Genomic DNA, 288,358 nt, shown 5'->3' with positions numbered 1-288,358 from the left:
TCACAGAACTAAGAGAAGGGAACAAGTACCGCGTGTGCAAGAGAACAGCTGGTCTCCACGTAGGAATGTGAGGCTCTAAGGGGGAAAAAGGAAAGGGCATATGCCCAGCCCTGGGCTGTGCCTGCCACTGCCTGGCCAGGAGAAGGGGGTCACAGTGCCTGTAATTATTAAACAGGAATTTGCTGGGCATGGACATGCACGCCTTTAATCCCAGCACTCAGGAGGCAGAGGCAGGTGGATCGCTGTGAGTTCGAGGCCAGCCTGGTCTACAAAGCGAGTCCAGGAAAACCAAGGCTACACAGAGAGACCCTATCTCAAAAACACCAAATAAATAAATAAATAAATAAATAAATAAATAAATATTAAACAGGAATTCTATTTTTTTCAAAATGTAGGTTGGTTAGGTGTGGAGGCACATGCCTATAATTCAGTAAGAGTTCAAGGCTGTGCCTATAGCAAGACCATGTCTCATAAATCAAATAAGTTAAGTCCAATTGATGGTCTCTTCCTCCTCTTCTCCCTTTTCTTCTTCCACTTTAAACAGGGTCTCAGAACAGAGGTTTCCTGGTCCTCCTGCCTCTACCTCCTACGAGTGACAGGCATGTGTCACATGCCAGGTTAAAATAAAATTCCTGGTGCATTCTCTGGAAATGGGACTGAATTTTAGAAAAAGACATTTGTTCTACAATCTGGTTAGGCGGCCTTGGTGCTCTCTGCATGTCTAGGAATAACTTTCTGAGTAAGTACCAGCAGCTGTTTCCTTTCCCTGGCTATCTGTAAGTGGGCCAGACTTAGGCTAACTTGCTTCACTGCCGTTGCTCTGTTTTGTTTTTCTTCAGGCATTAGTAAAAAAGACAAGGAAGGCTGCCAAATTACCTTACTACCTTATCCACTATTTTGATACAAGTGGCCCACAGGACATGAAACCTGTAGTAATTTTCAATTGCCTGCTGTAATTACTTTTAACTGTTACAATTTCTTCCCAGGTTGAGCCACTGTGTAGAAAATCCTTCCCAGGCAAGGCTGGCAGTGCTGCTCAGGCCTATGGGGCACATCTTCACATAACTTAAAACTGCTGGCTACCATGTTTCCACACTGGTCACCTGCTCTCCCAAAGGCTGCAGTGCAGCTCTGTGTCCCTTTCCATCACTCCGTCCCCTCCCACTTTGCCTCCCTTTTCTCTTTCTTTCCACTCTATCCATAGCTTATTTTCTCCTCTCTCCCTCCTTCTCTGCTCTTCACTCTTTCTTTTTTTTTTCTTTTTTCTTTCTTTTTTTTGTTAATTAATTTTAGTTTTTCAAGACAGGGTTTCTCTGTGTAGCCCTGGCTGTCCTGGACTCACTCTGTAGACCAGGCTGGCTTCGAACTCACAGTGATCCACCTGCCTCTGCCTCCCTGAGTGCTGGGATTAAAGGTGAGGGCGACCACTGTCCAGCTACTTCTAAATTTTTTAAAAACAGTTTTAGAGTTTTTGTTTGTTTGTTTGTTTTGTTTTGTTTGAGACAGGGTTTCTCTATCTTTTTTTCCCCCTGAGACAGGGTCTCTCTGTGTAGCCTTGGCTGTCCTGGACTCACTTTGTAGTCCAGGCTGGCGTCGAACTCACAGAGATCAGCCTGCCTCTGCCTCCCAAGTGCTGGGATTAAAGGTGTGCGCCACCACCGCCTGGCTCCATTTTAGAGTTTTTAAAAATGTAAACACGGAAGGGGGAAATGTAATAATCTATAAGTGGTAAAAATCAGAAACGTTCTCATGAAGTTTATAGACATTTTTATAGTAATTTCATTACGTCACAATAAATGGAAAAGGTTTAGTACAATGACAGGCTCCTCCAGAGCTCTTTCTAAGTGGTACTGAGGTTCCGGTTTGCTCTGGTTTGTTCCGGTTGGTTGAGTCATACCCAGACCCAGAAGGTCTCACTTTTGAATGAATGAAATCAGGTCCCAAATCACATGATCCTGACCTAGTTTCCAAAGCCAAACATGGCAGGGTCTACAGAGGCTGGAGGGCTCTTGTCCCAGTCAGTTTCTGTTGTCTCCACTTCCTCTTCCCCCCACACTTTGCAGAAATAGGCATCATTGGTAGTAGGCAACGTGTTGGGGGTGACTCATGAATCACATTTTCCCCCATTTTCTAGAATTCCAACTAGACGGATTTCTACTCCTCTGTCCTCCAATGCCACAAGGACCCACCAGAAACCAATAACGGAGCACAATTTTTCCAGCCAACCCCCATCCTGCGGTTATGCTCAAGGGTTCTGGCACTCACAGATACAAGCACACACCCCATGCCTTGCTGGCTCCCCTCTGCCGGGATTTGGTGCTCAGCTGATAGACAAGACTTCCAGAAAGAACATCCCAACTCCTGAAGCCCATGTTGTAATGTGCTTTCAACAATTCTCAACACCCCCAACTCTATTCTGGGATAACTGTAAGAATTAGCCATGAAGTAGGCTGGGTGGTGGTGGCACACACCTTTAGTCCCAGCACTCGGGAGGCAGGGGCAGGCAGATCTCTGTGAGTTCGAGGCCAGCCTGGTCTACAAAGCAGGTCCAGGGCAGCCAGGGCTACCCAGAGAAACCCTGTCTCAATAAAACCAAAAACCAAAAAACAACAACAAAAAAAACCAGATGTGGTAAATATCAGTGTACCAGCAGATATGTCCAACACTTTGACATGGTGACAGGACACTGTCATTATAAAGTCCATGACAGGAACAGCTAATCTAGTTGGGGAAGAATGATGTCATTCAAAATGGTTTAATTAAGTCTATGATTTTTTTTTTCCTGAGACAGGTTCTTACTATGTAGCTCTGCTGTCCTGATCTCACTATGCAGACCAGGCTGGCCTTGAACTCACTGAGCTCTGCCTGCCTCTGCCTCCCCAGTGCTGGGATTAAAGGCGTGCACCACCACACCTGGCCCTGCAGCTATGGGTATTAATCACCATCCATTGCAAACACAAGTGTCTCTGATGAGCGCCGAGAGGTGCACTAACCTATGGGCATAACAATAACTCAAAGTTTTTAGGTGTCAGTTGGGTGTGGTGGTGCACACCTTTAATCCCAGCACTCTGGGGAAAATAAACATAAAAAAAAGGGGGGGGGGCTGATGAGATGGCTCAGCGGTTAAGAGCACTGTCTGTTTTTCCAAAGGTCCCGAGTTTAATTTCCAGCAACCACATGGTGGCTCAGAACCCTCTATAATGAGATCTGGTGCCCTCTCCTGGTCATAGTTGTACATGCAGGTAAATACTATATACATAGAAAAGACAGACAGAGAGTAGAAATGAAATGTCAATTCTGTGACCATGGCTCAAGAAGAGAAATATATTAGAGATTGCAATTTAAACAAGGAGCAGAAACTGACTAGGCCAAGCATCCATCTACACATTTGCATCTTACAAGTGATGCCCAGTCAGTCCCGTGGCAGTGAAACTCTGCAGGGGGCATATTTGGTTACAAGACATACGGGCACTGTGGAAGCCCTCCCATTAGAACTAGAAATTGAAGGAAGTGAATTTACTTAAGCATTTGATCAAAGAAAGTTGTGATTACAGTCAATTGGATGGGAAAAGACATTTCGTACCTCAGAATCCACCTGCTAATCTTCTTGTCAATTTGACTAATTTTGTTTGGTTTGTTTTCCAGACATCTGGGTAGCCTCGGCTATCCTGGAACTCTTTGTAGACCAGGCTGGCCTCAAACTCAAGAGATCTGCCTGCCTCTGCTGGGATTAGAGGCATGCCACCACACCCCGGCTATTTTTGACTAATCTTTAATTAACTAAAACCCAAACAGCTAGGACACTTGTGAGGGGGTTTTCTTGGTTGGATCGTTTGAAGTGGAAGACCCTCCCTAAATCCAGACCATCTGGGGTCAGAAGAGCCTTCTAGTCGCAGGCCACATAAAAGGACACTTTTAGAGCCCACTTCTTGGAGATTCCAGTGTGGCCTGACAACTGGCAGCTCCCCAGGACCTCCCTGGGACCCCGGCACCAGATGGGGACTGCTGTGACGTCATTCTCAAGGCCGAGCAACTGTCAGATCCTTGGTCTTTCCTCCAGGACACAGGCATTGTTGGATTACTCAGACCACAGCCTGTAAGGCACTCTAATAAATCCCGGCAGCTCTGGGCCTTCAGAGAACACTGCCCCAACCAGCACAGCTGTAATGACCAGAAACCACGAGGCTTTTGTGACATACCGAAGAAGAAAAAGACTCCTGCAGTAATTTAATTTCTACAGAATCTTTTGCTAATTGAAAATTTATAAGAAACAAGATGTACAGAACAGAAAAACTGAACTTAAAGTGTGACTTTCAGGAACAGAAAATTAGAACATAGCCTTGGTCTGTGATCTCCCCTCAGATAATGAGTTTTTCTATTCTTGGGGGATAATTTTGGTCCTCGCCTTAATTGAGTCCCTGGTGTGGCGGGAGGTGTCCCACACCCTTCCGGTGTGGTCCTGGAAGGGATTGCTCAGGTGTATGCACCAGTTGAAGCTGAATCCAATTTAAAAGGATAATCTGAGCAGGGTGTGGTAACGCATACCTAAAATCCCAGCATTCCAGACCCTGAGTTTAGCAAGATCCTATCTCAGAGACAGAGGAAGGTGGAATATATATATACATATACCTTATTTTTTCTATTTTTATGTGTGTATTAATTACTTTCCTTTTGCTGTGATAAAACACCATGATCAAGGCAACTTACAGAAAAAGGTATTAATTTGGGCACCATAAGGATCAGTTGTCCTCTGACACCCACATACTTCCTGGGGCATGCATGTATCCACACACACATTTGCACACAAAGCGAACAAGGTGTGATAAAGAAAAGAGCCAACACAACATTTCCTTTCAGGGGTAAAAATACCACACACTCATTCATTGGTAGTAGCATTTATAATTTTCTGCTCTACACACATTTAGTGGCTTAAGCTACCCAGCCATCTAGTAAGGAATGTGCTAGTATGTCCCTTCCTTCCTTCCCTCCTTATTTTAGGGACAATTCTCAGGTCTGTGGCATGTCACACAAGCGGAGGTCCTGAGAGTGTCTACGATACATATTACCCTCAAGAATGTATAAAGCAGAACAGCCTTGGAGAGTCCTGCTCCTGTCTGTTTCTAAGAGAAGGGAACATGTTTTTTTTTTAATATTTATTTGAGTATTCTATTTGCATGTATGACAGAAGAGGGCATCAAACCCCATTATAGATGGTTGTGAGCCACCACGTGGTTGCTGGGAATTGAACTCAGGACCTCTGGAAGTGCAGCCAGTGCTCTTAACCACTGAGCCATCTCTCCAGCCCCAGGGAACATGTTTATAGCAGTGTAAATGAAGGCAGCATCTCCCCTAGGGCACTGAGCAGCTGTACTGCCAATTATAAAAGAGAGGGCGTCCCTGAGCTCTGAATTCCCTCCTGGAACACAGCTCCCGGAGGCTGTGGGCAAACCCTTGTGCAAATTGGCCCTTGGAAAACAAGAGCAGGGAAACAAGATTCTGCCGCTCCAGCAACTACAGTCGTGAGTGACAGAATCCTTCCTCTGTCACCCAGCAGCCTCCAGGCGGGTTAACGTGTTAGTTTGTAAGTAGGATGACACCACATCTTCACATTCCTCTGCCAGAAGCCAATCGCTTTGCCTGGAGTCTGACAGGTAGTGGGGGGGGGGCACATTAAAGGCTCAGGAGCCTGCACATCCATCTGAAAACCACGGTGTTAACGCCTCTGCTGCATGCAGTGGGTCAAGCCGGTTCCAGAAACAGAAGAAGCAACATCTGAGGGTTACAAATGCAAACTCTGCACCAGCATCGCAGACACGCCAGACTGTGTGCCACTAGGGACTGAGGCACTAGCGGGGACATATGTGGTCCTGATGTACATAACACCTGAAAATCGCTGCATCGACACGTTACACACCTAACATAGCTACGACTATTACACAGGTGTGTGTTCTTGCAAGCCATAAAGAGAGCTTTCACAGGCTGGAGAGATGGTTTAGTGGTTAAGAGCACTGCCTGTTCTTCCAGAGGTCCTGAGTTCAATTCCCAGTAACCACATGGTGGTTCACAACCATCTATAACAAGATCTGGTGCCCTCTTCTGGCCTGTATGTGTACATGCAGACAGAGCACTGTGTATATAATAAATTATTTTTTAAAAAGAGAGCTTTCACAAACTCAGTGATGGTTTTTCTGAACTAAATGAGGCAGTTTGTAAGGTGCAGAGGCCAGAGGACAGCCTAGATGGTCATTCCTCAGGAGCCATGTCCCTTGCTTTTTGATGGACAAGGAGGCTAGTCTGGCTAGGCAGAAAGCCTGCACACATTCCCTAACCCCTGGAAAATGATCTAACCCGCTACTATATGCCCAGGCCTTTCTGTTTGGTTTATCATTTGTACGTGTTTTCTAAGACAGGATCTCACTATGTAGGCCAGGCTAGCTTTGAACTAATGGAGATCTGCCTTCCTTGGCCTCCCCAGCTCTCAGATTGCAGATTTGCACCGCCTAGCAGTATTTTAGCAGCAGCGGTGGTGCATGCATATAATCTCAGAACGCTTTGAATCTACAAGCATAAGGAAATCCTGTCTAAAAATCTCAACACCAATGCCAGTTGTGGTGGCACATATCTGTAATTCCAGCACTTAGGGAGGCAGAGGCAGGTGGATCTCTGTAAGTTCTAGGACAGCCTGGTCTACACAGAGTCCAGGACATCCAGAGCTACACAGAGACACCCTGTCCTGAAAAACCAAGGGTGGAAGGTGGGGGAAGAAAAAGGGGACTCTTAAGTCAATTGTTAAGGCTACCCTTGAACTTGTCTCTCTCTCTCTCTCTCTCTCTCTCTCTCTCTCTCGTGATTCTATATATTTTTAGTTGGCTTTGCATGGACATGTCTGTGCACCATTTGCTTGCGTTGTCCTTGGAGACCAGAAGAGGGTTTTGGATCCCCTGGGACTGGATAGAATAATAGATCATTTTGAGCAACCATGTGAGTGCTGGGACTTGATCCTGGGTCCTCTGGAAGAGCAGCAGAGCTCGTAACTGCCGACCCATCTCTCTAGCGCCTACCCTTGCCCTTAGGAGTCTCCTGTCTCGCCTTCTCTACAACTGGGGTTACAAACCTGTGCTACAGGCCCAGCTAAGATCCTCACTACAGATGAATACTTGTCTGTTAAAGAAGCCTGCGAACATTCCTCTGTGGAGGCACAAACATATACCTGAATACTAGATGAAAATGCTATTTTCAGGCTGGAGAGATGACTCAGCGGTTAAGAGCACTGGCTGATATTCCAGAGGTCCTGAGTTCAATTCCCAGCCACCACATGGTGGCTCAGAACCATCTATGAGATCTGGTGCCCTCTTCTGGCGTGCAGGTGTACATGCAGGCAGAACACTGTATGTACAATAAATAAATAAATCTTAAAGAAAAAGAAAATGCTTCTTTTTTGGTGGGGGGGGTTTCGAGAAAGGGTTTCTCTGTGTAGCCTTGGCTGTCCTGGACTCACTTTGTACACCAGGCTGGCCTCGAACTCACAGGGATCTGCCTGCCTCTGCCTCCCGAATGCTGGGATTAAAGGCGTGCGCCACCATGCCCGGCTGAAAATGCTTATTTTCCAACTAATGTCCATAGTGATGAAAAAGAGTCACTTAAGAGAAACACATTATATTATAGTCAAGCTGTAATTCTTTTTTTTTTTTCTGAGACAGGGTTTCTTTGTGTAGCCTTGGCTGTCCTGGACTCAATTTGTAGACCAGGTTGGCCTTGAATTTACAGAGATCTGCCTGCCTCTGCCTCCTGAGTGCTGGGATTAAAGGCAAGCGCCACCACCGCCCAGCTTCAAGCTGTAATTCTTGAAAAACAGGAGACCACATAGCACACAGCCAACACAGTGGACCACATTAGGAGGCGCACCAGGCTTTGAGTCACAGAAGCAAGCTCAATTTAAAATCCCCCTGATTTTAAAAGGGGGAAATGAGAGGCAGGTGTGGTGGCGCACACCTGTCATCCCAGCTCTCAGTCATGCAGAGGGAGGCGGGTCTCTGTGAGTTCGAGGCCAGCCTGGTCTGCAAAGCGAGTCCAGGACAGCCAAGGCTACACAGAGAAACCCTGTCTCAGAAAAAAATAAAACAAATGGGGGGAAACCCCACATAAAACAAAAGGAAAATAAACTCCAGCTTTAGAGTTGCAGTAGGTGTGCATGGTAGGTCATGAGAGATGAGCACAGATGTAGCCTCTGGGGGAGCGTGTCTGGTTACTGTTCGTGTCTGGTTACTGTTCTGGAGATCGGGGTTTTGTCATGATGCTGTGCTTAGATCCCTGTGCAGCAAACAGAAGATGCTCAGTACTCAAGCATCATCAAGAATGAACAAGGGATTTCCAGAACGCTGTTTCCTTTCAGGCTCCCCTTTGTCATAAAACTCTCTCAGTAGGAAAAAGTCACTCTATCAAGAAACACTTAGTCACATTTAAAATGGGCCAGCTAATTTCAGAACGTCAGCTGACTTTCCTCCCCTTGAGAATACGACTAAAGGAAGGCTGTCCCGAAAGAGGAACTCCTAATTAGCAGCCCTGGTGGCTGCAGTCACTCACTGTCAACTCCCGGCACTCACTGTAAGCCTGACCAGGAGTTAAGGTGTGGCGGGCGCAGCTCAGTTACTTGACAGAGCTCTTGTGTGGCCCACATCAGGCCCATGGTTCAATTCCCAGGAATACACAAGTCACAGTCACAGTGGCCTAGGGCTGGCATCCCTGCCCTTGTTAGGCTGAGGATCCGAGGGTCAGGGACTCCTTGACTATGTACAGTGTTTGTGTCTAATGGAGAGATGGCTCAGAGGTTAAGAGCACCATCTGCTCTTCCAAAGGTCCAGAGTTCAATTCCCAGTAACCACATGGTGGCTCACAACCATCTACAATGAGATCTGGTGCCTTCCTGTGGTGGGCAGGCACACATGTGGGCAGAATACTGTATAAATACTAAATAAATCTTAAAAAAAAAAAGAAAGAAAAAAACAAAGGCCAGGTGTTAGTGGCACACAGAGTCCTGTAATCCAAGAATTCGGGGAAGCAGAGGCAGGTGAATCTCTGTGAGTTCGAGGCCAGCCTGGTCTACAAAGTGAGCACAGGACAGCCAAGGCTACATAGAGAGACCCTGTCTTGAGAAAAACAAAACAAACAAACAAACAAAAAAAGAGGGTTGGAGATTCATCTTAGTGGGTAAAGCAAGCAAGAGGACCTGATTTCAAATCCCTAGCACTCACAAGAAAAGCCACGTATAAGCCGGACATGGTGGCGCACACCTTTTGTCCCAGCATTCGGGGAGCCTGAGGCAGATGGATCTCTGTGAATTTGAGGCCAGCCTGGTGGTCTACAAAGCAAGTCTAGGATATCCAAGATTACACACAAAGAAACCCTGTCTAGTGATGTCTCCAGGGCATACTGTCCCACACAAATGTAAATTAATTTTGTCTTTTATTTTATTTATTTGCTTTTGGGGAAGGGGGATTTTGAGACAGGGTTTCTCAGTGTAGCCCTGGCTCTTCTGGAACTGGTTCCATAGACTGGCCGGTTCCAAACTCAGAGATCTGCCTGCTTCTGCCTCCACAGTGCTGGCATTAAGGGCATGGACCACCACCACACAAGGCATTTAACTTTGCTTTTTGAATATATATTTATTTGGAGCCTGGGATGGTGTTGCACACCTTTAATTCCAGCAGAGGCAGGCAAAGACAGGCAAATCTCTGTAAGTTCCAGGCCAGCCTGGTCTACAAAGAGAGTTTTAGGACAGCCAGGGCTAAACAGAAAAACCCTATTTCAAAGAACAACAATAAAAACAAATTATTTATGTGTTTGGGGGAGGGGTGCCTGATCTTGGAGCTCGGTACCTGGTTACTGGGAACTGAACACAGTTCTCCGGAAGAGCAGCCAATGCTCTTAACCACTGAACCCGCTCTCCAGCTCCAGCTTTGGTGTTTGTTTGTTTGTTTGTTTCCCCCGCCCACAACACACACACAGGGTTTCTCCATGTTAGCCTTGGCTGGCCTGGACTCGCTTTTGTAGACCAGGCTGGCCTCGAACTCACAGCGATCCGCCTGCCTCTGCCTCCCGAGTGCTGGGATTAAAGGCGTGCGCCACCATGCCCGGCTTCAGCTTTGGTTTTTAAAAGTGAAAATATTTCAAGACTCGTGTTTTAACATTCAATTAACGCCATGAGAGATTGTACAAATTTGATGAAAGAGCTGAGCACAGAACTCTTTCCACTTGATTTTCAAAATATATAGAAACAAGCCTGGGGTAGTGGCACACATCCGTAATCCCAGCACTCAGGGAGACAGAGGCAGGCATATCACTGTGAGTTCGAGGCTAGCCTGGTCTACAAAGTGAGTCAAGGACAGCCAAGGCTACACAGAGAAACCCTGTCTAGGAAAATCAAACCAAAAAACCAAACCAATAATGATAATAATAACATTTCTTTTTTCTCTCGAGACAGGGTTTCTCTATGTAGCCTTGAGTCTCTTTGTAGACCAGGCTGGCCTTGAACTCACAGAGATCTGCCTACCTCTGCCTCCAAGTGTTGGGAGCAAAGGTGTATGACACCATTGCCTGGCTCAAAAAAGTTTCTTTTCAAAGGTTTGATTTTAAACTATACAGCACATGGCAGTAAGCCCAGCACTGCATAAACTGAGGCAAAAGGTTCTGGAGTTCCAATTTAGTTTCAGATACCTAGTAAGAATCTGTCTGGAGCCAGGCACATACCTGTAATCCCAGCACTTGGGAGGCAGAAGCAGGGGGATTGCTGTGAATTCGAGGCCAGCCTCATCTACAAAGTGAGTCCAGGACAGCCAAGACTACACAAAGAGACCCTGTCTCGAAAAACCAAATAAACAGATAAATAAACAAAACAAAACAAAAAACCAACAAAACACAAGGAAAGAAAGAACAGTCTCCTATTCATTTTTTTTTCAACTCTGAAGGCAGTAATTAACTGAACAAATGTATAAATAAGTGTGTACTAGTGTATGGCAGGTGTGCTAGCACAAGCCTTTATTAAAGTATTTTATTTAATTTTTAATTTATGTGTGTTGGTGTGAGGGTGTCAGAATCTTGGAGTTAAAGACAGTTGTGAGCTGCCATGTGGGTGCTGGGAATTGAACCGGGGTCCTTTGGAAGAGCAGGCAGTGCTCTTAACCACTGAGCCATCTTTCCAGGCCCCCACAAGCCTTTAATCCCAACATCCAAGACAAAAAGGCTAGAATGGTTAGAGCTACACAGAAAAACCCTGCCTAGAAAAACAATGCAAAACAAAACCAAATTGGAGCCAGGTGTGGTGGGGCACGCCTTTAATCCCAGCACTCGGGATGCAGAGGCAGGCAGACCGCTGTAAATTCGAGGCCAGCCTGGTCTACATAAGCAAGACCAAGACAGCCAGGGCTGTTACACAGAGAAACCTTGTCTCAAAAAACCTAAAAAAACAAACAAAAACAAAAAAAATTGGTGCCTAACAAAAATGCAACTCATAATTATGTTTTTACCCCACCCTCTTTTGAGATAGGGTTTCAATGTGTTGCCCTGAAACCCATTTCATAGACTAGGCTGGCCTCGAACTCACAGAGATCCACCTTCCTCTGCCTCCCAAGTGCTGGGATTACAGCTGTGTGCCACCACGCCAAGAGTTTTTAACTTTTTTATCCTCCTCCCGCCCGCCTGCCCCCCCGCCCGCCCCAGAGGGTTTCTCTGTGTAGCTCTGGCTGTCCTGGAAATCGCCCTGTAGACCAAGGTGGCCTCAAACACACAGAAATCCACCTGTTTCTGCCTCCTGGGTGATTTATTTTTTATTTTATGTGTGTTGGTGTTTTGCCTGTATGTCTCTATGTGTAGGGATACACATACAAATCTTCTGGAACTGGAGTTATAGACAGTTACAGGCTGCCATGTGGGTGCTGGGTGCTGGGAATTGAACCCAGGTCCTCTGGGAGATCAGTCAATGCTCTCAACCACCCAGCCATATCTCTCTCTCTCTCTCTCTCTCTCTCTCTCTCTCTCTCTCTCCCCCCCCCCACCTCCCCTGTGTGTGTGTGTGTGTGTGTGTGTGTGTGTGTGTTAAGTGAAGGCCTTGGAAACTGGGGTTGCTAACTGGGTGTAATGGGGAAAGCTTGTAATCCCAGCAGAAGCTGAGGCAGGAGGATCACAAAGACTGCCTGAGCTACACAGTGAGGTTCTTTGACAAATCAGAAACAAATGAAACAGAAACCAGGGGACGAAGAACAGGAGGAACACAGCCTCTACCACCTGTTAGCTCAGCCCGCAGCTCCTTACTAAATCCAGTTAAAGCAACAGGAAACAAGAAACAGAGGTTCCGATACTGACTACCCCATAAGAACACTGACTTAGGGCTGGAGAGATGGCTCAGTGGTTAAGAGCACAGCCTGCTCTTCCAAAGGACCCAGGTTCAACTCGCAGCACCCACATGGCAGCTCACTACTGTCTGTAACTCCAAGTGACATCCTCACACCAACACACATAAATTAAAATTAAATAAAATATTTTTTAAAAAAAGAACACTGACTTGGAGAGGGGGGTTGGGGGCGGACTTACTCGCACACTGTGAGTGGTATTTAAAATAGACTGAATTTTATTTTGCTATATTGTCTAACTTTTGGGTGATTTTTGTAACGTAACTGAAGACAACATGATTCATCAAAACTGTCTTTTTGCAAGGTTGAAGAGTTACTAAAATGACTGAAGCCAAAGGCCCAATACAAATGTACTCTCTACACTGAATGAATATGACGTACTAAAATGGACTTTAATCCCAGCACTCAGGGAGACAGAAGCAGGCGAATCTCCGTGAGTTCAAGACCAGCCTGGTCTGCAGTGTGAGTTCCAGGATAGCCAAGGCTACACAGAGAAACTGTGTATCAGAGAGAAGGAAGAAAGAAGAAGAAGAAGAAGAAGAAGAAGAAGAAGAAGAAGAAGAAGAAGAAGAAGAAGAAGAAGAAGAAGAAGAAGAAGAAGAAGAAGAAGAAGAAGAAGAAGAAGAAAGACAAGCTAACGTCACAGCTTCTTTCTGCAAATAGATGGCAAAGATATTCCTAGGCTCGAACCAGCAGCTACCACATGCGCAGTACCACCAAACTCGCGATATTTCAAATAGACCAATCACTCCTGTCTAAAAGCCGGTCTCCCTCTCAAAGCCTTTCCTAAGTTCCTGCTTTCCTAAAACACGCCGCCTTCAAATGAGTTTCCCTGGTTTTAATTAGGACTTACCTTCTCTCCTCTCCCGAACTGTTAGCTTTCCTTTTATGCGCGTTTATCTCCCGCCCCCCCCCCCACAGTCAAGAAACCACCTTTTAAATGAAGCAGGCGAGCCATCAAGAATTTTTAATCTTTTGAGAACCTATTTCTAGAAAGCCCACTCAAGGAATCCTTTCTAATAAAGATGAAAGGCAAGCTAAGGAAATACATTAGACAGAGAAAGCAAACACTCAAGCAGGGCCATATCTATGCATTTGTAAGCCGCAGGGAAGAACTTGCTAGCCTCCAACAAAGACCACGAGCCTGGCACCGCCTAGGAGAGGGATGGACCCCCGCCCCCCCACCTAACGTGCATTCAGCATGACCTTGTCCTGCCTGAATCCTGCGCACAGCCCCACCCCTCTCCTATCCCTAGGACTCCTCCAGCGTCTCCATTGCAGAGCTCAGAATCCTCACTTTGCAACTGTCCCAGGCTTCACTGCGACCTGCGTCTTGGTTCGTGGTTCCGCACTGAAGGTTTTCAATGTGCCAAGTTCCTCCGCGGCCGGTCATACCCCCCGTGGCGCACCAACAGGATTAAAATTATCCCACCCTACCCTTCAAAAGAGTACAAAGCAAGGCAAATGGAACCGCTGGCAGTCAGGGCTTTCCGCCAGCTCTGTCTGGTTCTCGGAAGATTCGGACACAGCCCCAGCCTCCAAAGCCAAGGGTCTTAGGACGATTTGCATAACAGTATTGGTGGAGAAACTCTAACCGCAAGACGCTAGAAGGGCCCCCCAGGGCTTCATGCTTGGAAGTAGGGTTCCAACACCGGAAGCGTGATTCGTACTACCCTTCAAACTCCCCGACCGAGGACTACCTAGGCGCAGTCACAGAGGACCTGACACAGGAGGAAACAGTGGGGGTGGGGGTGGGGGTGCCGAGCTTGGGGAGAGCGTCCAGAGTAACTGACCAATCCTTATTCTTAAGATGCCCCCTTCCTCCGTCCCCGACAGCAGTTCTCAGAAGTGTCTCCAACTTTTCCCTGCCTGGAGAACGCAGACCACCGCCCCACGCCTCCTCTCCATCACAATTAGAGGGGATGGGTAGGTACCACTAATCTCCTGCCAGATGCTGGGGGAAGGAAGGTCGGAAGCGGAGGAGGAAAGAACCTGGCTGTACTCCTCAAGAAACTTCTGGGACTCTTGTGTTACGCAACTCAGGAACCAGGCTCCCAACAACGGGACATTTTTCCCGCAGGACGCGAGGCTCAAGGGAGTGAGGAGGACGGGCGACCTCTCAGGTCCCTGTCCCCTGAATTTCTGGAAGCTACCTTCAGAGGAACCGCAGAGAGGGGCGGCGCGAGCCGGTCTTCTGCGCCCATTATACCCAAAGGTTCCCACCCGGAAAGTGCCAAAGCCCGCCCTTGAGTTAGCGTGCGGGGCAGCTTGGCTGCCGAGAAGTTCGCGACTGCGGTGCGGGGGACCGGGAAGACCCCCCCCCCAATACCCGAGTCCGCGGCACACTTGCCTCGGCTTACCTTCCAGCTCCTTTGGTCCTCCAGTCCCGGCTATGGTGTGCTCGTCACCTCTCTTTGACCTGTTGAGATGCAGGGACGCGGGTTGCGCTCTAGAGCCGCGGGGACCTGAAGGTGCAGTCCGCACCACGGTGCGCGCAGGCCACCGGCCGTGTGCACCGGGCTCTGCCAGCTCCAGGCTCGCCGGCGTTGGGCATCTGCTGCCCGGAACGCCCGGAGGCCCAGGCCACGCCCTCCGAGGCGAGCCACGCCCCTCGCCTCGCCCCACCCCCACCCGGCCCACACCCTCCGGCCCGAGCCACCCCGAAGGCGAGGAACACCGCGACCCTCCAGCGGAGACGCGGTGGGAGGATCCTGGGGGAGCTGCGGCTCCGGAGGGAACGCGGCGCGCGGGGGGTGACCCTGCCCCAGGCCGCTGCGGGGCGCCAGAACCCTTTGGCTTGACAACCAGATTAAGCTCCGGGTCAAGTTGCGACGGAAAGTGTCAAGGAGGCTTTTTGCAAGCTCCTGTACAATTGAAACGGATTCCATGTCCTTTAATGGCGATAATAACTTACATCTGAGGGAGCGATTTACAGCTGGGGCGGCGGGGACGGGGGGAGCTCTTCGCACACAGGCCTGGTTCATTTTCGCAGCAACCTTATAAAACACATATATTATTCCTATCCCCCAAATAATGAAACTGAAACTCTGGGAAATAAAGTGACTTAGGTCAGCCAGGCTCCGGAACTGAGCCCCGGGCTCGGCTCGCTCAACCGCAGCGAATTCTCGTGGATGCCGGGACCCTGCAGCGCAGACCCACCGGAAGAAGAGTTAAGCGCCTTAGAATCCGACTCTGAGCATACCAATAGGCTGTCCCTAATTCGGTTCCCACTTTCTTCCCTAAAAGAGCCAGAAAGACTTTAAGAACCGGCCTAGGCAACGCCCGCAAAGTCTCACTAGCTAGCTCTGGTGGTCCTGAAATTCACTACGCACCACTGGTCCAGTTACTTTTTTTGGGGGGGGGGGGAGTGAGTTGGTTTGGGTTTTTCTTTCTTTCTTTCTTTCTTTCTTTCTTTCTTTCTTTCTTTCTTTCTTTCGTTTTTCAAGACAGGGTCTCTCTGTGTAGCCTTGGCTGTCCTGGACTCACTTTGTAGACCAGGCTGGCCTCGAACTCACAGCGACCCACCAGCCTCTGCCTCCCAAGTGCTGGGATTAAAGGCGTGCACCACCATGCCCGGCCCTGGTGTTGGTTTTTCGAGACAGGGTTTCTCTAGGTAGTCTTTACTGTCCTGGACTCGCTTTTGTAGACCAGGCTGGCCTCGAACTCACAGCGACCCGCCTTCCTCTGCCTCCCAAGTGCTGGGATTAAAGGCGTGCGCCGCCGCCGCCGCCGCTGCCGCCGCCACCACCACCCGGCCCCAGGTACTTGTTTTAAATTATGAAAGTGTCGGTGGAAATGAGTATAATGGATGAAAACTGAGCCCTCCAAAGCTGGCTGATTCCCCTCCCCTTTCCCCCATTAAGTACTGCTTTGCCCCTCATGAGACCTTCACTGTCCACAAAATTGAAAATCGGATCGATAAATATTTGCATTTCCAAATTAAACACTTTATTGACCACTATGCTTTATTTCCCATTTATTGTTTTCCAAAATATAGGGGCTACAGTTTAGTGGTACAGTGTTTGCCTCTCCACTGTGGCCCCTCGGTGAGACTGTGTTAATTTTCTTGACTGCAAAAGTAAATTTAGCCGGGTGTGGTGCCTTTAAGCCCACCACTCAGGATCAGTGTGAGTTCGAGGCCAGCCTGGTCTACAAAGAGAGGTCCAGGACAGCGAGGGCTATACAGAGAAGCCTGTCTCTAAAAACCATAAATAAATAAATAAGAGGATAAAAAATTGATATTTGATGTGCTTTGGAAAATGGGGCAGTGACTTTTGTTATTCCCAAATGTTTGCTTATTTGTTTGAAACATGCTGTCACGTAGCTCAGGCTGGCCTCTGACTCAGTAGCCGAGGATGGCCTTGCGCAGGGTTCTGGTCCTGCCGCCTCCACTTCCAGAAAGCTAGAATTACAGCCGTGTGGTGCTGTGCCGACTGTACAGTGCTGAGGGCAGACGCCAGGAGTCTAGGACAGCCAGGACTGTTACACAGAGAAAACCTGTCTCAACCCTGCCCCCAACCCCCCCCCCAAAAACAAAAACAACAACAACAACAACAAAAGAAAATGTTAGAGTGATCTGAACAGGGTGGGAAAGGAGTTACCTCTGGTGTTTGGATTTCTTACAGTTTTCTGAGAGAAACTGTTATCTGTTCTCAGTAATGGTAAGTTTGTTGCTGTTGTTTTTTGGTTTTTGGAGACAGGGTTTCTCTGTGTAGCCTTGGCTGTCCTGGACTTGCTTTGTAGACCAGGCTGGCCTCAAACTCACAGCAATCCGCCTGCCTCTGCCTCTCCAGTACTGGGATTACAGACCTGCGCCACCACGCCCAGAGCTGATAAGTGGTTTTAAAAATCTTTTTTGAGCTGGGTGTGGTGGTGCACACCTTTAATCCAAGCACTTAGGGGGCAGAGGCAGCGTATCTGTGAGTTCAAGGCTAACCCTGTCCGGCGGTGGGGGCTGCGGAGTGCATTTGCAGCAGCTTAAGAGTCACTCAGGATTAAGAGCAGTGGCTGCCCTCCCGAGGGCCCTGAGTTGGGTTCAGTCACAACCATCTGCCACTCAGGTTCCAGAGGGTCTGATGCCTCTGATGCCTCTGATGCCCTCCGTGGACACTGCACACAGGTAGCCCAGAGACCTATAGGTAGGCAAAACACCCATGCACAAAAAATGAAAATAAATAAAATATTTTTTTAAAAAGCCAGATGCAGTGGTTGGTGTGCACCTGCAATGCCAGCATCCCCACATCCAGGCAGTATGTGGGAAACAGAATCGCCTGCGTGGTCCAGGGCAGCAGCAGGAACAGGCATCATCCTGCTTCCACAAGCCGAGAGGCAAGAGCCTGAAGATTGTTCAGTAACCTTCACATTACATGCTCACAGCTAAACTACAAACACACAGGCACACACGCATACACACATAAAAACAAATAAGTAAATGTTATTGTTCACCCCTTTTTTGCCAGACCATGTTCTACACTGCCAGGATGCAGGCTATTTTATTTGCTTATTTTAAAATATTTTTTTCTTTTTTTCCAGAGAGGCTTTCTCTGTGGTTTTTTTGTTTGTTTGTTTGTTTGGTTGGTTGGTTTTTTTGTTTGTTTGTTTTTGTTTTTCCGAGACAGGGTTTCTCTGTGTAGCCTTGGCTATCCTGGACTCAATTTGGAAACCAGGCTGGCCTCAAATTTACAGAGATCTGCCTGCCTCTGCCTCCCAATGAGTACTGGGATTAAAGGCGCGTGCCACAACATCCAGCTTTAAAAAAAAAAATAAATAAATAAATTGAGATGCTGCAGATCAAATCCAGGGCAGAGTGCGTGTTAGACAACAGCTCTACCACTGAGCCATATTCAGTGTTCAGTCTCCCTTTCAATTTATGTCATAATCTAAATGAATTAAACAAAGGCAGACACAGTGTTGAATCCCTGTAATCCTAGCACTTGACGGTCTGAGGAAGGAGAACTGAGAATTCCCGGGCAGGGAAGATGGTTCACTGAGTTAAGCCACTTGTCACCAAGTGCGGCGATGTGAGTTCAGTCCCTGGGCCCCATGGGGTGGAAGGGGCAAACCAAGATAGCTACAGGTTGTGCTCTGACTTTCACATGGACACCCACACCCTCTCTCCTTCCAATAAATAATAAATATGTGTAAAAGAAGGATTAGCGCTGGGCGTGGTGGTGCACGCACAAGCCTTTAATCCCAGCACTTGGGAGGCAGAGGCAGGCGGATTGATACGAGTTCGAGGCCAGCCTGGTCTACAAAGTGACTCCAGGACAGCCAAGGTTGCACAGAGAAACCCTGTCTTGAAAAACAGAAATGATAATATAATAATAATAAGCTGCAGGTGTTTAAGATCACTAACATATCCTCCACGTCCTTGCTTTTGTTTTGTTTTTGAGATAAAGTCTTACTCTCACTCTTACTGTGTAGCCCTTGCTACCTGGGAACTCAGGAAGTGACCCAGGCTGGCCTCAAATTTGCCTCCCAGGTGCTGGGATGACAGACCCGCACCGTTCCCCCAGCACGTCCATCTTCTTTGTCACAGAGATTCTTCAATTACACTTTTTAGTGCACTCAGTGAAAATTCCAGCAGTTGTTTGTTTTGAGACAGGAGCTCACTGTATGCCCAGGCTGGCTTGGAAGGTCTGAGCTCACGTCTCCCAGAAGCATGCACCTCCATGCCAGGACTGATAATTTTGGTTTTTTGTTGTGTTTTGTTTTGTTTTTTTTTTTTCAAGATATAGTTCTCTGTGTAGCCCTGGCTGTCCTGACACTTGCCCTGTAAACCAGGCTGGCCTCGAACTCACAGAGATCCGCCTGCCTCTGCCTCCCTGAGTGCTAGGATTAAAGGCTTGTGAGTGCACCACCACGCCCAGCACTAATCCAGCACACCTGGCTCAGGCCTAACCTTAATGACAACGGAATCACACCCATTTCTGATTATATTTCTTCTAGATTAAAGCAAGTCTCTAGCATCAGTGATTTAAGAATCAAACAAGGAGCTGGGTGATGGTGGCGTACGCCTTTAATCCCAGCACTTGGGAGGCAGAGGCAGGCGGATCCCTGTGAGTTCGAGGCCAGCCTGGTCTACAAAGCGAGTCCAGGACAGTCAAGGCTACGCAGTGAAACCCTGTCTCGAAAAACCAAGACCAAAACCAACCAACCAAACAAACAAAAGAATCAAACAAGAGGACTGGAGAAATGGCTCAGAAGTTAAGAGCACTGGGGCTGGAGAGATGGCTCAGCAGTTAAGAGCACTGACTGCTCTTCCAGAGGTCTTGAGTTCAATTCCCAGGAACCACATGGGGGCTTACAACCATCTAGAATGTGATATGATGCCCTCTCCTGGCCTGCAGGTGTACATGCAGGCAGAGTACTGTATACATAAAAATAAATAAATAAATCTTAAAAAAAAATAAGTTAAGAGCACTGTCTGCTCTGCTCTTCCAGAGGTCCTGAATTCAAGTCCCAGCAACCACATGGTGGCTCACAACCATCTAGAGTGAGACCTGGTGCCTTCTTCAGGCAAACAGGCAGAACACTATATATATATAATAAAAAACAAACAGGGGCGGGCGTGGTGGTGCACGCCTTTAGTCCCAGCACTTGAGAGGCAGAGGCAGGTGGATCACTGTGAGTTCAAGGCTAGCCTGGTCTACACAGTGAGTCTAGGAAAGCAAAGGCTATACAGAGAAACCCTCTCAAAAAAGCACCCAAACAAACAAACAAACAAAAAACAAGCAAAATCCACCGCAAACTAATTGGGAAAAAAAAAATCATCTCTTTTGATACAATGATGGTTTCCATCAGCTCATGCCTCATATGACTCTCCTGAGGTGTTTTCTGATAATTTTCTCCTGTGATTTTTACTTAAAAACAAACAAGAGAACCCCCTGGGACTTATATAGAGGCTTACAGGCTGTTTCCCCCAAACACCGGAGTAGTCTAAGGGGACCAGAAAATGACACGCGCGACATCACAACATAGACAGTCATTTGTTTTGTCGGCTGAAGTCTTGTAAGCTCTGTGGTGACCAGTTTCCGACTGCCTTAAACAGCACTCTGGACTGTTTTACACCAGATCTCTGTGTAGATGACTCAGATGGCGTGGACTTGCAGAAGGCTGAGCAGAGGCTCGCCATGAGACAACTAACCTTGGGCTGGAGAGGTGGCTCAGAGGTTAAGAGCACTGACTGCTCTTCCAAAGGTCCTGAGTTCAATTCCCAGCAACCCCACGGTGGCTCACAGCCATCTATAATGAGATCTGGTGCACACAGACCTTCTGGCCTGCAGGTGTACATGCAGACAGAAAGAACACTGTATACATAATTAATAAATAATTTTTTTTTTAAAGGAAGCTAACCTTGAGAGGCTGAGCCTGGCAGATCTCATGTGCCTGGTGGTGCTGGTGCTTACAGTCTCAGCTCATCAGAGCCTGAGGAAGGAAAGTCTCCAAGCCTGCTTTACAGTATGGACTTCAGTCCAGACAAGGCTGCAAGGGGGACCCTGTCTTCAAATAAAAACAAGGGGCTGGCCGGGCGTGGTGGCGCACGCCTTTAATCCCAGCACTCGGGAGGCAGAGGCAGGTGGATCGCTGTGAGTTCGAGGCCAGCCTGGACTACAAAGTGAGTCCAGGACAGCCAAGTCTACACAGAGAAACCCTGTCTTGAAAAAAAAAAAAGGGGGGGGGGGCTGGAGAGAGAGGGCTCAGTGGTTAAGAGTAGCTGCCCCTCTGGCGGACGACCCAAATGAGAAGGAAAGAAACCAACCCACCATCCTTCGGGGAGGTTGCAGCTAAGATGAGGAGGAGACTGAACCGAAGGAGGGAAGGAAGGGTTGGTCTAAGCCTTGTGTGGGGAGCTATAGGAAGGACCAGCTCTCTCACCCTCCCACCCCCCCACTTTAAGTTCTCGATATTTTATTTTATTTTATCTTATTTTATTTTTTTGGTTTTTCAAGATAGGGTTTCTGTGCGTAGCCTTGGCTGTCCTGGACTGGCTTTGTAGGCCAGGCCGGCTTCGAACTCATAATGATCTGCCTGCCTCTGCCTCCTGAATGCTGGGATTAAAGGTGTGCGCCACCACGCCCGGCTCTCAATATAATATAAAAAAAGCCCCAAACTAAAAGAAAGAACAAGACTTCAAGGCAGAGATCATCAGAGAAAGTGGTAAGAACTAGGACAGGGGCCAAGGATGCATGGTGCTCAGTGGGAGGGTCCTGCTTAGCAGTGCAAGGTTTTGGGTACCATCCTTAGCCACCACTAGTTAAGAGCCAAAGGGTAGGGTCAGGCCACCCAGACTGATGGTGAAGGGCGGCCGAAGGCATCGTCCTTTCATCCTCAATGAGCTGGGGAGGAGATGGCTGTTGTAAAAAGGTTTATTTGATTTCTTGTGTGTGAGTGCTTTGCTTGCATGTGTGTTATATGTGCCCTGTGTGTGTGCCTGGTGCCAACGGAGGTCCCAGCGGTGGTGGGAACTGAGTATAGCTCTCCAGAAAGGGCAGTGTGAACTATTAACCACCACGGGCCATCTCTCTAGCCCCTGGTTTTGTTTTGACTATGCTGCGTTGTGGAAAGATTGCTCTGACTGCTGTATGAAAAAGGCTCGGAACTACCAGCGAGGCGGCAGTCGGAATCTCCAAGGCCAGGAGTTAAGGACACAGGAAAGCCAGGTATAGATTTCGGTGGACAGAGGAAATCTGGAGTACCTGGAAGGCGGACATGCAAACATGAGGCCTGCATACCTGGTTACCATGACAGAACCATCATCTTGACTTTGGTCAGGAATACATTGCAGGAAACTTGGTTCCTGGCGAGCTGGCATCACTTTTTCTAATGAGTGTGAGCTCTGCCCGGAGTGCCAGCTCCTGCTGATGCCACACTTGCCCACTCGCTCCCTGCCCGGCCACCTCTTATCTCCCCTCTCTGATTTGTGTTCCACAGTGCTGTCTGAAGACTCCTCTTAAGGAGGTCGTTTGAGACCCCAGGCTTCCAGACTTTTTTCTTTTCTTAGTTTTTCGAGACAAGGTTTCTCTGTGTAGCCTTGGCTGTCCTGGACGCACTCTGTAGACCAGGCTGGCCTCGAACTCACAGCGATCCACCTGCCTCTGTCCTCCCAGAGTGCTGAGATTACAGGCGTGTGCCACAGTGCCTGGCTAAACTGCCAAATTCTAATTGTGTGTGTTCTTTGACTTATAGCACTGATGATACCCATATGTTCCGAATAACATATTTACAAGGTTTCAGATCAGATCAGTTTGCTAACAGCTAGATACTACAAACAACTGAAACCTCTATCTGACTAATAAAATTATGATACATACTGAGAAATATTATGCAAATATGACAAAGGACAAGGGAGCTTTATGTACTGATGAGGGAATAAATATAACATATATATCACGACTGAGGGCATACTGCCCTAACTATACAAAACAGAAGAAAAATAAATAAGGGACCATGTCGGCATTTGTATAAATGAAAAGTGTCACAAGTTCTGTCTCAGAAAACAAAACAAAAAACCAAAACAAAACAAAAAAACCCCAGCACTCAGGAGACAGAGTCAGGTGGATCTCTCTGAGTTTGAGGCCAGCCTGGTCTACAAAGCGAGTCCAGGATAGGCAGGGCTATTATTACACAGAGAAATCCTGTCTCAAACAAACAAACAATCCCAAAACAATAAATAAATAAGCTGGGTATGGTAGCACACACGTTAATCCTATCACTCAGGAAGCAGAGGCAAGTTTATTTTATTTGAGATAAAAATCTTATTAGGTAGCCTTTACAGGCCTGAAACCTGAAACTCACTAAATAGGTCAGGTAGGCTTTGAACTCAGAGATAACACCTGTTTCCGCCTGGCCTTTTGATACTGGGATTATATGTGCCACTAAAGCCTGCGTGTTTGTTTGCTTTGTTTTTTTTTTTTTTAATAGGTCCTCATGTAGCTCAGGCTGGCTTTGAACCCCCTATGTAGCAGGAAAATGTCCTTGGATTCTTGCTGAACTCCCTGCCTCCACCTGCTGTGCTCTCTATGGCTAGCTTCATGAGGTGCTGGGGATCGAACCCTGGCCTTTGAGCATGTTAGGTCAGCCCTCTACCAGCTGAGTGACACCACCAGGCTCTTTGAGCTTTCTGTGAACACCCAGTTAATAAAAATGTAAGCTTCATCGGCCACCTAGGCTCTCTCACAAGCACTGTACTTAGTTATTAATAACACCAGAGCACAGCAGTGTTCACACTGTGGAGCTGAGCACTGGCAGCCATGTACACCTTGGGGCTGAACACAACAGCCGTGCACACTGTGGGGCTGAGCACAGCAGTGTGCAAACTGTGGGGCTGAACTCAGCAGCATGCACACTGTGGGTCTGAGCATTGACAGCGTGCACACTGTGGGTCTGAGCACAGCAGTGTGCACACTGTGGGACTGAGCACTGACAGCGTGCACACTGTGAGACTGAGCACTCCTCTATGGTGCTGTTTGTGAAAACAGGTGTGGTAGGTTGTAGTTTGCTAATTCCTGCTCTAAAATCTAACAGCTAAATGGTTACTAATGCAGCAAATGCTAATGAATAAACTACAGCAAGAAGATATGGAGCCCAGAGACACAAAGGTGAGCACTTACAGAAGATGAGCCGGGGGCTGGAGAGATGGCTCGGAGGTTAAGAACACTGACTACTCCTCTAGAGGTCCTGAGTTCAATTCCCAGCAATGGCTCACAACCATCTGTAATGTGATCTGATGCCATCTTTGGGCCTGTAGGTGTACAGGAAGCAAAAGTGCTGTATATATAATAAGAAAATAAATAAATATTAAAAAGAAGAAGAGGAGGAGGAGTCGTCCGGAAAAGAAGTGAAAAGGAAGCAAGGCTGTGCCCGCTGCTCAGGAATCTGTGTTCTAAGACAGAGAAGGAAAAAGGGCATAAGAATAAATAATGGAGTCCAGTTTCAGGTTGAAAGGATTCATCAAGTGCCAAAGGGAAGAGATAAGGAAAGTCCACACTAGAGACAGTATGGAGGAATGTAAGAGTATCAAAGATAAAGAAGACATTCTGAGACCTTCTAGAAACAAACGCGGTGTCAGACTTCTCAAAGGCACACTGGCTGCAAGACGGTAGTATTTACCAAATGCTACAAGACAGAGCAGGAAAGCTCTGAGCCTAGAATTTTACACTTAAAATTCTAAAATCAGTCTACCAGGGCCCAGAGGGGCTTGCAGAGACTGAAGCACCAACCAGGGACCGTGCTTGGACTGGACCCAGGTCCCCTACACAGATGTAGCCGATGGGCAGCTCAGGGTCATGTGGGTCCCCTAGGAAGGGGGAGGGGGCTGTCTCTGACCTGGACTCTGTTGCCTGTTTTTTTTATCACTTCCCCCTAGTGGGGCTGCCTCGACAGGCCACAGGGGAAGAAGACACACTCAGTCCTGATGTGATTTGATGTGCTGGGGTGGGTGGGTGGGAGGGGGCTCCTCTTTTCTGAGGAACAGGGGAGGGGGGATAGGGGAACAGGGAGGGAGGGTAGGACCGGGTGAAGAGAAGGGAAGGGTCTACGAATGGGATGTAAAGTGAATAAATAAATAAATAATTCAAAATTCTAAATAAACAGCCATCTAAAGTCCAATTGTCAGACCCCGCCATGAACACAACAGCTAGAGACTGCGGCTTGTTTGTGAGAGAGAGGCCAACCTGAGCCACAAGGTAGAATCATCAAAGGCAGAAACGGAAGAGTCAGATGTGTTGCCACAAACCTTTACTCCCTGAACTTGGAAGGTGAGGAGTTCAAAGTCATTCTCAGTTACATAAGGAGCTGTTCAAGGTCATCCTCCCTTATGTAATGAATTGGAGGCCAGCTCTAATGAAACTGCCTCAAGAAAACAACAGCACACATGTACACACACACACACATACACACAGGTGTGGGGCATAATGAAACTGTCATATCTATCTGGCTTAAAAATATAAGAAGATTTATCACACAACTACACACTTTTTTTTTCTCCCAAGACAGGGTTTCTCTGTGTAGCCTTGGCTGTCCTGGACTAGCTTTGTAGACCAGGCTGGCCTCAAACTCACAGAGATCCACCTGTTTCTGCCTCCGAGTGCTGGGATTAAACGCACGCGCCATCACTCCTAGTCACAAATATACACTTTAAAAATATTTTTTGAGCCAGATGTGGCCGGGCACGCCTTTGATCCCAGCACTCAGAGGCTGTGAGTTTGAGGCCAGCCTGGTCTACAGAGTGAGTTCCAGGACAGCCAGGACTACACAGAGCAATCATGTTTTGAAACCTAACCCAACCCAACCCAACCCCCCAACCAACCAAACAAAAAACAACAAAGAAAAGAGAAATGGAAAAACAGATCAATTACAACTCAGAATTGAAATCTAGGAAATTGTGAAATATTAATACAATGGACACTTTGAGCGGAAGGAATTGAAGTGGACACAGAACATGTAAATTTATTTGTTTACTATTTAATTATGTGTTTTGTGGTGCTGGGGGTTGTCCTTGCTTATGTTAGGCAACCAGTCTGCAGCTAAATTATACATGAAATTTAAGAAATAGTAGTAATTAATAGTAGGCTCCAGGTTAGCCTGAGGTACATGGTGGGACCCTGTGCTCAGCACCATAGCAAACCCCTTGGGAACCAGCTGCCGGGAAGGGTAACCGCAGTGTCTCTTGAGTGCCCTCTGTTGATCATGCCTAGCGTTGCATAAACTGGCAAAGAAAAGTTCAGCAGCAAGAGAAGGGAAAAATGGAGGTGAAAGGTGTACAAACTTACAGGCACACTACATATACACACCCTAAAATAAAGTGTGTACAAACTTACAGGCACACTATATATACACACCCTAAAATAAAGTGTGTACAAACTTACACGCACAATACATATACACATCATAAAATCAAGTATGTACAAACTTACACGCAAAGTACATATATACATAATACAAAATAAAATAAATCTTTTCATCTGTTCGTTTTTGAGACAAGGTCTATTTGTGCAGCCCTGGAAGTTCTAGAACCTCACTCTGTAGACCAGGCTAGACTTAAACTCAGAGACTCACCTGCCTCTGACTCCTGAGTCCTGGGATTAAAGCTTGCACCACCATGCAGGGTAAAATAAAGTTTCCCTAGCTCTTGGGAGGCAGAGGCAGGTGGATCGCCGTGAGTTCGCGGCAGCCTGGTCTACAAAGCAAGTCTAGGACAGCCAAGGCTACAGAGAATCCCTGTCTGGAAAAACCAATAAATAAATAAATAAATAAATAAATAAATAAATAAGCCGGGCGTGGTGGCGCACGCCTTTAATTCCAGCACTTGGGAGACAGAGGCAGGTGGTCACTGTGAGTTCGAGGCCAGCCTGGTCTACAAAATGAGTCCAGGACAGCCAAGGCTACACAGAGAATCCCTGTCTGGAAAAACCAAAAATAAATAAATAAATATATATATTTTTTAAGTCCAATTATGGGGCTGGAGAGATGGCTCAGTGGTTAAGAGCACTGCCTGCTTTTCCAAAGGACCTGGGTTCAATTCCCAGCACCCACATGGCAGATCACAACTGTCTGTAACTCCAAGATCTAACACCCCTACACCAATGCACATAAATTGAAAAAAAAAAAAAGTCCATTTACATAGAATCTCAGAATGTGGCTCGGTGGTAGATCCCTTGGCCTAGCATGTGCAGAGCCCTGGCTTCAGTCCCCAATCGTCCTAACTCCCCCCAAAATCCATTCACAAGAAGGCAAGGGTTATCTGATTGCACTTACATAAAGTAGCCACAACAGTCAAATTCATAGATGCAGAAAGTGGGATGACAGCTGCCACAGGCCAGGGAGAGAGGAGCAACGGACTCTGGTTGCTTAACTCATACAGAATTTCAGTTGGGGAGGCAGAGAAACTGGTGGAGTTGGGTGTTGCACAGTGCTTGTTGCACAAACTATGGATGTATTTCATGACAAGCAAGAGTGGTTAAAATTGTGGTGGGGCGCTCTTCCACAGTAGAGCATGTGCACAGCTCTGCGGTTCAATAGTTAGTACCATACACCCCCACAGAGGCTAACGTGATAAACTAAGTTCTATATATTTCACTAGAAGTCCAGAGAGTAAAATAAAAGTGACTTGAACACTGACACACTTCCCCCAGCAAGGCCCACCTCCTAACTGTCCCCAAACAGCTACACCTACAGGGGACCAAATATCAAATGCCTGAGACCCTGAGATGGTGGGGTGGTGACAGAGGGAATTCTTTCTTTCCACCTGGGGGGTCCTAGGGATCAAACAAACTGAGGCTTCACAAGGAGGGGCCTAACCTACTGAGCCACGTCCTCGGCTCCTTGGCCCTGTTGTTTGTTTTTGTTTTGTTTTGGTGGAGGAGAGAGTTTCCTATAGCGCTTCGAGCCTTGAACTCCTGGCCTTCCTGCTTACACCTCAGCTGTGCTGAGAGTGGGGGACGCACCCCACCATATCCACCTACTGCTTACTTTTAATTTCAGGTATAGTTCTACTAGATACTCTATTTCCCAAAGTCTAAGACATAAAACTAAATTCCAACAGCCTGAATATAAATGTTTGTATTTATTTTTGAGACAGGGTTTCTCTGTGTAGCCCAGGCTGTCCTGGACTCACTTTGTAGACCCGCCTGGCCATGAACTCACAGAGATCCACCTGCCTCTGCCTCTGCCTCCTCAGTGCTGGGGTTAAAGGCGTGCGCCACCATGCCCAGTTCTGAATATGAAATTTTAATGGACATAAAAGAAAATGATTAACACTTATCAATCAATGCACATATAATGAAAACACATGCAAAACTACCATAACCCTTGTTTTTGTTGCTGATCTGGAGGCCAGAGTTGCAGAGCTGTTACTGTCTCTTCAAATTTTTTTTCTCTTTAAATTAAAACAAAAAAAATTGCTTATTTATTTTATGTATACCGTGCTTTATCTGCATGTACACCTGCAGGCCAGAAGAGGGCATCAGATCTCACTCTGGATGGTCAGGAGCCATGTGTTGACAGGAATTGAACTCAGGACCTCTTGAAGAGCAGACGGTGCTCTTACCTGCTGAGCCATCTCTCCAGCTTCTCCCAACCCCCACACTTCCTCTTTCCACTACTTATTTCTTAGTTCCTTTGTCCTTAGGAGTTTAGCTGGCTTGCTAGCCTATAAAGTGACCTAAACTTTAAGACATTGCCTTTTTAATTTCTTTATGATTTTTTGTTGTTGTTGTTGTTACAGTTTTCTATTAGTAAGGCCTATTGGGCACTGAAGTAGGAGGCGATGTCCCTGGAAATGCCTGTGTAGACACACCCCTGCGCTGGTGGTACAGAGGTGCCCCCAGGCGGTTAGGATTCTTGCTGGTTGAGATCAGTCACTCCAGCAGTATAAAAACCTTCTTTCCTGGCCAAGTGGGGCCAGGCGTGGTAACACACACCTGTAATCCCTGCCACTTGGGAGGCAGAGGCTTAGGGATCTTTGTGAGTTCAAGGCCAGCCCGGTCTACATAGAGAAACCCTGTTTTGAAAAACCAAAAAAAAAACCAAAAACCTAAAACCCCAAAAAAAGGCAAGTGGTAGCATCTCATGGCTACATGGCTGCACCCTGGTGGAATTCATGGGGGAATAAATTAAACAGAAAACCTCAGAGTTGCTAGGGCAACTCAGAAGAAGGAACCTTCTGAGAGGACGGCTCATGCATGACCGTCTCTCCTGGTCTCACCAGTTTCTAGACCTGGGTACTCTCACTGTTGAGGAAGTGGCTGTGAACGCAAACACTGAGGCTTGTAGACAGAGTCCTGTCTTTAAAGGTTCTGTTTCATCACCAGCCCCATCTCCTCAAATCCCTAGCTTGAAAATCCCACCCCAAACTAAATAGCACTTGGAGAAGAAGCCTTAGTTGGTTAGGTTGGGTAATGAGAGCCCCCACAAATTGAGTGAATGTCTGTTACATAAAAGACGGTAGAGAGACTTGCGTCCCGCACCAATCAGGTGCAGAGTGGAGAAGATGGTTGTCTCTGGGCTGCTGTCTGCCAACAGATCAGGCTCCCCAGCAACAGTGTTAGCTTGCTCACCCTCGGTAAGAAGTCTCCGTTTTGAGCTGGGCATGGTGGTGCATGCCTTTAATCCCAGGCCAGCCTGGTCTACACAGTGAGTCCAGGACAGCCGAGGCTACACAGAGAGACCCTGTCTGGAGGAGGGGGGGGAAAAGGAAGTCTACATTTTGAGTACATGCCCAACCTCCATCCCTGCATCACGGCACTTTAAGTCCACAGAGTAAGAACAGAAAGACTGTTTGATACGGATACGGTATTATATTGTTGGCTGCCGAGAGCATCCTTGTAGCAAGTCTCCCTTGGTGCGCACCCACGAAGACATAAATACCTTTTCTTTCTTTTTTGCTTTTTTGAGACAGGGTTTCTCTGTGCAGTGCTGGCTGTTCTAGACTTGCTCTGTAGACCAGGCTGGCCTTGAACTCACAAAGATCCATCACCTCTGCCTCCCAAGTGTTGGGCTTTAAAGGCGTGGGATTTAAAGACCACTCCCCCGAGCACAAATATCTTACAGGCGGTGTCCTTGCTGAGAACGACCCATCAACACACCTTCTTCCCGTAGTTCCTTTACACCACACCTTCTGTTTTCCTCTCTTCTGACCCTCTGGCCAGTTGTCTGCATCTTTACACCAGCCAATGGAAGGACACACTTCTGCCTTCTCCTTGCAAACAGAATGATGCACTGTGCTCCTAGGGGCTGCGACAAGTCGCCGTGTGTCATAAGCACACAGAGAGCACCAGGAGCGCATCAACTCGCAGTTCTCCAGGAGAGACAGCTGAAGTCAGGTCAGCAGGACCATGTTCCTTCTGGAGGATCGTGGAGAGGAGTCCCCTCTGCTTATGTTCAGCGTCTGGTGGGTTTTTGCAATCCTTGGAGTATGCTGGCCTGACGTATTACTCTAGTCTCGGCTTCCATCAGCACGTGGAATTTCCCTCTATTATAAGGACATCTGTCATTGGATTAGAAACCATCCTGTCCAAGTATGACCTCATCTTAACTCAATAGCATCTGTCCCAGCATCATTCTCAAACAAGGCCGCAGTCACAGACAGACACGAGGGGCTTGGAGTAACAGGACTTATCCGTGGGCAGTAGGCGATCACACGGGCAGGTTTTCCTTCAGCAAGGTCAAGGTCATTCCTAGGTGGGGCTTTGTTTAAGCACATCACAGAGCTGTTAAAGCTCAACTAGAAAAAGGTGTAGTTTCACATTGTAAAATTTGCTATTATTTTATTACATTTGCTTATTTATCCCACATTTGTGTATATATGTGCGGGTGTGTCACACAGTTGTGTATATGTGTGCAGGTGTGTCACACAGTTGTATACATATGTGCGGGTGTGTCGCACAGTTGTGTATATATGTTGGGGGTGTCACACAGTTGTGTATATATGTCTGTGGGGTGTGTCACACAGTTGTGTATATATGTGCAGGTGTGTCACACAGTTGTGTATATATGTGTGGGGGTGTCACACAGTTGTGTATATATGTTGGGGGTATCACACAGTTGTGTATATATGTTGGGGGTATCACACAGTTGTGTATATATGTCTGTGGGGTGTGTCACACAGTTGTGTATGTATGTGTGTGGGGGTGTCACACAGAGTAAGCAGGTGGAGGTCAGAAGACAACATGCAGGACTCAGTCTGTCCTGTATGTGACCTGGAAGTTGACCTGTTGGGCTAACTTGCTGGCCCCTTGGGATTTTGTTTGTTTGGTGTTTTGTTTTGTTTTGTGAGACACAGTCTCCCTAGGTAGTGCTGCCTGACCTGGAACTCACTATGTAGCTCAGGCTATCCTAGATGACCTGGAACTCACTATGTAGCTCAGGCTATCCTACAACTCCCAGAGATCTGCTTGCCTTTGCCTCCTGAGTGCTGAAACTAAGGCTTGTGCCATCTGTCCTCAAAATTCTACATTTTCTTACCTCAGCCTCTTAAGTGTCGGTTACCCTTAAAAACAACAACAACAACAGGCCTGATGGCGCATGCCTGTGATCCGAGCACTTGGGAAGCAGAGGCAGGCAGATTTATGGGAGTTGAAGGCCAGCCTGGCCTACAAAGTTAGTCCAGAGCACCCAAGGATACACAGAAAAATCCTGTCTCGAAAAACCACCACCACCAACAAACCCACATGGGGCTGGAGAGATGACTCAGAGGTTAAGAGCACTGTCTGCTCTTCCAGAGGTCCTGAGTTCAATTCCCAGCAACCACATGGTGGCTCATGGCCATCTATAATGAAATCTGGTGCCCTCTTCTGGCCTGCAGGTGTACATGCAGATAGAGCACTCATATACATAAAATAAATATATTTTTTTAAAAACCGCAGGTGTGTGTGTGTGTGTCTGTGTGTGTACAAGTGAGATTCATCCAGGAACACAGGCTAGCATCTATCAGTCCTTGCTAGCTCCCCCACCCCCACCTCTTTTGAGGCAATCCTTTACCTGGGGTTCCTGTTTTCTTGGCTAGGCTGGAAGCCAGCAGCCCCCTGCTTCCACTCTCCTTGGAGCTGGAGCTACAGGCATGAGCAGGATGCCTTGCTTCTTAAAAGGTGCTGGGTTTGAACTTGCATGCTCAGGATTGCTGAGCAAGCATGTTTGCTTACTTGTTTGTTTAATATGTATAAGTTGTTTTGCTCCATCCCTCCATCCCCTCCATTGCATCCATCCCAATAGTGATATTTTCATGGAGGAAAAAGTGAAAACTATAGTAAAGACCTCTGTGAATTCAAATCAACCTGGTCTACACAGTGAGCTCCAAGACAATCAGGCTGATGTAGAAAGAGCCTGTCTCTAAATAAATAAAATTTCAAGGAAGTTGATAAATTTTCACAGAATAGGGGAAAAGTCCCTAAATAGCCAAGTCAGTGTGGAAAATATGGAATAAAAAGTGTCTTAAACTGCAAAGAAATCCGCACCAAATGCTGTTGGCACCACAAGAACAGGTAAGTGAGGAGCCAGCAGCCACATGGAAATAGTAAAACAGCATCTTTCCCTAACACCATGTATAAAGTTGGACAGGCTTTATATGACTTATGTATATAAATGTGACCAACAAAAGACAAAATAGTCCTACCTCACTATCCCGAGGATTGGTTCCAGGAATGCCACCCCAGAAGAGAATCCACGGGTGCTCAGATCATATATGAAATGGTCAGGTATTTGTATCTGGCCGACACACCCCTCCTCCTGTAAGCCTAGATTACCTGTAGATTACTATAATACTAGTGTACTGTAGGGGCATGGAAATGATATGCATGCTGTTTTGGTTCGGCAACAACCACAAGAAAGCATCTGAACATGTTGTGTGTGAACATGACGCTCACCGCCCGCCCACAGTGAGCCTTGACTTAGTTTTGCTGTCTTGGGGCTAGGCATCCTGTTAACTGAGGATCCATCAGCCTACAACTGAAACTTGTACCTCAGACATTTCTCAAGAGATTTAGTCCTCATTCATTATTTCCTCCAGACATTCATTTTTATTTATTTACTTGCTTTTTAATATTTATTTATTTATTATTTATTCTGAGACAGGGTTTCTCTGTATAATAATAGCCCTGCCTGATCTGGACTCACTTTATAAACCAGGTTGGCCTCGAAGTCAGAGACCCGCCTGCCTCTGCCTCAGGAGTACTGGGATTAAAGGGGTGAGCCACTGCACCCAGCAGGTTTTGTTTTGTTTTGTTTTTGGAGAACGCGATGCTACTGGGGTACTACATCCATCCTTCTTCTCCATTTCAGCCCTTGTACAATAATAAAGTTTTTCCTCTCAAAAAACAACAACAACAACAACAACAAACAAAAACCCAGGAAAACCCAAAGCCTAGGTCCTCTCAAAGAGCACTCCTCTCTCCAGCCCCTATTCACTTTTTAATTTATTTTTTATTTTGTATTTTTTGGTTTTTTTGAGACAGGGTCTCTATTCACTTATTTTGATGCTGGGGTCTCTCTAGCTCTTTCTGGCCTGGACCTCAATATATTGACCATGCTGTGGAGTTGAACTCCTGGTCTTAATGTTCCCATGTGTTGAGATGTTGGCTTGGACCACCATGACTCACTCCAGTTAACTTCTTTTCTTTTCTTTCTTTTTTAATTATTTATTCCCTTTACATCCCAGTCATAGTCGCCTTCCTCTTCTCCCCCCAGCCCCACCCTCCTTCCCCATCCCCCACCCCCCATCCCTCAGGCTTAAATAGCTTAATCGATAGGTGAACATCTTACAATTAGAAGAGCCCAGCCGGGCACAGTTGCACACGCCTTTAATCTCAGCACTCAGGGAGGCAGAGGCAGGTGGATCTCTGTGAGTTCAAGGCTAGCCTGGCCTATAAATCAAGTCCAAGACAGCCAAGGCCACACAGAGAAACCCTGTCTGGGGGGGAAAAAAGCCCAATTGTAAGGCTAAATACCAAATTAAAGATTTCTTGCAGTCTCAGATAGTATTGGCCACATTGAGTAAAGGAGAACAGAGACAGAAGGAAGCATCCAAATGAAGGTGGAGAGGTCCTTCCTCCCTCATCCGGTGTGGACTCTGTTTGGCCACTGGGCTGGAAGGAGCCTGAGTTGGCATTGTGGGTCACACTGGCCGCCTCCTGCCTCACTCCCTGCTATATTTTCATGTCTGTGGCCTTGCCCTGCACTGCAGCAACAGGTGTCTTCCACAGCAGACACAGATGAAATTCCAACCAGCTACCAATAGCAAAGCTCAAGGCCAGCCTGGTGCACATGAGTCCCTGCCTCAAAAACAGAAGCCCGGAGTGGTCATTGTCAATGTGGTGATAGGTTAGACTTTGAGACAGCGGTGTAAGATCATGGGGGCTGTGTGTGTGTATTGTGTGTGTTGTGTGTGTGTATTGTGTGTACGAATTTCTGGTCCTTTCTGCCTCCACCTGGGGAATGCAAGTGTGTGCCATTGTATCTGGCTCTAGATTTTCCACCCCCCAAGACAGAGTTTCTCTGTGTAGCCTTGGCTGTCCTGGACTCGCTTTGTAGACCAGGCTGGCCTCGAACTCACAGCGACCCGCCTGCTTCTGCCTCCTGAGGGCTGGGATTAAAGGCGGGCACCACCACGCCCCCAGCACTAGCTCTAGCTCTTAACTTGTAAATTCTTGTTGAGAGTAAGTGACAGGCGGACCTACCGGAACTGGCCGCTGAGACCCGCTGTGGAGGCAGGAGTGGTGACTCTCTCGCCCACTGCCGCCTCCTCCGCCACCACAGCAGGTCACTCAAAGAAACAAAGCCAAAATCCCGAGAAAACTCCAAAAATCTTTGTGTGAGCTCAGAGAGACAAGGCCTCGGTGCAGCTCCAGGGGCTTTCCATCCCTCACAGCCCCTGTGAGATAAACAGGCAGCATTTTTATACTAATTGTCTGTTGATAAGGCTTAGCCCCGGCTGGCTGAGTGACCTGTGTGTGGCGTACTCCCAAGCACCGGCTGAAGGAAGGACGCGGTGGGGGTGGGAAGAGAGCAATTATGCTGACAAGATGGGAAATTCCCAAGAAAAGGCGGTGCTCCTGTTCAGAGCAGGAGCCTCTCAAGACTCCCCCTCGCCCATCTGAGCTTCCGCTCCGTTAGGCACCACTTCTTCACCTCGGTTTCCCCAAGCAACGCACCTCTGCCACTGCTCCCTTTAATTCTGACTCGGCTGTTTTTGTTTGGTTTGGCTTTTGTTTTTCGAGATAGCGTTATCTCTGTGTAGCCTTGGCTGTCCTGCACTCTGTAGACCAGGCTGGCCTCGAACTCACAGCGATCCTCCTGCCTCTGCCTCCCGAGTGCTGGGATTAAAGGTGTGCGCCACCACGCACGCACGGCCTTTTTTGATTTTTGTTTTTCCGAGACAAGGTTTCTTACTCTGTGCTGGGATTAAAGGCATGCCCCCCACTGCCCTGCCTGACTTGGTTGTTTGATGCAAAGCTTTATTGTTTTGTTTTGTTTTGGGTTGTGGTGGTGGGTTTCCAAGACAGGGTTTCTTTGTGTAGCCTTGGCTGTCCTAGACTCACTTTGTAGAGCAGTCTGTCCACGAGTTTACAGAGATCCACCTGCCTCTGCCTCCTGCCTCCCTAGGGCTGGGAATAAAGGTGTGTACCACCATGCCCTGCATAGTCATAGGCTTTAAAGATCTATAGTTGTGCGAATTCTCACCTGTTTACATTAGTCTGGACTATTTCCCAGCCATGAGCCTTTTACCTGGTCTCTAGTCCTCGCCACCTCTGCTCCATCTTTATACTCATGGTGGACTTCCTCACAGTCCAGTGACTCTCCCTCTCTCTCCCCCCCTCCCCTCCCCCTCTTCTTCTCTTCCTCCCCCCCCCCCCCACGTTCTCCTGGCACCGCCTTAACTCTCCTGCTAGCTATAGGCTGTTCAGTTCTTTACTGACCAATCAGAGATGACTGAGAACAATTTTTACACAACATTGAGACAGCAGATTCCTCGATAGCAATGACAATACCAGACTCCGTTAGCATTCCAGCTCACTCCCAGTTCAGTCATTAGCAACTGAATATACACAGACACACCTTAGTACAGTGTGGATGAAGGTCACCTGTACAGCGCACACCTTTAGTGCCACCACTCTGAAGGCAGAGGCAAATGGACCTAAGAGAGTTCCAGGCCAGCCTGGACTTCATAGCCAATTCCAGGCCAGCCAGGACTACATAGAGAAACCCAGTCTCAAAAGAAACAAAAGTGCAAACAGCCAGAGACGATCATCTGATTCCCCCTGGGGCTGAATTACAGGCAGTGCTGAGGTGTCCGATGGGGGAATTGAACCCAGGTCCCCTGGAAGAACAATCTGCGCTCCTCATCACAGAGCCGTCTGTGCAGCCTCACATTTTTGTCCTTGTTTGATGGTTATTTCTGTGGTTCTCCCCAGATCTCTAAATATAATGCATATGCTGCTGATTAGTTAACTAACAGTGCAAGGGATGAGACTCAACTTCCTCCTTCTTAATTTGCTCTACTACTGAGCTACATCTCCAGGGCCCGGACACACACACACACACACACACACACACACACACACACACACACACACACACCCTTGTATGTAGACATCCTGGCAATAAAATCACAATTTTACACTAATCAATACTCATCTAAATGGCACTTCAGGTTGAGTCATGCAGTGTAGTATTAGGCTGCTTCTGTGCACAATTCTCTCAGTCCCTCACGTGTCTGTTCTGTTCGGAAAGCTTTTGTCATCTTCAAATACATCAGACCCCTCCCCTCCCATTTCATCTTAAAGAACCGTCACCTCAGGCCTCCTGTGTGCTCTCCTGACATAAGCACCCTCACAGTCTTGTTACCAAGCATCAGTCGGAACCTCCTGGATGCTCACAAGAGAAGTCTTGCTTACTAGCCCCCCCCCTTTCTTCTCTCCTTGTTTTTTTGGTTTTTTGGTTTTTCAAGACAGAGTCTCTCTGTGTAGCCTTGGCTGTCCTGGACTCACTATGTAGACCAGCCTGGCCTCGAACTCACAGCGATCCACCTGTCTCTGCCTCCTCAGTCCCAACGGCTGGGATTAAAGGCGTGTGCCACCACGTCTTCCTTCATTTTGGAAAAGCACGTAGTGCACCAACTTTTCTCACTGCTGTGACCAGATACACCACACGGAGCGACTTAGAGGAGGAAGGGTTTCTCTGGGCTCAGAGCTCGAGTGGGTAAAGTCCACCATGGCGGGAAGGCGCTGCGGGTGGGAACAGGAGGTGGCTGGCTACATGGCACCTGCAGTCAGGAAGCAGAAAGCAAACAGGAAGTAGGAACAGGGTACGAAACTTCAAGGCCTGTCCCTAGGAGCCCACTTTCTCCAGCCGGGGCTCCACTCCCTATAGGGTCACAGCCTTTCCAGAGGCTTGGGGACATTTCTCTTTAAAACCACAAGCAGGCCAGGCAGTGGTGGCGCATGGCTTTAATCCCAGCACTCACTCGGGAGGCAGGGGCAGGTGGATCGCTGTGAGTTCAAGGTCAGCCTGGTCTACAAAGTGAGTCCAGGACAGCCAAGGCTACACAGAGAAGCCCTGTCTCAAAAACAACAACAACCACAAGCAGATTCCTAGGATTCCATGTGAATAAGTATATTTTGAAGCTTTGAATTTATCAAAGATAGTCTTCATTTTTTTCTTTACTACTTGAGTGATGACTTGGGCAGTAGCCCTGAGTGAGCTTGTTGGCTGGCTTCTAGATTGCTGCTAAGTCACTGCGTGGCCTTTGGCTTGTTTGCCTTGGTTTCTGTCCTTCCACACCACCTGTCCTAGTCAGGAGACTTTCAGCATCAAGTGACTGAGAAACCACTCAAAGCAGCCTAAATGTAAGAATCAGTCTGAGGGCTGGAGAGATGGCTCAGTGGTTAAGAGCACCATCTGCTTTTCCAAAGGTCCTGATTCTGGCCTGCAGGCATACATGCAGGCAGAGCACTGTATACATAATAATAAATAAGTCTTTTAAAAAATATATTTTAGCCAGGCGCGAAGGTGCCTGCCTTTAATCCCAGCACTCTGGAGGCAGAGGCAGGTGGATCTCTGTAAATTCAAGGCCAACCTGGTCTACAAATTGAGTCCAGGACAGCCAAGGCTACACATAGAAACCCTGTCTCAAAAAAACAAAACAACAAAAAAAGAATCTGTTAGCCAAGCATGGTGGCACACGCCTTTACTCCCAGCACTCGGGAGGCAGAGGCAGGCAGACCTCTGTCAGCTCCAGGACAGCCAGTGAGAAACCCTGTCTGGAAAAAAAACAAAAACCAACCAACCAAAAACAAAACAAAAAACCAAAACCAAATCAGCAAAAAAAGAGAGATTACAGGTGGCTGCCACACCTGTTGGGCTTTTAATGTGAGGTCCTCAAGCCCTGGAGGTTGGTCTTGAACTCATGACCCCCCCCCCTTCTGAGTGCTAGGAGTGTGAGCCTCCTCAAAGGGCTCTTGCTGTCTTTTTTTCTTGGTGTAGTTCTCACCACTGCGAGATGGCTACAGCAGCGCCAGGGCGGAGAGGCAGGAGAGACGCGGTCCACATCTATATACTCTTTAGGCCTTAGAGAAGTCTTCCTCAGGACGTTACAGATGTCTTTACAGCGTGTCTCACTGCACATAACATGGCATCTAGTGATGCCTAACGCAACCAGGGACAGAGGGAACGTTGGACTAGTCTCAGTACCTTCACAAGGGTTTGGGAAGCGTCTATACAAGCACAGCGGAGAGGAGCAGATACCCGAATATAGATGCGGCAGTGAGGAAGAGCGGAAAGGACGCGGGAAGGCAATCGATGAAGCTCACTGCATTCTGGGAAATGCTTTGCTTAATCATTGATCCTGACTTAATTACAGCTCCCCCAGTGCCCATACCTGGAGGCCCCTGACTTTTCATCGACTGCCTCTCATCCTGGGAGTCTCCTTAGGAACCTGTAGAGAAGGCTTGATTTTTTATTTGGAATCCCCCTGGGAAATCGCGTACCTCTAGGCTGGCTTTAGGTGAGTTCTACAGCCGCTGTCAGTAAAGAAAGTGTGCTGGTACCTCAGGACGAGCACACGGTCAGCAATCCGTCATCACTGGTGGGGCTCCTGGCTTTGGTTCAGATGCTTCCTCGCTGAGCGTCCATCATGGCACCAAAGCCCAAGGTTTCAGGGAAGAACTGCTGACCCCACGTGTAGGCGTAAGGTTACTGTGTAACTCAGATGCTGACTTCTGTAACCCCGCCCCCCGCCCCCCAATGTCTGATTGTGATCCTTGTTCTGACAATCTCCTGTCTCAATGTTGTTTAAACACTGCTACCCAGTTGTTCCCTGGTATGCCAATAAAACAGCTTACAGCCAATTGCTGAGCAGGAGAGAAAGTAGGGCTGGATTTCCTGCCAGCCAGGGGAGGAGGAGTTAGAGGAGGAAGTAGGGGATTGAGCCAAGCTTCTCTGCTAAGACTAAAATTTCAGAGTTTGTGACTTTATCAAATGCTTCAATCCTCTCTCTTCTCTCTCTCTCTCTCTCTCTCTCTCTCTCTCTCTCTCTCTCTCTCTCTCTCTCCCTCTCTCCCTCTCTCCCTCTTTCCCTCTCTTCCCTCTTCCTCCCTCCCCCCCTCATTAAGAGTTTTTTTTTTTTTGTTTTTTTTTTGGTTTCTCGAGACAGGGTTTCTCTGTGTAGTCTTGGCTTTCCTAGACTCACTTTGTAGACCAGGCTGGCCTCGAACTCACAGCAATCCGCCTGCCTCTGCCTCCCAAGTGCTGGGATTAAAGGCGTGTGCCACCACGTCCGGCTCATTATGAGGTTTTATTTAAATGTTATGAAAAATCTGAAGAATACTTTGGGAAGTGGATTTCAGGTGATAAAATAAAGCATAGTAGAAAACACGACTTATTTCACAAGGTGAACATTTTCATGTGGACAGACAAGCAGTCTTGTACCTCATAATTCTGCATCTGATAAAAAGAATCAGATTAAGCCAGGTGTGGTGGCACACACCTTTGTTCCCAGCACTGGAGAGGCAGAAGCAGGTGGATCGCTGTGAATTCGAGGCCAGCCTGGTCTACAAAGTGAGTCCAGGGCAGCCAAGGCTACACAAAAAAACCCTGTCTCGAAAAATGAAAACGAAAATAAAAACAAAAACAAAAATTTTTAAGGGGCCGGGGTTTGCTGAAAATAGAGAAACGAAAGTAGTGTGCTTGCTTAATTTCCTTGCGCGCGAGAGGAAAGAAAATAAAACAAAAATTAGGATTTGAGTTGTGTTCTCCCTGACTAGAGATTCCGACTCAGCAACTCCTCCATCTCCGCTCACCAAACCGTCTTCTCATTCCTGACACCCGCTAGGCCTCCACAGTTGCGTCTGTGTCCAGACATCACCACCACCAAACCACCAACACGTGTGCCCATGCGAATGCGTGTGCACCCGTGTGTGTACACGTGTGTGTGTGTGTGTGTGTGTGTGTGTGTGTGTGTGTGTATGCGCGCGCTCAAGTGTGTGTGCGTGTGTGTGGGTAAACAGATTGAAAAGCTTGCAGCTTCCTTGAGCTGCTTAGTAAACTCCAGGCCAGCCAGGGCTGCTTCATGAGGCCCTGTGTCATCCACCCACAACCACCAAAACCTGGAAAATCATCAAGCCCAGCGTCTGCATGTCCACAACCTTCCAGGTGGGCGTCCAGTGCCTGCCCGTTCTCTCTGAGTTACTCTTGGTCAAATGACCATCCAGCATTATCTAAAACAGGCTGGCGGCACTCATTTATAAAAATCCTGCCGGGCGCCCAGCAATCGGGAGGCAGAGGCAGGAGGATTGCTTTGAGTTCTAGGCCAGCCTGGTCTACAAAGCGAGTCCAGGACAGCCAAGGCTACACAGAGAAACCCTGTCTCAAACAAAACAACAAAATAAAAAACCCTACTCTTGAACAGCCCCGGACTGGCTGAACCCATAGGCAGGGCCTGGGATGTGTGTATTTCAAATTCATTCCCTGCTTTACTCAGGACATCCAGGAATAGTCCGTTGAGAATCACTGCTGAGCTCCTACATTACGGCCGCAAAGGCCCCCTGGAGAGGCAAGGAGAGGAAGGTGCAGGCCATCCCCAGTAATAAATATTGATCTGAAAGTTGTCCCTTCCTGGCCCTCAGGATCCACACACAGCTGCCTGCTGAGCTGAGCATTTCCGACCCGCTGTGTTCTCAAGGTCAGCCAGCCTGCGCAGCCTCGAGTTGTTTGGGGCTGATGAGGGTAGGGTCCCTGTGAGCTAGGCCTGTTTGCCCACTGAACGTTACCATGGAGCCCATCCAATGGCAGTGTGTGGGGCTGGAGAGATGGGTCGGGCTTACAATCACTTGCTGTGCATCCAGGTTCCATTCCCAGAACCCACATCAAGTGGCTCTCAACAGCCTGTAAGCCGAGTTCTGGGATATCCAATGCCTATTTCTGGGTCTGTATCACCTTCATACAAAAAGGGTACACATATTTAACCAGGCAAACGCACATACACATAAAATAATAAACAAATAAAATATTTTAAAATTGGCTCTACAAAGAGTCTAAAAACGAAAACAAAAAGCAATCCAAACTTCAAACGCCTGAGTAGTGCAGGGAACTGTCTTCCTGCATAGCGAGGACTCTGGTTTCTCTGGGACCAATCTCAAATCACTAGGCGACTTCTCCTCCAACCCCAAAGCCTTGCTTTACCTGCCACACCAGTTGCCAGTTTTGTGACTAACCGTCATTCAGATGCCTTGATGGGAGTGCTGTAGCTGTGTGGGCGTAGGGAGGAGTCTGAGGCATTGCCTGCCTCCTAAATGAGGCTCGGCTTTGGACACACACCTGTACTCTGAGGTTAAGTCCAGTGTGGCGACACTGCAGCAGGGGGCAGCGTAGGAGGCCAGGGGCACACTGAAGAGGGTTGCTTAACCCGAGTGCTGCCTTTTCAACTCCACACTTGCTTTTAATCTCACATTTTAGGCTGTAGCACCCGGCGTGGTGGGGCGCGCCTTTAATCCCAGCACTTGGGACGCAGAGGCTGGCGGATCGCTGTGAGTTTGAGGTCAGCCTGGTCTACAAAGTGACTCCAGGACAGCCAAGGCTACACAGAGAAACCTTGTCTGCAAAAGGAAAACAACAACAACAACAACAAAACCCAAAAACAAACAAACCCAAAAAAACATTTTGGGCTACAAAGAAAGCTTTTACAAATAAAAATAAACCACTCTTTGTATTATCTTATTAGACCAAGTTTTTTTTGTTGTTTTTAAAGATTTTATTTACTTATTATTTATACAGTACTGTGCCTCCATGTGTGCCTGCAGGCCAGAAGAGAGCACCAGATCTCATTATAGATGGTTGTGAGCCACCATGTGGTTGCTAGGAATTGAACTCAGGACCTTTGGAAGAACAGAAAGTGCTCTTAACCTCTGAGACATCCTTCCAGCCCCCAAAGGATAAAAATATATTCTAGTAAAAAAAAAAATCAGTAACTGCTTCATTAATGAACTTACTAAGAAGCCAATTAGAAAATATATCCCACTGGTGATGGGAAAAAACTAAACTAATCAAAGAAACTAAAGATGTCACAGTGAAAATTTTGTTTTGTTTTGTTTTGTTTTTTGAGGCAGAGTTTCTCTGTGCAGCCTCGGCTTTCCTGGACCGGCTCTGTAGACCAGGCTGCCTCTGCCCCCTGGGTGCCAGGATCAAAGGTGTGGGCCACCATCAGCACCACCAGCCCGCCCCTCCCCCACACAACGAAAAGGAAATTTAAGAACTGTGGCGAGATTTCCAGTTCTCTTGAATTGGCAGATCTAATACTGTGACGATGACTCAGCCACAGGTTCTAGGGACGCCCATCAAAACTGCAACGCTATACTTCCTACAACTAGAAAAAAAAATCGTCAAAGTCACATGGAAACATAAAAGATGCCAAAAGATGCCAAAGCAGTCCTGAGTGGAGAGAAACCACCAGAGACATCGCAGTACCTAACCTCACACTACAGCCATCCACAGTGACAAAGACACCATGGTGGGGACACAGAAGCAGACGGGAAGGTCATAGGAACATAACAGTGAACCTGGAAATAAGCACACAGTTACAGCCTTCTAGTTTTTTGTTTGTTTGTTTGTTTGTTTGTTTTCTCAGACAGGGCTTCTCTGTGTAGCCTTAGCAGTCCTGGACTCACTTTGTGGACCAGGCTGGCCTTGAACTCACAGTGATCCTCCTGCCTCTGCCTCTGCCCGGAGTGTGCCACCACCACCCGACTCTTTATCCATTTTTCAACTGAGGGATATTTAGGTTGTTTCCAGGTTCTGGCTGGCTACTACGAATAAGGCTGCTATGAACATGGTTGAGCGTGTGTCCTTGTTGTGTGCTGGAGCATCTTCTGCCTATATTCCAAGGAGTGGAACAGCTGGGTCTTGAGGTAGCCCTATTCCCAGTTTTCTGAGAAAGCGCTAGATTGATTTCCAATCCCACCAGCAATGAAGGAGTGTTTCTCTTTCTCTACATCCTTGCCAGCATGTCCTGTCACTTGAATTTTTGATCTTTGCTATTCTGATGGATATGAGGTGGAATCTCAGAGTCGTTTTGATTTGCATTTCTCTGATGACTAAAGATGTTGAGCATTTCTTTAAGTGTTTCTCAGACATTTGATATTCCTCTTTTGAGAATTTTCTATTTAATTCTGAGCCCTGTTTATTAGTTAGGTTATTTGGTTTGGTGGTGTTTAATTTCTTGAGCTCTTTATATATTTTGGATATTAGACCTTTGTCAGATGTAGGGTTGGTGAAGATCTTTTCCCAGTCTGTGGGCTGTCACTTTGTTCTGTTGACAGTGTCTCCTGCCTTACAGAAGCTTCTCAGCCTCCTCACGAGGTCCCATTTATTAATTGTTGACCTTAAGGCCTGGGCTGTTGGGGTTCTGGTTCTGGAAGTTGTCTGCTGTGCCAATGTGTTCCAGGCTCTTCCCTACTTTTTTGAAGACCTTAACTTAAAGATAAAGCAGTGAACATGCTACAGGAAGACATAAGACAGTCAAAGAATCAGGCATAGACAGGGGTTTCCAAAGAGGATCGACGAAGCAAAGAACCCAAGAATCACATTGAGATTACAGAAGAGCAAATGGCACAGCTGGTCCTGGGGCAGGAGAAAGCCCTTGCCAGCTCTGTCACCGTGAGCGACTCTAGTTTGAAGTTTAGTTTAGAAGACCCTCCTAGATAGGAACGTAGGGCAGGAAGTCTTTCAGTGATCTTTTTCCCCCCTCTGTAGCACAAGGCTTTGAACTCACGGTGTACCCAGTGACGTTAACTTCTGACACACTTCCTTCTCCTCCTGAGATCTAGGGTTAAAGGCATTTGGTGTTATGCTTGGTCAGTGGTTGCTAGGCATTGAGTGTATGTTAGGCAAGCACACTACCAACTGAGCTATATCTCCAGTCTCCAAGTAAATGGCTTTCATTGACTACACCCTCCCCCACCCCCACTTCCCACAACTCCCCAAGACAGGATTTCTCTGTGTAGCCTTGGCTGTCCTAGAACTCACTCGACACCAGGATGGCCTTGAACTCACAGAGATCCACCTGCTTTTGCCTTCAGAGTGCTGGGATTTAAGCTATATGCCACCACCACCACTTGGCTGGCGCATGCTATTAATCCCAGGAGAGGCAGAGGCAGGCAGATCTCTGTGAGTTCCAGGCTGGTGTGGTCGACAGAGTGGTTCCAGGACCACCAGGGCTACACAGAGAGCCCCTGTCTCAAAACAAACAAACACACACACACACACACACACACACACACACACACACACACACACACACACACACACACACCAAGTCAACCAAACCAACCAAACAAACAAACCACAAGAACAAAAAACAGGTAAATGCTATCACAGTTGACTCAGTTTAGTTGACTGGGGCAGTCTCGTCGCTTCTGCATTCCTCTTTGTAACACTAGGTTCTAACACTAGGTGGCAGTGGTGCTCACTTAAACAATGAAAAGAACGCTAACTTTCTGGACCAAACGCAATCTTCTTTAACTGGAAAATAAGGGTGGGGTACTAGCAGAACAGGGAGACTGATACAGAGATGGGGGTGGAGGTGATGAGCATAGACAGACACACAGAGCGGGGAGGAAGACGGGGTGAAAAGAGAGAGGGAGAAGTTGGTATTTTTACGTTAGCATACATTTTGTGTATCTTTTCTTATTGCCCTTACTTACGCCCCGTCCTCTCTAGAATTTGGTATTTTATTTCCTGCCTTAAAAAATATACTTAAGGGGCCGGGCATGGTGGCACACTCCTTTAATCCCAGCACTAGGGAGGTCGAGGTAGGTGGATTGCTGTGAGTTCGAGGCCAGCCTGGTCTACAGAAGTGAGTCCAGGACAGCCAAGGCTACACAGAGAAACCCTATCTCAAAAAACCAAAAAAAAAAAAATATATATATATATATATATATATATACATATATATATATATATATATGTGTGTGTGTGTTTATTTATTTAAAAATGTCATGTGCATGGGTATTCTCCTTGCATGTATGTATGTATGTTTGTGCCCCATGTGCATAGAGTGTCTGCAGAGGCCGGATGAGCGTGTCCCTTATCTTGGGGCTTGGGGCTGCAGTTACAGAGGTCCATGAGTGGCCGTGCGTGTGGGTGCTGGATTCAAACCTGAGTCCTTTGATTGAGCAGCCAGGGCTCTTAACTGAGGATCCATCTCTCCAGGCCTCAAGATGTACTTTTACTTTTATGTTTGCATACTTTTACTGTTTGAACGTCTGAGCCATGTATATGCAATGCCCTCAGAGGCCAGGAGGGGGCATCAGATCAAACTCACAGGGATCCACCTGCCTCTACTTCCCACGTGCCGGGATTAAAGGCAGGTGCTACCACGGCCTGGCTAAAAAAGTATTTACAGCCGGGCGTGGTGGCACACATGCCTTTAATCCCAGCACACGGGAGGCAGAGGTAGGCGGATTGCTGTGAGTTCGAGGCCAGCGCCTGGTCTACAAATCAAGTCCAGGACAGCCAAGGCTAACACAGAGAGACCCTGTCTCAAAAAAAAAAAAAAACAACCAATAAATAAATAATAGTATTAATCTTAATTATAGAATGAGGTTAGGCTGGTGAGATGGCTCAGGGATAGATGCTTGTGGTCGACAGAACTGGTTCTTATAAGCTGTCCTCTGGCAGGGTGTGGTGGTGGCACACCTGTAACCCCAGCACTCAGGGAGGCAGAGGCAGGTGGATCTCTGTGAATTCGAGGCCAGCCTGGTCTACAATGTGAGTACAGGACAGCCAAGGCTACACAGAGAAACTCTGTCTCGAAAAACCAAACCCCCCCCCAAAAAAAGAAAACCCAAAACCCAAAACAAAAGCTGTCCTGTCTTGTACACTCATGTCATAGTACGTGCATATGCAAACACACACACACACACACACACACACACACACACAGAGAGAGAGAGAGAGAGAGAGAGAGAGAGAACTAATGTAAGTTTAAAAATAAGATATTTTCTTCTATAAAGGATAATTTCCTCATAAGACAATGTTTTCTGCTGTATAATCATCACCCTAACTAAAACAATGAATATCATCTTTGTTGTGATTGAGACAGGGTCTCATGTAGCTTAGTCTACCTTTTTTTTTTTTTTTTTAGCAGGGTTTCTCTGTGTATCCTTGACTGTCCTGGACTCTCTTTGTAGACCAGGCTGCCCTCAAAGTCACAATGATATGCCTGCCTCTGCAAACTTGAGTGCTGGGGTTACAGACATGAGCCACCACACCTGGCTGGAGCCTGGCAGGCATTTAGTCTACTCTTGGCCATGCAGCTAAGAATAATCTCAGATTTCTGATCCTCCTGCCTCTACCTCCTGAATGCTGTTAGCACAGGCATGTGCCACCACCAGTGCGACTTTGATGTTGGGCTTTGAACCCAGGGGCTCTTGTTTGTTAGACAAGCATTCTAACACCGGAGCCACAGCCTAGGTCTGTCTTATTTTCTGACAGCCAGAAATCCCGGAGCTGTTTAGCTGATGGTTCTAGCTTTGGGTCTCTATGGAGTTTCAGTCAAGCCTATGTGTATGCATGTACACTATAGGCATGCATGATGCCTTTGGAGTTGAGAGGAGAGTGCCACGTCCCCAAGAGTTGGAGTTACAGATGGCTGTGAGCAACCATGTGGGTCCCATTTGCTTGGGACCCTAAGAGGTGGCTAGACGGACACCCCACCCCCAACCTTCCGGTCCCTCCTCCCCCCACCGTCATCACTGCAGTGCGGACTGTCCACACAAGTCTATCTGCTCTTCCCAGGAACAAGGAGCTGTCCCAGGAGCCTCGAGCGAGCGTGGGCGTGGACGGCAACTGTCACCCACTCGTGGGGTGTAACTCCTATAGCAGAGAGCTGGGCCCCTGCGTCCAGCGCGTACACAAAGCCCTTTATTGAGGTGACTGGTGACGCAGGGCGCGGGCCGGGCGAGCAAAGCTGACACTGGAGCAAACAGGCGCGTGTCCGCGGCGGGACCAATGAGAGTGCATAGCCATGTGCGCCTAGAGCGAGCAGCCCTGGGTCGCGGGGTCGCGGCCAGGCTCGGCTGACATCCCGCCGGGTATAGAGGCGCGGGGAGCAGCACGGGCGTGGGAGGGCGAGGCGGGCACTCGCTGCTGCGCCCTGAGGCAGCCAGTGCATGCCTGGGGTTCCCAGCCCGTGCTACCGGGTGTCTGGTGTCGTTATCCTTATCACAGCCACAAGGGCGCGCAGCTGCGAGAACCTGCTAGATCCAACAATGGCTGCCAACTACAACCTCGCACGGGACGACCCTCGCTTGGCTTTCTCTCTCCTTAGATGGTGTCTGAATTGATTGGGCGACTTCAGGAAATGAACATAACTAGCTTTTATGTTCAGGGTTCAGGTCCAGTGAATGTTTACGATGCGCTTCCTGACCACGCCCCTCCCGCCCTAATGCTTTCTCGGGGACCTTTTGGTTATTTGGCCTTAAAATATTGAAATGAGAGCCGTTAATTAGGGCGGTTGGTGTTCTTTCAGGCAAAGTGAATAGAGAGCGACATTACATCAGGCTCCTACGTGAGGAAGGCTGTGATCATTCTCATCATGGCGTATGGCTTGCCAAGAAGGAACACAGTACAAACCATTTTGAAGGGCAGCTGTTACAAAGTGTAAGTATGCATAAACACACACACACACACACACACACACACGCGCGCGCGCGCGCGCGCGCCCGCGTTGTTTATTTGTTTTGTTTTGTTTTAATTACAGCCTCACGGCTGCTGGAGGTTGGGACAGAGCTGAGCTCTTCTGTTCCCATCAAGTTATTCGAGTACAGGAAAGCACTTCAAAGGGTCTGAATTTTTGTCTTTAAAAGAATACTTGAAAAAAAATTTTTTTATTTTAAAATTCCGGGCATGGTGGCACATGCCTGGAGGCAGAGGCAGGCCGATCTCTGTGCCAGCCTGGTCTACAGAGTGAGTTCCAGGACAGCCAGGGTGACAGAGAAACCCTGTGCCAAAACAACATTTTATTTTATGTTTCTACATACCTCTTTGTGTGTGCACTACGTTGAGATGACCATGAAGGCCAGAAGATGGTGTTGGATTCCCTGGACTTGGAGTTCCAGGTGGTCGTGAGCTGCCTTCTTTAGGTGCTGGGAACCAAACCTCCGTCCTTTGCCAAAGCAGTTAGGGCGCAGAGGGATGGTCCAGCTTCCCAGATGGCACTTTTAAAAGAATATACAAATGGGGTCTAGAGACTCAGCGTGTGGATTAAGTGCATCACCTGCTACTTTTGCAAAGGACCAGGGCTCGGTTCCCAGCACCCGCACAGTGGCTCACAACAGTCTCCTAACTCCAGTAACAGGAGCTCTCCCCCACTCTTCTGGATGCAATGGGTGTAAAGCATGCATGACATACACAGACACACGCAAGCAAAACACTTATATAAAACAATAAAAGGATCTGAAAAGTTAAAATAATGCACACAGGGGAAGAAAGGATTTATTTGGCTTCATTTCCAGGGCACTTCCAGACCACAATTCCCGACTGAGGGAAATCAGGGCAGTGGAGAGCTGAGGTAATTGTCTCCTCTGGCTGCTAACCTTGGTCTGGCTGCTTGGCCCCAGAGGCTTACTGTTATTGTCTTAAAAGACAACTTTAGAGTGAACAAATATACTAAGGACCACGGTATAAGAACACTCCCTTAGCTGGTACAAAGGGTCAGCTGAGCCTCCTGTCCTCTTTGGCAGGCAGTGTACATCAGCATGGACTTGTCAAGCCCTGAGCTCCAAGCCTGGCGCCCCCTGCACAGCATGTCTTCCCTTAACGCCCATATCTGGCTTTGGTTGTTTTTGTTTTGTTTTGAGACAGGGTTTCTCTGTGTAGCCCTGGCTGTCCTGGAATTCAGAGGCAGTTTTACCAGGACATTTTTAAAGAGGGAGGTTGCAGAGAGAACAAGCCAGACACTGGTGAAGACAGAACGAGCCAGAGAATGAGAATGAGCCGGAAGATCAGAACAGACTGCTGGAGTTGGTTTAAGGCCAAGCAGAGCTATCCAGTGAGAGGCTGAGAGAGAAGCCAGATCGCATCAGTCGGCTAGGAGAGGAGCTTGAGTCAGAACAGTTGAGCTGAACCAGCCAGCCAGAGCTCAGAAAGAGCTAGAAAGGATGAGCTTATTAAGCAGCAAGTGTCAGAGGCTGAAAACATTCTGGCTTTGTAGACCAGGCTGGCCTTGAACTCACAGAGACCCGCCTGCCTCTGCCTCCTGAGTGCTGGGATTACAGGCGTGCGCCACCACCTGCCCGGCAAAGCATGCCTATCTATTGTGGTGGGGCTTGCAAGTAATATGAGGCACGTCTAAGACCTGCTGGGTGCCTGGAATACAGAGAACATACAATTAATGCATTGCTAGCACCACACAGTAGTTGCACTCTGTGGTATTGCCATAGAAATTGCTATTATTATTATTATTATTATTATTATTATTATTATTATTATTATTTCTTACTACATAACCTTAGCTGGCCTTGAAGAATTGGCCATGCAGACCGTTTTCCCCACTCAGACTCGAGCATATATGGCTGAAGTATTATAGGTTGTGTATTAGAAATACGTAGCTGATATTTGCCCTTCAGAATTAAGTAACATTAAGGTTTATAGGCACCGTTTTAATGAGTGTAACTTATTTCTCGAGATTATGTACTAGAGCCTCCACATGTGCCCACGCTCTGTATATCACCTGCTCAGTGTGGCGAAGCGCAGGTTCCCTTTTTTTGGCTTTATTTTCCGTGTGTGTGTGTGTGTGTGTGTGTGTGTGTGTGTGTGTGTGTGTGTGAGTATTTTGCCTGCGTGTGCCCTACAGAGGCCAGAAGGCGGCGCCAGGTCCCTGGAACTGAAGTTACAGATGGTTGTGAGCCGCCATGTGGGTTCTGGAATTGAACCCTGGTCCTCAGTAAGGTCAACAACTGCCCTTTTATCATTGAACATCTCTCCAGCCCCTTTCTTACTTTTGTGATATACTCTACCTATCAATCATCTATCCATCATCTTCTGGCTATCATCCATCCATCCATCTATATCTATCTATCTTCCTACCATTGATCAACCCATCCTATGCCATCTTCTACCTATCATCTATCCATCTACCTAGTTATCTCCATCTTTTCCATCAGTCTCTATTTATCTATATCATCTGCGTACCTATCATTATCTCTATATCATCTATCATCTGTCGATTTATTATCTACCTACCTACCTATCATCTAGCTCTATCTTCATCTATCTTTTTTTTTTTTTTAGTTTTTTGAGACAGGGTCTCTCTGTGTAGTCTTGGCTGTCCTGGACTCACTTTGTAGACCAGGCTGGCCTCGAACTCACAGCGATCTGCCTGCCTCTGCCTCTCGAGTGCTGCGATTAAAGGCGTGCGCCACCACGCCCGGCTTCTTCATCTATCTTTATTTGTCTATATCATCTATCATCTGTCGATTTATTATCCATCCTTCCATCTATCATCTATCTTTCTCTTACATCCTTGCATAAATCTATTTTTTGTTTTGAATTTTTAAATAGTTATTTACCTATGAATACTTGTATATGCCTATGCCTGTGTGTGTGAGTGGGGATCAGAGGACAGTTCTCAGGATGTTATTGCCCTTTCTACCATGTAGGTCCTGGGAAGTGAACTGCACGGAGTCAGGTTTAGCGCCAACGACTTTACCCACTGAGCCCTCTTCCCGGTCCCTTTGTTGTTCTTATTTTGTTTTACATTTTACTTATTTTACACTATGTGTATGTATGCTTTGCTTGTGTGGCTACTGGATCCCCTACAACTGGGGTTTCAGATGGTTCTGAGCTGCCATGTGGGTGTTGGGGATTGAACCTGGGTCACCTTCAAGAGCAGCAAGTGCACTTAATCACTGAGCCATCTCTCTGGGGATGAGCCCCATCCCTTTGCTGTTCTCTCAGACAGACTTCTGTCATGCGCACCAAGGCTGCTCTGGAACTTACTATACAGTCCAGGCTGTCTTCAAACTCACTGTCCCCCTGCCTCTGCCTCCTAAGCACTAGGATTATAGTCGTGTCCCTCCACTCTCAGGACTGCACGCATGCACTACTCTACGCAGCTTGTGATACTATTTGTTCAGACACAAAAACACATGGCAGTTAGGTGTGGTGGCACATACCTTTAAGGCCAGCATTTGGGAGGCAGAAGGAGGCAGCTCTCTGTGAATTTGAGGTCAGACTGGTCTACACAGAGATTCAATGCTAGCCAGGGTGTCACAGTGAGATCCTGTGTCAAAAATAAGTGACCAAGTAAGTAAGTAAGTAAGTAGATAAATAAATAAATTGTAGCTTGTAGTTCCTGATTACAATCTCATTAGCGCATTGGCTGGAACTGTAGGCTGCTACACTGTGAACAAACCCTGGCGTGTTTTCTGGTCTTTTACCAATGTGTCTCTGTGTTAATTGGTGGGTTTTTCTTCCAAGTTAGGGCGGTAACTCTGGAAAAGCTTCTATAAGCAAAAGTGGAGGGGAAGGTAGCAAGACGCTGTCTGTATGTCACACAGCGTGCCCAGAAGAACCGACTGAATAAGTGCATGACGCTTTGCCTTAGACAGGAACCCTGGGACCTTGCCCAGCTCACAAAGACCTGGTACACAAACCTAACGAACCTCAGGCTGCCCTTCCTGGGGGAGATCGCATTTGGCAGTCCCACGACACTCACAGCGTGCCAAACCAAAGAAGTCCGGCTCCCATCAGCACAAGGTGAGTTCTCTAAGGCTGGCTTCAACAAACGCACGACCGTAGCATTTACTAGTTACCACAAGAACTTTTTTCCCTCCCCCTGAGACAGGGTACCCTCTCTGTGTAGCCTTGGCTGTTCTGAAGTCACTTGGTAGACCAGGTTGACCTTGAACTCACAGAGACCCTCTTGCTTCTGCCTCCCGAGTGCTGAGATCAGAGGCTCGTGCCAACATGCTCGCCTACCATAAGAACTTTTGTGTTCACGATGCACACCCTTGTCCCCTGTCTGTCCTCAGTAAAGTTGTCAGTTCTTCAACAGTGTCCACCTGCTGTGCAAAACTCAGTTTTGAGATGGTGCCAAGTGAAAAAAACGCCACAAAAAGATGGCTTCATTTGCTTGATTTTTTATTATTTTATTTTATTTTAGCCATCAAACTGGAAAAGGACTACGAAATAAAGCGCCTAACAAAACTCAAGGATCAGGAGAAAGCGCGTGCAGAAATCCAGGTTTCCCTGAGGCAAAAGAAAGTTGGTTTAAGAAGACCACTTCAACCCAAGTGACCCATGGCGTTGCTGAGTCTGAACCCGTCTCCAGCGTCTATGGGGGAAACGGTCTCCAACTCCTTCACTGTGTGAAGTGGACGCAGCGGAGCCTCTGCGTGATTGGGCCAATGTCTTAGACATGGCTTGGTGGACACTGTGACAGTGCCCCTGAGTTCCTGCCACACTCCTGTCCTTTGTGTCACACACGACAGCCCTCCCTCTAAGTAGACGAAAACCCGCCTGGACTTGAGTCATTTTGTGTCACTCGTTTCAATGCTTATAAGATTGTGTGGTGGAAGAGGACAGTCCTCGCGCAAGGCAGCATTCTGGAGAGACGTTGGAAGGTGCAACTTTGAGAGCCCCAAGGAGAGTTCTCAAAACAAGGTCAGAATGAAGCTTGCTAAAAAACAAAACAAAACAAAACTCAGAGAAATGAAAATTTCTATCCAGTTAAGAAAATGATAGATTTCATTTCAGTTAACTCGACAGTTATCAATTTTCGGCAAAGTCTCGCTCATTCTCATGTGGTACCTTTCTTTTTCTCTTTCTTTCTTTTTTTCTTTCTCTCTCTCTCTTTTTTCTTTCTTTCTCTCTTTCTCTCTCATCTTTCTTTCTTTCTCATCATGTGGTACTTTAAAGTAAGGCTTACTTTGCTTTTCTTCTCTTGGAAAAAGTGCCACCCCACTTCCCTTCTGGCTATAGTTTTTTTTTTCTACAATGGACCCGGATCAGGTGCAGCACGTGTGTTGAAGGGACATGAAGGGACAGAGGCGGCCTCACTGTGAGGAGAGCCCATTTGCTGAGTGGCTGGGGAACGAGCAGTTAACTGCAAAGAACCGAGCTTGTGTGGATACATTTTCTAGACTTTGAATACAATAAAGCGCATTTGGATACTAATGCCTGGGTTTTTTGTGTTTGGTTTTTCAGATAGGGTTTTTCTGTGTAGTCTTGGCTGTCCTGGATTTACTTTGTAGACCAGGCTGGCCTGGAATTCACAGTGATCTGCCTGCCTTTGCCTCCCAAGTGCTGGGATTAAAGGAGTGCACCACCGCGCCCGGCTAATGTCATATTGTTTTTTTTTTCCCCCTGTCTTTTTGTTTTTTGTTTTATCAAGACAGGGTTTCTTTGTGTGACCTTGGCTGTCCTGGACTAACTCTGTAAACCAGGCTGGCCTCGAACTCAGAGATCCAACTGCCTCTGCCTCCTGAGTGCTGGGATTACAGGCATGTGCCACCACACCTGGCAAAGCACACACACACACACATATATGCATTTTAAAATTAATTTATTCATATTACATCTAAATTGTTATCCCATCCCTTGTATCCTCCCATTCCTCCCTCCCTCCCACTTTCCTCCCACTCCCCTCCCCTATCTATGACTGTGACTGAGGGGGACCTCCTCCCCCTGTATATGCTCATAGGGTATCAAGTCTCTTCTTGGTAGCCTGCTATCCTTCCTCTGAGTGCCACCGGGTCTCCCCATCCAGGGGACATGGTCAAATATGAGGCACCAGAGTTCGTGTGAAAGTCAGTCCCCACTCTCCACTCAACTGTGGAGAATGTCCTGTCCATTGGGTAGATCTGGGTAGGGCTTTAAAGTTTACTGCATGTATTGTCCTTGGCTGGTGCCATAGTTTGAACAGAACCCCAGGACCCAGATCTGCCCATCATAATGTTCTTCTTGTAGGTTTCTAGGACCCTCTTGATCCTTCTATTTCCCCATTCTCCCATGCTTCTCTCATCTAGAGTCCCAGTAGGATGTCCTCCCCTCTGTCCCACTTTCCTGGTAAGTGAAGACTTTCATGGGACATGCCCCTTGGGCTAGTGTCCACATATAAATGAATATATACCATTTGACTCTTTCTGCTTCTGGGTTAACTCACTCATTATGATCATTTCTAGCTCAATGCATTTGTCCACAAATTTCAAAGACCTCAATTTTAAACCAGAGCCACTAAATTGGTTAGAAGAAAAAGTGGGCGAGAGCCTGGAACACATTGGCACAGGAGACAACTTCCTGAACAGAACACCAACAGCCCAGGCCTTAAGGTCAACAATTAATAAATGGGACCTCATGAGGCTGAGAAGCTTCTGTAAGGCAGGAAACACTGTCAAGAGAACAAAGCGACAGCCTACAGACTGGGAAAAGATCTTCATCAACCCTACATCTGACAAAGAGCTAATATCCAAAATGTAAAAGAACTCAAGAAATTAAACACCACCAAACCAAATAACCCAATTGAGAAATGGGGCTCAGAACTAAACAAAGAATTCTCAACAGAGGAATATCGAATGGCTGAGAAACACTTAAAGAAATACTCAACGTCCTTAGTCATCAGAGAAAGGCAAATCAAAACAACTCTGAGATTCCATCTTACACCCATCACAATGGCTAAGATCAAAAATTCAAGTGACACCACATGCTGGTGAGGATGTGGAGAAAGATGAACACTCCTTCATTGCTGGTGGGAATGCAAACTAGTACAGCCACTTTGGAAATCTATCTTGTGCTTTCTCAGAAAACTGGGAATAAGGCTTCCTTAAGACCCAGCTATTCCACTCCTTGGAATATACCCAGAAGATGCTCCACCACACAACAAGGACATATGCTCAACCATGTTCATAGCACCCTTATTCGTAATAGCCGGAACATGGAAACAGCCTAAGTGTCCCTCAGTAGAAGAATGGATAAAGAAACTGTGGTACATTTATACTATGGAATACTACTCAGCTATTGAAGCACTGTTTTTTTAAAAGAGATTTGGCAGGCACTTTAGGGTCTTCTCTTCTCCCAGCTTGATAAAAGGTACCATGATGCAGTGGTGCTTAGCTGTCCAGCCTTGGGCTTGTGTGTAACATGGGGGTAGACTGACTATACGTGAGGATTGGGTCTCCAGCACTGAGAAACAGAAAGGAACACAGACCCTAGGCTCTCTTTTCTTCAATCACCTCTAACACTGTGACTTGGGCTAGGTGAGTTTGTCTCCTAGTCTGTGTGCGAAGTGGTGATAATAACAGCACCTAGTTCACAGGAGTGTCACTGGACTGGGTGAGCTGCCTACAGCCAAGTGAGGCTGGCTTTGGTGATAGGCACTGCTGTGAGCACAGGACCCTCTAGCACAGCAATCTAGGTGTAAAAGACGGTTGGCTGACTCTGTTAACCTTGCTAGAAACCTGAACTATTGAACATTTCATGAATGTCTGTTTTGAAGCTAGATGTGGTGTGAACACCTGCCATTCTAGTGGGCCGGAGGCTGGGGGAGGGGGATTGTGGTGTGAACACCTGCTATTCCAATGGGACAGAGGCTGGGGGAGGAGGATTGTCGTGTGAACACCTGCCATTCTAATGGGACAGAGGCTGGGGGAGGGGGATTGTGGTGTGAACACCTGCCATTCTAATGGGACAGAAGCTGGGGGAGGAGGATTGTGGTGTGAACACCTGCCATTCTAACAGGCCGGAGGCTGGGGGAGGGGGATTGTGAGTTTGAGGCTGGTCTGGGGGACAGAGCAAAGTCTTGAGAGTTTTGTTTGTGTGTGTGTGTGTGTGTGTGTGTGTGTGTGTGTGTGTGTGTGATATGACCTAGTATTATAATTCAAAACATGACACTAGACTGGTGAGGTGGTTCAGCTGGTAAAGATTTTGGCTGCCTGGGGGCTGGAGAGATGGCTCAGAGGTTAAGAGCACTGGTCTGGTCTCGGGGTCTTCTTTGCAGCTTGGCTTGTGTACTGCGGCAGGGAAGAGCCTAATGAATCTAGTTACGTTTCCGGAACTTCCTGAAGCCTTTTCCCCCTTCTTTTAGTTGTTTACCTTCATTCTTAAGAAATTTTCCTGAAGGACGGAATGTTTCAATCTCTACACTTACTCCCTCCTTTGTGTGTGTGTGTGTGTGTGTAGACTGGGGGGGGGCGCGGCAGGACAGAGGACAGAGGAGAGAGAGGTGGGGGTGGAAACACATGACCTCTGTTGTAGAGAGCAAGAAGTGGCCCTGACTGAGTGAAGTCCTGAGTGGCTGGGCACTATTGCCATGGGCACAGCCATGACAACGACCAAGGCTACACACCCAAGGGATCCAGAGCCCCAAGAGAAAATTGCCAAAGCCTTCTTCCCAAGTACAAACGTTTGTGGACTTGTACACAGCGCGCACAAAAATGACATTGAAACCGCACCTTCCTCCTCCCACTTGTTTACAGCCCAAGGCCGCCGCCTTGGGAGAGCTGCCACCAGCCACCAGCCACCAGCCACCAGCCACCAGCCACCAGCCACCAGCCACTAGCCACCAGCTAAGCCCTCCGCCTCTCTTTATACATAGCAACTGCACGGAAGTTCCTGGTGGCTGGTGTGCTGCTCCTTGAGGCCCCAGCTCTTCTGCTTGTGTCCTTGCAGCCCGTAGGCAGGGTTCCAGCACCAAGTCACACTCTCTTTATGTCAGTTCTAGGGTGTCTTTCTTTAAAACATGGTGTGGTCCCCATAATCGCTTGTCACATCTCTTTCTCTTAAAAGACTCCTGGAGACTTTCTGTGCAGAAAGGCCACATGTGAATGTCTCCCTGTAGTCCGTGGTTGGCTCAGGACCTTCTAGGGGCTCTTACGTGTGTCACACCTTTCCTCAGACACAGGTTATGCCAGGCCTCTTTTTTTAATTTTAATTTTTTTGAGACAGGGTTTCACTGTGTCGCCCTGGCTGTCCTGGAACTTACTCCATATACCAGGCTGGCCTCAAAGTCGGAGATTCTCCTGAGTACTTGGGTTAAAAGGCATGTGCCACTACTGCTTGGCTCATGTTAGATTTCTATTCTTCGGTGCTTCTGTGAAAGTTAACAAAACATGTTTTTTGTTGTTTGTTTTTGTTTTGTAAAAAGCTTTGCGGTATAAAGCATATAATACCTTTTTAAAAAGAGATAGGATGTGAAGAAATTGAAGTTCTTCGTTAATGAGAGAAAAATGCCTTCTGAAGCCGACAGAGTCTTCTAGTTACAAAGTATTTTCATCACATGTTTTGAATCTCTTAAAACTGCTTGTAGAAAAATTAAGAGCTTTGCAAAATAATGAGTGAAGGTTTTAGTTTATAAAATATTTATCTATTGTGTTTTACCTGCATGTATGTTTGGGTAGCATACGTACACCTGGTACCTCACAAAGCCAGAAGAGAGGGCATCAGACCTCCTGGCAGAGACGTTACAGACAGCTGTGAGTGTCTATGCGGGTGGAGGACTGAGTGTGATAGTTGTGAGCGTCTAGGCGGGTGCTGGGGACTGAGTGTGGCAGCTGTGAGCATCTATGCGGGTGGGGGACTGAGTGTGGCAGCTGTGAGCGTCTATGTGGGTGCTGGGGACTGAGTGTGGCAGCTGTGAGCGTCTATGTGGGTGGGGGACTGAGTGTGGCAGCTGTGAGCATCTATGCGGGTGCTGGGGACTGAGTGTGGCAGCTGTGAGCGTCTATGCGGGTGCTGGGGACTGAGTGTGGCAGCTGTGAGCATCTATTCGGGTGGGGGACTGAGTGTGGCAGCTGTGAGCGTCTATGCGGGTACTGGGGACTGAGTGTGACAGCTGTGAGCGTCTATGTGGGTGCTGGGGACTGAGTGTGGCAGCTGTGAGCATCTATGCGGGTGGAGGACTGAGTGTGATAGTTGTGAGCGTCTATGTGGGTGCTGGGGACTGAGTGTGGCAGCTGTGAGCGTCTATGTGGGTGCTGGGGACTGAGTGTGGCAGCTGTGAGTGTCTATGCGGGTACTGGGGACTGAGTGTGGCAGCTGTGAGGGTCTATGTGGGTGGGGGACTGAGTGTGGCAGCTGTGAGCGTCTATGCGGGTGCTGGGGACTGAGTGTGGCAGCTGTGAGCGTCTATGTGGGTACTGGGGACTGAGTGTGGCAGCTGTGAGTGTCTATGCGGGTGGGGGACTGAGTGTGGCAGCTGTGAGCGTCTATGTGGGTGCTGGGGACTGAGTGTGGCAGCTGTGAGCGTCTATGCGGGTGGGGGACTGAGTGTGGCAGCTGTGAGCGTCTATGTGGGTACTGGGGACTGAGTGTGGCAGCTGTGAGTGTCTATGCGGGTGGGGGACTGAGTGTGGCAGCTGTGAGCGTCTATGCGGGTGGAGGACTGAGTGTGGCAGCTGTGAGTGTCTATGTGGGTGCTGGGGACTGAGTGTGGCAGCTGTGAGCGTCTATGTGGGTGCTGGGGACTGAGTGTGGCAGCTGTGAGTGTCTATGCGGGTGGGGGACTGAGTGTGGCAGCTGTGAGCGTCTATGTGGGTGGGGGACTGAGTGTGGCAGCTGTGAGCGTCTATGCGGGTGGAGGACTGAGTGTGGCAGCTGTGAGCGTCTATGTGGGTGCTGGGATCTGAGTGTGGCAGCTGTGAGCGTCTATGCGGGTGGGGGACTGAGTGTGGCAGCTGTGAGTGTCTATGTGGGTGGGGGACTGAGTGTGGCAGCTGTGAGCGTCTATGCGGGTGGAGGACTGAGTGTGATAGTTGTGAGCGTCTATGTGGGTGCTGGGGACTGAGTGTGATAGTTGTGAGCGTCTATGTGGGTGCTGGGGACTGAGTGTGGCAGCTGTGAGCGTCTATGCGGGTGCTGGGGACTGAGTGTGGCAGCTGTGAGTGTCTATGTGGGTGCTGGGTACTGAGTGTGGCAGCTGTGAGCGTCTATGTGGGTGCTGGGGACTGAGTGTGGCAGCTGTGAGCGTCTATGCGGGTACTGGGGACTGAGTGTGGCAGCTGTGAGCGTCTATGCGGGTACTGGGGACTGAGTGTGGCAGCTGTGAGCGTCTATGCGGGTGCTGGGGACTGAGTGTGGCAGCTGTGAGCGTCTATGCGGGTGCTGGGGACTGAGTGGCAGCTGTGAGTGTCTATGTGGGTGCTGGGGACTGAGTGTGGCAGCTGTGAGCGTCTATGTGGGTGCTGGGGACTGAGTGTGGCAGCTGTGAGCGTCTATGCGGGTGGAGGACTGAGTGTGATAGTTGTGAGCGTCTATGTGGGTGCTGGGGACTGAGTGTGGCAGCTGTGAGTGTCTATGTGGGTGCTGGGGACTGAGTGTGGCAGCTGTGAGCGTCTATGTGGGTGCTGGGGACTGAGTGTGGCAGCTGTGAGCGTCTATGCGGGTGGAGGACTGAGTGTGGCAGCTGTGAGCGTCTATGTGGGTACTGGTTACTGAGTGTGGCAGCTGTGAGCGTCTATGCGGGTACTGGGGACTGAGTGTGGCAGCTGTGAGCGTCTATGTGGGTGGGGGACTGAGTGTGGCAGCTGTGAGTGTCTATGTGGGTGCTCAGGACTGAGTGTGGCAGCTGTGAGTGTCTATGTGGGTGCTGGGGACTGAGTGTGGCAGCTGTGAGCGTCTATGTGGGTGCTGGGGACTGAGTGTGGCAGCTGTGAGCATCTATGCGGGTGGAGGACTGGGTGTGGCAGCTGTGAGCGTCTATGCGGGTGGGGGACTGAGTGTGGCAGCTGTGAGCGTCTATGTGGGTGGTGGGAACGGAATGTGGGTCTTCTGCGAGAGCAGCCAGGGTTCTTAGCTGTGGCATCGGCTCTCCAGCTCTTGAGCAAAGGGTTTCATATTCTTGCTGGGGAGGATGAATAAAGGGGAAGGGGCTGATGGGGGCCCAGTCAGGGGAGGGGTGGGGGAGTCAGGCGGAGAGCAGAGGAAGGGCCAACAATAGGATGCTGGAAAAAGCAATGTGGGAACTTCCTCTTCATGAGCTCTCTATATTTAGAGAGTTTGCCCTGTGTGTGTGTGTGTGTGTGTGTGTGTGTGTGTGTGTGTGTGTGTGTGTGTGTGTGTGTGTGTGTAAGCTCCTCCCACAGTTTATAAAACAGAAAGTTCAGTGCCCAGTTGTGTGGCCACCATTGCCAACTTGTTTGGAGGGTCTAGACTCTACCCTCACCCCCACTGCTTTTGGCTACTCACAAGAACTTGACAAAATAACCCTATTGCTGAAGACAGCACATTCTCCCTCCCTTCCTTCCTTTTTTGTTTGTTTGTTTTTTCCTGAGACAAGGTTTCACTGTGTCGCCTTGGCTGTCCTGGACTAGACCAGGCTGGCCTTGAATTCAGAGCAATCTGCCTGCCTTCTGCCTCCCAAGTGCTGGGATTAAAGGCATGCGCCACCATGCCCAGCTTCTTTTTGTTTTTTTGAGACAGGGTTTCTCTGTATAATAGCCTTGGCTGTCCTAGACTCACTTTGTAGACTAGGCTGGCCATGAACCCACAGAGACCTACCTGCCTCTGCTGGGATTAAAGGCATGTGCCGCCATACGTGGCCCTCCCTCCTTTCTTCCTTCCTTCCTTCCTTTCTTTCTTCTTATTTATTTATAGACAGGGTTTCTCTGTACAGCCCTGGATGTTCTAGAACTCATTTTGCAGACCAGGCTGGCCTAGAACTCCACCTCTGCAGTGCTGGGTTAAAGGTGAGTGCTACCATGCACACCCTTTTATCTGTCCATCCATCTATCCATCTATCCATCTGTCTATCCATCCATCCACCTACCCAACCACCCATCCATCAACCTACCAACCCATCTTATCCATGGAGATAGGGTCTATAGCATTCCAGGCTAGCCTGGTCTTCACTGTAGCTCAAGAGGAAGACCTTGAGCTCCCGATCTTTTGATTCCCGAGTGGTGGGGTTGTACAGATGCACACTGCCATGCCTGACCTGTGTGCCCCTGGGGATGGAGCTCAGAACTCCATGCATGGTAGGCAAGCACTCTGCCAACCGAGTTGCACCCCAGATCGTATTTCCCTGACTTTATCCTGATCATCCAATGCTCTTTGTTAACGCACAGCACCATGGCGGAGACTGTTCTGGGTTTTTTGTTAGGTAGCTGATAGGTCCACCTTGCTTTACAGTTTATTTCTGAAGATTATTTTTTTTTTCCTGAGACAGGGTTTCTCTGTGTAGCCCTGGATGTCCTGGAACTGTCTGTAGACCAGGCTGGCCTCAAACTCAGAGATCCACCTGCCTCTGCCTCCCATGTGCTGGGATTAAAGGTGACTGTCACCACCCAGCAACTATTTTTTCAAAGATTTATTAATTTTGTATAGTGTTTTGCTTGCATCTCTCTCTCTCTCTCTCTCTCTCTCTCTCTCAGTTTTTCTTTTTTCTTTCTTTTTGTGTTTTTTTTGAGACAGGGTTTCTCTGTGTAGCCTTGACTGTCCTGGACTCGCTCTGTAGACCAGGCTGGCTTCAAACTCACAGCGATCCACCTGCCTCCCGAGTGCTGGGATTAAAGGCGTGCGCCACCACCACACAGCTTCTCTCTCCGTTTTTCGAGACAGGGTTTCTCTGTGTATATCCCTGGCTGTCCTGGACTCACTTTGTAGATCAGGCTGGCCTTTGAACTCACAGGGATCCACCCGCCTCTGCCTCAGGAGTGCTGGGATTAAAGACAACCAGATCTCTTTATACATAGTTGTGAGCCACTATGTGGGTTGCTGGGACTGGAACTCAGGACCTTTGGAAGAGAAGCCAGTGCTCTTTTCCTCTGAGCTGTCTCTCCAGCTCTATTTTTATTTTGACATATTTTCTTATTCTTCACATGCCTTATAACCTTCCCTTGACGCATAGGCATTTAAAAGAAGAGTTAGTCCCAGCTGCAGGGCTGAACTGTCCTGCTTACTTCTTTTCTTGTAACCTCACACCCTGCCACTTTTTTGAGGACCAATCTCAAGGACTGGAGAGGCAGCTTAGAAGTTAAGAGCCCCTGTTGCCCTTACACATGACGCTGGTTTGAGTTCCAGCACACACACACGGTGGCTCTGGCTGTTCTGGAATCCAGTGTGTAGACTTGCCACGGGCGGCTTTGTACTTCTGCTCAGCTCAAACTGCTTTGGCTCTACAAACTTAGGTCCTCTCAGGCCTTCTCCCTTCGCTTCTTCCTTCTTCACAAAGACTTCTCCACAGTCACCCTGGAGCCTTATTGTTCTCGGCTTCTCATGAACCAGATATAGATCTATGGTCACGGTCTCCTAGATACCCACCTGGCCTGGCTCTCTCAGTCAGCCAGGTTCCTGATGTGGTTTCTCAGAATGTGGCTAGCCATGAGCTCCATTCCCCCCCTCCCCCTGGCCCTAATTGATATAATTGATACCCTGCACAGCTGCAGCCAAGACCAATCGCTTCTCACCTCCTCACCCCCTCCCTGCCTTTAAAGTATATAAGCAGCCTGAGAAAATAAAATTTTGTCAGCTTGATCAGACTCCTTGACTTGCTGTCCGTTCTTTGCGGCTCTTGTCCCCCATTCTCTCCCTAGGGGTCCGAGGGTCCCAGTTGATTGTCCGGCGGGCCCAGACATAGACTACCCTGGAATTCACAAAGGTCCACCTGCTTCTGCCTCCCCAGTGCTGGTGGCAAAGGCAAGCACACAGAGCCGGCAGGTCCGGCATTTTGTTTTTGTTTTGAACAATTCTTGATGTATTGGCATCCATGCTAGGATCTTTTTTTTGTTTGTTTTTGTTTTGTTTTGTTTTTTGTTTTATCGAGACAGGGTTTCTCTGGGTAGGTTTGGCCGTCCTGGACTCACTTTGTAGACCAGGCTGGCCTTGAACTCTCAGCGATCCGCCTGTCTCTGCCTCTGGTGAGCATTACCACGCCCGGCTCATGCTAGGATTTTAAGATTATGCATTAGTCAGGCATTATGAAACCACGCACCCGAGTTATCAAATAAGATAGATGGCCTTTATGAATGCACTCACCCTGGTGTTAGATAAGGCGGGCCGTATGAGCACAAGCCCAGGCATCCTCGTGTGATGCAAGTCAGTGACGATAGACAGGTGACTGCGAAGACTTGAGGGTTACAAACATGACTCTTGCTGAAGGGCGGGCAGCTTCTCAGCTCGGCCTGCTGAGGCCGTGCCACAGTGATGACAGGGAAGAACTTCCAATCTTGTTTCGTCCAAGGGGAAAATCTTCCCAGTTTTCCAGAGAAGCTGCAAATAAACGTTTTTTCAGTACTGTAGTAACTGCTGGTCAGGTGGCCATACGTCTCTGAAAAAGCTGTTATTAATATTCCTGTGAGCAACTAATGAAACTTATCAGGACACACACACATTCTCTCTCTTACTCACAGAGGAATAAAAAACAGTATTTTTTTATTTTGTGTTTTGTGCTGTGATAAGATGAATGTAGCTCAGCCTGGTTGCCGAGTGTGTGCATTCCTTTTAGGATAGTACCTCTGGGCCATCAAGTCGCACAGATAATGTATCCTATCGTTTCCTTGGAAACTGCAAATGTTTCCAAAAGTCTAAAAGTCTATAGAATAAAATAACTGATCGGACTGTTAAAGATCAGATTCAATAAAGACAGTAATAAGTTGGGGGGGGGGTGTGTGTGGCGGTGGCGGTGCACACCTTTAATCCCAGCACTTGGGAGGCAGAGGCAGGCAAAACTCTGTGAATCAGCCTGGTCTACAAAGCAAGTTCCAGGACAGCCAAGGCTACAAAGATAAACCGTCTTAAAAAACCAAAAATCAAGGGGGCTGGAGAGATGGCTCAGTGGACAAGAGCATTGTCTATTCTTCCAGAGGTCCTGAGTTCAATTCCCAGCAACCACATGGTGGCTCACAACCATCTATATTGGGATCTGAAGCCCTCTTCTGGCCTGCAAGTGCACATGCAGATAGAGCGCTCATACATAAAATAAATAAAATCTTAAAAGAAACAAACAAACCAAAAACCAAAATACAAAAATGACACAAAAAAAGCTAAAAAAAGAATATGAATTTAAAGAGTCAGATAGAGATTATTTTTAAAAACAGGAGTTCTCTCTAAGAGTAACTTTTATTCCCCAGATTTAATTGCTGTCTTAGAAGTTTACTGTCTCCATCTGCTCACCTAGGCCTATTCCTGGAAGCTTCTAGACTCCATACAATCTATTCTAGGCCTAGAATGTTTTCAGCCTCTGAGATTTACTGATGAATAAGCTTACTCTTTCTTTTCTTTCTTTCTTTCTTTTTTTTTTTCTGAACTCTGGTCAGCTGGTTCAACTCAGCTATTCTGGTTCAAACTCCTTTCCAAGCTGACTGATTCAATCTGTCTTTTCTCTCATTCTCTGAATTGCTTTGCTTGGTCTCAAACTAACCCCAGTAGTCTGCTCTAATCTTCTGGCTCCTCTTCCTCTGGCTCGGTCTGTCTTCACCTGTGTATGGCTTGCTCTCTCTTCAACCTGCCTCTGTAAAACTCTCCTGGTAAAACCGCCTCTGAATTCCACGGACTGAACTGCCACAAACTCAACTCCACTGCACAGCCTCTCAGCTCACTGACTCAAGCGAACTGCTTGAACAGAACTGACTAGAACTCAGTGATCTGCAGGCCTCTTTCTCCTGAGTGCTGGGACTAACGCATGTACCACCACACTAAGCTTTTCTTTACCTGAAACTTGCTCTATACCAGGCTGGCCTTGAACTCAGAGATCTGCTTGCCTCTGCCTCCTGAGATTAAAGGCGTGTCTGTATTCCAGCCAGAGTAGCCATGTTGCTTGATTAAAATTCCTCTACACCTCTCCTCCTAGTTTCCACTCTGGAGACAGACCGCTTTGCCTGATCACTCTTTTTCTGTGTCTTGTCCTGTATCCAAACACCACCATGATATTGGAATGTTGTGTAGAAGAATTCTAATTCAGAACATGGCTGCTCTGGCAAGAGATAACAATCCCCCAAAGAGCTTCTAGGTTTGTTTGATCTGGTTGGACTACTTTAACAATGTTGAGTTTTTCTTTTGGGGGGACAATATATCGATTTATTAGTAGAAAAAAAAAAAGATTATGACATTTCTCTTTGCCCTAGCCTCAACACAAAAGTAACATTTATACCTCCCTCTAAATATAGTTAGACTGGATTGTAGCTTTTTAAACAAAATATCAGTTGTTCAGTTTTACCAATAAAGGCTCTGGAGCCAGATGCAGGGGTGAAAACCTGCTAGCTCAGAGAGGCAGAGAAAGCACCCAGATGACCTTCCTCCAATGCTCCTTTCCTTAAATGGAATGTCCCTCCCTTCTGCTTCCTGTGTGCCTCTCTATCCATTCTCCTGACGTCCTCTTACTCTGGTTTTTTTTTTTCATGTTCAGTCCCCGTCAACTGGTTTCTTGCTCTTGACCTAGAGTTAACGTTAACGCTGTTTACAACACTTAGACAGGAACCTCTAGGATTAAAGGTGTGTGCTAGGGCTGAGCCACACCGCAACTAGAAACAGTTTTTTTTTTTCCCCAACACAACCTCAGGATTCACAGTGTGACCAAATACCCTGCCACACTGTGTTATGATTTTTTTCAGCCAATACTGTTGGTTTATTTGTACGGCTATGATAAAAACCTCAAGAACTAGCTTAAAATATTTTTGTTTTCTCAAGATAAAGAATCCCCAACATCTGGTAAGGGCCACTTTCTGGTTCCTAGACATCACCTCCTACTATGTTGCCGTGTGTGAAAGGCACTGGCCAGCTCTGCAGCCCTTCTTCCTAAAATAACAAAAATGATCCACTCATTATTACTGTTTGCATGCTCTTATGTTATGATGTACACCTGTGTTTAAGCATGTGCCACAGTACACATGTTGAGATGAAAAAGGAGACGTCACAGCAGTTTCCAATGAAATCCAGAAAATTATGGAGCCATACCATAATACTTTACGTTGCACTAAACTGGAAAATCTGAAAGCATTTGACTTACTACAGTTAACAAAGGTAAAATAAGTAATTTCTAAGATCTATTAAAGTGAGATTGAAGCGATAACTTAAAATCTCCCAGTTGAAAAATGCCCAGATCTGGATGAATTTAGCACAGGATTCTATCAGTCATGCAAAAAAGAAATAGCCCTAGAACTTCTCAAAGCGTTCCATAAGGTGGGAAAGGAAGAATGTCCCTCCAAATTCCTTATGAAACCAGTATTCTAATTCTAATGTCAGACAAAACCAAAACAAAAATATTACACACCAGTCTCCCTAATGAACACACAGTTCCCAAGATGATACTTGCAAATGAAATTCAACCCATCAAAAAGTTCTTTCAGCTTGATCAAGCTGACTTTATTCCAGGCATGCAGTGATGACTCAAGTCAGTAAATGTAATTTGTCATATAAATAAATGGTTAATGTCCAGTCACATGAACATCCAAGTAAATACAGAAACTCTAACATCCCTTCGTGACAAAACATCCCCAGGGAGACTTGACGTGAAGGGGACACTTCCCAGTTTAATAAAGGCTACACATGACAAGTCTGTAGTAAGGATTTAATGTGTAGAGAGAAACTCAAAGCATCTCTGTGGACATTAGGACAAGGGTACTCACAGGCAGCAAATTAGGACAAGGTGCACATGGGCCTCACATTAGGACAAGGATGTGTGTGGGTCTCACACTAGGACAAGGTGCACACTGTCATCACACTAGGACAAGGCATGCACTGGTATCACATTAGGACAAGGTGCACACTGGCATCACACTAGGACAAGGCATGCACTGGTATCACATTAGGACAAGGCGCACATGAACATCACACTAGGACAAGGCATGCACTGGTATCACATTAGGACAAGGCGCACATGAACATCACACTAGGACAAGGCATGCACTGGTATCACATTAGGACAAGGCATGCACTGGCATTACACTAGGACAAGGTGCACACTGGCATCACACTAGGACAAGGTGCACACTGGCATCACACTAGGACAAGGCACACACTGGCATCACACTCGGACAACGTGCAAACTGGCATCACTCCTACTCAATATAGTGCGAGAAGCCATATGAAAAGCAGGAAGATGAAAGAGATAAGAGAAATAAAAATATGGAAGAAAGAAGGCAAAGCAGTTTTATTTGTAGACGATTGCACCTGAGGCACCCTGAAGCAGCCACAGAGAAACTCCTAGATGTGAAAGACATGCTTGGCAAAGCGGCGGGTTACAAAACAAACAGATAAAAACCAGTAGTGTTTACCAATGGTGAACACAATGAAGAAGTACTAAAGGAAACAGTGCCGTTCACAGCAGCCTAAGACATGTGCTTTGAGGTCAATCTAAGGAAAAGACCCACAAGGAACCCTGAAAACATGGAAGAAACTGAAGAAACCATTTGACAAGACTCCCCCGCCTGCCCCCGCCCCACCATTACAGATATTTGAAAAAATTCATATGGAAAACAATTTTATAAGCCCATGCAAATGCAATGAAAACTATTTTAAGTGAAGGTATCTTTCGTGGATAGGTAATGCTTCTCCTAGAAGCCATGAGTTCTCAAAGCTCCATTTCAGGTCTATAGAAATTGTCAGCCAGGGAGGTCCCCAAGTTCCTACGAACAATACCGGATGTTACCATTGCTCTTGGCTGCCCACTGAAATTCAATAAGCTCCCATCCCTATAAAGAATATATTATAGTCATAGGGCATAAAGAAATCAAACTGAGCCCGGTGTGGTGGTGCACGCCTTTAATCCCAGTACTCCAGAGGCAGAGGCAGGCTGATCACTGCAAGTTGGAGGCCAGCCTGGTCTGCAAATTGAGTCTAGGACAACCAAGGCTGCACAGAGAAATCCTGTTTCAAAAAACCAAAAAAAGAAAAAAAAAAAAAAAAAGAAAGAAAGAAAGAAAGAAAAGAAAAGAGAAAAAGCAATCAAACTGAGCTGAATTGGACACTTCACCCCTCTCTGCTAGCCTTTTGTTGTTGTTGTTGTTTTGTTTTTTGTTTTTTGAGAAAAGGTTTCTCTGTGTAGCCTTGGCTGTCCTAGACTCCCTTTGGAGACCAGGATGGCCTTGAACTCACAGCGATCTACCTGCCTCTGCCTCCCAAATGCTGGGATTAAAGTGTGCGCCACCATGCCCGGCTGTAGAGCATTTTCTTAATTAGTGATTGACGTGTGACACTACCCCTGGGCTGGTGGGCCTGGGTGCTATAAGAAAGCAGCAAGGGGACTGGAGAGATGGTTCAGAAGTTAAGAACACTGGCGGCTTCTTCTAAAGATCCTGAGTTCAATTCCCAGCAATCTCATGGTGGCTCATGACTGTCTATAATGATATCTGGCGCCCTCTTCTGGCATGCAGGCATATATGCAGGCAAAGTACTGTGTATACTTAACAAATAAATCTTGAGGAGGAGGAGAAAGAGGAGGAGGAGGAGGAGGAGGAAGAAGAAGGCTGAAGAGGGTGGTGGCAGCACACACCTTTAATTTCAGGACTTTGGGAGGCAGAGAAGGCCTGGTCTATAGAGTGAATTCCAGGACAACCATGGCTACATAGAGAAACTGCCTCAGAAAAGGCTCAGAAAAGAGAGAGATAGGCTGAACAAACCATGAGGCCAAAGCCAGTAGGCAGCACCCTCCATGGCCTCTGCATCAGCTCCTGCCTCCAGGTTCCTGCCCTGACTTCCTCCCGTGATGAGCAGTGATGTAGAGGTGCAAGCCGAATAAACCCTTTCCTCCCAGTTGCTTTGGTCACGGTGTTTCATTGGAGCGACAGTGACCCTCACTAAGACAGCTATCCCCTGGGTAGTCACACACTATTGCACCAGGGAGCACATCTTGCCCGGTAGGTGGTTAGTGTGGCTTGAACACGCCCACAGTTGGGTGATGCTGGAAACAGCTTTTCTCACCCTATGCAGCACTTTCAGGCACTGTCGGAAACTGGGGGTGGTGGCACACGCTTTTAATCCCCGCACTCAGGAGGCGGAGGCAGGTGGATCTCTGTGAGTTTGAGGCCAGTCTGGCCTACAAAGAGAGTCTAGAACAGAGAATTTGACACAGAGAAACCCTGTCTTGAAAAACAAAAATAAAAACAAGGTGCTGGAGACATGGCTCAGAGGGTAAGAGCACTGGCAGTTCTCCCAAAGGTCCTGAGTACAATTCCCAGAAACCAGATGGTGGCTCATAACTGTCTATAAAAAGATCTGGTGCTTTCTTCTGGCCTGCTCACTCACTTGAAGAGGGAATATTGTATACATAAAACAAACAAACAAACAAACAACTCAACGTTCAACATCCAGTATTCACTCACGATCTTCTGGGCTTTTCCAGAGGGCTTGGTTGAGTCACCTCAGCTCCACCCTCCGCAGCACACAGCCTGTCTTCTAAGTTCAGGCCAGCTCCGCTCCACTGTGTCTGGCCCCATGGGACTGGAGTCTTGAAAATGCTGGGGTCTTCTTCTGTAACTGGGCTGCACTTTCACCAATAGCCTCTCCTGGGCTCTCTCCACAGTGCCTTCATGTTCCCTCAACTTCTCTGCCCGACCCTTCAATCCTGGGGCTTTAACGGCCACTGAGGCGGCACCTTCACCAACGGCCTCTCCTGGCCTCTCACAGTGCCGAGCCTCAGCTGCTCTCCATGACCCTTTCATGCCTTCAAAACCGGTGCCACCTGGGTGACTCTGACACAACCAAGTTCAGCCACCAACAGGAGATACAACTTGGCTGCTTCTGGACCACAGCTTCTTTGTGCTGACCCTGAGGAAATTCTTCCCAGAACACTTCACTTCGACCACACTGGTCTCTCCTCTTTCTTTTTCTTTCTTTCTTTCTTTTTTTTTTTTTTTTTTGAGACAGGGTTTCTCTGTGTAGCCTTGACTGTCCTGGACTCGCTTTGTAGACCAGGCTGGCCTCGAACTCACAGCGATCCGCCTGCCTCTGCCTCCCAAGTGCTGGGATTGAAGGCGTGCGCCACCACACCCGGCTTGACACTGGTCTCTTCTTAATCACAGCTGGTTCTTTGGTCCCAGCTGACCAGAACCACAGTCTCTGCTTCCTTCTGACCCCTGGCAAGCCAGGCCTCTGTCACCCGCACTGCTCTCGGGACTCTTACCTTCCAAGCTCCCACAGAACAGCTCTGGGAGCCCTTACTTCTCAATGGATTTTCTAGCCTAAAGTTCCAAACTCATCCATGATCATCCCCCACAAACAGCAGGTCGGGTCTGCCGTCAGCGGGGAGAGGGTGGCAGCTGATGGTTTTGAAATTTTTTGAAATTTTGTCCTTGTGTGGTTTCCCCCTCAGACATGGTTAGCACAGAGGGCCACTGGGCACTGACTGTGTCAGAAGTGGCCCTCAGACATGCATCTATCTGCATGACTCCCGGGCGTCGTCACTAGGTGGCCCAAGGGCGTGTGTCTCAAAGCAGACTTAAGTCTCCAAAAGAAAGTGACAGCTCTCTTGAATTATGTTGGGAGAGAGACGGGTTTCCACACGTTTTATGAGACATAACCAAGTGCTCAATTCCATCTTGTCCTTGCAGGTGTTTAATTATCAGCTTTAGACACAAAGTCCCCAGAGAAATAACAGAAGAAGAAAAAGGAAAAAAAAAAAAAGGCCATTTTAAAGTCTCTGGAAAGTATCCTCCGCCTCTTTGACATTTTCCAGACCGGCCTTGCTTCACTTTAACATCTGAAACGCTTCCCGAGCGCTGAGAGGCGGGGCTCCGTCACAGCTGTCTTTGCTTTCCCCGACTTAGTCACTCAGTCCACACAACAGGGCATTCCAGTTGTTTGAAATCCCTGCTGAATTTGGAGAAATTATGTCCTGGCATCTGGCCTACTTCCCTAGAACATGATGTGATAATACTGTCAACGTGGGCCAGCCATTCCCCTCGACACGTTGGTCTCATTCCCAGAAGAGACTGGAGAGCCCGTTTGCCGTACTTTTGCTCGGTTTCCTGCCCGAGCGCATTTCTTTTGTGGCGGCGTCCCCAGTGAATAACCTGATCAGATTAGCGTGAACCATGTGGTTGGCCAATAAGCGACGGGAAGGGCTCTTCACGTGCTGCTCTTTCGAGTTATTAGGAAACGTGTCCGGATAGACCTGCCCAGCGCTTGCTGCCGACGTCCCTCTGTCTTCCTGGTGTCTAATCCAGGAGACGATGAGATGAACGGCACAGAGGAAGGACAGCTCCCAGGGATGGAGGGACGCGGGAACCTGAGGCTTGTTTCCACAGTGGGGTCGGCTGTGATGGTGGCTCTGGTCATGTTCTCCTTCGGATGTTCTGTGGAGATGCAAAAGCTCTGGCTGCACCTGAGAAGACCCTGGGGCATTGCGGTGGGACTCCTTTGCCAGTTTGGGATCATGCCTCTGACGGCCTATCTGCTAGCCGTTGGCTTCTCTCTGAGGCCGTTCCAAGCTATTGCCGTCCTCATCATGGGGAGCTGCCCTGGGGGCACCGTCTCCAATGTCCTCACCTTTTGGGTTGACGGAGATATGGATCTCAGGTAAGTCACGGTAGGGAAGCTTTGCATGGTTTCCCTGCCTGTGTCTGGGACTTAGGGGCACGTCTGTGCTTTTTTTTTTTTTTTTAAAAAGCCTCACAATCTCTGGCTACCTCTGAGTGGAAAGCACTACTAACATCATCGGGACTTGGGCCATCTTTTTGAGCACCAAACTCCCTCTGCTGTGATCAGCTTTTGCTTTCAGTAGCCTTTTCTCCTCTGTCTTTTTCTTTTCTTTTCTCCCCTGAGACAGGGTTTCTCTGTGTTAGCCTTGGCGGTCCTGTACTCACTTGGCAGACCAGGCTGGCCTCGAACCCGCAGAGATCCACTAGTCTCTGCCTTTGCGCCACTGTGCCCGGCTCTCCTCAGGTTTTTCTATCCTGAGTCATGGGACTTGGTTCACACGCAGCACTGGTCTTTCCTACGCATGGACCCATTTCACGAGCGTTGGCATCTCTAACAGTAACTTCCCAGGACACAGGCACAGCTAATGACAGTGATGGCGGTGGTCGTGAGAGACGGCTCTTCTCTTTTTGTCCCACGTTGCTCACAGAAGGTGTTTGCAGAATATCCTTCTGTGAAGCAATGTTTTAGGTGCCTGCATGGACGACTTTGGGGCGTCTGACACACAGGACTGACTTGATTTAGGGAGCACGTGGAGCTCCCCGGGTGATAAACGCCTTCTTGCCTTTGCCTCCTTTAGGCTCGAGCCAGAGCTTTCATTTCTACTTGCAGGGTAGATAAGTACTTGAGGAAAAAGGAAACCTTCTCCTCTATTCACACTCTAACAAGGGTGAACGAATCACATAATTTTGGGGTCAAATGTTTTGACGCGAAACAGAGGAGCATTTGAGGAAAGAATAGATGAGTCAGTATTGGGGGAGACGGCGAGTTGGTGGTCTGTATAGATCCTTTGCTGATAAATGCACTTGTAGATCCTGCCTAGAGGAAACACTCCATGGAGACTTACATTTTTGCGTGTGCATGCCATGTGAGATTTCCCATATGACAAATGAATCAATGAATCAACGAGTCAGACCCGCTGACTAAAAAGTGGGAGTTGACCTCAGCGAGCCAGCCTCCAGCTTGGTTTCCAGCTCTCCTGCTCACACTGAATGTTTACGTGTAGCGAACAGATTTCACCCGTACATTTTAATGGGTGCATGCCACACAGGCAGGTAATCCATTTTTGTATGGTAATGCCTTATAGTTACTCGCTTAATGAGAGACTCTAAAAATTCTTGATAATTTTTTTTTAATCTCCACTCGGATGTCACTACTTGGAGTTCAATGAGGTTGTCTATTAATACTCACGTTGTCGGTGATGGCACCGGGCCCGGAGGACTTCTGTAAAGAAAGGAAACTACTGTTCATGGGTACTGGAGAGGTCTCGGCTTCACCACCTCTCCTGACCTCTTATTACTCTGAGCAAATGATTCTGTTAAGTAGCTCAATAGTTAGAAAGAGGAGAGCAGGGCTCACAGGAATTTCACATCTGGCTCACATCAGTTTGTAACTTCAGAAGTTTTTTTCCATGACATTTGGCAACACAGCTGCGTCATTGTTTGGAGTATGAGCAGAAACCTTTAACAGTGTTTTGAAACACTTCTGTTCTGGGAAAGAGACTATTTATTGCCAGCAGCCCTGATTCCTCGGCATCGCCATGGAAACACCAATGGACAGAAGGCATGTGGAAGATAAAGTCCATTTTGTTTTTTGTTGGCTTTTTTTTTTTCTTTTGAGACAGATTTTCAGGCCGGGCGTGGTGGCGCACGCCTTTAATCCCAGCACTTGGGAGGCAAAGGCAGGTGGATTGCTGTGAGTTCGAAGCCAGCCTGGTCTACAAAGCCAGTCTAGGACAGCCAAGGCTAACATAGAGAGACCCTGTCTTGAAAAACCAAAAAACAAAAAGAGACAAGGTTTCTCTGTGTAGCCTTGGCTGTCCTGGACTCGCTTCGTAGAGCAGGCTGGCCTCGAACTCACCACCGCCTGGCTCCTGAAGTGAAAAAAAAAATTATTTATTTAGTATACAGTGCCCTCTCTGTATGTACACCTGAAGGCCAGGCTAGAAGAGGGCATCAGATCACATGACAGATGGTTGTGAGCCACCATGTGCTTGCTGGGAATTGAACTCAGGACCTCTGGATGAGCAGTCAGTGCTCTTAACCTCTGAGCCATCTCTCCATCGAAAGAGGTGAAATTTTAAAGTGGGTACTAAAAGTTAGATTTTAAAAGCTCGTGGATATATAACATAGCTAATGCTTTAAATCTCAAGGAAATTTTTTTTTATAATTTTGTAAAAATATTTTTATTTAGTTTTAATTTATGTGCATTGGTGTGAGGGTGTCAGACTTTGGAATTACAGACAGTTGTGAGCGGCCATGTGGATGCTGGGAACTGAACTCAGGAGTTTTGGAAGAGCAGGCAGTGCTCTTAGCCACTGAGCCATCTCTCCAGCCCCTCAAGGAAAATTTTCAAATAGAATATATTGTCTTAAGAAGTGAAGTGACGTTCATACTCAGTACATTGCCAACAAAACTCACAGTGCGGAAAGCCCAGTGGCCAGTTACTGACAGGCATGCTGCCCGCGGCGCAGATCTAAGTGAGTTTATTTTCACATCTCTCCTTTACAAGTGGGGAAACTGAGGCAAAGCTCTTAGAGATGATCCCAAGGGTGGTCTTGTTGCTTTAACTCTTCATCCACTCTTCATGTGGTTTCTCGTGTGTCCATCTTAAGCAGGGGTTTCAGGCGTGATAAGTCTCTACACACCGAGCAGGACAATGGCAGCTCCCCTCCTTCCGCCCTGCTCCCGCCCTCCTCCCCACCTCAGCCCCCCTCCCGTTCCCTCAGCGCACTGCCATGCTCACCCTCCTGCTGAACTGTTTGATATTCTGGCTTCCTGTCCTCCTCTGTTGCTTCCTTGGGTCAGGCTCTAGGGAATCCCTTCATGGCCAACAGCTGTAAAGTCACTAGTGTTCGCTCCACACACAGTGTCGCTGTTATCATTTTGTTGTAAATAAATAAAGCAGACTCTAAGTGAGGGTCCTTTTCTGTTATTGTTGTTGGTTTGTTTTTTGTTTTTTTTCCAAGATAGGGTTGCTCTGTGTAGCCTTGGCTGTTCTGGACTTGCTTTGTAGACCAGGCTGGCCTCGAACTCTGCCTCCAGAGTGCTGGGATTAAATGAATGTGCCATCATGCCTAGGCCCCCACCTTTTTTTTTTTAAAACAGTGAACTTAATTGATGCTGTTCGGTATTTGAGAAAGTAGGGCTTCCCAAGCCCCTCCCCTTCCTCTGAGGGTCTGGGATGGAAACCGGAAGGGGAGATGCTCGGTGTATGGGGGCTGACTTAGAACCTTCTCTTCTGTTCATGTTCTCACTGGGGTTGGGTGGCCCGGGGCATCTTACTGCTTGGAGGTCATGAAGACCATGAGGTGTGTCACCCAGCTGTTGTTGCCAGATCCCTTGTCATACCAGGAAGTGAGTTTGACAAAGTGGTCATTGAGGGCAATGACAATGACTCTGACCAGGGGGCACTGCTGACAACCTTGAGTGTCATCACATACACGGCACATCAGCCGAAGGGGCAGAGATGAGGACCCTTTTGGCTCTACCCTTCAAGGGGACCCCAGCCTTCTCCGTGATGGTGAAGACACCAGTGGATTTCAAAATGCACTTGGCACCAGCATCACTCGATTTGGTGTTGCAGGGTCTCATCCTGGAAGATGGAGATGGTTTTTCCGTTGATCACAGAGTTCCTGTTCTCAGCCCTGACTGTGCGGGGCTCTTCCTGTGTATGGAATCATACTGACACATGCAGACTCTGTAGTTGAGGTCACTAATGGGAACAATATCCATTTTTCCAGGGATGAAGACAGCCCTGGTGACCAGGAGCCCAGTAAGACCTAATCAGTTCCTCCTCACCTTTCCCCACGGTGTCTCTCTCTGTAGAGACTGGCGCTACGTGAGATGTGGCTCTTCCTGCAAAGAGGAGGAGCAGAGTCTGGCCTCCATTCTTGTAATTAGAAATTATAACACTCCTGTCACAGGGCTGTGTCATATGTGCACAGATTCGTAGCACTTACTGAATTAGTCAGGTCTCCAGATTTGTTTCCCATCAACTCCTCAGATGCAAGTGGCCTCCTGTCCAGATGAATTACTCAGGGTTCACTAAACACATCCTGGTTTTCTCACTCCTATCATCAAATTCCAGTGTTAGCAGCCTGATCTGTTTCCTCCAGCCATGGTATGGTTCTCCTTAATTGTTCTAGAAACAAATTGGCTGGCTGACTGGTACAAAAAGCTTAGACACCCTGTACCAGGGCGCGGCTGAGCAGCCAAGCTGCTCTTTGCTGGATCCTTTTGGGTGGTCAGGGGGTGGGGGCGGGGTTAGTTAGATGTGGACTGATCTCGGATGGCTTCAGCTGGGAGACAACTCCATTACTGTCCACATGTGCTCTCTGTGTCTGTCTGTCTGTCTGTCTGTGTCTCTATCTCTGTGTTTCTGTCTCTGTCTGTGTCTCTCTATCTCTCTCTGTGTGTGTGTGTAGCTTGGACTAATCACTTGGCACAGTCCACCAGCCTACCTGTTATCTACAAAGCAGGCAATAGGGCATGGTGTCTGCTCCAGGAACTGAGCACCTTGGAGCCATTGATCTCACTGCACCTGAGTTTCAATATTTGTTCTGTCGTGTTGTGAGACAGGATCTCATGTAGCCCAGGCTGGACCTCAAGCTCAAATTCATAGCTAAAGACATCTTTAACATGCTAACCCTCCTGCTTCTGCCTCCTAAGTACTAGAACCACAGCCACGGGCAGCGCCATGGCTCCCAGTCCCCACGTGGTAGAGAACAGTCCCCATGCTGGGAGAGGACAGTCCCCATGCTGGTAGAGGACAGTCCCCATGCTGGTAGAGGACAGTCCCCATGCTGGTAGAGGACTCTCTGAGGTTCTTTTATCTTTAAGTCATTACAAAATACACACAATAAAATGTGCCACTTGATCAAAATTAAGTAGTATTAAGAACATTCACATCGTTGCATAGCCAGTCTGCCTTATGCCTCATATTTGGCCTGTCAGTTGGCCTTCCCCCCCCCCCCCTGCTTTCTTGTTTTTGTTTTTGTTTTGAGACATGGTTTCTCTATGTAGCCTTGGCTGTCCCGGACTCGCTTTGTAGACCAGGCTGGCCTCGAATTCACGGAGATCTACCTGCCTCTGCCTCCCGAGTGCTGGGGTTACAGGCGTGCGCCACCATGCCAGGCTCTTGGTTGTCTTATATACGTGACCCACATGGTATTTGTCTTTTGGGAGTCTGGCTACGTAAGCAATTGTAACACCTGTGGGCTCATCCTCCTCAGAGCATCCTGTTAGCATTCCTTTTGTGTCTGATGCTGAGTGGCCCTGCTTTGCCTGTCCACTCCCCACTGGCCATGGAGTTGTTTCGTCCTTTTGCTTCTTGCTTTGTGACAAGGTCTTGCTATGTACTCCTGGCTGGCCTGGAACTCAGTATGGCAAGTCAGGCCACACTGGATTCTCCTGTGTCTGTCTTCCTGAATCCTGACATTGCTGGCTTGTGCCACCTTCTGACTACTGTAAATCATGTGACGTGGGATGGGTATTCAGCTGTTTGTGCCCTTGCTTTCAGCTTTCCAGTTGGGATGTAAGCTTGAGTAGATCCGTGCAGATGTTTTATAACCACCACAGGAAAGGGATGAGAAAGGAAGTACAAAACCCAAGCTCTCCTTCCCCTACCATACGGTTTCTTTTGAAATGGTCTGAGTGTGCAGCACTGGCTGCCCTAAGCTTACTGTGTAGACCAGGCTGGCCTCAAACTCATAAGGAGACCGCCTTTGTCTCCTGAGTGTCCTACCCTCGTTTTAATATTTCATCTGAAACTATCTGATGGGGCTGCCCATCCTCTGTCCCCTAATGCCAAATTTGTAACATCTTAGTTACCCGTTGGAAGGCCTTGCGACAATGCCACTTGCCAGGCTCACTTACCAGGTGCCCCAGTTACTTTTGAGGCTTTGTTCATGCATGCTCAGTGCCAGGCTGGTGGTGGCAGGGCCTTGATAAATGTGAGTGACACAGTGACAGCATTGCCAGAGTTACTACAAAAACTGTCCCCCAAAATGAAAGCTGTTTGTTAATATAACCCAGGATGGCTCACATGGCCTGTGGATATCTGTAGGGAGGGTATCCACTGAGGATGTTTGTGTATCGTCAGTTACAGAAAAAGGGTTCTGGACAGCAGTGGTGGTGTCCGTGTAGCTCAGTGGGCAGCTGTGAGCCATGACGTTCTCTTGAGCTTCCGTTCCGTTTTTATGTGTGTTTATTTTGAAACAGGTCTCATGTAGCCCAGGCTGGCATCAACCCTGAAGCAGCAAAGGATAACCTTGAACTTGCGATCCTTCTCCTTCCCCTCTGCATTCTGACAGGAGTGTACCGTCATGCCTGGTTTCCTCCTCTGAACTGAAGTTCTTGATCCTTGGCAGAGATTGGAGAAATAGCTCGTGGTTCTTCAGGACCGAGCTGGCCTTGGGCACTCCAGGTTTTTGGAGAGACAGCTGAGAAGCAAAAGCAAAAACAAAACAACAACAATAAAAGAAAACAAAAAGCACAAAATCGTGAGAGTTTGAGGCACAAATGTGGCACACAGCACCCAGTGCTCAGTAAATGCTCCCTGTCCTAGCTGGAGGCGGTCCAGGGGAACGTCTCTGTGTGGGTAGAGAAGTCAGGCTGTGAACTCTGCTAGGCTGGTTCCTATGGATTTGATTTTATGGCACACTGGGGGTGCATTTGGCTAACCAGATCGTTTCTTCTTTTTAGCTGGAAACAGTTTTGGGCATCGGAGTTCTTGATTTTTAGGGGCTTAAAATTAAAATACCATTTGAGTAACTTAAGCCCCAGTGGCAGAATGTTGTTGAGTGCCTTCTAGAGGAATGTGAGGCTCTGCCGCTTCCTGGCTGTGAGAGAGTTCAGGATCTTCCTGTTTGCCCAGTCTTGTTGAACCTGTCTCATTCTCTGCAACAGCTGTGGGTGGTGCCACTCTTTCTTTGTGCGAGTGGAATCTTGTTCTGTTGAAGTCAGATAAAGCCAGGGATTTCCACTATGTGAACAGTGGAGGGAACCGGCTAGCCACATCCTCTGTTGATGCCACAGAGGATGTTGGCATCTCTTGGCAGGCACTTGGAGGGCGTGGCTTCCCACTGTACCTATCTCACGTAGTTTCTGCTTCTCCAGCTTGGTTGGTGTTTACAGCAGTTGGCAGCAGTTTACAGCAGTTCTCTTGCCTTCTGCAACCACCATTATATGTATCATGGGAACAGATGATTCGATGGAGCTTGGGGACAGCAGCCCTGGGAAGCAAGGTTTTGCCACCAGCGAGACACTGACCCTTGGCTTTTATGGTGAGAAATCTCACCCTCTTGTTGCTAGAGACAAAACCACATGGGAGTGGTGTGAGGCATTCCACATTCTGCAGCTTGAGATTAAAGATGCAGTGTGGAATTCTTTCCAGGGCTTGGTAAACAGAGAGCCAAGGCCTACGGCATGGGTCAAGCATTCAGAAAACTTTCCTAGGTACCGTCTCCATGGGAACAGGCTTGAGAGTGTTGGCAAATGCTGGTCTTCTAACTTAGCAGGAAGACTTCTTTGGTGTTGGGGATTGACCCCATAGCCTACTCAGAAGATGATAAAATGCTTCTAGGCTTTATTTTTTATTTTTATTTTTAAAAAGATGTGTTTGTTTATTATGTATACAATGGTCTGCCTGTACGTACACTTGCAGGACAAAAAGAAGGCATCAGATTGGATTGTAGATGGTTGTGAGCCACCATGTGGTTGCTGGGAATTGAACTCAGGATCTCTGGAAGAGCAGCCAGTGATCTTAACCTCTGAGCTGTCTCTCCAGCCCTGCTTTTAGGTTTCATATGTGATAAAGATATGCGATTTTTTTTAGAAGAAAAAGTTTGAAAAGGAAAATTTGTGGAAACACTGATCCTAATTTTTTTTTTTTGAGCCAAGGTTTCACTGTGTACCCTTGGCTGTCCTGTACTCTCTCTATAGACCAGGCTGGCCATGAACTCCTAGAGTTCCACTTGCCTCTGCCTCTCAAGTTCTGGGATTAAAGGTGTGCACCACTACCACCACTCATAGGCTTGACCCTAATTTTTTTGTTGTTGTTGTTTTGTTTTGTTTTGTTTGGTTTGGTTTGTTTCTTTTTTTTCTTTTCTTTTTCTTTTTTCTTTTTTTTTTTTTTTTATGGAGGCAATTTAATTAAAACAGTTTGGTGTTTGTTTAGGAAAAAAACCCAAAATTATGTACCACAGGTTAGATTAGAGTTTTCCAAAAATATTTGAATAAGCTTGGGCATTTAATTAATACATGGCAAAGGAGGCATTTCAGTTTAATTAGAAAAGTGTATTTATGCACTTGCCTCTCAAAACAAAATAGTTTCACATCTTATATCATATAAAATAAAAACTTAAAATGAGTTAAAATATAAACCTGAATATAATATCAAGCCCTAAAGAAGTTAAACGTAGGGGTGATGGCTGAAGGAGGACATCTTCACAAGGACAAGAAGCTTAGAGGCCATCAAAGAACAACAGCCTCCCTTTATTGTTTTGTTTTGTTTTGAGTTAGGGTCTCACTATGTCGTACTGACTGGCTTGGAACTCAGTGTGTAGACCAGGGTAGCCCCACACTCACAGCGATCCGCCTGCCTCTGCCTCCTGAGTGCTGAGATGAAAGGCGTGCGCCACCACCACGCACCTTCCTAAGCAAGCCCTTCCGGTTTACTTTCAGCGTCACCATGACGACCTGCTCTACGGTGGCCGCCCTGGGAATGATGCCGCTCTGCCTCTACCTCTACACTTGGTCCTGGACTCCTACACAGAACCTTGCCATTCCGTATCAGAACATAGGTCTGTATGGGGCTTGTGCAGCTGAGTGGAGACCGGGATAGATACAGATAACAGGTCACTGCAAATCTCTCCGTGTGGCTTTTAGCATGACCTCAACCAACCCTATCAGCTTCTACTTCCAGTTGCATTTCTTGTACTTCCAGGCTTGGTGGGGGGTCGGGGGTGGGTGGGTGGGGGTTGGGGGTTAAGCAACCAGGTGAAGATCATGCGGTACAGAGTTGAGATTCTAACTCAGGAGTCTGGCTCTAAACGCCCGGACTCTTAACCCCTACGCGCTAGTTTTGGTTGATGTGTTGAAATATCCAAGGAGGGTGTTTATGAAGGCGGTTTACTGAGCTCACAACGCGTCTCGCGCGATGTGTCTCACAATGGCTAGGTGTCCACACAGCATGGTGCATGCTTTTATGAGCTCCCCCAACCCTCCCCTTCCCGCTAGAAATTTCACAGACTTACAGGGACCATTTTTATTTCTAACTACTATATTTCTATTGTCTCTAAACTTCCTGTGATTGATTGCTGGAGGCTTCTGAGAGAAATGGTGATCCAGGTGTGGTGGCATTTATTAATAGCCTATACTCTACAATAATTGTCTTTCAGCCTGGTGTGGTGGCGCACGCCTTTAATCCCAGCATTTGGGAGGCAGAGGCAGGTGGATCTCTGTGAGTTCGAGGCCAGCCTGGTCTACAAAGCAAGTCTAGGACAGCCAAGGCTACACAGAGAAACCCTGTCTTAAAAAACAAAACAACAAAACAAAACAAAAAAATTGTCTTTCAAAGCTGTTAACTAATCAAAATAGAACTTGCCTGGAAGGAAGGAGGCATTAACGGGAGAGGGGACAATGTCTGATCGATTTTCTCTCTCTTTAGGAATTACCCTTGTGTCCCTGATTGTTCCTGTGGCCGCCGGTGTCTTTGTGAATCACAGGTGGCCAAAGCAAGCAAAAGTCATTCTTAAGGTCAGCAACAACCCTCCCCCGCCAGCACATCACCAGACACAGACACTAAAAGGCAGAACCAATAAGCTGTCTCAGTACAGCCTCTTTCCTGTCCTTTGGCTGCGAGCCTAGCTCTGTGGTTACCATTGGCCCACACAGGTTTGTGGCACCGTGGAAAACATGATGCTCCTAGTGACAGAAACACTAGGGCCTGGCATGGGCTGATATGGCCAGGACCTTTCTGTCCCCTAGTCTAAGTGCTGGCAAGACGAAGCTCCTCCCTGCAGTGAGCACAATGGAGCCCCAGTGTGTGGGAACAGGGGTGGCTTCTTTGCACAGATGAAGGGCTGTCTTGCCAAAGCACTCCCAGGCACACACCACTAGAGTTATAATTGCTATATGCAAGCAAGGGCTGCTGACCTCATGAGTGACACAGGGTGAACGAAATCATCCCCAAAGTGCTGAGGAGGCGGCCGTGGAGTGGTGGGAACCCAAGCGTCCTACCTTCCCTGCCTTTGCAAGGCTGTCTTTTGTCTGCTTGACAAACAAGTAAGTGTCCTTGCCCAATGGCTTTTAAAATTGCTCCAGAAGACAGAAGTGTTTTGCTCCTTTCTTCAAAGCGGAAAAAGAATCTCAGCTGTATTTTTACATATATAAAAAGAAATGAGTGTTTGGGGCTTACGTGACGGTTCAGCAAAAGATGTCTGCTCATTTCAGCTTGGGGTTTATGGTTTGGCCCAGTCTAACCTCACTCTCTTGACTGGCTGCTCTCACAGTTGAACAATGCCCGTTGTTCCTCCAGTGAGAGCAAGAGAGGAGGTGAGGGAGGGTGTGTGTGTGTGTGTGTGTGTGTGTTGTGTGATGGGTGGCTTGCGCACTCCTAGACTCTCTTACTCTCTCTGAGCTGTACTCATGGGACAAAGCCCTTTCCTTCCCACACTTGTCACTGTCACTTTAAAAGGAGAACATTCCTAGTGGGAAATGTTTACAGAACATGAGGACAGTGCGATTATGGAAACTTTCAAGTGCTTGGTCATTAGTTTTCTTAAAAAGGCAATAAATTATGACAACAATTAAAATTACCCCCCAAACAGCCTTTCTGTGTCCTTGAGATTTTTGTCAGGGTCAGTGGAGAAACCAGATACATTTTCTCTGTATGTCAGTTTTGTTATCTGTAGTGAATAGGTTTAAAAACTCCATTTTTGGGTCAGGCAGGGAGGCAGATGCTTGCAGTCCCAGCACTTGGGGCGTGGAGGCAGGAGGAGGTCCCCACCTGGGCCACACGTGACTCTGTTGTCCTCCCACCACCAAATAAAGTCTTTCAGCAATTCTCTGGGATTTATGTTAAGATGGATTAAATAATATGCATATGCTAGAGTCCACAGTTTAATGATTATTTTAGTGTTCTTATTTATTTGGAGGCAGAGTCTCACTGGGTAGCAGGAGGCTCAAACCTGTGGTCCAGCTGTTTCAGCTTTACAAGATGCTAAAATCAGGGCCTTGTGCCAACAGGCCTGATACAGTGTATTCTGCCCTGTCCTCAGGTTCGGGTCTCACACACTTTCCTGGTATCATCTTCTGAAGGATTTCAAACTTTGCCTTTGCTTTTGATAGAGGGAGGGACTTTGACAGCGAGAGCTTTGTGTGGCTCAGCATTCTCACTGGGCTGGGGCCCATGTGGCCCTGTGTTTAAGTCCATCCTCCGATGTATGATACATTTTTTATTTTACTTGTACATTAGTTATCTTTGTATAATTGTGGCAGCTTGCTTGACCTGAGCAACTTTAAAAAAGGGCAAAGCTGGCTCGGTCATCATTCTGCCTGTGTTTGTGTTCACTGAGCTCTGTGTTCTGGGTCTGTTTAAGGTGGCGCATCATTGATACAGGAATGTGTGACGCAAGCGAGCTGGTCACCTCCCAGCAGACAGCTGCAGAGAGGCAGAGAAGCAAGCGCCAGGAACACAGCCCTCCCGGGTCCTGCACCCCAGTGACCTACTTAGCTAGTCCTTGCTTCCTTAAGTTTTTAGGACCTTTTAAAACAGTGCTACCAACTGGCTCTGGAGGCTTTAACATGAACATGTAGGGGCGTCTCCTCTTCAAACCTAATACTTTGTTTCCATTTTCTTTAGCGTTCCTTCCTGTCTGAATCATTTCAAGTCAAGAGTGATACTGTAACCAGGTCATCTTCCACAGATAGAGTCTGTTGTCCCCAGGAGACTGATGGGCGCTTGCTAAGATCCAAATTGCTCTAAGCATTCTGAGATCTCAATTCAGAAGTTAGAATCTTTTGGATTGATTGATTGATTGATTGATTGAGACAGAGGGTGAGGTTTTATATGTAGCTTTGGTTGTCTTGGACTCAGGCTGGCCTGGCACTTGTGGTGCGTCCTCCTGCCTTTACCTCCTGACTACTGGGGTTGTAGGTATGTGCTACAGCTCCCAGCCGGATATTTTTTCATTAAATCACAAAAATAAGATACAGTATTCATGTGAGAGAGGACTGAGCATTTCTGTTCTTAATGCCAGCTCAGCCTGTCTAGTGGAAATGGGTATGCTTTTGCTTTGGTCAGGAGAGGCAGGGGACTAAGTCATAGGATGTGACTGGTGGCTCAGAGGGTGACAGTGAGGTAGATTGTCAGGACGGTCCATGAACAGTAGTTACCAGAAAGAGGCCTTTGGTGTTTGGGGCGGGGGTGACATCTGGCACTGTCATTTGCTCTTCTGAGATGACAGGTTGGTCCAGTGTGTGAGCTGAAGATCCTGGGACCTGCTCCAAGGTAATCGTGTCATAAAGATATCCTGTAAAGGAATGTTAGTCAACACATGCTGCTCTGGCAAGAGATCACATCTGAAGGCCTGTGTCATCCCGCTGGAATACAGACACGCCTTTCATGCAGGAGACAGAGGCAAACGGATCTGAGTTCAAGGCCAGCCTAGTGAGGAACAAGTATCAGGGGCTGGAGAGATACCTCAGCGGTTAAGAGCACCGTCTGCTTTTCCATTGATCCTGAGTTCAATTCCCAGCAACCACATGGTGGCTCATGATCATCTATAATGAGATCTGGTGCCCTCTTGTGGTATACAGGCATACATGCGGCAGAATGCAGTATATGCTATAAAGAAATAAATCTTAAAAAAAAAAAAAAAGAACAAGTATCAGGTAAAGAAAAGCTTAGGTCTAGGCGTGATGATACAAGCCTTTAATCCCAAATGAAGGTAAAGTTAATTTATAGAAGGAAGCGCCCACATTTAAAAGTGATGTGTAATTGAGTGGCAGAAAAGGTGACACATCAGAGAAGATTTGACAGAATAGGATATGTCCAACTTCCCAGAAAAGAGAGAGGAAAGGGAAGCTACTTAAGAGGCAGTTTTACCAGGACAGTAACAGAGAGATGGGTTGCAGAGAGAGAACTCAGGTGAAGGCAGAATGAGCCAGAGAATGAGAAAGAGCCCGGAGATTAGAGCAGATGCTGAGTGAGCCTGAGGCCAAGCAGAGCAATTCTGGGCCAAGAGAAGCCAGATTAAATAAATCTGCTGGGAGAGGAGTTTGAGCCAGAACAGCTGGCTTGAACCAGGCAGCCCAGAGTTCAGAAAGAACAAGTAAGGGTGAGCTTATTCAGCAGTGAGTCTCAGAGGCTGAACCATTCTAGGCCTAGGCTAGATTGCACAGAGGCCAGGAGCTTCCAGGCCTAGGCCTAGGTTAGCAGACAGAGGCAGTCAGCCCCCCAGACAACAGTTGAGCCAGGAGAATAAAAGTTAAAATTTACACTATCCCTCTTGGGAGGTGTGAGTAGAGGCCTGAGAGGCTGAGTTAACTCCTATGAGGATGCACTGCCATGTGGAGCCTGGCACCCCAAGGTCTTCCACACACACGGTTCACCACTCTCTTCTCTGCTCACAAGGCTGTGACGCCAAATGTCATGAGACCTCAGCCCAGTTGAGCAATGCCACCGCCCCTGTCTCCTTCAGGGTGAGCTCGATAGACTCTGCCTTCTAATGCACCGAGTTGAGTGTTTTGTCATAGCACCAGGGATGAATAAAGACAGGGATGCATTGCTAGGGTCTGGCTGTTGTACAAGCTCATCTTGTTTATGAGGCCCACGTCTGCTGGCTGGCTTCTCTGCATGAAGGGGGGCTAGGATGGTGCTAAGATAAGAAGGCTTACCATTCGGGCCAAGCCGCTACCTTCTTACAGACTCTTGTGGAGCTGGGTTTTTTCTAGATACAGCAGTCCCCCTATTCAGCCTTTCTCTCTGGGTTCAGGCATCTCAGGTAGACTATAGAATAAAGATATTAAAGCTGGGCATGGTGGCGCACGCCTTTAATCCCAGCACTCGGGAGGCAGAGGCAGGCGGATCCCTATAAATTCAAGGCCAGCCTAGTCTACAAAGTGAGTCCAGGACAGCCAGGGATAATATAGAGAAACCTTGTCTTCAAAAACCAAAACCAAACCAAACAACAACAACAACAACAACAACAAAGTATTAGGTGGGAAAATTCCGGAAGCAAATGACTCGTTTATTTTAAATTGCACAGCATTGTACTTAGTTTGATGAAATCTTGCACTCTCCTGATGATGACATGAGTTGTCCCTTCATCTTGTCAGTCACATCAGACTGTAAATGCTGTGGTGATGACACCAGACCTATGCTCTAAAGACACTCAAGAAGCCTTGACCATGGCCATCAGGTCAGTGAGATCCTTCCTAGACCAGAAGATCTTAGAGGAGTCATCGACACCAGCACCTAATTAGCTTTGTCAACTTGACAGTCTAGTGTGATCTGAGAAGAGAGCCTCTGCAGAGGAGTTTCCCGGATCAGACTGGCCTTTGGCCATGTCTGTGAGGTTAGTCTTATGGATTGATGCAGGAGGGCCCAGACCACTGTGGGCGGCATCATCCCTAGGCAGGTACTCCTGGGCTTTATGAGAGAGTTAGCTCGGCTGGAGAGGGAGCTGCAGGGGTCCAGCTCCCTGGAGGTTTCATATGCTCTGGTAGATGGCCCTACACACTGGCAGCTGTAACTGGCTGGTCTGAGAGGCAGAGGAAGCACCCAGCTGACCTTCCTACTCCACACATGTCCCGGAAGGGAAAAAAAAAGCCTCCTCTCCTTCTCTACGCTGTCTTAAATACCCTGCAAACTGACTGCCCCTCCTTTCCACTTCCTGTGCGTCTCTCCATCCATCCTCCAGAGTTCCTATGTCCCCCCCTCCCTTGTTCACTTTCTGACAACTGGTTTCTTACTCTGCCTCTTGACCCACGGTTAACTTTATTTAATCCTGTTTACAGAAAGCTCTTGGGTTAGGGGTGTATGCTAGGTCTGAGCCACACCACGGCTAGGAACAGGCTTTTCCAGTACACAGTCTCAGAGTTCACAGTATGATCAAATATGCCGCAACAGAAGGAAAAGGGAGTGGATTTGGTATACACGCATTAACTACTCAGAAAAAAAAAAAATAAAAAGTAAGATTAGTTAAAAAATATCTTAAAGTCAGCTGGACCCTGTGGCACATGCCTGTAATCCCAGCACCCAGGGAGGCAGAGGCAGGCAGATCTCTGTGAGTTCGAGGCTAACCTTGTCTACAAAGTGAGTCCAGGACAGCCAGGGCTACACAGGGAAACCTTGTCTCGAAAAACCAAACTAGATAAGTAATATCTATATTTTTGGAAAAGAAAGCCAGCTCAGCAGGAGGCTGAGAGCAAGCTAGCAAGCTGCACTTTCCTGTGATCCCTGCCTCCTGTTCTTGCTCAACTTCCTTCAGTGTTGGACTGGAACCTGGAGGTGTAAGCCAAATGAACTCTTTTCTCCTGTAAGGTGCTTTTAGTTAGGGTGTTTTATCACACACACACACACACACACACACACACACACACACACACACAGAGAGAGAGAGAGAGGGAGAGGGAGAGAGGGAGAGAGCGAGAGGAAACTAGGATGTATCAGTGTTAGCTAACCTAGGCATCTTTCATTATTTCTATTATTTGCTATTTATTTATTTATTTGTTTATTTATTTATATATATATTTTTTGTTTTTTGAGACAGGGTCTCTTTGTGTAGCCTTGGCTGTCCTGGACTCGCTTTGTAGACCAGGCTGGCCTCGAACTCACAGTGATCTGCCTGCCTCTGCCTCCTGAGTGCTGGGATTAAAGGCGTGCACCACCGCGCCTGGCACTGTTTATTATTTATAAGCACTAAGTCTGTGTATGTTTTGTGCCATTGTACACTGTTCCCGATCAGGGACAACTCATGCATTATTTTACTCTTTGTTAACCTATTCCATCATAGTTATACCTGCATAGCAGGAGCCTATCCTGAGCTGGTACACACGATCCAGCATAAGGGAAAGAAGGGGGACTTTAACAGGAAATCCGATGAGCCAACGTCTGTGTTCCCCCCAAACTTGCAATGTTTAGGCCTTTCCCACCTGTGCTGAGCTTAGCGTCGTGGAGGGACGCTCCCGTTGCTCACATGCACTTACCTTGTGCTTTGCTGTAGGTCGGGGCTGTGGCTGCTGGCATTCTCCTTCTGGTGGTAGCAGTGACTAGTGTGGTCCTGGCAAAGGGATGGGGTGTCCATGATGTCACTCTCATCGTCATCGGCTTCATTTTTCCTTTGGTCGGCCATGTCATGGGCTTCCTGCTGGCATTCCTCACCCACCAGTCTTGGCAAAGGTACAGTCACATAAAGTGTGTATGTGTGTGTGTGTGTGTGCACGTGTGTGTGCACGTGTGTGCGTGTGGGGGCGAGCGCGCTTTTGTGTGAGCATGCGCTTGTATGTGCCCGTGCGTGCATGTGTGTGTGTGTGTGTGTGTGTGTGTGTGCGCACGCGCGTGCTGCTCATGCTTATGTATATATATCTGAAGATTAGATTTTTAGACCTGTGTATGTGAGACAACTGTTTGATTTTTGCCAGGCTCCGTAAGCTTTCCTGCGGTACATGTTCTGAACGCTGCCATGGCAGGCTCTGCTGGCAGTGTCAGCAAACAGGAAGCGTCTCACTTGTTTGTGGTCAGGAAACTCACGGGGAAGAAGGCGAGGAGTTTGTGGTGGTAACTCTTCAAAAGCCAAAAGCCTCGCAGACAGGGCTGGTGTTATCGAGAGCTACTATTTCTGTGATGAAACACCGTGGCCAAAAGCAACCTGGGGAGGAAAGGGTTTATTTGGCTGACACTTCCACGTCATGGTTCATCACTGAAGGAAGTCAGGACAAGAATTCAGAGTGGGAACCTGGAGGCAAGAGCTGATTCAGGGGCTGTGGAGGGGTCTCGCTGACTGGCTGGCTCTCCATGGCTTTGCTCCTCAGCCTGCTTTCTTCCTTTTTTTCTTTTTCTTTTTTCCTTTTGATTTTTTGAGACAGGGTTCCTCTATTTTATTCCTGACTGTCCTGGACTCGCTTTGTAGACTAGGCTGGCCTCAAACTCACAAAGATCCACCAGCCTCTGCCTCCCAAGTGCTGGGATTAAAGGCGTGTGCCACCACCACCCGGCTCAGCCTGCTTTCTTATAGAATCCAGGACCACCTGCCCAGGGGTGGGACCACCTGCCTAGGGGTGGGACCACCTGCCCAGGGGTGGGACCACCTGCCCAGGGGTGGGACCATCCATAATGGACTGGGCCCATTAATCACCAACTAAAAAAAAAAAAAGTGCCTCAGGATTGATTACAGCCAGATCTTACAGAGGCGTTTTCTTAACTGAGGTTGCCCTCTGTTCAGACAACTCTAGCTTGTGTCAAGTTGACATAAAAGTAGTCATCTGAGTTATACTTTATGAAGCTGGGATTAGGGCTTTGGTATCTCTTGCTGGTCTCTGAACATTTCAAGGCCAGCCAGGATGATATCACAAGGGCCTGTCTCAACTGCGACACTGAGAAGGCTGGTGTGTAAACTCAATATAGAGGTCATCGTAGGGCTTGAGTAAATTTCAAAAGATAAAGTCCTTGTTCATTGTGCCGGAATTTTAAAGAGTTACTCATAGTGAATAACATTTAATAGGAATTTGTCTTAAATGTTATCATTTGGATTGGGGTGTGCCTTTATAAATTTTGTAGATTATTAAAAAAAAAAACAACAACAAATCCCATGATGGCATTGTGTGTCATGAGATTAATGCAGTCATATAATAATAAGGAGGGGATGATGACAAAAACTGGCGTAGACTTTCTGACGGGCAATTTGGTGTTTCGTTAACAGCCTTATGTGTGCTTATGGTTGCTGGCTCAGCACTTTCACTTTGAGAACAGGGTCTTGCTGTGTAGCCCTGGTGGCCTTGAACCTCTTGAGTGATGGGATTAAAGCTGTGTTGTCCCCACACTCTGAAGTAATCTGTTCTCTGTCAGACGTACATGAATGTTGACGTAAGATGCTAATTACAGTGCCTGTTACCAGAGGCAAAGTGGAAAGAATTTAAGTGTCACCTAACAATAGGGACGTGTTTATCTACGAACATGTATGTGTTGGGTACAAAGCCTCAGTCTCAATATGTCAGACAAAACTTCAGAGCTAAGTTTTAGTTTAAAATTTTTGATTTCTACTCTGGGGGGTGGGGCATGGGGGAGGAAGCAAAGAGAATGTGGAAAAATACTGGGGAAAAACGGGCAATTTTGAGCAGGGGAGTTGAAGCTGATTTTAATTCTTTTGTATCATGTGTATGTGTGTGTGTATGTGTGTGTTCTGCTTTTTAAAACAAAATCTCAAATGTTTGATTTTACCAATAAATATTTGGGAGCCGGATGCTGACCATAGAAGCCTGCCAGCTCAGAGAGGCAGAGAAAGCACCAGTTGATGTCCCAAAAGGGAGGCTCGTTGCCCACGCTGCCTCAGAAAACCCCTCAAACTCGGCGTCCCTCCCTTCTACCCCTGTGCGTCTCCCTCCGTCCTTCTGACTCTCTTTCACTCGCTATCGTTTTCCCCCCTGTGTTCACTTCCTGTCAATGGTTGCTTGCTCTGCCACTTGACCTAGGGTTGACTTTATTTAATCCTGTTCCTGATCCTCAAGCAGGAAACTCTTGGGTTAACGTTGTGTCCTAGGGCTGAGCCACACCATAACTAGAAACAGGTTCTCCAGTAAACAACACAGTCTCGGGTTCACAGTGTGATCAGACGTCACCCAACGCCTGGGAGTAGCATGGTATTCAGTAAGCAGATTTATTTTTAAATCAGAGAGTGAGTACAGGATCCTAAAGGCAGGGCTGGGGAGGCTTAGGTTGGTCTTACATGGTTCCCACTCCACCAGGGAGCGTGGAGCCTTGTACAAACACTGGGTGAGGCCCTACCTTGTCTCTCCGGCTTTCTCCTTGTGGCAATCTGACAGGTGGCCATGATTATCCCGCTGAGGAGCAAGTCCTTCAGAGAGGGTCAGGAATGTCACCAAGCTCTTTGAGCTAGAAAGCGGATGTGTTTGGATTTGAACCTGGGTTTGTCCCCAAGGTCGATAGTTAGGAGCACAGACTGCTGAGTGATGAAGGCCGCAAGTCCCTTATAGATTGAAGACTAATGGGATGGCTCAGACCGTCCTCGAAGCCCCTGCCGTTGCTCCTTTCTCTCTCATTTGTTGTCTCCTGGTAAGATTCATTTCATTTTTCTACAATCGAAAAAACCCAACCATCTGTAAGAAGTAGAAAATGAAAGAAATTTATTATTGAACTTTTTCACGGAAAGCAACCTTTTCTGACATTTGTTTTTCATGAGTTTTTGGTGTCTCTGACTCAGTTTCCCATTCTTGCTTTCTCCAGTCCTCCTCTGCGTGTGGACTGGCTTGAAGTACAGGAAGCAGCTCTGGAGGAAGTCATGCTCACACTTGTGCCTCCCACTTTCCTTGCAGCCGCTCCCTCACACTGACTGCTGCATGCCTCATACTGTGGCTGCATGCCTCTGCAAAGCTTTCTGGAGCCACTCTGTCACCTGGCCGAGTTCCTATAGCATCTTCGGGCCCTGGTCACTGCTGCGCACAGGCTTTCTGGTGTGCCTCCTGTCCTTTTACCTAGATTCCTTGGCCGAGGGTCTGAGGTCCTATTCCACAGGGCATCCTCGCCATATACACACATGAGGGCCCCAGGAATGTCACGAACACATCCTTTTAACCGCCCGAGCCTGTAGCTTGTATTTGCCACTTATTCAAAGGGAATACCCGAGGATCATTCCTTTTGCTGGCTTGCAGCTCTTGACTGTTGTTACCGCCAGGTGCAGGACAATCTCCATAGAGACGGGAGCTCAGAACGTGCAGCTGTGCATCGCCATGCTGCAGCTGTCCTTCACTGCGGAGCACCTGGGCCAGCTGTTGAACTTCGCGTTTGCCTTCGGACTCTTCCAGGTGCTGCACGGGCTGCTCATTGTCGCAGGTGCGTGAACTCCCTCTGCGTACCAGTGACCGATGATGTATTAACATTTTTTTAAAGCCAACTTTGCATGTGCTGCAGAGACTAAAATTGGGGTCAAGTGGCTGCAAACACAAACCATAACACACACACACACGCACACGCACACACGCACGCACGCACACACACGTAGACTCGGTGAGATTTTTATGCACGCATGGCCCTACACATCCCCCTCTCCTATCTGCTCAGCTACATATGCATTACCGTGGGGGGGGGTAAATCCTCTTGTACGGAAGGGAAAATTTCAAGAAGGTTGAACACATACATGTACATGCACATTTATTTATTTTGGCCTTGGAAGAGACTCTGAGTAAGGTTAGTGGTTACTGAAAAAATTGATTATACACTGTATGCTGTGCCCAAAAGCGAGAGAGAGACAGAGAGAGAGACAGAGAGAGAGAGAGAACGAGAGAGAGAGGCAGAGAGAGAGAGAGAAAAAGAGACACAGAGAGAGACACAGAAACAGAGACAGAGGGAGACAGAGAGACAGAAAGACAGACAGAGACAGAGGGGCCACAATGGTGAGGGAGGCAGGTCAGCTAGAGGCAGGAGCAGGAAATATTATGCATGCATGTACCTATACACATGCTATTCTATTGTCCTTGCTTAGGTAGGCTGTACATATTTCACCTGTGCACAGGAAGCAGAGAGAGAGAGAGAGAGAGAGAGAGAGAGAGAGAGAGAGAGAGAGAGAGAGAGAGAGAGAATATGCAGGAAGCGGGGCCAAAGCTATACAAACCCCCAAACTGTGTCCCCAATGAAGTACTCCGTAAACACCACCCCGCACTGGGCAGCACGTGTCCAAATACATGAGCCCATGGAGCGCACCCTCATACACACCGCCACCCACTCCGAGTATCATATGCTCGCGGGCTAGCGACAACGATGTAAGGAACACTTGGGGTTGGGGGCCTCCCGTGGGGTACGGGAAATGTTTCTATTAGAGCAAACTCCCTGTTCTGGGCCCAGAGATTCAGAGACACATCATGCTGTGCTTCTTGGCAGCTATAAGCCAGCACTCAGGCAAGTACTTGATACACAGTAAGCACCCAGCAAGAGTTTGTTGACTGACTGAGTGAGTAATCTCTGAGAGATCCGGTGCACGAATCCCATCTCTAGATAGGAAGCGCCATTCTGATATACCCCACCTGCCATTCCATAGCTTTCTCCTCGCACTTTCTTCCTCCATGTCTCCATGCATATACGATGCAAGGTGAGACTCTCGCTGGAAGCACGGACGAGTGTGCAGTGCCCCTCGGCTGTACTGTTCGCTAAAGTGATTTTCAATGCTGTTCGTTTTTACACCTAGCGTATCAGGCGTACAAGAGGTGGCAGAAGAGCAGACACAGGAGGCAGCACCCAGAGTGCCCGGATGTCTGTGGCAGGAGGAAGCCCAGAGAGACCAGTGCCTTCCTGGAGGAAGGTGATGAAGCCACTGGGGCCGGTGAAGCCAGAGCAGCACCCCAGGGCTGACCAGCCGCATTCCTTCATGTGAAGAGCAGGGGGGGCCCGGGCCGGCGTGGTCCTCCATCTTCCTCAGGGGCCAGTGAAGCCCACGTGCAGTTGGCAGTGAGCAGTAGGCATCTATCTCCCTGCGAAGCTGGCCTCCTGTGGTGGATCTTAACCCAAGAGAGAGAGAGAGAGAGCACCCTGTAGAGAAGACGTCACTCACCCTGCAGGACAGAGGGTGCGCGCGGCTTCTTAACTTGAGGCAGATGCTTCGGAGAACTAGGGAAGAAACACTAACAGAAGATTAGCTTCAATGACGTGATTCCTAAGGATGAAGCATCTTTTAGTTTTGCTTATGCGTGTAATGCAAGCGGGCTAGTTCTTTCTCCTGAGAGGAACAGACAGGTGCCTGGAACCTCCAAAACAGAGACACAGGCGCTTGCCCCGAATCTCCAAAACCTCAGAGACGCATGTGCATCCCTTCAGTGTTCAGTGCACCAAATCACCTGAAAGGCCTCAGAACATCTTTACACAGCTGCCTTACCTACCTCATTTTTAAGAGCAGCGGCTGCACCCAAGTGTTGTGTTACATAGGACTGCACTTTATTCAACTCATCTTTCTGAGTGGGTCTTTACATACTGCCCAGCGCCCGGCTGCTGTGAACCGTTGGCCTCAGGTTGCCCCTGTGGGCTCCTTCCTGCAGCTCCAGTGGGCAGGCCCATTGCACCTCTAAATCTTGAACAGATCGCTGTGTCTCAGAAGGATTTTATTGCTCACCCTCAACAATCTAAGAAAAGATTTATCGTTTTTGGCCTTGTGAAAACATCTCATTAAAATTATGAGTTCAAAATTATGAACTAGAACATTTTTTAAATTTTTAAAAAATAATTTATTCAGATCACGTCCCGATTGTTATCCCCTCACTTGTATCTTCCCGTTCCCTGCCTCCCTCGAACCAGAATGTTTTTATGTTCATTTCCTTCTCTATTTGTTTGTCCCCCCTGCCCCCCCCCTTTTCCCTCTGTGACATTTTTCTTTTGCCTTTTTTGAAGACATTCTAGCTCAGAGTGTCTTTAAGCTTTTAAAAATCTCCCTGCCTCAGTTTCACCAGCGCTCCCAGTTGCAGTATGGGCCATGGTTCCGGCTGCTCTACTTTTTGATGGTGGCAGCTGGGTCCTTGTCCTGAGTGTTGTCTCTGCTCTCTCAGCTTTTGGCTTCCTATGCCTTTTTCTGCAGAGATTACTGTTTTTCATACATCTTAGCTTTGTCAGCCTTTTAGAAAACATTGGTTTTTGTTTGTTTGTTTGTTTTTGTTTTTCAAGACAGGGTCTCTCTGTGTAGCCTTGGCTGTCCTGGACTCGCTTTGTAGACCAGGTTGGTCTCGAACTCACAGTGATCTGCCTGCCTCTGCCTCCCGAGTGCTGGGATTAAAGGCGTGCGCCACCACGCCCAGCTTGTACTTTAACTCTTAAACTCTCAGGCTGGTAGCCTTGCTATTCAGAAACTCTTTTGTAAACCCTTAGGCTGATAGCCTGGCTGTTTGGGGCCACTGGTTGTGGTGAAAAGAAAGAAAGAAAGAAAGAAAGAAAGAAAGAAAGAAAGATGGAAAGAGGAACCATACATTCACACAAACATAGGGAGCTCCCACAGACCATTCATAAACAATACATAAACACATAGACAATCAGACACATATTTGGTGCATGGTGGATGGAGGAAAATTCCAATCAACCAACAACTTTATCTACCTTTGGTTTTTGTAACATCTATGAAAAAAAATCATCTCATTCAAAAATAGATACAGTCATTACATAAAAAGTGAGTCAGAGCAGGACTATTGATTCTAAGTTCTGTTATTAGAAATGTATCTAACCAGGTAAGCTTAAAGCAGTGGTTTTATTTATATGCTCATTATGAATTCAAACAAATGTTTTATCTTTTTCTTATTTCAAATGTATGTTGTGTTCAAAGCAAGAGGGTTTTTTTTTTATGTCAAGGTTTTTCTAAGAAACAGGTGTCTATCTTGTAGAGATAACCATTTATTCTTTGTTTCATATGGTTTCTCATACTGTAGCGTATACCTGGGTTTTATCCTTGGACCAAACCTAGATTTCCTTGATTATTAATTTGCTTCAATCTTGTTTTCCTTCTCGGTATAATTCACGTAGAGGTTCACAGAGCCCCTAACAGGTTTTGCCATATTTCAGGGGGTGGGTGAGGTGGGAGGGGGCTTAAAATTACTTGAATCAATTCAAGAACCATTATCAGGAATTATAAAATCATCTGTGGGAAATCTGCCCAACACAGAGGGAGTAGCGCCTACGGAGGAGCAGGGCACTGAGGGTCTGTCCATGCTCGTGCCAGGCCTACGGAGGAGCAGGGCACTGAGGGTCTGTCCATGCTCGTGCCAGGCCTACGGAGGAGCAGGGCACTGAGGGTCTGTCCATGCTCGTGCCAGGCCTACGGAGGAGCAGGGCACTGAGGGTCTGTCCATGCTCGTGCCAGGCCTACGGAGGAGCAGGGCACTGAGGGTCTGTCCATGCTCGTGCCAGGCCTATGGAGGAGCAGGGCACTGAGGGTCTGTCCATGCTCGTGCCAGGCCTACGGAGGAGCAGGGCACTGAGGGTCTGTCCATGCTCATGCCAGGCCTATGGAAGAGCAGGGCACTGAGGGTCTGTCCATGCTCATGCCAGGCCTATGGAAGAGCAGGGCACTGAGGGTCTGTCCATGCTCATGCCAGGCCTAAGGGACACACATGGAAAGGCAGCACAGCCACCATAAACAGTCATGAGGCAAAATCCCTAGGGCTCTGCCTAAACCAGGGACGCAGCCATTCACCAGCCGTGCACAAACAAGTGGGCTGCCCGCAGGAAGCTCATGTGCTTGCTTCTGCCCATCCGTCCTGTGACTGCTCCTAGCATCGGTGGTCCTTTCTTTCTGCCTGGTTTTGTGATGGGGGTCTCTTGTTAGTGTGTGTGTACAACCATCCAGTGAGCTTCTGGGGACTCTCCGGTCTCTGCCTCCCATGTCACTACAGGAGCGTGGAGATTACCGCTGTGCTCCTGCATCTAGCTCTATCTGGATTCTGGGCACCCAAACATAGGCCTTTAGGCTTGTGAGAAAAATGCGCACCCATTGAGCCATCTGCCCAGACCAAGACTTGTATGTAAATATTTTAGATTAATTTATTTTATGTGTATGACTGTTTCGTGTGCACTGATGGGATGTTTTATATTCTGGTAGGCTTTTCTAATCACCGGCTCTAATTCCCAAATAACATACTTAATTGATTTATTAATAAGCTTTAGGCTTAATAACTGGGCGTGTCTCCTTTTACACTAACCCTCTAAGCTAGTCTGGTTGCCTCCCAGCCACATACCCCAGGTTACTTGCCATATTGGTCCTGTCTGGGCTGTTTCTGCTCCACCAGGTCAGTCCTCATGGAATGCCCTCTGTCTCTTCTCTCAGCATCTGTATACACAGAGCACCAGGCCAACCCCCAACATGGCACCACGTGTACCTGGTGCCTTCAGGGGTTAGAGGAGAGAGAGCTGAACTTCAGTTACGGATGGATCATTGTGAACCACTAGATGGGTGCCGGGAATCAAACCGGGTCCCTTGCAAGAGCAGCAAATCAAATGCGCTTAACTCCTGAGCCATCTCTACAATCCTGGTTCTATTTATTTATTTGGGGTTCTCTGGAAGAGCAACATATATGTCTATATATATTTAGGCTAACTACCACATCATATATTCAGTCATTTATCCCTTCTATGCTCATTGGAATGTTTATCATGTAACCTCAGTATACATTTATTTATTTATTTAGTGGTGGTAGGGCGTAAACCCAGTGCCTCACAAATGCCAGGTAAGCACTTTGCCACAGAACCACATACACCACCCTCTGTATCATGTGGCCATAGTTGGGACCCTGACTTAATTTTCATTTGCAAATCTTGCAATGTGAGAAAGTATGTAATCTGAGGTTAAATATTTTACCCATTTATCTTACAAGTTTTCTCAGCATCCTTTCAGTAAACATGATCTTGGTGATTTTTTTTTGTTTTTTTTGTTTTTTTTGCTTTGAGGCAGGGTTTCTATGTGCATCCTTGGCTGTCCTGGACTCGCTTTGTAGACCAGGCTGCCCTCAGACTCACAGAGATCTGCCTGCCTCTGCCTCCCTGAGTGCTGGGATCATAGGTGTGTGCCACCACTGTCTGGCTGATTTCAGTGATTCTTAAGGCATTTTTCCAATTCAGAATATTTCTGTGGCAGTATGGACAGACCCTGGCCTGGAATTTAGAATGTCACAAACACTCATATTTGTGACGTGATTGCTAGCTCCTAGCTGTTGCTTATTGCAAGGGGATCCCAGCCTTTTCACTTGGCGAATGCTGAAAGGCAAGCTAGTCTGTGCTGTTTGGTCCTACAGGATGAGGGCTCCTTCCCGTGGGAGTTTAGCTCGTAGGAGGTGGACAGACCACTGAGGAGGACATGGGCAGGAGAGCAGTGAGTTCAGATCCAGAACGGGTGTCGGAGAGGCCTGAACTGCCCACGAGAAGGGTCTCTGACCGTTCTTTTTCTCACGAGCATCTCTGGAAAATGAGGCCTCCACACTGCTCTGGGTTAGCAAGATGGCCAGTACTGGCCACTTGGGACAACCCAGGAAGTCAGTATGTGAAAGCCTGTTTTGTCAAAGACAGAAGCTCGTTGTCACAAAGCTCCCTTGAAGACTGCCGCTGATGGTGCGACACCAGGCCACTTGCAGGGATTTCCACACTTCTTGAAACAAAGGGTACAACTCAGCAGGGCAGGCTGGTTTTTCAACAAACTGGAGTCATCTGGAGAGGGGGAACATCAGCTGAGGAAATGCCTGGCTTGTAGGAGGTCTTGGGGGATGTTTTCTTGGTTAGTGATTGGCGTGGGAGGGCCTGGCCAGCTCTGGGGGTGGTGCCGCCCCTGGCTGTGCTGGCGTATTTAAGCAAACTGAGTAGACTGTGGGGAGCAAGTGTTCCTCCAATGTCTCTGCTTCAGTTCCTGCCTCCAGGTTCCTGCTTTTAGTCCCTTCCCTGACTTCCCTCATCGATGGAGCGTGACCTGGGCATATAAGCCAAATGAATCCTTTCCTCCTCAAGACACCTTTGGTTGTCGTGGTCTTTATCATGGCAACAGAAGGCAAACTAAGACACTTCCGAAGAGCCCAGTTCCACCATCTCTGTCATTTACCTACCTTGTGTCAGCAAGACCTTCCTTTATCATCCCCTTCCTGAGCACAGAACTGTCTCAAGGGAGCAGCTGCCCTGCATGCAAACTGCCATGCGTCTCTTACTGAGGGACCAAGTGGCAGTGACGTGATGCGCGGCCCAGGCCTGTCCCGTATCCTGTGTGGCCGCCCGTGCTCCTCTGTTTCTGAGGATGACTTGTGGCTCCCAGAGCTGCCATTAGCCTGGGTTCTTTAAAAAAAAAAAAAAAAAGGAGGGAGTACAGAGAGGGGGGAGGCGCCTCTAGTTATATAAATTAGAACCAACCATTGAGCCATGGTGTGCTCTGGCTGACATTTCTAGCCATGTCGCCTGGCACCGTGGCCCTGCCGTTCCATGGGTGGAGCACTGACAGTTACAATAAGCCTTCCAACTGGATGCCAGCCAGAGGCCTCAACTTGCATCGTCCTCTCATTTCTATTTCTCAGCTACATTCTTTCTAGAAAGTCTCCTCCAGGACTCCTCCAGCTGTGCTGGCTCCTGCTGGCATCTTCTGAGACCAATGGACCCTCCCCTCTATGCCAAGAGCCACCCTGTTAAGGGAGCTCACTAGGCATGTGGGCTCTCTAGGGGGTGATCTGGTGTTTGCAAGGTCTGTATCATGATGCACCTCAGAATTGCTTCCGATCTCTGACTACCCTGTCAATTATGCTTTGTTGCATCTCTCTAAAATCTGGCATTAGAGCTGGGCATGGTGGCGCATGCCTTTAATCCCAGCACCCAGGGAGGCAGAGGCAGGTGGATCACTGTGAGGCTAAGGCCAGCCTGGTCTACAAAGCAAGTCCAGGACGGCCAAGATTACACAGAGAAACCCTGTCTCGAAAACCAAAAAGAAAAAAACATCTGGCATTGGTGTGAACTAGTACTTTCTGGGTACTGACCAGCTCTGATTGAGCAACTTCCCATAGGATTTTGTTGAAGATGTACTGTTTGTTATTCAGGTGAACTAATCCCTGATAATGGAATTCTTGATTTGATTCAAATAGTTTTAAAAGTTAAAGTTAGTTTATGGTTGCAATAAATACCTTTATGAACCTCCAGATGCCTACTAAGGATAGCCTTGTAGCAGATTTGTGGCTTCAGATAAGCCTCCACTCCAGATGGCACCACGAATCCTGGTATTTCACCATAAATATATGCAAGTTGGTTTAAACTCCCATGAACCTAAGTTGGAATGAAGGTACCTAGAGATGTCTGATTTTACTCTGCTTCTTAGAATGAAAGACAGATAAAATTATTGTCCTGACCTCATAATGAACTAAGAGATAGCTGGATAATGTATAGTTATGCCAGTCCTAATTGATAAGTTGTGTATTCTTGTAACTTTTAGGCCTTGTCACTCTGAACTCACTGTGAACTTACGTAATGGATACTTAGATAAGAAATGTTTAGATTTAAAACATGTAACCTGTTGTATTTTAGAATTCATCTGTTTTTGTGATTAACTGTTCTCTTTTGACAATGAATTCTCTTTTCTCAGAAGTATGGTCACCAACAGTAAACAGTGTTGAAGTTAGAAAGTTTAGGTTTAGTTGAAGTTAAGCTGCCTAACTTCATCCACCTTTTCTCTTGAATGTACGTGTGAGTGGGCTATTTTCTATCTCTCTTTTATTTCCCTGTAGATTTGCAAATAAGTTAGCAGACTCAGGGCCACCAGCCTTATAAGGTTAATGAGCCTAAGCTTACATTGGCTTATTGGAGATCTCTGCCAAGAGGCCTATCTACAGATCAAAGAGCCTCCTTTTATAACCCCTGTGCAGTTTCTAGCCAGAAGATTTTACAGCCTCAGCCATAGGAAAATTGTGGTCCGTTTAAGCTCTCCTCCTCGGGCTGCAGTACAGCCAGCCCCTAGAGGAGAAACTCTGGGCTCTTTTTCCTCTTTCTTTCTTTAATCCTGATCAGTTGCCTGAGCCATCAGCTCTGGCCACCCAAGAAATGAAGCGAAGTGGAAGGGCATCCGCATCCAGCCCCAGAGACCCTCCTACTCTGGACCTCTTCAGAGCCAACGGCCATTAACACCTCTGCTTCCTCTACCCACAATTACAGTGTCGGTTACAACTTAACCTACGAACACACTTCTGGTTAGGGTTGGGAAGGTGAGAAAGGACCTTGTAAGGTGCAGAGCCAATCCTGAGATAGGATGAGTCTGCAAACCTGTTCCCTGGTAGGGAGTCAAAGGCAGCACCGTGGGCTGTGTGCAGCTTGCAGAACCCATCCCTGTAGGCACGCACCCCACCTATCCTCGTAAGATCAGAAATGGCTCAGAACTAGAGCAGGCTGGGAGGAGTACAGGAGCCCTGCGTGTTAGAACTGGGGGAGTGGGTGTGCCAGAGTCAGGATTTGGTGAGGTCTGCCAGCACAGTCTCAGAGAGACACTGTGCATGCTGTTGGCGCATGTGCCCCATCCTTCCTGCTCAGCAAAGCCAAACATAAACCACCAGGAGCAGACTGCTGTCTCTGACTGCGCCTTGGTCAGCTATGTATTCTGAACATCCGACCAGGGCTTTACATCTCCCAAGCCAGCCCTTACAAATAGCAATCATAGGTCATGCCTGGTTCCTGGTGTGACCTGACCAACTGGGTCCACACGTGCCTCTCAGAGGATATTGTTAAAAAGAACACTGAAGATGCCCGAACAGATTGTCTATGTCTTAAGGTGTAATTTTATTTACAAAGTGAGATGATGCATTAAAAACGATGATGCAGGTACAAAGGGGTATCTGATAACTCCATATTCATGAAAAGTATATAAATATATTACAGGAAATTGTATATAGTAAACATTAGAAACTGATGCAGTAAACATTGCTAGTTTCTCTTCTATGCCAATATTACTGTCATTAAAAGTTTAAACACTGGCTTCAAGTATCCCCTATAAAATAAATCTACTTTATTAAAATACTGGAAAAAATCTGCTATAAACAAGATTTGGTACATTAAAAATAGACTCAGCATTCTTTGTAACAATGTGCACTCTGATCAAATGCTGCTTTGTTCAGTTAGTGATAAAGGACTTTGATAACATCAGAGGTTAAGGTGGCTGTGAAAACACAGCATCTTGGGTACTGTTTGGCTTTGCTGTCCTCATCTGAGTGGAGCGCAGGCGTCCACTGGAGGCAGGGAGGGAGGGGGACCCTCTCCGGCTGCTCCGTGTCACTGTGGGAGGCCCAGCTGCGCCTTCTGTTCTTCAGCCTGAAGATGCGTCAGGACATAGAGGATGACCTGATAGCAGAAAACATACTGACCCTGCAGGGGGGTCGGCGGGAAAGGGGGGACACAGAAAAAATTTATTTGACATACCTCTACTGATGAGCTATAACCCCAATCTCTAAAATCTAGATTTTCTAGACTTACTGAACTCATCTCATTTTAAAATGCAAAAATAAATAAATAAATAAATAAATAAATAAATAGCCAAGAATCTATTAAAACAAGCTTCTTTAAATATTTCAGAGCAAGAACATGGAAGTAAAAATTAAAATATAATCTTTAAGAATTATTTAAATATGAAATGATTTTTCTTTCAATACTTTTAGTCAGAAGAATAAAGGAGCCAGTGAGCACTGGCAAACAGCCCTTAAGGTGCCGCTGATGTCTAAGCTGATGATGCTGGCATTTGAGGGGCTTTGCTACTTGACAAAGAATAAATGCATCTGAAAATAAATGGGTGGAAATCAGCCTGGGCTGGAGAGACGGCTCATGAATGCAGAGCTTGTGTTGCCCTTGCAGAGCATCTGCATGGTGGCTCACCTGCCTGTAAGTACAGCCCCAGCAGATCTTAAAATGAAAACCTTAAAAACCCCCACAGTGTATGAAATGGAAAGCGAGGAAACGACGGGGTCCAGTTGTCACTGCTGCACACACTGCACACACGCATGTGAACAAGGCCTCAGCAGCTTGCCTCTCTCTCAGAGGGAATCCCAAGCTCTGGCCCTGCTCCCTCCTGCCTGGTCTCTCCATGCCTCTGCCACTGCACGCCACCGGACAGGCCCACTGCCTTCCCCTTCATGGTAGCATACTTGGGACATGTGAAAACATTTTTTCTACCTTACAGCACCAATACAGAAAAAAGGGAGGTGGAGGGACATAGCGATGCGAGGCTTCGAACAGCACACTTCCTCTGATGGCGGCTCAGCTGATGTCACAGCTTGTGGGAGCTGCCTGGCTATCACCCAGTGGAAGCTCCTTGGTGTCACTGCGCTGCTGGGCTCCGCCTCTCCATTCTGTCTGTGGACTCCAGCAGAGATTGCTGGCCTTAAAGACTGGAGCCTGGGCTAGGCCTGATGGTGTCACTCAACAGTGCAGGTCTCAGCACCTTTCCTACTTTGCTCCTCCAAAAACATCCACACTCTGTGAGCAACTTAGTGCGGATGCTGCACTTCCTCCTCCGTCCTGTCCTTTCCCTGGCATGTGGTGCATGTGCGCATGTGCGGATGTGAGGCGGCCAGATGCCAGTCTTGCTTATTGTTTCCTATATGCTGTCTACCCCTGCCTTGCCCCCCTTTTTTATTGGAGACAGGGGCTCACTGGCTAGAGCTCATAGGTCAGCTACGCTGGCAGGCCAGTGAACCCCAGGAATGTGGCTGAGTGTACCCTCCCAGCCCGTCTGGGGTTTTATGTGGCTTTTGAGGATCAACCCCAGGACCTCATGCTGTTGTGACCAGTACTACACTGGATGTGCCTTCCCAGCTCCATTTCTCTACTTTTTAAAAATTAAAGGGAATTATCTAAAATGATAGGGTAAAATGCTTAATTATTTTTTGAATAAAATTTCATGCTAAACAAAGGTCCTCTGTGACAACGACGTTGGCGTTAGGCTCTACTGTGGAAGCAAACTCTAAAGAAAGGTCACTGGGCAGCGGTGGTGCCTTCCTTGGCACGCCAGCTACCCAGAAGGCTGTGGCAAGAAGAGTCAGCCCTACAGTTGCAGGTCAGCCTGGGCAACATAGCAAGATCATCTCAGAAAGAAAAAGATGAAAGAGAATAGAAGTTTGAGAGAACTTTTAAAGCATTAGCATCTGAAAGCAACCCTCCTTAGAGTAGGAGGCCTCACCTCTGTCTGCACCATGCCGTGCCTCTGTAGTCTCATGCAGCGCACTAAGTCGGAGATGTCGAACTGCCGGGACACAGAGCAACACGTTAGACACAACCGGGAGGATGCACACTTGATCCCTGCACAGTTCCGCACCCTGCCTGCCCTCACCAGGGCTGGGACTCTCCCGTACAAATGGCTTAGTGAACTGACTGCTTGTGATACATTCATGGTGTTTCTCAGAATCAGAGCCAACAGACGTTCTCTTTCTCTGAAATTAGCAATGTTGCTCACACACTGCTGTCCAGAATAAAACGAAGCCGATATCTAACAGTCTAAACTAAGGGCAGATTGGTCTGCTGTGCTTGCCCCTCTTCAGTCATCACAGTTTGCAACAGCAGCATGCCCTGGACAGAACTGCTCCACCTGAAATCCTCCAAGAGACAGCGGCTTTAGTCAGTACATACACAGTTAGATGCAAGGCACTTTGGCAATTAAGTAGGCTTTATGCTGACTTAGATAGATTAGCATCAAAGTACGATCACACTGTTATTTGATCTAATAATACCTTAACGATCAGGAGTGACTAGTTAGAGCAATACATTAGCATTAATTTTCAAACAAAAATATTCATCTTTTATCCATAGGCAACCACAAGAACAAAGCCTAATATTTTCTTTTAAAAAGTGGATTGTCTTGGCCTTCAGTGTCTCCTGTAGGCATGGAAACAGTTCTGACTGGATCTCACAGAGAAGCTTAGGGGCTGTAACAGGTAAGTAAGGAGGGACAGCGTCCGATGAGCATCAGCACACATTTAACAGGCTGTAGATTATGTCTTGTACTCACTTCCAGATCTTGGCGGATTAATCCCAGGACCACGTCTATGCATATAAGGGTCCCTGAACGTCCAATGCCAGCACTGCAGTGTGTGATGACCGGGCCTGACCTATGGATGTGCCTCATGTAGGAGATAAATGTGAGCAGGTCGTCTGGCTGTGAAGGTGTGTCATGGTCTGGCCAGGCGGTGAAATTCAGGTGGGAAATATGTCGCACCTCTCCTGTCTGAAAGTGTAAAAGATAGAGTGACTCACAATGTCTGTTACACTGTTCCTAACTCAGGTCCTCATAATATTATTTTAACTTTTCAAATTTGAGTGGTATATTGGATCAGATCAAAAGAAAAAAAATGGAAGGGATAAAAAGGCATTATAAATACGCAAAACTGAGTATGGTGGCATATACTTAATTTCCAGTATTTAGACAAAGAACAGATGGCATGTTCAAGGCCAGCTTAGGGTACACAGCAAGACAGTGACGCAAGACAACAGTAATAGAAGAGAAACGCATGGAAGACACCGCCAACACCTCCTCCATCGCCGCCACCACCACCACCACCGTCACAGTCCTAGCGGCTGGGGGTGGTGTTCTGTCCCCTGGGCACACTAGGTGAAGTCATGCCTAGCTCCTGTGGGCTCATTTAAGTTAAATACGCTGGCAGTGTTCAGCCCTAGAGCCTTTACACGCCCCCCAGGGCCCTCGTAGCACGATCATCTCCTTAGTGTCTCTCGAATGCCCTCTCTCAGGCCTCCTGTCTCTCTCCTGAGCACACAGCCTGCGTCTCACGTCTCTCTCACTGCTTCATTTCTGCCACGGCGCTGTTAACACCAGCATGAATATTCAGTAGCAAACGCGGCTCCGCAGAGCTCATACTTCTGGGTAGGGTGCACCAGGCGAGGGGATGCAATGCTGAAGAGACAAAGAGCAGCCAACCTGCAGGATTTGTATCTAAATGACAGCTATTATGGTCCGGCCATCTTCACACTCTTAGTGGGTTAGAGTTTTACAAGACATGCTTTAGTAATCACAGATTTTTAAAAATAGCTTGAATTAAGTCTACTTAGATGCTGGACCTGAAAAAAAAGCAACCTTTGCTAGGCAGTGGTGGTGTACACCTTTAATCCCAGCAATTGGGAGGTAGAAGCAGGCTGACCTCCTGAGTTCAGGGTAGCTTGGACTGCAGGGTAAGTTCCAGGACAGTGAGGACTACACAGAGAAACCACGTCAAACAAACAAACAAACAAACAAACAGCAAGTCTATTCCAGCTTCTCACCACACTGTGCTGCTTACTCCTAAGCAAAGAGTGATCATCTTACTGTAAGAGGCCACACTTGACACTCCACTGGGTGGTAGTGTCTAGGATCACACATTCCTGAAATCCCCAGCACTCAGGAGGTGGACGCAGAAGGATCAGGACTTCCAGGTTGTCTGCGGCTATGTGCTGATTTTGAGGCCAGCCTAGGCTACATGAGACCTAGTCTCAAAAATAAAACCATAGATGACGGCTTGCGTTGCAGCAGTCGCAGCCGCAGGAGGAGGCAGGCTTAGGGAAGGAGTGAGCACCCACCTGAATGTCCTCCAGGGCCATCAGTCTCACGATGAAGCCCTTCAGCTGCTGCATCCTCAAGAGGGCCAGGCGCAGCCTCTCGTTGGCCATGGTGGTGGTACCAAGGATGCTCGGCCAGTAGCGCTGGCATTTGACCTTTTCCCCTTCCACCTCCTGTGTCATCATTGCTATCACTGTGGAGTTCTGCTCCCAAACCATTTGCCAGAAATCCCCCACGGTGGTGGGCAAAGGCCCCTGGCAGGCGATGTAGACGAATTCCTCTGTCCCCACTGGGATCCGGATGAAACTGGCATTGATGTAGCCACCTTCATCTCCAAGAGGCACTCTTGTGGTGTCATCTGTGAATGACCACAGTGAAAGGGCTATGTCACGATCACGCACTGTCACCAGCGTCCCACAGGCCGCAGTGGCTCCTGCAGCCCTCCATGGACCTGTCGCCACTGCTTTGATAGTGTGCATCTTCAAACAGCTCAGTCCACGCGGTGTTTATGTTTCTTGTTACAGTGTGGTGGCTGTCTATGGCACTTGGGTTACTACTGTAATGAATTACTAATGTGCCAACAGATGTAAGTGCAAGTATAGCTAACAAGTTCAAGCAGACCTTCATAGTAAGCAACTAGAGAAATAGACACTTTTGTTACTTTCTTTCTTTCTTTCTTTTTTTTTTTTTTTTAAAGATTTATTACATTTTGACCCCAGATCTCATTACAGATGGCTGTGAGCCACCATGGTTGCTGGGAATTGAACTCAGGACCTCTAGAAGAGCAAGCAGTGCTCTTAACCTCTGAGCCATCTCCCCAGCCCCCTACTTTTCTGTCATTAATTTGATGCCAATGACAACAGTCCTGAATGATGGGACAAAACACGTCCACAGAACAGAAGCTAGTACTGAAATCGCAGCGTCAAAGCAGCTTCTGGGGACACTGTTGACATGTCTAGCTCTCATATACACATGACAAGCACTTTTTGTCATTTTGTATTACTTTATTTGTGCGTGTGCGTGTGCGTGTGTGTGTGTCCCACAGCACATGTGTGGAAGACAGAGGCCAACCTGACAGGGCTGTCTCTTCTTTCCTTGTGTGGTCACTGGGCTCAGTGGCAAGCACCTTTCTTGATCTGTTGTGTCACTGTCCTGGCCTCATGATTATTTTAAATATTTATAAATTTTTGTTTGTTTGTTTTGAGACAGGGTCTCTCTGTGTAGCCTTGGCTGTCCTGGACTTGCTTGGTAGACCAGGCTGGCCTTAAACTCACAGCGACCCACTTGCCTCTGTCTTCTGAGTCCCGGGATTAAAGGTGTGCGCCACCACACCCAGCAAGTATTTATAAATATAACAAGCAGTTTTTGGTGGCAACCAAGGTAAAATCTTTGAAAATAGGTTTCAAATTTTATTGCTTGACTTTTCTTTCTTAGTCCGTAGTTTGTTTCCTAACAATAACTTTATTATTTTTATGTATATCGGTTGTCCCATTCTGACTTCAAGATACAAATGTTTTTTGGCCAGAGACAGGTCTCTTGTGTGTAGTCCTGGCTGTCCTGGACTTGCTTTGTAGACCAGGCTGGCCTCGAACTCCCAGCAATCCACCTGCCTCTGCCTCCTGAGTGCTGGGACTAAAGGTGTGCGCCATCGTACCTGGCAACAAGTCTTATCTACTCAATGCTGAACCATGATCTACTCTGTTTAAAAAGCTTTCTTAGATTTTTGTTTTTAAAAGAAGGGCCTCTCTTGTAGCCTTGGCTGGTCTGGAACTCATTGCACATACACTCAATGAGACCCACATCAGAACGCACAGGGAACACACACTCTCTCACACACACATGCACTCACGCACACACACACACAGACAAGAGGTACTCACAGGGAACACATACTCACACACTCATTAGACACACAGGAACTCACAGGGAACACATACACACAGAGGAACTCACAGGGAACACACATTCACACACAGGCAGGAATTCACAGGGAACACACACACACACACACACACACACACACACACACAGACAAGAACTCACAGGGTAGGATATTTTTATATCTGTTCTTCCTTCGGTTTTCCTTAGTCTGTCCGATCAGACACTGATCCAAAGGTTTTAGTTCTTGAAGGTTCTACAAATAACAAAAAGGACATCAGGTTAACTATTTTGTCAAGGAAAACGCTTCTTTCTACTGTGCTAATCAGGGCAGATTGAGTGCTAACAGACAGAGATTTCAGTATGAATTCCTAAGCCACTGCTCAATGTATCACCTGCAGGCACCTGTGACTTGGGCATGTCACGATCAGCTAACCAGGAGATAGCACTTCTTAAGTTTTAATTTCAGTTTTAAAATGTCTATAATTCTAAAAGAAAAAAAATCTATAAAATCAAGTTTGGTTTAAGGCAATATCTGGAGTATTTTCTTGATGGTACCATCTCAGGGTCACAGACCACAGCACATGGCACTGCTGTAGCAGACAGTCCACCGTGCAGCAGTCAACCCTTTCTCGTTGTCCTTGGCGCCTTCCTTCAGAAAAGGCTTCTCCACGGCCTCTTGTACCGACGTGTGCGGCACTGTAGTAAGTGCTGGGAATGTGGCAGTGAGGAAAGGGACAGTTCCAGCCCCCAGGGAACCTACAGCTCTACAGAGGTAGCATGGAAACCGATGTGGTGACACACTTTTTAGAAATTAGTAAGAAGCTGGGGGTCGGAGAAACCAAGTTCTACCTTAGAGATGCAGTGATGGAGCCTGCGGTGACTAAACCTTACCGAAGATGCAACCATCTCTACAGAACAAGCCTTAAGGAGGAGGCGGACACCTCCATTACTGAGTGATCCCACGGAATCTTTGGAATGCAAGCACATAGCAGCACACATGCCATTATGTCTGGATCTTTTTCTATTAAAAATATTTTTATATTTTATATATGAGGAATGCAGGATATCGTTAGGAAAATCCATCGAGCTCTGAGCAGTTCATATGATCTTGTTAAATTAATATCATTAAGCTCCTCACTGGGAAAATTAATTTATCATTAGATATGATAAAATGTTTTGTTTTGTTTTTTTTTTTTGAGTTGGAAGTTAGCTGAACAGAGCACTGCTGTAAAGTGTGGTGGTGTGGATGAAAATGACCCCCACAGTCCCGCTGGGTGTGGCACTATTAGGAAGTGTGGCTGTGCTGGAGTAGGGGTGGCACTGGGGGAGGGCTTTGAGGTCTCAGTGTTCAAGCCAGGCCCAGTGTTTTACTCTCTTCCTGCGGCCGCCATGCATCCTGCCATGACTATAGAGGACAAGCCTTCTGAGCTGTAAGCCAGCCTCAACTAAACGGCTTCCTTTCTAAGACTGGCTGTGGCCACGGTGTCTCTTCACAGCAATAGAATACTAGGCAGAAAGCAATTGGTACTTTCAAAGACTTGGGAGATTTTCCTAACCTTGGGCTAGGCACATTTTCCATTTCAATAAATGCACAAGCCACTCACCTCCAGCTCCTTAGAAGGGATCCCTTGCTCGAGCAAGCCTTGAAGCGTGCGGATGGTGGCCTGCAGCTGCGTGCCCGTGTACTTGCCAGAGGGAGGGACTTGGACGACTGGCAGGGCAGCCAGCTCCTCATGCGTCAGAAAGAGGTGATCTATCAGAAAAGACCAGTTGGCTCTTCAGTTCTCCCCAGACCTGAGTCAATGAGTAAGGGAGCTCGCTTGAGCCTGCTCTCACTCCCCATCAGCTCACACAAGGGGCATGCCCGCATGGCTGACTGGCGGATAAGTCAGTCCACTTGGCTTTTGCTCCCGCACACCTGTCTCCCCTAGCCTGGAAGGAGCCACTTTCCCACCGCTCCAGTCTGGAAGGCTTGTGATTCCCAGTTAGAAGAACACTTTCCTTGGGCTATTTGGGGGCCTAGTTAAGCAAGCACCCAGGAAGAACCTGGCCCCAGGAGTACCTGCTGTACGGATTATTTTTAACAGAAGGCCACCACCATCCCACACGCGCAGGAGGCTCCTTAGCTCTCTAGCAGTTAGGCCGCAGTGGTGGTGGTGCAGCTACCATGCAGGTGACAGGAATGCTGAGCATCATGAGGGGCACAGGGTTGGACAAGATCCCTCAAGAAGCTCAGTGCCAGGCTGGGGCCTGGCTAGCGGGATGCACAATTTGCTCCTATGAAACATGGCAGTCACGGGCAACTTCTCTCCTGCATTTCGGATATTCCACCAATTTTACTGCACGCAAGACGACTCTGTTGAGTTCCCTTTACACAACAGCAAAATCATGACCTTTTTGTTTCCACTATAAGGTCACTGTAGTTTGTGCTTCCCCTAAGCCCTTGAGAGCTTTAGGCTCTAGCTGTGCATATAATCTGGTTATGACACCCAAAGTAGCTTTATGCATAAACCAAAGAGCACATACACATGGCCAAATAACATCCATGTACTGTGAAAACCACTTAACGCACCCATTTCCATATTTATTGGCTTTAGTGAAAAGAACTGGTCATAAAATTCTTGCCTTTGTTGGAATCCTCACGGTTGGTTGTCTCTTCCCGCAAGCCGAGGCTCCCCCGTGTCACCTCATCTTCCACAGGCTTCTCTTCTTGTGATGCCGGAGCTAAGCCGTGCCTACAAACACATTCAAAATATTTAATGTCTCCAAGATAATTTTAAGTATCATGATTCAAGTCACTTATTTTCTCTGTAACAGCTACAATATTGTTACACTTCCTGAGCTGGTGTGACGGCTCGGCGGGCAAAGTGCCACCAAGCCTGATGACCCAGTTCTATCCCTGGGAGCCACATGGAAGGAAAGGAAGTGCCATGGTTGGTCTCTGACCACTGTACTCGTGACCTGGCATGTGCACCAACACAATACACACTCAGATGCACACACACAGCAAGTAAATAGACATAAAAATTAATCAGATTTGAACGGCTACAGTAGCATGTGCTTGTGTTGTCAGCTCTTCTGGAAGCTGAGGCAGGAGGATCACTTGGAGTTGGAGACCAGCCTGGGCAAGGACCATAGCAAGTCCTTGTCTAAAATACAAACAAAAATTAAAATAAACACAAGAATCTCTAAATCTAAATCTAAGTAAAACCCTCCAACCCATAATTCTTCAAATCCATGGTAGGCATTAAAGAGAGTGAAGCACACAGCTGCGTCTTTAGTTGCAGACTCCAGGTCTTTGATCCTCGACTGAACGGGCCTTTGGGAATGGTTCTACAGTCTATAGAGTGAGTCTCGGGCCAATCAAAATTATATGCTATAGTTTTGGTCTCAAAAACAAAACAAAAACCAAAAAATCTTATCTATATTTTACCATGGTTCCATAGCTTAGTGAATACTCTTATTGGAAAACAAAAAAATCTTTCTTGCATTAAAATAAAAAGAGCAAAGTGAAAAAAATTGAAAAAAAGTTTTTTTTTTTTTTTACCTTTCACTGCTTATTCTTTCTTCATACCCATTCATTGACTATAATGAAGAGAAAGAAAAATCAAATGAGTTTACTGTAACAAAACAAATCTCATGTAGCTTAATTCTGTGAATTGCTTTTTATGAGGCTAATATTCTTTTTGTATTACAAAGTCACACAGCATTCAGTTACCACAGCACAAGAAGGGGCTGAGGTGTTTTCAGCGGCCCATGCAGCTTTGCCGGTTAATATTAATTACTCTCTTTGCTTACCTTGAGTTAAAGCTATTCTTTTAAAGAAAAGATTTACTTTATTTTAATTATATGTAGATTTTTTTTTTTTTTGGTTTTGTTTTGCTTTTTCGAAACAGGGTTTCTCTGTGTAGCCTTGGCTGGTCCTGGACTCACTTTGTAGACCAGCCTGGCCTCGAACTCACAGCGATCCACCTGCCTCTGCCTCCCTGAGTGCTGGGATTAAAAGCGTGAGCCACCACACCCGGCAATTATATATAGAATTTAAATTCAGAACCTGGCTGCTCTGGCAAGAGATCACATCCAAAGACCTTCTAGTCTGTGTGATCTGGCTGGAATACAAACACCTTTAATCCAGGAAACAGAGGCAAGCAGATCTGAGTTCAAGGCCAGCCTGGTAGAGAGCAAGTTTCAGGTTAAAAAAAAAAAAAAAAGCTTAGGTCCAGGCTTGGTGGTTCAAGCCTTTAATCCCAAACAGTAAAGGTAAAGTTAGTTTGTAGAAGGAAGAGCCCATGTTTGAAAGTAATTCAGAGAAAGACTGACAGAAGATGATACTCCCAACTCTCACGAGAAGAGAGAGGAGTATTAGAATATGAAAATGAGGCAAATTTTTATTTGTGCTCATATGGAAAGGGGGCATGAACGACTGTTAAGTGGAAATGAAATTTCTAACATGTGTTAAGATATATATTAAAAAGTGACACAGAAGCCTTGCCATGCTACCAAGCTATGAGCTCTGTCGACCTTGGGGCTGACCACTGCTGAAGGGAATGGCTGCTTTCCTGTGCATAATGGAATGGCACATAGAAACCCAAGGCTTATTCGTAACCGTCTGTGGTGGTTTGAATGAGATGCCCCCAGTCTTGGGCACTTATTTACTCTATCCTCAGTTAGTGGTGCTGTTCGGGGAGGCCTAGGAGGCGTGGCCTTGCTGGAGGAAGTACGTCCCTGGAGGAGGCTTCAGGGTTTAAAGATCTGCCATTTCTAGATTGCTCTCTCCACTTCAGGTCTAAGATGGAGCCCGCAAGCTTCCTGCTCCAGCTACTGTGCCCGCTGCCGTGACTCCCCTCCACAAGGGACTCAACTCTCCAGGAACATAAGTCCCAAAGTCCTCTAGTTATTTTGGTCATGACATTTTTTCCACAGCAGAGAAAAAGTTAAGTATGGACAGATGATTAAAAATTAACTTTACACTGTTAAATAGTTACATTTAATTTTTACAATGAGTATTCTAAAAATCAATATAATAAATCTTTCTGACATAAATATTTGTTATTATAGGTCATTATAATGAAGAATATACATAACGTGCTTTTTCTCTTTTTCAAGAAAAATTTTAGGTGACAATTTTTCATTTTTTTAAAATTAATTAGTTTTTTGTTTTTTTCGAGACAGGGTTTCTCTGTGTAGCCTTGACTATCCTGGACTAATTTTGAGGGTCATGCTGGCCTTGAACTCACAGAGACACATCTGCCTCTGCCTCCCTGAGTGCTGGTATTAAAGGTGTACAGTACCACTCCCGGATAGATGACAAATTTTTAAGTGGCAGGCAAAGCTTTTTATTTATTTGTAGCTAAAGGGGACTTTAGAAAACCGCTTATTAAATGTCAGCTTTAAAATACTGTAGTGAAATATAATTATGTTGTTATGACTTATAAGAATCATATGATCTTTTTTTTTTTTTAAAGACAGGGTTTTCTCTGTGTAGCTCTGCCTGGTCTCATAGTCACAGCAATTCACCCGCCTCTGCCTCCTGAGTGCTGGTATTAAAGGTGTGAGCCACCACGCCATTCTTTCTTTTAACTGAGAAATGACTCAGAGTTTTGCTGGGTGCAGATGACACTGCAGTGTAATAAGATAAGATGACCTCCTTGCCCCGCAAATGTAATTAATCTGCTGGTAAAACAAGTGACAGCACCATTTGTTTCACCTGAGGGTTAAAACAGACTTCTAGTGAGGTGCAGCCCCGCAGGCTGTCCACGACGGTCCAGTCCTCACCTCAGGGATGTCCTCAGGCAATGGAGAGCCATCACAGTCAGTATCTTCTGCCCCTTCTTCCCCGTTTGTCCTCAACGGATCTGGGAGAGAAGCGTACAGTCAAGGGAAGGCGAGACAAGCACAGAGGTCGCCGCGGAGGTCTCGCTCACCCACAAATGGTGGCAACGAATAGAGCCCCCACAGCAGCCAAGTGGGCGAGCGCCCCAACTGGGAAAGCAGAGAAAGCGTGGCAACAATGCTTTAACAGTGGCTTACTATCAAACCGGAGGGGCAATGTCTAGGCTAATACGTTTATAAATAAAAGCTATGACACTTAGTGATACTTTTTGGTTTGCTTTTTAGACAGCGTCTCATGCAATCCAGGCTGGCCCGGAGTTTACTGTGTAGCCGAAGATGACATTGAACTTCTAATATTCCTGCCTCCACATTCCAAGCGTGGCGCTGGGTACCAATCCCAGGGCTTCATGTGTGTGAAGCAAGCCCTCCGCCCACGGCCACACCCACGGCCACACCCACAGCCACCTCTACTGAAACATCTTAAATCTCAGCAGTGAAGGAACTCACCCACACACGGAAAAGACAATAAACTTTATTTTACTTCTGAAAACACTGCCCAGAAACTGATGAGTGAATGTGTTACTAACATGTTTCGGGTTTTCTCAACAACTTTCCCCCACACGTGTGCTTGAGTTCCTGGGCACGCTGATGTACTCATCTGGCTCACCCACCTGGAGAGCAGGCCCTTCTGGTGGTATTCGCCTGATTCAAGAGGTTCTGGGCTTCCTGGTCCACAACATCCAGTAAGGACTGGATAAGTTCGGCTTCTTGAGGATCGTCATAGAAGTCATCATCCTGGGAATCTGATTCTTGAAAAGCAGTAAGTTATTTGAAAAGTACTGATGTGAGAAAGGGACAGGTCTCAATCTGAACATGCCAGGCACTCTGAAGTTCTAAGCATCTCCTTTGAAGGGGAGACATGGTCACCTGCTCCTTTTAGTCTGGAAGTAAGCATGCTTGCTGCTGTGACAAACACCACACAAATGCAGCTGAGAAGCAGTAAATGAAAATCAATATTGGAGATATACCTTCTCATGAAATATTAATAGTTTGATGCCTATTTCATAAAATTAATGGCAAATTATTTATTCATGAAAGAAATAAAGATGCTATCTTCTGAAGATTAAGGATATAACAGGCCATATAAAATATCCTCAATATAAAACTTCTAGACCATTTTGTGGTCTACAAAGGCTGCACACAGGAACTGTCTTTTTAAGCTCTAGGTCAATTTATCCTTAGAGACGAGAACGGGTGCAGGACACCTGCACACTAGGCAAGCAACAGCGCTAGGTTTATACTCTCTTAGTATTTTCATTTCTTTGAAGAATCTTCCCTTTTAAAAGCTCTATTAGCACGTGAGGTGACGGGACGGGATGAACGACCCATTTTCAGTGTTGAACTTTTAGGTCATTTACAGTAACTGGATGGCTTATGTGAAAACTACCTTTGGTTTCCGTCAAGTCTGTTGACTCCGCCATCTGAGAAGATGAGCGTCTTCCTTCTGGGTGCTGGGCCTCAATTACTCCTTCCCCATTAACCTGAAGTACAAAAGCACAGCAAACCACGTGATTACTGTGTGTGACCCCGGGATTGGAGGACTGGGTGTGGCTCCTCCCCCTGCCTGCTTAGTACAGGACTCATGCTACATCGTCGCACCTTGAATCTGTGTACTGCACAGGAAACACCTGCACAAGAAACACCTGTAGAGTAAGCGTGCAAAGTGGATGGACGTGCCCATCACCAAACACACCTGGACTTGTCCTGTTTCTTAAAATAACTGAACTATAGGAAGCTCTTTCTTGAGACATATTTCATGAAAACTGTCTTCCGGATAACATTTTAGAAAAGTTTAACAAGATTGCAAAGGCCTAGAATTTGAAAGAAAGGAGGAAAATTATTTTTGGTCAGTCAGTCTTCTTTCCTTCCTTCCTCTTGTGAATTTGCAGATATAACAATGGATCGATGACTACATAATTATAATACATCCCCTGAACTGAACGCAACGTTCCAGTGCAGGGACAGGCTGTGACGCGCTTCAGGAGCAGAGCCTCTAAGATGGTGTAGCTGTCACGTATCAGTGCTAGAATACCCGCACAGCTCAACTGCCAGCACAGTTGGAAAAAAGACATGGCTTCTGGGCTAGGGATGGGGGCAGTGTCCGCTCACACACGAGGCCCACGCAGCCCTCACGCATGCTCCGGCCACCACGAGTCCTGCTTCATTTAAAGGGCCTTGCTTCCTTGTGTCTGCCGTCTCCCTGCTCTTCCCAGGATTCTCTGAGCCCCTTAGGTCTCTCTTTCTGTCTGTCTGTCTGTCTGTCTGTCTCTCTCCTTCCCTATGCCAGCTCTGGCTCTCTGCTTGTTCTCATCTACTGCAGGAGGGGATGGTGGAGGAAAAGCTGATTGGTGAGTATTGCAGAACGCTGTTAGGAGTCACTTCAGAACCACATTCCTTCAGCAGGACAATAGTATTTGGTTTTCCCCTAAGTGCCTGGCCTATCTGGTCTCCAGTTCTGGGTCCAAGTGGTGACCTCCCACAGATGAGACCTGGCTCACCCCATCAGAGGCTCACTGGGGATACCAACCACTCTTCCCAGTAGATGGAGATTCTTTGTCTTGTAAAGTTCTGACGGGACTTTTGTTTTGTTTTGTTTTGTTTTTTTTTTTTGGTTTTCAGAGACAGAGTTTCTCTCTGTGTAGCCTTGGCTGTCCTGGGCTTGCTTTGTAGATCAAGCTGGCCTCAAACTCAGCAATTTGCCTGCCTCTGCTTCCCCGAGTGTTGGGATTACAGTGTGTGCCACTGCCCTGGCTTTTGACAGGAGTTTAAAATTTTTATTATATATATCTTTTTTAAAAATTACTTATTTATTTAGTGTATATGAGTGCTCTATCTGCATGTACACCTGCAGGCCAGAAGAGGGCATTGGATCACGTTATAGATGGTTGTGAGCCACCATGTGGTTGCTGGGAATCGAACTCAGGACCTCTGGAAGAGCAGACAGTGCTCTTAACCTCTGAGCCATCTCTCCAGCCTCTTATTTTATATATCTTACAGGTCCTTTTCATATACATTATGGCTTCCAGTTTGTGCTTTTAAGGATTCTAGTGTAGGCAAAGATGTATATCTTGTGCTTCTTCTTTGGCTTTTTTTCTTCTGTTTGTTTTTGTTTTATCTTACTTGATTATTACTCTTTGGAGTGGGTGACAGAAAGAGTTGGATTCTGATGGGGGGCGTGGGGGTAATCTCAGAAGAGCTGGGGGAGGGGAAACCATGATCAGAATGTATTGTATGGAAACCATCAATGTTCAATAAAAGAAAAATAAGTAATTAAAAAAGAGAAAAGAAAAAAAAAAGGAGGTAGACAGGATAAACTGTAAAGTTGAATGACTAAATTCCAGTAAGTGTGCGCTGCGGTTTGCTCTGAAGTTCTAACTCTTTACTAAGCAGGAAGACATGACTGAGTTACATCCTGTCAGCTGGCGGTGTAAGCTCACAGCATCACTGGTTGTGAAATCCCATTTTCCTGAGAAGTTCATGGTCTGGGCATTAGTGCTCAGGGACAGAATGCTGTGAGGGAGACTTCCTGGAAAACTGAATTTCAATAGAAATGTTGGCACCCAGAATAGTAAAAGTCCTGGTTTCTAGGGCTTGATGTTAATCCAGTATAAACTCTACACTGATACGCAGAAAGAAAACAAACACCCTCCAGCACCAGTAACAGGAGAAACCCGTGAAATTCAGCTGCTGTGGCTCCGTGAGGCACAAGATCTGCAGCAGCAGCAAGGCAAGCTCTGCTACAGTACTGCTAAAGGCAAGCACAGCGCACGCACAAACGCTACTGTGGCGATACCGTCCTCTCTGCCTCAACACCACTCCTGCTGCACTGCGCCTCGGGACTTCTCTGTGAAATGTGTGCTATGGCACGGTGTGGTGTCAGGGGGCATAGGATGGGGTCTTTGTTTACTATATGAATTTTCTTCTTCAAAACTTATGTCCAGAATCATGTTGGGATAGTGGGATTTTTTTTCAAATTACTAAAGAGCAAATCCTTTTACATGGGAAGACATGCCTTTACATGAGCAGACACTGAATAGTGAGGGTTGGCCTAGATTTCACGGGGCGAGTGCAGGATGAAACAGTTCAACAGAATACAAATCCAGCTATAGCATTCTCATAAAAATCATGTAACATGGAAGGAAGAAAACAGTAAAATTAAATATTATCCAAACACACAAGTGCACAAAGTAGAAACACAGAACAATTGAAGCTTTGCCAAATTACTCCACACGTCTCTGTGCTAATCCTAAATGGTCTAAAATCTCACTTTACTATCTGGCAAAACACTGCTGAGCCTTTAAAAGAAACAACCCTATCTCTTTGGCTGTTACTGTTGCTCCTTACCAGTGCCAGGGGTTTAGCCTTCTCAGGCTGCTTGTGGCTAACACCAATCCAGAAGGGCAACTGTTGCTAATTACACACTTCTCGTCCTACAGTCCACAACTGAAGGAACTGCGCACACGAAAGCAGCTTGATGCTAGCATTACCAAGTCAAGTCATGAGCCATAAAAGAGCCAGTGTTCCAAACAGTGCAGGCCTGGAGGCCCTGTAAGTTTACTTAGCAAAGCAATTAATTCCTACTGTCAGCATATGTGTCTTCAGAACATTAGGTAGGAAATCAATTTGATATCAAACGTAAGCACAGTGGCTATTGAAAGTAGGTATGACATGAACGGAACATTTTTTCTTGCCTTGGAGAATGAATTCTTAGGCGTGAGTGCAGGCTGTCCACAAGGCTCCATTCTGGGGTGGCCTGAAAGGGACAGCAGAGTGATACGTGAGACAACTGAATTTACAAGAGAGACAGAGAAACTGCTCAAGATACACAATGCTGAAGATGCAACTCAACTGAAAACTCCGATTGGCCAGTAAGATGGAAGAGCAGGGTCAGTGCTTGCCGCCAAGACTGGTACCATCTGAGCTGATGAGATCTGACTTCTGAAGGGTCATCTCATTCATGTGCTGTGGCCTGTCTGTCTGTCTGTCTGTCTGTCTGTCTGTCTGTCTGTCTCTCTCTCTCTCTCTCTCTCTCACACACACAATAGATCAATGCAAAAAATTTAAAGAATTCTGATCCGTATAAAATAAAGAAACCCAGTATTTCTAAGGATGTTATTTTTAATTGTATATGGAAGGAATACAAATGATGCAAACCATGTAAGCAGAATAAAGTATTAGAAAAGGGTTTAACTTAAGAAGAAGAAGAGGACGAGGAGGAGGAGGAGCTGCAGCAGCAGCAGCAGCAGCGCAAAGTGAAACAAACAAACAAAAAACCCCACATTGAAATTATTTTTATTTTTTGAGACAGGAACCCACATGGCGCAGGCCGGCCTCCGACTTGGTCCACATGAGGACGCCCCAAGTTTTTCATCTTCTTGCCTCCACCTCCCATGTGATAGAATTAGGTGTGCACCACCACACCAAGGGTGGGAAAATAGTTCACATAAAAATATGAAAACACAAATAATGTAAAATACAAAATAGAAAAATAGTTCACGTAAAAGCTGATTTGGAGCCAGGTGGTGTGGTGCACGCCTTCAATAGCAGCACTCAGGAGTTCAAAGCCAGCCTGGTCTATAAAGTGAGTTCCAGCACAGCCAAGGCTACACAGAGAAACCCTGTCTTGAAAAACAAACAAACAAACAAACAAACAAACCCCAAAGGAACAAAAAACAAAACAAAAGCCAATTTGGAGATAGATATACTGCTTACCCCTGCAATTCCAGCACTTGGGAGGCTGAGGCATGAGGACTGCGTGAATATGAAGGCAGCCTGGGGCACAGAGGAGAGCCTGCACCCACTCCCACACAACACAACAAGCTGTGTGGGACTGAGCGATTCAAGTGGGAGACACTGAAGGAAGTTATCCCTCCTGGATGGGTGCGGCGGTCCCATGTCACCAGTGCGGCACTGTAGTCACTCCACTACTGTATGGGAGAGGTGACTCGCTTGGTTTCACAAAATGCTTTAGCACAGGCACCACGTGGTGGGTAAGTGGTGGGTGCTTTATTGTGTTTCTAGATCAGTACTGACTTTTTCCTTTTTGCAGCTCGTGAGCTCAGGGTTTCTAGCTGAGAATGATCTGCAGGTAATTCTGGTAGGAAGGATGGAGGCTGTGGAATTCTCTAATTTTGTGGCTGAAGCTACAAAGACCCCCAAGGATCTCTTCATTTTATTTGAACGTAATATATAAAGCATTTTAGACCTCTAAGAGAAATCATTTTAGAAGCCTAATAGTACTAAGCTACTCCATCTGAAAGCCTTCCTGGCTCACCGTGAGGCATCTCAGGCAGGTTATTTACCGCTTCCGCCTCCACTCTTGAACTCTCTCTATCCTCTTGGCCCCACAGAACTTAGCTCCACGGGAGTCAAGACAGAGACCAGGCAGATGCCAAGGTGTTTTCCAGAGTGTGGGGCCCTGGAAAGACAAGCAGGCGGGAAGTGCTCCCCGCAGTGCTTCATGAGCCAGCCTACTCTCAAGCGAACGGACAGAGAGCAGGGAGCAAACCTCTGGCTTTCAGAAGCCTTAGCACTAGCACAAACGGCACGGCTTCCAGCAGCAGCTGTTCTCAGTTCTCAGGTGCTGCTCTCTGCAAACCTAGAAGACTTGCACTGTACAAGTTCACCCCCATCCTCTGCACCTCACATCTCTCTCAGCACTAGCTGCAGATGCAGGTCATGATTACATAAATAAGTGGGAATCTGATTTCCTAGGTTGGACTTACTCTTGTTAACTTTGCGGGCTTGGGAAAAGTTGATAATGTCTCCGTGCCTCAGTTTCCCCTTCGAAGAAGGGGAAAGTTTATTATTACCCAGTTATCATGAGGACTCAAGCACTTCTAAGAATGCCGTGTCCAGACAAGCATTACAGAGAAGCACCACTACAGCTTCTGTACTGTTTCAGTCATCGGCTGCCACGTGAGGGAGATACTTCTTTGCATATTCATAAAACACAATGCCCCAATGAGTCCCTGGCACAGAGGACACATCCCATAAATGTCTAATTACTACACTGTATACATGCCTCATCAGAACCTCAATAGGTCGACACCAGTAGGATGGTACTGACAGGAAATGGAGGTGCCTATGAGCACCAGAGGACTCTCTGAGGGCAGGCCTTAAGGCCCACTGTGCTGTGCATTTCACGGTCTACTCTGCTCACCTATTTTTCTTGAATATATTGAGTTTTAGAGATGTCATCACTTAAATAGGCTATTTTTACTTTAATCCTGCAAAACATTCTAGAAAGTTAAGAAAAACAGCTTAGTGACCATATCCACTTGCTGTCCAGGAAGAAAGCCACCTTTCTGTAAACCCTGTGAAAGTAAGTGTGTCGTACCATTGGCTTTGGTGAACTTGGGCGCTGAGATGGCAGATCTCGTTGAAGTAGGCACCACTGGGAAACCATCTCTGCAGAACAGACAAAGAAAGGACAATTACACAGGCTTCAAGCAGTTTTGACACACTTTGGACATATTTTAGTCATTTCAGAAGCTCCTAGTTCTGAGGCAAAACATTCACTGAGGAAAACAACTGTGTTGTCGATCCAACATTTAGACACAGATTTGGGTAAGAGATTAGGAAAAAGCACAAAACCTAAAGAGAACAAGCAAGTGTATCAGTAGTTTTTTTTCCTCCCCGAAAGAAATGATTCATAGACACAACTGTCAACTTCCCTTCTACATTGCTGGCTTGGTTGCCAGTCTGGAAAGCCTGGATTCATGGGCGCTGTGGGAGGTGAGTGAATTTCCTAAAGACGTGTGGACGCTTATGACTCTCCTGGAGTCCAGAGAAGTGTGAGGACGCCACCTTACCGAGCAAGGGAAATGGGACCTTAACTTGGATCGTTAGGACTCTGTTGCCGTTGCTGGGGCCCTAACAGGTCAAAGACGAGACAGGAGAGCCAGTGAGAGAAAGAAAGTTGGCAACAAAAGCAGGGAGCATGGCAGGTGCTGACTCTGAACATGGGTTGGGGAGGTGTGCCAGAAGACAAGGACAGTGGTGCGGACACTGGACTCTTCTTGTGACCCACAGAAGGCATTTTATAATCCAGTCACACTCTGACTTCATCCCAGGGAGCTCCGTTTATATTTCTGACCTCCAAAATGGCGGGGAGAGAACACTCTTGCATTGTTTATAGTAAGTTGTTAGAGAAACCATAGGAAATCAATACCCATGTTTTCTTGAGTTTTCTCTACAAGTGAAGGAAGCTGCTGTTAGCATTCAATGCCATGGGCGTGGCCCTCCTGTGCCTCACTCTGTGAGTCCCACCCTACCTTCTAGGAACGAGGCATGACTGCCCCAAAGCCACCCAATTTGTTTCTATCTTCTGCTGCAGTCAGGGACTGGCCCTGTCGTTAGCCCAAGCACAGTATGTGTGTGGTGGCTGCAGAGATTTCTGCTTGAAGATGGCTCTAGATGGTACAGTGTGCAGGTGTGAGACACAGGACTGAAACACTCATCTGACCACCAGAGAGACAACATCTGTCCGGAGAGAACGGTGAACAGCAAGACAGACCTGATGACTGTCCCTTTCACGGCCAAACAGAATGGAGCTTTACTTCTGTTACTTGCAACTGAAGACACTGATGTGTGGTAAGTGCCTGTCAATTGAGTCACGAGGAAGCACTGACCTGCTTGGTTTCTTACACTCCATTGGGGGGCTCTGTTCTAATGGTACTCTTTTACTGGCCGTGAATTAGTAATTCTGTCACACCCGTGAGAAAGCAAGCGTAAGCAATGACCTGAACTGCATGCATGCATGCATACATACATACATACATACAACCAAGGCTGTAAACTACTGCCTGGTACCTTGTTGCTTTCAGCACCACTGAGGGAAGTGACAGGTGCAACGCTCTGTTTGCTTCCTCCAAGGTCATTCCTTGTGTGCTGACTCCGTTCACATAATGGATGACGTCTAATACCTGGAGACTACCGTCCATGGCTGCATCTGACCTCGGGCTGATGTCACTGATATACACCACTCCGTGTGGACTGCCATGACCCCCAGATAGAGAGAATCCTTCAGAGAACAGAAAGCCATTAGTTCTCAGCCGTAAGAAAGCCATCTGGGACAAGGCTTGCACTTTTCTTACCTAACTCCTCTCCATGGCATGTTACTGTAACGTCAGGCAGCAGGTGGGGGAACACCGGCATCCTGGGCAGCTCTAGAATCCGCCCAATAACCAGCCTGACTGTCTTGGGTGCAGCTCGCAGCAGGTTCACAGCATCTGTGTGGGTCATGTTTGTAACATCTGTATCATTGACCTACAAAAAAGGAGAAGGGCAGGCCACAGCCGACTTTCAGAACAGGGAACGGGGTTATAACCTCTATCAGCCAGTATGAGATTTATATATTAGAATCCCGTTCCCTGCAGATACTATAGGGACAGTGATCAAGACTTTATGAGCAACACAAAGTTGCTAACAAATACATGCACACTTCACTGCCCTCCAGAATTTAAGACACTTTCTGTCACATGGACTTGAGAGACCCTGAAGAGGACTCTCAGTCTAAGGAGTAACTTGAAGCAACTCCCAAAGAGCGTGTATGTAAAGGCTGTGGGGAGAAAGATCTGCAGACCCTCCTCTCTCTACATCCCAGTTGTTGGGATTACAGGGCTGTGCCACCATCACATGTTTGTGTAGCGCTGGGGCTTGAATCCAGGCTTCATGAATGGCACACACACACACACACACACACACACACACACACACACACACACACACACACACACACACACCAATTGAGCTATATTCCTTATCCCCCCCCCCCCCACCCTGCTTTGTAGATAGGGCCTCACGTTGTGGTCAAGAACGACCTTGCACTCCTGACTCTACCACCTCTGCCTACCAAGTGCTGAGGTCACCGGCCGGCGCCACTCGGCCTTGCTAATGCCTTTACTGTAAAGTATTGGGGAATGGAAAACGGGAACTAGAGAAACTCTCATAGTAAATAACTCAGCTTCCTTTCTTCCCAGTGTTGACCATGGCTGACGTTTGCTCTCCAAAGACTCATGTGGCAGTGGGCCATTAAGTGGGCACGTCTAGTCAGTAAGCACGCCAGCTAGACTGGAGGTGTGCCTGCAGGAGGAGCGGACTTCCCCCTCTCACACTGGGGCTTAGCGGCCATGTCATTAAAGCTCCCACTGTGGGCTGACTAAACCTTTCTTTTTAAAGTTGACCTGTGTAAGGATTTTCACGACAGTAACAAAAATTTGATTAAGATAGTCACATCTGTATTAATGTCCCCATTTCCCTTAAATGTCTCACTTTAAATAATATCTTACTGACACATGTGGGTGTTTTGCCTGCATGTATGTCTGTGCACCACTTGTGTGCCATGCCTGCTGCCTGCAGAGGTCAGGAGATGGTGCTGAGTTCCTGAAAACTGGAGCTACAGGTAATTGTAAACCAACATGTTGGTGCTGGGAATAAAAGCTAGGTCCTCTGAAAGGGCAGCTTATATTCTTTTTTAAATTATTGATTAATTAATTAATACAGTATTCTGCCCACACATGTGCCTCCATGCCAGAGAAGGGCAGCAGATCTCACTATAGATGGTTGTGAGCCACCATATGGTTGCTGGGAATTGAACTCAGGACCTTTGGAAGAGCAGCCAGTGCTCTTAACCTCTGAGCCATCTCTCCAGCTCCAGCCCGTGCTTTTAAACCACTGAGCCATGCTTCCAGCCCCTAAATGTCTCACCTTTATAAGCCGGTCTCCTGGCTTTAGCCTCCCATCACCTTTGGCTGGATCCTGTATGACATCGTGGATATAGCAGCCAATACTATGACTGCCTTTGGTCACCGTGAAGCCCAGGCTTCCTTTTTCTGACTTAATCAGGGTAACAAGAAGTTCTACCTCCTAGAGGAAGAGCAGAGTGACGTCAGCTTGTCTGCTCTGTCCTATGGCCAATCACACATGAACACTGTTGCCTTTGGTTAAGCGAAGAGAACCAATTGCAGTCTTTTCAACTCTAGATACAATGTCTCTTTCTTTCGGAACATGTAACATAGTTTGAAGTATAAAGTGGGTTATCTAGAAAAAAGAGGGTGTTTGAGCTTGGGTAGAGATGAGGACTGGATGGATCTTAGAGGAGCGAGGGGGGAGAATAAGGGTGAATGTGATGTTTTATGCATGTATGAAATTCTCTTGTATTTTGGTTGTGAGCCTTTAATGGACTGGGGAGTCCGCATGGTCCGACTTAGGTTCTCTGCACATTACAGTTGTGTAGTGTGGGGGACTCCTAACAAAGAGTGGGAGCAGGGGCTGCCTCGGACTCTGCTGCCTGCCTCAGAGACGCTTCCTTCCTGCCGGGTTGCTTCATCAGTCTTACTAGAAGAGGAGGTGCCTAGTCCCGCTACAACCTGATGTCCATGGCTGCGTGATAACCATGGGAGCCCTGCCCTTTTCTGATGAGAAAAGAAGTGAACAGGGGAAAGCGAGGGGCAAGAGGGGAGGTGGGGAGGAGGGGGAAACCGAGGGGCAAGAGGGGAGGTGGGGAGGAGGGGGAACCGAGGGGCAAGAGGGGAGGTGGGGAGGAGGGGGAACCGAGGGGCAAGAGGGGAGGTGGGGAGGAGGGGGAGTGACCGGGAGAAGAGGAGGGAGGGGAAACTGCAGTCAAGATGTAAAATGAGTAAATAAACAAGCCAGCAAGCAATCACACAAATAAGAGAAATTCTCAAAGAACTAATGTAATACAAAAACAAAATGGATGGCTAGAAAAACAATTCCTGAGGATGACCTCTGGTCTCCACATGCATGTGCACACACATACAGCCACATGAGCACTCATTCACATGCATGTGCACACACATACAGCCACATGAACACTCATTCACATGCATGTGCACACACATACAGCCACATGAACACTCATTCACATGCAAATGTGTGCACACATACAGCCACATGAACACTCATTCACATGCAAATGTGTGCACACACACACATACACATAAAATCATTAGGTAATTCACAGAGACTCAAGTAATAAAATCATGATAAGCATCTGTCTGTAGCAGTGTCTCAACACTGTGCTAGGAGTTTATATATGGTTTTTCATTTAATCACGGCCAGTCTTCTGAAGCCGGCAGCTCACTGGATAGCCAACGCTACCAGGGATCACAAGAATTAGGTGATCTCTCTGTGGTTGTTGCCAAAGTGGCAGCAAGGGAGTGAGAAAGTCAGGGTGATAAACAAGACTTTTCATCTTCCCCTCGTTTCTCACTAGGGAAACATCAGAGAGGGAGATTATTCATTTAGTAAATGTGGTATAAGCTTCTCTACAACACAGCTTCTTCTCCAACTAACAGAAAATGCCATGTGTCTATAATTTCATCAAGAAAATTGAACACCGTTTTATTGTTTATAATACAGAGAAAGTAGCTCACCAGCTCGGAGTCGTCAAGGTGGTTTCTCAAATCATTTTTCTGAGCTGCCAAGTTTTCTTGCTTGATCAGTTCAGAAGCAAGGCGAGCATGGTATTTACCAATGGAGCCAGCGGGCGCACACTCTGACTGGGACTGGCAGACCTGTCCAGGACTCAGGGCCAGTGGAGGAGGAAGATGGCTGCAGGACAAGAAGCAGCAGCGTGTGTGCTTACCTGTCAGTGTCAACATCCAGTCTGGTCCATGGCAGAAAAAGGCAAACATGTCTCTGTCTGGGTTGGAGTGAGAGCCTCACTGGCTTTATCTGCTTTTATCCTGGATCTCTTAAAAATATGTAATTATATATATATATATATATACATACACAATTTAAGAGAGGGTCTTACAAGGTTGTCTAGCTGCAAAACCTCTAATATGCTATTGTTTGCTAACTGTTCTGAATCCACAGGCATCCCATTCTTTAAAAAATGTTTCCTATTATGTGTATGTATGTGCACATTCATGCGGGTGCCCAACCCTCTGGAGCGGGAGTTAGGTGAGATTATGAGCAGCCCACGGGACGCTGCAATCCATACTGCTCACCCCGCTGCTCTGGACACCACGTAAGGCCGGCCATACCTGCCCTCTGATTCCAATTTGCTGGGTATTTTCTGGGGTAGGTAAAACATGGTGCATGTGGATCCTTCCTGGCTTCTAGGTGTCTCGTGTTGGTTATACGCCTGCAACGCCACGTTGCTCAGGGTCTTGGTCACATCTGGCACCTCGGCTGGAGCTCTCACAGGGTCGTCGCCCCCACTCGCGCTGCTGTCACTGTAACTCCCTCTCCTGGACGGAGACTTGTCCTGCTTCTCGTTTTTGCCAGACACCTCGTTCTCGTCTGAGCTGGTACCCGGCTCCGCTGAGAAGGATGCTGGCTGAGGAGGCTCTTTACCACTATTCAGAAAAGCTTGTGCTGGAGAGTGCAGTGGGGTCTGAAAGGAGCATGTGGAAGAGCGTCAGGACAGCCAACTGATCACGAGCCTGCTGAGTCTTTATGCAAAAATATAAACAGTCTGACAATAAACATAATTTATGCTCTTTAAAGAAAATTACAAAATGACAATTGCTAACATTGTATGGCTTACATTTTATTTATTACACTAATTTTTGCATGTGTGTATAATTGTGTCAGTGTACAAATGCCACAGTGCAAGTGCAAGTGTCAAGGCCAGAGAACAACTTGGGGTTAATTCTGTCTTCCACTCAAGGAAGTCCCAGGGATTGAACCCAGGTCCTCAGGCTTGGCAGCAACCGCCCTTACGCGATGAGCCATTGTGGCAGCCTGACTTAATACTTTTATTTTAGTTGTTGCTGTGTGTGTGTGTGTGTGTGTGTGTGTGTGTGTGTGTGTGTGTGTGTGTGCGTGCAGATATGTGTGTGTGCGTGTGTGAGTGTTTGTGCGTGTGCGCGTGCCTGCGGGCGAGAGGAGAATTCAGTAAGTCAGTCCTCTCCTTTCACGTTTACATGACCCCCTAGGATCCACCGGATGCTAGGCGTCTTACAGCAAGCACCTTCACTCACTGAACCATCTTGCCAACTCTGACTTATGATTTAAGTCAGAATTAGAGTTATATAACTTTGTGTTCTATTTCCAAAATTTAGGATTCTATCACGAATGTTTTGATTTTTTGTTAACAGTTAAGGTCTATTTTTAAGATTTACTTCTTATTTTATGAATACATGCATGCCGAGTGAGTGTTCTAATTTCTGAGCATCTTCCCAGTGTTTTTCTAAGTATTGAAATGCTCTTTGGAAACACCTATGATCGGAGTTCTACAGAGGGCTGCCTTTACTTCAGCCGCCTCCTCTGAATCTACAGTCGTTTACGCTAACAGAACTCAGGGTGCACTTCGCCTGCACAGCCTGCCTTCTCTGTGGCTCTCTGCACTGTCATGCACAGGATGTTTTAGAAGGCTTTGCAAATATTTCCAAATCGCTTTCTGGAAGTATTGGAGCAATCAAAGCGCTCTTTAGGAGTGTTGTGTTCAACCTGTTCTTTCCGATACCTCTGATCAATGTAGTCTGTGTGTGAGTGCGTGCACACAAGTGTCAGGCGGGGACAGAAAGAGGCACCAGGGTCCCACGAGCTGGAACTGCAAACAGTTTTAGTGGCCTTTGCAAGAGCCGTCTGTGCTCCTTCGGGCCCCAGGATTTCTTCAAAGCTACATGTAATGGAAGCTTCACAAACACCACTTTGTGGGTATGTCCTGTTCACACACACCTTCGCCCCCAGTACCCAGGTGAAAGCTCCTGACTCCAGCGAGTGAACTCTGAAGCCAAAAGGCCAAAGGCAGATTTTCCTGCAAACACTATTAGAATACAAGCTCGAACCTTCCAGGTGTGAGCCCAGTGTACCAATCCTTGAGGTAACAACTGCAGCCCAACAAGCAGACCACTACCGGATGGAAATGCCTTACCAAAACCGTGGCACTGGCATTGACTTCCGGCAGCACACCAGGTGGGGGTCTGCAGAGGAGGAAGGACACTTCCGGCGCTGTCCCCCTGAGAGCAGAGATGACTTCCTGGAGGCACATGAGGAAGAGGAGGTAAGCCAGAAAGAAGTAAAGAGCCAGCGTCCCCACTAGCACACCCTCAAGTCACAGAAACGCTGGCCCCGCCCGCCTCACCTGCTGAGACAGCCCCTTCAGCGAGGCTCCGTTAACCTTCAATATGACATCTCCAACATCAATTTTCCCACTTTCTGCGGCTGGCTGTCCAGGGAAGAGCTTTTTAACCCTTACTATGCTGGCATTTATCTGTTCCGGAATAAGATTATCTTCTCTAGAAAAGCTGAATCCTAGGCCAGAGCTGTTTTTAAACAGTTTGACCTCAAATGTATTATCTAGAGAAAAAAAAAATTAAAAAGTTATTATGAAGCTGTGTACTCGTGAACACACACACACACACACACACACAAACACACACACACACCCTTAGACATTTCAGCGTGTACTGCACTATTACACCCTCTCTTCCTACTATTAAGGAACCCTTTCTGACTTGTCAATCTGTGTGTGATGCGTGTGCGTGTGCCTTCCTCTGTCGTCCTCCACTGTTGTCCTTTGTAATTTTTGAGATAGGGTCTTTCACCGTCCCTGAGCTCACTGATTTGTCACCAGCCACCTGTTAAGGTTACTGATGTGTCCGCCATGTCCAGTTCTACATGGGTGCCCGGCACCCAAACCCAGAACTTCACACTTGCTTTGCAGACACCTGATCGACTCCGTTACTGAAACTTGAGTTAACTCTCAGAAGCCAGCTGCTGGTGTGGGAAGCGCTTATAAGCCAGGTTCTCAAAGGGGAGCTGTGTGTCACTGCCATCTGCTTCCAGAGGCGTGGACTAAGAGCAAGTTAAAACAGGGACGGGAGGGTTACAGGAAAATCCAGGTTGTATGATTTTCCTGAGGCGTTAAGACTAACATAACAAAGGCTAGTGTGGGGTGAGGGAACCTAAGTTCACACTGCAATGTTTTGGTGAGGCCTAATTTAATCCAGGTTAAGTTACAACGACATTCCAACAAAATTCTCACAGGTAAAATAGAATTAAAACCAGAAAGAAAATGTATGCATTTGAAAAAAGGAGAGGGATGTGATGGAGCAGGTACACTGCCTTTAAGTTCAGGTCAAAATACAAATATTGGCTGGTCTATATTTTGGACTGATTCAGGGTTACTAAGATTTGTGAAATATATAGAAATCTAAAGTAAAGAGAAAACATTAACTGTATTAGCAGCTCCAAAGCAAGAGCGTGTGAACCGCTTAAAGGGTCTCAGAGCCGAGGGCACACCAGGATTAGCACCACACACCAGGATTAGCACCAAACTAGCCTCATGAGAATGCACAGGACATCAGCCTCTGCATCTTGGCTTATTACCAACTATTATTATGTCTATATAGGCTATAACATATTTAAGAAGCCCAGCATTTGGGAAATATGAAATCGATTCTTGTCCAGGGTAACCCTAAATAGAAATATAAAAAACCCACAGGTAGGCATTATTGCATATGCCTGTAATTCCAGCACTTGGGAAACTGAGGCTAAACAAGGTCCTATCAGAACCAAAACCCAAAATAAAACAAAATTTAAGATACAAGAGTGTTTAAAGCCATTCCATTAATTTCTCCTTACCAAATTTCATTCACAACTTAACAACTGTATACTGTAGCTATTGTACACTCTGCCATTTGAGGTGAGAGGTCTACGCTTCTATTAACGGGACATGAATCATGTCTCGACAAACTAAGTGAACATTTCAGAATAAGGTATTATTAAACGGCCACGCTCAGACATGACTCCACTGCCCCGCATCTCGAGCGCGTGCTGGTCAGGCTGGTGCTGCCTGAGTTCTGCAACTGACAAGAACAGAGATAGTCGAGTGTACAGACCGTCGTGTGGCATGCCCTGACCCGCCAAGGCCTGACCTTCGGTGACAAAGCTGTAGTCTTTGTCGTGAGCCCTTTTCTTCATCTTTTCTGAGGCCTGGCCTTGGGTGTCCTGGTCTGCAGCGGTGCACTGTGCGCCTGCAGGATCGTGCTCTCTGGGTGTTGGTGACTGCCCCTTTTCTAACAAGAGATGAACCACCTAAGAAGATGGAACCGCGCGTCATTAGGTGAGAAGACCGAGAAACCTTGTATAGTTGGAGGTATAATAAAGAGCTAACTGGTCCACCAAAACATAGAAAGAGAAAAACAACAAAGGAACAGGAGAAAGGAACTGAAGTCTCAAAATAAAAATTTGCATTATTTTCTGTATGATAATAAGAGAAAAAGTGATTATAAAGCATGTCAAATACATATGTATGGTGTGTGTGTGTGTGTGTGTGTTATAGATTATTTGGGTTTTGGGAGAAAGTCACCAGAGAGTAAAATAACCAATGTTATAAAACATTGAATAAAATAACAAATGTAAATAATTTGGTCAACTCCTGACCGAAAAGGTATTTGAACCCACTGGATCTAGCTTTCGGGTTGAAGAACACTAGGAGCGAAAAGTCACGAGAAATTTGTGGATGTTTATGAAAACATTTAGCAGTCCCATCTCCAGCACTTCCCATCAGGCCCGCTTGCTAAGCAGGGCTAAACCCGGCAGAGAGGGTCAGCCTCGTGATGGAGAATCTCCTCAGAACGCCTGCTTCCCGACTGGAAGGAAAACAGCAGCGGCAACACCGAGTGCTGCACGGCTGCACCAAGGCGGTGGCGCGGCTTCCTGACTGACAGGGTCACCGGACTGGAATCCTCTCCTCCCCTCTAAGGTAGCACGCAGCTTGGCACAGCGGCCCCTTACCTGCCCTGTGTTCCTTAGTACTTCCACAGCATGCTTGTGGGTAGCTCCGTCCAGGCTGACTCCATTAACAGCCAGCACGCGATCACCTGCAAGTTAGGAAGCAGCTTTCAAGTGAGCCATAAAATAATCATTCTACAGGGTTTTTAATACTCAGTGGCTTATTTCATGCTAATCTGGGGAGAGGGTCAGACAGATTTTGGAGAAAACTGAATATTGGGCAAGTATTTCTGGTAATCCAGAAGAAATTGGTAAAGAAACACCATTAACCCCAGTGGATGAAACAGTGAGCCCCTGCCCTGTCCAGGCCAGCCGCAATGTGTGACCCCCTGCCTCAGCTTCCCCCCTGGCTAAGTGACATGGGTTCACAGCAACACACTTAGAGCACGAGGAAAGAGGAGATGAACTAGAAATGCACGCTATGAAAACGTTTCTAGTGAGCTCCTACAGATATAGTGTGAGTGACCTCCCCACTTTTCCTGTCACCCCTCTGCCCACACAATGCTGCTGAGCATAGTGAGAAGCCACAGAGACCCCCGGTCATTCTCTGCTAAGGGCTAAGGGGGAAGATGAGGTTTGGCTACGGCATTGGGTACTTTAAAAAAAAAATATATATATATATATATATATTTAGATTTATTTACTCATATGAGTGTTTTGACTGCACTATGTTTGTGTACCACACGCTGCCTGCTACCTGAGGAAGTGGTGAGGCTGCAAGGGGTTCCTGAGAATCAAACCCCGGGTCCTTGGCAAGAGCAATTAAGTGCTCTTGGCCACTGGGCAACTCAACTTCCCAACCCATAGATTTTTTTGTTTCGTTTTGTTCTTTTAGACAGGGTTTCTCTGTGTAGCCCTGACTGTCCTGGAACTCTCTTTGTAGACCAGGCTGGCCTCGAATTCAGAGATTCCCCCTGCCTCTGCCTCCTGAGTGCTGGGATTAAAGGCTTGTGCCACCATACCCAGCTTTTAGCTCATAGATTTTTAAATGTAGTTTTAAAGCTGAGCATGTTCTTAGGTGAATTTAAAACTCTGTAATGACTTCCTTTGTCATCTTAGATTTTTGAGACATGGTCTCTCTGTGTAGACTTGGCTGTCCTGGACTCGCTTTGTAGAGCAGGCTGTCCGCGAACTCACAGCAACCCACCTGTCTCTGCCTCCCAAGTACTGCGATTAAAAGCATGTGCCACCAACGCCCGGCTGAGACAGGGTCTCTCTATGCAACCCTGGATAACCTGGAACTCACCTTGTAGAGGCCTCAAAACTCCAGAGATCTGCCTGCTTCTGCCTCCCAAGTGCTGGGATTAAAAGCCTCACCGCCACCTGGTGTCAGTGTCATATTTTCTGTGATATTTGTGCATGTGATTAATGAGTCCACGTAGACATCGTACCTTTGTGGATTCTGCCATCTGACTCTGCTGCTCCTTTGGGAATAATGGCTTTCACATAAATACCACCATGTCGCACGCTGGTATTCACACCTCCCTAGACAGAGAAGACAAGGCAGCTCAAGTTGGCGCGAGGTCATTGCATGCTTTCAAAGCTGAGCACCAGGAAGTGGTGACTCCACGTCAGCAGGCTCCGATGCCCAGCAGCACTGTTAGCTACACTCCCCAAACAGCAGTCGGTTCTTCCTTTGTTCCTCTCTTCCCTTCCTCCTCCTCTCTCCCATCTGTCTCTCTCCTGCATCTGACGAGGTGGGGAACTGTCCCCCCTGCTATCTCACGCACTGTGAGCAAGCAGAAAGCACAGCCCATGCCTGCAAGATCACTGTAAGGACACAACTATCAAGAAACACCCAGTACATATACAGCAGACTGCATCTGCGAAATCCGAGAGCGAATCTCTGGAAAAGCGGCTCTTCTTTTATCTTTAAAGGGGGCCACAGTGGTGGAGCACACCTTTAATCCCCGCATTTTGGGTAACAGGCAGGCAGATCTCTGTGAGTTTCAGGGCAGGCGGCGCTACGTGGATGGACTCTGTCTCAGAAAACACAACAAAAGAAAACAAAACCCCAAACAAACAAGACTTTGGTAGAAAAGGTTCTGTGCATACATGCACCCATGTGTGTACAGTGCACGTTCATGTGTGTGTGTGCATGTTAACACAGAGGTCGGTGTTGGGCGTCTTTTTTAATTGCTTCTGTCATTTTTGAGGCAGGGTCTCTCTCTGAGCATGGAACCCACTGTCTAGGCTGGATCGGATGATCCCCATGCCTTGGAGTCTTCCTGGCCCAGTGCTGGGGGAAGTGTGCACTGTGTGTCCTGTTTCTGCTTTTTTGTTTTGTTTTGTTTTGTTTTTTCAAGACAGGGTCTCTCCATGTAGCCCTGGCTGTCCTGGCCTCCCTTTCTAGACCAGGCTGGCCTTGAACGCACAGCGATCCACCTGACTCTGCTTCCCAAGTGCTGGGATTAAAGGCGTGCACCACAACACCTGGCTGTTTCTGCTTTTTTAATGTGGATGTTGGTGACTGAACCCACTGACTCATCTCCATGCCCAGGGAGCTTTTAAAAAATGCTACATGTATAATCAATCTGTTTTCTACGTCTTATGAAAATGTATTGTTCTTTCAGCATTAAACAGTTATGCAAGTTATAGAGAAAGGGGCCAGAGGGACGAGCTATGTTCTAAATGTGTAGGAAATTAGGTTTCTGACCTCGGCACGCTACAGTACTTACTCAGCTAGGCTCTTAACTGCTTCATGTAACGATAAGTAATGTGCAGAATGTGGCAAACAGTAAAGCTGTAATTCAGGAGTAATGGATTACAGAATTCTAAAATAATTTTATCAACTAGTTTATGTACATATCTTCATTATCTGAAAGATACACACACACACACACACACACACACACACACACACACATAAGAATAAACAAATAATTTTGGAACCTCTACTTTTAAGGTTTTAAACATGTTACAAAGTAATATGTATTGTGGAGAGAATTAGCACCTAAATATCCATGGTCTTTGGTTATTCACAGGATAGATAAAAGAGACAGCATCTCGTGATTTCACACATGCAGAAACTGCCAGATGTACATGAAAATACCCATCCACCTCATGTTCTTCACACGTTATACTTAAATCAAGCAACTATGAAATGTGTGGAGAGGAGGTAGTTGCCAATTTTTTTTTTTAAACCACAAGAAAAAAAGAGTAGAGTACAAATTTCAAAAGGTTTTGAATACTTCTGGCAAGTGTCCCATCTGAGGCGAAAATAATTCAGCTAACGAGCTGGGCTACAAGAATCTGCTGCACGTGAAGAAGAGAAAATGTGAAAACCTTGTCAAACAGTACCGTGACACTTATTCCCAGGCTGTTATCATTTTTAGCCAGTTCAACCTCAAAGACTTCTCCAGGCTTAGGAGGTGATGCAGAAAAAGTTTTACAGTTCATTTTGTTGGATGTATTCACTGAGGAGGAGGGTTCCTTAACGAAGAAAAACACACAAACAAAAGAGGATTTCTAGTTAGAGCTAAAACGAATTGTTAGGAGAAACAAATATTTTTTGGGAAAAATAATTTTTTTTTTGAGACAGGGTTTTCTCTGTGTAGCCTTGACTGTCCTGGACTCGCTCTGTAGACCAGGCTGGCCTTGAACTCACAGAGATCTGTCTGCCTCTGCCTCTCGAGCTCTGGGATTAAAGGTGTGCACCACCACTGCCCAGCTAAAAGATTTTTTTAAAGCAAGGTATTAAAGGATAGAATGTCTCAGAGCCACCGAAGTCAGGAGACTATCATCAGTTCAGGGCACTCTAGGAAACTGACACCCAGAAGGTGAAGCACGGGGTGAGGCAGAGGAAACGTAGAACGAACCTCGCTTTGGAGGAGCCTTCGCCCAAGCTTCCTCAGCCCCTGAGTTTGAAGAGTGCCACCTTCTTCAAGTCAATACATACCAAAGAAGTGGACTAAGCCAGTGTCTAAGCTAATGGCCTCAGGCTAACTCCTCTACACTCACAGATGCAGCCCACACACAGGGGCGGCGGCCACACCCTACTCCAGAGGGTGGGACACTCCAGTGAGGAACACTGCACTTCCTGTGAACAGACCTGAGCTTCCCCTTTGAAACTTAGGGATGTGAGCATCCCACTTAGAACTTGAGAAGAACATAGGTTCTCTACAGCACACCCAGCTCAGGAGCAGTTTTCCAGATCTCGCAGATCTCTTACTGACACGTGTAAAACACGTGAGCGGTGACCAACTTGTAGGAGTGTAGCCACTTCAGGGTTAGTATTAGAAGCGCCAAGTGCAGCAGCGGTTAGGGGTGTGAGATCTGAACTGCTCTTCCTTTCTGGAATCATCCAAGCATCTTAGTAGGCCATATCACTCTAACAGATTTGCCAGTTTTCTGTTCTGTTTAATGCCCACAAAGCATTAAAATTAAACCATGCCTTTTTTGGTGTTTGATGGTCCTGACCGCTGGCATAAACGGCGTCATCTGTGTCGGAATCAGCTCGGTCAGAGTGCTCGGCTACATCAGAGATGCCTGGCCACTTAGCTTTGCTTTGGTTACTATCGGAGAAGGTCTTCTCGGTGACCTTGGACGCTACAGATGGAGACGGGCTGCCATGCTGTTGTTCCTGCCAGCCTCGGTCACCCAAGTGGTTGGCAAAGAAGCCGTTGACTTGGCTCTGGGACAAGCTGGCACTTTCAGTCCTGGAATCTTGGGAACTGAGGCTTCCTTCCCGCAGGCCCCCAGGGAGCCCACATGGACTGTCTTTGAGGTGCCTCAGAGTGCCGCGTGGCCAGGGCTGCTCCTCTGAAGGCTCCACAGCACTGTCGTGCGCGTAGGGCAGCTTCTTCATGTAGTTTTTCATCCCGTTGGCAAAGTGCATAGGAGTGGAAGGCACTAAAAGTTAAGAACCAATAATGAGAAACGAAGTCAATGACACACGTGCCTGTGAATATACACTCACACAGACACACACACATAAGCACACAAATCAACACACACATGCACAAATAAATACAAATACACATACACACCCAGGCTCTTCTGAAGAGACGTGGGAGGACTTTATAGAGTAATCACATTCTCAACGTGCAGTGCAGGCTGGGGGCTCCTAGAGGTCTTTTGTTCCATCTCCTCAGACTGCTCTGGTGAAACTTGAGGAGCCCTTGGTCTGAGCTCCAGAGCTCCATCTCCGCTCCCTTTCCTAATGTTTTTCCCAGTGTCAGAGATTACCTATACTCTCTTTGAGTCTCTAAAAGTCTTAGTCTTTTCCTTAAGATGACTGACGGCCGCGCTGGAGCGATGGTCTCACACAGGCTAAGCGACCGCGCTACCACTGAGCTGCATCACAGCCTTCGGTCGTATTTCTGTGCGCTTGCTTCATGTTATCCTGGCAGAATGGCTTTTGGCGAGTGTCTTTTCATTTCATCTCATTTGTTTTGAGGGTATTGGGAGTTAAACCCGGGGACTTGTAAATGCAAATCATCTCTCTCCCTCGGAGCCACAGCCCGGCCAGCCTGTGTGTTTCGGCTCCCAGTAACATGGTGGAAGGACCATCTCTAAACTTTTACACACACTCCTTACCAAAGTCACTTATGAGACTCAGAGATGTGAATTTATAAAAGTATTACAGTTTTTAAATAGTAAGTGACACCAAGGGTAAAAGTGAATCACATGAGCAATTCGAGAGCAAGAATATTTTTCAACAATAAAATCACAGCATATATATATATATATACACACACACACACATTACAAACTCCTAAGGAACAAAGGTATAACACATGAATAGGAATCTAAAGAAAAATACAAATGAGTAAGTATATGAAGAGAAATGTTTGCTTTTCTCAAGGATAGGCAGTTTAACATTAAGGTTCTTCTTTGTCCCTATTTGGCTGAGAAAGAAAAAGAAAGGGGTATTTTTTTTTTTTCCAAGACAGGGTTTCTCTGTGTAGCCTTGGCTCTACTGGACTCACTCCGTAGGCCAGGCTGGCCTCAAACTCACAGAGATCCAACTGCCTTTGCTCCTGAGTGCTGGGATTAAAGGTGTGCACCACTGCGTCTGCCTAGGAGAATGTGGTATTTCTAGTGTCACTAAAGTATGAAGAGGGCTGTCCTGTCTACTTAGTTAGGCCACAAACTGACAAAACTTTCTGCAAGGCCATTGGTAGCCTAAGTCAGAACTTGAATGCACATATTCCTGTTTTTAGTTTTATTTCTAACTTCTAGAAACATTTATATTTCTGATCCTATTATAAGCAAGTTAACCAGATACATATTAGTGTCTAGCGGGCCTGGACCTTGCTATGTTGGCCAGGCTGGCCCCAAATTCGCAGATCTGCTCGCTTCTGCCTACTGAGTGTTTGGATTACAGTACCATGAGTGTTTGGATTAAAGGCATACAGTACCATGCCCAGAAAATTAAGCTATTATGTTTCTCATAAGAAAAGATATCATGCCATGTTAAGAAGATAACTACAATCACGAAGTTCAAAGCTTATGAACTTTCTGCAAGGCAACCTGAATGCACGTATGAATACACACAAACCAGAATGACAGACTAGCATACAGCTGTGTAAAACGCATGTGGGTGGTGTTTTCTACATTACTGTAATATATAAACCACACAAATACCAACAACACAGAAGACAACATATGTACCAGACAGTTTCCTTAGGAGATGGAACCTAAATAGTACCTATTTTGGTGCTTTACATAAAGCACCAAGTTCATTTTAATACGTCACTTAAAAGAAACTGGCAGGGAGGTGGGGTGGGGGCAGGGCTATAAATAGGAATGCGTCCTTGAAATGCCTGTGAAGAGGGGCACGCAGCCCATGACAGAGGTGTCGCAAATGGGATACTGCATGGCTTCACGCGGAGACTCCAGCATCTCTTGTGCCTGAGCTCTGCCGTGCGATGACATCGCAAGAAGCTCCCCACCAGATGAGGTCCCTTGACTGTCAGTTCCCAGTCTCTAGAGCTGTGGGAGAGAAACCTGTTCTCTGAATCACCTGTCCCATGGCCAGCACGGTGGTGCACACCTAGAATGCCGGGGCTCGAGGGGCCAATGCAGGAGGATAGCTGGGCGCGGGTATTGTCATCTTCTGCTCCAGCAGCTGCAGATGGACCAGGAGGAACATCTCCCTCTTTAGTGACATAATTGAGGAGGAAAGCCTGGAGGACACCCTGGTAAAACTTCTAGCTTGTCTGAGTTTTGTCTCAACTAATGGGATAAACACACAGCGTGACAAAATGAATCTAACTTTCTGAAGAAAAACATTTACATTATCACACTTCAATTAGGGAAAACAAAACAGCCTTCTTCAGTCACGACATAAAGGAGCATTCTTCTATCACATGCTGTTTTATCACCTGACTCCTCACAGAATTGTCTAGTTGGGTGTCGCTTCCTCTAATAAAAGCTTACTTGCCATGAAGGCACGCACGGGTTTTGTGTCTTGTACATCCTACACACTCAGCAAACATCTGAACAAGCGGATATGTTTTCCTACAGAACATCTATTAAAAGATAATTCAAACCCTTTAGAGGAGGAAGCAGGGGATTGAATTTACTCTGAATTTGCGTATTTCCTCCCTTTATAAAGCAAAAGAGAATAACTGAGATGCTTTGTTCATCTTACTGAAGATGAGCCATATAGAACAGGTTATACTGACGCACAGATTACAACAATTAGGCGGGCACGTGACAAAGCATGGGGCCAAGGCCCTGAGATGCATTACCTTTGCATAGCTTTTCCTTTGGCTGGGAGATGACAAGTGTCACATCTTCAGGTGCATTCTGCAGAATGTCAACTGCAGCATGGTGACTGACGCCTTCCAGACTCACACTGTTCACAGATATCAAACGGTCTCCTGGGAAACACACCATCCAGAATGTTCAACAACAAAGCGCAAGTCTCACCAAACCTTAGAAACTCTACCCTTTCTCACTATTTTTGCTTTGCTTCAACTCATGTCTTAGAAACTACGTAGGACATTATTAAAACGAGAAGTACCAGGCTTCAGGCATCCATCCACATCAGCTGGTCCTCCGGGGGTGACTGAACTGATAAACACACCTAGATCCAGTCTTCCCATCTTTTCCCCACCAATAATTTGAAACCCTGTAAAATAGAACATTAAAAAGAATTTTATGATGCTCACTTTTTAAAAAGCGCCTCATGATCTATCTGCTTGAAACAGATGTAGATACTCAGTGCAATGACAGCACGTGAGACGGGGCCACCTGCACATTGTCTCCGGCACTGATGACCAGGCTGGCCAGCATCTTGGTTAGCCCTGGTGCCCAGGAGAAAGGGAGAGGGGAAGGGCAGGACAAGGGGCCAGAGGTAACAATCACAATGGCACATACCCTTGAAAATGTCACAGTGAAACCCACCTGTTTGTATGATAAGTAAATAAAAACAAGAAGGGGGGGGTGGCCGGTGGCTCCGGTGCCAGGCTGTGCTCCCCTCACCTGTGGTGCCAGGCTGTGCTCCCCTCACCTGTAGTGCCAGGCTGTGCTCCCCTCACCTGTGGTGCCAGGCTGTGCTGCCCTCACCTGTGGTGCCAGGCTGTGCTTCCCCCTCACTTGTGGTGCCAGGCTGTGCTTCCCCCTCACCTGTAGTGCCAGGCTGTGCTTCCCCCTCACCTGTGGTGCCAGGCTGTGCTCCCCTCACCTGTAGTGCCAGGCTGTGCTTCCCCCTCACCTGTGGTGCCAGGCTGTGCTCCCCTCACCTGTAGTGCCAGGCTGTGCTGCCCTCACCTGTGGTGCCAGGCTGTGCTTCCCCCTCACTTGTGGTGCCAGGCTGTGCTTCCCCCTCACCTGTGGTGCCAGGCTGTGCTTCCCCCTCACCTGTGGTGCCAGGCTGTGCTTCCCCCTCACCTGTGGTGCCAGGCTGTGCTTCCCCCTCACCTGTGGTGCCAGGCTGTGCTCCCCTCACCTGTGGTGCCAGGCTGTGCTTCCCCCTCACTTGTGGTGCCAGGCTGTGCTTCCCCCTCACCTGTGGTGCCAGGCTGTGCTTCCCCCTCACCTGTGGTGCCAGGCTGTGCTTCCCCCTCACCTGTGGTGCCAGGCTGTGCTGCCCTCACCTGTGGTGCCAGGCTGTGCTTCCCCCTCACTTGTGGTGCCAGGCTGTGCTTCCCCCTCACCTGTGGTGCCAGGCTGTGCTTCCCCCTCACCTGTGGTGCCAGGCTGTGCTTCCCCCTCACCTGTGGTGCCAGGCTGTGCTCCCCTCACCTGTGGTGCCAGGCTGTGCTTCCCCCTCACCTGTGGTGCCAGGCTGTGTCTCCCCCTCACCTGTGGTGCCAGGCTGTGCTCCCCTCACCTGTGGTGCCAGGCTGGGCTTCCCCCTCACCTGTGGTGCCAGGCTGGGCTTCCCCCTCACCTGTGGTGCCAGGCTGTGCTTCCCCCTCACCTGTGGTGCCAGGCTGTGCTCCCCTCACCTGTGGTGCCAGGCTGTGCTTCACCCTCACCTGTGGTGCCAGGCTGTGCTCCCCTCACCTGTGGTGCCAGGCTGTGCTCCCCCTCACCTGTGGTGCCAGGCTGTGCTTCCCTCACCTGTGGTGCCAGGCTGTGTTTCCCCCCTCACCTGTGGTGCCAGGCTGTGCTCCCCTCACCTGTGGTGCCAGGCTGTGTTTCCCCTCACCTGTGGTGCCAGGCTGTGCTTCCCTCACCTGTGGTGCCAGGCTGTGCTCCCCTCACCTGTGGTGCCAGGCTGTGTTTCCCCCCTCACCTGTGGTGCCAGGCTGTGCTCCCCTCACCTGTGGTGCCAGGCTGTGTTTCCCCCTCACCTGTGGTGCCAGGCTGTGCTTCCCTCTCACCTGTGGTGCCAGGCTGTGCTTCCCCCTCACCTGTGGCGTCTCATGGTGACTCACCTAAGCCATGCTTTGGATCTTTCCTCAGGTTCACCAGTGTGATCTCTCTCTCGGGTGAAGACACAACGCTCCATCTTTTGTGTAGTGTATCTATTAAGAGTTTGCAATTTAAAGAGAAAATAAGCACAGTAAGCTTAGATTTTAGGTTATCAGTGCGTTCTAATTTAAACAGTAACAAACTATTACTAGATTTGCTTGATCACTTAAAAATGAAACTTCAGTGATTTGTCACTTAGAAGCACACAGCATCACATTTATTCACTATAAACCATTCCTCCTGAAACACTATGTTTCGGTTACAAATGAGTACGTGCATCTCAGGGAGAGAGGCTGTGGCCACCATGGTGCTGCAGGGCCACCAAACTCCACAACTGGCTTTTCTGATTTCATCTTTCTGTTGCATCACAATAGATTGTTTCAATTAGACAATTATCATATTAAAACTTTCTCTTGGGGCCTGGGGAGATGGAGAAACAGTCAAAAGCAGGTGTTGCTCTGGCAGAGAACCTGGGTTCGGTTCCTAGCACCACGTGGCAGCTGCTGGCATTACTGCATACATGTGCTGCACTGACATGCATGCAGGCAATACTCTCATATACATAAAAGAAAATTAAAATCTGTAAAAAATACAAATTTCTCTCAAATATGTTTGACACATTATTTATAAATTAGTAAAATAGTATTAGTAAGTTTCTGAATAAAATAGCAATAAAATTAAGCTGTATTTAGTTTTTAAAATTCCACTACTTGTGCAGGTTTTATATAAAGTAGTACCTCGCTTAGCACACCCAGATGCTAAAGACTCCCAGCCACCATTTGCAGACGAAGGTAAACCGTTTGCTTTCTCAACCGTGTTGCTGGCACCAGTCACCATCCAGAATGACGACTAAGTGTTTAGTGCGGGCTAGTTAGCGCAATTATCTAAATGAATTTCAACATCTCAACTACAATTTGCTTTTTCTAATTTCTCCTTAATTTTTTTAATCATTCGGAAAAAAAACCTTAATTAAAGCAGCAGGTAGAACACTTAATTACCACATTAATCAAATATATTCAACAATTCAAGTGCACATATGTACAAACATATAAGCACACATGCATGCAGCCACACATAGGCATGCTCACACGTAAATGAGTTGTTAACATGGACTACAACTAGACAGAGTAAACTGGTCTGTGTATGAAAGTGGTCATGGTGGTGAGTTTTAACACTTAGAAATATGTTTTTATACACTGAATTTTCAAATTTAAGTCTCTATTATTCTTAAGCATATTGATGTCTTTAAAAAAAAACCAAACAAACCCACTCTATCTTCACTAAATCATAGAACAGACTTTCCTTAAACCTCCATATTTATTTTCTAATAACCAAAACCACCCTCAACGCAGACCTTTTTTTTTTCCTGTATGCTTCAACATTTAATACCATGCACGGACTTAAATTAGTGTTAATATGCTAGTAACTGACCACAATATGTATTGATGTAATAAAAAGTACATTTCAAGGTCTAGAAATACATTATTTTACCCTGACAAAATAATATTCCTTATTTGCTGTCAGCAGCGAACTTGGCCTTGTGCCTTTAAGGACCATCTTAATACACATTTGATGCTCTCTGTAGCTCACACACCCGTTTCCAACTCAACCTCATTGGTCATTGGTAACAGTGGTTGTAATGTGCTAGCCAATGACTTCCTGATGAAGTCACACAGAATGTCACTGGATAAGGTTGTGATGACCAGTCTGAAACAGGTGGTCCTAAGAGGAGCCCCAGGCGGTTCATGAGCAGCTTTTATAACCGTATCTACACATCCTCAATTATTTTTTTCCTAAAATAGGTAATGAGCTTTAGTTTTCAGCTGGAATAAACATAAAACAACACAGAACAAGACCATAAGAAATAAAGTAAATGAAAGGCCATGTTAGTAACTAAAATCAAATAGTAACTAAGGAGGTAAGAAAAAAAAACCATATATAATAAAAATGTACTGTAAAGCGGTTTAAATGGTGACAGTGGCTTTGAACTTTCCACCCACCCCTCCCCACGCTTCAGATTGAAACTCTCAGTGCACAGGAGCGTGGATATTTAGAAACTGGTGGAATTCATTATCCCATGGTCCTTGGTAAGTCCAAATGCATGCAGTTAGTAGAAAAGCAAATTCCCTGCCAGTATGAACAAGATAAAACACAATAAAAAGTAGACTGGGGGAAATGTAGTCACTCTCTTGGTTATTGCAGCTTTAAAGAGGCGTTTTGCTGCTAGGCTTTCGATGGGAACTTCGCTCGCAGCGGTGAAGGAACCTGGCTACAGCCCCCATGTGCAGTCTTATGAGGGGTCTGTGAGGAGCCACTAAGTGTTCCTTTAAAGAACAAGGCAGGAAGCTTCTTCATTTCCACTTCCAGTAGGTTGTCAACAGGGCTATTTGTAACACTCACCTGGTCAGCAGGGTGTGAGCGTGTGTGCACGTTGAGTTGTGTGCATGCACGAATGCGTGTGTCTGTGCACGCCTGCCCACATCCTCCCTAACTAGAAGCAACAGAGCTCTCTTATTCAAGGATGCCTGACCGTGACTTCAGCAGGGTCATTTAGCCGGCTACTCTGTGGGCAGCGTTCTCCAGGGACAAGGCCTACTTCAAATCTTGGGGCTGACGAGACAGTGGCACCATACTGGTATAAAACCAGGCTCTTGTCATCACCGTGCTGCTGCTTGTTTATTTGTTTTGAGGCAGGCTCTTACTAGGTACCCTCGGACTCACAGGGATCCACCTGCCTCTGCCTCCCAAGTGCTGGGATTAAAGGTGTGTGCCAACGTGCTCGGCTCTGCTCCGCTATGATAGGAAAATCTATCTTTTACTCTCTGTGTTAGCACATGTTGGCTAAGATGGTTGGGACCACATCCATTGGATGCACACAATCCACAGACCGAAGCAAGCCTAGGGAGGACTACTAAGATAACACAGACAACACCCTGTCTCAAAAAACTAAACAACGAAACAAAACAAGGCTGGCCATAGGATGATAATTAGCATTGAAATAGGATGAAATTAATATCAGGGCCTGCACTATATTACTCTGGACCAGAATAACTTCCTTTTTTGTTGTTGTTTGGTTTGGTTTTGAGTCAGGGTTTCTCTGTGTAGCCTTGGCTGTCCTGGACTCACTTTGCAGACTAGGCTGGCTTTCAAGTCACAGAGATCCGCCTGCCTCTGCCTCCCTGAGCTTGGGGATTATAGGGATGCGTCACTTCGCCTGGCCTAAATTCATATTCTTGTCTGTAAGAGTTTAAGTCAAAGCACACGCATTGATGATTAGCAACCCTTCCTGAAGCCTGGCAGGGAGGTGCCCGACTGCTAACGGTTCTCGGTATCATGCCGAGAGGGGTCTGAACTGCACTGTGGACAGGAGCTTGGTCTATCAGACTCTGGTTCCCGACTGCCCTGCTCTCCAGCTGTGCCGCCTTCTGCAGAGCTTATCTCTGGTTTCTCATTTGTGAAAAGGAAGTAGCCTTAGCACTCGCCATGAGAAGTAATAGGAAGTCTTAGAATGGTGTGAGGGTACGGTAAGCCTGCAGGGACATGCTAATCCACATGATCACCACATGGACATGTCAACAGTGAAATTACGTGTGCTGAGAGGCTGATCAAAACCCAGTCCACGTAAAAAGCCTGACCCTGGCCGTGCACAGCTCACTGAGTGTGACTCTGTGACACGCCTTCAGCTTTTCTGAGGGTTGGTAATGGGGATGAAAAATACAAACAAGACCACAGCCCCTTCTTTATTTCCCGTGAGTACTTATAACAGCACTCATAGTAATAATTTTTGAAACAATTTTACCTGCAACACAAATTTTATTCTCCTGAATTATCAGTATTTTTATTTCAACTGGCGAATGAAACTTAAGTACAAACTCACCAATACTCTATGGCTCAGCCTTTACTTCATAATTTCCTCTTTTGTCTCTACTATCAGGAAAATTAGAACTAAACTCAAGAGTTATCAAATTTATCTACCTCCTTATTTATTATTTTAAATTATGTACCCATGTGCCTGTCTGTGGGCATTTATATGGAAGTATAGGTGCCCGCAGAGCCTGGCAAAGGGTATCAGATCCCTTGAAGTTGGAGTTACCGGCCTTTGTGAGCCACCATGAGGGTGAGTGGGACAAATCCAGGTCCTCTGCAAGAGCAAGTGTTTGACCGCTGAGCCATCTCTCCAGCCCCAGTGACATCACTTTCACTACAAACCTGCTTCGCTCTCATCAGCCTTTGACTAATTCAGCCTTCAGGATTTAAGGGTAAGACTTGGAGCAAAACCATGTATAGACAGATAATGATGGCATTTTTCCTACCTATAAAGCTGTTCGAAAGAGCAAATAAGATATAAAAACACTTTAAATTTAAATAATTAAAAATCTAAATACAGACTAAACTGGCTGTCCACACCTGGCCTTCCTCCTCCGGATTCGTCTCTTAAGCTGTAAGTTGAGCGAGTCACTGCTGAAGCCTTCAGTTCCGCTGCTAATAGGAGAAGACTCAGCACTGGCCCCACGGTGCCCTGCAACCTCATGCTGCCCCGCCTGCTTGCTTCGGCACTGACACTCCTGACACTGTCCTTGCTTGTGTTTCCACCTCTCTAACTAAACTGTGCCCTAGATCTGAAATGCTCATCTCTGCTGTTGTTTATGAGGAAATCTACCTCTGGTGAGGCCTTGAGCACAATCCTTGGCATTTGGAAAAAACCAACAACAAAGTACTTAGCTCAAGCATCCTCTTCAAATTACCTCAAAGATTATCCCTCCCTCAACTACCGCCGCCGTAGCCTTCCAAGCAACGCCCTCCCCTAGGCTCGCGTTCACTTCCTTTGTCAGTGCCGAGATGCTGTGAGGCCTAAGTTCTTGGCATGGAATGAAGCGTCTCCACACTTAGGACCAGATCATTATAGAAGACATGAGAAAAGAAAAAGGATATGAGGCAAGCCAGGGAGCATGTTTGTAACCTACCGTTGTCTTTAAAGTGAGCTTGGGGTGAAGGTTTCCCAGAACTACGCAAACTCACTCCTGCTGTATAAAGTAAATTATCAGACAATTTATAAAATGGCCACAAACTAAGAATTAATTTTTTTCTGAAAAATTCACACACACACACACACACACACACACACACACATCAATGAAGTAGAAAGGCAGCTCTGTTTTCTTTGATTTGCATTGAGAGAAATGTCTTACCACAAAGGGCACACTCACTATCTTTAAATATTAATTAGGCACATTTACTTGTTTTGGTTCATAAATTTAAACTCAAATGTGCTGTTTCTGATGATGACAGTCACACACATCGAATGTTCAATATTTATAATGAAACGAGTATCAAAAACAGTTGTCAAAATGTTGAAAGAAAATGTAATATTCAATGAGAATGGATAAAATAAAATTTAATTCAGAAAATACACAGGTTGAGGCTGGCCGTAAGGCCTTGACCCGGCTGCCTGCACCTCACAGGTGCTGGCACTGACTGTGTGCCACGCACCTCCACAGGAGGCCACCCAGGTGCTCCTACGGGACAGCTGTGAGTCCTCGGTGTACACCAGGTTTTGCATGTAGAACAAAGCCTTCCTAATGGGATAAGCCTACAGTTGGTGAGATCTCACTGTATGTAAGCATGTCCTGAAAATCATTTCCTAAAATGCTGATCAGTGCCTGTCCCCTAACTTTCAATATGGCGTTACCATACGGGATGAGATCCTGCCTTCTGTCTGTTTCAGGCTTTCCCACGGACTCAATTTCAACTGACACAGAGTAACCCTCGAGAGGCGAGAATGTCTCCACCCACAGCGCCATGCTGCTCCCCAGTGTACAGTCCTCCTGCCACGTCACTTATTTTACATATCCCCAATCCAACTACAAAATGAAAATTAAGTTTTGACCAGATAACTAGGGCTCAACTCCGGGTCTAAGGAGAGACGTGAGTGGGATCTGGTGATGCAATAGGAAGGTACCCTGTTTCCCTGTCTCTTCAGCCGCTCACATTCTGAGCAGTAATTTAACTTTCCTTGCTGGATGTCCCTTTTAAGAAGCACAAGGCAAAGAACTGTTCAACTTAAAGTGATGGGCCCGGTACACACACAGGGGCACGTACACTTCCATATGTACAACCTCCACCCTCTGATGAGTACAAGGTCTTGCTATGTTGGTCTTGAACTCACCACCTTCTGACCTAGTCTCCTTCAGTACTGGGATTACAGGAGTATACCACTGCACCCAGAGGCGTACAATTTCAACACCTAGCTAATTAATAGGCCCCAAGCAACAAGCTGGTAAAATCTGAAAACGAAACAACAACAACAACAACAACAACAACAACAACAACAACAACAACAAAAACCCAAAGAGCCTCAAACCAATTAAAAATTGTCACCTACCAACCATAGTGGTTTCATAGAGTGATCTGAGGGTTTGGGGCCATTCTATTGCTTTTAAGCTAAAAGAAGCCAAGATTTATCTTTCAAAAAGAAAATATAGCTCTATCAGAGCCCACTCACATGGACTTGCAGGGAGAAGGCAAGGCAAGGCAATGCAATGTGGTGTGCAAGGCCCAGGTACTCCAGGGAGCCCAGGTACCCCAGGAAGCCCAGGTACTCCAGGAAGCCCATGAACTCTAGGAAGCAAGTTAGTCCTGCTGTCATGAACCTATCCCAAGGTCAACTAGGTTTTAACCCTGAAGTACGTTAAGTCATGTTAGTATTCACAGTCTGAGTAATCAGAGGACAGACTCCACAGCAGCAGATTGACAGTTAACGTGGTCTGTTCACGTCACTAGAAGCACGAGCTCCGGGAGAAAAAGGAAAGCTTGGTAGTGCTGACCTATGGCATATGCTTGACCAGGGTCTTCAGTGGATGAGTCTGATTCATGTGTCCTTCTTTCGGGGCTTCTATTTAAACTGGCAACAGACTTTGAACTACAGAGGGAAAAGGAAGGCGGGAGGGGAAGGTGTCAATGTAAAAAAGAATATGGTGAAAATAATAAAAACGTCTAAACAAAAACAAACACATGACATGTGGAATTTACAAGCATCCACTTGGGTTAGTCGACCGTGCTCTTACTTATTAAGCTTTGGGAGTCCTGCCAGTGAGTCTGTGTCAGGTCTTGCCGTCGGGTACAATGGTTTCCCCACCAGCTCCACAAAGGCTGGTGGCAGGGACTCCGTGTTAATGGCCTGTTTCCGATGAGGACAGAGAGAGGCCTGACTGAGGTCGTGGTAGGATTTGCTCATCGCTCTAGGCTGCTCCTCCCATGAGGCTTTGTCTCTCTTCTCTTTCGAGCTACTTTGCAATGGCTGGTGAAGTGACAGCTCTGAGGTGGACAGCCTCTTCAGAATCTCAGCTTGAACTGACAGGGGTCGGACAGCCACTTTGTTGATGGTGCTGCTGGCCAGGCTGCCAGTGCTGACTGCGCGGCCCACATTAAATCCTCTAACAGACTCTGCTTGCAGGTTCAGGCTCCTAAACGAAGCTCTCTCTACAAGGAAATAGGATTGCTTTACACGATGGAAACAGCGCAGTGCCCTAATGAGAAGAGTTGCTTTAACAGGCGCGACACAACAAGCAGGCTTTACTCATCTCAGCTGCCGGCAGCTCTCATAGCTGGCAACTGAGGGCTTTAGGCAAGATTTAGAAGGTCCCGGAGCGCGTACATCGCTCCATCCTCTCAGCTTTCACCAGCTTCAGCCTGAACACTTCCTACTTCGCCTACTAACTCTCTTTCACCCTGTGATGTCTGGGTCTTAGGCCGACACACCCCAAATTCCTTATGGCTTTCCACATTGACAAAGAAAGTTTTTACCCTCATACTGTTTCTGCTAAAATATCAGCACACTAGGAATGGGGAGATGGAACCAGGATGGGTTGCCATGTCTGAAAAGGCAGCTCTGCAGAAGAAAGCTTTGCTCAAGAAAGACGCCCTTGATTACTATGATATTTTTAAAAACTATAGACTGGGAATATGATCTACCACTTAGTAACACACACACACACACACACACACACACACACACACACACACACGCACACACACACACACCCATACACATACACACGCCACACACGAATGCATCACAATTGTATTTTATGTAAGCTGTAGACCAATAATGCTATTATAAGCCAAACAAAAAAGCCTTTAGGACAACTTCTGTGTTATTTCACTATTACACCAGCCCCACCTTCCCATCTCCGCCACCTTATGATTCAATGAGGCACGAGAGCCAGGGACAGTCAAAGAGCTCCAGGCTTCTCGATTTCTGTCTATAGCGCGGGATTGTCTATGCTTAAATTTCACCTGCTACTAAATGAAGACCAAAGCCTGCATTTAGAAGTTCAATTTGGTCAAGCCTTTGAATGTTCTATATCATCAAAGCAGTGTTTGACATTTGAAGCTATGAGCAAAACCACTGTGTCTCATGCAAATGACCGAGGAACAGAGCTTTGGATGATTCTGTCATTTGTGAATTAGGCAAGCTGGACCACAAGTCACTTGCGGGGCCCGACTGTAACTAGCAAGATAGGGGTGCAGTCTGTTTGCAGTGAAGTGTAGTAAGATTCCATTTCACTTATCTTCTCTTGCCTAGAAGATTAACAGTATCTCACTTTGGGAGAATGACAGGTAGAAATGCACTGAGAGTTTAGTATTCCTGCATCAAACTGAGCCCCGAATTAACAGTCACCAGGGCCCTGAATTAATGGCCCCCTTCATGGGGGAAGTGCAGCTCAAGATCTTCACTTGTACCCAAGGATTCCCAGAATCATCTTAAACGTAGTACGTGTTCACTAGAGCGGAGAACACTGCTGTGCTTCTGTTACCATGAGAGGGTACACAGGAAACAGTCAACTCAAAGATAGGCAACACCTCAACACCCAAAATCCGGCAGCAACAAGGGCAATCAGTTCAGTTTGGCCTTTGTCGTCTGAGCGTAGCAAGGACTGCCCCTCTCAAACCCACCAACAACGCACCGCCTCCATTGCAGGACATGAGTGCACGTGCTAGCTGATCACACCGGCCCCACTGCCTTCTACCAACAGCTAAAGACAGCAGGATCCGGAGTCTAAAGCCAGTGCTGTGGTCCAGACTGAAGCTCACAGCCCTTTTATCTGCACACGGCTCGCAACCTACACCTTCTAATCTGCCGATGCTGCTCCTGGGCCGTCTCCTCAGCTGACCTTCCCGAAGGCTATTCTGAGGATAACTTCATTTACTCTGTTATTCCTTACACTTACTATGGAATAGTAAGAGCTCAATTGTTTATGTATTCCTTCATTCCATGGGAATTAGCTGCGTGTAAACTCTCAAACAGGATTAGCACTGCTAGGAGCGAGAAGACAATGTTGCACCCTACACTGTTTCTACTCTGAACCTATTTCCTTATAGTAAAACTGAGAGACTCTGGCCATTTGGGTTCTTTACAGAATTAACATTTTCCAGTATTAGCAGGTAACATACGTGTGCTAGTCCTGCAGCCTTCCATGGATTTCAGCAGTAATTCACTTGTTTAGCTAGCGTGGGTAAGCAAGTACATGGCTATTTCTAACCCAACTCGAAGTGGGGGCACAGCTCCTTTGAAGGCTGTGAGAGTGGCATTGCTATTGCTCATTAGCAGCAGAGGAAGTGGTGACACTGTGGGAGGCCGGAACGCAGGCTCCCATGTGTGTCCTCAAGCCTGGTCCGCTGGCTGTGCTGAAAGTGCTCTACATGTAGGAATTAACTTAACAACCTTCTGGTATGGGGATTATCGCTGTGACAGTAAGTTTACAGACGGAGCAACTAAGACGGAGAACTTGTGTGGTGCGCCTGAGGCCTGCGAGTCTGTAACAGTCTGGCTTAAACATGAAGATTTACTCCCAGTGGTAATCACGCATGACTATAGGTGAAACATTCCTCTAATGACCAGCCATTTCACATGGAAACTCACTTCACTTGACAGGGCTCAGTCAGAACACAAAAAAATAGTATATAAAATTGCCTGCAGGCAAGCCAGGCATGGTGGCGCACGCCTTTAATCCCAGCACTCGGGAGGCAGTGGCAGACAGATCTCTGTGAGTTCGAGGCCAGCCTGGTCTACAAGGTGAGTCCAGGACAGGCAGGGATACACAGAGAAACCCTGTCTCGAAATACAAAACAAACACCTGTAGGCTCACGCATGGAAGATGAGAATGAGACACACAGATTTCCTTAAAAACTTAAAACTTAAACTCTTAAAAACTTAAAAATCTGAATCATTTCTGGTCCTCCTCAAAATCTGGATGGAAGACAACCACGCTGTACTTCATGTGAAGCTCTGAGCGAGGACCAGTCTCACACCTGTATCTTCTGATTCTCCATCACACTTAGAAAGGTCCGATCTCACTGCTCAAACATGGTTTGTGTTGAACATGAGCCAAGTAGGAATGCTGACAGCTTTAATAGGTTTGCTACTTTGTTGCACTTTAAATATATAAAAGCACACACCATCTTTAGCAGAGCAAGTTAGGAAAATAAAAGGTAATGTGCTAATAGTCATGGCTATCATATTTTTAAAAAGTATTCATGAGGAAACTCAGTTAAAACTCTGGGGACCCAACTTCCAAAAATTGTGACTTTACAGGTTCACACAGGCCCCAGCTCTCCACCTCAGGGGAACACATGGTCTCCATTTTTCCTGAGAGGCCAGCATCTGGTTAAATTGTCATCCCCATCCCATGCTGTAGGGAAACCTTTTCTCTAACACTTCAGAATGAGAAAGTTCCAGAGAATTCAGAAATGTGGGTCACCGTGTACGTTATTGAACTTTAACTCACATACCTCGGAGCGATCCACCTAAGTCTGTAGGATTTACTAGAAAGAAGCAATTTCAAGACTCTTTAACCTCAACTCGTGCAGCAGGAGCTCTGTCTGAGAGACTTCTGTGCAGGGCTGGATTGTTTTTGCAGCTGAAAACGCTGTCCTGGTTGCCATGGCTACGTATCACAGCCTCCAGACTGCGATGATCCCAAAGAGGACTAGCAGTGGTAAATGTGCCATGTGACTGCCTGACTGCGCTGCCGGATGCCACTTGGCCTCCTTGTTCGTTTCTGTATGATCTTTGCCACACTAATCTCCAAACTATGTAAGCATTTGTCTTTCAAATCCAGGTCGGCTGTCTGTCTCAGACCTTCCTTTTGTAAGTTATGTGGATCCTAGCGCCCACGTGGTATGAGCTGCTCAGACAGTTCAGCAGCTAAGAGCACTAGCTGCCCTTCCACAGGACCCAGGTTTGGTTCCCAACATGCAGGATGGTTCACGGTCATCTGCAACTACAGCTCCAGGGGACCCGAGACTCTCTTCTGAGGGCCCTGCACACAATCAGGCAAAACACCCATACATACGAAATAAAATATTCAAAGACCTTACTGCATATTATCATTTCATTGCTACAGCCTAAAACATGCGTAAGCCTTCTAAACACTTTTTGCAGAGTCTGTGATGATCTGCAGTGCTATTTTCCAAGGGACTAGGAAGCTGACTTGATAACTTTACAGACTAAACAGACTTTTAGCAAAGAGACACCCTGGAAGTTTGCACCCTAGACACTTTCTGAGTTTCTTTTAAAAATCTGTGGCGAAAACCATGGGCACATCCTGGAGTCCCGTGAGGCAGCCCACTTCCCCTCACCAATGTCCTGGGCGTCTTGGTTGCTCTGCCGCGCCCTCATCTGCAGCTGGAACTTGTGCTGGGAAGAACACAGCTGCAGCAGGTACTGGCACGCCTTGCTGCTGTCCGTCTGGAACGCGTGCTTGATTCCATCTGATGTGTTTTGTAACGTGATTTTCTTTTTCTATAATATTAATCAGAGGTATCAGTAATTAGGAAGTTTTCCTATGACTTTTTAGATGATCAAAATCTTAAACTGCAATTAGTAAGTAGAGATATGTGTATTTCCAGTTATTAGGATGAGCGCCTTTTAACTGATACCACATATGAGTACAGGAACTATAATTCTATAACGAGACACTTGACAAACGAATTAGCACTAGGTGCCACTTTCAGCAATTGCAGCTTAAATCACATGGTGTTCTATTCATCATCAAGGGAAACTTTAAATATTACCCGGGGGCTGGAGAGATGGCTAAGTGGCTAAGGACAGTGGATGCTTTTCTGGAGGACCCAGATTTTAGCAACTGACACCCTCTTGTGGTCTCCATAGCCAGAACACACCGGTGGTGCAGACATACATGTAGGCACAATACCCAAAGGAATAAAATAAAAACAAATATATATATTCCAGTTTTTCAAGACCGGGTTTCACATGCAGCCTTGGCTGTCCTAGACCCACTTTGTAGACTAGGCTGGCCTTGAACTCATAGCGATCCGCCTGCCTCTGCCTCCCAAGTGATGGGATTAAAGGCATGCACCCTGCTCAAATAAGAATTTTTTAAAAAAAGTTCCAAGGTTATGTAAGGCAGTATTTATGGATGTATGTATTTTGAACATGTTCCTCCCAACTGAAATGAATTTTAAAAGATCATAATATTTTTATATTACATGTTTACACATAATAATAAAAATGGTAACCATGTATTCTACTCCATGAATACAGAAGAGTTAACAAGATACTGAGCCGTCTCTCTAGCCCCTAGAATAACATTCCTAAGTTCTAGGTAGAACTTCATGCTGTTTGTGAATCTCTAGGACTGAACCCGGTTTCCCTTTGTTAAAAATGAAGCCCACAATTTTTAAAATAGGTTAAAACCACAGCAACATCAAACCAGAATCTTCTTTATGGGTACACCTAGTAATCTTCTGGGTATTTTTTTTTCCTCTAACAAAGATATGACTTAGCTACTGCCAAGTAGTTCTCAAAGACACTAGAACCCACATGTGTAAATCTACTGATAAAAGAAAGCATTAACATGGAAGGTGGGACATACTTAGACAACTGTGCACATGCTGCAGGACTCAGGTCTGTGATGAGCAGTGCAAGGCAGAGAGGACAGGGGTTGAGAGGTGCAGAGCAATTACGGACGGTGGCACTGCACATGGTGTGCCAGCTTGAGACCAAGCAGAAGAATGTTTGATTCTGTGGGCTGACTGAATAGAAAAAAAAAATGCACCGAGGGAACTCTTGTGAGAGCTGAGATGGGTAGAGGGCGACGTTTATTTAAGTTTCCTCCAAATACTTGGTCTACTTACATTTGCACTTGAAAAAAATAAAAGAAACCCAGGTTATTTCCTACTTCTGGGTTTCCCCAGGAGAATGGATTATTTCCTGGCAGCCTTCAGTGGGACGTCTACATCTCACAGGGAGCCACCAACCACTAGGTCTGGAGCTCGTTTTAAATATATCTTATTCAGAACCCAGCATAACCTCTATATACTTACACTGTATTCGTCAGCACAAATCTCAATAATCCTCAAATGCTATTAGAAAACAAATGCTCTAACGGGTTTTGTTCACCTTTGAGGTTTGCCAGATGACAGGCCAATCTTTGCACACCTCACATTCACAATCAGAATATGCATTTAGAGTTCACTATTTTTTTAAATTTTTTCCCTAAAAATCAGTTTTCTAATTTTAATCACCATAGAGAGTAGACACTGAAATCTAAAACTGCAGAAAGTCATGAGACTTGTTTACAAAATTCAGGGTCCATTGACCTTTGAGCTCACACGACAGGCGCCATGAGAGGCACTCCTGACGGAGACAGCGTTTAGCAGAAGGAGAAAACCATCTGTCTTAAAGATATGAGGAGCTTTCGCTAACCCAGAGCTTATGGCTCTAAGTTTTTATGTAGCTGAATGTTCAACTTGGTTGTAGTTTAACTCAGGTTAATTGAGCATGTAACCAGTTAGAAATGCATCCTATGCTTTGAAAAACAAAACAAAACCAAAAACCAGACAAATAAGATCTCAGCAAAACCACACAGAACTGAAAAGGAAAAATGGCTTTACATCATACTGAGGTTTACTCTGCAAAGTCAGCCAACATGCTACAATTAAAATTGGTTACACCAGTTAAAAACACAATGAAAAGAAGTTAAAATAGACATACTGAAAAGGAAATCTTTTTTGTCTCCCTCCACGGAAAGCGAAGGACCAAGGCGCGGACTCCATTGTGAACCTCAAACACAAGCACGCCCTTGGAACAGACTCCTAGCAGTATTCCTGTCTGGGACTTCTTTTCGGGGTGCACTCGGTGAAAATGGACTCCATATTCTATCAGCCTCTGGCAGACCTGTTGGAACATACAGAGTGGTGCACTTCCGTCCACAGGATGCACAGGGGAGGGGCTGGACGTGGGTGAACACAGAAGGCATCGCAGGCCTAAAGACAACGGACCTAACACGGAAGAAGCTTGTGAAGGTGGATTAGGCCCGAGAGTGCTAAGATGGGACACGAAAAACATGAGAAGAATCAGCAAGTTTACTCCAAAGAAACACCAAGAAGTCATGGCGGTGACAATTACAAACCTGGTCATGAGAAGGTGGTGACAAAATGTGAGGACAGGTTCCAACTGAGGAGTAAGCATATGTGAGGCGTGCATCTGCCTAAGGAGGGACAGCCACACTACATCAATGAGAGGCAATCAGACGGGAATGAAATTGTAAAAAGGGTTAAGAAAATGGCCAGTGAAAGTAGCAATCAGGAGAGACACACTAAAACTACAATGCAGGGATTGGAGAGATGGTGCAGTGCGTAAGCTCTCACACGGTTCTTGCAGAGGACTGGAGTCTGATTCCCAGCACCCGGGTCGGGTGACTCACGGTGAACCATAACTCCAGCTCCGTAGGTGGATCCTGTGGTTTCCATGGACACCTGAACGCACATGACCATTCATATACATGTATGTACACACACACGCGCGCGCGTGCGCGCTCGTGTGCGCACAGATAAGCAGTATTAAAAATAAATAAATCCAAAAGCCATCTGTAAAGATCTTAAGGCCACTTCTCAACTATGCCTAAAGGGTGGAAAGGGCAGAAACGGACGAACAAGGCTGTGGCTGAGGCGGAACAGCAGGGCCTGTGCTGCCTGCGAGGAGGTTGAAAATATAAGCGCAGCTACTTAGCTCTTGCAAGTACTGAACACAATGGCTACGGGAAACCGAGTTCACAGCTTGACTTTAAATGTGGACTCACAGCAAACCATTTCGGCGTTCGTACCAAGAACCCAACTTTCAAGGTGTTCTTGGCCAGTGAATGAGGCCTTCTGGAAGGCTGTGGCGCTGAGAACTCAGCTCCCTACCCAAGGGTCATCAATCCGAAGGTGTCCTCATCCTGCACTGCTGGGACAGGAGAACATCCTCAAGGTTCTCTTCTTAACAGAGAAGTTTTCTATATGGAAAGCTCACTTCGTTCTATCCTTTCTATCAAAAACACACTGCATTTACCTGCAGGCTAACAGGGAGCTTGATGGCAAAACCTTTTCTGACTCTTTGCATCTATGGAATTAAGTACCATTTGGGTCAAAGACCAATCCCCACCCTAAAGACAAGGGTGAACAGTTCCAGCTCCGGCAGGAGCTTGCCGCTCACATTTACTCAGTCATCAGACTCAACCTTCTCTTCTCTATGATGCAGCTTGGTGCTTTGAGAGAACGGATCAGGATAAAGACATTAATAACCAGATAGACACAGGTTCAGGTAGGAATTTTGCCCCTCGCAGTGCCACTGACCTTGCAATATCATATTTTCTTTGAGCCTCATTTTCTCTTTCACAAGCAAGAACTAAAGTGCTGTGGTTGCAGGCAGGAACCAAGCGGCCCGAGGCTGCAGTGGGGCAGGTACCGCACCCCACCCAGCTTTCAGATGTGTCCTCCAACTCTTGCCCATCTTGAACTTAGGACCGCTGGCCACCTTGCATGTTTACCTTTAAGAACTCTAGCTCTGTCTCCTTCTCAGAGGCGCCTGCGTAGGTGTTGTGCAATTTGGGCAACTCCTCCTTGATGTAGGATACGTCAAGTTTCTCCATCACTCTGGCAGGCAAGTAATGCTCCAGGCGAAAGTAGGCCACCCCGTGAACCTAGGAGGAAGAGGGCTGCGGTGAGCACTGCAGCTTGCCTGCCTATGGCCGGCGTTAACCGGCTTCTCTGGTCTTACAGTTCTTGCCTCTGCTGAGAGGTAAAACACTTCTGCCTTTCTCTGCAGAGTGCATCCTCTTCAGTGAGGGAGAACAGCGGGGCTGACTGAGAAGTTTCAAGAGAAAGCATTTGAGGGCTTTGTGTCTTTACAGCTAAGGAGTAACGTGTGGGGGGGGGGCAGTCTCTTCCTCTTCCTGCTTCCTCTTGGGGCTATTTCATTTCAGAACAGGAAGCTTCAAACAGATTTTCACCCTGTGATTTCTACCAGGGTCCTCCAGCCCAGGACTGACCAACGCCTCCTCTGCTGAGTCTTTCTCTGCTGCACAGAACACAAGGATGGAGGGTTTGGAGCTAGATAGCCCTAAACTCCAAAACAAGATCATTTTAAGCAGAAAAATGCGCCTCACACACTACGTGATCATGTGCTTTGGGTATCTGCTGCCCCCTCCCCCCACATTTGGAAAGCTCTCTGCCATTATTTTATTGTTTGGGTTTCAATGCGTTAGCTGCGGTCTGAGGTTCTTCTAGCTCACGAGTTGTCTGGGTCTGGTGTATTGATTATGACCTGTAGCTCAGTGGGGCTGTGTGCGGTAAGCCACACATGATTTCTCTAAGGATAAGAGGAGCAACACAAAGGCTGAGGACGTAACTCGGAGGGAAACGCTTGTCCGGTGTGCCCTGGTTTGGATCCCCATCAGCAAGGCAACACGAAACAAACACAGATGGAAAGCAAACCAACAAATCTACCAACACAAAACTCATCTTGGACAAGGAAAGCAGGCCCACCTCTGGCTGATAGTCTCCGTACTCGGCCTGGAGAGCCAGGGATGCGAGGAGCAGGCACGCCTCGTCCTCACAGTGCACCCTCTCCTCCAGGATGTCTCTCCGCAGCTGAAGGTAATACTGATGACAGGTGAGCTTGTGTCTGGTGAAACACAGATGCACGGAGACACCTTGACTTTTGATGTTGAGCTGTGGGGCGATTCTGATTGTATGCATGGTTTCCAACATATTTCTAACTGCGGTTGTCACTGAGCTTTTCTAAGGCATTTAGCGAACTGTGAGATGGATCAGTGCCACGCTCTGCCATCATCGGAGATGCTTCTTCCTTGTAGGGGATGGGAACTAGCACAGAGACCCACAGCTGGACAATGGGCCAGAGACTTTGGAGCGCTCGGTTCTAAAACGGGATGTGTCCATCAAGCCCCGCCCTCAAGGCTCAGGGCACTACATGGAAGAAGAGGTGGGAGATTGTACAATGAATGACCCCAAGGGACTGGTGTCGTACATATAGGAGAGGGCTGATACACGTATGCATCACAGAGACAGGCGGCACATACAGGCTGCACAGGTTCAAGCCAGGTAGGGTCCGAGCTGAGAAGAGGGCTAGACACAGGCCCCTATCGCTAACTGAAAGGTCGTGTGCAATTGATACCTGCCTGGAGTCTCCCTGGGTGTAGCCACTGCACTGACGAGTAGGCTCATGACCAGGTAGTTGGCCAACACAAAACCAACTCAGGTATTTTTGTAGGCCTTCTCTCATTTTTCTTTGTTTGGGCTTTTTTTTTTTTTTTTTTTTTTTTTTTGTATTTCGCTTTTTGTTTCTGTGGGTCTATTTGTTTGTTTCTCTCGTTTGCTTTGTTTTTGTTTTTGTTTTAAAGAGAGAGAAAGGGGATGGAGCTGAGTCAGTGGGGGAGCTGGGGGAGGGGAAAAGTGTAATTAAGACTTATTGTTTACTTTTTTTTTCAATAAAAATGTTTTTTAAAAAAGAAATTGTTTGAGGGTGATACTAACATCACCCTTGGCTTGTAGGGAATATATTACATGAGCTATGTGGAAGCCTGAAGCTATGGAAAGTTCCAGAGCCTGTACATTGTATTTTCCCAAGCATACATTTGCAGGATAAAGGCTGACTCACAGTTTAGGTGCAGTCAGAGAGTGAGCACATATGACAGAGAACTCAGCGGTCTGGGTGTCTTGCTTCCTTACTAAGTTAAGAACTCTTACCTGCTCATTTAGAAGCAGCAGCACCGTACACCCCCTGCCCCCCATGGCCACCACAGCCCCCGTCCCTCACAGGGATACCACAGCTCCCCAGCCTGCCAGGCACCATGCTTGTGCTCTGGAACCACCGGCAAGTAGAGATTATGTGAATACAAGCACTGCAGCGGCACTGATCTGATAACGTAATGCGGTTAAGCAATTAATGGGCAGGTGGTGTACAGGCACGGGGGCCCAGGATGGAGGGATAGCTTCTGCCCTAGGCAGGGTGTGAAAGGGTGACACAGATTTCATCAAAACACTCAGAACTACACAGAACTTACAACGAATGAGAACTGTTTGTTGGTGGAATTTTCCATAGAGTAGTTATCTGATCGTAAGTGCTAGCAACTAAAATGTGGCAGAAAAAAAAAATAAAGGAGAAGAGAGACCACTGCGTGTCTTTTAAATGATGAAGAAATGGTTGGGGATCCAAATCGAGGGGTTCAGTGCCAGTAGGTTAGAGGGCAGCAGAGCAGGGCCGGAAAGAGCAGGAGCATCCCCTGTGCACTCACTGTATCAGACTAATGTCATCCATGAAAAATTTAATTCGGAAAAACAAAGTGAAGTCAACAGCGGCTTTGCCCTTTTTCTTTGGTTCCTCTTTCCATCCATCCGGGGCCACTTTGGTTAATTTTAAGTCAGGATCAACAAAGAAATATTCATTCTCTGAAACAGAATGAGAAAGGCACTCAGAAAGTACGGGATGTTCTCCTTTGATGTCTTCATTTCTGTTGAATGCATTAAAAAAATAACAAGGTCTATGGAAATCCAGCGGTGGCTCTGAGCGCCGTGCAGGCCAGGTTCACCGGGGATCAGGCTTTCAAATCCAGGATCAGACAGACAGACCTGGACTCAGCTCCTGGCCACATCCCTTACTGCCTGTGTGAATAAATTACTTTTCCATCCCAGACATCAATTTCCCTGTATGTAATATCAGGATAATGCTGGCTCCTGTGCTGTAGAGCTGTTATAAAAAATCATATGACAAAATGGGTATGAAAAGCCATGGAAGGCAACCATTAAAACACAGTTCTTATTAAATATTAACTATTATTTACTAATTGAATGGTTATTCTACAAAGCCTGATTTGTACAAAATGTTTAAGAAATAACACATAGGGATCTATCTCAAAAATATCTTTTGGTAGACAATATTACCAGGTTAGTTTTTTGGCAGGAGGGTGAGTAAGGCCTAGACCTAAACCACAGCTCTTTCCACCCCTCTGGGGCCACTTTTCTTAATTTTAAGCCAGGATTAAAAAAAAGAGTACTAATTGCACACTTAACGGGTTAACTCTACAGAATGAATAGCTTTTAAGGCACAAGCATTAAACAACAAATCTCCATAGATAAAGTAGAAGCCTCAAAACACAATTAAACTGGGAAAGTTCGTAACCCCACTCTGTTTCTCAACACTGACCTGCCAAATGAGGCCTAGCATGGTAAGGGCTGCAGATCATCCTGAAACCAGGAAGCCTGGCATGGTAAAGGCTGCATATCATCCTGAAGCCAGGAAGCCTGGCATGGTAAGGGCTGCAGATCATCCTGAAGCCAGGAAGCCTGGCATGGTAAGGGCTGCAGCTCATCCTGAAGCCAGGAAGCCTGGCATGGTAAGGGCTGCAGATCATCCTGAAGCCAGGAAGTCTGGCATGGTAAGGGCTGCAGCTCATCCTGAAGCCAGGAAGCCTGGCATGGTAGGGCACAGGTCATCCTGAAGCCAGGAAGCCTGGCATGGTAAGGGCTGCAGATCATCCTGAAGCCAGGAAGTCTGGCATGGTAAGGGCTGCAGATCATCCTGAAGCCAGGAAGATACCTTTGAGGGTAGCGAGAGCAAACAAGTGATGCTCCACTAAGCCAATGTGAGCCACGACCATGTCAAAGACGTCTTTGCATACGGTCTTGGTGTCACAGGTGAGCTCCAGCTTCTGCCCATTCAGGAGCAGCACGTTCACTTTCCTCCGGTGGTCCTCATTCTTCCCCTTCTTGGTCTACGATTGAGGAAGCAATGACGTCATTGATTGAAAGAAGCATTCTGGCAGGTAGACTTGCCTCAGAACTCACTTTCTGAGAGGGACAAAAGCCTGCGTTACTACTTACGAGGATAGACCGCGGCAAATCCAAAGATACAAATGGCTCAATTGTCATCTTCACAAACTCAGGGCCAAAGAAATTCTGCAAATAATAGAGATAGAATGAATTATTTTTACTGTTTATCCTAGGTCTTTCTTTGAAAGGAAAACAGTGTAAAAATACATCACATATTACAACTAGGTGCTACGAAAGCAATGTAGAAGCCTTTGGTGAAGAGTTTTGCTTAGAACATAAGTGGAGCATGCGTTACAGCCGTCTGGTACTAAGGCTTAGGAAAAAAAGGTTGTACATGCACGTGCCCTCCATGCTTGTTCGGAACTGTCACACTTGAAGCCCATAGTGTACTGTGTGACATCCTGCTCGCCTTATTTAGACACAAAGTTGGTTAGAATATTTAACTGATAAACTTTCATTAAATTTCTTCCATTTTAGCTTACAGTGTATTTACTTATGTTTTACTGTCAATCTAAAACTTTGAACACTGCAGTGAGAGGACCCAATGCTTGGAGTTCTGTGTGGTCGTCTCTGAGAATCAGTGCGGCTGGAGAGACAGACAGCTCCTCAGTCAGGAGCGGAGGCCCCAGCTCAGGCTCCCGCCCCCACAGGGCAGCTCATACCTTCCGTAGCTCTAGTGCCTCTACAGGAACTGGGTGTGCACGTGGTGCAGACGAATATGCAAGCAAAACACTCATATACATAAGATGATGAGGATGATTATAGAATCTTATGGAAAAGGGGAATCAGTGCCAAAATTCTGAGAATGGCTGAGTAGAAATGTGGAATGCAGCCAGGCATGGTGGCGGTGCATGACTTTAATCCCAGCACTGGGGAGGCAGAGGTAGGCGGATCTCTGTGAGTTCGAGGCCAGCCTGGTCTACAAAGTGAGTCTGGGATAGCCAAGGCTACAAAGAGAGACCTTATCTTGAAAAACAAAAACAAAAACAAAAAACAAAACAAAACAAAATGTGGAATGCACTTAAAACCATTCCTGTTCTGAATTAGCTTTGAACTCCGTAACTCATCTCGATTTGTGGGTTAACGAGATTCTTACTATTAAGAAGTTAACTCCCTGTTATATTCAACAAAGCCGGTTGCTCTCAAGGATCATGTGTATGTTATTTTGTTTTTGTTTTTTCAAAAATATTTCTCCTGGAGCAGGGCCTGCACCTTGCCTGGACATCACAGTAGAGCTGGCCCCACAACCCACCTATTGTGAGGTGGGGTGGGTGTGACGCTCTCCCCCTCTTGCTACCTGCAGTAACTGGGAGAGCTGGCCCCAAAGGCGTGAGAACAGGAGAGCAAACCCTGCCCCTCACTCACTGTAGCACTCAGAAGGGCAGGTGCTGCACCTGCCTGGGCAACACAGTGGAACTGACCCTGACGGCAGAGGCTCGGGTGAGTCCACTGTGCAGGCCATGGAGTTTCTGTTACCCAGGGTAATCTCAAAGTCATGATGTCTGCCTCAGTCTCCTGAGTGTACAGAGTACAGGCATGTAGCACTGTGCTGAGATTACAGGCAGGTGGCACTGTGCTGAGATTACAGGCAGATGGCCCTGTGCTGAGATTACAGGAATGTAGCCCTGTGCTGAGATTACAGGCAGATGGCCCTGTGCTGAGATTACAGGAATGTAGCCCTGTGCTGAGATTACAGGCAGATGGCCCTGTGCTGAGATTATAGGAATGTAGCCCTGTGCTGAGATTACAGGCAGGTGGCCCTGTGCTGAGATTACAGGCAGGTGGCCCTGTGCTGAGATTACAGGCAGATGGCCCTGTGCTGAGATTACAGGCAGGTGGCCCTGTGCTGAGATTACAGGAATGCAGCCCTGTGCTGAGATTACAGGCAGGTGGCCCTGTGCTGAGATTACAGGAATGTAGCCCTGTGCTGAGATTACAGGCAGGTGGCCCTGTGCTGAGATTACAGGCAGGTGGCCCTGTGCTGAGATTACAGGAATGTAGCCCTGTGCTGAGATTACAGGCCGGTGGCCCTGTGCTGAGATTACAGGCAGGTGGCCCTGTGCTGAGATTACAGGCAGGTGGCCCTGTGCTGAGATTACAGGCAGATGGCCCTGTGCTGAGATTACAGGCAGGTGGCCCTGTGCTGAGATTACAGGCAGGTGGCCCTGTGCTGAGATTACAGGAATGTAGCCCTGTGCTGAGATTACAGGCAGGTGGCCCTGTGCTGAGATTACAGGAATGTAGCCCTGTGCTGAGATTACAGGCAGGTGGCCCTGTGCTGAGATTACAGGCAGGTGGCCCTGTGCTGAGATTACAGGCAGGTGGCCCTGTGCTGAGATTACAGGCAGGTGGCCCTGTGCTGAGATTACAGGCAGGTGGCCCTGTGCTGAGATTACAGGCAGGTGGCCCTGTGCTGAGATTACAGGCAGGTGGCCCTGTGCTGAGATTACAGGCAGGTGGCCCTGTGCTGAGATTACAGGAATGTAGCCCTGTGCTGAGATTACAGGCATGTGGCACTGTGCTGAGATTACAGGCAGGTGGCACTGTGACTAGGAACAAATATAAATCATAAAAGCATAGTCAAGACAGTCCAAATCCACCTAATGATACTTTGGAAATGAAATAATGTAAGCAGCTAAATACTGACTTTAATGTAAAAAAGATGTTTAATCCAAACGAGAATTAATTTGTAATCTCAATTTTATCTACACACATCTTTAAGACATCTATAGTGACTTTTTATTATCACATTTAATCATAAACAACAATGGGCTTCATCATGACACCCGCATACATACAGACTATGTAGTCTGGCCCCAGTTGCACCCCATTACCCCCTCCTTTGTCCCGCCTTCTCAACCCACCCTCTTCCCAACTAGTTATTCCTTCTACTTCTAACCTCCAAAAAAAAAAAAAATCTGTTCTTTGTGACTCGCTGCGTGTAGGGAGGGCTCACAGAGAGCATGTGTGGACGCGGTGGCCCGCGAGCAGCCTTACCCTTAGCTTTCTCTGGGTCATGGCTGTCTCCAGGGCGATCTCCCTCAGTGAGTCTCTAGAGATGTCCAGCATGGACGCCTTGATGGTGTCCCCCGGGTACAGACTCAGGCGGGACTGTCGGAGAGCAATCCTGGCTTGCAGTTGCAGCATCTCTTCTTCCTGTCGCTTTAGCATCATCTCTTGATTGATCAGGTTGCCTTCAAGGGAGGGTTCATATTGCCTAAGACAGAGAAAAGAGAAAAGAACGAAGTCCAGCAAGAAAACAGTTGTAGGAAGTCCCATGTCAAGTAAGGTATCAAGAATGTAAACACCAGGCGTGGTGGCGCACGCCTTTAATCCCAGCAATCGGGAGGCAGAGGCAGAGGTAGGTGGATCGCTGCGAGTTCGAGGCCAGCCTGGTCTGCAAAGTGAGTCCAGGACAGCCAAGGCTACACAGAGAAACCCTGCCTTGAAAAAAAGTAAAAAAAGACTGTAAACATTTACCTATTATTTTTAAATATTTATTTTAATTAATGTATGTATTTGTGTGCTTGTGTGCGTTTATGTACACCACATGTGTGCACGTGTCTGTGGGGGCCAAGAGCACTAGATCTCCTGGAGCTGGAGTTACAGGTGGTTATAGAATGCTGAACGCAGGTGCTAGGAAACGAACCTGAGCTGGTAGTACACGGTGTAGCACAGTAAGAGAACAATCTATACAATCTTCTATAAATTATATACATGATATATATGTACACACACACACACACACACACACACACACACACACACACACACACACACTTGTATTCCAGTTCCTGATACAAAAGATTGCTATCTTTTGTAATTTCCTGAGAGAAAGAGTGATAGGAGAATCTTTGCTTTAATGTTTGTTGTTTGAATTTGGTTCTGGTCACATCTCCTTAACCAATCAACACCCAAGTTTTACAGGCTGAGTCTCCTTTTCCTGATACAGAGCTCTTAAATTCCTTGGCATTTTCTGGAAACCATTGCTCTTTTGTTACAGTGAAGAAGAGCCTGGTAGAACCCTCGGTAGTTTCTAGTGCAGGGCTGACCCAGAAAGACAAGGGAGCGTGACGGAGAGAGTTAATCATCAGTCTTGCCTATGGAATGACTTCTACACAAGCCCCTAGTCCACCCTTACAGAGCAGCAGGTCTGGGAGGCTATGGCGACCTGATCAGTGGCTGCTCTGCAGGACAACAGCTGGCATCTGGCATCTGTACCGGACTGTGAGGAGAACCCCAAGGTGGAGCTGCTGCTCCCAGAAGGACACTCAGTGGGGCCAGAGCCTGCTGATGTAAGGATGTCCCTTGTGTCTGGTGTCAGAATACTCTTTGGAGGTGGCATCCTGGTCCACAGCAATGTTCTGCTGTATTCCCAAGGGCTGCTATACTGCTGTCCCACAGGGTGGACCTGAAGCCTCTGAGTACAGAGGAAAGTCCCAGTGTCCTCTGAAGATCTGCTTTCCCTGTGGTCCTACCAGACAGGGCTGGCTGGCTGGCTTGCTTGCCTATCTATCTATCTATCTATCTATCTATCTATCTATCTATCTATCTATCTATTATGTATACAGTGCTCTGCTTGCATGTTCACCTGCAGGCCAGAAGAGGGCAGCGGATCTCATTATAGATGGTTGTGAGCCACCATGTGGTTGCTGGGACTTGAAATCAAGACCTCTGGAAGAGCCGTCAGTGCTCTTAACCTCTGAGCCATCTCTCCAGCCCTGAGACAGGGCTCTTTTAGTCATATAGACTTACACTCTGATGATCAGTGAGAGTCTGCTTTTCTTGTATTTTCATATGTGTGGATGCATGTGGTCATGTAGGTGAAGGTCAAAGGTCAGGCTCAGGTATTGTTCCTTAAGAGCTGTCCACCATGTTTTATGAGACAAGGTCTCTGGACATTTATCAAGGCCCACCAGTGAGCTCTATGGATCCACCTGCCTTCTGAGAGCCGAAAGCCAAGCATGTGCCACACCTGGCTTTTGCCAGGGCCTCTTGGGTTCAAACTTATGTCCCCGTGCCTACACTGCAGAGGCTTTGCCCAATGACCTGTCTCCTCAACCCCTTTGTGTAATTCTTACTTCAGCTTCCAGACCTACTGCCTCCTTCTCAAACAGCCGACTCTTCCCAAGCGATGGGACAACACAGGCAGACCTGCTTTGCCCTGGCATTTACCGTCCAACGCTTACTCCATTTCATCAGCTGCAGATGTTGGTGTCTGACTCAGGTTTTCCCTATCACTACCCTTGCCATCACTCAGGGCTATGATATGTGCATCTTGGGAGTCTTCTAGCCCTCTGCCCCCCCTTCCTCAGCAGACCACCACGCCACCTCTGCCCCCCTTTGTTCCTCAGCAGACCACCACGCCACCTCTGCCCCCCTCTGTTCCTCAGCAGACCACCACGCCACCTCTGCCCCCCTCTGTTCCTCAGTAGACCACCACGCCACCTCTGCCCCCCTCTGTTCCTCAGCAGACCACCACGCCACCTCTGCCCCCCCCAGCAGACCACCACGCCACCTCTGCCCCCCCTTCCTCAGCAGACCACCACACCACCTCTGCCCCCCCCTCTTCCTCAGCAGACCACCACGCCACCTCTGCCCCCCTCTTCCTCAGCAGACCACCACGCCACCTCTGAAAGTCCCCGCTTCTGTTTGCCCACGTTCTCTATAATCTTTTTGTCTATTGCGCTCTAATCTCCTTGGCCAGACACTGGCTCACAGCACTGCCATTTCTGTCACTGTTCCCCTCCTGTCCTTCCTTGTTCGGAACCTAAGGTCCATCACTACAGTCACTCCTTGGCATATGACCTCACCACCCAGGGAACTGTGGAGCCAGGCTCCCTGATCTCGCTGGGCCCACCTTCAGCATCGACTCTCTTGCCTTTTTTTTTTTTAATGCTCTCTCCTCCTCTCAACAGGTGACTTTACTTACTCTTCTCACTGAAAAAGAAAGTGATGCAAGCACCCTACTTGCCTACCAATGTACACTCTTAGCATAACATTCCAAAACCAAAGCCATTTTACTTTTGTCCTATGATCTAACCTTCTTGCAATTATTTACCAGTTGCCCAGGACACAACTCATTCCTATTTCTTCTTCCTTCTAAACTGCGAATCTCATTATGTATCAAATCCTGAAGGCACAACCTGTAAGGCAGCCATAGCTGACTTCCTGTAAGACAGCCATAGCTGACTTCCTGTAAGACAGGCATAGCTGGCTTCCTGTAAGACAGTCATAGCTGACTTCCTGTAAGAAAGGCATAGCCGACTTCCTGTAAGACAGCCATAGCCGACTTCCTGTAAGACAGGCATAGCCGACTTCCTGTAAGACAGGCATAGCCGACTTCCTGTAAGACAGGCATAGCCGACTTCCTGTAAGACAGGCATAGCCGACTTCCTGTAAGACAGCCATAGCCGACTTCCTGTAAGACAGGCATAGCCGACTTCCTGTAAGACAGCCATAGCCGACTTCCTGTAAGACAGCCATAGCCGACTTCCTGTAAGACAGCCATAGCCGACTTCCTGTAAGACAGGCATAGCCGACTTCCTGTAAGACAGCCATAGCCGACTTCCTGTAAGACAGCCATAGCCGACTTCCTGTAAGACAGGCATAGCCGACTTCCTGTAAGACAGGCATAGCCGACTTCCTGTAAGACAGCCATAGCCGACTTCCTGTAAGACAGCCATAGCCGACTTCCTGTAAGACAGCCATAGCTGACTTCCTGTAAGACAGTCATAGCTGACTCCTGTAAGACAGGCATAGCTGACTTCCTGTAAGACAGTCATAGCTGACTTTCTGTAAGACAGTCATAGCTGACTTCCTGTAAGATAGGCATAGCTGACTTCCTGTAAGACAGGCATATCTGACTTCCCACAACGCTGACCATCGAAGCCTGCACCATCTGCATTAGTACTTCCCGACTGCCACCTGCTCTTACTGTCACGGAACAAGTCACTGTAATGCTATGCGACATCTTGCCTTCTTATGCTTTCAGTCACATATGGCTTCCCTACCTCAGCATCTGTGACATCACCAATTACTGATTACTTGGTCACCATCCCTAGTGCACCTCATCCTGTAACTCGTTTTGTTGTGGCTACACTGCCTTTTCTCTGTTACAGTGAAGACGGCATGTCCCCTGCCACAGTTAGGGCTTCTATTGTTGTGATGAAACACCATGAGCAAAAGCAACTTGGGGAGCAAAGGGTCTATTTGCCTTACACTCCACATCTTAGCGCCTCACTGAGGGAAGTCAGGGCAGGGGCCCAAACGGCAGGAACCTGGGATCAGGAGCTGGTGCAGAAGCCACGGAGGAGTGCGGCTTACTGGCTTGGCTTGCTCACTCTACTGCTTATAGAAGCCAGAGCCATCAACCCAAGGATAGACTCACCTATAACGGGCTGAGCTCTTCCCCATCAACCACTAATTAAGAAAATGTCCTACAGGCTTGCCTGCAGCCCAGTCTTATGGAAGCATTTTCTTAATTGGGGTTTCCTCCTCTCAGATGACTTTGGTTTATGTCAAGTTGACATAAAACTAGCCAACACCATCCCCTACTTCAGCACCTTTGCACTGTAACAGCCCTCCCATTGGCTTCTGTAAGGACCACTCTTTTACACTCAGCATTGCCCCGAGAGGGACACTTGCTCTGATCACACTCCCCTCAGGAAGCAAGCAGGACACAGAAACCACACTCTGACCTGCCTGCTGCATTAGCCTGCCTCGGTTTGCCTCAGAGCACCACGACTGCCTGGCAGTGTGCTGCGTCCTTCTCTTTGCACAGTCGGCTGGCTATCTCATCTCTAGTGATCTCTCGGCGGAGCTGTTGTGGCTGCTGTGCACAGCTGTCTTGGTACCTGACTGTATCTAGTATGTGTTGGGTCCCAGCAGCTGCTGAGTGAACTGTTACCTTCACCCGAGTCAAAAGTAGTCAGTCTCTGAGTCTCTGCATTTTAATGCACATGGTGCATCTTCATTAAGCAGATTTCACTAACTAGAACTAATCTTAACAGCAAAAAATTATCCCTCGGTTCAGCACTGGGCTTCTTCCCGTTCATCCCCAATGTTTGGGCTTCACCGAAAAAGCAGATAATACTGAGTATAAAACTATCTTTGTCTCCCACTTGTTTTAAAACAACCGAAGAGTTTGTTGTAATAAAGTAGTAACTAAAAGCCATGTGTAAATAGAAAATTATTTTCTACAAAGTAAAAATATCAGAGCTACTGAAAAGAAATGAAATGAAAAAAACTATGGACATTAATTAGGCAGTAACTTTTTAGTACAGGAGCTTAACTGTCTGAGCTCTACGCCATGAGTAACTGTTTTAAGCGCATAGCTGGTCTGGTATAGCTCACAGGCATGGCTGTGGTCTGCCGCGTTCAGTAGCTAAAGGACAAATATCTGAAACTTCCCCGAAGACTCTCTCCTAACCGGCAGCATTTGAACTAAGTGAGTGTGAAAGGTTTTTATGTTTTAGAAATAGACTTCCAGCCCATGTTGGATCTCACTTTTCAGTTTACAAATGTGAAGTCGGCATTCAGTGTTCAGGCAAGGCAACTGTGCACACATGACAGTGATGCATATTAATCCACTGAGCACCTGTCTGGGAATTCTTTCAGTTTGAACAAAGCAAAGTACACGTAACTAGAGCCCAAGTACCCCAGATCTAGCACACACATACACTCACATCTCACAAGAAGCTTGTATTTCAGGACCAAATACCGCACAGCCCCTAATGGCTTTAGAACTATGCAGAGAAGCCAAGCAGTGAGTGAATAATTAACTTCTTACACAATAGCTCACACAGTGGGAATCTAATTACTCATTCAACCAGTTCACACTGAGTGCTTGAGCCTGCCTGGCTTTCAAAGTACATATTACTGTTAGTTACACTTTAGAAACAAAAGCTTACTGTGTTTTCACAGATTTTTAATGCCTTGCCTTAACCCTCTTGATTGTTGTATCTATTCCTTCTGACAATTTAAGAAGCCAACCATAGTTAATGAGAATCAAACTGTCAAAACAGAACCAACCACCTGTGACGAGCAATTAGTGCTTTCTAAAGCCATACCTTGGTCGTGACTGGCCGTGACCGGTTTCATCCACTCCAGGAAGACCGCTGGCCTCAAGCCTCTTGGAAGCTTCACTTCTTCTCACTAATTTTGAATAAAAACAGGGAAGTGGTAGAGGTGATAGAAATGCAAAAGCACTTTCGTGAGATATCCAAGCAGTAGGGGAAGATGATTTCTGCACATTACAATCATGTACTCGAATGCATGACATGCTGTAAGACTCTTCTGAGGTTAAGGCATGGCAGGTTTTTGGTTTTGTTGTTGGTTTTCAAGACAGGGTCTCTCTGGGTAACTATGGCTGCCCAGGAACTTGCTCTTGTATACCAGGCTGGCCTTAAACTCACAGGGATCTGTCTGCCTCTGCTTCCTGAGTGCACCATGCCCAACATGGTAAGCTTTATAGACAGTGACTATTTTCCTATAAGATGAAGTGATTATCACTGTTTTATGGAACTGCTATTATTTGATATAACACTTTTGAAAGGAATTTTTACAATCTTACTATTTCAACAACCTTTATTTAAATAGTATTAAAAAATAGTTGCTTCCTAAAAAGGATACTTTGCTTATATCAGAGAACTCTTACCTTGTCTGAAATCTGATTCCGAGGAAATAACAGAAGGGCTTTCACTGGAGGTGCTAAAGATATCACTGTGGTAAGTCTTGTATCTTCGAACTGGTTCTAAAGGAATTTTTAAAAATAAGAAAGTTTATGAGCAATGTCACACAATTTTTAAAAAGAACATACTCAATCTTGGAGGATTAGAATAAATGTTGCTTTATATTAGCCACTAGCTAAACTAACTGTATATGAGAAATGAAAACTGAGCTCCTGTGCTGAGGTTCTGCACACTGAGCTCCCGTGCTGAGGTCCTGCACACTGAGCTCCCGTGCTGAGGTCCTGCACACTGAGCTCCCGTGCTGAGGTCCTGCACACTGAGCTCCCGTGCTGAGGTCCTGCACACTGAGCTCCCGTGCTGAGGTCCTACACACTGAGCTCCCGTGCTGAGGTCCTGCACACTGAGCTCCCGTGCTGGGGTCCTGCACACTGAGCTCCCGTGCTGAGGTCCTGCACACTGAGCTCCCGTGCTGAGGTCCTGCACACTGAGCTCCCGTGCTGGGGTCCTGCACACTGAGCTCCCGTGCTGAGGTCCTGCACACTGAGCTCCCGTGCTGAGGTCCTGCACACTGAGCTCCCGTGCTGAGGTTCTGCACACTGAGCTCCCGTGCTGAGGTCCTGCACACTGAGCTCCCGTGCTGAGGTTCTGCACACTGAGCTCCTGTGCTGAGGTCCTGCACACTGAGCTCCCGTGCTGAGGTTCTGCACACTGAGCTCCCGTGCTGAGGTCCTGCACACTGAGCTCCCGTGCTGAGGTCCTGCACACTGAGCTCCCGTGCTGAGGTCCTGCACACTGAGCTCCGGTGCTGAGGTCCTGCACACTGAGCTCCCGTGCTGAGGTCCTGCACACTGAGCTCCTGTGCTGAGGTCCTGCACACTGAGCTCCCGTGCTGAGGTCCTGCACACTGAGCTCCGGTGCTGAGGTCCTGCACACTGAGCTCCTGTGCTGAGGTTCTGCACACTGAGCTCCCGTGCTGAGGTCCTGCACACTGAGCTCCGGTGCTGAGGTTCTGCACACTGAGCTCCCGTGCTGAGGTCCTGCACACTGAGCTCCCGTGCTGAGGTCCTGCACACTGAGCTCCTGTGCTGAGGTCCTGCACGCTGAGCTCCGGTGCTGAGGTCCTGCACGCTGAGCTCCCGTGCTGAGGTCCTGCACGCTGAGCTCCCGTGCTGAGGTCCTGCACGCTGAGCTCCCGTGCTGAGGTCCTGCACGCTGAGCTCCTGTGCTGAGGTCCTGCACGCTGAGCTCCCGTGCTGAGGTCCTGCACGCTGAGCTCCTGTGCTGAGGTTCTGCACACTGAGCTCCCGTGCTGAGGTCCTGCACGCTGAGCTCCTGTGCTGAGGTCCTGCACGCTGAGCTCCCGTGCTGAGGTCCTGCACGCTGAGCTCCTGTGCTGAGGTTCTGCACACTGAGCTCCCGTGCTGAGGTCCTGCACACTGAGCTCCCGTGCTGAGGTCCTGCACACTGAGCTCCTGTGCTGAGGTCCTGCACACTGAGCTCCCGTGCTGAGGTCCTGCACACTGAGCTCCGGTGCTGAGGTCCTGCACACTGAGCTCCTGTGCTGAGGTTCTGCACACTGAGCTCCCGTGCTGAGGTCCTGCACACTGAGCTCCGGTGCTGAGGTTCTGCACACTGAGCTCCCGTGCTGAGGTCCTGCACACTGAGCTCCCGTGCTGAGGTCCTGCACACTGAGCTCCCGTGCTGAGGTCCTGCACACTGAGCTCCTGTGCTGAGGTTCTGCACACTGAGCTCCCGTGCTGAGGTTCTGCACACTGAGCTCCCGTGCTGAGGTCCTGCACACTGAGCTCCCGTGCTGAGGTTCTGCACACTGAGCTCCCGTGCTGAGGTTCTGCACACTGAGCTCCTGTGCTGAGGCTAGGATGCATGAGTTTTTAGGGAAACTGTTTTGTGGCTTTGTTGGTTTTGGGAGAAAGCAGTCCATGGCCACCGTCCTGAAGAGAAGAGCAGCAGACCCTGAGTGCAGGCCACCCAGAGAAGTCGGGGAGCTTTCCCCCAAGGTCTGCAAATTCGAGGACAGGAACACCACACAGTGAACTGTTTGTGCTGGAAGGTGTCCGAGAGATGCTGATGACGAGTGAGGAAGACGTTAAGTGGCACAAGAGCCAGGCTTATGGAAGCAGGAGCAATGCGCTGGAAGAATCCAGGCAGAGCAGGGTCTCACTGAGAAAAACAAAAAAACAACGAGAGAGAAACAGCTGACTGGCCAAGACCTCCATGGAAGGACGTTCCTAGGATACTAGTTATCTGAAGAACAAGACTTGCCGAGCTGATGAAGAGCCTCAGCGGGGGTGCTAAGCAACACTCTAGCCAATGGGAAGGCTTGAGACCTGAGAAGCATTTCCCATCCTCTGCAAAGGGCTGCATTCTACTATAGAGAAAGCTCGTAGTAAAGTAAGTTTTCAAATCCTCTGCTTGAATATGAATGTGATGTGAAAGGGTCATGGAGTAACAAAAATCCTCAGTAGTTTTAATGAAAACAATAGTCTCACCTAATACTACGTTATATTTAATAACATAATAAACTATGTACAAGTTAGATAGTTACATAAGAAGAACTGTTTTGTTCAAAGGCACTCAAGTGCTACTGTTTTACTGTTACCAGCCTCTCTGGGTAGCATCTTGTGAATTCTCTCTGAGGGAACCCCTACCAAATCACAAGTCCAGAGCTGCAGATTTCAGGCCAGCTATAGCAGCAAGGCCCAGGAGAGGATCTGGGTTTAGAGAGAATATAGCTCTGCTATCTTACAAAGGAAAGTAGGAAGGGGCCGTGAACCTGTTCAATAAGCTGACTAGAGAGGTCCCTTGCACTTGGTGGTGTGCCTCACAACGGCAGCTTCGAGAGCTGTATAAAGCAGCACACAGGCCTACTGCTTCTGAGCTAGTTCTGCAAAGTGGGTGTAATTCTAAGCAGGCTGCAACTGACTTCCATTCTCTGCATCTGGTTTTGTGTCCGCTTGCTTTAGCTCGTAGTCTGTGCTGTGCCTCTTCAGCCAGGGTTCCTCTTAGAAGACAAAGGCAGCTCTATTTAATCCTCCTGAAAAGCTTATTGTCAATGCAGCCTCCCTTGATAAGCCTTTGTCTACAGATGCCTCTCAGGACCACACCCAGGTGGGGAGCGCACGGTGCTGGAGGGCCAGCTCTCTAGAAACACCAGAGGACAAGCTCTGTCTGCGGAGACTACAGAGATGTTTTCTTTGTTTACAACTGGGGAAAAGGTAGCAAGAGTTACAAGCAACTGAAATGGAAGGGGTTAATTCTGAAAGCGTCTCGTCTCATATTCGGGTGTCATTAAAGTGCTGTCAGCCATGCTCTTTTCATGTAGTAACATGCTAGAGATAACTAGATTAAAATTCCCACACAGTATTTGTGGACTCAGCATGCTTATAAAAAAGGTTTATAATCAGATTAAAGCTCTAACACACAATTTACCAGATAGTCATGCTTACAACAAAAAATTAAAACTTTAACCTTTGTAAGCATGCCCTCTCCTTTTCTAAATTAAATAATAAAACCAACCATTGCAGAAATGTAAGACAGCAGCACGCCCCTGCCAAGGCCGCCTTACGTGGTATGAAGAAGCCGGGGCTCCACCCTACAGCCTGCTTGTGCCCCTCATCCTTGGCTCTGTGATGCTCTACATGCAGAGAAGGCACCAGGAAGAGGCGGTTTTCTTCCTCTGCTCTGGTCTGCAGCAGGCAGGTAAAACCTGCTCTTTGGTGAAGCTTCTTAGCATCATTGGACACCTTGATTTTACAAGACCCTGGTGCCAGTTATATTCATCTTTGTTGTTTTTTGGGGGGTTTTGAGTCCGTCTCTGTATGTAGCCCTGGATGTCCTCGGACTTGCTGTGTAGACCAGGCATACTTCAATGCATTAATTCTAGCACTTTGTATTTGGTTCAGATCTGTAGTATTTATTAATTGGGTAACTGCTGGCATACTGCATAGGTTCCTAGCAACCTATGACATCATTACCTGCCTGCCACTAGATGGGCTAGCTGCCCAGTAAATAAACAGGGCAAACCCACCTTGTGTCTGTCTGTCTGTCTCTCACCTCTTTCTCCCTCACTTGTCCTCTTGCCCTTCTTTTGTTCTTGTTCCTCCTCCTCCTCCTCCTCTTCCTCCCCTCTCTCTCCCCAGGGCACCCCTCCACCTATAATAGACTTCTCCATATCATATCTGTTGTGTGGCTCATATGCTGGGATAGTCTGAACCTGCCTTTTTGTGTCACAATACGTTTCTGGGGATGCCCTAACAGATTACTGACTTCACATCCCCATGAGAAATAGTCCATTCGCCGTCTCTCTGGGCTCCTTTGGGATGCTTTCTGGATAATTTCAAACTCCTATGCCCACATTAAGGGCTGCTAAGCTTACACGCCTCTCCAACCAAACTTGGACAGGTCCAAAGCGGGACCTTTTTAATTAACACCAGCAATCGGGTAAAATAAAAGGAAGTTCCTTACATGCAAACTTTTTTCTTCTTTGCTCCAAAACTTCTGTCTCTGTTTGCTCTCTCAAAAGTTTCAAATGTTCACCTAAAGGGAATTTTCTCCCCAGCCTACTAACTTTGTCTTCTGCCCACATATATGTTCCAGTATCTTGCCAGATTTCCTAGATTCAAGACAGCACTAAGCAGCCACTCACAGGTGCCCCAGGCCAACCTCACAGATCCTGTCTGCTGGGCCTGCATTGCCCCTCCTAGCCGCAGATGTTCTCAGACCCTGGACAGCAAATACAGCAGCCTGCTCTTCCTGGACCTGGCCAACATTTCAGCCTTTTAACTGCCCCCCCCCCCACCATCGCTGAGCTACTGTCAGCACGAAGAAGTCAAAGATACTGATCTCTTCATCCCTTATCCATTGACATAAGGCTGGGATGATGTGATTCAGACCCAGGACAAACAGCTCCAGGTCCTCCCAACACTCCTTGGTCCCTATCTGCTGCAGGACATGGCCGACATACCCTGTCCTCTGCCCTGAACTTTCTAGGTCGGAGCTTTTCCTTTCCCTTCACCATATAATCTGGACATTTTACTGCTCTCCGCCCCTGCCCCTCCCCCCCGCCCCTGACATGGCAGCCAAGAGCTGCTTCCAATGAACCTACATTTATATACTTTAACTCACCTTACATGAAAAGCTATCCAATATCCTCATTTGTTGTTGTTATTATTTTTCTGTTTGTTTTGTTTTTCAAGACAGGTTTCTCTGTGTAACAGCTCTGGCTGTCCTGGAACTCGCTCTCTAGCCCAGGCTGGCCTCGAACTCACAGAGATCCACCTGCCTCTGCCTCCCAAGTGCTGGGATTAAAGGCATGTGCCTCCCCTGCCTGGTCTCATTTTTAATTATAAGAAAAGGGAATAATGTTAGCATGCTGGCCCCCAGTCTGCCTAGCAACCTATGATGTCATTACCTGCCTGCCAGTAGGTGTGCCCCTGACCAGGACTATATAAACAAGCAAAGCCACCTTGTACCTCTCCTACCCCTTTCCCCTCTCTTGTTGCTTTCCTCTTGTCTCTTTTTCTCTCTCGCTCTCCCTGGGGTGTCCTCTCCTTCCTTCTCCCCCCATGTTTCTACAATCAATCTTATGCCATGTATGTGGTGCGGCATCATATTTCATATTTAAAAGTAACTACCAACCAGTAATTTAAGGGTATCAGGCCCTTTGTGTTTGTGTATGTGCACATGTGCCTGTAGAGGCTGGAGGGCCGCCTCGGATGCTGTTCCTCAGGCGTGATCCATCCTTCATCCCGTTTCCTGAGACAGGGGCTCTTGTTGGCGTGGCACTTCTGCATCTGGCTAGGCAGGGTGGCAGCGAGCCTAGTGATCTGTCCGTTTCCACTTCCCCAGCACTGGGACTGCTAGCGTGCCCTGCCCTGCCTCTGTTTGGAGTCTAAGGTCTGGACTTAAACTGTCACACATATAAACACTAGCATTTAACAACTGAGCTACACTCCTAAATCTCACTCTGCTTAAAAACCCAAAAGATGCTTCTAAGAATGCATTTACAGAATATAACAAAGTTTTCTAACAACAAACATTGTGACCAGGAAAGTGGGACAGAGGGGAGGACATCCTATTGGGACTCTGGGTGAGAGAAGCCTGGGAGAATGGGGGAATAGAAGGATCCAGAGAGTCCTAGAAACCTACAAGAAGAACATTATGGTGGGCAGATCTGGGCCTAGGGGTCCTGCTCAAACTATGGCACCAGCCAAGGACAATACGTGCAGTAAACATCAAACCCCTACCCAGATATAGCCGATGGACAGGACATTCTCCACAGTTGAGTGGAGAGTGGGATCTGACTTTCACACGAACTCTGGTGCCTCATATTTGACCACGTCCCCTGGATGGGGAGGCCTGGTGGCACTCAGAGGAAGACAGCAGGTTACCAAGAAGAGACTTGATACCCTATGAGCATATACAGGGGGAGGAGGCCCCCCTCAGTCACAGTCTTAGGGAAGGGGAGTAAGGGAGAAATGGGAGGATACAAGGGATGGGATAACATTTGAGATGTAATATGAATAAATTAATAAAATATATTTTTAAAATTGTGATCATATGTAATGGACTTAAAATATACTTGGCTAAGTTCACACGTGAGTGGCCACTACCTTTCCTGCAGAACTCTGCCCTCGCGGTCACGACTGAAGCCGCACTCACTTTCAATGGGGTAGGTAAGCCGCTTTCCCTATCTCACTTGCTGATTTAGAATTTTTTTTTCACCTCTTTATAGATGAAACCTACAATGCAGGAAGTGGTATACAAGGCTCCATTTACTCTAGATTGTCTCTTTCTTCAGACAACTTCCTTTGTTTTGTGTGTGTGTGTGTGTGTGTGTGTGTGTGTGTGTGTGTGTGTGTGTGACTGGTTGTCTGCGTGTGGTTTTCAGACACATAAGATGAAGGTCTGGGACTCATCAGTGTTAAGAACAGTAAGAGTGAAAGGCAAAGAGAGGGTCACATCAGTGAGATCCAAGTCAGCTTGTGATACAGACACAGACACAGACTCCCGTTCCCCCCCCCCCCCAAAGTCATCTGGGAAGGATGACTGTGAGAACTTCAGTGACGTTTATGACACTACACACACAGTAGTTTTTCAAAAAGCAGAGCGCTGAGTTTCTCACGCTGCTTCAGCAGAGTAAGAGCATTTTGATGTTTTAGTTACAGCTTCACCCTGTAAAGAACTGATACCAACTCTCCAACCACACTGAACACTAACAAGCAGCATCGCCTTCGTTACCAAGAGACACAAGCTCGGCTACTGCGACAGCACGCTTCGTGACGTAAATGCCTGAAATCGTGGCAGGCGATCACGAACACAGTGGTTTAAGAGTTTAGGCATCAGACTTCAAGTGTGAAGATTTGCATACGAATCTAGGCTTACATGAAGCCAATGACTTTCTAAGCTAAAGGCAGCATTCCAAGAGGCACAGGGGCAGTGAGCTGCAGACCACTGACATACAGAAGGGGCCACATGGCCAACTGTGGCAACAGGAAGCATGTTTAGCTCGGCACTCTTTGACTTTGATACATGAGCTACTCAAGTCACAGACATCAGTTTAGAGGTTACAACAGTGACTGCTTCGCTCTTCATCACCATTATCCACTTTAAAGACCTCCCGCCTTGTAAGGAAACAGCCCTAATGCATGAAACACTGATTCCCAAACAACAGAGAGACACAAGCTGAGCTGCTGGGTGTTTCTATGTTGGATGAACCTTTCTGCGCTTCTGTTTCAGAGCAGGAACTTCTGGAAACCAGATCCTGTGTGTTTCGTGCATCTTTCTGCCTCACACTGTGCTCTGATCAGTAGAGCGTGGTCTAAGAGCCTGTGAGAGATGAGGGTGGGAAACGCAGAATTTAACCTGGAAGAGAAACTTTGAAAGTATGACTACATGCAAGTGAAGACGGATACGTGTAGAGACTCCGTGACCCAAACCGCTCCAAATGTGTAAAGGTTATGCAGAGCTAGGCTTGATAAAAGAACAGTCTCTGGCTCCCCCAGGTCCCAGAGCAATGTGGGGGTGTATCTGAGCCTCATGTGGTGACTCCGGGTGCTCATCAAGTGTCACCCAGGATGCTCCATCGTTCTTGGCTCACCAGCCCTTCTAAGACATTCAGAGTAAGACAACAGAGTATGCAGAGTCTCACAACGCACAGATAATTCTCACTGCTTTCAAATGGACCAGAGAATATTACTAAATCCCATGTCCAAAGCAGCATCAGCAAGTATGCTACAATTTTTAATGGTCTCGCTGTGATACATGGATTACATTAACAAGGATGTATGTGGTACCTAAGGTATGTCAGAAGTAACAGAAATATATGCAAGGGATGCAGCTGTGAATTAGAACGAATTTCTGAGGCTTACAGAAATAGAAAGAAACACTTAAAAATAACCAGTAAAAAATTACACAAATACAGGTCACTATACTGAACTGGGAGGCAAGAGAAGTATTTCTGAAACAGGCCATGCCCGGAACATTTGACATTCTGCAGGATGGAGAGCCACATGAATGGAGACAGAGAAGCGAGGCCTCATATGGGTCCACAGTTAGACAGACGGTAGGAATCTCTTGTATTGTACAGGCAATACATATGTAGAAATGCATGGTAAGTTCTTTCTACATATTTTATGTATACATAAATGTGCAGGAATACGTACATTCATTTCCCTCTTTGCATACAGACATGTGGAGGGAGGTAAAAGGAGAAAGAGGCAGAGAGCGTGAGGAAGATGGCAAAGCCCAAAGGATGAGGCGGGGAGCGAGTCAGGGAGGATCTGGAAAGATGGGACCTTTAGCCTACACCTTTGACAAGCACTGCCGAGGGGCGGGTGGCAGAAGGATTCAGGTTGGTGTAACCAATAAAATGAAGAGACAGAAGGGACTTGGGAAAAAGGAAACAGACTGTGGATTAAAACAGGTCATGGCTGGGTGTGGTGTGCAGATCACATAAATTGTGCAGCAAGTCAGAGGCCAGCTCTGTCTCAGAAACAAAACAAAACAAAACAACCAAAACACAACAAAACCAACCAACCAATGAAACAAACAAACCAAAGCATTGCTGGGTCTTAAATACTGTGGTGGGACCTGTTGCTAGCAAGACTCGTTTGTGGTGTGTGTGTGTGTGTGTGTGTGTGTGTGTGTATAATATTATATAATATAGTGTATTATATATGTATCTATACATTTACATACATATATGTATAGATACATATATTATATATATTTAAGATCAACCTTTTAGTCTGTGTATCTCAGGAGGCTGTGCCAAGGGCAAACAGAGTTTTTGTAAGGGGCTCTATGGCTACATTAATTTAGATCCTTGTTTTCTGAACAAAAAGAGCTGTTTTGTGGATGTGAAACCAACATTTTGTTAGTAGGAACACAGATACAAAAAAGCTCGCACCTGTCATGTTCCTTATTGGTTGAAAGTATTTTCTCCATTTGATGAAGTAAGAGAAGCCTCTGTTGTCAGTTGTATTCTGACGTATATCAAAGAGTAATTTGTTGCCCCCATCACAAGTGCTTCTAAAGCCAGTCTCCCAAGAAACGGCTCAGTTACTCTGGACTAACTTTATGTAGCGGCGCTCTAAGTGCACCGACTACTACGCTGGCCACTGGACAACGTGGCTTGCCCGGTGAGACAAGCCAGTTCCTGAGCTTCGTCAGGCACACAGCAGGTGCAGACTGGCCCCATGTGGCTCTCAGCCCCGAAGGTGGAGCGTGCGCACGGTACGTCTTCACCCTACAGCTCTGCCCCACGACGCCAGTCTGGAGCGCTGCAGACCTTGGTGCTTCCCAGGCAACAAGTAGGCTCATCCACAGTCGCGGGCTTCAAACCCAGCGCCCTCCTGTGATCTTACGGCTATAATAATGACGTTGTTGGTATCTAGAGTCCATGGGCTATTTATTAATAATGTAACACTCCTGCTTACTGGTGTTTACTTCTGAGGAACGAAAAATTACTATTTTAGCCCATGGAATGATTTAAGATGACAATCTGGCCATATTTTTTCTTTTCTTTTCTTTTCTACTTGGAAGTAAGGCAGAGAAACAAAAACTGAAACAGTTCACAGCTAGCATCCTGATCTTAGCAAGAACGTGTTAGGCAAACGGTGCTGAGGACTACAGCACTGTGAACTCACCCCGTGCTTTTCTTAAATCTAACTATAAAGTTAAGAACTGAAAACTAAACCTGCTCAAATGAAATGTTATAACTTCACAACTAGAGTAAGTACTCACGTACTCCAGCTGTCCAACAGCTTTTCAGCCCCATCCACAAAGCCCAACAAAATTGGGCCGGGACCAGATGTCACAGTACTTGAAAGGATGACACAATATTTAATTTTGAGGTAGACTGATAGCACTAACTGTCATTTTTGTAGAAAAGTACTTTACTTGTTCTCCATACTTTATGTTTTGTGCAAAATACAGAGTAGCCATGGCAGCTGAGCGGTGCAAATCGCCAGCAGGGCGCAGGGAACCACGCACAGGGCCCTGAGTCCCACTTCCACATCCACCTGTTACAGCGAAGAACCCATTGTGGATGGTGATTACAACCCGACAGACCCCCAGTGACAACCTCACAACCAGGGCCCTGAGTCTCATTTCCACACCCATCTGTTACAGTGAAGAACCCACCGTGGATGGTGATTACAACCCGACAGACCCCCAGTGACAACCTCACAGCCATTAAGACGCAGTTCAGAGTCGAAATGAAAAACACTTGTTCTAAAGAAGAAAGCAAAAGGAACAGTCTAGGAGAAGACTTACACTCAAGTAAACACGGGAGACCGGGGGGATGGAGAGACAGCTGGGGTGAAGCGCTGCGTGCTCTGGCAGGGGACTGGGGTTGGGTTCCCAGCACCCACATGTTGGCTCACGGCCACCGGTAACCTGTCTTAGGAGATCTAATTGCCCTTTCTGGCTTCAGCAGGTACTGTACATGGGTACATGGGTACGTGGGTACATGTGGTACATGTGGTACCCGAAAATAAAGGTAAACAAATCTTTTACAAATCCTTTATTTGTATTGTTAGGTGAATGGGTGTTTTACCTGCATCGGTGTCAGATCCCCCGGAACTGGAGGCACATTTATATGTTATCATGTGGGTGTTTGGAAACGAACCGGGGTCCTCTGGAGGAACAGCAAGTGCTGAGCCATCTCTCCAGCTCCCCTTTTTAAAAAGTGAAATTAAGAGTGAAGAAAAGAAAGTGCCATTAAAATGTAAAGCTGGTTCTTATCACAGGAACCTTGTGTCTTTTTCCAGGATCCTGTAGGGAGCTACCTGAAACCTTAAGTGTCAACCTAATAAACAGTAATAATTTGTATTTTTTAAGCTGTGGTTATAGTTGCATAGGAACTTTGTTGATTCTGTCTTTCTCACTGTTCCCAGAGAAATTAGAGTGCTCAGTGTCAACTGCTGCTTCTGGTATGTCTTCTCCTCGTGCCTTCAGCTGCAGGATTAGCCCCTAATAATCCTCCACTGGTAGCCCTCCTTGGAATACCCATGACAAGAGAGTGAGGCTGCCGTGGAGTCTTAGCCTCAGCACAGGAAGGCAGCTCGCAGACAGCCCACCGTCTCCTTCCCACCTTTCCTTCCTAGCCTGTCTTGTTATATTGAAAGCTATATACTTGTGGAGAGACCTGGGCTTGTTAGGCGGTGGGCCAATGTTCTCAGGCAGTACAACACTAGCAATGTGTCTGGTCTCTTCCCGAAATCGGATGATCAACGTAAGACTCGTATGACAGGGTTCAAGAGACCAGGGCTCAAAGCACAGGCTGACTGTAAGGAGGGAATCACATATCTCCTTTGGCAAACCCATGATTTCCAGGTCTGGTCTGCTGCAGTGGCAGAGCTGGGCGGCTAGCATCAGCTGAGGTGCTACAGAGCTGACTGATGAAAAGACCCTTTCAAGAGGACCTGTCTGGCTGGGTGGCGGTGCATGAACCTTTAATCTCTGTGAGTTCCAGACTACTCTGGTATACAAAGAGAGTGCAGGACAGCCAGTGCGGCATGGAGAAACCCTGTCTCGAAAAACAACACCAAAAGGTCCTGCCTGCATCGGAGAAGCCCTAAGGCTGATGTAGATCTCCGTGATCACTGTGTTCAGTGATCCTCACACACCCAACAGAGCAGCTCAAAAGTGGCAATTTCATTGCTTTAGTTGTTTTAAATATTGTAACAAATCATTTTAAATATTGTAACAAAACTTAAGGTTGGTGTGCTACGCCACTGAGCTACATCCCCAGCCCCAGAACTTTCTTTTAAAGTGAGGTAACAACAGGAAATCTTTAGCTGGACTGTGAAAATCGATGGAAACAATCATTCTCCAATTGTCAGAGATAAAATCATCAGCTGGTTCCAGGACACTGAGCAGGCTGCTAAACGCTGCGGCCGTGTCTGGATAGGTGTGACCTAAGACACCATCCAAACCTAAAATCACCACATCCGTTAGCAGCCATCGGGATCAAGGTGACAACGGACTCTACAGAGCACTTTAAAATGCCAAAAATATGAATATTTATCAAGAAGTACATATAGTGTTACATTACTGACAGACTGTTCTGCCTGGCTTATCAAACAGAAAGGCCCCGTTTTCATGAGAATTCAGTGCGACAAATAGGATTATTTTCTAGTCTTTTATTTCTTTGTGCACTAGCTAAAACACTGGTTGCAATTCTGTCTGCAGAGCTTGTGTAAATTACCTCATCTGCAGAGTCAGCCCTTAAACTTAAAAACGAGTCAGAATTCTTGCTTTTGAATTCCACACCTCAAAGGTTCCCACGAATAATATGCTAGTAAGGCAAGCATAAGTTATCGCTGCCTCCAAATATAACAATGGAAGCTTAATCAAGACCGTGTCGGTATTTGCACAACAAACCCGTATCCTCAGGTTTTGCTTGTTTTTAGTGACAGCAAATGCTTCTGAAATATCCACAGTGGAAAGGTTCAGAGTAGGAGTGTCTAGTTACTAAACGACTCAAAGCAAGCTGTGTGCTAAAAGCGCTTTTCCTGTGTGTATACCCTCATGACCTGGATATGCTGCATTATCATTATGAAATTACGATATCACTATGATATTAGCATTATTGTAGCTAGTTACACCAGCAGGCAACGCTTTAAAATGTTGTGTATTATCATCACCGAGAATACCTGTGTAAGCTCAAGTTGGTGTATCCGAGTTCTATTCAAGCATGAGGCCCACCACCTCATGAGACAAACAGTCACGCGCTGTGTGCATTTCGCTACAGGCAGTCAAACTGAAAGTTACTCAGACAAAAAATATTCAACCAACAGACATAGTACAATTTAAAGATTTTTCAACCCATTAGTATTTTAACTCTTTAATTCTCAAACCAATTCTCAAATATATATCACAACCATCTATAATGAGATCTGGTTCCCTCTTCTGGCATGCAAGTTTACATTCAGGCAAAAAAAAAAACCCTGTATATTTAATAAATAATAAATAAATCTTTAAAAAATTTAGTAATGAATGCTAATATTAACTTTCAAAATATTAAGGCAAACAATCTCTTAAAACCAATACACTAGATCTGTGGCATATGCAGTGCATGCAGGTAGGTATGCAAGTGCGTGTGACTGCGTGTGTGCATGTGTAGGTCAGAAGAAGACAACAGGTCCTTCCACTGTCGCTCTTCGCCTTATGTCTTGAGTCTCTGACAACACTGGAAGCTGGCTGACAGAATCGCTGTCCGGCACGCTCCTGGGACCTGCGGGATTCTGCATCCCAACAAGGAGGTTCCAGGAATGCTATGTACACCCAGATCCTTTACAGTGTTCACAAATGTTCTGACCCACTGAGCCATCTCTCCATAGTTTTATTATTATTATTATTATCAGTCATCATCATCATCACTGCTGTAGAGGCTCACTAAGTAGCCCTGGCTGTCCTGGAACTTACTATGTAGACCAGACTGGCCTCAGACTCACAGAGATTTGCCATCCTCTGCCATCTAAATGCTGGGACTAAAATTTTAACTTATCATGCCCGGCTCCATGGTTTTATTTTAATATTCATGTTAAGAAAAGATTTTGCTCACTCTAAATGTCAGAAATATTCATTTGATTGCTTATGTCTTCATTATTCAATCACAGGTTGCATGTAGTAATTATTTGACTGGCTAACAGTGTCTTTTTCCTACAATGGATACTTTTTTTTTTAAGATTTATTTATTTATTATGTATATACAATGCTTTGCCTGCATTAGGCCTGCAGGCCAGAAGAGGGCACTAGACCTCATTATAGGTGGCTGTGAGCCACCATGTGGCTGCTGGAAATTGAACTCAGAATCTCTGGAAGAGCAGACAGTGCTCTTAACCACTGAGCCATCTCTCCAGCCCTGGATACATTTCTTTACGTGAGTCTTCACGAGCAGCCATAAGAAGCTCGGGCTAAATTACTACTCACATGTGAACTGCTGCTGTGTAACACTGAAGGGGGAAATGACACGACTTTGGAAACGGAGCCCTTTCTCTTTAGCTACAAGAGGCGCCTCCTCTTACCTGTCACAATTCTAAAAGCTAAAACGAACCTACAATTTTAGTTCCTATCTTTGAGACTGAAAACCATTTTAGGTACAGAGCACACAGCACGAGGGCTGGAGACACGGCTCGGCAGGTGAGAGCACTGGCTGCTCTTGCCGCGCACCTGCGTGTGGTTCCCAGCCCCCACACGGCAGCTTTACCCTCTCTTTACCTCCAGTTCCACATCTGCTGCCCTCTTCTGCCTCCACAGGCACCGGGCACACACATGGCATGAAGACACACATGAAGCACTCACACAAACATGTAAAGAATATATTGAATTACCTTATAAAGTTGCCTAATGCTTTATAAGATACATTATTACATCCACGCTCACAACATCAATTAAATACCCACTATTTCCTCCCTAGCTCTAGGGTCTTTACTGAAAACACTGCTGTGTGTTGTTTACTAGGCAGCACATGCTTCCAACAGTCCTTTAGCAGGAAGAAGGCTGTATGTGGACTGACTATGGGAACAACTACCTAAAATGGTTGCGGGCTTGGGGGCTACAGGTAGCTCCCTGGTCAGCTGTTTCCTGTACACACATGAGGATCTGTGTTTCATCTGCATCATCAACATAAAAGCCAGGCTTGGTGACAAGGCTTGCACTGTCTGTGGGGAGGAGGGGTGTAGGGGGATGGGGAGGGCAGGGGTGAGGGGGGATTAGCAGATGCCTGGGGCGTGCTGTTTAGCCAGAGAGCCTTAGATACCCTGAGAAGCCCTGTCTCAGAAAACAAGGTGGTGGCTGCAGAGATGGCTCAGCAGCCTTGGCACATACTTGAAGGAACCAAGTTGGGCTCCGAGGCCGTATGTACCGGCTCCCAGCTCTAAGGGATCTCATGTCCTTGGCCAGCCTCTGAGGGTACTGAACACAACACCCACACTCCTCCCACACAACTGAAAATAAAATCATTTTTGAAAAAAAAAGGTGGATGGCTCCTGAGGAGCAACACCCAAAGTTGATCTCTGGCCTCCAGATGTGCACAAAGGCACACACATCTGCACACACATGCTCACACAGATGATAGGTACGTCCTGAATTCTGTTACTCCTTATTCTAAACAGAAAGCATTATAAACTTCTTCTCAAATGGCTATGGCAAAGGGTGATATAGTTATGGCTAAGAAACAGGGGAAGTTACAAAACTTTCATACTAAAATACAGTCAAGGGTTTTGGCCAGCATAGTCTACAAAAGAGTTCCAGAGCAGGCATGTCTCTGTGTTGTGTGTCCCTGTGTGTGTATGTGTGTATGTTTAATGAAAAGTCACATTTTCTCTTGCATTTATTTATGCTAAAATAGCCACTATCCATATGTATCAAGCTAACTTATTCAATTTAATGTACTGATCTTTTCCACACGTGACTCAGATGTTTTGGCAATAGCTATAACACAGAAGGGTAATAATTTAGCATGCACTGGGTATGGACATGCACACACTTAATGCAGCACTGCTGGGTGTGACAGAGGCAAGCTTACCTCTGCATGCCAGGCTAGCCAAAGTGACACACAGTGAGACCTTGCTATATATATATATATATATATCTCACACGGTCGATTTCATGTTCTTCAAATTAAGTATGTGGTGAGTGCCTTGTTTAATCACATCACAGTCACTATCTAATCTATGTTTGCTAGGTTCATTTTACAGGTGGCAAATCAGACCAAGGAAGGTCACTCAACTCACAGGCATGAAAAGTCTATCCAGAGTGACATTAAGTCTATACACCTAAGTACCATGATTTTGGAAACGAGATCCTGAACTTTATTTCTCACCAACTCTATCTGTCCTTGCACTCTGCAGCCTGTTTTAGAAGCTGGTGGTTCGGAGCCCACCTGGCACCGAGCTCACTCCACTCACTGGGCTTGATGTGACCCAGTGTTTCTCAGAACCAGGAGTCAGCACTCCTTGAGGCCTATAAGGAGACAGAACACGACACAGAAAGCTGCTCCACCCTTGAGGGGCTCAGACTTAAAAGCGCCCTGTGAAGTGTGTGCGCTGTGCTGCTGGAGGGATTTGCTGCTTGCTCTGGTCAGAGTTCTGCCGGAGCGTGAACAGGAGGAACACAGCAGTCACCGTGACCAGCTTGGCAGCGGACATTACACATGCGGAGTGGCTTAGTATTTTAACTCGCGCATCTCTCGGACACACGTAAGACTACTAACCTTCTACATTCATGGCTTCTCTCAGCACCTGAAGCTTCTTTTGTCTTTCTCGGATTCGGTCCAAAGCACTTGACACTGCGGAGGAGGCCAGCGGTTCTCGGGCGTGTATCACCGGCTCAGCTATCTGAGGGCCAAAGACATCCAAGGCAACGCTCCCGTCAGAGTACCTCCCCTCTTTTCTTCTAGGGGCGGTTGAAGTCCGTCCCTGTACTGGCTCGGCGTCACAGTACCTGCCAGTCTCCCCAGAAACGTCTCTGTCGGCTGTGCAAAGCAAGTCCATGGACGAAGCCCAGGTCTTCTTCTTGGAAAGCACATCAACTCCAGGGGTGACCTTTTTTTGTGGACTGCTAGTCTTGAACAGGTAAGGGGAAGAGAGAGTCTCAGAGTCCTCATGCCTGGCATTACTATCAGATGGGATATCCTTGAAATAATCTTCCTCGGCTTGTGTGTCTCTGACGGACAGAAATCCCATAGACTTACTAAGCCCTTTGTTAAGAAAAGTCTGCTGAGAGAAGGGAGCCTTGTGCGTGTCTAGGACATCGGAAGTGGAGCTTCTTCCTGGAATGATAAGAACTTCAGAAAGTCAGCTAGAATGTACCCACTACTGATAACCAAGTGCTGCCAGCTCCTTAGGCTAATCCAAGTGGAGGACAGGCGCTGACGCGACGACAGTAAAGCGGGGGCTGGGACGGACAGTGGGCGTGAAAGCACAGCTGCCCAGTGCGTAAGCTCTCAAGCCCAGTGTCTCCTTCTGCAGTGCTGGGGACAGGCCCAGGCCCTGTGCATGCAGGGACTCGACCCCGAGCTCTGCCTGCTCACAATGCCTCTTACAGAACAACATAAACAGCAATACTAAAATGTATTGCTTTTAAAGAGTGTTATTTCTATCATCAAAGGTAAGCTATTTGGTTTTTTAAAATAGTTTATGAAATGATTTGGGATATTATAATGACTAAAATACTTCTTTTTGTTTCAAGAAAGGGTTGCTCTGTGTAGCCTTGGCTTTCCTGCAGTCACTTTGTAGACCAGGCTGGCTTTGAAGTCACAGTAATCCAACTGTCTCTGCCTCCTGTGTGCTGGGATTAAAGTCGTGCGCCACCACTCCCGGCCCTAAAATGCTTTTTTAACTTCTAAAAGTATAACTTAATGTGTTTCAAAAATAAAAAGTCCTGGTATATTTTGATATTTTAAATAAATATGTTTAATTTTTTAAAAACCAGAATTGTTTCTATTCTGTACAGGAAGAAAATTGTAATGCTTGGAATTATTAAGTTCAAGACTCTACTATAACTAGATATGTTTTCAGAAAACTTTACGAAACCTAAACCCAGATCTCTTCCATTTAGATTGTTAAAGAAATCCAATGTCTCATGACAGATGATTGCACAGGACCCATCAGCACCTGCTGGCGGCAACACTAGCTCTACCTATCTCCTCAGGATGCAGCAGAACTGAAATCAGGTGTCATCCTGCGCTTATGGCTCTGTGGAGACATACCAAAAACAGAATTGTAGATATAGCAATTCTGTCAATCCACAGAGTCCAAGCCCAAAATGCTATTTGTCCAGTATTGGAAAAAAAGGTAGGAAATATTTTGAAGTTACTAGCTCAATAGTGCTAGAACACTGCCAACTTTCTCACATATATTCTGTGATTTCTCTTTGAAAATAAATATGCTGTATAATATGGCTACATCTTTCTTAGCCACAAGAAAATTGCTTGCAAATTCATATGAAGCTATCAGTTGTCCCTACACAGTAATAACTATACTTTAATTCCTTGGGGTAACAAATTTACCCTTACAGCATGAGGAAAAAGTAAATTTGTATCAGTTGAGGCAACAAATAACAACACAAACATCCTGCTGACTGTTTCATATTTGTGGGAACGTGGATCCATCTAAATGTACTATGGACAGCTTCCATATCTGAGGTACTGGAACCACAAGACGTTAAGGAAACACACTATAGCGCACCCAGGCGGGCTATTACAGAATCTAGCCTCTAATCTAAATTGGAAAGCGGCAGGCATGGCTGTGTTGCAGCCCTTTCGGGGTAAGTGGCATTCTTGCACACACCACATTTTGAAACTAACAAACTTAAAACTGTATGGACTTCAAAGCAGACACGGTCTTGGAAGCTGAACGAATACATAAGCTAAAAAAACCAGAAGGACTGAGAGGCCTGAGGGTCAGACGCCACACACGGGGGCAGCTGTCCTCCTCCTCTCTGCCCCCTTGGCTCTAGATAAGCAGACAGCCTTTGGAAAACTCAAGCAAGGTATTTTTATACACCATAGATTCATGCGCAGCTGCGGCTTCCTGGATAACATGTTGAAAGACAGCTCACTCACTTTCTACAACGGCTTTCTCTTTCCCTCACTCTCCATAGTCCCCACTTTCACAGTTACTCAGCTGACGATCGCACCCCATTTCCCACCAAGGAGACAGCATCTCCCAGGAATGCTTCTCACTGCCCCACGGGTCCATGCTGCCCACCCACCTGTGCTCAGACACTTTCCCCGCTGTCTCAAAGCATGACACTTCCAAGCAGTGCCGTCCAGACCCCAGCACGCGCTCTGATTTCCTCTCCGCTTCCGTACCAGTGTTTGGCTTTGCTTAACGTCTCTGCTGTTCACACACAGTCCCAGCATCTCTCCCCTTTTACCGAGCCTCTCCCATTAGCGTACAGATATAATCTATTTTTTCTCGAATGACAAACCAAACCACGCCAGGACAAGTCTTCTCACCACCACGTCTCCCTTTAACCATCGGCGTCTTTCCAGTTCCTTGCTTCCACTCACTGCTTCGCCCCTACTTTGGTCAGCTTCCGGCTCTCTGTGCCTGGGTGGCCCTCACTGTGATCACTCGTGGCTTCCACACTGTCACACACAGAGGCCACTTTGCCCTGGATGCAGGGCTCTCCCTGGCTCCCCCTTTCTCTCCTTCATGCTCGGCTCTCATTTGTGCTGCTCACCCTTCCTTAGCCCTCAATGAATTTCTAAATGTTCGGTTTCCTCAATATGAGGTTCAGAATTGCCCGCTCTCTTTTAGTTTTGTCTTTTTCTCATAAAATTTTATGAACAGTCCTTAAAATAGTATCAGGATTTGAAAAACTCCCAAATGTCCTTATTTAACTCCGATCATTTAGGGGCAGCTCCACTCTTACACAGCTGGAACCCTGCTGCTGTATTCCAGAAGCACCTCAACTTGTCCAAGCTCATCTTCCGTCCTCTGCATCCAGCGTCCACTCTGTCCAGTCTTTCCTATTACTGCAAGCAGTACTGTCATCCAAATGATTACTCAACTGCTCAAAACGGAAATATGGACACCGTCCTGAAATGATTCACATTCCTTAGTCCCATCAGCAATTACTGCTGCTGAAGAGTCTTAAAGATGCCTTACGTCATGGGCCACTATCCAGTCACACCGCCACTGCATCACATGCAGTCAACGACGCTGACTACGGGGTTTCTGCAGTGCCCCTAGACTGGCTGCTTTTACAACTCCATTCAACACCAGGGACTAACCTTTTAGAAGGTAAACCCCACCGTGCCACTGCCTCTTTCAACAGATCACATCAAGGACAGCTCGGCGTCGGTTGAATAAAAACTGCCCGGGTCTGCCGCTTGAATTCTTTACGTCGGCTATCCAGCTTCTTATTTTATATCCAAGCCATGGGTTTTTCCTCTGTTGAGTTCTTACAAATAAAAATGATTATTGGCCTCTTCTTTTCCAGATCTCTCTCATGTCTAGTTTCTTTGCATTCTATAGTTTTAATCTTTTCAAAAATGAATTAATGTGTGTGTCTTTATGTATATGGGTGTCTTGCCTGTATGGACGTATGTGCACCACATGTGTGCAGCTAATCACAGAGGCCAGAAGAGGATGTGGGGCCATCTGAGGCTGGAATCACAGAAGGCTGTGAAAGCCTCTACAGGGGTGACGGGAACTGAACTCATGTCCTCTGCAAGAGCAGCCGACCTCTCCTGGCTCCCAATAGTTTTATTTTAAATGGGACTGCCTTAAAGTCCCCGATCCTAATGTCACTGTAATATAAACATTGTCACTTACCAAATGCACTGCAAGTCTCTGCCTTGTAAGAGGTAAGTGCATTTTCTCTTTACTGTTAGTGTTTGCTAATATATTAGTGGGTCCCGGCAGCTCTAGAAAGCATGGCTTCTCAGGCCTAAAGAAAACACTAACTACAAGGCTCCCAGAGCCACTGCTTTACAGGCATGGGGTTCTGTGGTTTTGATGACAACATTTCAGTATACATCTATTGGAAAATCCAAGCAGTTAGGGCCAACACAGGCTGTAAAATATAACCTTGTCTCAGAGAAAGAGGGTGGGCTGGGCTGGGGTGGTTAAGAGCACTTGCTACTCTCCCAGGGGCCCTGGGTTCAGTCTGCAATGTCTACATGGTAGCTTACAAATGTTCCAGGGGACTGGACACCCTCTCTGGCCTCTGCGGTCACTGCACACATGGTACACACACACACATACAAGCAAAGAGGCAAACAGTAGAAGAAAGTGCTATGAAGGAGGCAATGAGAGGAGGGAGGAGGAGGAAGGAGGATGCAGGAGGAGGGCGGAGAGCTGAGGAACACTGAGAGTATTTTTAAAACCACAGGAAGGCCAGGTGTGGTGGCGCACGCCTTTAATCCCAGCACTTGGGAGGCAGAGGCAGGTGGGTCGCTGAGACGCAGAGGCCAGCCTGGTCTACAGAGAGAGTCTAGGACAGCCAAGGCTATACAGAGAAACCCTGTCTCAAAAAACAAAACAAACAAAAAACCCCCAGGAAAACACCATGATATGATATAAGCCACTTAAAATTATATGTGTACATACATACATACATGCATGTATTTTTAATGGAGTTTTGTCACATGGAGTCACGATGTGATCCCCCCCCCCAAAGCTATGTGCCCCCCCACCCCCCACATCAGGCCTGGGACCCCCGCCCCCTTCCCCTTGAACGCAAGAGTCTTCCGAAACAATACAGGCCAGTGCCATTTCCCTCGTTTCACCTTCCAGGACCTGAAGGTAAGATCCGACTGTGGAAGACACCACACGCTTCAGACACGGGACTTGGAGAAATAAAGCTGAAAATGCCCTAGGAAGTTTCCCTGGGGACTGGCTCTTACAGTCTGGGAAGGTGTTAGTAACCTGCCTAGGAAGCAGCACGAAACCTACAAACACTCGGTGTAAAGCCTATTATCACAATGGCTGACCTGGCAATTTATCTCCAAAGGGCAACAGTGGCGTGTGCATTGAGGGCTAAGCAATGACTGTTTGATTGAACTCCACGGCTGACTGATCAGACTGGAAAAGCCATAAACCCACGAGTTAAACTTACAACGCCCTCTCCCTAAATCAGTGCGATTCCAAGCTTTACTCTAAATATTCTTATATTCAGTGATAAGTGTAGCCGTCCTCAGCTTCTTCAGACTACCATAGAGACCAACAGCTAGTGAAAATACAGAGACTAAGCAACTAACCTGGGCCCGTAGGGGCGCACAGGGACTGAGTCGCCAACTGGAGAGCATCATGGGAGTGACCTCTGCACATGTGTAACAGCTGTGTGGCTCTGCCTTCCTGTGGGACTCCTAACAGCAGGGGCCGGGGCTGTCTCTGACTCTGCAACCCTTTCCTCCTACTGGACCGCTTCATCTAGCCTTGGGCTTTGAGGCAGAGGAAACAACAGTAGCCCCTTATCCTGACAGTCCTGCCTTCTATCACAGCAGCAGTGCAGCCTGCCGACATGGACTAGGACACCTAATTATCCACTTTCCAAGCCTTCCAGGCCGTTACTCCCAAGCAGGACAGTAAGAGACTATGTCTTATTAGTTTTATATTTATAATTCCCTGTGAAATAGCTTCCAAGAGAATGATGGCCGAGTGAGTGATTATAGGGCTTTAAAATCCAGGTTAGGCAGTATCTCTCAGCAGAAAGACTACTATGGGAGGCTTTGATTTTAATTCCAGCTTTCTAAGTCAACCCACAAGCTTGCACAGACCAGGCAACTTCGGTGTTTCTCATTTCCTCCATCTACCATGTGGCTACGCTCCCCACGCCCTCTTCTGGAGATGACACACAGATGAACCATGCTGAGCACTCTGCACAACAGCGATATAAATACATTCTCTGTCTCTTTTCTGTTGCTGCTTTGTTTTCCCAGGCTTATGATTACCTATAAGTTCTTTTGAGAGAAAATAATAAAGCCAGAGATCAGAAGGTGCTCATAAAAGCTTTAGGTTTACTCTTTAATGGAGTGCCACGCTGCTCCCAGTGGGTCCAGGTGACTCTGAGGAGATTCTCCTGCCTCTTCAGAGGCTCTGAGCTCAGTTTGCAGGTACACATTACCACCAATTATAAGCATCCAATTTAAAAACAAAAGTATAAACACTCTCCTTCTGGAGGATGTACAGTTTGCTAAAACCCAAATAAGGAGCAATAAACATAGAATGAAGAGCCAGAAATAAAAGATTTGAGAAAATCGGGGCAGAGGTGGCACACTCTTCCATCCAGCTCTCAGGAGCCAGAGCAGGTGGATCTAAGAATAGAAAAAGTCTTCATGGAGTGCTTCCTGTTTATTTCAATTAAGCTGAAAAAAGATTCTTTGTAAAGTTCAACATATTTTAGCTACATTCCCCTGTTTTGTTTATTTGGTTGGTTTGGTTTGGTTTGGTGTTTTTGAGACAGACTTTCTCTGTTTAACAGCCCTGGCTGTCCTGGACTCACTCTGTAGACCAGGCTGGCCTCGAACTCACAGAGACCCACCTGCCTCTCCCTCCCAGGTGCTGGGGTTAAAGGCCTTGCTGCTGTTTTTATTGTATGTGACGTAATATTATCCTTCATTTGGATACCACCATTCACTTTCCCCCTTCAAACACGGACTCAAAAAAAAAAAAAAATCACAATATCTCTGGGAAGGAAACTTTGAAACAGCATTTCAATATTACAGAGGCTCCTCAGCTCCCCAGCTCCTTTAAAATGTGCTCAGGTGCACAGAAAAGGGAAACAGCCGACTGTCCACACTGCTAGTTTCCTGAAGCTTGGCAGGAAACTTGTGTGTGTGTGTGCGTGTTGAAGTCATGTTATCAGTTCCGGCAGTATTAAGTCGCAAAGTAGGGGCAGACAGCCCACCAGTTTAGACTCTCACTTTTGTGACACCCTCCAAGGTCATTCACTGGTGCATGACGTAGCAAACGGTAACACCTCAGCAATCAAACAGCGGACACAGACATTGCCCGTAAGCTGGCTTGCCCCTGTCAGCCTCACCCGCGTCTCACTGCCTGTCCGCGTCTCACTGCCTGTCCGTCTTATGCTTTCCTTACTGAACACTGTCAGGGTCCTGATATACTGAAGCTACGGCCCACAGACACTTCCACATGGTGAATATTGACAAGAATGTTCCACAAGCAATGTAGGGTTCACAGCTCTTGGCTTCCCATAACCAGGGAGTGCGCTAGCATTCCCAATGGAATATCAGCATCCCGGAATAGTATGTATCCTTTTAGGATTGATTTATTTATGTATGTATGTTACAGTGCTCTATCTGCATGTACACATGCAGGCCAGAAGAGGGCATCAGATCACATTAGACATGGTTGTGAGCCACTGTGTGGCTGCTGGGAATTGAACCCAGGACCTGTGGAGGATTAGCTAGCGCTCTTAACCACTGAACTGTCTCTCCAGCCCCAGAATATCTATTGCTCAAGAGCTAATATTTTTCCAGTCTTAAATTCTGAAATTAGTGTATGCTACAGACACTTGGCTGCTGACTGCTTTTGCCTCGTGCAGGCTTTAGTTAGCATACTTTTGTTTGGTGAGGTTTTATACTACTGAAAACGGACTTGAAAGGGCTCCTGTATAATATTATCATCCTGTGGAAGCACTGGGTAGGAACATCAGAGGACTCTTCCTCTGTTATACTCAACCAAATAAGGGGGCAATTTCTACCCCAAATTACTGGAGGAAACGCTTGGTTCTATTTCTACTCCAAAATATAGATAGAAAAAAATTTGGTTTCACCTGACTGACACATTGTAATTCTTTACAAATTCTCTTCAGGTCAGATACAGATTTTATTCTGTTCCAACATTTACAGAAAAATCTGTATTATTAATGATTTCTGTTTGTGAAATCATGATCATTCCTTTATTACCTGAATCATAATTCTAAAGAGCTATTAAACAAGGTCAAGAAGTCATTTTGGTATAAAATCAAAGTCATAATTAAAAAGGATTAAAACTTATTTTCAAACTTGTGATGCTTTTATTTTTGGAGTAAAAAAATAGTCAAATTAATTTAACCCAAGGGAGGACGCTCTGTTTTTCCTTTTGTTCATATCTCGCCCAAGGTTTAAGATGAATGAATTCATAGGTGTCTCATGTATTTCCTTATGAAAACATTAACAGGCTGTACTATAAAAAGCGGGGTTTTACTACACCTCACTGTCCAACATTACGATAAAATCTTTCTCATGCACACACGGTCCACAGGTATTTGTTGAACATTTATAGAATCAACTGCACTTAATATATCAGCAGGTTTTTTCCTATGTCCAGAAAGCTGAACTTACATAATAACCTGCTAGTTAGGATATGCCTACAGAGTAGATATAGATCCAATTCAGTCTATACTTGTTACTTTTGAAATGACCATATAATAATTACTGTCTGAAACACTAAAATTTGGAACCACCAAAGGTAAAAATTACTATGTTAATATTTTCAGCCTTTAAAACCTCATACAGCACACGTGGAATGGCAAGGGGGATTATTTCCCCAATTGATCCCTGATAAATATGGATGAGAACAAAATTATCACATCAGCTTTGGGAGGTCATGCAACAACACAAACCATTTAAAAAAGAATTAATAATTAGTGATAAAACTATATGTATTGAATGAGCAAGTCACATGCATGACAGGACCACGTAACCTGCAGCAGGAGAGGACAGTGGGGCACTCCAGGAAGGAGACAGAAGGGGGACAGTGGACACTCCAGGAAGGAGACAGAAGGGGGACAGTGGACACTCCAGGAAGGAGACAGAAGGGGGGACAGTGGACACTCCAGGAAGGAGACAGAAGGGGGACAGTGGACACTCCAGGAAGGAGACAGAAGGGGGACAGTGGACACTCCAGGAAGGAGACAGAAGGGGGACAGTGGACACTCCAGGAAGGAGACAGAAGGGGGGACAGTGGACACTCCAGGAAGGAGACAGAAGGGGGACAGTGGACACTCCAGGAAGGAGACAGAAGGGGGGGGACAGTGGACACTCCAGGAAGGAGACAGAAGGGGGGACAGTGGACACTCCAGGAAGGAGACAGAAGGGGGGACAGTGGACACTCCAGGAAGGAGACAGAAGGGGGACAGTGGACACTCCAGGAAGGAGACAGAAGGGGGGGACAGTGGACACTCCAGGAAGGAGACAGAAGGGGGACAGTGGACACTCCAGGAAGGAGACAGAAGGGGGGACAGTGGACACTCCAGGAAGGAGACAGAAGGGGGACAGTGGACACTCCAGGAAGGAGACAGAAGGGGGGGACAGTGGACACTCCAGGAAGGAGACAGAAGGGGGGACAGTGGACACTCCAGGAAGGAGACAGAAGGGGGACAGTGGACACTCCAGGAAGGAGACAGAAGGGGGGGACAGTGGACACTCCAGGAAGGAGACAGAAGGGGGGACAGTGGACACTCCAGGAAGGAGACAGAAGGGGGACAGTGGACACTCCAGGAAGGAGACAGAAGGGGGGGACAGTGGACACTCCAGGAAGGAGACAGAAGGGGGACAGTGGACACTCCAGGAAGGAGACAGAAGGGGGGACAGTGGACACTCCAGGAAGGAGACAGAAGGGGGGACAGTGGACACTCCAGGAAGGAGACAGAAGGGGGACAGTGGACACTCCAGGAAGGAGACAGAAGGGGGGGACAGTGGACACTCCAGGAAGGAGACAGAAGGGGGACAGTGGACACTCCAGGAAGGAGACAGAAGGGGGGGACAGTGGACACTCCAGGAAGGAGACAGAAGGGGGACAGTGGACACTCCAGGAAGGAGACAGAAGGGGGGGACAGTGGACACTCCAGGAAGGAGACAGAAGGGGGGGACAGTGGACACTCCAGGAAGGAGACAGAAGGGGGACAGTGGACACTCCAGGAAGGAGACAGAAGGGGGACAGTGGACACTCCAGGAAGGAGACAGAAGGGGGGACAGTGGACACTCCAGGAAGGAGACAGAAGGGGGGGACAGTGGACACTCCAGGAAGGAGACAGAAGGGGGACAGTGGACACTCCAGGAAGGAGACAGAAGGGGGACAGTGGACACTCCAGGAAGGAGACAGAAGGGGGACAGTGGACACTCCAGGAAGGAGACAGAAGGGGGGACAGTGGACACTCCAGGAAGGAGACAGAAGGGGGACAGTGGACACTCCAGGAAGGAGACAGAAGGGGGACAGTGGACACTCCAGGAAGGAGACAGAAGGGGGGACAGTGGACACTCCAGGAAGGAGACAGAAGGGGGACAGTGGACACTCCAGGAAGGAGACAGAAGGGGGGACAGTGGACACTCCAGGAAGGAGACAGAAGGGGGGACAGTGGACACTCCAGGATGGAGACAGAAGGGGGGGACAGTGGACACTCCAGGAAGGAGACAGAAGGGGGACAGTGGACACTCCAGGAAGGAGACAGAAGGGGGACAGTGGACACTCCAGGGGAGAGAGAAGGGGGGGACAGTGGACACTCCAGGAAGGAGACAGAAGGGGGACAGTGGACACTCCAGGAAGGAGACAGAAGGGGGACAGTGGACACTCCAGGAAGGAGACAGAAGGGGGACAGTGGACACTCCAGGAAGGAGACAGAAGGGGGGACAGTGGACACTCCAGGAAGGAGACAGAAGGGGAGACAGTGGACACTCCAGGAAGGAGACAGAAGGGGGACAGTGGACACTCCAGGAAGGAGACAGAAGGGGAGACAGTGGACACTCCAGGAAGGAGACAGAAGGGGGGCAGTGGACACTCCAGGAAGGAGACAGGAAGAGGCATAGAAGGAAGGGGAGAGGGAACCACAGGAGGAGGAAATGCAGGAGGGAGAGCGGGAGAGGGGGACGGGGAGTAGTGGGAAGACAAACAGAAGGGGGATATTGGAGAAATGAAAGTCTTGCCAATCTAATCTCACTTTATAAGTATATTTCATTGAGCGTCTCACTTTGTAAGTGCTTGGTGTGAGTCCTAAGAAAAGGGATTACTGTACCTTGCTACTGACAGTCATAAATAATTGTCTATGATTATTCTGTTTTAGAAAGGAAAGTGACTAAAATGGATGGGTTCTTTGCACCAATGCCTACATTATATCCTAGTTAAGTCCTGGTATGGGGCAAAGAGAAGCAGACTTTTACCACAGTGTGCCGCACATCTCAGGGCCATGAAGACATCTTCAGCACTATCAAAACACCCTGAAAGCTAAGTTAGACAAACTTTGTACCTTTTATCCACATATAAATAATGTATATTAGGAAAGAATCCTCATCTAATGAAAGATAAATTTACTATCTTAAAATAAAAGTTAGGATGCTTTTGCAGAAACAATAATAATCTTTATTTATAGCAAGTAAAACGAAACACCAAAAGGGCTTTTTAACCAGCTACAGCACCACACAGAAACCCCACACAACATCAGTGCTGCTCTTCTTGACTTCAGGAGAAACAGGGCCCTGGCTTATAGAACGTTCTTTTTGCTTAAGAGGTTTGTGAACTCTACAAGCAGTCCAGATAATCAAGGGTCAATTCTATAAGGCGAGTTTTTGTTTGTTTGTTTTCTTGAGTTTTTTTCTTGTTGATGTTTGCTTTTTGAATGCGATAGCTACATGTTAGTTGTCTCATTAAAGTAAAAGTTAGAAATGCTAATTTTTCTAATTATTGTATAACATACATACATTGGAATATATTTGAATATATTTGGGTGTTTTAAAAAAATATTCTTGCTAATGTTTATATCACCGTAATGTTCAATAATTCTTGATAAGTAAAAAGAAAATAATAAACATAATCTATAAAAATCAAGATTTATTTTATAAATAAGCCAAACCAGATTCTTAGCACCTAAAAAATTTCATAAATTTTTATATCTATTTTAAACAAATATTTAGGATTTCCATGCATTTAAAAAATATTACGGGGACTGGAGAGATGGATCAGTGGTTAAGAGCACTGACTGTTCTTCCAGAGGTCCTGAGTTCAATTCCCAGCAACCACATGGTAGCTCACAACCAGCTATAATGAGATCTGATGCCCTCATCTGGTGTGCATAAAGACAGTGTACTCATATACATAAAACTAAAAAATAGTACATAATCATTATAGGTCCAAGTACATTATAGGTCCAAGTACATAACGTTACATAACCAACTACGATTCACTTTTGTTTAGTGAGCATCCTATAAACTATGACAGTATTCGCAAGTCCCAAGTTAGGGAATATTTACATGAAATCAAAAGTAGACCCTCACTACCATGAACAGGAGCTAGAACAGAAAATGGCAGCAGCATGCAGTAAGAACGATCCTGCCTTCTGGAACTTTTGCTTCAGTGACCTTAACGTTCATAAACACTTGTGTGTGCTCATCGGCCATGCTTTGAAATCTAACCTTGATATAAACTACCTTGATAGAGGACGCGAACGATGGTCCTGTGAAGACTGTTGGAAAGGACAGCATGTGCGCGGTTCTGACAGTTTCCGGTTTTACAGACTGTAATGTTTGTTTATTGCTGCGCCTGATGTGTTTCTCTGTCCCCTGTCACCTGCCCTGCATACTTGTACTCTCACAAGCCACAGTCACAGTTTATCAGATTTCTTGGCCAGGACAGCACATGTCCACAGACAGAACACGGTCAAGGCCTGGAAGTGTGCTACTAGAGCACGCTTACCTGTGGGTAGGCCTTTTCCTCTCAGCCGGTCCCGAATCGCCTGACTTCGATCAGGCTTTTCCTCACTGCCACAGGAGAGCTGATCTGTCTGCACACAGGTAATCAAAAACCAAGATGGAGAAAAATCATCTTTTTTGGTCAGTAACTGTCCACAGAATAGCACGTTAGCCAATCCTGAGAGTTCTGTACCACGGAAAGAGACTGTAATCTTTATGGTCTGGATGAGACGTTATGTGGACCAGGACCGGCCATCTTCAGAAACTTAAAGGCAACAAAACACAGAGTGTTTTGGTTCAGAGTACTGTGCCTCAGACTCAGGCTAAAATTAGCTCCATTTGAAAGCAGTAATTTGAGGCATTCTTGTTTTCTCCTTCTGATAACTATTTTCATCTCTCAAATTAGACTTATACAACTTTAAAGCTACATTTATTTTTGTATAATAACATTTTCTCCTGGTTGCAGTTATATATTGAGAATACCAGTTTATGCTATTTCAGAAGTATTTCCCCAGATACTGTGTGCCAGAATTACATAGCCTGCTAAACTTTTACTCTGGATATGCTGGCAAGTGACAGTTTAGATTGATGCTCTATGAAATCCTCTTTATAACAAAAGTGCCCCAGCACTCTGAAATCTCAATGACTCTAACCGTGAGTATTTATATAAAACATCCCGTGTCACATTAGGTTGAACTGTACATTATACAGAACGGAAAGTTAGAACAGGAGCCTATGTGGATGAGCAGAGCCAGGGAAAACATACAATAAAACTGGAAAGAGAACTGTGATGCCGAGTTAAATGTAGTTCAAAAGGCATGTGCCCTCGCTTGCATCTACACGCACACAGCATACGACTTCTCCTTTACTGAAGCTCGAGCATAGAGAAAAAATCCTATTTAAGAGAAGATTTAGATGAAGTATGCCTGAAATGACGCTGCCCTTGAACTGCACAATCGGCATCAGTCGCAGTGCACTCACTGCTGCTTAGAGGAAACAGTGAAGGTGACTGTTACAGGTACTCGTGCATGTCTGCTTTGGGGCCGCAGCCAATCACAGCTGCCCTTCAGAGGACAGTGACGCTGTGTGAGCACTGCACCGTTCATTCCGAATGTTATAGCTTATTCTGAAAGCGGCCTTGTGTGGCGCACAGTGTTCTGACTTTCATAACTATTACAGATGCTCTGACCACAGTCAGAAGGACCTGGAAGCGCTTCAGTCACCTTCACAGGGCACCTGTCTGGTAACGTGGATGGCTATGCTGCTTGATAATCATATTTACAGTTGGTCAGAGTGAAGGTGATACTTGAGGAACCAAGGCACTTGGGCTCACGGCTAATTAACCTTAGCAAGGGCTTTGACTATAGCTATGTGCGTGGGCGCAGGAACAGCAAGGCCTTGGGGTCAGCTTCTTCTGACCGTGACTCTGTTACGTGTCACAGCATATTTCAGCAGCTTTAGTTTTGTTTTTGGAAAAGAATATATGGAAATAAAACAAATAAAACAGGAGCAGCAGCAGCAAGAGAACACTATCGGTCGGCCCCACTGCCTGCACGCCTCCCCGTGACAGCTGTCACTGCCGTCTGCTGGGATTTTGACAGCTCACCTTTTGTCCAGGAGACCTCTGAGCCTGTTTATCACGATATATGGCCATGTGTGTGAAATAGGTAAATAATCCATTTACCAGGCAGTATTTTGGTTACGATGGAGGAACTAAACCTCTAGAGGACAAAAGAATTAAGAGGAAGCCAGCACAAAATGGTGGCCCACACAGAAAAGGGACAAGCATTGAGGGGCCACCACACAGGGAGAGGGGTAAGTATATATGCCCATCAGAAAGCCACAGACCGGCGACAGCCTCAGCCAGAGAGAATCGGCAGAACAGATTATTAGATTCAGAATTTATTCTTGGGTTCCTCACATCCTGGATGAGAGAAAATGGAGGCATTCGAGTCTCAGGCAGCAGCAGATGCAAGGATTCCCTACAGTGAAGAGTGCTGAGAAGCGCATCGGGGAGCCCGGCAATGAGGGGCAGGAAAGAAGTCTAGAAATAAGCAGGAGGGACATTCAGGATTTCTGCAAGAGCTCTGTGGGAAAAGATCAGAGGAGGAAAATGGAAAAGGATGGACTAGTCCTGCTTATTAATACCATGGCTCTAGACTCTTCTTGGATAAAGTTCTTTTACTTTTTCTTAAGAGTTATTCATTTAGTAAGTATACAGTGTTTTGCCTGTATGTATGCTTGCACACCAGAAGAGGACACCGGATCTCATTATAAATGGCTGTGAGCCACCATGTGGTTGAAGGGAATTCAAGTCAGGACCTCTGGAAAAGCAGACAGTGCTGCTAGGATAAAGTTGAAAGAGAGAGAGAAGAGAGAAGAGAGGGAGAGAGGGAGAGAGAGAGAGAGAGAGAGAGAGAGAGAGAGAGAGAGAGAGAGAGAAGAAAGCAAAGAAAGAAAAAAGGTAGCTTTCAGAAAATATGGAAGACTAATTAACTACAATAGAATTCTTAATTAATTAATTAATTTATTTTTCCAGGGTCTCTCTGTGTAGCCTTGGCTGTCTTGGACTTGCTTTGTAAACCAGGCCTTGAACTCACAGCGATCTGCTGCCTCTGCCTCCCAGTGCTGGGATTAAAGGCGTGCGCCACAGCTCCCAGCTCTAAATTTTAAAGTATTGTTTGGAGTAAACAATCAACATTAAAACAACAAATTCCATCTTTATCCTTAATCTTGGAAAACTGTGTTATACATTTAAAGAAAACATGTGATGTTATTGCATTTCAAAATGTGTTTACAAGTTGGACCTGTAGCTTACCCCGGGAATATTCCCCAGAACCAGCTTCACCAACTGTTTCACGTAGGAAAACGAAGGCGCACAGTTGCTATTCCTAATGTGGGCACTGCAGGCATCCAGGACAGTTCGCGCCGACACCCGAGCATAAATAACATCCTCACACATGCCCAGGAGAATGCTGTTGAGATGATCTCCCAACTTGATGGGCTAAAATTAAAGGGAAAGCCACATTAATAAATGTAAATATTTTTACTATGAGAGAATTCTTTTTTTTTTTTTTTTAAATAGGAATCTCAAAACTATAGCAAATATTTGAAGAAAATGGATTATTTTCTACTGGTGATTATATCTTGCTGATCTTTTGATCAAAAAACTTAATAGAAAGAAGTTAATATGTCTTCTGTAGATATAAAATGTGACCCAAAAAAGCTGTTGATTTTTGTAATGAGGAAATTTTTCTTTTTTTCTGTCTGTTTGGCAGGGTCTCGCTGCACAGCCCTGGCTAACCTGGCCCTTTCTTTTTGACCAGGCTGGCCGTGAACTCAGAGACTCCAGCTTCACTTCCCAAATGCTGGGATTAAAGGTGTGAGCCACTGTGTCTGGCAGAAGTGGAACCCTTTGATTACTCGGGCACACTGAGAAATAGGGATAGTATTTCAATAGTCAGTGTTCAATACATTTGATATTTGTAGGATACGGTGGAAGATTCCAGATAAGGAAACACCAAGAGCAGCTAAATGAGAGTCTCATTAATCTGATGAAACAAGTCAGAGTGTGAAATTACTTGATAGCTAAAATTGATTTTTAAGTTACACCATCCAAATGGCCAATAAACATATAAAAGGATGCTTAGCATCGTTCCGCTTGAAGAAATACATCACAACCACAAAAAGCAGTGCTGGGCCAGGGTGCAGGTCCTTGGCAGAATGTATGCTTAGCACATGTGGGGTACTGGGCTCAATCTCCAGTCCCCTGCGAGTGTATTTGAAAAATTCAAATTCTAATAACATTACATATTGGCCAACCACTGTGGAGAGCTGTGTAGGCTCCAACATCTACTTGTTCTAAATGAGGGTGTTCTGGTAGCATATGACACCCCATCCTCTGAGGTATTATTTTATCCCTTGTGTTACAGCGCAGAGGCAATTTCCTGTAAAACCTAGTAGGGATCTAATCATAAGCCTCGGCTTTGTTTTTCCGTTTCCCCAACAGAGTATTCATTACATTACGCTGTAATTATCTATTTAGCTGTCTGTGTCTTTCAGTAGACTCTGTAGGTACGGCCAACAGCAGGCCTGAAGTCCAGTGTTCTGTCTGATATAAGATATGTTTATTAAATATTTTAATGTTAAAGTATTTCTACAATAAAGTGTGATCTTATATTGCGCCTCTATTTTGCATTATTTACATTGACTTTATTTCCAGGTATGTTAGCTGTGGAGTGCTGCACTTTATGTGATAGTTATGGTGTATAACAAGTAATAGCAATATCTCCAGTAACAACTGACTTTCTCATTTATATTTACAGAATTGAAACAATGGAGAGAAAGAAAATACGCAGAAATTTCCCAAGGGTAAAGTAGATTGAGCTAAGCTGAATAATATCATTTATCTCATGACTTTTTAAAGATGTATAAATTTGGACTAAAAGCTCATAGTATTTAGATCTTCTGATATCCAATAAAAAATGAATCTGCTTTGGTTCTGATTTCTCAATAAATAAAACAAGCCCATTTTTCCTTCTTCCTATTATTTTCTTGTGTGTTTGTATGTAGTGTTTGTGCTGTGTGTGTGTGTGTGTTTGTGTTGTGTGTTTGTGCTGTGTGTATAGTGTTTGTGCTTTGTGTGCTGTGTGAGTATGCTGTGTGTGTGTAGTGTTTATGCTGTGTGTGCTGTGTGAGTATGCTGGGTGTGTGTAGTGTTTGTGCTGTGTGAGTGTGGTGTGTGTGAGGGTGTGTGTTCTGTGTGAGTGTGCTGTGCATGTGTGTGTATGTGCGCTGTGTGTGTGTGTGCTGTGTGTGTGTGCTGTGTGTGTGTGTGCTGCATGTGAGTGTGTGTGCTGTGTGTGTGTAGTGTTTGTGCTGTGTGTCTTGTGTATGTGGGTGGTGTTTATGTGTGTAGTGATTGTGCTGTGTGTGTGTGTTTATGCTGTATGTGTCTGTAGTATTTGTGCTGTGCTGTGTGTGTGTGGTGTTTGTGCTGTGTCTCTCCACACTGTCTTTTGAGGCAGGGTCTCTCCCCTAAAACTGCAGCCCACTCATTAATCACAACATGGCTGGCCAGTGAGTTCTAGAAACACACCCATCTCCCTCTCCCAGGCACTAATGCTACAAATATGCTTGCTCGTGTCCTGCTTTTGTGTGGGTGACTGAGACCCCAAGACAGACTGTCATGATTGTGGGCAATCAGTTACTGTCTGAGCTATCTCCTTAGCCCTAAAGGAAATACAAAATGTTGCAGCTCAGCTTTGATGAATAAAGCTGTTTACGCCATTATGTTTACACTGAGATTTCACGAATCAGAATTATTCCAGGACAGAAATAGTCAAAGTGGCACAGTGGTTGCCAGAGTCCACGGTCTGAGGGTTAACCTCGGGTACATGCCTGCAATCTGACATGCCAAGAGCCCAGGAGTAACTAAGTTCCCACAGCCTTAAAGGCCTAAAACAGGGATAGAGCTCCTGCCTTCCCTACCACGGGCTGACTGGGACAGTGGTGCCACCTCTGCTATCACAGGCTGTGTCAGGGGTGGGGCACTATTTCCCCCATAACAGGCTGATTGCAACAGAGGTGCCCCTCTTCCCTAACCCAGGCAAAGGGCTACAGAGCTGTCAGCGCAAGCCAGACTCGCCAGACACTTCAATGAGTAGATGATTAAAAACGAAGTCGTCTAGCATTCACCACGTGGAAGAGCCCAGCTCCACCTCACAGGCTGCCCCTGAAACTAGACAGTGACTGCCACAATTCCACCAGGCTCGCTGTCAGTTCATTCTGACACGCTGACAGTGTGTCTATGAACAACCAGTGTAAAATGCCTGTGTGCCTGGCAGCATGCTGCAGAATGCACACAATCACACCAAAGGCTTTGTAAAAAGTATGAATGTGTATCAATATAAAAATGCCCCAAACGTGAAACAACTTACTTGGCTTTGAGGTACTTCATGATCTGCCCCCCAATACAGCGTCATTCCAAGAGAGTAAATATGGATCTAGGAATGGAATGTTTCATTAAAAAAAAATCACTTCGTGGTAAAACAAAACGAAACAACAAAAGTAACAAGTAAAATACTTTCTTTGCTTCAAAGGAAGCATAATATGTAATTTGAGAAAAACCATTTTGCATCTTACATAAAAGTACAGGCAAGATTAAAATAGGAAATTAGAACGGCACTGATTAAACTAGACACACACTCCCCGATGCCAACTCAGAGTGGCTGCTAACGATAATCATTTTGCTGGCTTTCACTCAGTTTCTTTATGCAAACCAGAGCAAATGTGAAGATGTGCTCCTAACCCTTCTCTTAGGTGACACTTAAAATGTGCTCTAGCCTTGGTTCTTACTCACCAGCAGAGATCTGTCTACACTAACCGCTGGAGAGCTTACCCTTTCTTCACTGCTCCACAGAATTGTACTGTCTACTGCAGTTTTATTTTCTAATAACAGTTCTTGACATAGTGAGCGCCTAGTAAGCCGGGACTCCATAGTGAGACCCTGTCTTTAAAAATATCTCGAGAGGCAGTTATATAAAGACGAGAGCTTTGAAGGAAAGACATATGATGCTGGAAGCTGTCACCTGCACACCAGAAGAGGGCACCAGATCTCATTATAGATGGTTGTGAGCCACCATGTGGTTGCTGGGAATTGAACTCAGGACCTTTGGAAGAGCAGTCAGTGCTCTTAACCTCTGAGCCATCTCTCCAGCCCCTTTTTTGTTCTTTGTTTTTTGTTTTGTTTTGTTTTTTTGAGACAGGGTTTCTCTGTGCAGCCTTGGCTGTCCTGGACTCCCTTTGTAGACCAGGCTAGTTTAGAGCTCACAGCAATCCGCCTGCCTCTGCCTCCAGAGTGCTGGCATCACAGGTGTGTGCCACTGTGCCACTGACTCTTAACCTCTCAAAAAAAAAAATAATATAAAACATGTGAATCCTCTGTCCAGAAAAATAAGCGCACACCTTTTTTCACACAATATAAATGTTGTACCTTTAAATGGCCTTCTGAGCCCAGGGCTTTGTCTCTGAGGATATTGTGGAATCTGATGCTACCCTGCTACGTGAAGCAATTACACACACATACGTGGTTATCACAGCCTGTGCATATTCTGTGCTGTGTGTTACATGTATGCAACCTTGCTTCCAATGACTAAACACTAGTCCTCACAATTATTTTTGTATTAGTATTTCCTAAGAATGATAAAAAGCCTCTCACAAATCATTTTAAACGTTTAGTAAAGGGGATAGGAAACAGTTTTGCAGAATAGCTTAGCATATGTGAGGCCTTGAGTTTAATTCTGAGCATGCATTCCAAAAACCAAAGCAAAACTCCCAAACAAACAAAAACCCCTAAAAAAAAAAAATCAAGATGTCAATTTTTTCATTTAAAAATTAATTTTTCTACCCACTAATTATCTTTTATCACACCTTACCGACCCAAATACACCTGCCTGGCTTTTGAGATATACATCTGATGAGGTTCTTAGCTCTCAGCTTCTCAGGTCTGGGAACATGAGTACACATGGACTGCAACCCAAAAGGCGTTCCATGCTCTGGAGGAGCCACACCCTGCAGAACAAGTCCATGGACCTGCTGGATTGGATGTGTGGGGCCTGCTCTGCAGTCGGGTGCGTGGGGCCCGCTCTGCAGTTGGATGCGTGGGGCCCACTTGGAGTCAGATGCGTGGGGCCTGCTCTGCAGTCGGATGCGTGGGGCCCGCTCTGCAGTCAGGTGCGTGGGGCCCACTCTGCAGTCGGGTGCGTGGGGCCCGCTCTGCAGTCGGGTGCGTGGGGCCCGCTCTGCAGTTGGATGCGTGGGGCCCACTTGGAGTCAGATGCGTGGGGCCTGCTCTGCAGTCGGATGCGTGGGGCCCGCTCTGCAGTCGGATGCGTGGGGCCCGCTCTGCAGGGCTCCCTGTATCTCTCTTTCGTGGGACCCAGTTTCCATCAACAGGGCTTGTTCTTTCATCATCGTAAGATAATCTGGATCTACCATGCCCTGGGCTTACACAACTAAGATGCTACACAGTTCAAAGCTGAGACAATAATGTTACTTGACAAGATTAGCAAGTTAAGGCATTAAAATGAATAACTAAGAAAACAGCTTATTAGCTAGTATTACATAATATAGTGAAAGCTTATTCCGTGTGTGTGTGTGTGTGTGTGTGTGTGTGTGTGTGTGTGTGTGTGTGAGAGTGTCACTGGGGACTGAGTCAAGCAGCAGAGCAAGCATTCTACCACTTAGCTGTTCCTCATCCTCAGAGCTAACGTATGACAGTGCTTTTGTGCCTACTAGAACTGCAGCATGCCGTGTCATTTATTTACTGTGGTACAAATAGGCACCTGACAGCAACCACTACGGCATGTATCTGATCCATGTAAAGAACATACACACTGCTGTGCAACAGAGCACCAATGCTTGTTCATTTTGCAAAGCTGCAGCTCTGAGCCCACTGAGCAGTGATGTCCCCTCACCTGTCCCTGTCGCCTTCCTGAGTGACTTGACTTCACATGACCGTTTTCTTCAGAGGGTCGTGTGGAAGGAACTGGATGTGCTTCTTCATGTTTGGGCTTATTGCACTTGATAAAATGTCCTCTAAGTTTATCTCAAAGACCTTGCTGCCGCACGGACCATGTTTTCCTGTTTCTTGTTCTATTGGATGTATAACATTCATTGTATGTATGTCTACACACACGTGTGCTCTTCACTGGCCATGTGACGCTTTCAGTTCATGGCTATCATGCATGATACAGTAGGCATGGGTATGTGATTATTTCTTTGAATTTCTGCAGGATCACATAATAATTCTGCCTTTTTAAAAAACCTCTTTAGCCACCGCTATGTTATTTTTCACAACAACTATATTAAGAAGTAGGTTACTCAGTAAAAGGGGAATGTCATAAAAAAAGTCAGAGAAGCAAAAGCTTCATCTAACTTTTCTAGTTATTCAGAGGGACATGTGCCTATGTACACAGCTGCTCGTTTTGTGCCCTTCATAGGGATGATAAGTGTACAGTTTATAAGCTCTCCCTGAATGTAAGGAACATGTCCCCACGTCAGGCTCCAGGGGACATTTCACCACGCAGGGCAAAGGTACTGCGCATGTGTGTATGTACAGACATTTCCAGTATAACTAACTCATCTCCACATTCATCAAAGTACCTCATACAACATAAGCTACATATGCGGATGGTAGACACACTGTGCTGTTCAAAAAGCAACAATAAAAGAGTCTACATATGTCCAGTAAAGATGCAGTTTCCACTGAACATTTTCAGCCAGAGGTATGTGAATCGGTAACTATAGAAATCCACCTATCCAAAAAAAAAAAATCCCAGCACTCGGGAGGCAGAGGCAGGCGGATCGCTGTGAGCTTCAGGCTAGCCTGGTCTACAAAGCAAGTCCAGGACAGCCAAGACTAACACAGAGAAACCCTGTCTGCGGGGGGGAGGGGGGGTGGGGGGGGTGGGGGGTGGGGGGGAGTGGGTGGGGTGGGGGGAGAATCCATCTATCACAGGCTTCGGAGAGACTTTTTTGTTGGAGTCTGGTCTGGTGCTTTATGTTTGTTAATCACTTGCCCCCAAAGAATGTTAATGTTTATAAGCAGACTGTCAGGTACCCCCTGAATTGCTGTTTAACCTTGCCTCAGAAATTACTCCTGACTGGCTGATTAAAAAGCCTAAAGCTGGGCGGGGCAGAATGGGGTAGGTGTGGCCAAAGTTCTCAGGCTTTGGGAGGAGGATCTTGGGAAGGAGCAGCTGGGACCGGAGGAGGGAGCTGAGGAGATGCCCACGGGACAGCAAAGACCCATGTGGGCCCAGAGGAGGAACTCTCAAGTTCCACATGAAAGAAATGGTCCAGATGAACAACCTTTTGGTATTTGGGGATTGTGGATTGGAAGGTAGCCCAAACAGAAATTATGAGAAGCAGATGGCATGGGATGGAGGCTGGGAGACAACGGAGGGGAGCTAAGGAGGTGATGTCTGCCATGCCCCAGGTGGTAAGGCTGTTCTAAAATATATCAGGCGTCTGTGTCTTTATAGATTGTGAAAGTGGGTTAAACAGTACTGCTGTAACAATTACAAGCCTGATAATAAACACTTACCAGGCCATACATTTAAAGAGTTCAGGAAAGTGACGGTACAGGGATATACAGTTATTTCCTTGATCCATATTTATATTTATATTGAAGCACATGAGGCTTCAAAAATGAAAAAGCCAAAAGACCCTATTGTTGCAGTTTGAATAGGTAGGGTCCCACAGACTCAGGTGTTTGGATGCTTGGCCCATGGGGAGTGGTGCTTTTAGGAGGTGTGGCTTTTTTTTTTTTTTGAGGATGTGTCACTGTGTGGGCTTTGAGGTGTCCTGTGCTCGAGCTACGTCCAGTGTGGCGCAGTCTCCTGCAGCTGCCTGCAGATCAGACGCAGAACGCTTGGCTCATGCAGCATCGTGTCCGCCTCCAGTGTCCTCCTCCATGCAGCCACACTTCTAGAAAGGATGATAACGGATTAAGCTGGGGGCTGGAGAGATGGCTCAGAGGTTAGGAGCACTGTCTGTTCCTCCAAAGGTCCTGAGTTCAATTCCCAGCAACCACGTGGTGGCTCACAGCCATCTATAATGAGATCTGGTGCCCTCTTCTGAGGGGGCAGGCACACACGCGGGCAGAACACTGTATATGTAATAAATAAATAAAAGATAATGGGTTAAGCCCCAGAAACTGTAAGCCAGCCTCAATTAAGTGTTTTTCTTTATAAGAGCTGCCTTGGTCATGGTGTCTCTTCACAGCAATAAAACCTCAACTAAGACAGAAGTCGGTACTGGAGGCCGGGGTGTTGCTGTCATAGGCCTGGCCGGGACTTTATTTTGAAGAATGTGGCTTTGGAGACTTTAGGCTAGGAAATCGGCAGAACGCTCTAAGCTCTGTTTAATGGGCCATCCTGGCAGAAGCATGAAAACAATGGTGCTGAGGGTGACTTGAACTGTGGGGGCTGGCTCAAGAGGCTCTGAGGAGAAGAATTTTAGTATGTTACCTAGAGATTGTTCTTGTGACATTTTTGTGACAAACATGGCTGCCTTTTGCCCTTGGCTAGAGAGTCTGAAGAGGCTAAAGTGAAGAGATTTATATTAATTGCATTGGCAAAGGAAATCTCACAACAGCCTAGAATAGCGTCCGACATGTTGTTATTAGTGTTAGGAGTGTTTTGATGAAAAGGAGCAAGCCGAGCTATGGTTCAAGGAGAAGGGGGCACCAGGAAGTGGAATGGCGCTACATCCTGCATCCAAGGAGACAAACAGACTGAAGATATTAAACGGGCATAGGGAGTGCTGACCTCAAGGCACGGTCCCACCCAGATAAGCTTCAATTTTGTGAAAAGGAACCAAAGAGCATTTAGGTCCAGGTGTAGTAGTGTGCACCTTTAATCGCAGCACTCAGGAGACAGAGGCAGGCAGGTCTCCGAGTTCAAGCTCAGCCTGGTCAAAAGAGCAAGTTCCGTAACAGCCAAGTTTAGGCAGTGAAGGAAACCCTCAGACACAGAGAGCTAGTGAGGATGCAGTTGAATGAGTGGTCCACGCCACAGCCCCAGCAAGCAGCACAACACGGAAGCTTTGGTCACGTGGCTCTGGCTTTAGAGTAAAGGATAGAAGAAATGGGTTGTGGATTTGCCATCTACACCTAAGAAAGGTTGCTGAGGCCAGGAATGGAGCAGAGGTGTCTCTTCATGGAGGCCTACGGGCAACTGTGCAAAGCTGTGAAGGTGAAGACCGAATTGTGTTGGAGACCCTAAGATGTTGGCGATGCCAGAAGCATGGGATCGGGAGTGGAAGCAGCCCCAGAGAAGGAAGTGTGTTGCAGTCGGCAATGCTAAAAGGAGTTGGAGCTCTGAAGAGAGCTTTGACGTCAGACACAGAGATGCAGAGTCTGGAGATTTCCTGGCTGGCTTCCTGTCTTGCTTTGGTCCAGTGTTTCCTCACTATGCTTGCTTTCCTCCACAAGGTAACGTATACCCTGTGCCGTGATATGCTGGAAGTATGTGTTCTGCTTTTTGATACTGATTTTATGGAGGACGACAATTAAGAGATTGCATGACTCTCAGCAGAGACTGTGGACTTTTAAATAAGTTTGAAACTAGTATAGACTATGGGGACTTTTGAAGTTGGACTAAATAAATTTCTGAATTATGCTATGTCCACAAGCCTATGGGGGCCAGGAGTGAAATGTGGCGGTTTGAACAGGTATGGCCCATAGACACATGTGTTTGAATGTTTGGCCCATCAGGAGTGGCGTTATTCAGAGGGGTGGCCTTGTTGGAGGAAGTGTGTCACTGTGAGATCTCCTATGCTCAAGCTATGCCAAGTGCGGCGCACAGCCTCTTCCTGCTGCCTGTGTATCAAGAAGCAGAACTCTCAGCTCCTTCTCCAGCACCATGTCTGCCCGCCATGATGAAAATGGACTCAACCTCTGAAACTGTGAGCCAGCCCCTACAAACCATGTTCCTTTATAAGAGTTGCCTTGGTCACGGTGTCTCTTCACAGCAATAAACCTGAAGGCATCTGCCTTTGCTTTTCTCTGTATTAGAACTGAGGTAACAAACAAGATAGGTGTTTGAGTTAACCTGACAAACTTTAAGAGTGACAGCAACCTCCCACCTCCCGTTACCCTAGCACCCGCTCCTCCACACAGTGCACAACAGCAGCTCAGAGGTGCGACTACTCACACATAGCCGTTTACCTGCTTGGGAATTGTTATTTGGTTTTGGAGTTTTTTTGGTGTGTTTTTGTTGTTGTTGTTGTTGTTGTTTTGTTTTGTTTTTGAGATTATAAAATAATTACATCATTTCCCCTTTCCTTTTCCTCCCTCTAAACTGTCCTATACATTTTCCTTGTTAGCAAATTCTTGGCCTCTTTTCATTAACTGCTATTTGATTTTTGAGACAGGGTCTCATGAAGCAGAGGCTGACCTTCAGCTCTTGATCAAGTTATTAACCTATCTTTCCCTTCTGAGTGCTCAAATTATTGTTGTGCATCACCATGCCTGTACATTTGGGAATGCCGATAGCACAGAGCAAACTGACTAACTACTCAAACGAACTACTGTGCACCTGTGTTTTGTTTCTCCTCCTCCTCCTCCTTCTCTCTTCTTTTTTGGGAAACAATGGTCTCATGTAGCTCAGGCTAGCTTTAGACTAGACTTACTATATTCCTAAAGCTGACGTTGAGATCCTCCTGCCTCTGCCTCCATGTGCTGGGTGACAGGTGTGCTCCATCACACCTGCTTGTTGATACCAACAGTTAAGCCAGGAACCTCACATGTGCTAAGCAAGCCAACTGATAGAACTGTATCCCCAGTACATACCTGAAACTTATTGAGCACAAATTCATAGATATCTACAAAAATTACTGAATACTAGAGGGTGAGATTCTCCTACAATTTAGAGGAATTTTCAGAAAGTATACTATTCATGATAATACAATGGTTCTTATTCCTCCCTGAAGTCACCAGGACTGGCGATGCTAGGAACGCCCTCACCCCGAAGTGCTCCGCACACAACTCAGCAAGCCATTTCACTGGTTCGTAGGCACTCAGGATCAATTACGAACTCCAAACCTAGGGCTAATTTGCACATTTTATACCTAATCTTTTAAAATTACATGAATAAATTAATTGCATAGGGTACTTAATGAATATATGCTGTGAAAAATACAATACAAAGGAGAATATATATACCAATCATCTTAATGAGACATTGCCAGTATGCTTGAGTTTTGCTGAGGACACTGACGTGGCTATACAAAAGACTGTAGTATACAAAGTCTGGCATCAGGTCATGCGGACTTCACAGGAGTTACACCTGAGGCATAACCTCTATTTCAGATCCGCAGTCTCTGGATATTTGTCTCCCACTAATTTCTTAAATAATTCTTGGGACATTAAAGTCATACAAACGTCAGTCTGGAATCACCTGCCAAGCCTCACCAAGAGGCCTTAGTCCTCGCTGTCCTCTACTGAAAACTTCCCCTTCCCTCCTCTCGAGGATCAATCTACAGAAAGGCTAGTGCACAAGTCTTTTCCATCATAGATGTGTATCAGAACGTGCAGGCTTTAAAGTTTTATCGTCAGAAAAGTATTAGGCTATTTTTACACTTGCGAGGAAGATGTTCACAGCTAACTTAGAATCTCAGATCTGAATTAACAAGTTTGTGACACAACACAATGTATATTCATTCCTCTTTAAATTTCTTCAGAGTTTATCAATGAAATTAGACTTGAGCTGCTCAACGACATCACCACGTCTCTATCACAACTGTGCCTTCTTTTTCACTGCTCCATTAAAGGGGCTGTCAGGCTGTGGGCGCTGCCTCCATCCACCGTGTCCTCTCCATCCACCTCTTCCATGGCCAGCAAACGTACCATGCTTCTTTTAGCTCTCTTCTCTCTAGATTATGAAGTTCCCCGACCAATTCTCATAAAATACAGCTCTCAAAACCATCAACACACATCAAGTTTAACCTATGAAATTATAAACCCCATATATTTCGCACCCCATAAATACCACGGGCTCCTACTGCCTCAGCCCTCAGTCCAGTTGACGCGCTCTGACCTGCGGGCCCCTTCTGGTGCAAATGCCACCTGCCCTGATTTGCCATTGCCAACTACAATGGACTTCTTTTCTCCTGTCATTGCCTATGCCCACAGCCGTGAGTGGCACACCCTTCTAATCCATTTCTGCTTTTCTGATTAGGCTTACTCTTCATAGCAAATGCTACAGTCTTTTGGAATAAAAATTAACTGCTTCTAATACAGACTCACAAACACTTTTCTCCCTTACACAGCATCTGTTTCATCCTGTCACGTAATATAGATTGTCCTATGCATTTACCAAGGGTCCACTTAGCAGTTTCTTCTGTTTCTTCCCCTAAGTACTGCTTTATAGATAGCAGGCACTTATAAACTACTTATAAATAAGAATTAATACTAATTCACCCTTAAATAAGAATTAATAATGAGTCACCCCTTTAAAATATTTTGCCAGGTCAATGTTTTCCTGGAATTATTCATAGTTACACACACACACACACACACACACACACACACACACACACACATATATAATCTTGAAACATATTATTTTAAAATCAAAGGACTTTTCTCCCGTGGACTGGGTCAGGGTAGCCCATTGTTTGACTGCCCTACTTTTACCAAAATAGTAAACAAAGTGAAGACTTAACATTTACCTTTTCAACGTCTGAGAGAGAAGTCAGCGGATGGTTTTGAAGAACTTCTGGTGCCGTGAATGCTCGCATGTCCTGACTGGAAATACTCTCGTCTGTGAAGGAGACACTGCCAGATGGCAGCAGCAGCAGCGACCATGGCGAGATGATGAAGCCCAGGGCAGCCGGGTCAGTGATGCTCACTGTTTGTGCATGCACCAGATTAGAGAGGAGAAAAGGGGTAACCAGTGAACACTAGAATTGGAAGCATCTACAAGCACCTCAACAGGATCCAGCCTGCCTGGACAGACAGCAACGTGCAGTTTCTTTCTTCCTTTTTTCTTTTTTCTTTTCTTTTCTTTCTTTCTTTCTTTTTTTTTTTTTTTTTTGAGACAGGGTTTCTCTGTGTAGCCTTGGCTGTCTTGGACTCACTTTGTAAGACCAGGCTGGCCTCGAATTCACTTTGATCCGCCTGCCTCTGCCTGAGTGCTGAGACTAAAGGCGTGCACCACCACCGCACCCAGCTTTTAAGTTGTTTCTTTACATGTCAAGTGCCTGCGTGTGTCTAACTTCAGCTCTAGCTGCTTGGAACTCTGGGCAGCAGCCCCTCCATGGAATGTTAGGAGACGTCTCCAAAAAGAACCACACTGGCTACTGGGATTGGTTCATATCAGGTTTACTTTTTCATAATAGTAGCATTCTTGGAGTCTAGTCAGCGCACAACTAAAACACAGGACATAGCACTACAAGCTTCTGGAATCTACTTTTTAAATATTCTTCTGCCAACATTCTTTGAAGGATTTTGCAAACATTTGCTCTAAGTTCCTTCTTTTTAGTTGTTAGGAAGTGGGAAGGAAACAGGAAGTGGGAAGGAAACACTGACTCTAGCCACAGCCCTTCGGTCCCCTCACTGGGAGGTTTGCAGAAGCCTGTATAATTACAGAAAAATGTATTCTGTGGTCTGACCACATTACCTCAAGAGTCCAGCACCTAAATGTCATGTATATGTTTTGGAAATTGACAGCAATGCATTTTGTGGTCGCAGTTGCTCTAGATTTATTACATGGCACTTTACAATCACTTTGAAAGCATCTGTGGTGTTTCTGTGTGTTTACTGAAAGAGAACAACCCCGACCCTCCCCCTTATAACTCGGCTTCTCCGTGTTCCGTGCCATTCCTCTGCTACTCCCTCTCCCAGCGAATGAATACATTTCTTCAGTTCAGAGTGATAAGCCATAGTGGATTTTTAAAAAAATTGTTAACATATATATTTATGTCTTTGGTTTTTATTTAATGTGTGTGGACACGCGCATGCAGAGGCGCGGGTGCGAGGGGAGAGGATGAGGTTGGGGAATTGGGTCTGAGACAGCCCAGCTCCCCAGGCATGGTTACAGCCCAGCTCCCCAGGCATGGTTACAGCCCAGCTCCCCAGGCATGGTTACAGCCCAGCTCCCCAGGCATGGTTACAGGTACTTTCCCCTGCTGAGCTAGCTCACCTACTGAGTGATGAATTTAAAAATAAGAGTAATTTATGCAATTGATTTTATGTGCATTGGTGTTTTGCCTGCGTGCATGTCTGTGTGAGGGTGTTGGACCCCCTGGAACTTTACAGGCAGTTGTGCGCTGCCATGTGGTTGCTGGGAACTGAACTCAGGTCCTCTGGAAGAGCAGCCAGTGCTCTTAACCACTGAGCCATCTCTCCAGTCCCAGTAATGGATTTTTAAAACCTAGTTTTCCTGCCTTGGTCCCCTCCCTCCCTCGCATCCCTGACCCTGGACTGGCCCCAGAACCTGTTATGCTGAACAGGTAGAGCTGGTCTGTGGTCAAGGATTCAGAGAATGGGGACAGCAAGCTCTCTCTGGAGTGGACAGCAGGACAGCAGAGAGACTTCTGGGTAGCGTTCATGCTCTGGCGTGGGAAGCAGGACAGCAGAGAGACTTCTGGGTAGCGTTCATGCTCTGGCGTGGGAAGCAGGACAGCAGAGAGACTTCTGGGTAGCGTTCATGCTCTCGTGCCAGTCCCGATCCTCAGTAATCTGCAAGTTCAGTTTGGCAGCAAGCATCTAGAAATACAAGGGCTGCTGAGAACTGGCCTTGCGCTGCAGGCCGGCTGCCTGCGCCTCAGTGGATGGCCCCACACCTGCTTACACATGCTCAGCTGCAGTTGGGCTTGAAGCCAATAATTATAATACCAATGACTAATAGCAGTAATAGTAAGGAAGGCGTGAGTTCAGAAGGCAGGTGGGTGGGTTCTAGGGAGTGTCGGATGAAGGCAGTGGAGGCATAGACAAGATCAAGATACCTTTGTAGACATGTATGACATTTTCAAAGAGTAAATGCAAATATTGCTTCAGAATAGAATTAGCCCTGAAGATTAGAACTCTGGACTCTAAGATCAAGCCCAGGTACTGGAGAGCTGGACAGAAAAGCCACTGTGAGGGCTGAGACGACAGGGTGAGACAGGCAGCTTCAGTAAATGGTATTAGGAGGACTGCTGGGAGAAGGGTGGGGGAGGAGCGGGCAGTCCCCACAGGGCTCGAGGTCCCCTCAAGACTAGGCCGCTGGTCTTCAGCCGTTACCTTGATGCAGACTTTCAGGCCGGTGCCAGCGATTCCCAGAGATGTCTGTCCGCCCTAGCTCTATCTCCCGCTCAATCCAGCTGCCTACGGGAACTCTCCATTTGAGTATTAAGAAGTCTTAAATTTAACAAGCCCTATAGAGCTGTCATCCCTACCCATTCTGCCTTCGTGTGACACCTGTTCTCTGGAGTCTTCCCCACTGTGACACTGTTTTCCAGTCACTCAAACCAGAACCTTAGCATCACCAGATCCTACTCCTCGCGTTCCACTCTTTCAGGAAGTTCTCTGAGATGCAGCCAGGCTCTTGTGTCCTGCTGTTGCCAGCCTGGCTGCAGGGCTCCGTCTCCTTGTACAGATACTAGCTCGCTGGCTTCAGTCACCTGGTGCTGTTCCCTGAGTGGGTGATTTGAAGATAATTTACTGTAGGCTGTTTTCAGAGTGTCTCCAACATCTCAAGATTCTGAGAAACATCTCCACTCTGTTTGATTCATTTTCCTAGCTGGATTGTGTACGATTGTTCACACCGAAGAGTAAGCTGTTAACGGGAAAATATGTGCACCGTGGCTTATATGTATTTGTTCTTTATTTTTAAGTTACTTCTTCCTTACTTGTGTGTTTATATGTATGTGTAGGGCTTGCATGGGCCACAGCTCATGTCTGGAGGTCAGAGGACAACTTGCAGCCATTAATTATCTGTTTCTGTCACATGGAACCCAGGGGTTGACCTGTTTGGCTGGCTTGACAGCAAGCACCTTTACTCACCGAGCCACCTCACTGGCTGAAATTAGTATCGATTCATGTAAAATTTGTGAAAGGCAACAGTCTGCAGAGTCTGTTGTGGCCTTTGACTCTACAGCATGAGGACCTGACTTTGGACTCCTAGCACCTATGTTAAAAACAAAAAACAAGTGTGGCAGCGTGCACTGGGTTGGCAGAGGCAGGAGATCCTGGGGTGCACTGGCCACTCTAGCCAGCTGAGCTCAAGGTTCAGTGAGAGGCATCGTTCAAAAATAAGGTGGAGCTAGCCACGGAGGAAGATGCTGAGCATCAACTTCTGTTCCCTCTCCCTACACATCATAAACGCCATCTAAGTCCAGTGTTGCTGATAGTGGGAAATAGGCGACAGGAAGGCCAGTGGGCTCTGGAATTTACACATGGATGTACATACTTGTAGACAGTGTCTTGAAACTGGTTTTCATAGAGCACTCAAAAGAATCTGCAATGGAGAAGTGCTGGGCATTATTAACTCTATATGTCGGTATAAAACCAGACTTAACTTTTATGACCAGTTTGTAAGATCTTCCTTCCTTTTGTTAACTAATGAAGCCAGATAAAGGCATCCCTGTGAACAGCAGCCACAGCTATGCTTAGACACCTATGCACATACCATATTAATTTTGTGTATGAAACTGCACATTACTGCCAGGCATGGTGGCGCATCCCTTTAATTCCAGCAGAAGGAGGCAGAGGCAGGTGGATTGCCGTGAGTTCGAGGCCAGCCTGGTCTCTTTTTCTTTTTCTTTTCCTCTTTTCTTCCTCTCTCATCCCCTTCCTTTCCTTTCTTTATAGTAACATTTTGAGATAAATTATTAACTACAGAGTGATTAATTATAAATTGAGAACTTCTTTATTCCTAAGTTTTGTTCCTACTTTTGAAATGTCGCTTTCTCTAATATGAAACAGAAAAGAACAACAATCAGTCCCTTTCTGAAGATTAAATTGCACTAATGCTTTCACATGCACCTGTATCTGCAAACTCATAATGGTAATCCTGAAGGCATTGATGTCATTTACCTTTTTTGAGATAGCCAATCACTAAATAGCATTTCATTAAAGCTGTGGCGAGCCTGTGAGTCTCCAGCACTTGCATTGTGCTGTATCAGGTCTCAGATTAAAGGCATCACCCAAGTCCATGGGGTTCAAAAGTACCAGAGAAACAACCTGCTTCTTTTTGTTCTTTTAAATGGCCTCCTTTGTTGGTATAGCGCATACTTCACGTAACTGGCAGAGCACCATAGTCAGGCTGAAGCGGAAGTCACCTCCAAGTCCTTGACCGGAGTTCAGACCTCCCAGCTGTGATCTCAGGAGCAGCTTGTTCCCTGCCCTTCCTGCTGCGCTCATGAATCTGCCATGAGGACCGCTGGGGAACGTACACGGGACAGCTCCATCGTTACTGTGTAATAAAACCTGCTCCTCAGAGACACGAAGCGTGCACATCACATCAAAGAAAAGTCACCATTTGTATTCGCCCCCAGTCAGTCAAGTCAGTCCCTGCTTGTGTTTCCCTGGACAATACACCAACCAGATCACACTGCGGTGTTCTCCGTGTCTGGGAAGGGCTCTGACTTTCGTTCTTAGTTTTGCATCTTTTACCTACAAATTGCATTAGAAATATAGACAACTTGAAGAATGAAGTCTTGTGAGGTGTGAATTTGTTCTTTAATTAGAACTAAATTCCCCGGAAAGCCTCTCTTCTCTCATTACTCTACTTACAGCACAGCATCCCTAGTTAGCAAAGTCCTTACGGTACTGCACTTGGTCTAAGGTTTGACAATCAGGCCAATTAGTACATGAGCAGCTAATTATACTACTTGCCAAATTGATGTTTTAGTGTACCTAGCAATTACCTTGAACTTCACTATTAGTGAAAATATTTATTTGAGTTTTAATCACCATGGTATCAGCTTTTGAATTTGTTTTGCCTATAGTAGAAGGTGTAGAAGTCTGGAACAAAAAGTATAGAAAACTGTCACTCTAATTTGAAAGTTCTACTTACTTTATGAGTCTCCCCCCCCCCCCCCCCCCCCCGCACTGGGCTAAGATAAAATATTTTATTTCTTTTTTTCTTTTGTTTTTCAAGACAGGGTTTTGCTGTGCAGCTCTAATTGTCCTGAAAGACACTCTGTAGACCAGGCTGGCCTCGAACTCAGAGATCCACCTAGGATGGATGGTGCCACCACTGCCTAATTAAAATATTTTATTCCTTAACAATGGAAGCCACACAAACGCCGTTTTTCTTTCTCCCTTTCCCTTCTCTCTTTTCCCATCAAACAGGTAAGTTGCATACCTAAGCCCCAACCCACTGTGACCCCTCTGGTAGTTTGTGTTAAGTATTTACAAGAATCACTCGGGGAGCCCAGAATCATGCAACTTGGTAACACAGAACTAGTGAGATCTGAGCTAATATTGCCTTAAAATAGTGGGCTTAAAAGTCTAGCCATGGGTAGAGGGAAGCAGGTCTCAACATTTGCTTCCTTTCTGGGCAGCTTTATTTGGCTGCATAACTAAAACAGCTTTGGGCGGGGGCGGGTGTTGCTTCTCCCTTCCCACCGCACTCCCAGGAATGCCCTGGGTTCTGATATAATAAACAGACTGCTCTAATTTTCCCTCAGCTTCCCAGTTGTCTTGGTTAGCTTTTTGTTTTGTTTTTTAACTTGACATTAGTTGGGACCATCTAGGAAGAGGGAACAAAACTGAAAAAAAAAAGTCTCCATATGATTATGTATTATAGGCAAGCCTGTGGAACATTTCTTGATTGATGTGGTCCCACCCCTGGCCAGGCGATGCTGTGTTGTATAAGAAAGCAGGCTAAGTAAACATTAGAGAGAAGCCTGTAAGCAGCGTTCCTCCATAATGGTATCTGCTGGAGTTCCCGCCTTGCTTGAGTTCCTATCTCTGGGTCCCTGCCCTCCCTGAGTCCCTGGCCTCCCTGAGTTCCTGTCTCTGAGTTTCTGCCCTGACACCAGTCAGTGACAGACTAGTACCTGAAGCATAGGGGGAAATTAATCCCTTTCATCCTCAGGATACTTTTGGTTATGGTGTTGACAAAACAACAACAGAAATCAAACTATGATCCCAACAATTTTCATCATCAATAAAATTACACCTTCTAAAATTATGACAAATTATAAATACAATGTTTTATAACTATATTCTACACATTTCTTCTGCAATATAAGTGGTTAAGGATAGAAACTATGAATTCTCTAAAGATCAGGAACAATATCATTATGTATAGAAATGTTGTCTGTCTGTATCCCTGGGTGATTGATTAGAGAACCCTCCACGGATACCAGTATCTGGGGATGCTCAAATCCTATTGTAAAATGACATGCCGTTTACATATAAGCTATGCACATCTTCTTGTATATTACTTCTAATACTGAAGGCTATGGAAATAGTTGCTCTGCTGCACTGTTCAGGGAATCATGACAAGATAGAAGCCTGCCTCTGCTCAGTACAGTCACAGCCACTCACTTTGATCTAAGGTTGAATGAATTGTTGGAGTGGAATTCACACATATGGAGAGCCAGCTGCACTTGAAACGGAAACAAATCTGTCTACAAGTTCAGTTCTATTCCACAGGCTGCAAGCCTCTAAAGATGCCCTACACCCCCACTCTACTGTGAGGACAACTCCTCAATTTGGGCTTTTCACATCACAAATAAAAAGGCTGTTTTTTATTTCTTCATAAAGAATATTTTGGCTTTCTTGAACATCTCACCACCAAAACACTAAACGATTCAAGTAGAGAACACTGTGTCTGCATCAGATCCTACAATTTTGTGTGGCTAGATGTTCAACTGTGATTTAAACATACTCATAAAATGCCTGATTCTAGGAGCTTGAACTCCTTAAGAAACAACACTGGCCTGTGCTTTCTCAGCCACACAGCTCTTCCATGCAGACCCTGGAAAGGGGGCCCAGGACTCTGCACAGTGTTTATGCTCATACTACCTGCTCCCCAAGACAAGTGAAGCCACCGATCCAGGAAATCAGTGTGAGAGAAAGATGGCCCACAGCTCAACTAACTTGCTTCTTGTTCTTATCCTTATTTCAACTTTATGTCATTGACAAATCCATCATAGGAAAGAATATGTATATATGACCTTATCCACTTCATAGGGCTTTATGTACTTTTTGTTGCAGCTTATAAAGCTACAAGTAGGGGGCTGGAGAGGTGGCTCAGAGGTTAAGAACACTGACTGCTCTACCAAAGGTCCTGAGTTCAAGTCCTAGCAACCATATTGTAGCTCACAACCATCTATAATGAGATCTGGTGCCCTCTTCTGGAGTGCAATTGTACATGCAGGCAGAACATTGTATACATAATAAATAAATTTTTTAAAAAGCTATAAGTAAAACAAAACAAGAGCTATGGCAAGTCAGAAACTGTAACCAGTAATCACTTTACCCAAATTATAATTAAGTCAAGGTATAAGAAATCACCTTAGGTGAGAAATGAGATCCAAAGTGCTCTTCTTTAGCTAGTACAATTAAGAACAACACCATTTACTGTACAAATTACACAAATTACACCGACATTTTAAATTTTAAATTTTCTGCTAAGTGTAGAACTGAAAATAAACCCAGCAGGTGATATTACGTTTCTCATCAAGGAAAGAACTGGAGACCAGGATCTCCAGCAATCTTCCTTCTAACTCTTTACATCTATTAAGCCGCCTATTTAGGAGGCATAAGGTAAAATAATGTCAATATACACACAGTGAGCTGCTGGTGTGTCTGCAGGGCAGGGGCTGTTCTCCACATGGGCTTGATACACTTGTCAGGCAACCTACACCATTTATTTTCAGAATGCCAAATATTAAATTTAATTTCATGTTTTACAGTGTGTTACCAGGGAACAAATAGGGCAATTTCATCTAGTTCAAACACATTTAACTTGAAGAACCTGTTAATTCTGGCCTCACAAATACGAGGCAAGATGTAGCACGTCAAAGACAACTGATGCACCCTCTTAATCAACTGAAGTATGACGGCAGATAAATAGGAACGCAATAAAAAGTTGAGTAGGTAGGGCCTCGTCTTTTGAAAGCTGAACATATTATATAAAAATTTACTTGAAAAATTTCAGCCCATAAAACTTTATGTTTTTCTATAAAGACTTTGAAAAAGTTTCAGGAAACCAAGTTGAAGTTCACCATCAATGAGGATTGATTTTTGGACTCCACTGTGCTCGTTAATGGATTTGTCTATTTTGAATACTATAGCTTTATAGTAAATCTTGAAACTGGGCGGAGTGAGTCTTCAACACTTGTTTGTTTCTTTTCAAAGACGTTGTGGCTACTTTTAAGTTCAATTACTTTATTTCTGTATAAATTTTAGGACACTCACTTTGTGCAAAACTACAGCCTCCTGGGACTACACTAACTGTCAATTTAGAGAGCCCTGCCCTTTTTAGTAAGCAATAAGGCATAGCTCTCCATTAAAATAAATGGTCTCTAAATTCATTAGATAGGTCTTCACTTATTTTTCCTCAGATTTATTTCTATCGCTTTCCTATTTTAGATGTTATACTTCTACAAAAGGTTAACTAAAAAAAATTCAGTTTCTAAGTGCTCACACAATTGGTGTTTTTTTGTATCAGTGTGCAAGATAAATTGAGTTTTTTTAGAAAATATTTATATGCACCCCCACCCACAGAGTTTTGCTTCCCAATTAGCTGAATAAGACAGACCAATGGGCATATAATTAGGAAGATACAATGTGTTGTGACCCTAGATGAAATTCCTCCAGAAAACTCACTATTCATCTAGGCAAAAATGTAAAACTGTTTTTCCTGCTACTTATTTAAAAAGAAAATCAAAGTTACAGAGCACGTGAAGATGGAGGCGGAATCACATGGTAGCAAATGGCAAAGCGAAGGGTCACAAGGTAGCATTGGCCAGAACAGGTGAGAGAGGTGTGAGTAAGAAGAGCAGTTAACAGGAAAGCCTCAGGCCACTAACATCATCCACTGTCCCTAAGAATGACTACAGTTCACAGATTCAAAGTAAAAAGATTACAAACTGTTTTACAATCAATGATTAACAAACCTACGTTATAGCCTGGAGACTGACAGCACATGCCCCTTTCAAATCACCACAGAAGAAATCACAAGGCTGGACTGTGTGTACAACCTCAAGAAATCCTCAAAACTTTATCAGTAATCATACAGGTGATACATATGCATGGCATGAGGAGAGAAGACAGAGACAACAACAAAAGGCAAACGAACTCCTATCACCACTGCCAAGCCTCAGGAGCCAACAGTAACAATTTCCTGTTCTCCCTTCTCCCAGCAGACACTCCTTTGCAGATGGCATCGTTCAACGTCCTGCCTCAGCACCATTACCCTATGATATCAGCAACAAGATCCTGGCTTTGAAAAATGCTAAAAGCTTTAAGTTGCTAGAAGGCTGAAGAGGAAGGAGAGCCGGTTATTTTCTTGCCCTTTGCTCACTAATCCACCAGAAGCGCTTCTCTAACCTCCCGTCACGGGGATTTTTAGCAGTACACTGAAGGGACACAGAGCAACAGGCTCAAGATGACAGCCACCCCACCAGGAACCAGAGGAAGGGTTCTGCAAAGACACAGAAAGATGAAGATGGCCAAGCTGGGAAGGCACGTTTCAGAGAAGTCAACTACGGAGGATGTGCATCTCATCTGCTTTCCTACCATCTCCCAGGGTCGTTCCTAACCGTGTCTACGGCCTCAAGAGACCTGCAGTCCATCCTGAACCAAGCAAGCAGCAGCCACTTTATTTCAATTTGTTGTTTCAGAGTCAGGAGGAAAACTTGTAGGAAGATGACGTCTCAAACACAGGTTCCATGGAAATCAAACAACACTCGCTCCTTCCTAACAAGCGGAAATTCCCCATTGGCAACCACAATAAATGGTGACTTCCCAACTGTCAAAGAAGTCAAACTTAATATATACGTTCTTATTACGGCTCTTACTCTGCCACTTACACCAAGGGCTGTCCAGTGAGTGACTCCCACTGGGCAGTATATGAGACACAGTTGCCTCACGGTGAATTTTCACAACACAATCTAATGTGTCTTTCTTGTAAAGTGCCAATATGTTATGCAACAATCACCACTCAACAACAAGGGCTGCAAATACAAGATTTCGATCTCTTAGCAGCATTATGAAATTTGAAGGAAGGACACCCCCCACCCCACACCCGCCACCGCCCTGGGCAAGATGCTTCGCATGCTGTGACTCATGGCTGCTGTCTCTCCCTGAACATCTGTAGTGTGCGCTGTCCCTGTCATTCCTCTGGCACACTGTTTGGAAGCCGTAAGCTTCTCACATGCATCTGTCCGATCGGAATCAATGCCCAAGGGGCAACAATGCCGCCTTCTATTCATTGGCCCCTCCCACAGCACCTCACAAGGAGATGTTTCTTAACATTAATTGACGATTGTTAACTGCTAATTGAGTAAGACGTCCCTGAAGCGGGGCTGTATGCTGTGGACTGCCATGCTTAAAATTCTGAATTTTCTGGGGGGAAAAAAGGAAGCACTCAAAACAACAGCATCTATTTAAAATAAATAGAATTTTGTAACTGATTTTAGATAAAGGAATTCTGCTATCTAGACAACCCCAGCTATAAGGAAAGCTCTTCCTGCATCTCAGTACAGGTTTCTAAGGCCCTGGGTAGCAAGTGATGGCTGGGCCCTAGCTAGGGCTTTTGTTCCAGTTCCTTCCTGGACTGAAAATCGACAGTGTCAGCCCCCTCCCCAGCCCCTGCCTGCACACACTCTTCCCACCCACTCCAGACCCCCCCCCACCTGTGTCCATCCCTACTGCTTGCCAAGGGGCTCCTGTGGCACCCGGTGGTTAGTGATCCCATCCTCAGGCGGTTCTCAGACTGCAGCAGGCACCACAGTGCTCTCAGGGGCTCGTCGGTGCACGACTCCTGGGGTCCCCTGAGAGGCTCCGACTTGAGTGGGTCTGTGGGGTGGGCCTGAATGTTTGCACCCGAACAAGGCTCCAGTGAGGCTCTACTGTCATCCAGACCCCACACTGTAAAGAACACTGCTCCCCTCCCCGTCACCTATCTCTGTCCTGTTTATTGTGTCTGGTTTATTATTCAACCAAGTTTTAAAGACTGATTCTCCCATCAGACAAAGCTCCTTGTCCACATAAGTGCTAACCATGTGATATGACGAATGACATCACACAAATAGTTTTAGACAACCCAAGTCCAGCGAACTCCCAGCTCCCAGATGCAGTGTGACCTTTCGGGCCAGGCAACCACCTACAAGGGAGACACCCAACTATTATTCGGCCCACGTCGCCTAACGTACAGCAACAGGAATGCAACTGCTACTCTCTCTGGCAAGAATGTTTTCTTTACTCCCCCTCACAGGGTCAACTCCTACATCTTCCAGGCATGAGCTCTGGGAAAACGTAGTGCACGGAAGCTTTTTTCTTTTCTTCCCTACATCCACGTCAGATCTTCCTCAGAGAGAGTCACTGAATGCCCAGGCTTCCTGGCCCTTGTTGCAGTTACATTTGCTTATATCAGCATTTTTTTTTTAATAGTTACTTTCTGCACTGAAACATAAGTTCCCAACAGATAGGAGGCGCTTCCATTTTGAGAATCTCTTTGTGTCTAGTGACCGGTACAATAGCAAGTGTGTGTGCAGTGTTAGAGAGTTCAAGCAAGTCCGTCCAACCGTCCCACCCCTGAGACACACGTTAGGGCATTTTGTTCCACGTTCTACCAAAACCAGGAATGCAGAAACAGAAATCTAATTTACTATTGGTTATCTGATTTTTGGCTACTCAACGTGCAAAATAAAATGTTTAAAAAAACGATTTACCTCGGCGCTGGAGAGATGGCTCAGCAGTTAAGAGCACTGACTGCTCTTCTAAAGGACCTGGGTTCAAATCCCAGCAACCACATGGTGGCTCACAACTGTCCATAACGCCAAGACCTGACATCCTGACACAGACATACACACAGGCAAAACACCAATGTACATAAAAAATAAAAATTAAAAAATTGGGGGAAAAATACTTACCTCTTCTGAATAATTCTTGGAGACTTTCGGCACTCTGATTTAAGACAGCCCATATTTCCTCCTCCTGCAGTGGTCCCCCCCGAACCTCCAGTGCCTCTGCTAGTGACACATGCATGTTACCTGGAAAATAAAGGAGAAGGCTTATTCAAGGGCCACTTAGCTTTTATCGGTAAAAGCTCTGTATCAGGGCCGGGCTACACGCTCCCATCTACCTCGCTCTTCAGTGTGGCTTTCAATCTAAATACAACTCTACAGATCTAAACTTGAAAAGGTGAAGGAACTGGACAAAAGTCCCTTAAAACAACTTCTTGGTCTGCATCACAATGTTACCCCCAAAGGCTCTTGGGAAGGGTACTGGTGAGTAGTCATGAGAGAAGACGGAAGAGCCAGGGACCAGAAAGTCACCCCACCACAGATGATGAAACAAGCAGCTCAAGGCTTTTCAGGGTTCAGTTCCAAGCTTCATCGCTTCCATCTCAAATATAAAGAGGAACAGAGAGAAGATCCCACAACCACACAAGAGGAAGCTGGGAATAATAATAATAATAATAATAACAACAACAACCACCACCACCCATTCCTTGTGCCCATCAGCTGCTTTCTATAATCTGACATCATGTTTTCATGGACGTTTTTACGTGGAAGGGAATGAACTATTACTGCACTCAGCCATGCTGCAAGTTCCACACTTGCTCCCAGGAAAGCCATTTCCCCTCAGCACCGTTCCCTTCTGTGGCTTGGGATGGGGTGGGGGTGGGGATGGTGGGGATGATGGTGAGTTCGGGGTGATGGTGGTTGATGATGCCACTCCTCTGGGTATCCACCACAAGAAAAGAGGTTACGCCTGAGTCTATGTTTTGTAATTTAACACCATAGAGGAACTGAATTAACAAAAGACAAGAAAAGTTTCTCTGAGGCAATATTTTTGTAACAATTTTCCTAACATTTCCATAGGTGATATGGAAAATTTAAGATTTTCTATTGGGCTCAATAATTCTATTTTGCTGTGTAAAGGAGAAAGTGTCACTTCTTAAAATCCTCCCATATGCATTTTCCTGAATTGATATCTCTCAGAGAAATGGGTCCTTTACAGTGACGGCTAAGACTTGTGCTTTCCCCAAAATCTGCTTAACCATGACACTAACGTAGGGCAGTACCAGCTGGTAGACAAAAGCCATCAGGTTTAGAAACAGAGGAGAGGAAACTGCAAGTGTTAGCAGTGTACTTATCTCCTTAACTATACTCAGTACAATTAGCCCTGTAAAGGCATCTGATTTAGCCAGGTGACTTGCATTTACCCAGCCACCAAGAAAACACTCAAGAGATCTGAAGGAGCCAACTAAAAAACAAAAAAAACAAAACAAAACAAACAAAAAAAAAAAACCAGGGGGTGAGGGGGGCCAGCAGCTCTAACTGGAAAAGGGAAACAGGAGGGTAAAATAATAGTAAAGGTGTCTGAAAAAGTTATATATAAACAATCATACTATTAGCTATCTTCCTAAGAATATCTATAATGCATATAAGTTACTACACAAATATGCATATATAGTTTTAATGAATTTTTTCCATGTGGACTGACAACGCTCTCTACAATAGCCATAGACTATCTAGCAAAATCCCAACACCAGCCAGGCCCAAGAAGCCCTCATTTGAGTTGTTGGTCAGGACAGTCCCAGAGACTCCTGGAACACAGGCTAATGCTATGGCCACGGGTTTTCTCCCAGGATGGCAAGTCCCTATTGTGGAAGACACTGTACACTTCGGGTACAGGGCCTAGAGAGCTTGAGGTGGGCCTGACATGGATGCCTCCTCCCTGAGAACTAACTTTCATGGTACCTGGTGCTAGTGAGGTCATAGAGAAGAATCTATAACATCTAAATTACCACACCGGATAATCCCTAACGACAACCTGTAAAGATCTGTCCTTGAACCCACAGGTGAGTGTAGTCTTCACCCCTCATCAAGGAAACTTGTCTTTGAAACAAACAGAGATCAGTACACAAAACCACAACTGGTCAAAACGCAGAGTTGCGGAGCCAGTCCCAACTGATACATCTACAACACAACGCCTGCGCAGAAGCAGGGTCAGGGACCGGATGAGACAGGCAGGAATGGGAAGTCGGCTGTGAGACTGTGGCTCTCATGACACCGCTGCTTCAACATGCGCTGAGGAAGGGTGACCCACAGACGCGCTAACGCGGAGGTGGAGAGCTCCACAGGCCTCACACCTCAGCGCAGAAGCGCCGGCAACCGAGGAATGAATGCTCCCACCAGGAGAACGCCTTCCCGGAGACAAGCACACCACACGGTTATCCAGCACTAAACGGCCAGCCCTGAGCACACGTACACGCACTAGTGACGCTGTGCAGACCGAGCAGGTGCTTACATACTTAGGGATACACACACTGCCCAAAGGAAAGAGACCATGACTTTTAAAGAGAGAAAGGGATTCATGAAAGCATTTGAAGGGAGCAAAGGGAAAGGGGAACATATATAATCTCAAAAATATGTTTTTTAAATTCATACTTATAACCTAGTCTAAAAAAGAGCAATTTGTGCAACAAGCGAGGACAGCCTTGTCTTCCACCTGTCTACCTAGACGCATAGTGGGGAAATTAGAAGATTCTGCTTGAGAGCTCTGCTTGGGAAAGCCAGAGCTTTTATCCGGGTTATAAAGGTTATTTGCTCAGATGTTCTGCCCACAGCGAATGTCTCTAGGTTTCCATGGGCTGCACTGTAACAGAGCATCATTATGCGAGGAGGCTCATTGCTAAGAGATACGTGTTATTATCTTCCTCATGAAATGTTTTAATACACTGGAGTTTCAACAGAGGCCTGCAGATACTACTAGCAATCAGATGCTAGCTGGCGTGTGAGAAGGAATGCCCTGTAGCAAGTTTCCACCGTGACCGAGAACCGGTTAGATGGCTCCCAAGCCTGCACGCCCGCTGCGCCCTGCTGCGCCCTGCGTGAAGAAGCTGCACAGCAGGGCTGAGAGCTGCGTGGGTTCTCGTGTCTCCCCTAAGGCTGCAGGGGTGGGGGAAGGGGCCTTCCTCCACAGCAAGGGAGGGAGAGGATGCGTTTACACCACTTGACATCTTGCTGTGTTCTCTGGAGTTACACCGGTGCCCGATGCACACTCAGGCATTCAAAGACACTGGTTATCACTCACCTGAGGTCCCAGGAGAATGAAGGGGCCATGGTTCTACAGACTGGGGAGGTGGAAGGCAAGGAAACAGAACTCAGGGGGCAAGTTCTGCACAATGACACCCTCCCTAGAGGGTGAGGCTGCCCCAGCCGGAACGCAGGCATTCTCAGAATGTAGCTGCACAACTCTGTAGATACTGAAGTCCCTGTAAGGCACTAACAGAAGCATGCAGAGCCCCCACCGAAAATCTGATAAGGGCAAGAGGGGGGACAAAGGGAGAAGAGTGGGGGGGAGGCAGAACAGTGAGTGGCCTGAGGGGGAGGCGGCCGAGGCCCCACACTGTCAGCACTGGCTAGCTGCAGGGCTGTCTTTTTCGGACTGTCACAGGCAGTGTGGTTCCAATGACAATGCCATGTGAAACAGCAAGGGTCCTCCCTAGCCACTTACCCTATTCAAAACTAGGGGAATCTTTTTCTGCAGGAGTCAGGGGGAAGACTGCCTGCCTCGGCGTGGACAGCCGCTGCCTGCACTGCCTCCCTCCACAGGCCCCTAACTAGGGGGAGAGGAGTTCAAGCTTCGGGGGCAAGGTTGAAATAGTGACCTATGCCATGGTGAGGAGGCACTTTTAATTAGGGACTGCACCGTGTCTTTTAAACGTAAGGAGCTGTAATTATTTCTGCTATCAAAGAGTAATGAGAGAAAGATGGACCTGAGTTTTCATAGAGAGGGAGGCAGAGAAACTGCGCTGGAGAAACAGTAAGGAGAAGAGAAGTGACGTGACACAAAGTGGCTTACGATCCCACCAAATTACTCCTTACATAGAGGAAAAATGTTAAGAACCAAACTAACTTCTCATACAACAAAACTTTCCCAGTGCTTGCTTTTTCCACCAAAGAAGATCACTAATTATATTTCTGATACTGACTCAATGAGCTGTAAATGTATCATTTTAACCATCTGCTCACTCTATTTGTTGTTTCCAGTATAAGGTTCCTAAGCATTCCTGTGGCCAAAATCGTTGTTGTTTTCATCAAGACAGAGTTTCTGTGTAGCCCTAAATGTCCTAGACTCTATTTGCAGAGCAGGCTGGCCCGAGAGATCTGCCTACCTCTACACCATGAGATAACACCATGGATTTTATTTAGTTTACAACTTCACTGGGAAAAAAATGTAAGATTTTTTTTTTAATAACTACCTCACTTGGTCACCCAATCTGAGGATAAACTTTTAAGACAGCAAACAGATGAAAGGAAGAATTATTTATGAAAAAGGTAAAGTTATTGCTTCAATCATCACTGTTAGGGATGGTGTCAGACGCTGAGTGGTACATGGAAATGTCCCGCCATTATTTTCCTACCATACTCTTTTCCGATAATCAAAACAATTTTATTTCCTTTATGATCTCTGTATATGCACATGACAGTTACAAAGCTGGATTTTGTTTTGTTTGTTGTTCTTGTTTTAATCCTCCCAGGCAGCACAGGAGAATAGGCTCAAGAAGAGCAATTTACCTCAGACATCTCCTCAAACTCAACAACTGCAAATACCAATACGGAAACACAACACATGAATAACTGAGCCAACGGGACTTCTCCAAAAGTTCACCATTCTTTAAAATCTAAACCCAAAACCCAAAAATGGTAGGAATTAAAAAGAATCCAATCTGTCTAGTTTTTAAAATTATGAATGTGTGTGAGGTCATTCCAAAAAAAAAAAAAGTAATTCAAAACAATAATGTAGGCCGGGCATGGTGGCGCACGCCTTTAATCCCAGTACTCGGGAGGCAGAGGCAGGCGGACTGCTGTGAGTTCGAGGCCCACCTGGTCTACAAAGTGAGTCCAGGACAGTCAAGGCTACACAGAGAGACCCTGCCTTGAAAAAAAAAAGTCAAAACAATAATGTAATTTTTCAATTGTTTTTTGCCAAAGATTTTTGACCAAGAAAAAGAAAAAAGAAAAGAGCAAAAAGATTCAACAATAACAAAGATCTATAAAAATTTGGAAACAAAATGTTTAGTAAATCAAATCAGTGGAAAGCAACCACCAATGGGCTAGACCAGGTTGACAGAAGAATCCCAGGAAGTGAAGATGAAGTTGAGGAACAAAATTAAGATAACAACTACTGGATGTGGTGGCCCATGCACCCAAGGCAGAGGCAGGGGGATCACTGTGAGTTGAGGCCAGCCTGGTCTACAAAACGAGTCCAGGACAGCCAAGGCTACACAGAGAGACTCTGTCTTGAAAAACAAACAAACAAACAAAACAAAAACCAAGAACAACTACCACAAAAACAAGCGTGACCACACTGGCACTCAAGGCCTCTGGACGGAGCTGGAGTGTGGCTCAGTTTATAGAGTGCTTGGCTCGTGTCTGTCAAGGCCTGAATTTGATCCACTTCTCACATAAAAGCCAGACCTAGTGGCACATGCCTCTAACCCTGCATTTGGGACAAAGGCAGAACCATCAGAACTTCAATTCATTCTCAGTTATATAACAAGTTGAAGCAAACACTGAGACAACAGCTGGGCAGTGTGGCACACGCCTGCAGAGGCAGCAGATCTCTGTGAATCTTGGGCCAGCCTAGCCTACAGAGTGAGCTCAAGGACAGCCAGGACGACACAGAGAAACAGCTGTAGGACATCAAGGGATGCACAGAAAAACCTTGCCTCAAAAAACAAAGCAATCAAGCCGGGCGCAGTGGCGCACGCCTTTAATCCCACTCGGGAGGCAGAGGCAGGCGGATCGCTGTGAGTTCGAGGACAGCCTAGTCTACAGAGTGAGTCCAGGACAGCCAAGGCTACACAGAGAAATCCTGTCTCGAGAAACCAAACCAAAGAACAAAAACAAACAAACAAACAAAAAACAAAGCAACCAGGATGGAGAGATGGCTCAGAGGTTAAGAGCACTGGCTGATCTTCCAAAGGTCCTGAGTTCAATTCCCAGCACCCACATGGTGGCTCCTAATAGGATCTATTTGCCTTCTTCTGGCATGCATGCAAAACACTGCATACACAGTAAATAAATCTAAAAAAACAATAACCAACCAAAAACAAAAAATTGAGATAACGGAAAAGGGAGGTGTCTAGGATCGGGATATGGAGTGAATAAATAAAATTAAAGTTTAGAAAACTAAGATAATAGAGGCCCTGTCTCAAAACAAACATAGCAAAACCAAAACTTATTAAGAAGCTAAACTTACAATTTTGTGTTATAGGAGAGGGAACTAAGATAGAGACTAAAGACAGAGAAAACTTAGTCACAGAAACTAGCATAAAATCTCCAAATCTAGGAAAAGAAATGGACATCAAAGTACATTAAGCATTTAGCATGGCCGGGAAATCCATGACATAGTATAGATGAAATGCCAAGAACCTCCTTTATAGCAAATCTGTCGTGTGGTGTAATTTCTCAGGGGGCACCCCCCCCCCCCCCGACGCCGGCTGCATCATCATTATGCATCACGATAGAGGTAACGGATTATAATGAATATTCCCTATGGTGTATAAAAGGCAATTCCTTAGGAAGTAGTAGAGGAAGAGCTTGAAAATGACCTTGGTGGTCACTATTTCATGGCGATTCCCTCTACTGTAATGCTCTCCAGTGACGTCATGTGCTTAAGTTTGCTCTCCTGCTGTGGTAATGACCCTGACCAACAGCTCCTTGGTTTCTTTGGCTTACAGAGCCACATCACAGCCCATCAGGAGGGAAGTCAGAGCAGGAGCGCAAGGCAGCAGCCTGGGGGCTGGTACTGAAGCGGAATCCACGGGTCTGCTTCGCATTGCTTGCAGTCTGCTCTACTGGGTCTCCCAGGACTGCCTGCCCTGGGGTGGCATCACCCCGACACCAGTCATTAATCAAGAAAATGCCCCCACAAACATGACCACAGGACCATCTCACTAAAGCAGTTCTTCAGTTTGGATATCCTCTTCACAGATGCTGAAGTTTGGGGTGAGCTGACAAAAACTAACCAGCACAGACTGGGTCTCACTCTGTAGCTCTGCTGGTCTAAAACTCCCTACATCCTCCAGGCTGGCCTCAACCTTAACAGTTATCCTCCAGCCCGCACCCGGGACAGCTGGGAGCACGCACTGGCAACTGTGCCAGGCTTTCCGACGACACTGGCCACTCCTGAGATCCCTGGTGTCTCGCTTGTCATCATATCCCTCTCCGGGGTTTGTGGACAAAATGGATCTGTTTTGTTGCTGTTTTCCCAGGCTGTGTATGTGAAGAGATCTCGCTCTGTGTGAAGAATCTCACTCTGTGTGAAGAATCTCACTCTGTGCATTTTCTGCACTCGATTTCCTCCAATCGCTTCCCTTGTTCCTTCTGCCAACTAGGATAGTATAGTATAGTTCTATACTGTCACATATAAATCTTATCAACCTTAAGTTGCTGGAAATCTGGGGACTTTTCTGATATATGTACAGACCAAAGGGTTTATCTTCAGTAACAGGGAAGGTCCATAGTACACAAGAGCTGCATGTTACGGTTAATGTAAAACTTGTCATCGGGAAAGTTTTACAACACTAACTCCGTGCAGCAGAACCTAATGATATCCGCCTGATACTCTAGCAAATGTCATTTAGCAAACATTTAGTAAACTGAAGGCTTCTTAAACTTTACTCTTCTCTCATCCGCTACATCCCAACTATGGTTCTCCCTCCCTCCACTGCTCCCAGCCCCCACCCCAGACCTCCCTTCAGAAAAGACAAGGCCTCCCAGCGGTATCCACAGAACACAGCATTAGGGCTGGAGACTTAACTCCAAGGCAAAGCACCTGCCTCATATGCACCCGGCCCCGGGGCCATTCCCCAGCACCATACACACCAGGCAAAACTGGGTCTTGGGTGCCAACTGTAACCTCCTCCTCTGCTTCAAATGGAATTAAAGTCATTAATTTCACATCACTCAGCGGTTGTTTTTCCTGTGTATTCCATAAGCAATCTGCTAGAAATTTCTGATGGCTCTACTTTCAAATGGCATCTTAAATGTAGCTGTTCAGCTCCATGCCTCTGTCACTACACCACAAAGTAAGCTGCTCTTAACTGTCGAGAACTGCATCCTCGTACGTCCCTGTGCTGCTCAGACACGGAAGCCTTTGAAATGTGACCACGGCAACCGAGGAAACACGCTTTAGAGTTGTCCTTAGTTCTGACTGTGTACATCTCAATGACCGTTTCCCACTTCTGGGTAACATAGACGCGATGGTGGTGGGCTGTTGCAGGCGTCTGCTCCTTTCACCCCCCCCCCCCAGCCTGTCCCACCACGGTGATCCTTGCCCAGTACTGCTCCATCACAGTACTTCTCTGCTTCGTGATGCCACGTCACACTTAAAATAAGACTTTACATCCCTACTTTAGTTTGCAGCTCCCTGCGTGGATTCTTTGTCAAGGTTCTTCCCGCTTCAGCCGCCCGCTTTCTGGCTTTGGTACTGACACACTCAACTCCCGGCAGAGGCTGACCCTGCTTCGGTCAGTTATGTTACCCGCTGGCCTTTCACAAAGCGGCTTTTGAGGCTAAAGCAGTAGCGCTCGCTACCCAGGCCCCACCCCACTCTCTCTCTCGCATCATTATCCAAGTACACAGCGCTTCACAGCGTCTTCAACACCTGCCGCTGTGAGACACGACCTTTACGGAATGTTTTTCACACCAAAACGTAAAGTGTCCAGTTTGTTTCATTAAATGGTGACCCCATGTGCCCAGATCAGTTTTTAGTATATAAGATTCTTAGTAAGTTTTAAATAGTAATAAATTCAAATATCAGTAATTGCTTATTCTCACATTTATATAATGCATATTTAGTTACTGCTAACTACAAGTGACCACGTTAGACAACGTGTGGAACTCAGGTTGAAAATAGCTTAGATCTCTGAAAGCAGATCAACAGTGAATCATCCTGAAGGTTCCTTAAGATCACGAATTCAGTTGAAAACAGAATGACAGCCTTGAGATGGCCACACTGATGTGTAAGCCCAGGCTGGCCTCAGACTCTGGGCCTCTTGCCTCTGGGTTTTGTGATCATGAGTGTGTGGCGCCGTGCCTGGCTGAGATGTCTGTTTTTAGTGGTAAAGCGTCTGCCATTTGGAAAGACGAGTATGTCCCATGCACTCCTGAGAGATTGCAGAAGGGAGCTGAGCTGGTGTTTTCAGCTCAGACTACTTTCTTGTAACACAGGAAACTCCAGAGATGAAGTCCTACAGAGAAGCAGAGAAGAGGGAAACTTTCTGCAGGGACCATCGGAGGTTTCCCTGTCTTTCTGGGAGCCTTGCAGGATCTCTAACAGGTTTTTCAAGGCAATATTATACTGTCTATTAAATGCTGTAATTAACGCAAGCTAACACATCAGTCATTTTCTGGTCAGTTGTTCCCTGCTTCTTTTAATTAGGAATTCTCAAGTTTGACAGAAGGGAATGCAATTAGGAATCCAAAGGGTTAAATACAAATATTCCACTGGGTGACTAAGAACAAGCTAAACCTGTGCTTTAAAACATCCCTATGAAGAGACTGAACCTGGAAAACTGACAGTGCTTGTCTATCTTCATGGCTCCATTTAAAAGTGAATTGTAGGTTTTACTAGTGCAGGCACTTGTCTCTCCTTTGTCTGCACTATTAGAGCCAATCCCTCAGGAGTTTGGTTAAATGAGATTAAAATCAAATCAAACAGCGTAAGCTTCAACAACTTCACTTAGACCCAAAAAACACAGCGAGTGCTTACTCAGCCAGCAGGGGCTGTGAGAGTCGCTCTCGCTCCCCCAACTACTAGGTCACTTACACGAGATCCTGACAACTAGACAACAAAAACACCAGACACACAGTTTGATATCAACTCAAATCGGCCAGGGAATAATCAGACCCTGGATCATAATCTCTGCATTCAAAGAGCAGTCATGTTCTGGATGCTTCCTCCTCTAACCTCACACATGAACGGCGTGAACGCAGCTATTTAGCTAGAGCACCACTCTGCCCTTGACCCGCAGGACGGATGTATTATCAGTGACAAGCACTTGTAGCTTAACATCCCACGAGTTTGCAAGCCTTACCGTGCCGTCCTAGAATCGGCAGCATTCCTTCAGTACTGAGGTTTTTAGATACTCGAATTCTGCATTCCTTACGGGACGGCTCCAACACATGCAGTTCCTCTATCAGAAATGTGTCCATTTTACACAACCACGACTTGTTTTTACCTTAATTTAAACTGTCTACTTGTTTAACTGACTACAACAGAAGTATTCTGTCCCAGAACAGAAAATCACTAAGAGTCAAAACAAGAAATAGTCACTTTGAAACGATGATGGTCCTTATGTTATAAAAGATGATCACTTAAAAATAGCACAGACAAGCTGAGCATGGTAGCGCACCCCTGTAATCCCAGCACTTGGGAGGCAGAGGTAGGTGGATATCTGTGAGTTCAAGGCCAGCCTGGTCTACAGATTGAGTTCCAGGACAGCCAAGGCCACCAAATAAAATAAAAGCAATTTATTTATTTATTTTTCTTTCTTTCTTTCTTTCTTTTTTTTGTTTTTTGGGTTTTTTGTTGTTGTTGTTGTTGTTGTTGTTTTTGGTTTTTTGAGACAGGGCTTCTTTGTGTAATTTTGGCTCTCCTGGACTCACATTGTAGACCAGGCTGGCCCTGAACTCTGAGCAATCTGCCTGCCTCTGCCTCCCAAGTGCTGGGATTAAAGATGTGTGCCACCACACCTGGCACTGAAAAGCAATTTCTTTAACAATCAACTAAAAGCAATTCTGAGTGGGCTCTTGGCTTGGCTTCTAGGTGGGACTTTGTTTTCCTGTTTAGTTTTGGTAGAGAGCTGTCTTAGGGGACTGGTTCTGAGTTCAGCTGGTGGCGAGCTTGCCGAAAACGCACAAGGTCCTAGGTTCAGTCCTTTGCACCACATTAACCAGGTGTGGCTGCTCATGCACACACCAGTCACAAATATAGCATATAGACTTATATAGTATGTGGTGCAGCCAACTGGATGAGGAGTTCAATGTCGTCTTCAGCTACATAGCAAGTACAAGCCAAGGCCAGGATCCATGGAAGGAAAAAAAACCAAGAATTTCTCTACTAATCTGTCTTGTATATCTAAACACACACACACACACACACAGAGAGAGAGAGAGAGAGAGAGAGAGAGAGAGAGAGAGAGAGAGAGAGAGAATAATAATAATAATAATAATAATAATAATAATAACAACAACAACAGTAATGGTAATGGTAATAATAGTAATAGTAATAACAACAACAACAATAAAAAATAAGCCTGGAGCACACCTTTAATCTCAACACTTAGGAGGCAGAGGCAAGCGGATCTCTGATTTCGAGGCCAACCTAGTCTACATACAGAGTGGGTTCTAGGACAGCCAGGGCTACACAGAGAAACCCTGTCTCAAAAAAAACAAACAATAAACAAACAGACAAAATAATAATAACATCTTTAAAAAAGAGAGCGTAGAATTGACAACTACTTGACTTCTTAGAATTCCTGCACTTAAAGCTGCAATCTAAGCAAGCTACACCCACTACCTACAGCTAGTCGTAGTAAGACAGACCTAGTTAAGGAAAAACCATGGCAAATTTTCCTGCTAATAAGACACAGGAGAGGAAAAGCATTTTAACAGCAACACAGAAGAGTTAGACCAGCGAGCCTTGTTGCAGCGCTGGCTTCTGGCAGCTATCTGGGAAGTTAAGCGTTCAGGAGGGTCCCCAGCACTTCCAGAACCCAATACCAGACAGAACTCTTTTGAGTGGCTCACTGTGTCTAAATGGTTTGTGCAAACAAGGTGGTTTATGCCGAACACCAGCACTCCTTCTGCGAATCTGGAATTTAAACATGTATCAGACCGAGTGTGCCCACACAGTCAATTACCAGTAAAAACTTGGGAGTGCTGACTCTCAGTGAGATTTCCCAGAAGACAGCAGCTCCCACACATTGTCTCAACCAACAGATAGGCATTAAACACATCCAGGGACTCCACCAGGGACGAATTCTTGCAAGTTTGTGGCTATTTCTCCAGACTTGGTCCAATTGCCTTTTTTCTTTGCAATCACTTTGTATTCTTTGTCATTTACATATTTGGCTGAGTCCTCTTAGAAAACCATGGCACACAGGGTAAACCCTGGGATAGTGTCTACAGGCAACAATGGAGAAATGGCGGCTGTAGTTACTGCAACTACCAGAGGACAAAAACACTTCAGAGCTAGAATTACCACTTTTGACTCTCAAGCTTTCATATGTCTCTCCTCTTTCCTTCTCTCTCTGTTGACTGTGTGTGCATATGTCTGTGCATGTATGTGCGCATGCATCAATGTGGTCATCTCCCTGTTCTTCACTTTGCTGTGAAGATCCATTTGGGATTATCTGGCCGCCCTCTGTCTGAACAATTTGCTCGTGGCTAGTTTTTTTTTCCTCCCTGCAAGGCAAGGTTTCTCTGTGTAGCCTTGGCTGTCCTAGACTCGCTTTGTAGACCAGCCTGGCCTTGAACTCACAGCAACCTGCCTGCCTCTCTCTGTCCCCCAAGTGCTGAGATTAAATACATGCGCCACCAAGTCCGGCTGTGACTAGTTCTTTTAAACTGTCTCTAGAAGTTTCTTGTAGCTTTGTTTATGGAAGCTATTGACTATGGATAGAAATTCTTTGTACTCTATAAAGTTTTGGCTGCACTGTCTTCCTTTTTTACATTTTCCCAACAAAAACCATCCTGTCACCTGTGTCTCTGTTCCTCTGTAAATCCATGTCTCTTCTCTTTAATGACATCTTCCTTTTCCTATCACAGATTTAGGACATTTTATTTAAGGACTTGCTGCAGTGATATTGTCTTTTCTCCTATGTTTGCAGTTCATGAAGTGTGACAGCTATTGCTGGCCATAGCCTTGGCCGTCCTGGGCTCTCGCTTTGTAGACCAGGCTGGCCTCAAACCCAGAGATCATCCGCCTGCCTCTGCTGGGATTAAAGGCATGGGCCACCACCACCTGGCTCCGCCCCCTCAATTTCAATTTTATTAAGTTTACTGTTGTGCTAATTTTTTGTTTCTATGACAAAAATACCAAAGAAAAACCAACTTAAAGGAGGAGGTGATTTAACTCTGGCTCCTGGTTTCGGCCATGGTCGTCTGTCTCCACTGATCGTGCAGTACAGTGAAGCCCAACATTATGGTAGGGGGCCTGTGCTGGGCAAAGTGACTCATTGACAGGGGAGGGAGGGGGAGGGAGGGGGAGGGGGAGGGAGAGGGAGGGAGGGGAAGGAGGGGGATGAGAAGAGAGAAGAGACAAGGGAAAGAAAAGTGGGAGAGGGAGAGGTTGGGGAGCCGTGCCCCCAGTGGCCCACTTTCCCCGACTACACCTTCTAACAGCTCTTTCAGCTAAGTGTCAGTGGATCAGCCACACACGGAAGTTAAGTGGTCACCTCCACAGCACCATCACTTAGGGAACCAAGCCTTTGGCTGGGGACATTTTATACTAAAACTCTAGCGTCCCTAACAGCTGGATCTCTAAATGTTCACACAGAAGCATGCTTGGCACAGGGCATAAAATTTATTTTAATCTAACAAGTTTGACTTCTCTCTTATTTATTTATGTCACTCTTGATTACTGATTTATCTTCTCCTTATTTTTCTCTTATCTGAGCCCCCAGGGCATTTTTTATTAGAGGCTGTGTATGCTGAATTTTATATTGTTGAAATTTTCAGTCAGTGAAAACTATTTGAGGAACTGTAAGCTTGATTCTTTTAGGTCTTTCTTGCTTTAGAGATGTTTTAGACTTATGCTGGCCAATGCTCTGTCAGGACCAAAAACTGATTCCTACTGGGCAGCCTGCTCCTGGCACACTACCCAATACTTGTGATGTCCCAGACTTCTTCCTTGGCCTAAAGTGAGCACAAATGCTAGTTCTTTCGTTTGGTTCCTTTTCTGACCTTGTGCAGTTTCCTTACAGCCATCATTCTGGTTGCCCCCGGAGACGCTGAGGCCCCTCTGTGGGGCTCCAACATCCCCCGGTAGCCCACATCTAGGCTCTCCGCTGCCTTGACACCTGGCTCCATCTGAGCCCAGACAGTCCTTTCTCTACCCAGTTTCTCCCACCCAGTGGCACATCCTGGAAACTCTCTCAGTGTAGAAATTACACAGCCCAAGTTGTGGCCCGCCTTGGGGATTGCCACCTCTTGTTGCCTGACGTTCAGTGTACTGAGATTCTTTCGGAGGGTTTGTCCATATTCTAGCTTTTGCAGGAAGTCGGGTAAAGTTTGTTCCTGATATTCCATCTGTGCCAGGAGCTGAACTCTCTCTAGTTACTGTGTTCTCTAAGCTAAGCCACAGTAAATGGCGCCTCAGTCCAAGCTCCCCGATGGACCGGGGTCAGATCTTACATGGTTAAAAGGCTGGCCCTTTAGATTATTTCTGTGGGTCTTTTCATGAACAGTCTTAAAGCCGGCCATTCTTCTGTTTAAAAGGCTCATTTGAAAGGAATAGTGTTAAGGCTAAGGAATTTTAATGCTGAGAGGAAGAATGTCTGGAAGTTTGTGCAGCTAAAGTCAATTACAACGTGATTTCTCTTGTTCGGTTTCTCTAAGAAGGATTTTTCATTTACAGCCTTGCCAATGAAAAAAGGACATTCACAGAAATGGCACAGCAATACTGACTGAGAAGGCAGGAAAAGGACGGCTGGCCTTGGGAAAGACTGACAAGAGAAAAATCATGGAAACCAAGTGTCTGATGCACTTTTAAAGTATCTTACTCGTGTTTTAGGATTAGCCTGATCTTTCTTTCTATACAAAATCCAGTATTTACTTCAGTGATATGAGAAGGAGAAATGTTAATCAGTCATCTGGACTCATTACTCCTGCTATTATCCGCCAATAGGTGTGTGTGTGTATATGTGTGTGTGTGTGTGTGTGTCTGTCTGTCTGTCTGTCTGTCTGTCTGTCTCTCTCTCTCTCTCTCTCTCACACACACACACACACACACACACACACAAACAGATATACACTGAATTTATGTGAGAGAAGCCAGGGCAATCTAGGGCACATGTTGCCACAGACTTGTTTGGTTGGCATGCACAACAACTGGTCATACAATATTCTGCAAACATATGTATTTTTACCCAACAGAAATTAGGGACATCCATAAATTAAGAGAGATTTCATATAAAAATCGTGGAGAAAAGTTAGGAGCTACAGTAGCCCTCAAGGTGAGCAGCAGCTGGAGAGCCCAAGGTCACTGATCTGCTCAGGTGACAGTCCTTTTTTGCCCCTCTTGGCATTTAGGAGAAAGACAACTGTACAGTGATGTCCCAATACACTACGCTGTTTCTTGTTAATCAGAGAATCACATAAAAGCATAATCAAAACAGGCAGTCCCTGAAAGAGAAGAAGATTCCCTAGAAAGAAACGCTGCGTGTGGGGCAGGAACGCATCTCTACCTGTAAGGGCACGCCATGTTTGAGAGCCAGTTTCAAATGATGACAGAAATGCTTGTGTTCTAAAATATTTAAGCAAAAAGGTGGCTTATGATTGGAAGCCATGAGGCCTGTATTTGGAAGGTTCAAAATGGAGGGTAGGTAGAAAAGGCTGAAATGGTGTTATCAAGAAACTATGATACATTTTCAGTGCAGGAGAAGTAACCTGAACTTGGGGCACACACAATAATGTCAGTGCATACACAGTCTCCAGTATTGGTATTCATGCTTAAGCCAACAAAAGTGGAAAAACGAACATGGTTTAGAAATTGCAGGGCTGCAGAGATGGCTCAGCATGCAAGGGAGCCGCTGTGCAGCCTCATGGCCTAAGGCTGATCACCAGGATCCACTGTGCAAGGAGAATCAACTCCCCTCGGTTGTCTTCTGACTTCAACATGCACACTGTAGCGCGCACGCGTGCATACACACACACACACACACATACATCATAATACACTTATAATCATATTAATTTTTTAATTAAAAATGTAAAGGTTGGCTGTGGAATGCATGCCTTTAATCCCAGCACAACAGCAGAGGCAGGTGGATCTCTGTCAATTTGGGACCAGCCTTGTCTACATAGCAAGTTCCAGGCCAGTCAGGGCTACATAGTGAGAGTCTGTCTATAAACAAATATGTGAGAACTTCTGTACTCATTTTTTTCTTGGTACCTCATCCTCTATAAGGAAATTCAAATAGATCAAAGTCCCCCCTTCCATAAAATAATCCAGCTTCAGTTCTATCCAGTACTTAGCAACTCTTCTAAACATCTCCAACCTAAATGTAACTGAGCATGCCGGTAATAGTCAAAAGTGTCAGAAATTTTGACCAATTAGGTAATGTGAGAAGACAGAAAAATGTGGTGTGCCGTGGAGGGGAGGGGGAAGAGAGAAGGTTTCATGTAGAAATTCTTTTCCCCAGCCACACATCTTTACACTCCCATGCTAAGGAGGATGAACAGGTCAGGTGGCTCCAGCAATGATTCCTCCGGGCTTCTGACACCCAGGCGGGGAGGGACCAGGGTGTAAAGGAGGAAGGTGACAGGTTCCCTCCCTCGGGGTGGTGCAGCACACAAGTTTCTTCTCTTCCAGAGACAGCTACACGTTAGATGCCGCGGCACAAACACCTGCCACGCTGACTAGCACCTGCAGGGCTCCTGCCTTCCTGCGGACAACAGAACCTTATGAAGGAGCTGCGTGAGCCAGTGAACTGCCTATCTGCCTGTGTGCCCAATTCCTAAGAACAAGAAAGAAAAGCTTTATACAGAGTGGAGGGATGACGGGTTAGCTGAGATTTACACTCTTGTGCACAAGAACTGTGGGGTGCAGAACTCTACTTCTCCAATGATGAGCAAAGTAGGGGTCCCAGCTCCCCAAGCCTTGAATCAAAGGAAGAGAAAACTTTGTAGTATGGGAAGTAACGGCTGTCAGTCAGACCAAGGGGCTGTCTTAAATGCAGGACATGCCCAGTGTGAAGCTGGTCAAAGCTGTTCCTAACAGATGTGTCTTGATAAGTTCATTGATTCCAGCCCCCAAACCAAGGTTAGAAGAGACATTTAAGTGTACAGGCTTGGAACCAGATTGTGAGGATGCAAAATGTGGGCTTCTCCAATTATTATCTATACTACTTTGAATAAATTAATTTTTACAGTTCCATCTCAATTTCTGTATCTGCAAGAAGACAACAAAACAATGTTGTAAAAGTAACTTTTAGGCCAGGCATGGTGGCACACGCCTTTAATCCCAGCACTCGGGAGGCAGAGGCAGGTGGATCAAGGCCAGCGTGGCCTACAAAGTGAGTCCAGGGTCCAGGATAGCCAAGGCTATACAGAGAAACTCTGTCTTGAAAAGCCAAAAAAAAAAAAAAAAAAAGTAACTTTTATTCGCCTGATTAACCTAGGCCTAGTCCTAGAAGCTTCCAGCCTCCTTACAATCTAATCTAGGCCTAGAATGTTTCAGCCTCTGAGACTTACTATTTAATAAACTCACCCTTTCTAGCACTTTCTGAACTCAGGCTGGCTGGTTCAACTCAGCTGTTCTGGCTCAAACTTCTCTCTGCAACTGGCTGATTCAAACTGGATTCTCTCGGCTTCCCTGAACTGCTCTGCTTGGCCTCAAACTAACTTTGGCAATCTGTTCTAATATTCTGGCTTTTCATCTTCTGGCTCGTTCTGTCTTCCCCTGTGTCTGGCGTGCTCTCTCTTTGTAAAATTGCCTCCTCTTTCATTCTCTGTGCTGCTGCCTTAAGCAGCTTCCCTTTCTCTCCTCTCTGTGAGACTTGGGCACATCTTATTCTGTCTTATCTTTCTCTGATTCGTCACTTTGTCTGCCACTCAATTAGACATCACTTTCAAACATGGGTGCTTCCTCCTACAAACTAACTTTACCTTCATTGTTTGAGATTAAAGGCCACCACGCCTGGACCTAAACTTCTCTTTACCTGAAACTTGCTCTATATCAGGCTGGCCTCGAACTCAGAGCTCTGCTTGCCTCTGTCTAGATTAAAGGCGTGTGCCGCCACCACCACCCAACGTGTCTGCATTCCAATGGAATCAAACAGACCTAGAAGGCCTTTGGACCTCTTGCCTGAGCAGCCAAGTTCGGAGTTAAAATTCCTCTACACCATGTAACATGAACTGCTTTGAGGGGTCAAAGTTTTGCAGTAAGCAGTGTATCTTAGAATTGATAATTACCGTCTAAATGTCTCTGTACAACAGTCACCTAGCCTCAAGTTCTTTCTGTTTAGTAGTAAAAGATCCTTCCTAAAGTATACAATGCATGGGAACCAATGGGCCTGCTTCACATTTAAAAAGAATCTTCCGGTGAAACATCATAATCTCTTTCTCAATTCAATAGATTCTCTGCAACCTAATAGTCTACTCAAAAAATGACCTTATTTTCTCTTACATAGTACCATTTTGGGCATCTCCTCCGGTTTCTAACCTTTATGTAAAATTTTTCATTAAAAAAAGAAAAAAGAAAAAGGAACTATGGTTATAATCATGTCTTATTTACTAACTTTTTTCTTCTTCATTGGGCATTGTGCTTCTGTCTTACCAAAGTTCACATAGGGGACGGACATGGTGGCACACACCTTTAATCCCGGCACGCGGGAAGCAGAGTTGGAGGCCAGCCTGGTCTATAAAGCGAGTCTAGGAGAGCTAAGGCTACACAGAGAAACCCTGTTTTTTTAAAAAAAAGGTTCTCATAGGAATTTAAAGAATCTTCCACTGTTCCTATTCTGTAAGGATGCTATGCTGTTCTTTATGTCACTGTACAAAAATGCAGCCAGGCGTGGTGGGGCACGCCTTTAATCCCAGGCAGAGGCAGGTGGCTCTCAAGACCAGCCTGGTCTGTAGAGTCCAGGATAACCAGGGCTTGTTACACAGAGAAACCATCTCAGAAAAACAACAACAAAGCTGTGATGAGCACCTAAATATCCACAAATTTCACTTTCTTTCTTTCATTTGTTTGTTTGTTTGTTGTTGTTTTTTTTTTTTTTTTGAGTAGGGTTTCTCTGTGTAGCCTTGGCAGCCCTGCCTGCGTCTGCCAGGCTTTCACCATTTCTTAGCTTTCCTGTCTTCCCTAGCTTTATAGGCACTCAACGCCTATAAAGTGGAGCAAGGTCTTGTACACACACAGAAGACCTCTCACTCTGCTGACAAACTGTTTTATAAACCTAGGTTAGAATGCCCAAAACTCTTCCACCTCCACACATTTTGAGATAATTTTCTAACCCTACCTTGTCACACTGCTCAATTCAAGACACTAATGACACGAGACGCTGTGGTAAAGATGCTTGGCTGTGGAGTCAGAGCCCTACGTTCAAATCCCTGTCGATGAGCAGTGTGGCCTCCCAGGGCTAATGAAATATTGTCGGACCTCTATTCTATCTATAATCTAGGGCTGATGGCAGGCGGTACTTTAGCTTGGTCTCCATTGCTGTTATAAAAACGCCAGGCCCCAAAGCATCTTGGGCTTAGATTAGAGTCCCTCGTCAGAAGCCGAGGCCAGAGCTCAAGGAAGAAACCTGGAGGCAGAAACTGATGCAGAGACCATGGTGGACCATGCCCACTGGTTTCTCTCTGAGGTGCTCAGCCCGCTTTCTTACACCTGCTGACGGGTAGTACCACCCACTGGCTGGGCCCTACTGCGCCACCTACAGGCGATCTTATGGAGACAGTTTATCGGCTGAGAGTCCTCCTCCTAGACATTTCTGACTTGGGTCAAGTTGACAAAAACCAGGCAACCAGCCACCCCAGAAGACAAGTATAAAGACAACACAACAGCCTGCGTGTCCTTTTTTTAAAAAAAAAAAAAAACAAAAACAAAAACAAACACACACACACAAACCAGGGTCTTGTTATATAGCAGACTGTCCTCAAACTCCCCACGTAACTCAAGTTGGAAATGGCCTAAAAGTTCCTGCAATCCTTCTGCCTCTGCCCCTCAAGCGCTGGGATTACAGACACGAGCCAGCATGCTTAGCTCAGATCTTCACAAGCACTCTCACTGGCTTACTATACAGCTCCGATGCTGTCAAAGCACATTTATAGACCGCTGCATCTTGAGGATAACCTGGGTTGATGCCTGGAACCCATATAAAAGGACTGAACTTCACCAAGTTAACCTCTGACCTCCACACACAGGTGGCACAATACAAGCCCCGCTTACCAATAATAACTGAATCCCTGGTTAAATCTTTCTCACACAGGTAAGAAGTAACATATTTTAAAGTTAGTTGACCAGGAGTTCATTAATGTGGGTGGTAGGCTAACATTATTCCCTCTGGAGTTTTTCTTGAGTTTTGGAAAGATGGCTCAGGTGGTAGAAATGCTTGCCAGTCCACCGCTGGGTCACACGAAATGGAAGGATAGAACCAACTTTCACAAACTGCCCTTGGACCTCCACAAATGAGCAAGGGTGCATGAGCACGCAGGCACACGCTACATGGGTGCGTGTAACGTTTCAAACCCTCAAGAAGGAGCTTTGCTTTAAAACTAATGGCAAAGGAAATGCACTAGAACACTATTAGAGACATCTCACTAATTAAGGCACTGCGTGCTGGCCCTTCATGACTTGCTAGTTAGCAGGGTATTTTAAAATCTAGTACCACAGCTTGCACTCACTACACTGTGACTCAGCGAGGTCACCATGAGCAATCAATTAAGTAGCTACAGATAGTGAAGGAATGCTGCGTGTTTCTGAAAAGGAGAAGTATACATCAGGGGCCTAAGAGAGGGCTCGATGGGTAAAGGAACTTGCCGCTAAGCCTCACAACCCAAGTTCAATCCCCAGAACTTGTATAAAGGTGGGAGAAAAGAATCAATTTTATAAAGTCGTCCCTCTGACTTCCATATATGTGCTGTGTCACACACATGAACAGATACTCATGCACACACTCACAATAAACTAAAAAGCTTTTTTAAAAAGTGCATATCAAGTACTTATTGAATTAAATTTTATTTGATGGTATACCAGATAAAATGTTTATCTGGATTTAGATTGAAAGTTAGTATTTATTTCAAAATCTTTAGAAGATAGATGCCAAGTACAATTTTAATCTCTAAGAAGAGGGCCGGAAAATTCTTTTGTAGTCAAAACAATTTTTCAGAAAGCATTACCTATTATTTTTAAGATTTGAATCCTAGTGATTATCACCATCATCAATAAATAAGCATAAAGGCTGACAGTAAAATCACTCTAAGGGCAAATTAAACCCAGCTACGATAGCAGGGCGCTGGACAACAGAAAAGGATTTTCTTTCATTTAAAGTGTTTCTGAATTTACAGCTTGTCTGATTCATTTTAAATACAAGCTCCAGGCCTAGATTAAGTGAATCGAGTGGCAATTTATCACAAAGTATTTTCAGTGAACAAATACCTCACGCAGGTTATCAAGAGTCAAGATCCTATGCCAGTTTGTTCCAACAACTGATAGGCGACAGAGGAACGTGGTTAATAAATTTAATTCAGTCAATGGCTGGCTTGTTGTGTAAATTCGCAAAGTGCTGGATAAAGCACTTTCCACTTTGCTCTACACGCCCACGCAGCCCTCCCTTGTTTCACAGGGGAAAGCTGCTCTGATTACAGGAATACCTCTACCTCAATCTCTTTCCTTTCCTTCCAGGCAGAGCCTCCCAGAGGGGCTGAGAGGGAAGCGGGGAGCCCCAGGGGTCAGGTTCTCTCTCTCTCTCTCTCTCTCTGTCTCTCTCTCAGCTACTTGTACTCTCACAGCATCTGTCCCCTTTGCCATGCTAACAAGGAAGACTGCAACGTCCCTGGTCACTGGTGACCCTTCTCAGCACACACTCCTTCTTAATCGCTTCCTCCCGCTTCCTGTACAGCCCATCAGGCCAGGGACAGGACTCTCCCACTGCCCCAGCTGGCAGGCAGTCCTCTGTCTTGTACTTGACTGACTCACGGGCCGCCAGCTCGGAATCGCTGTCCCACCTGACTCCCTAAGGCACGGGCACTGGGCATCCCCGGACTTGACTCTAGCCAGGGTCTGACCTTTTCTGCCCTCTCTCTCTCCTCACTGCCTCAGACTCTGGCTTGACACTTCCTGGCTCTGCTCTAGGACACAACAAGCTCATTCCCAGTCTGGCCAGTCTACTGATGTTTTCGGGGCTGGGCTCCCAGGCCCTGCGTCCCACATGAGTCCTTTCATTTCATCAGCCCACGCCTTGTGAGAACGTTTACTGTGCTTATTACCGGGCAGCAAATGGTGTCTTCCTATCTTTTCTCTGCCTCAGCACGAGGGCACACTTCCTAGGCTCCAGCCCAGCCTCTGCCTCAGCACGAGGGCACACTTCCTAGGCTCCAGCCTCAAGGGCACACTTCCTAGGCTCCAGCCTCAAGGGCACACTTCCTAGGCTCCAGCCCAGCCTCTGCCTCAGCTCGAGGGCACACTTCCTAGGCTCCAGCCTCGCCTCTGCCTCAGCTCGAGGGCACACTTCCTAGGCTCCAGCCCAGCCTCTGCCTCAACACGAGGGCACACTTCCTAGGCTCCAGCCCAGCCTCTGCCTCAACACGAGGGCACACTTCCTAGGCTCCAGCCCAGCCTCTGCCTCAGCACGAGGGCACACTTCCTAGGCTCCAGCCCAGCCTCTGCCTCAATACGAGGGCACACTTCCTAGGCTCCAGCCCAGCCTCTGCCTCAACACGAGGGCACACTTCCTAGGCTCCAGCCTCGAGGGCACACTTCCTAGGCTCCAGCCTCGCCTCTGCCTCAGCTCGAGGGCATACTTCCTAGGCTCCAGCCCAGCCTCTGCCTCAGCACGAGGGCACACTTCCTAGGCTCCAGCCCAGCCTCTGGCTCAGCACGAGGGCACACTTCCTAGGCTCCAGCCCAGCCTCTGGCTCAGCACGAGGGCACACTTCCTAGGCTCCAGCCTCGCCTCTGCCTCAGCACAAGGGCACACTTCCTAGGCTCCTGCTTCCTCAAGTGTACAGAAAAGGGAAACAGAAGCCGAGAATTCGTATAAACCCAACTGGTAGACTTGTCCAATCACTTATAAATTTGCCGCTTACATATGAAGTAGATATTATTCTTCCACTTTCCAAAACAAACTCAGAAGAAGACTATGCAAAACCACTCGACTGAAAGCTAGCCCTCACACTCAGGACTCTGAGCCCTCTGCTCCACTGCGCGTCCCAACCTCTTTGTGTGAGAACAAGCAAAGCACGGCCCTCGGAACTCCAGTCCCACTAAATGTTTATCGATGGCCACAGATAGACACTGACTCGTTTTGTTAAATTGTTAGCGCTAACTCGTTTTAGCGGGTCAGTAGTCGGCCAAGTGCTGATGGATCAAATGCATGAATGAATCACAAACTTCCAAGAATGAAATACCAAATAATGCAAAGAACAAAGGCACCAAATGGTCTTACGGGCGTAAGCTAGCCTTCCTGAGGAACGTGTGCAGTGGTCAAGGTTCCCACTGGAAGCCCTGTGTGTGGTCACAAACATAATCCTAGCTCCGTGGAGATTGATAAGGAAGATCAAAGAATTCAAGGCCAGTCTGGGTTACAAGATACTGGCTCTCAAAAACAGACACACACACGATGTTCAATCCAGAGAGAAGAGAGATTTGGATCCCCAATATCTACTATAAACTGTTTTAGGACAACCAAACACCCAGCAAAAAACCCTATAATTTTCAGTTTCCCTGTCAAGTAAGGGTTGCCAAGAGGAACGGAAGCCACTGAGTAAGGAAAAGCATACTACGTAAAATTTCCCACTTCATCCATCTCGCACTGCCTGCAAGGGTGACACTTCCAACAGGATGTTGGCAGCCATTTTGCAACCATGAAGCCATTTTGAGGATGAAAGCCATGTAGCTAGCATAGAACTGGAGAAGGAAAACAGATGTCTAGAGTCAACGCCGTACTCAGAAGCTGCCAAACCAGCTCCCAGGACCGTGCCCGGATCCCTCATTAGTCAAGGAAAAGCCTAGCCCTCCACAGCCCAGTCCACATGAGGCTCCTTGCGTCAGCTCCCCACTGCAGTTTCCCACCGTGTGAGGTACCAAGCAGTTCGCTGAGGAGGGTCTTGGAAAGAGTGAGTACAGTGACTACCTGGAGGGGTAGACTCATCCTGGTGTGTCACCCGTGACTGGCAGGGGCCACTTAGAAGCTGAACACGCTGCCATGGCTAAGCCCAGGTCCACAGCGTACAGCCTCAGGACTGTTCTGGAGAGCGAGCGCTGACTGGCTGCTCATCCGCGGCGGTCCTGTCTCGAACCCCCTTGGGCAGAAGGACAACAGCCCTGCTCCAATGGAATCCTGAGTTACATCCGAACTGTATCTTCCTTAGATCTTAGCATTCCTTTCAAGTAGAAGGCTTGGTGAGCTCAAGTAAACTTCATGAAAGATTTACAGGGAATGTTATTTAAAATACCTCCATTTACTTCTTGGTTGGTACAGAGTGTGACATGTTATGTAACACCATTAAAATACTTTGTTGAAAAGTTTTAAGTAGCTGGGCAAGGTGGTACACGCCTTGAATCTCAGCACTCGGAAAGCACAGGCTGGATGATCTCAGCCAGTGCAAGGCCAACTTGATCTTCTACATACCTAGTTCCAGGACAACCAGGCCTACACAGAGACCCAGTTTCAAAAAATAAAAATAAAATAAGTAAATTCCCAGCCTGGTGGTGGTGGCACATACCTGTAATCTCAGCACTCAGGAGGCAAAGGCAGGTGGATCTCTCTGAGTTCGAAGCCAGGCTGGTCTACAGAGTGAATTCCAGGACAGCCACGGCTACACAAAGAAACCCAATCTCAAAATAAATAAATAAATAAATAAATAAATAAATAAATAAAAAACAAAAAAGTAATTTCCCATTTGTACCTTTGTTTGTTTGTTTCTGAGATAGGGTTTCTCTGTGTAGCCTTGGCTGTCTTGGACCCTCTTTGTAGACCAGGCTGGCCTCGAACTCACAGAGATCCATCTGCTTCTACCTCCCAATGCTGGGATTACAGGCGTGTGCCACCACCGCCCGGATCCCATTTGTGCCTTAATATTGGAGAATCTATTTGAAATCTCTTCCCTGGATAGATGCCTGTTCACTGTGCTAGAAAGTCTGTGCTCTAAACATGAACACAGGAGAAAACCCTGGCCTGAGTGTTGACTGGCATTACTGGGACGGTGTGGCAGCACTTACCACTCACTCTTACATTGGACTCTTATGTTGGAGCTAGGGATACAAGGCACTCAGTCAGCAGGGCTGAACACAGTAGGTCATGGTGTGGTTTGTTCCTTGTAGATCCGAAGCCTCCAATGAAGACTTCCTTTACAGTTGCTGAATTACTGTCTTAATTATTTCAGATTTTAAAAGGCTGCTATTCCTAACTTACTAGATGAATTACGGCTAAAAGTGTTATTTTTAAGGCCATATATTTTCCTTGCCATAAACTTATTTCTTGAGTTTATGTTTTACATAGAAAAATAGCATAAAACTAAAACAGCCTGTGAGAGAACTGAGTTTATCAATATTACATTCAAATTAGTCCATGAGATTACAATCAGCTCGCATCAGGACAAGTGCAAGATACAGAGAGGAACCCCACAGATTACTCAAAACTGAAATTATTCTTGCATGAAACCAATTATTATCTTCCTCTCAAAGTTGGCTTATATTACACTACTCAGGTACATATTTTAAATACTAAGTGTTTACTTCAGTTGGATAGCTGAAATATTTACAGGTTATACTTTTTCAAGAGGGGAAAATAACATAGTAGCAGAGAAACTAAGTTTCTTAAAAGAGGTCTCTTACTTTAAATATTTCCCAGATGATCTTTCTTCAAAATACAAAGCAAAAGGCAACTTTTAAGTGTTAAAAGTGTGGTTTATTAGCCTGATTTGTCATCCCCAGAACCTTACTGCCTCTGTCTGCTAGCCTACTCCTAGTCCTGGAAGCTTCTAGCCTCCTTACAATCTAATCTAGGCCCAGAATGTTTTCAGCGTCTGAGACTTAATGCTGAGTAAGCTCACCCTTACTTGTTCTTTCTGAACTCTGGCTGGCTGGTTCAACTTGGCTGTTCTTGCTCAAACTCCTCTCCAAGCTGACTGATTCAATCCGGCTTTTCTTGGCTTCTCACTGAATTGCTCTGCTTGGCCTCAAGCTAATTCAAGCAATCTGTTCTAATCTTCCAGTTCCATCTCGTCCTCTGGCTTGTTCTCTATTCAACCTCATTCTGTGGAACTTTGCCGGTAAAAAACTGCCTCTGAATTCCAACTGAGCTGCCATGAATTCAACTCCACTGCATTGCCTCAAACTCCAAGATCCACCTACCTCATGTCCTGAGTGCTGGGATTAAAGGCATGTACCACCACTCCTGGACCTAAGGTTTATTTAACCTGAAACTTGTAAGTCAGTATTGTGCATCAATATTTATCATATCTTATCATTATTAACTTAAAACATCTATCTAGACCTAAAAACATCTGAAGCCCTAAACAACTAAACTTAGTTGTAAAACTAAACTAACTGGTCTTCAACCCCATCAGAGTCTTGAGAAGGAATAAAATTAACAAACAGGAAGTGCAGGTTAGCAGCTTCCAAAATGAGAAAATGACAGAGACAGTTTGCTGCCTGATCAGTCACCAAAACCTCTCAATAACATTGGAGCATCATCTTCAGCCTTCTGGCCCAGTATATCTTACAGACATGGCTGTCTTTTTTTTTTTTTTTCCTCCACGAATATACTACATATGGTGGTACACACTATAATCCCATCCCTGAGGCAGGTGGATCTGGAGTTCAAGGTCAACCTAGGCTGTTTGTAGCCACTATGGAGTATACTATAAACAAAAAAATACAGTGTCTATGGAACCCAATATTCTGCATGCAACACTGTATCACCCAAGGGGAAAGAGTATATGAAAAAAAGAATAATCTACCAAGAGAATGAGTTTTAATTGAAATTAATATTTTTTTTCTTCTTACTTTTCAAGGTAGGGTTTCTCTGTATAATAGCCCTGGCTGTCATAGACTTGCTTTGTAGACCAGGCTGGCTTTGAACTCACAGAGATCTGCCTGCCTCTGCCTCCTGGTTGCTGGGATTATAGGCGTGTGCTACCACACCCAGCACCATTTCATTTATAGTAAGAGTACATTAAGGACATCCTTTTAGGTGTTCTGAATAGGCGTGTGGGAGGTGACTGATACACATATCAGTGGGGGGCACGTGGCAGTCGCCATTCAAATAAAGGTTTGATGTCAGCTTCCAACTTTCTAAAATTCTGTGAGAATCGTATTTCTTTCTACTCTAAAGGGAAGGCTTTCCCAGAGTAGAGGTAGGGGACAAAGTCACTCTTAAATCTGTGTGCTCGTGTTAATACCAAGTAAGAGTTTGCTTTTGAAATTTTAATCATGTTATTTGACAACAAAGAGTCTTCATGGGAGCCAAAAAGAAAAAAAGAAAAAAGAGTATTCCTTCAAAAGGAAACCCTCTGATCTGTTCCCAGCACGGAGGCAGAATGATGACTGTTTCTGGTTTTGGCGCTTGGGACATTACATCTAAACATGTGAAGCTCAGCATCTCAGAGGAATTAAACTTTTCAGTTGGATTTACAGCCCTCAAGAGAAGAACAAAGTTAGAGCCAGGTAACAATGCAAAGAGGTAACCCTGGCGTCCAATGTGTGCTGTGGAGATCTGCCTTAAGAGAGGAGACACAGTAGTAGCAGGTAAGGGGGTGGTGGTGGAAGGCAAGGACTGGGAGAGTTCATCAAAACAGGGGCAATGAAAACCCATTCAATAACACAATTTAAAACCATACAAGAGTCTGAAAGCAAAGACCTAGAAAGGACAGTCACGACTAAAAATACTCAGTGCCAACTGGGCATGGTAGCAATCAGATTAATGTGAGTTCCAGGCCAGCCTGGTCTACAAAGTGAGTCTAGGACAGTCAAGGCTGCAAAGAAACTCTGTCTGGAAAAACAAACAGCCAGGCATGGTGGCACACGCCTTTAATTCCTGCACTTGGGAGGCAGAGGCAGGTGGATCTTTGTGAGTTCGAGGCCAGCCTGGTCTACAAAGTGAGTCCAGAACAGCCAAGGCTACAGAGAAACACTGTCAAAAAGAAAGAAACAAACAAACAAATGGCAACAACAACAAAAACCAGTGCCAGATGTGGGTACCTCAGTAGGTCCCAAACGCCCGAAAAAGCAATGCCGAGTCTCACCGTTCCTCTTGGGTACTGGGCTGGCCACCTGGGAAGAGGATCTGCCCTGCAAGCATGTCTTGAGGCATTTCTTCTTTACTAGTTTCAGTAGGAGGGCCCACTGTAGGTGCTACACTCCTGGGCAGCTGGCCCTGAGTTGTATTTTAAAAGTTGCCGCAAAAGTAAATAGGTAGCACTCCTTTGTGGCCTCCACTTCAGTCCTGCCTCGACTTCCCTCAATGGTGAACTACGCAAGTGTGAGTTAAATAAACCCTTCCCTCCAAAGTGGATTTTTGTTAGTGTGTTATACCACAGCAAGAAAAAGCTAAGAAAGTTCTTAAGAGCATATTGGTGAAAACACCACACACCTTGGGCACAAGACAGAGAGACACCAAGCTGGAACTGAGCTAGAAGCAGTGTCCCTGCTGGTTTTCAGTGTCGCATAGTGTTACAAGGCCACCAGGAAGAAGAGCATCCATGGCCTTATCCCGTAGAACATTAGACAGTCCAATACCAACCAACCAGGCCGGATGGATGCAACAGTGGCGCAGCTGTTATGGGGTAAGCAACTGCTTAGTGACTGCATCTGAGTCCGGTTCCGAAAGAGGGTATCCATGCCTAGTACTATAAGCCAATAATAAAGGAGAACTTGGGCCTATCCCTTCTGCTTGGCTTAATCAATACCATCCAGTCACACTCTAAACATCAATGTCCATACCCACAAAGGAAGGCTGCTTAGCCTTAACCAGAGAAACATCCTGACTCTTCTTTTTTTTTTAAGATTTATTTTTATTTATAATTTATACAGTATTCTTCCCAAATGTGCACCTACACACCAGAAGAGGGTACCAGATATCATTGTAGATGGTTGTGAGCCCCAATGTGGTTGCTGGGAATTGAACTCAGGACCTTTGGATGAACCGCCAGTGCTCTGAGCCATCTCCCCAGCCTTATCCTGACTCTTCTATTGCTGTGATAACGCTGTGACTTTTGCCTTACAGTTCTGGAGGGAAAGGGATCCACCACACCAAAGAGGCAGGCAGGAGGCATGGTGGCTGGAGCCGTAACCTGAGGGCTCATCTTGAACCATCAGCAGGAGGCAGAAAGAAAAAAATTAGGAATGGCACATGGCTTTGAAAGCTCAAAGCCAGACCCCAGAGACACCCTTCATCCTGCGAGGCCACCCCGCCTAAACATACCCCAACAGCACCAAATAGAAACATCAGAGCCTGTAAGAACATTCTCATCCAAACCTATGGCTGCACAAGATGCTGATACTAAAGGGCACTGGAGGGCTTGGCCCCCAGTTACGCCACCATTCTCTGGCACAGTGACCATTGTATAATGGGGACAGAGGATGTAAAAGCTAGAAGATACAGAGAAAGGTCACACAATGCTATTTTCTTCTTCTTCTCTCCTCGCCCCTCCCTTCTTCCTGCCCCCCCCCCCCCAGACAGGGTTTCTTTTTGTAGCCCTGGCTGTCCTGGACTTGCCTTATAGACCAGGCTGGCCTTGAACTCACAGCTCACAGTGATCTGCCTGCCTCCGCCTCCCAAGTGCTGGGATTAAAGGTGTGTGCCACCATGCCTGCCTCACAATGCTATTTTCTAAGCATGACATGGGAGCTGTACCTAATGGCACCAGGCCTATACACACTGCATTCACCAGCCAAGCGTGGTGGCATACACCTTTAATCCCAGCACTCGGGAGGCAGAGGCAGGTGAATTGCTGTGAGGTCGAGACCAGCCTGGTCTACAAAGTGAGTCCAGGATGGCCCAGGCTACACAGAGAAACCCTGTCTGGGAGCGGGGGGAGTGGGTCTTCCAACTTAAGATGATTTAATTAAAGGGGAGAAAAACCCTCACAGGTGTACTCAGCCATTTGGTTTTTACTTAATGACCAAGAACCCCTCACACAGCACGTGGGAGGCAAGAAGGCACAGTAACTGCAAACACACTGGAGAGCACACACCAGGCTCCCGTGGATAGTTCAGAACCTGTGCTCACACAGACAGCCCTGGTTAAACTCTGTGAGATACAAAACAGAAGGTCGAGAACATGGGAAAGAGGTTTGTAGGGAAAGGGGGGGGGGGCAGGTGTGGAAAGGAAACAGAGATGAGGACATCATAACTGGGATGCACGGGACATTTAAGCGGGTTTGTCAAAGGACAAGATATATTGATAAAACAAAACCCACCCACCCCCAAAAGTTATGGTGTTTATCTTTTTTTTCCCCCCTTCAATGTTACTCCAAACAATTTATTGAGAGTGCTATTTAAATAAAATGCAAGACGGTGGCTGGGGATACAGCCTAGTGGTAGGGAGCTTAGGTAAGTTTTTTTTTATTTATTCATATTATATTGCAATGGTTATCCCATCTCTTGTATCCTCCCATTCCTCCCTCCTTCCCATTTTCCCCTATCTTTTCTTAAAAGAATGATTTTGGAGGGCTGGAGACGGCTCAGTGGCTTTTACGCTTGCTGCTCTTTCAGAGGACCCAGGTTCAGTTGTCAGCACCCACATGAAGGCTTACAAGTGTCTGGAACTCCATTTCCAGGGTACCCAATGCCTCTTTTCTGGACTCCATAGACCGTACACAAACACACTATACACACATACATGTACATACATGTACATACATACATGTATGCAAACCACTCAGACACACAAATTCAGCGGTTCTTAGAAAACAGCTGCTTCAAGGAATGGAGTCAGTGCTTGCCTAACATAAGCAAGGTTCCAAGTTTGGCCCAACCCCGGGGGAAGACAGTAAATAGGACTGAAGTTTAAATTATAAATATGAAGAAACATGACTCAGAGAAGATGCGCACACAGATTCTTCCATGAACAAACATACATACAGACGACTATGGCATCCAAATACCGCTCACTGCCTTTATGAGAAATGAAGTTTCTACACTGGTTCCCAAGGTGTCCTATGATGTAATCAGGGTGTCTGTATCTCACCCTAAGGACTGTTTTATTTAATATGGACTGATGTTTGAGCATAAAGTGTTAAAGTCTATCTAAGTGACTCTACGGTACAGTGTGGCTAGAAAGAGCGTTAGAAATGAGGCACAGCTGCTAGATGAGGAAGACCCCAGACTTAACAACAACAACAACAACAACAACAACAGCAAAGACTTTGATACTAAGTGAGTTACACAGTCTGGATAATGGTTCTCAACCTGTGGGTCTTGACCCTTTTAGGGGTCACATGTATCTTGGGTATCAGATATTCACATCATGATTCAGAACAGTAGCAAACTTAGTTATAGAACAGCAATGAAATAATTTTATGGTTGAGGTCCTGTACTGAGGAACTGTATTAAAAAAGCCACAGTGTTAGGAAGGTTGAGACACTCAAGAGATGACCTGAGGAGACAGTCACAGCTTCTAAAGTTACGAATGCTACGTCGTTCTAAGAAAGGTTAGCAAGGAGGCACACAAGCAAAACAGGACTGTGTCAACTTGCACTTAACCATGTCTGCACATACTTAATTTCATCTGCAAACTAAACTTGAGGTAGACCCTTAAATTATTTACAGCTGACAGATGTAGACTCAGAAGGTCTCTGGGATTCAGACGCGTCTGCCAGACAGTCAGGCCCTGTGAGCCCTTCAGCACAGGCTCTGCTCCAGGCTGGCGGCAGGAAAACATAGTCACACTTTTCCATTGTGAAAACAAAACTACAGAAAAGCAAGTTTCTTTGGTCAAGCATTTAAACAAGTTGACAGGCCAGCCCGTTCCTAAAGTTCCTGTGTCAGACAGCAAGCTAAGGGGGAGCAGGCGAAGTTTAAGGGCCATCTCTACACCAAATGAGATCTCTTAAGAGTTACTATTTTGTAAATAATTAAACAATTGGTTTCCTACTGTTTCACAGCTATTAATGATGGCCACACATGTGGGAATGGGAGTGGATAGAAGAGAGTATTTGCTCATGACAGAAGAATAGAAGGGTCTAGAGCCAGGCGTGGTGGCGCACGCCTTTAATCCCAGCACTCGGGAGGCAGAGGCAGGTGGATCTCCATGAGTTTGAGGCCAACCTGGACTACAGAGCGAGTTACAGCCAGAGCTGTTAAACAGAGAAAACCTGTCTCAAAAAACAAAAACAAAAAACAACCAAAAAGAAACTTTTCACAAGCCAGGCGTGGTGGCGCATGACTATAATCCCAGCACTCTGTGGGACAGAGGCAGGCAGATCTCTGAGTTAAAAGGCCAGCCTGGTCTACAAATCGAGACCAGGACAGAGGGGAAAAAAATCCATTTTCACTTTTTCCTAGACTCAATAATTACTTAAGGCCTCCTCTATCGATGTAGCTTGCTCAATAGTTCTGATGACATCCAAAACTTCTAAGTTTAACTTAGCTTTATTAAAAGTCATTCAATTTACTGATGAAAAACTATCTTTTAAAATTTTCCGTGTGCTAGATCCACAGTGTTTCTCTTGTAGTCCTGGTTGTCCTGGACTCTACTGTAAACCAGGCTGGTGCCCACTTTAATTTTTTTTTTTTTTTTTTTTTTTTTGGTTTTTCGAGACAGAGTCTCTCTGTGTAGCCTTGGCTGTCCTGGACTCACTTTGTAGACCAGGCTGGCCTCAAACTCACAGTGATCCACCTGCCTCTGCCTCCCGAGTGCTGGGATTAAAGGCGTGCGCCACCACGCCCGGCTACCCACTTTAATTTTTAAATGGAAAAAAACTTGCAGAAAAGGAGGAGGAGGAGCAGGCACTGGGGTAGGGAGAATCCAGGGGTGCAAATGTCCCACCTTTCTCATTATAGAGGACCTGTCAATCCTAAACTTCAGTGTCTTTCCTCCTTTCCCAGACTCTGACCTTTTAAAGTGACAGGAACTCATAGTCACAAGGCTGCATCTGAGGACTGACAGCAATGCTTTCAGCCTTTGCCTCCTGAGTGCTGGGATTAAAGGCATGCACCACCACACCCAGGATTTTTTGGTTTGTTTGTTTGTTTTTGTTTAGCTGTAGTCTAATGACTTCCCAAGAGCTGACAAATGTACTGGCTTACAGTAAGGTTGTGTTTCGTTTCCATTTTAAATATCATTAATTATAACTTGGCTACACTATAAAAGTGATGCACATTTTACTTTTTAAAATGGCAGAAAGGTAAAGGCAGGTGGATCACTGTGAGTTGGAGGATAGCCTGGTCTACAAATGAGTCCAGGACAGCCATGGCTACACAGAGAAATCGTCTGGAAAAGGAAAAAAAAAAAAAAAAAAAAAAAAAAAGGAAAAAGAAGTTGCAGTTTTCCCAGATACTCTTTTTCTACAATACACTGGAGACTGGACAAGAAGAGATGGAGAAACAGCCTGCTGTTAAAGCACAGCCAGCACTGCTCACCCACCCAACTTTTATTTAATCAGTTAAAGGTGAAACATTGCTAGACTCTTTTCTCTTAAATAAAAGATAAGCCCTGTAAGATAAAGCACAAGGGTAGTATGGAGCTCAGCCACAGAGCACCCACCTAGCCTGGGCAAGGCCCTGGGTTCCCCCAACACTCTCCCTTCTCCATGTGAAAGACAACCGAACACCTATTATCTACCCCCAAACAAACGGCTAGCCAATTCTCCCTTGAAATCCTGCATTGAAGAGGCATCTTTAAAAACAAACAGAAAGATAAAACAAGTTTTACAACTTTTGGCACCCCACTGAGGTCGGCTGTCGTGGAGCTCAGATCTGCCCTTAGTAAACTGACCCTGCTTTTAGTGTGTGTGTGTGTGTGTGTGTGTGTGTGTGTGTGTGTGTGTGTGTGTGTGTGTGTGTGTGTGTGTGTGTGTGTGTGTGTGTGTTTGGGTGAGGTGGGGGTTTGGAAAGTAGGAAAGTATTGGTGGGTCAATGTGAATTCAAGGAGAAATCTACAGAATGGTAAAGGAGGTCACAGCGCTCTGATGTTGAAAGTGAAAGAGGCTATAAAATGTATCCTTTTTCTTAACTAATCCTTAATAGTTTCTACTCTTAAACTCCCTTCTCCCCAGAGGCGCTCCTCCCAGGAAACCTGGAGAACACTGAATTTAGAACAATGTTACAAAAACACTGCAAAGCACACTTATGGCCGGATGGCATGGTACTTATCTGTATGAATGTATCAATTTATTGAGTCATTATCTTCATGAAGTTAGTGTAAAAAATAAAGTTGTGTGTGTGTGTGTGTGTGTTTCTTTTTAATTGCTTCAAATGAAAAAATAATTTGTAGCTCGTCACCACTACAGGCATCCAATGAGAAAGAAGAAGTTTTTCACCCCGACCCAGCCAAGCCATTTCAGGAATTTGGGAAAATACCAACGCCTGTTTCATAATACAGGTACTTTTTTTTTTTTACCCCCTTCCCATCCTTTAATAAGCTCTCTAGATAGACCTTTTTAAATCTTCCTAATTAGTTAGCAGCGTCCTTTAACCCACAGGTCAGGTGTCCCACATTTTGTGTAGGACCCCGCCTTGAAAACAAACCCGATTGCCCCATTTTCGGAGAGGTAAACTCGGCTCCAGGCAGCTACCTATGAAGTCACCGCGTTTGTTATTTCAAGGATGCAATTAAGCGAAAATGACAGAAGGCTGTCTAAAAGATTAGTCGCAAATATGGGGAGGTGTCGGTCTTACACAGGTTAAGGCCAAAGAAACCTGCCCTGCTCTAACTCGCTCCTGGGGCTCCCTACCCTCCCTTCTCTAACACACAACAGAAGGAAATTAAATTTCCAAAGTTCCTTGACTTTGGCTTAACTTTTAACTTTGCTTCTCTCCGCTCACGCAACGAGCAAAGTGGAGAAAGGAAGCCTGGCCTGGAGCAAAGAGAAGCAAACTAAATAGAAGAGCTTCATCAGGCAGGCAGTGTCTCCCTGTCGTCGCCCGCCCCCCGCCCCCCCGCGCCCCCACCCCCTTCTCCGAGCCCTTACACAGACACATTCTTCTGGGCGGCCTCTTTAACCACACCATCTCCACAATCATTTGCAGAAATTAGAAACAGACTCCGGGAGCCCTTCCCTCCTCAGCGCGCTCCGCGCCGGGCTGTCCACATCAGCTCCACGGGGGCAGTGTCACTCGCTGTGACCCACAGCCAGTCGCTCCCACTCGTGGAGGGGGGAGGGGGGATGTCCGCCTAGGTGAGAGCGCAGGTCGTGCTCCCCACCCTCGGCGCACCAGGCACCCCACCACCCGAGCCCATGGGAAACGAGGGGACGTCCCAGAGGCCCGCACATCCCACCGACCCGGCCCGGCCGCGCGTGCTTCTTACCGGCGCGTGGGGAGCCCCGGTGCGGCGACCGGAGCGCAGCGCGCGGGCGCCGAGAGCCGCCGCCTCTTCTTCCCGGAGCTGCTTCGGGCGTGCGCGGAAAAGGGTCGGCGGCGGCGAGAGAAGCAGCATCGCCGGGAGGCGACCCCTGCCGAGCTCCCGCCGGCCCGCGGCGACTCCGCAGCGCCTCAACGACGGCCGCCCCCGCGCGGCGCTGCCCAGGCGGCTGAGGCGGACGGAGGGGCCCCGGAGCGCTGCTCGGCTGCCGCGCGGAGACCTCGGGGCACTGTGACCATGGTGTGTGTCACCCTCGCCGCGGCGCCGCCGGCCGAGCTCCTCGCGCCGCGCGGCTCCTCCCTCGGCCCGACGCGCCGGCCCCGCCCCCCGGGGCTGTCACTCAAACCCGCCCGCGCGCGGACAGGACCGCTGGTCTCAGACCCCGGCGCTCCGCTCCGCCTCATTGGTCCGCCTGGCGCCCCGCCCCTGCCGTGTCCCTTGGGACGGAGTCGCTGGGGTGACCAGCGCCCCGGTCGCCATGACAACCGGTGCCTTGGGCCTGGGCTCCCGGCTCTTCCTCGCGCTCAGGTTGATGGCGCTGCGGCCGTGTTCTGCTGCCTGCGCTCCTGCTTTGCGCCTTGGACTAGAGGATAAAGCCTTGCAAGCAGGCTCCCCCAAACTTCAGAAACAGAACTTTCCGGGGCGCGCGGGGGGGCTTGGGGGGAGAGTGACAGACGCGAAGCCGCCAGCCCCTTCCCCAGCCCAGCATCCCAGCCTTGCTTCCAGATTCTCTCCTGGCGGCCCGGGTTTTGAAAGGCTGAGGAGAAAGTGGAGAGAGGGAGCCACGCTGTGCCAGACACACTGCAACCCAGAAATGGTGTGGGCAGTGCAAACAGCTCCGCGAGATTCCCACAGCTGGGAAGAGACTTTTCAGCCCCAAAAGTCCCCAGGAAAACTCAAATGCTCATGTTTTCGTGAAAAGCAAGCAAAAAAAAAAAATTTTTTTTTTTGCCTTGTTACTTTTGGAAACTGGTAATCCCAAAGTTAAAAAAAATTCAGTAAAAGGTCATAATTAATAGCCTCCCCCCTCTTTTTTTATACACACTATGGTTTGGCAAGGTGTATCCTGGTAGCCATTTCTTTCCTGCAAACTAAAACATTTTTATTTCAATTACGTGCAAGGAATTCATGAACAGAATAGCATCTTGTGATTTGGGTTATTAAAAAGTTGTTTTGTTGTTATTCTCGGAAGTACTACACAATACACTCAGTAAAACCACATGCACACGAACACACACGGAGTTAATTTAGTCTGAGACCCCTAAATGGATCGTTATTTACTCTTTGGATTTCCTCAAAATTGCGAGATGAGACTCATCTGTCTTCTCTGGGAAGCAGCAACCCTAGGTTCCCCAGCCCCTGAGGCGTTGGTACAGGTGTGATGAAGGAGGGGATTAATTAATGATTTACTTTTGGCTACTATTTGACTTTTCATTATCTCATTTACTAAGTGAATAGTGTGATGGATGTCTGCAAATACGCCTTGCAAGTATGCACTGGACATGCCCCCTCGAGGAGCTAAACACGGGGAGAGAAAGCTAGCATTCTAGAAACAATTTGAAAACTAGTGCCAAAAGGTTTTTTGCCAGTTTTGAGTAAGGCAGCAAAGGAAAGGAAACTCTGTGGAGGGACGGAACTTAATCTGGACTTTGAAGGTAAGTCCTGGGAATGATGAAGCCAAGTTAAGGGAGCCACATAAAGCCAGAGAGCAGGGAGCAGCGGGGGTCAGTAAACAAGGCAGCCAGGCCAGCCTGCCGAGTGGAGACAGAGAATGCCTGGAGCCCTTCCCCCAGTTTTGAATGTTCTGGTTCATTTATCAGGGAGGTAAGATAGGGAGAGGCCTGTTTAGAGGAACAAAAACAGGGAGCACTTGAAAGAAAATTGATACATTTATTGGAAAGAAACAAAAATTCATACAGCTTGAGATAACCTTGTGATCTGCCGGAAGGAAGGTGGACCAGTTCAGAGAGAAGAGTGCCTGTAAACTCCCACCGAAATGAACAAACTGCACTGGTGTGAGCGGTTTCTTTTTCCGTTTGCATGAAGCCATTTCAGGTGGCTGCCCTCGGGGCTTCTTTCTACAGTAACCCCCTCTGTTTGGGAGAAGCTGAAAGGCTAGTTTAAAAGTAAAACCAGAAACACGAAAGGAAAACCTACAGATTAATCTCTGTTTAAATATGCTGTAAGCTTGTATTTTTAAAAGAAAATATTAACAAATAGGACCTAGGCCTATCTTACCAATGATATGACAAATTTAGTCAGGTATATAGCAAGAGTCCAGTGATAGAAAAAAAAATGTATATAGTTGACTATGTTCTAAACCAAAGGAAAAAATAGCATGCTTCAAGTGATACTGATAATTTTTGCAATATATAGCACAATTCTTAATAAAAAAATTAATTTGGAAAAGATACTTTTAAGACAGATGTTTTAGAAGAAAGCTGGCAATGTGCACTATAAGGAAACAATGTATTTATTCCCACTGAAAGAGGAACAAGAAGCCTGGGCTTGGTGGCCCACGCCTGTAATCCCAGAATTTGGGAGGCAGAGGCAGGCAGATCTCTGTGAGTTCAAGGCCAGCCTGGTCTACAAAGTGAGTCTTGAACAGCCAGGGCTACAAGGCAGGAATGCTTACCATCAGATAGTGCAATGTTTGAACTGATAGCCAGTGTGACTAAATATGAAATGTAACTTTAAAAGTAAACGTAATAGTGAAAGTTAGTGAGGATGATTTTAATTTCTTTTATGTGCTTGCAAGCTATTTTACTTCCTGTTACCAAATATAGCCTCCCATGTGTTCTTTTAGAGTGTGTGTGTGTGTGTGTGTGTGTGTGGATTTATCAAACTTTATTTTCCCACTTAAAACCTTTTACTGTGGCCAGGCATGGTGGCACACGCCTTTAATCCCAGCAGAGGCAGAGGCAGAGGAAGAGGCAGGCGGATTGCTGTGAGTTCGAGGCCAGCCTGGTCTACAAAGCGAGTCCAGGACAGCCAAGGCTAACACCGAGAGACCCTGTCTTGAAAAACCAAAATAATAGTAATAATAAAATAAAATAAAAAACCTTTTATTGTTGTTATCATCATGTGTGTGTGTCTATAATATGCACACACATGTGGAAGTAGGAGGAAAGATTTATGGAGCTAGTTCTCTGTCTCCATCATTACATATACTTGGACTGTAGTGTTGGGGTCGCCTGTAGGTGGTCTTTCCATTCCACACAAACTATTCTGAGCTTTGTGTGTCCCAAGCATGGTCTCTGAGTGATAAACAACTCAGGCCCATAAGACACTTTGTACCCAATTACATTTTGTATCTAAGGAGATCATCGATATGTTCCCACAAACCCACAAAGGGACTCTCAGTCTCTCCAAATGTTAAGATTGCAGGATTTAAGTATCAGTCACTTTAAAATACCGAGGGTTTTTTGTTTTGTTTTGTTTTTAACCTTAAAGGCTGGAATTGATTCTGAGTTCATTCACATCTGTAGACAGCACTGTTTTCCCAGCTGGCTTCCTGTGCTCTCCTCAGTGTGAAACATTTGTATTCTAGCTTGAACTAGCTATGTGAGTGTTTTCCTCGCTGTTAAGCCCAGAAACACATTGTTCCTGCTTGCTAAACAAGACTTGAGAACTGTGACGGGGAACGCTGCCCAGGGGAGAAGCAGAAGCGAGATAAGTAATCTACCCAGACGTGAGCAGGTAACCGGAGCGCTACCTCCAAGCACTCAAGAAAGACTTTGTGAGGCAGAGGTGCCCACACTTCCCGGGGAAGGAAGAACTGCCTGGGATGAAGTGCGGGACTAGAAATCAGATAGGCCAACACTTACCTCTGCAGCCGCTGAATATGCTGCAAGTTATTTTCTTTTAGGGAGTAGCTGAACCCTCTTTCCGATAGGAGAATCCCCCTAGGATACAGCAAGGGCACAGATAATCTAAATGCTGAGAGGCGGTTTGCGAGCACAGAGGTCCTGAGCACAAATCCTGGCAAGACATCTATCTGCCTTCTCTGACCCTCATTTTCCTACTATAAACTGAAGGAAACAGATGAACACATACATGGAGGTTGGGAAACATTCCACTGGATCAAATGGAGATACATGTCTGTCTGAGAATTGCTTGTAAACCTGAAAGTCGTGTTTTAAAACATCAAACAACAACAAAGGCTATATGAGTTGGGGGAAGTAATGTTTTTAGATTAGATGGTTTTTTTGAAAGTAAGTTTTGTTCTAAAGAAAAACTTTGGGGGGGGGGAGGGAAGCCTAGTAAATCCTAGGACTAGCCAGCTCTGTGAAAGATAGAAGCATTTCATCGCGGCACACCTCAGATCCAGCCTTCCTTTGCCCAAAAGCTTCTTTCGGATACTGAGTTCTTCTGCTTGTCCCTTGCTTGCCACCTCCTTGGTCAGGGATAGTTCATCTCTCAGGTTAGTCTGGCAATACAAATGTGACCCCTCTTTTTTACTTGGCCTGCCAGTGCGGGGGGGTTCTGCCTGCTCCCAAACATTTCCTCATCCAACTTCCTTGCCTGGGAGTTCTCACTGCAAGTTGCTAATGAGTTAAAGTGTAAAGGTGTTCTCTTCAGAAGGTCACGGTGAAAATTCACTTTACCTTCTGGCTTGCCCTCCACGCATTAATAGGGATTGCATTATCAGATTAGGTAGGTGGTTGTCACACTAAACCCTGAGGGAGAGAGATACCGAGCAGCAAATTTTAATTAGCAAAGAGACAAGAGGGGAGGTGAGTTTCAGCCAGGAGAAGGGAGAGAGGAATTTGGTGTGCTGGAGGACAGGTTTGCGGTACGCCTGTGACCCTCGGGGCCAGCGATACCGGGGGAGGAGATCAAGGTGTATGTAGTACTGTGTGTAGGTGTGGCACTGAAGTCAAACTGCCCAATTCACAATTTTTCCCGGGGTTGGTCCCGTCCTGACTCATTCTGCAACTTGTCCTGGCAAGTTATGCAACCACCTATTCAATTTGGTGGAAGGAAGCGTGGCAAACGAACACAACCCTTCTTACTTTTGTTTCAGACTCAGCCAGCCTAGAATATACAGGAAGGCAAGTTAATGCGACTATCCCACCGCCGTCTAAATGTGACCCCGTGGCGGAAAGGAAAGCCTTATGGCTCATGGCTGCTCATCTTGGCCTATGATGTTCTCCCAAGTGCAGCGGGAAGCACAGAGAGACTTTCTAGTATCAGATCTGTTTTAACGCAGACACTACAGGAGTGAGGCCCGGATGAGAACCAATCATGAAAGGCTTTGCTGGGTGGAGTTTAATAAACCAAGGCATTGCTTTGTTGGGGAAAAACAAAACAAAACAAAACAAAACTAAACTAAAGCTGATTGTCTTGGGTTTTATATTTCCTCTATAAGAATGTCTAATGGAAAACTCAGAATAAAAATTGTCTCAGCCAGGTGTGGTGGCACACACTTTTTATCCCAGCACTTGGAAGGCAGAGGCAGGCAGATCTCTGTGAGTTCGAGGCCAGCCTGGTCTACAGAGTGAGTTCCAGGACAGCCAGGGCTACACAGAGAAACCCTGTCTCAAAAGGAGAAGAAGAAGAGGAGGAGGAGGAGGAGGAGGAGAAAGAAAGAAAAGAAAATTATCTCAAACAGTCAAACAGTATGATTAGCATTTCAGGGCCAAATCTAGGCTTATGATATTCACATAAATGAAGAAAAATCAATGTTTGTTGTGTGACAAAACGTTTCCTGGGGAGGTGCAACACACAGCTACCCAGATAGGAAACTCAACACAGATCAAATCCTGACCCTACCCTTTGATAACATCAAAGTTTAACCATGTGGGTTTTTTTTGGGGGGGGGTTTACTTACAGGAATGTGGGTAAGGGGTCACTTACATGAGCAGAAATGATTCAAAGACGGCTGAATCACCGACGCCCACCCCAGCGTGGGTGACAGCTCATAAAAGCTGGGAAACCTGGAGTCCACTGTGTGCACTGTGGCTGGCTGGGCCAAACCTCTCCCAGACAGGCAGTAACCACTTAACTGCTCTGGTCTCCCCTGTCTTTGCATCTCAGTTCTCTGAAAGTGACTCTTAGCGTTTATTGCTTACTCCCTCAGAAAGGGCCTAGTGAATCTGGTGAGCTTTGGGGACTTCCGGGAGCTATTTTGAGTTGTTCACCATCCGCTTAAGAAACTTTTCCTGCAGGCTGGAATGTTTCAATCTCGGAAGAAACTGTTACACAACAGTGTTGTTTATTTGAAACAGTAGTAAGCGAGAGGATTTGCTTAGAGAGCTGAAATTGTTAGGGTAGGTGGTCCTTTAGATTACAAAAGTAGAGGACTGTAAAATTCAATCAATTCATAGCTTAAGAATTTTATTCTTTGGGCTGGAGAGATGGCTCAGAGGTTAAGAGCACTGCCTTGTTTTCCAAAGGTCCTGAGTTCAATTCTCAGCAACCACATGGTGGTTCACAACCATCTGTAAAGAGGTCTGGTGCAGTGTCCTCTTCTTGTGTGCAGGCATGCAGGCAGGTAGAGCACACTATACACAATAAATAAACAAATCTTTTAAATTTTTTGTTATTCTTGTAAAAAAAAAAACCCCTATCATGACCTTCCTTAGCTCCCCTTCAGATGCTGGGCTCAGGGTGGACCGTGGCCCTGTGCTGTTACTGTTAATTTACCAATACGTCCTAATAATGTTTATTATCAGGCCTACTAATTATTATTACAGCAGTATAACCTGCTAGCAATCAATCAAGACACAGACATTTGTTATATTTTAAAATAGCCTTAGTTAACCTGGGGTAGGGCAGATATCAATCCTCTAAACTACTTCCCATAGTGGGGCAGGTATGGGATACGTGCCCCCAATCCCATGCCATCTGCTTCTAATAATTTCTATCAAGCTACCTCCCATCCATAATCCCATATACTTGCTAATGTTCTTCATCTGGGCCAAATCCTCCATCCTCGCCGGCCATGTGCTTCTCCTCCATCTAACCCATAATGGCGCAACCTCCTTCTCCTCTCTCCTCTCCTCAGGGCTTTCTCCTTCTTCCAAGATTCTCTCTGTATCCTCAAACCCAGGAACCTTAGCCACGCCTATTCTATTTCCCCTGCCCAGGTGGGATGGCTTTTTTATTCATTAAGTAAAAGATACTTTCCTTATTATAAATGAAATCAACATCTAAAAATGATTAAAGTGGTAAAAAAAAAAAATGTCCTATATATTTCCCTGCATGAAGCTGACCACTGTGGAAAGGCTGCCACCAGTTACCATGGGCAAGGAAAACGGGATGGCTTCCACAGGCTAGAAGCATTCTACTCGGTGTCTCATATATTCCTGAAGATTGCCCATTCCTTTTAACAAAACAAAGACAGAGTAGAGTAGATACTGGTCTGATGTATTTTTATGCTAATTAATAAAAAGCCTTTTATTGGTGGCCTTTAATCCCAGTTCTTGGCAGGCAGAGGCAGGCAGAGCTCTGTGTGTTCAAAGCCAGCCTGGTCCACAAAGTGAGTCCAGGACAGGCAGGGCTCTGTTACGCAGAGAAACAAACAAACAAAAAACAAAACCGCTTTTATGGTAGTGGGAGTAAATCTGCCCAGCCCATGACTAGGCAACACATAGGTCCTCCATGTAAACCTATTACTATTATTTTGCTAAATGGACATAGTATCAAACTGCATTCTAAATACATGTCTCTACACCCACAGATCAGCGCGGCTCTCAACCCTCATCAGAGAGTGTCATTCATCGTGCAGTGGAGAGTGGTTAATACAGACTCACAACTAGTCAAAGGTCAGAGAACAAAGTGTCTATAGACTGCTGGGCTATAAAAGATACATCCATATTATACCCCTCCCAACAAGGCTCAGGGAACACCCCGGTGGGAAGACTGTAGGAGCAAGAGATTGAGGAAGACCAAGATGAAACAATGCCGTCCGGACATAACAGGACCATTGTACTTATATACGCTCATGACGGCTGTGGTTACCTGCAAAGATGAAGCCACCAGGCGACATTCCATCGTGGATTGAGGTGGAGTGGGAAAGTCTGTTAGTTTTCTTTTGGACTGTAATCCCAGTCGTTGGCCCCACCCCTATGTGCATATGCGCACCACTAACTGAACTCAGTGGGTTATTAAAAAGAGAGAGAGAGAGAGAGAGAGAGAGAGAGAGAGAGAGGGAGGGAGGGAGGATAAAATTAGGAGAAGTTGGGAGGCAGCGTCAGTAGAACCAAAATATATTGTGTGAATATATGAAATTACCAAAGAATATATTTAAAATATTATATTAGAAAAGACTATGGGGACAGGAGAGATGGCTCAAAAACACCTGCTGCTTGCTTACTTTTATTTATTTACTTATTGGTTTGTTTGGTTTTGGTTTTTCAAGACAGGGTCTCTCTGTGTAGCCCTGGCCGTCCTGGACTCGTCTAGTAGACCAAGCTGGCCTCGAACTCACAGAGATCCGCCTGCCTCTGCCTCCCTGAGTGCTGGTGGGAGCAGGTGGGCGCCACCGCGCCTGGCTTCGCTTGCTGCTCTTGAAGAGGACACAGGTTTGGTTCCCAGTACTCACATGGCACAACCTTCTGTAACTCCAGTTCCAGGGAAATAAATCTAGAATCCTCTTCTGGCCTCCACAGGCACACATGCAGTATACTTACATACGTGCAGACAAAGCCACTCAAACATATAAAATAAAATTAAAACATAAATCTTAAAAGAAAAACAGAATATGGGAAATTATGGCCAGGAAGATGCCCTGGCAGATGAGATATTTGCCACCAAGACCGACAAGACACAATCCATTCACTGAAAGAAATGACTCCGGAAAATTGTCCTGTAACCTACACACACACACACACACACACACACACACACACACACACACACACACAAATGGGGATAAAATGTAATTTGAGACTCTTATAAAAATTAGGAAACTTTCTGATTTTTGTGGAAGCTTCATAAAGACAGGAATTTTGTCTTTTTGTTGATTGTTGTATCCCTAGCTGCCAGGAAGGTGCTTATGGTGGGCATGCAAACATTACTAAGGAAATAAGTGAAGGGGCCTTGGCAGGGACGACTGAGCCGGACGGAGCATGACTGTGCACTGTGCTACAAGACAGGCCATTTGCCAGCACGCAGTGCTGCAGTGTTAGTCTGGGGGCTTTTAGAGAGAAGGGGGCGCATTGGTTAAATTAACGGTTTAAGAAGAGTTCACTTTATAGAGCTTCCTTTTTGTCCTAGGAAATTTTTTGCTTATATTGCTTAGCGCATGTAAAACTGTACAGTAATGCTAAGCTGGGTTTATACACAGCTGTGGAAGTCAATCCAAGACATGAAAATAGCATTCAATAAAGAGAATTGGGGAAAAAAAAAAGCCACCAAGTTGCTGGGTGGTAATTGCTCACATCTTTAATCCCAGCACTTGGGAGGCAGAGGCAGGAGGATCTCTGAATTTGAGGCTGACTTGATGTACAGTGTGAGTTCTGGGACAGCCAGGGCTACACGGAGAAACAAGGAAGAAAGAAAAGAAAAGAAAGGAAGTCCAAATTGAAATGATACTAGAAATAAAGGATTCAACAAGCCAAATAAAATGTCCGTGGAAAAGGCCTCAGCAAACAGAAACGATCATGCGGCTCACAGTCAGGGCTGGACCGCTAGGGAGAGGAATTGCATCACAATTAATGAGAACATTATTTTAAATGTATAAAGAGCATGGACCTTTGAGGGACCACGAAGAGATACAATTTTGAATTATAGACACAGGATAAGAATACTATGGTGTGAATCCCTGTGAGTTCGAGGCCAGCCTGGTCTACAAAAGGAGTCCAGGACAGCCAAGGCCACACAATAGGTGGTGCTAGCCAAACATTAGGTGGAGCTTCAGGAACCCTGCAAAAGAGGGGGACTGGGGGGTAAGGAGGAGGGATTGTAGGAGCCAAAGGGTCAAGAACACCTCAAGAAAACTTACAGAATCAACTGACCTGGGCCCTTAGGGGCCCGCAGAGACTGAGCCGCCAACCGGAGAGCATCATGGGAGTGACCTCTGCACATATGTAACAACTGTGTAGCTCTGTCTTCATGTGGGACTCCTAACTGCTGGGGCGGGGGCTGTCTCTGACTCTGGTGCCTGCCTCTGGTCCCTATTCCCCTAATGCACAGCCTGGTCTAGCCACAATAGGAGAAGATAAGCCTAGTGTTACTCCAAGTTGATATACCAAGGCTGGTTAATATCTATGGTAGGCCTTCCCTTTTCTGATGAGAAAAGGAGGAAGAGTGGATGGAATCGAGGGAAGGACTGGGAAGAAAGGAGGAAGGGGAAACTGAGGTTGGGATGTAAAGTAAATAGATAAATTAAAAGAGAAAAAGAAAAGGGCCGGAGAGATGGCTCAGTGGTTAAGAGTGCTGGGGTTAAAGGCTTGTTGTGCCACCACGCCTGGCTAAAAATTTACTTTTGTTTGTTTGTTTGTTTGTTTTGAGACAGGGTTTCTCTGTGTAGCCTTGGCTGGCTGTCCTGGACTCACTTTGTAGACCAGGCTGGCCTCGAACTCACAGTGACCCGCCTGCCTCTGCCTCCCGAGTGCTGGGATTAAAGGCGTGCTCCACCACACCCGGCCCAGAAATTTACTTTTAAAAGATTTATTCTTTGACAATTAAGTAACTTCCTGAAATATGGGTGCCTCTGGTGGTGCACACCTTTAACCCCAGCACTTGGGAGGCAGAGGCAGGCAGATCACTGTGAGTTCGAGGCCAGCCTGGTCTACAAAGGGAGTCTACGACAGTCAAGGCTACACAGAGGGACCCTGTCTCAAAAAACTAACCAAACAACCAAACAAAAGAAATCTGGGCACCTTGGCAGTGGCTACTGTTAGAGAACATGACTGCCTTCCAGTACCCATCACCTGCCTACAGCTCCTCAGGAGAGGCGGGGCTTCACGAGCCCTTCCTTCCCTCATTCATGATGGACCGTTGACTTGGTGTTCCATAGCATCTCTTCATGTCCTCTGGTTCTTACGTTCGCCTTGGAGGGGGTCATATATGTGACTGTTCATGTGTTCTCAGCACCTTGTGGGGAAGAAAGCTTCTCTTCCCAAGGCTGAGTGCAATGCTAAAGTAATCTATGAGCATAAACAAAAGTTATTTAGAAGGCAGTTTAAAAATTTGCTCACCCATGGGAGAATGGCAAAGTAGAAGGATCCAGAGGGTCCTAGAAACCTACAAGTAGAACATTATGATAGGCAGATTTGGGGCCCAGGGCTCCCGCTCAAACTAAGGCACCAGCCAAGGACAATACAGGCAGTAAACTTTAAACCCATACCCAGATCTAGCCAATGGACAGAACATTCTCCACAGTAGAGTGGAGAGTGGGATATGACTTTCTCACATACTCTGGTGCCTCACCTTTGACCATGTCCCCTGGAGGGGGAGACCTGGTGGCACTCAAAGGAAGGACAGCAGGTTACCAAGAAGAGACTTGATACCCTATGAGCATATACAGGGGGAGGTAATCCCCCTCAGGAACAGTCATAGGGGAGGGGAATAAGGGGAAAATGGGAGGGAGGGAAGAATGGGAGGATACAAGGGATAGGATAACCATTGAGATGTAACAAGAATAAATTAATAAAGGAAAAAAAATTTGCTCACCTAGCAAAATAACAGTAGGTTCCCCACGTCTCCTGGGGCCCGTGACATCCCTGTCTATCAGCTTTTGACTAGATTATAGTACCTGAAATGAATTCTCTCTGGTAGAGGAGAGCTCACATCCTGTCAGAAAGCAGTTGGTTACCCTCATAATAGAATGCCACTATGGCGCCATGCATGTTGCCCGGCAGGCTGGTCCGACAGCACACAAGGTCGGCGTCTGAATGAGACTGCTGATGGCTTTCCTCCTCCAGATGCCTGCAGAACGCTTCCTGGCACCACAAAGGCTAGCCATAGCAGAGGGAACTCAGTTCCTGCTCCACTTCCCTGTGTCCTGCCCCCGGAGCGTGTGACGTCCTCAGCAATAGGGTCCCGTGGAACAGTTCTAGTGAACAGCCTAGAACGATGGCACCAGCCTGTCCTATTCTGGTGGCTTTCCAGGCCTCCCTGGCCAGAGACTTATTGGGAGGCAGCCCGCCCCAGCACAAGGATTTACGATTCATAATCGCTGACTTCTGGAAGCAGTATTATCCATTACAGTCAAACTCACTTTTTTTTTAAAAAAAATTTACTTATGTTTTAAAATGAGCTTATAAAATAGTAGCTTTCCATATGGACTTTTTCATAATGCTTACATCTGATGAATGCCCCCTTCTAGATGCTTCTCTTCCGTGTACCCCCACCTCTGTCCCCACTAAAACAGTTCTGTCTCCAGGACTCTGGCCCCGTACTTTTGTGCTCATGTGCTTTTCATGGCAGTTACTTTGAAGTTCCAGAAAATTCCTAACACACTTGATATGTAAGTGGATTCATTTATTTATGTAATTAACTAATTATTTATTTATTTATTTACTTACTTACTTACTTACTTAAAGTTCCAAGCCAGCCTGGAACTCACTTATAGACCAGGTTAGCCTGGAACTTACTATATAGCAGAGGCTGGTCTTGAACTTGCAGCGATCCTCCTGCCTCAGCCTCCCAAGTGCTGAGCTACTGTGCCTAGCTCAATAAGTTAGGTTTTAATGGCCAATAAATTCCTGAATTTGTGTGTGTGTGTGTGTGTGTGTGTGTGTGTGTGTGTGTGTGTGTGTGTGTGTGAGAGAGAGAGAGAGAGAGAGAGAGAGAGAGAGAGAGAGAGAGAGAGAGAGAGAGAACTCACTTCTTCTGTATCATAAATAAAGCCAAGGCTTTGAACACCAACACTGCCGTGAATAAATAAATAAGAATTCCTATCTACACAACAGTCGTCCAAGCCATATAACTCACACCTCAAGTGCCCGATGATACATATAAATGATTGACATCCATTCAGAAATGTCCAGAAACATTGCCAGCTAGCACTGTAGGGACTATGTCCAATTAACAACATTAAAAAACTTGCAGTGGGTTCAGAGACACCTGGTGGGGATTACGTGAAGGCTTAGAATTCTTACATCAAACCCTCACCAGAAAGTGCACACACACACATTTGCCGCTGACAGACAACTGAGGAACAATGTGGCTGTGCAAAACTGAACAAGAACGAACACAGCAGGTTTGCTCGCCAAGCGTCCCTGGGGAAGTGTGCTGTGGCTGACACACCAGCAAGTTAGTTGTGACAAAGTACTTAATCACTTTCCTTTGGTTTCTATTTTTAAGCTTGTGAACAACCTGGCTTTCATGAAACAGTCTTTAATGTCCTAAACTTGAGAGCTGACCCTTGACTGCTTTCCATATATTTATCAGAGGGTTTTATTAATTATTATTAGCGTGTATGTGTGCATGTGCACAGAGAGGTCAAATTTTCAGAGTTGGTCCTCCCTTTTCACCTTTATTTCAGTTCTGAGGATTGAATTCAGGTCACAAGGCTTGTGTGACAAGTGCCCTTACTGACTGAGGAATCTTGCCAGCCAGTTTTAATCATATTTCCAAAAGCATATTATTTTCCAAGCTCTAGAAGGTTGAAGTGGCATTCTTCATCATCTTACTTTGGTTATAATAATTTTCAGTGGATATTGAATTTCTTCAATTGATTTCACATATGTGGATTTTTTTTTTCCTGTCTTGCTTTGTAGATCTGGTCTTTCCATTTCTTTCTACAGTGTGTTTTAGGTTTTGTTTTGTTTTTTTGTTTTGTTTTGTTTTGTTTTTTCCTTTCTAAACAAAGAAATGCTCACAAGCCTTTTGAAATAATAATGGGAAAGGTACAGTGTCTCTTCATCTGCTGAGTCTTCTCTTGGTGCCTCAGGAAATAAGTGGAATCCATAGAGACGGAGTAAAAGGGACATCCCTAGGTCAGCGTGGCATGTGGCTGTCAAGTGCTGGACCGTTCTCTCTCTCTCCTCTCCTCTGTTCTACCAAAGGCTCATTTTGGACAACACACAGAAGGATCAAGTCCAGCTCTGCGGTCCACGTTGAGGGGGTGAGGACAGGTTTAATTATCCACATAAGCTCAAGCCCCATAGTTCCTGCTGCAACATTAATTAATAATGGGCTAGTGAGATGGCTCAGTGGTTAAAGGCATCTGCTGCTAAGCCTGGTGCCTTGGATTTAATCCTAAGAGCCCACGTGGTGGGAGGAGAGAGATGACGCTCCTCAGGTGCTCAATGGACTTCCCAGTGTGTCGTGCGTGCGTGCGTGCGTGTGTGCGTGCGTGCGTGCGTGTGTGTGTGTGTGTGTGTGTGTGTGTGTGTGTATCTCTCATTCTCTTATAAATGAATAAACATTATGAGGGATTTTTAAAGGTTTGTGAGTGAATGATGAAGTCGGTTTGGGATTTGGTTTTGTTTTGTTTTGTGTTTGTTGAAGCAGTGTTTTGCTATGGTTGGCTTCAGACTCCTGACCTTCATGTATCTAGATCCGGAATGGTAGGATCAGCGATGTGTGGCCTCAGTGAGCCTCAGAGGTACTGTACAGCCTCTCCAGCCCATCTGGTCACAGCCAGCTTTTCTTTGCACGGCCTTGGGGCCCAAGCTCAGGTAAGCGCGCTACTAACTGTGCCATCCATCTCGTCAGCCCAGCGATATATTTCTAATATGAAAACTTAAAATCTAGATGGTTGTTAAGTTGATGTTGTAATTTTTTAAAAAAAATATTTATTTATTTTATGTATATGAGTACTCTGTTTTCATGCACACCAGAAGAGGGCACTGGATTCCATTAGAGATGGTTGTGAGCCACTATGTGGTTGCTGGGAATTGAACTCAGGACCTCAGGAAGAGCACCCAGTGCTCTTAACCGCTGAGCCATCTCTCCGGCCCATGATGTTGTAATTTTAAACTTTAAGCATTTACTATCTGGTGGACTGTGGAGGTCAGCCTTGAACTTGTGATGCTCCCCGGTCTGATGAGAAGTTCCTCTTACATTAAGGGCGTATCGTGACAGGTGGAAATTACTGGTTTAGATACGAGTCTCAGATTTGTATTCTTCTCTATAGACCTTTAAAGGTGTTTAAAAGTGGTTATTAAGAATAAAGGTTTAACTTGTCTTTTTTTTTTAGAAACAATGTCTGTGTCCCTGCAGCGTGAGGATTTCCAGCCGTATAATGATAGCTCCGGGACCTGTCATTACCTCAGAGTTTGAGCAGTTCTCCACAGCTTGCCGATCTTCAGGACTCTCTGTCTGAAATGCTTCATTATGCTGCAAGTTGGAACTTGATGTGTGAGATGTCAATCAGGAGGAGAATGCCCTTTTTGTGTGTGCTCTTCTCTGTGAACATTTTTCCTTTTCTGCGTTTATCACAAGTATTTATGGAGGTGTAGATCCGATAAGCTGTAGTTTAATAAACACTCCTAAGCATGGGAGATGACAAAAGCCCAAAATGGTTTGTGACCTGAGTGTTCACAATTAAGTCTATATTTCAAAATAGTGTTATAATTCTGAGAATATTATACAATATAAATAGTTCTTGGGGTCTTTTAAGAGAATAACTGAGAACAGCAATAAACACCTATAAAAGTAGCAACAGTTCAGGGCCAGGGATTTCCTTGCCTGGGCCAGGCTGTCTGCCCACTGAGGTGAGCACTCTGAACTTTTCAGCTCTTTTTTTTCTGGTATTTTCTTTCCTGTTTCTCACATCCTTAAATGACATTGAAGGGCAGAAGGACATAGTTGTGAGAGTTGTTAAGACTTAAATCTGTTCTGTCATCCATCATTTTTGTTCATTTTTAAAAATTGTAATTATTGCATTATCTGAAGTATACTGTCTTCGTTGTCACTGAGAACTGTTCATGGTGACATTCCCTTGCATCTAATGTCTGGCTTGCATTGTGTCCTCTCTCCCTTTGCCCTCCTCTCTTCTCTTTTCCCCTGATCTCCTTTCTCATGTCCTGGGAGTTGCGTATAGAGATTCACCCCCATGAGGTAAAAAACTTTACCCTTGAGTTTATCTCAAGCGCACGACTCATTTTTTATTTTGAGCTGGGATCTTGCTGGGTTACTGCGCAGGCCTTGAACTTTGACTCTTCCTACTTCCACCTCAGAATAGCTTTAATTACAGGCCTATGCTCTAGGACACACACACTCTCTCTCTCTCTCTCTCTCTCTCTCTCTCTCTCTCTCTCTCTCTCTCTCTCTCTCTCTCTCTCTCTCTCTCTCTCTCTCTCTCCTCTCTCTTCCTCTCTCTCTCTCTCTCTCTCTCCCTCCCTCTCTCTCTCTCTCTCTCCCTCTCTCTCTCTCCCTCTCTCTCTCTCTCTCCCTCTCTCTCCCTCTCTCTCTCTCTCCCTCTCTCCCTTCTTGATTTTATAGTTTTTATAGTATGAGAGTAAATATGAGATTATAGTTTTTTTTAAAGACACAGTTATTCAGCGTCATGATCAGATATTTAGCAATCAACAGCATGAGTGGAAAAGGTCTACAGTAAAACCCTTTGTTGGAATGCTTTCCACTTTCCACAGAACAGAAACTGAAATAACCTGTTATACAGTTAGTCACAAATACAGTCCTGGAATTCTTTTTGCCCATACACATGAGTATTGTCTAAAATCATGTCTTCTTTGTAACCGCTAGGGCCTGTCACCGCTGGGCCTGGCTGAGCTCACAAATCTGTTGTAACCTGTAGCTTCCCTGTCACTTCTCTGGGTCTCCTCTCCTGCTAAGCTTTCTTTCCTGGCTGTAACGTAGTTAGAACCTCCTGCCACTGCCACAGCTACTGCTGCTGCGGGACCCTCCACAGCCACCTTGGTTCCGTGCTTTAGCAGAGTCCTGGCCTCCACCCCCACAAGGGCCAGAGCTCCTGCCTCCAAAGTGTCCTCCCTTCATTGGCCCAAAATTTGAAGTCGGGTTGTTGTAATTGCCAAAGTCATTGTAGCTTCCACCACCTCCAAAATCATTTCATTTTTTTAAAAAGATCTATTTGTTACATATACAGTGTGTTCTGCCTGCATGTACTCCTGCACACCACAAGAGGGCACCAGATCCCATTATAGATGGTTGTGAGGCACCATGTGGTTGCTGGGAACTGAACTCAGGACCTCTGGAAGAGCAGTCAGTGCTCTTAACCACTGAGCCATCTCTCCAGCCCAAAATAATTTCTACCACTAACAAATCCATTATAGCCATCCCACGGCCACCACATCCACCATCACCACCCTGGCTGCCACCAAAGCCACCACAACCACTGAAGTTTCCTCCTTGACCAGAATTGTCATTGTCACCAAAACCGCCTCTGCGACCACCACTAAAGTTTCCGGAGCCACTCCGACCCGACCTCTCTGGCTGGACAAGGCACTAGCCATGCTTTCTTTTTCGTTTCTTTTTTTTTGGGGGGGGAGGAGGGGGCGGTTGAGACAGAATTTCTCTGTGTAGCCTTGGCTGTCCTGGATTTCCTTTGTAGACCAGGCTGGCTTTGAACTCACAGTGATCCACCTGCCTCTGCCTCTCGAGTGCTGCCCCGGCGCCATGTCTTTCTTTGACAGGCCTTTTCTTACTTCACATTTGTGGCCATTTACAGAGTCATGGTCATCAAAGGTGACAAGAGCAAAGCCCCTCTTTTTTCCCTCTGCCGGTGTCAGTCATGATTTCAATCACTTCGATTTCCCACACTGCTCAAAATAGTCTGGTAGGTGATGCTCTTCGGCGTCTTCTTTAACACCACCGACAGAGATCTTCTTCACAGTTAAGGGGGCACCGGGTCTCTGAGAATCTTCTCCTGACACAGCTGTCTTGGGTTCCACAGCTCTTCCATCCACCTTACGTGGCCTTGCACTCACAGTGGCATCCACTTCCTCCACAGTGGCGTATGTGACAAACCCGAAGCCCCCGGATCTCTTGGTGTTTGGATCCCTCATTATCACACAGTGACTGTTTACCCATTGTTCAAAATGGCTCCACAGGCTCTCGTGGGTTGTTTCGAAGCTCAGCACCCTGATGCAGAGGTCCCGCTGCTGTTCCGGCTCCGTGGGAGACTCTGACTTAGACATGATGGCAGGGCAATGGGAGCCTTCAGCGAGGCTTCCTCAGCCCTGTCAACCACCAGAAAGCGAGACTATAGTTTTTTAAGACAGTGTCTCACTGAGCAGCCCTGGCTTGCTTGGGACTCCTTATGTGGATCAAGCTGGCCTCAAACTCACAAGAGAGTCGTCTGCCTCTGCCTGTCATGTTTTTTCTTATTTTGCTTACCATGACAGTCTCCAGTTCCATCCATTCTCCCACAAATGACACAGTTTTGTTGTCCTTTGTGTCTGAATGAACTTCAATTGTGTGCATGCCATGTTTTCTGTGTCGGCTCATCAGCAGATGCACACCTATATGATCCCATGGCTTAGCTTTGTGAGCTGCACCGTGATAAACATAGCTGTGGAGGGTTTTGGTTTTTGGTTTTTTTTGAGACCAGGTTTCTCTGTGTAGCCTTACTCTGTTGACCAGGCTGGCTTCGAACTCAGCGATCTGCCTGCCTCTGCCTCTCAAGTGCTGAGATTAAAAGTGTGCACCTCTGTGTCCAGCTGTGTGGACATATTCTGCACACTGACTTTCTCTTCATTATATATTCAGGAGTGATATAGCTTGTATCTTAAATGTACAACTCTTGCTGGCTGTTTGATTGATCATATGAAAGCATGTGGCCCTCTGTTTTCAAACATGTGATAACTGTCTCATCTCTGAAGGAAACAGTGATGCTCGTCAATGCTTTTCTCTGCCTGTTCCACCCACTTTACATGTACCCTTCTTCCTGTTTATGTTTCATTATACAGATTTCTTTCTAATTTCTTATGATGTGCCCACCTTTCTGTGTTTCAGTGACTTATTTATATCACAGCCAAGTGAAATCTGTTCTAAGAATGTAAAGTTAGTCACTTGAAAAAAAAATTCAATGTAATTCACCACATTAACAGGCAAAAAAAAAAAACCAACCAAACAAGACCATATATGTAAAACAAATTTTAATATCTGTAATTTTTTTAAAAAGATGTTTTAAAATTTTTATTTATTTTATTATGCATACAGTGTTTCACCTGTATGTACACCTGCACACCAGAAGAGGGCACCACATCTCAGTATAGATGGGTGTGAGCCACCATGTGGTTGCTGGGAATTGAACTCAGGACTCTGGAAGAGCAGAAGTGCTTTTAACCTCTGAACAATCTCTCCAGCCCCGCCTCCACACCTTTTTAAACCATAGCTATTAAAAAAAAATTATATATTGGGTGAATTGAAGTGCTTAGCTCTTTTTTTTTTTTTTTTTTTAGGGGTGAGGGTCTTGAGACTAGGTTTCTCTCTGTAGCCTTGGTTGGCCTGGACTCGCTTTGTAGGCCAGGCTGGCCTCAAACTCGGTGATCCACCTACCTCTGCTTCCCAAAGTGCTGGAATTCCAGGCCCACACCATTGCTCCTGGCTTGAAGTGCCTAGCTCTTAGGGAAAAATCTGCTTGAGAACATCTTCAAAGTCCACCGTCATTAGGAAATATTTTATTTAACATATTAAACATTTAAAATTTATATAATGTCTATACTTCTAAAATCAATACAGATAAATGTGGTGACACAGGCCTGTGATTCCAGCATTCCCCAAGGCTGAGGCAGGAGCATTGTAAGGTTGGGGCCAGACTTGTGTATTGAGACTGTTTTAAAAATAAGTGACAAAACAGTAGAGGTGTCAGGATTGAAAGCTTCTAGTTCATCTAATAGGGACTAATTTCGGCCAAAGTGAGAAGAAATGTGGCACGTATGCTCTGAAAGACTCACTAAATGTACTGCTCTGAGCTATTAAAAATGGATTTACTACAGAAGTCTGCGTCACTGACATGTCGTGCATCTTGCCTCCTGTCCCCACATCCGTATGTTCAGAGTGAACGCAGAGGCCCCAACATGGGGGCCAGCTGCACTCAACAGGAACGGAGTGAGCAAGGGTCTTGCAGAAGCGCATTCTAGGTCTAGTTTTCCTCCTGATCTTCCCGATAAGATTTCAGGATGCCAAGGCTGAGATGACACTTTCCGGTGTGGGAGGCCCTTGACCCTTCCCCTGTCAGCCAGGACATGAGTCAATGCAGACTTGTTCCCCAAGCTTAGGCCAATGCTCTGTTGTGCTCTCTCCACAGTCATCTGACATCATACACGTGACAAGTTCTCCTCCAAGACTGTAGTGCCCTGCCCAAATCCACCCTTTTCAGAATTTTGAAGTCTGAAAACAACCTAAATGATATTTGCTTAGATCTGGTGTGTTAATTGTCTGGCTACAAATAACGATGGTGGAAAAGAAAGAGGGAACTCTGCATGGCTGCAAGTCGGTCATGGGATCAGACATAGATCTCTGCATTGCAGAGCTGGGGTGGGGAGGAGAAAACGGGGATCATTTGGTGGTGTCTCACATCACTTTATTCACAGGCAGGGCAAGTGCGTCACAAGGCTGCCTCTTACCCTCTGGGCCGGGAGTCGCTTTCCTTATGTCCTTGTGCCGTATCTTAAGGCGGAAAAGCCAGCAGAGCAGGCACAAAAAGCCTCCAGTTCAGCTGTGGCAGAGGATGCTTCGTGGTGCCAACAGCAGCCATCCTTCCGTCTTCTCCTCCTGTACTTCTTTCTGAAAACAGTGTACATGCAACACTGTCCGGTGGACAGGAGACTGCTCGCCTCAGCGCTATGTGGGGTCACCGGTGTCACGAGTCAGAGACGTTACTAGTCCTCATGTCAGCCCAGCTGTCATGAACGTAGAGACAAAAGTCTAGCTACAAAATAAGACTTTTACTTAAAAATTGTATTCCATGTTTTATTTATTCGTGTGTGTGTGTGTGTGTGTGTGTGTGTGTGTGTGTGTGCACATGCCACATACACTTGTGGAGATCACAGGATAGTACCTAGGAGTTGCTTCTCTCTTCCTACGCTGGAGGTGTTGCAGGTAGACTCCAGATTGGGAGATTTGGGACAGGTGCCTTCAACCACTGAACCAAGTTTGCTGGCTCAAAAAACTTTTAAAAATGGATACATAAAGGCATAAAGATTATTAAGAATGTTCTTTTTCATACATTCGGATTTTTGTTTCCTCCCTAAAATCTTCACAATGTTTCACCCATTGACCTTGACAGATTTTTGGCATTGCCTGATTTTATAAATGAATTAAGGTTAGTGTGAGAAGTTGGAAGTTTTCTTTAAGGAAACTCTAAATCTAGATATTAGTATGAAAGGATTAATATCTTCTTTTCAACATGAGATACGAGCTCTCTCTCAGTTTAGGATGTTTTTCCATGATGCCTAGCGCCACCCACGGTTACTCTGAAGTGTGCTCGCTTGTGTCTGTCACTCTGTCCACACCTTGAAGACTTCAAATGGGCTCCCAGTGTCTATAAGATAAATGCCAAGGGCTAAGGGGCGGATGGGAAAGGAATGAGCCACCCAATGCAAGGCACTATCCTGCATCGTATGAGTAACACCTGAAGGGGCCGAAAGCATCTAGAGGAAACGGTTCCAGCCAAAAGGATTCTGGGTAGGCATCATGGAAGAAGTGAGGATTGAACTTGTTCTTCCACGGGTAGGATTGCTTTCTTTCTTTTTCTTTTTTTCTTTCTTTCTTTTTTTTTTTTTCTCAAGACAGGACTTCTCTGTGTAGCCTTGGCTGTCCTAGGCTCACTTTGTAAAGCAGGCTGGCCTCAAACTCACAGCCATCCGCCTGCCTCAGCCTCCCCAGTCCTAGGATTAAAGACTTGCGCCACCACACCCGCCCGGCTCACGGGTAGGATTTCAACAGGGGGACTCTAATACTGGGAGCCGTGCCATCCCGGGGTGACTAAGTGAAGCGCATGCTGTAAAGCCCAGCGCACAGCGCCCCTGCGTGCTGTAAAGCCCAGCGCACAGCGCCCGTGCGGCTGTTGAAGCAGGTGAATTGATGAGTAGGTGGACATCTGATTTTAGAAACTTTGAAGCCGAGGTTTTAATTGATAATTAAAACCTTGTTGCAAGGCTGTTAATTGCTGAACTTTTGGAAAAGATGGTTGTGCAATGGAAGGTGGAAGAGTGAGTCCAGAAGGACTCACATCCGGGGACGGCGTTTCTCACAGTCCGAGACCTCATGGGCAAAGGTTACAGTAATCCGAATATGAGGCGGTGAATGCCCAAACCAACAAGGGGAAAAGAAAATGAAAGATCTGGCAGACTTTGCAAAGGAAGAGGCAGTTGTAATTTCTTCCAAGTAGAAGGTCAGTTTCCCCGAGGACAGCAGCTAAGCCCTTTATCTCGCCGGTAGAGACCACGTTGCTTGGCGTGAAGAAGTATTGTGTGAGGAGAGCATTTCTTCCTTCACTGTGTACTTCCCTTACGGCCTGATTGTGTGCCTCGCACAGACTGTTGTTAGCCAGTGTGCTGGCCTTTTCTTTTTTCCATCCTCCCTTCTGTCTAGGCAGCCGGCACAGCTAGTTTTCCATGAATAGAGCAGATCCCGGTAGCACCAAGGCAGCCATTCATCCACTGTAAATCAACAATGAGAACAAATGTTAAGAATTGATAGTGAATAGAGGGAGGAGGTTTTGGTGAATCGCTCTCAGCGGGTGTGTGTGTGTGTGTGTGTGTGTGTGTGTGTGTGTGTGTGTGTGTAAAAATGAAAGAGCTTTTGAAAGAGTTCAAATCCGCCTGGGGCAAGCCAGAGCCTGAGCTGCTAAGGCTAGCCGGGATGAGCTTTAGAAATGCTGCCACAGCTGCCAAGAGGCCTCACACCATCCACATTACATCATAGAGACTCATGACACACGGCAACCCACCCAGGCGGTCAGGAAAGCCAACAGGTCTCGCACTTCAAGTGAGTACAGCTTCAGGTGCCTTGCTGTATTTTTGGCGTCCATCTGAGAAGCAGCCAGAAGGCTACATTCTTTCCACAGCACACTGCCTGTCTGTCCGTGATGGGCCCGGGACTCCACAGGGAAGGAGTGGAGCATGAAGAAGATGTTTAAGTTTCGGTATTTTGACCTGAGACTTAATTTCCAAGCTTTCTGCCTCCAAGGCAGTACCATTCCAGTTCCCTCCTGCTTTGCAACACTGTTTATAGCTTGTTGTATCAGTTAAAGGCAGGGAATGCAAACATATTACTGCTTAAGCCCTTCAGATTAGCTGTTAGAGAGATAAGGGTGATGATGAATGGTGCTTAGCCCCAAATGGTAAAGCTGGCCTAGGTTTAAGATTCCAGATAGAACCGGCAGGTTTATCAACTACTCCCTAAAATAAATATTTGGGAGTATGTAACAAATGAATGCGACCGATTTGATCCCAATCTTTGAACAAGAGCTCCATTACATAAAGGATAAACATTGAAAGAAGATGGATCCTGCTTTTTGCAAACACTGGAGAAAAAGCAAGAGGAAAGCGCTATTTTGGTTTGGTTTGGTTTTTTGGTTTTTCAAGACAGGGTTTCTCTGTGTAGCCTTTGCTGTCCTGGACTCACTTTGTAGACCAGGCTGGCCTCTGCCTCCCGAGTGCTGGAATTAAAGGCATGCGCCACCACGCCCGGCTTCAAAAGAGCTATTTTGTAACGTGTAAAGTTCAAGTACACAGTGGAGGCTTTGAAAATGTGCCAAATCTGGGGCTAGAGAGATAGCTAGCTTTTGCTCTTCCAAAAGACATGGGTTCAATTCCCAGCACCCCCATGGCAGCTCACAGCTGTCTGTAACTCCAGTTCCAAGGGATCTGACACCAATGCACATAAAATAAAGTTAATAAGTTATATTTTTAAAAAAGAAAGAAAATGTTTAAAATCCATGCCTATGGAGATTTGATAGCAACAGGTCTCAGTTCGTCTAACTCTGAAATGTTGAGTAAATTACATAAAAAGTCTTGTCATGTTCCTCACAGCACGCAATGTACTTTTATATGAAAGTTTTTATGTTCACCATGAAGCAATTTAGCAGAATTTAAAAACAAGACATTTCTCCCTGAAGTCATGTACTTATGATATTCTATCTAATAATTGACTGGTGTTGTATAAGGAAAGTGAGTGGGAGTGAGGAATGAAAAAAAGATCTGACTAGAGAGGTTTCAAAAAGAAAATGGTATGTTTATAACCTTCCTTGACACCAGCTTTTCCTCCAAGGTAAACTTTGCTTTACATTATATATAATTCATTCAAAGTAGCTCTAA

The 288,358-nt window shown here is 46.4% G+C and overlaps 4 protein-coding genes, 2 long non-coding RNA genes and 1 pseudogene across 18 annotated transcripts in view; 3 read left to right on the top strand and 4 right to left on the bottom strand.

Annotated features, from left to right (window-relative positions):
- AFF1 (ALF transcription elongation factor 1) overlaps positions 1 to 14,992 on the bottom strand; it is a 154,449-nt gene extending 139,457 nt beyond the window's left edge. For 2 of the 3 annotated variants that reach the window (XM_084758221.1, XM_084758222.1), the window contains exon 1: positions 14,765 to 14,992. The gene's annotated coding sequence lies outside the window, so the exon portion shown is untranslated. The remainder of the gene's footprint in view (positions 1 to 14,764) is intronic. The other variant, XM_084758224.1, reaches the window with a different exon arrangement.
- A 32,331-nt stretch (positions 14,993 to 47,323) lies between these two features.
- LOC311584130 (uncharacterized protein C4orf36 homolog) lies at positions 47,324 to 53,091 on the top strand. The gene is made up of 4 exons (XM_084758233.1): positions 47,324 to 47,479; positions 47,917 to 48,047; positions 51,994 to 52,145; positions 52,552 to 53,091. Exons 2-4 carry the CDS (start codon positions 47,983 to 47,985, stop codon positions 52,683 to 52,685), a joined length of 351 nt encoding a protein of 116 aa, XP_084614359.1. The 5' UTR covers positions 47,324 to 47,479; positions 47,917 to 47,982; the 3' UTR covers positions 52,686 to 53,091.
- On the bottom strand, positions 52,941 to 70,857 carry LOC311584133. The gene is made up of 3 exons (XR_014774799.1): positions 69,635 to 70,857; positions 63,354 to 63,587; positions 52,941 to 53,067 (listed from the first exon to the last, which is right to left on the bottom strand). It is a non-coding gene; the product is annotated as an uncharacterized lncRNA (long non-coding RNA).
- Positions 70,858 to 71,050: 193 nt separating this feature from the next.
- On the top strand, positions 71,051 to 95,087 carry SLC10A6 (solute carrier family 10 member 6). The gene is made up of 6 exons (XM_084758231.1): positions 71,051 to 71,828; positions 80,633 to 80,751; positions 81,618 to 81,706; positions 88,180 to 88,355; positions 91,864 to 92,021; positions 93,370 to 95,087. The coding sequence occupies exons 1-6, from the start codon at positions 71,488 to 71,490 to the stop codon at positions 93,531 to 93,533; spliced, it is 1,047 nt and encodes a 348-aa protein (XP_084614357.1). The 5' UTR covers positions 71,051 to 71,487; the 3' UTR covers positions 93,534 to 95,087.
- Positions 95,088 to 101,411: 6,324 nt separating this feature from the next.
- On the bottom strand, positions 101,412 to 264,460 carry PTPN13 (protein tyrosine phosphatase non-receptor type 13). 10 transcript variants are annotated; one of them, XM_084758209.1, is made up of 48 exons: positions 264,159 to 264,460; positions 228,646 to 228,765; positions 216,277 to 216,455; positions 206,979 to 207,044; positions 203,858 to 204,043; positions 201,044 to 201,131; positions 188,116 to 188,673; positions 171,338 to 171,433; positions 170,751 to 170,835; positions 164,677 to 164,896; positions 161,731 to 161,805; positions 161,447 to 161,621; positions 160,146 to 160,299; positions 158,377 to 158,515; positions 157,380 to 157,532; positions 155,564 to 155,746; positions 153,187 to 153,349; positions 148,611 to 149,025; positions 148,371 to 148,465; positions 146,511 to 146,570; positions 141,510 to 141,599; positions 139,649 to 139,756; positions 139,374 to 139,505; positions 136,070 to 136,527; positions 134,962 to 135,108; positions 133,068 to 133,161; positions 131,680 to 131,765; positions 130,818 to 130,977; positions 129,023 to 129,237; positions 128,813 to 128,917; positions 126,975 to 127,327; positions 126,360 to 126,537; positions 124,672 to 124,830; positions 123,060 to 123,231; positions 122,776 to 122,986; positions 121,301 to 121,371; positions 118,653 to 118,714; positions 115,349 to 115,442; positions 114,573 to 114,710; positions 113,845 to 113,924; positions 111,617 to 111,654; positions 110,695 to 110,804; positions 109,674 to 109,822; positions 108,232 to 108,322; positions 106,209 to 106,546; positions 104,650 to 104,865; positions 103,825 to 103,887; positions 101,412 to 102,017 (listed from the first exon to the last, which is right to left on the bottom strand). In XM_084758209.1, exons 2-48 carry the CDS (start codon positions 228,758 to 228,760, stop codon positions 101,925 to 101,927), a joined length of 7,416 nt encoding a protein of 2,471 aa, XP_084614335.1. In that variant the 5' UTR covers positions 228,761 to 228,765; positions 264,159 to 264,460; the 3' UTR covers positions 101,412 to 101,924. The 10 variants fall into 10 exon arrangements, with proteins under 10 accessions (XP_084614335.1, XP_084614338.1, XP_084614337.1 ...); XM_084758212.1 differs by having other exon boundaries at positions 134,977 to 135,108; XM_084758211.1 differs by having other exon boundaries at positions 146,511 to 146,567.
- Positions 264,461 to 278,255: 13,795 nt separating this feature from the next.
- Positions 278,256 to 279,631, top strand: LOC311584680. Its single transcript, XR_014774959.1, has 2 exons — positions 278,256 to 278,788; positions 279,310 to 279,631. It is a non-coding gene; the product is annotated as an uncharacterized lncRNA (long non-coding RNA).
- Positions 279,632 to 280,560: 929 nt separating this feature from the next.
- Positions 280,561 to 284,033, bottom strand: LOC311585428 (heterogeneous nuclear ribonucleoprotein A1-like; annotated as a pseudogene). Its single transcript has 3 exons — positions 281,708 to 284,033; positions 281,313 to 281,537; positions 280,561 to 281,128 (listed from the first exon to the last, which is right to left on the bottom strand). The product of its transcript is annotated as a heterogeneous nuclear ribonucleoprotein A1-like (transcript).
- Positions 284,034 to 288,358: the final 4,325 nt, after the last annotated feature.

Source organism: Acomys minous, assembly GCF_964271855.1.
Source record: "Acomys minous genome assembly, chromosome: 15".
Lineage (NCBI taxonomy): Eukaryota > Metazoa > Chordata > Mammalia > Rodentia > Muridae > Acomys > Acomys minous.
Note: the sequence above shows the minus strand (reverse complement) of the source record. Positions and strands in the feature narration are given on the sequence as shown.

What these genes read in the sequence shown, in the direction of transcription:
- PTPN13 (XM_084758209.1), bottom strand. Translation starts at nt 228,760, where the DNA reads ATGCATGTGTCACTAGCAGAGGCACTGGAGGTTCGGGGGGGACCACTG. An exon ending in GGACTCCCAAAGCTTAATAA is followed by an intron (nt 148,466 to 148,610) that starts GTAAGAGCACGG and finishes TTCCCTCTGTAG; the next exon opens with TTCAAAGTCTGTTGCCAGTT. An exon ending in AGATGGCAGAATCCACAAAG is followed by an intron (nt 131,766 to 133,067) that starts GTACGATGTCTA and finishes CCTAACTTGCAG; the next exon opens with GTGATCGCGTGCTGGCTGTT.
- SLC10A6 (XM_084758231.1), top strand. Translation starts at nt 71,488, where the DNA reads ATGAACGGCACAGAGGAAGGACAGCTCCCAGGGATGGAGGGACGCGGG. An exon ending in GACGGAGATATGGATCTCAG is followed by an intron (nt 71,829 to 80,632) that starts GTAAGTCACGGT and finishes GTTTACTTTCAG; the next exon opens with CGTCACCATGACGACCTGCT. An exon ending in AAGCAAAAGTCATTCTTAAG is followed by an intron (nt 81,707 to 88,179) that starts GTCAGCAACAAC and finishes GCTTTGCTGTAG; the next exon opens with GTCGGGGCTGTGGCTGCTGG.
- LOC311584130 (XM_084758233.1), top strand. Translation starts at nt 47,983, where the DNA reads ATGGCGTATGGCTTGCCAAGAAGGAACACAGTACAAACCATTTTGAAG. An exon ending in AAGGGCAGCTGTTACAAAGT is followed by an intron (nt 48,048 to 51,993) that starts GTAAGTATGCAT and finishes GCTTTGCCTTAG; the next exon opens with ACAGGAACCCTGGGACCTTG. An exon ending in CCGGCTCCCATCAGCACAAG is followed by an intron (nt 52,146 to 52,551) that starts GTGAGTTCTCTA and finishes ATTTTATTTTAG; the next exon opens with CCATCAAACTGGAAAAGGAC.